At 42.4% G+C, this 274,310-nt stretch overlaps 3 protein-coding genes across 4 annotated transcripts; all 3 read right to left on the bottom strand.

Moving 5' to 3' along the window:
• Positions 1-56,420: 56,420 nt before the first annotated feature.
• Positions 56,421-212,631, bottom strand: LOC147891349 (sec34-like family protein). Of its 2 annotated transcripts, none has more exons than XM_087389550.1 (26): positions 212,478-212,631; positions 212,252-212,400; positions 199,513-199,593; positions 194,312-194,419; positions 189,686-189,730; positions 189,518-189,592; positions 189,042-189,137; positions 181,580-181,657; positions 170,954-171,039; positions 170,723-170,789; positions 169,937-169,999; positions 146,937-147,044; positions 146,734-146,838; positions 146,393-146,485; positions 122,394-122,482; positions 122,021-122,240; positions 89,231-89,311; positions 88,894-89,010; positions 88,499-88,531; positions 88,243-88,329; positions 88,034-88,096; positions 87,704-87,820; positions 71,847-71,939; positions 69,184-69,309; positions 68,971-69,071; positions 56,421-56,922 (listed from the first exon to the last, which is right to left on the bottom strand). In XM_087389550.1, exons 2-26 carry the CDS (start codon positions 212,345-212,347, stop codon positions 56,793-56,795), a joined length of 2,358 nt encoding a protein of 785 aa, XP_087245676.1. In that variant the 5' UTR covers positions 212,348-212,400; positions 212,478-212,631; the 3' UTR covers positions 56,421-56,792. The 2 variants fall into 2 exon arrangements, with proteins under 2 accessions (XP_087245676.1, XP_087245677.1); XM_087389551.1 differs by having other exon boundaries at positions 212,252-212,391; positions 212,482-212,631.
• Positions 100,014-101,696, bottom strand: LOC147891350 (uncharacterized). Its single transcript, XM_087389771.1, has 3 exons — positions 101,422-101,696; positions 100,722-100,952; positions 100,014-100,551 (listed from the first exon to the last, which is right to left on the bottom strand). The coding sequence occupies exons 1-3, from the start codon at positions 101,694-101,696 to the stop codon at positions 100,014-100,016; spliced, it is 1,044 nt and encodes a 347-aa protein (XP_087245897.1).
• A 34,103-nt stretch (positions 212,632-246,734) lies between the features above and the next one.
• On the bottom strand, positions 246,735-248,903 carry LOC147891348 (aspartic proteinase NANA, chloroplast-like). Its single transcript, XM_087389973.1, has one exon. The coding sequence runs from the start codon at positions 248,778-248,780 to the stop codon at positions 247,206-247,208; it is 1,575 nt and encodes a 524-aa protein (XP_087246099.1). The 5' UTR covers positions 248,781-248,903; the 3' UTR covers positions 246,735-247,205.
• Between the last annotated feature and the right edge of the window lie 25,407 nt (positions 248,904-274,310).

Below are 274,310 nucleotides of genomic sequence, written 5' to 3'. Positions count from 1 at the left end.
TGCCCAAAAACATTCTTTCTTGCATGTAAAAGAGGACGAATATGAAGAAAACAACTTTCTATAAGTACAAGAAGCATCATAGATTGAGAGAGGAGCAACTGGCAAGAGACTTATCTTGGATAGAGGTATGAAAAGCTTCTTCTCCTTCTTCTCTTGTGGCTTCCTTCTTCACCCTCTTCTCTTGTATGCTTGGAGATGAATTTGTATGCTTGGAGAGATGAGGTGTAGATGCTTGGAGATAAGGAGTTCCTCTTGGAGATGGCAAAACAAGCTAAAAGGAATGCAAGCGCGGCAAAGTGAGGAAGAGGTTTTGTTCATGTAGGTTTAAAAACCACTTAGCATGTCTAAAAACGTGTTTATTAGCACATCTATACTGTATAATAGACACGCCTGTAGATGTGCTTCACAATACAGACGCGCTAATGGACGCGTTACATATTTTTGGAGTAAAAATTTCAAGGGCTAGCTTCAGTAACATTTTGAGTTGTTATTATTTGTAGGATGTCTTCATCTTCAAACAAGCACCTCCAATGAGGATGAATCCCTCAGTCTCCACAATCGAGAAATGTGGTTGGAGAAAAAAATCAAATGTATGTTGTCAAGGGAATATGTATCATGCACGTAGAATTACACTCAGTCACATCTCAAAGTATAGAGAATCATATGCGACTATATCCATGGTAAGTGTTAAAGCAGTGAGGTTGATTGAGATACCTATGGGTGTTCAAGTGTTTGATATATGATCCTTTTCTAATTTGATACAGGATGCAGTGCCACACCTGCATATGTTGTCCTATGCTCATTGTGAGGAGGCCGAGTGTCGGCGATATGAGGTGGGATCTTCAAGAGGGACGGTTATGGATGCATGGAGTGATGGTGATAGTAGCCCTCTGCCATTACCTCATGAGGCCGTGGAGGAGGAGTTGTTCGATGATATGGTGCGAGATTTATTTGCCCATCAGTCCTTAGGTAGGGATGATAGCATGGAGCAGGACCATCTTTTTACTGCATCATTAACACTAGTATTTGAGAGGTGCACATTCTCTTTTCTATGTGCCTCCCTTGAGTTACTAAACTTGCAGACCATTTATGGATGGAGCTTGAATGCAAAATGGATCAACTGGAATACTTTTTCTCATTTATGGTCTTCACGTGTAGGATATTGTCTAACATGCTTCTAAGGGAGAATTTCTACCATTTATTATCATGGCATTCCTTCCATCTATCAACCGATGGCAAGTGGAGATCTCCCATAGACACTCCTGTGTGGAAGCATATTGAAGACACATAGCAAAGCTTCAAGGAAGAACCCAGGAGCTTGAGACTTGGATTGGGTATGGACAGTGTGAACCCATTTGGTCTCAAAGGCACCTCTTACAATGTATGGTCAGTGATATTGGTGAATTATAATCTTCCACCCTCTATGGCGATTAAGAAAGGACATGTTATGTTATCCCTTCTAATTCTAGGGAAAAATAAAGTAAAAAATGTGGATGTTTATCTAGAGCCTTTGATTGATGAGCTAGAGATACTTTGGAGAGGTATCGAGGTACATGACGTGAGCCTCCCTCGTCATGCGACTTCACATGCAAGGTAGTGTTGATGTGGACGATGCATGACTTCCCAGGCTATTGCAAGTCTTCAGGTAAGCATTGAACTTTAAATTATGAGTAGGCAATCGATGTGGCATTGAGAACCCATCTTGCTTACACAATTTTGTCTTTTGTTTAGGTCTCACTACATCAGGTTACCATGCATGTCCTGTTTGACGTGGTCCTTCGCTAGTTAGTTCACAGCCAGAGACCTTGAAGAAGGTCATCTATGAGAATCACCATCGATTTCTCCCACCTGATCATCCTAGATATGTCGCCCCTTGGAATGAAGTCCCTCCACAGTCACTCACTGCAGGAGATTGGAAGCAAATTTGGGACCTTTCCACGACTCCTCCTCCACATGGCATGAGCCGATAAGGGTTCGTAACTATTGTGTGCTATATTGAATGGAAATAAAGATTGCACGCTAATACCATCTTTTGTTTAAAATCCCTTCCATTGCCTCTTTAACTCTGCTCCTCCTCCTCTCCTCCTCCTCACGACTGCCTCTACATTGGCCCCAAAAATAGCCACATGTGGGGTGTGCCAAAATGTGGTGGGATCTCCCCTACATGTGGTTTGTGCCACATTAACCACCTACATCTCTTATTCCACGACGCCCTACACCGCATAGGTTATACTGATGCTGATTGGGCCATACTCACAAGTGCAATTCTAGATACCTTTTCCTCCTTGCTGGTGGACCTATGAGTGGGTCCTCTAAACGCTAAGAATTTGTCCCCCTTTCCAACAGTGAAGCGACATACATTGCTATGACAAACGTTGCCCATGAGGAATTCAGATTGAGTGCTTCTTCATCACAAAAGTCAAGCGGGTCCCCAAGCAACCTCTCCAATTTTTTATAATCAAGGTGCTTTGTGGTCCTTGATGGATCCTTTCATAACTGAACCAAGCACATCCAAGTTCGTTACCATAACATTCGTCAAGTTTCATAAGATGGAAAGGCACGAACTTACAATATAGACCTTGGTTGCTAATCTCTTCACTAAACCACTACCAAAGGCACGTCTTTCTTGGCACATGGGATGTCTATTGGGTGAATTGAACTCAATGCGTCAGACAACCCATCCATGTAGTGACACATGGGTTACCTGGGTGAGAGTGTTGTGGTTACGTTCATCAATAGTTAGATTTCATCAAATTAACCCACGAATCATGGGTTGCTCTGGTGCAGACGAATCTGGATGCTCTTCGGTAAAAGACACATGTTATATATATGAAGATCTCGTTACGCTCTTCTTGTTCGTTTTTCTTCATGGGGCGTGAGCAGTTGTAGAGAGGACCGATAGGGCTGAGAAAATCAGGCTTTAAGGTATCCTTCTCGGTTGCATGCGTCTACTTTCCGTCTATTTCTACTGCTCGACCGGTCTTTCCAACGTGTTAGCATTTCTGACATTGGACAGAAAGTGACGAGCGGAGGCCCGTGGTTCAATGGTTCTCAAAGCTTTCGCATTCGCAGCATTTCAATGTTTTCTTCCCTTTTGAGCCTAGACTTGCAGAATGTACTTGTCATAGGGAAAATTTGCAACCATAAAGTTGCCAATTCAAGGCCACGAATACCACGAGTCCAGGTGACATCGTCGAGTTCTGAGTAACGTTCTCTCAGGTCTGTTTCTTCTTTCAGCAGCAAGAAAGCCGCACCGTAACGGCATCACGTTCTGGGAAAATGATGTGGGCCGCCGCAACCTTGACAGGAAGCACATCACATAATTTCAAGATTCAACTTGAAAGCTTTAAGGCTGGACCCGTCCTTATGTATTTGAGATGTCGACAATTGATTTTCATCTTTTATGCTATCGCTTGGCCAATGAATTTTGAGGCGCAAATCTCAATGTCTAATTTTGAGGCGCAAATCTCAACGTCTGTACCGTGACCTTGACAATAATTCACATTTCAAGATCCAACAATTTTGGAACTTGGAAGTTTAACGTTGGCTATCATAAAACTTTGTGGAAAAGTACCCTATCCTTATATTTCAATGCTAGTGTGGATGTCCTATGGACACTCAATGTTTGCGTTATGTCTCTATGATGTAGGACATACTCATCATAAGGATGTAACGTGACGACGTCGCTTCCATGTCAATGGACTCTCCGCAACAACATTGACCTATCGGCATTCCATGTCATGTAATTGCCAGATCAGCTCCTCTCTCAACTGAGCCACGTGGCATCTCTCCAAGTTGCGCCAGCTCATCCGCTCCTACAACGTCCATTTTTGTTTTTCTTTCTTGATGTATTCAAGTCGTTGTAAGTAGCCCTTCCTCAGGCATAAAAGGGATGTAATACATTGGTCCTCCAGGCCTTGTTGGGTGCTACTTTCTTGCTATGCTTGCCATGGTTCTTGGTCCTTTGTGTGTAGTCTCTATCCTCCGTACTAGCGCAACTCCAATACATTCGTTACATATTTTGGTGGAGATGCTGCAATGGAGTTTGAAGCTCAAGAGCAGCTACAGTCGCCTATGCGTCATGTTTCCATGGAGATGCTGGCCACGCTCCTATCTGAATCGGTACAATTGAATGTCCATGTAGCCAATCTCATGGCTCATCTAACTTCGCGTCAGGTGTACAACAATGGACATGATTCCAGGATTCTTGTCCGAAGCCTTTCACAAGGTCTAGTGAAGATGATATTTATTTATGGCTGGATCACTTCTCCAATTTGACCAAGTATCATAGATGGAACGATGCCTAAAAAGTGGAAGAGATCAAACCATCCTTTCAAAGATTGGCAGTAGCATGGTATCACCAGCTGAATGAGAATCTCAAGCAATCATGGCCTCATCTTCAACATGCCTTGACGATAGCTTTTGGTAATATAGACACGGTTAAAGATGCTCTAACGCAACTTCAAGATCTCAAGCAGCAGACCGACACTATGTCTCAATTTGGTGTCAAACTCACTCACTTTTTGCTACGAGTTGACCTAAATATTATAGAAGACTTGAAGCTCTTTTTTTTGTGGCCTCATCTCCGCCAAGATATTTCTATTTGCATACAAGATCAAGGACCTAAATCTTTGAACGACACTTTACTTATTGCTCAGAGGATCGAGCTCACATCCGGCAATATGGGTGCAAAACCTCCAACTCTTTCTCCTTTGTTGTTCCTACTTATAATGTTCCACCTCCTCCTATAGATATTGATCATACACAAAGTATGCAACATTTCCAAAAACATACTGTTAAAAACCTAGGCAATATTTTTCGAGTGACAAGAAGCTGCCTAACCATGATTCTAATGGTCGACCTAGGTGTTTTAACTACAACAAGTATTGTCATGTCCAAAAGTATTGTCGCCTTTTACAACCAATGCAAAATTCGCAAGCCCTAAATGCTTTTAATTTGGTAGTGTCGGGAAAAGACCAGCTGGAGCCTTAAAGGAGGATTTTTGGCCCCATAAACGTTATGCCCTCCTCCGATTGCTTTCATAATAGAGGCTTTAGTTCATGGATGATTTTTTCGAGTTAGTTTCGTTAAGAAGCTAAACTTTAATATTGGCATCGAAAGTTTGTATGCCCTAATAAAAATAAATGTTTGAAACATTCGCCAGGATTTGAAACTTTTATGCAAAAAAAGTTAAAGTTTCGCCAAGATTTATGTTTTTTCCTTCAAAATTCAAAAGAAAATATATAGAAAAGTACTACATTCTACTAGTATTGTGAAATTACAAAAATGATCTTGAAAAATTTTGCCAAGATTTTATATTAATATATAAGCATAGCTTCGATAAAAACATCCCTACTTTAGTTCAATTGCACAACAAGTTTGGTCATGTCCGAAAGTATTGTCGCCTTTTACAACCAATGCAAAATTCGCAAGTCCTAAATGCTTCGGATTCGGTAGTGTCAGGGAAAAGACCAATTGGACCCTTAAAGGAGGAGTCAACCCTAGAAATGTTATGCCCTCCTCCGATTGCTTTCATAATAGAGGCTTTAGTTTAAAATAAACCAACTTTAATGTTAGTTGACTTTGGAAGTTCCCTTACTTCGTCCTTCAATCTATTTGTGTTGACTCAAAAAATTTTGATTTATTCTCCACCATCCAATAAAATTACTTTTGGAGATAATTTGACTCAATTAAATTCATCTTTAGGAGCTGATATAGAATTAGAGTTAGCTAGACAAAATTTCATAGTACCTACAATTGTTCTTCCAAACCAAATTTTCTCAATCACTCTAGTTAGCACAAAATAAGGCAATAATTTATTTTTTAAATCTAGGTTGTGACTAGTTAGCACAAAATAAGGCAATAATTTATTTTTTAAATAAATGTTTGCATATAGATGGAGTGTCGCCAATCCCTTGGGTATATTCTCGCATTGTTAGTTCACATTTGCATTCTTCCATGATTCAAGAAGATATCTTAAGACAAACCAAAATACATCAAATCCTGGCCAAATTTCCAGATGCATTTGCAAGAAATACACCAACCATGACAATAGCATAGATTGCCCATGATATACCAACAGGAGATTCAAGACCAATTTCAACGACTCAAAGAAGGCCATCAAGCAGAGAAGTACAAGTGGAGTACAAGTGCTTCAGGAACACATAGCAACCATGTTGCATAACAAAATCATCTCTTATTCTAAAAGCCCATGGACATGTGAACCTCATCTTGTAAAAAAATATGACGATGCATATCAATTCTGCATCGATTTCAAACCATTGAATGATGTAACTGTCAAAGACGTATATGCTCTTCCTCGCCTAGACGACATTCTAGATTCTCTTGCTCATTCCAGATTTTTCACAACATTGGATCTCAAATCCCACTATTGGTAGATACCCGTCAAATCAGAAGACCGAGAAAAGATTGCCTTCCGAACACTGTTTGGTTTATACCAATTCAATGTGATGCCATTTGGATTAAAATCTACTTTCGGGAACGTTTCAAAGGCTCATGAATTTCATTCTACATCTAATTGTCCAAGGCAATGTATCGATATATCTTGATGATGTATCGATTCATACAAAAACTTGGCAAGAGCACAAACATGTCTTCAAGTAGGTACTAGAGTTATTTCAGTAGTTTAATCTAAAGCTAAACCCTAACGAATGCTAATGGGCACAAGCTAAATTGACATACTTAGGTTTTGTCATTTCCAGCGAGGTCATTAGACCTGATCGAGATAAAGTAAAAGCTTTGCAATGTTTTCTGCCTCCTAAAAACGTGAAGCAACTCCAACACTTCTTAGGAATGGCAGGTTCTAGCTCTAGGTTCATGCCTGAACTAGCAACTATTGCATCACCTCTTTGCAATCTTTTGCTTAAAGATATCAAGTACATTTGGACTCCCGAATTTCAACTTGCTTTTGAGCGAATTCAAAATCTTCTCAAAGAAGATGCTCTACTAGGGCATCCAGATCTTCAATAGCTGTTTCTTCTACGAACTGATGCATCAGATGATGGTTTTTAGGCACAGTCTTGCTACAAAGATATTTTCAAGGATAGTGTCAACCAATTGTCTACCTCAATAGATCTTTAACAGGACCTGAGTCAAGATATGTTGCAACTGAGCTTGAATGTTTGGCAGTAGTATGGGCAATTTCTAAATTGCACTCATATTTACATGGAGCTCATTTTGATGTTTAGACTAATCACACTACGTCGACATTTCTATTGAAAAGAAAACATCTTCATGGCCGATTGGCATGACGGGTCCTTTTGTTGTAGGATTACACCTTTACAATCTCCTACAGGCCAAGCAAATGCAACACAGTAGCGGACACTTTGTCTCGAGCTGGTGTGAGTACATCACAAACTATTTCAAACAATCAGGTAGCTTCTCAAACACCTTCCATCCATCACTACCTTTGATTCAAGACTTAAGGACGTACAAGATAATGAACCTAATATTTTAAAATTGATTCAACACTTGAAATTATCAAAGCCTCCGCTCTATTTACAACAGATTGATGGTCTCCTCTACTACCACAAACCTCCTTTCCAGCCACATCTCTTTGTGTCATCTGAGTTCAGAAATCATTATTTACACCCTTTCCATGATGGTATTTTTGGTGGGCATTTAGTAATTTTGAAGTTTTTGACAAAGTTGCAATCCAAATTTTATTGGCCAAAGATGCGACATTCTCTACACTTGTATTTACAGTCTTGTCCAGTTTGCCAATCCTTCAAGAATCCTACCACTAAACCAACAGGGGATATGAAGTCAATCACAGTGTCACGACCCTTTGAATTGGTCGCTTATGATATAATGGGACCCCTCCCTATGTTGTCCAAAGGCAATAGGGACATAATTATACTTGCAGATTATTTGACATGCTGAACAATTGCGGCTCCACTTAAAACATCAATAACTGCTGCTGAAGTGGCCAATTTTCTTCTTCATCATATCATTCTACTGCATGGATGTCCAGAGCAGCTACTTTCAGATCAAGGAAGTAATTTTAAATCTAAGGTAATAAAACTTGTGACAGATCGATTGAATGTGAAGCAGCAATTTGCAAGCCCACACCATCCCAATTGCAATGGTTTGACTGAAAGGTTAAATCAAACAATCAAAATGATGTTAGCAATGTACATCAACCTGGAGCGTACAAATTAAGATGTTTCTCTTATGTGATAGCAGCATATAATACTTCAACTCATGAATCTACATAGATCAGTCCAATTAAATCACTATTTGTGGCAGGTCTCCAAGTTTCCCTCTAGAGATTGGTTTGATTCCACATGATGAAATCAAGCATAAGGAAGCTGAAGAGTAGGTTGATTTCTTATCAAACGCTCTGTCATTCATTCATTAAACTGCTGCTTCATATCTCCAAAAATCCCAAAGTCGTCAGCAATTTCTTTACAACAAATAAGCCTATGATGTATGCAATAGGGGATTTAGTGATGTTACATTATCCAACTCGGTAGAAGAGACTAAGTGTGAAATTTCTTGCGAAATGGATTGGGCCTTATGTGATTTTGAAGTCCCTTAGGAAGATGACTTATGCTCTTCAGCGGTGTACTATTGGAAAAAATTGTACCAAAACAACAACCCATGTTCAGAGGATCAAGCCTTTTCATGCCAAAACGATTCAATTTTCAGCGGGGAGTAGACATGAAATGTTTACGTCGACCGACTCTCCACAACAACATTGACCTATCTGGCATTCCACGTAATGTAATTGCCAAATTAGCTCCTCTCTCAACTGAGCCATGTGGCATCTCTCCAAGCTACACCAGCTCATCCGCTCCTACAACGTCCATTTTTGTTCTGCTTTCTTGATGTATTCAAGTCTTTCTCAGGCATAAAAGGGATGTAATACACTGGTCCTTCAGGCCTTATTGGATGCTGGTTTCTTGCTATGCTTGTGTGGTTCTTGGTCCTTTGTCTGTAGTCTTTGTCTTCCGTAGTAGCACAGCTCCAATACGTTCGTTACGATATTGCACGAGCATAACTTTATACTAATTTTTTCATCCATGCAAAATACATTTTCAACTCAAAAATTGCAAAATAATTAATTACAAACTACGTGTTCAATTCACCATATTATAATTAATTACAAAATAATACATGTTCAATTCACATATAAAAAAAGTCAAGTAAAACTTGCAATTGACGTTAAATAATAATTTCTTTATATGTTACATCTATTGGTGCAAAACATTAAGACTAGATATGCAACCATGATTTTATAGATTCTTCGTCTTGTCCGTTTCTATGCTTTTCACAACCTTGGTTCTCCTTCTAGATGCAATGATAGGAGATAGTACATAAGTATCAACAATTTCCTTTGTGTTAAGTACACTAACATTGGCACCCATAATTCAGGTGCTAACTACACTAATGTTGGCACCCATAATTGCTATTTTAAAGATTCTCCCTATGACCTATCTTTCAAAGTGCTACATCATGCTTGAACAAAATGCATTTGTTTACACTTACATTCAAAGGTGTTAGAGACATCGATTTTGATAGCACCCTTAACTCTTGTTTTCCCATGAGGCAAGAGTAGCCTCTTGAACATACTCATGTACCTTCCAAGGGATGAATCCCTTCCCACTCTCTATCTTTGATCGGAGGCTCATGATGCAAATTGATCAATTTTGAATATAGCCTAATAATAACCATAAGCACATGATTAATGTTTCTTAATAACAATCGATCTAGGAACTTGAAGAAAGCATAATGACATACATTAAATTAAATTTATTGTTTTTTTGTATCATCCTTATTGAATTTTTCTTTGCAAAAGTTAATTGAGATTTTGCATTGTTAATGCTAAGCACACTATTCAACAAATTTTGACCTTTGTAAAGTCTATTTTCAAATTTAGAGCAAAGAAAAGTCCAAAAATTAGTACCCCCACTTACTATTCTCTAAGTTCTCTATTAGAACAAAAAATAACTTAAAATGAAATCACTTGACTAGGGTAATTTTGATCATGAGACATGCCAATTATGGGAGATTTCGGATATCAAAAGGGCCCCCAAATTAGTGTTTCCTAATCTTTAGAGATTAGGGACAGATCTATGGTGGACCAAATGGACTACTTATTTTTGTGGGCCGATGCCATATTGAGGTGTCGTATAGGCATTCATGAGAAGTATTTCCATTTGATGCTCCTCCTACACGAGGGGACACCAACCCATCTCCCTTCCCCCTTAACCCAAGATTGACCCTCCCTAAGCTTCCTTTTACTTGTACCTAGCCTAGATCAACCCCACCTCTCTCTCCTTTAATGCCCTACAGGCGTCTATGGATGAGATTCTCTTTGGGTAGTCTTACTTCGGCCTACTAAGTTTTGCCCCCTCCTCCACTACTCATTTGTTGTGCTCTAGCATATCCTCTAGTATTTGTATTTGAACCCATGGCATCCTACAACACATGTCGTCATACTTGTTGCTTCTTCTCTACTACAAGCTATTGCATCTAGTCTAGTATACCTACTCTACTGCATCTACTCAACGGGACTCTTTATCAAGCTCCTTGCTCTACAATACTACACTTGCTACTCTTCTACAAGATTTTTCTCTATTATAGCTACTCTAACTACCCTCTTAAATTATCTCTCTCCCCCTCTTTCCTTCTTTGCTTTGTTGAGCCTATTCTCTGTCCCTATGAATGCATACACTTCTTTCCATCTCTATCCATCCATTACATATTACCTCTTGCAAAAATGAGACGAGTCCTTTGTACTACCACCACAAATTCTCCATGGTATGTTTCCTCTTTGTGAGCTATTTGCTCGGGGGGTTCACCTCAAAAAAATTTAGCGTACCACGTGCATTCAAAAAGAGGGGTATTTTAATTCAACTTTGGGAAAAATTTTAAGAGGTTTACAATAACAGGAGGGGTTTTTTAATTGAACTTTAGAAAAAACTCCGTTAGCTCATAAGTAAAGAGGGGTAGTTTTATTGGGTAGAAATTTCTAGTTGAGGCGTTTCTTAAAGACCCCTTGAACGCACATGATACATAGGTTTCTTAGTAGTGCACCCACTAAGGCTATTTGTTACCTCCATTTTTTACTAAGAAATATGCTTCATGAAGCCTTTAGTATGTTGTTCATTAGCTTATACTCCCCAATACCATAGGAATTCTTTCAAGAATATGTATTTTGAGAGTCCTAGCCATTGGCATAATATAGGTATCATTGTAATCACTAGCTTAATTGAGTTACAACTCAATTATCACTTTAGTCTCAAACCACTCATACCATCTTTCTAACCACCAAATTTAGGCATAGTGTGGCCTTTGAACTTTTTAGGATCCCTTCTTAAGTTACCCATGAATTTATTAAAAGTACTTAGCAAGTCAAGCTGGATCCTAGCCCTTCCAACCACAAGGATGTTCAACTACCTACTTGGCCAAAACACAATATGGTATTTATAGGGTGACATACTTGAGCATGTCTAGAGATTAATATATATCTATTGCTCCTTGGTGGCACATGTAATATTACTTTCTTATTGTATATTATCTTCACAAGTATATTTAATTCTTTGAGTGGTTCAACTTGTGACTATTTTCTCTTAAATTTTCTAGATCCATAAATGATTCATACAAATTACTCACTGTTCTATCGAGAACTGACCATATCATCACCCCACATAGCCTATCAATCTTTTCACCTTTACTTTTTTCTGTTTCGCCATGAAAATGAATGAATTGGATCATGTGGCAGAAGGGAAAGTTGTTCCCCACAACGTTTTACCTTCAAAAAAATTCTTTCTGGATGTGTTCCTCTAATGTAGAGCTACCAGACTCATGAGATACATAGATAATATCCTCAAGTTTAGGAGATGCTCAATTCTCAGTTATTTTTTCACTCGAGTCAATGTTTGAGCTCGTTGCTTCTTCATCATTTTAGGGATGAAGCTGAATTATGTATCAAATTACTCAATGCAATGCGAATCATCAATGATAATAAAATGAATACTTGTCTCTAGTATAGCTCTACAACTAGCCCAATTGCAAGTAATATCCTTTCATCCAATATTTCTTTGACCATTTCTTATATCAAGGAACCATCTGCTTTTCTTTTCAATCATCGAGAGAAGAGGATTCCACTTGTAATGTTTCATTCTCTTGGAAAAATATCCCAAGAGCCTTTTGGCAAACTTTGAATGAAAAACCATCCCTCCAATGCACAAATGCGACCATCATGGGTTACAATATCGGGATACCAATGCCACCTACATAACTATGCTCATGGCCCAACTTCATACCATGCAACACCTTTCCAATCACTCCCCTTTAAATGGACAAACAATGCATCCTTCTTTGATTAACAAGGCCAAAGTTGCTCTTTCTTGCCATGCCATAGGACCTTGTATCACAACTCATATTAGGTTAACGATCCCTAACACTATAAGATCCTATAGTTCATCAATGAGGAACTAGCATCAGGTGTTCCAAGAATCACTTCCCATTGCCTTAATTTGATTTCATTGTGCTTTTTATGGCATTTAACTTTAAACACTATTGCACATGAAGTGAGAACATTGCATGGCTTCTCAAAAAAAGAATATGTTCAAAATCCTAGGATTATTGGCCACTTTTTAAAATTATTCTTTTTTCTCATTGGTCCATCTCCAAAAACAAACAATTCTACAAAAGGGCAAACATTTATGCAACACAACTTTTTAAGATAAACTAGATACATATACTTAGGCTTTCATACTTGACTACACATGAATATCATCTTCAAAACACATGCTAGATATATTAATTTTATTTTAAAGGTTGCAAGAAATATTTTACATCCACAAAGTCACCCTAATATTTGAGTCATCACTGATAGTATAGAAATTTAATTCAAATTAAATGAACATGAAAGATATTGTTATTTATATTATAACAAAGAAACCAAATGAAGTACATGTGAAAAATGTACCAAATGGTAAATCCATATGACAAATAGAAAACCAAATCATTTAAATATCTTAAAATATGTCCATATATCAAAATTTATATGAAAAACCAAATGTCTAACTAGACATCAACACAATCTATGCATGTCTTATCAATAGTGGTAGCAATGTCTCTTCTTATAAAATAGCTGAACCTATTCTAGTTTCCTCAATAGCTTCATGCTCTAGCCCAACAAATTCACCAGCCTCATCATGAAGGGGAGATTGAGGCTCTGATGACAACGCTTGCACCCAATCATTATTAATTATAATTTTTACGTGGCTGAGATAAAAATCGAGCTTAGAAGATCACAAGCAACTCTCTAAGAGAGGCTTGGAATACCATAGGCAATTTTTATGTGGCTAAGATAAAAAATCAAGCTTTGAAGATCGTACGTGAATCTCTAAGAGAGGCGACCAGGGAAAAAACTTGCGAAACAAAGAGGCGATTAGAGAAAAACTTGCAAAAAAACTAATTTTGAATGTCGTTTCATAGTCCACTTTTTGCCCAAAAAGTATCATAAACCCTTTTAAAAATCACAATTATGGCAATATTTGATGATATCATTGAGCCATGTCTTAATGTTAACCCTAAATTCGATGACAGCATCGACTTGTAGCAAATGTTATGATGAAAGCCAATGATATCATCAAATTTTGGAGTGATTATGATAGAACTTGATGCTATCATCGATTTTTGTCATAAGTTATGGAAAAACTCGATGATATCATCAATTTTCGTCATAAGTTATGACAATTTTCAATAACATCATCGAATTTTGTCATAACGAATATAGAAATAGTAAAATGACGATAACTTTTGAACTAGGACTCCGTTTTAGGAGCTTTTTGGCTCCATGGCTCTACAATTGTGTCTTGGCACTTTGTCTAATTTAAAGTTGAATGCACTCCAAAATTGGGGGAAAGGTAAGGGGGTCATTATCTACATCAAAATTTCTTATAGAAGGAAATTCCATCCAACCAACATGTTACCCTACAAGTACCAAGCAATAATTCTAGCATAAATATAGCTCTAATTGCCCATTTTCAAATCATATTATGGCTCATTGCTATTTTTCTCCAACTTATGACATAATTTGATAACATCATCAACCTCTATCATGAGCTATGAGTCATAATAGCATCAACTTTCCTGATGACCGATAGATGCCTTTGTCATAGGATGGAGATGAAGTGTAAACTTTCACAAATAGACGAGGATGCAATACCTGCTGGCATTACCCAGGAATTATAAAATATGATGAATTTCAAGCATGTTAACTTTCTTCCTTTTCTGTACATCAGTTTAATGGAGAATGTGCTCAATTTAATTTATTCATGCAAATCCAATCAAGTCAGGAATTCCAATTTTCCAGTGTTTTTTTTGTTGGGATGTATGAATATAAGCCAATCTTTCAAAAATGAGTTAAAAATGGCAATTTTTAATGATATAAAAAAGAATATTTCATTTAGTTTTGATTTCTACGAAATAGTTCTCACTTCATCTACAAAAGTGTTTTTACCTCTACATACACATGAACATGCATCTCTACTCATACATCCTTCATTTGTGCTCATCAATGTCCCAAGACTTCATTCACTTCATGACCCAACTCTTCTCCATCATTTTGACTAGTCCACATGCCTTTGTCTTATCCGTTTTATATTCTTAGTCTACCAACTTTTCCAATTAGCATATTAAAAACATTAATACCCCATACACAGCTTCACCCTTGACTAATTGGGTGACCATTTCTTCAAGGCTCCATTGATTTTTATTATTTCCAAAGAAGCATTCACCACTTAATAACTCAATGGCCTCCACCAAATAATAAACATTATCGGATAAACCAAAAAATCAATTTTAAAATCTTCAAGGAAGGTGACTTGGTTTTAATATATAATTCTAGACTAAGAGATTTTAGGAAAAATTGAAACTCCAATACGATAGACGGTTTGAGATTATTTAGGATCTAGGATAGAGAACATTCCGGATCATGGATATTCATGTGTTGGAGAAGCCAGTGAATGGAATTTTCTGGAAACCATACGTCGTGATTTGAGGAGAATGAATCCAGTAGATTGCAATAGTCAAATGTGTGTTTTGGGATAAAACAAGGTAATCTATGCTAGATTTGGTGAATGCCTACTTACACGTGTGAATATTTCAAAAAGACTCTTGAGTTTGCATGTCACTCAAAACTATCACCAGCTTTGATTTCTAAACATCCTTGCCTCTTGACTCCCTATACCAGCTTTTACTTTTGCAAAGTGTGATCAAGCAAGTACCAATCAAAGAAATCCTGGGACAAGGGATAGCTAGTAGTACTCCTTCCAATGTCCAACTTGTTTCCCAATCTAGAGCATAGTCTACTACCACGGGAAAGCTTGAAAGGTTTCCCAATCGAGAGCACAATCTGCTACCATTGGAAAGAGAAATATTTCCTTGTTTGTTCATAAGAGCCTCCATAACCAAACTGTTAAGGTGCACTATGATGATGAGAATGTTGTTGAATTGGCAAAGCAATCATCCAAAAGTTTGGCACATGACATTTCTACACAGTTTCAAGAGTTCAAGCATCATTTGGATGAATATATCACAGACAATATTTTTTGGCTAGAAAGATTGGGTCTTTACGAGTATAAAAAGATGCCTTGGTGGACATGGACAACAAATATGCATGCGACTAAAAAATTCCCTTATTTGTAAGAAAACAAAGGCTTTTTAATTCTCGAGATCTGGGATCCCCATTACATTCAATTAGTGTTAGATGTCTTTAAATTACCTTTGATAACTAGTGTCCAATTAAAGCCCAGTCTCTTTGCCCTAATGAGCTAATGATCTAAGAACTTGCAAAATCAATGCACACAAAATTCATGATCCAATTCTATAGGAGGGTAAATCATCATAATCAGTTTCTATGGTTCCTAGAGAAAGTACTACTGTTGACAAAATATGAGATGTTCAAATACACCTTCACTATTCTATTTTTTCGAGCACTGTGAAAAGTTAAATTGGCTAGGTGTTGTATATGATAGAAGAATGGGTGAAATTTTAGGCAAAGGTAAAAGACATAGCACCCATCATTCCAAAATGATCTATTTTGAGCACTTTTAATTTCTTTAGTGCAGAATGTTAACCAACCAAAGAAAGGGTTGTTAATGCTATAGGGTCAAGACGTTGAAGATAAGGATGCTTTGGTTGAGGGCTATAGCGCATAGCTAAACCATGAAAGAACTTATGGACTATGGGGTTAGTAAAGAGGAGATCGCTTTATCTTTACAGGATAGTAAGAAGGGTTTTAGTGCACCATTAGTACCCCTAGGAACAAACACACAACACATCAAGTCTACTCCTAATGAGAGCATTGAGATAAGACTCAGAAGAGAAGCTTCCTCTAAAACTATTGTGGAGGGAAAACCAGAGGTACATTTGACTAAAAGAATGGAGACCCCAATCCCTATTATTGAAATAGAGGTTGATCTCCAGTGTTTCAAACTCTATAGGTTGATGTTTAAATTGTACTTCAAGGGAAATAATTTTGGTGATTATCATCAAACATATGACATTGTTCTCTTACCATAACATTTAAAATGATACACTCATGGGATCAAGTCTAATTATTTCTCCAAAGGCAATCACTTCATTTCTTCCAAACAACCCCAAATCTAAAACCCTCTTGTCGCGTGGAATCCTATGTTGGAAAATAGAATAGCAATGGAAAAAGAAAATAGGATTTACTTGCTTCTAATATTTACTTAATTAACATCTCAACCCTAAACCCTGATTTTATGATATCAAATTAATGACAAAGAAACATGTTTTGAAAAACCCTCATTTTTTGGGATGAAACTAATTTAAAAACCTAAATTTGAGGACATGTTTTGAAAAACCATCGTTTTTTGGTTTTAAATTTATAGAAATTTTCCAAATGTGGAAACATTGTTTTGGATATCAACTTGAATTGTTCTTTTAAAACAAGATACTTCTCTGTATGAAGGTGTGGCATATGCCATATGTAACTATTAATTCATTTTGTATTTTTCCAAAACAAGGTATGTGTCTTTAAAATTTAAACTTTTGCCTCAAAACAAGACACTCTACGAGAAGGTGTGGCATATGCCATATGTTGGAGAGGAATCAACTTTCCTTCAATTTGTCTTTTCTTCTCAAAACAAACTAGAGATTTGGAATTTTTTACCCCAAAAAAAAAAACTCTCTAGTATGTAAAAGTGTGGCATACATCATGCAGTGAATTGACATGTGGCTTACTTTTTCCTTTTTTCTTGAAATGAGATACATATTGAAAAACTTGTGATGTCATGCATGCCTTATGTTGAGAGCAATTGACTGGTACCTTCATTTTGGCTTTTTTTCAAAAGCAATCTACTATATCTTATAAGCATGCTAAGAAACTCTCACATGTGGGATGAGGAGGAAAAAGAAGAAGCACCTCTCATATAGATTTTTGAATTTTTTGATAAAAAAGTGAACTAACCATAAACTCAAAAAACTATATACATAATCCCATGAATCATCATTCTCACATTCTCACAATTCACCTCCTTCTCCTCACTTTCTTTCATTGACTCCTTTGTTGCTCCTTCTCTGGAGCCTCCTCACAAGTGCTCCCTCCCCTCTTTCTTCTCACTTCTTTGTGGCTTCTTCCCTCCTCTTCGCCACTTCTCGGTTGAGCTTCCCTCCTTTGTTGCTCCTTCCCTCCTTCTCACTACTTCTCGACCACTTCTCCCCCCTCCCAACCGCTCCTTGGTGGAATCTTCTCTCCTCCTCACTCTAGAACACCTTCTCCTTCCATCAATCATCACTCTCCTTCCATTGCCTCTAGCCTTCGCTCCTCCTCCTCACGGCCACCTCTACAATGCCCCAAAAAATAGCCACATGTGGGGTGTGCCATATGTGGTGGGATCTCCCCCACATGTGGTTCGTGCCACATTAACCACCTACATCTCTTATTGACACGGCTGCCTACACCACACAAGTTGTTTAAATTGCTATGAGACATACATTGCCGTGAGACACATTGCCCTGGAATTCAGATTCAGTGCTTCTTCACAAAAGCTCAATGGCTCCCCAAGCAACCTCTCCAATTTTTTTATAATCAACGTGCTTTGTTCTCGTTGATGGATCCTTTCATAATTGAACCAAGCACATCCAAGTTCATTACCATAACATTCGTCAAGTTTCACAAGATGGAAAGACATGAACTTACAATATAGACCTTGGTTGCTAATCTCTTCACTAAACCACTACTAGAGGCACGTCTTTCTTGGCACATGGGATGTCTGTTGGGTGAATTGAACTTAATGCATCAAACCAACCCATACAAGATGATCTAGAAATTTTTATAGTGACACATGGGTCACCTGGGTGAGAGTGTTGTGGTTATGTTCAACAATAGTTAGTTGGTGTGGGTTGCTAGAGTGCACACAAATCTGGATGCTCTTTGGTAAAAGACACATGCTATATATATGAAGATCTCATAACACTCTTCTTGTTCGTTTTTGGCCTTGCTAAGGGTGTTAGGAAAGGGTGGGGTCTTTTTGGCCCTAGGTTGGGAAAATGGGGTTTTGTGTGTTTTTGGTCAATTTGACTAGGTTAGTGGAGTCTCTAGGGTTAGTGGAGGGTTAGTGTTAATTGAATTTGGTAACTCGCTCCTCTCGGCTTCTCTCCTCTCCATTCTATTCCTAGACTTCTTTTCTCCATTCTTCTCCTGTCGATTTGCTTCTTCTACTTTTAGTTTTATAGAGGCTTCAAGGTAGAACGGTGCACTTGTTGGAAGGAAGCTATGGTGGCAAGCCAAGCTTGCGAATGGACAAGATTGCAGAAGTTCCCTGTTTCCCCTCAAATTGCATTGCACTCCCTGCTCAGCAAATTGCGACAGTAGGCATTCCAAAGGGTTTTCCTTTTCCTCTGAGAGATTCCTCGTGCTTGCAATATGTCAGCAACCTTACGATTCTTCTTTTGGGCAAAGAGGGGGTTGGGAAGAGCTTTACTGTTAACTCTCTACTGCTCAATGAGAAGGTTGTGGTTGTGAGTTTGTTTTAGGTATTATCATGAATTCCTTTCCCATCGTATCGAGTAACTCACACACTTTGCAAGAAATAGACATATTTCAACTAGAGGAAAGAGCAGTCTAGCGAGTTGATGAGTTTTACCGCTTAGATTTTTCTCTACGCAAGAGGAAATTCAACTTAAGAAACTAAAGTGTAAACTGGACTATTTGTTTCCCTGGAGTAATTTATGTTGCGCCTTAGAGTCCACCCTCATCCACCTCTACAAATGATGGGCCTTCTTCTCCATTCTCCAACTTTTAGCACCAAACACTTGGTAATAACCCTCACCCTTCTCCTTTTATTAATGACAACTCTCTCTATATACTTCTCTCCTTTTCTCTTGCTAATGATCCTACTTGCCTTGATTCTACCTATAGCCTAGTGTTTCATATTATTAGATATCAATGCTCCACTCTCGTGTAACTATGCGGGAACCAGCTAACTCTACTTGTAAGCCCCCATATGAGGAGAAGGCATTTGAGTAGCTCGGTTATCCGGTAGGTCCTGGTTTGGACACCAGATGGGGGCCATGTGTGGCCTGATGGCTGGACGGCTTCAGATAGAGTTGGCACACTGCCAACTAGGCTACATGCAAGTGCGGGAAGGCATCCCTTGACTGACTGCATTGAGGGTAGACGAAGCATTTCCCGGGGCAGCCCACTCTTGGGTTGAGGGGCCCGTTTGGAGCCTCAGATGATCCCGGATGGCTTTGGGCCAAACGGACACCGTAGGTTAGTTGCTCTGTTTTGTGCACCGATTCTATCGTATGGTCAGTGGCCTATTTCAGGACCAACCCCCAGTTGACCGTTTTGGGCGGACTGGGTCGATCACCCAATTGAGCCTACTTGACTATGACTGGTGGCTATATAAGAGCAAGCCCGTGAAGCCCATTTCATCACTGGCTACAGCAACCGTGATTCCTTAGCATCCAGCCTCCGTCTTCTACTGTTTTCAGCATGCCATCGAAGCTTCTTTCACAGGAGCGTACGGTTGGGAGGCAACGCCATCTATTATATCAGTTCTACAGTAATCAAATTTTTTATTCTCCATACTATCTTGTTTTCTCTGTTGCGTACGAGATCTTGTTATCTGTTGAGCAAAACGTATTATTTTCTTACATGGTATCAGAGCCTGGACTCTAGCAAGAAGATTTGGTAGTGTGTTTTCTATTTGCGAGCCGATTGTGAGAGATGGCCCAGCCTGCAAGACTGCGAATCCCACCGTTCAGCGAAAGCAGAAAGTTGGATGGCTCTAACTATCCACTCTAGAAGTTTAAGATGAAGACCATCCTAAGCGCATACGAGCTTTGGGACACTACTACTGGGGTGGACGTGAGGCCAGTTGCGAGATCAGATCCAGCCAATGGAGGACAATAGATAGTACCAACTGCGGATGAGATTCTCGCATGGACAAGAAGAAATGCAGATGCACTGTGTTCTATTGTCTGCAGTGTTAGTGATTCCGTCATGGTGTTAATTCAACATGTCACCATAGCTGAGGAGGCATGGATGGTCTTGAAAAATCAGTACGAGACCACAAATCAGACGTGGATTCAGAATTTGGAGACTCAACTCGCGAACGAGAAGTTGTCTAAGTCTGAAGCGGTAGAGAAGTTCATCACCAGGGTGAAGAATCTGCGCGATCAGATGACTGTGATTGGCATCACCATCACCAACGAGAATCTAGCACGAAGGTGCATACGGATTCTCCCACCAAAGTACGATGGTCTTGTTACGGCACTGAATACACAGAACAGAAATCTGCCCCTCAACTTTGAGGATTTCAACGTGATGCTTCTAGAGGAGGAGATGCATCAAAAGACGAGGACTGGAGAAGATTCAGCTTTCTGGATCGGATCAAAGAAAGGTAAGGGTAAGGACTCTGGTAACCCATCTTCTTCTGATGATAAAAAGAGAAAGAAGAAGATCAAGTGCTTCTATTGCAACAAGGTAGGGCACAAGCAGAATGAGTGCCGAAAGAAGATTGCAGATGAGAAGAATGGAGTAAAGAAAGAGTCCAGCAACAGCGCGCAGGCAGTACCAGTAGAGCTGTTCGTCGCAATTGAGGAGATTTGCATGGAGGCAGTTCATGTAGCTATGGATGAACCGTGGATCATTGACAGTGGTGCATCGCGCCACATGACCAATCGAAAGGATTGGTATACCTCTCTACAGCCGGTAGGGAATGACATCCTGGTAGCAGTCGGTAATGATGCAAAATGTCCAGCAAAAGGAAAAGGTACGATTGCTCTCAAGTCAGATGGAGTTGTAAAACAGTTGTCCGATGTTCTTTATGTGCCAGATATCAAGAGGAACTTGTTGTCCGTTTTCGCGATCACGGATCGGGACCTCAAAGTTCAATTTGATAAGAATGGTGTACAGATTCTGGATCTTCAAGGGAAGGTCATTGGTAAAGGTACACGGCGCAACAACATTTACAAACTCTCAGCTTTCAGTGCTCGAGCAGATGTGAAGAACATTAAGCTATGGCATGAGAGGTTTGGTCATCTAAACCTTAGTTCTTTGAAGGAGATGCATAAAAGTGGAATGATTATAGACCTACCAGAAATTTTAGATCTGCCCGATGTATGTAAAGCTTGCATGATGGGCAAGCAGCATCGGCATCCCTTTCCTAAAGAGGCCAGCAGGGCAAAGGCTCCTCTAGAGCTCGTTCACATGGGCCTCTACGAAAAGATGGAGACGGAAGCTTTGGGTAGTTCCTACTACTTCATGACACTGATCGACGACTACAGTAGAAGGATATGGATATACTTCCTGAAGACTAAAGACGAGGCTTTTAGTAGGTTCAAGCAATGGCATGTAATGGTCGAGAAAGAAACGGGGAGGAAGTGAAGAAGTTGAGATCAGACAGAGGTGGAGATTTCACATCAACTGAATTCCAAAGTTACTGCAAAATTCACAGAATCAAGAGGCAAAAACCCCCGCCACGTACATCACAGCAAAATGGAGTAGCAGAACGCAAGATGTGCATCATCTGCGAAATAGGTCGGAATATGATGAAAGGGAAAGATTTTCCAAAGACTTTTTGGGCTGAAGCATGTAACACTGCAGTTTACATCCTGAATCGTAGCTACACAAAAGCTGTGAACGGGATGACTCCACTGCAAGCCTTTTCTGGTAAGAAACCTTCAGCTGCACATTTCAGAGTTTTTGGATGTGACTGTTTTGTGCATGTCCCTGATGCTACCAGGACCAAATTGGAACCAAAGAGTCGGAAGTGTATTTTCTTGGGCTACAGTGAAGAGGCAAAGGGTTACCATCTCTATAACCCTATTACCAAGAAGGTGATTGTAAGTTGCGATGTGGTCTGCTCAGAATAGCCGCATCAATTGGAGGAGGATGCTTCCTTCCTAGACAACCAGGACCAAGATATCCATCCAGTACCGCCACCAGTAGCAGACCAAACTCCCCCAATGGTTCTTAGGAGGATTCAAGACAAAGAAGATGAAGAAGAGCCTGCAGAACCACAACGGCAATGGCCATTCCCGAAGTGGGTAAAGCAGCTTTTGGACGGCAGAGAACCTCCAGCCATTGAGGAGGAACCATCCGAATACCGCCGGTCCAAGAGATTAGAGGAGCAAAGAAGGGCGTAGGAACACTTGGTCAACTATGCTTTGATGACAGAAGTGACCCGTGCTGATGAACCCAAGTGTCTTGAAGAGGCACAGGGCGATGATAGGTGGATGGAGGCTATGCAATTGGAGTATGGCTCCATAATGAAGAACAACACTTGGGACCTTATGGATCGACCACCAAAACACAAGGTAATCAGAACCAAGTGGGTGTACAAGACCAAGTACAAGTCCGACGGCACGTTGGATAAGTACAAGGCTCGGCTCGTGGCAAAAGGATTTGCACAGGTACATGGTTTTGATTATCAAGATACTTTTGCTCCCACAGCTCGACTAACCACAATTCACAGTGTTTTGGCTTTAGCTACCCAGGGAAGTTGGCCCGTGTTTCAGATGGATGTGAAATCTGCCTTTCTGAATGGAGATCTCAAGGAGGTATACATGGAACAACCACCAGGTTTTGAGATCCCCTATTCAGAAGGTAAAGTCTGCAAACTGAAGAAGGCACTTTACAGGCTGAAACAGTCCCCACGAGCGTGGTACCAGTGAATTGATGCCTACTTTCTACAAAACAGGTTCAGGAGGAGCCCATCTGATGCAAATTTGTATATCTTCAGAGAAGGAGGCAGGTGTATGATCGTGGTCCTTTATGTGGACGACCTTGTCATAACAGGGAACCATGAAGAGAAGATCTCGCAGATGAAGCATTTGCTAGGAAGAGAGTTTAAAATGACAGACCTCGGACTGATGCATTTCTGTTTGGGGATTGAAGTTTGGCAGGAGCCGAAACAGATATTCATTTCACAACTGAAGTATGTTGGAGAGATACTAAAGGCATTTGGCATGGCTGAGTGCAAGACAGTTGGTACCCCTATGGAGGTTGACGCGAAGCTCTCAAACAAGGATTCATCACCACTGGTGGATGAAGCGAAGTACAGAATGCTTGTGGGTAGCTTGATTTACCTGTGCAACACACGGCCAGACATCAGTTTTGTGACTGGTGTACTAAGCAGGTTTTCCAATAAGCCCCGGGAGAACCATTGGAGGGCAGGGATGCGGGTGCTGAAATACATCAAAGGCACACTTGATTATGGCATCACCTATACCAAGGGCAACATCTTGACCGGATTCTGTGACTCGGATTGGGCAAGAGACGTGGATAGCAGGAGATCAGTGACAGGGTACTGTTTCTCACTTGGATTTGGAGTTGTGTCATGGGTCAGCAAGAAGCAACCCACAGTTGCTCTTTCTTCTACTGAGGCTGAGTACAAATCTGCATGCTTTGCTTCTTGCGAGGCAGTGTGGTTGAGGAGGATTTTGGGGGACATGGGTGCAGTGCAAAACAAGCCTACACAGTTATCATGTGACAATCAGAGTTGCATGGTGATTGCAAAGAACCCAGTGTTTCATGCTCACACAAAACAAATTGAGATTCAATATCACTTTGTACATGAGCTCATCATGGATGGAGAGGTGGACTTGGTGTACTGTCCAACTACAGAGAATGCTGCAGACATCTTCACGAAGGCTCTTGGAAGAGACTTGCTAGAGAGGCATCTTCATCAACTTGGCATTGGGCCGAAAAAGTAAGTTCACTTGCAGGTGGACATTGAGGGGGGGTGTTAGATATCAATGCTCCACTCTCGTGTAACTATGCAAGAACCAGCTAACTCTACTTGTAAGCCCCCCATATGAGGAGAAGGCATTTGAGTAGCTCGGTTATCCGGTAGGTCCTGGTTTGGACACCAGATGGGGGCCATGTGTGGCCTGATGGCTAGACAGCTTCAGATAGAGTTGGCACACCGCCAACTAGGCTACATGCAAGTGCGGGAAAGCATCCCTTGACTGACCGCACTGAGGGTAGATGGAGCATTTCCCAGGGCAACCCACTCTCGGGTTGCGGGGCCCGTTTGGAGCCTCAGATGATCCCGAATGGGAACAGCAAACTGTAGGTTAGTTGCTCTGTTTTGCACACCGGTTCTATCATATAGTCGGTGGCCTATGACCCCCAGTCGACCATTTTGGGCGGACTGGGTCAGTCACCCAATTGAGCCTAACCAACTATGACTAGTGGCTATATAAGAGCAAGCCCGTGAAGCTCATTTCATCACTAGCTATAGCAACCCTGATTCCTTAGCATCCAGCCTGCATCTTCTACTATTTCCAGCATGCCATTGAAGCTTCTTTCACAGGAGCGCATGGTTGGGAGGCAGCGCCATCTATTGTATCAGTTCTACAGTAATCAAATTTTTGATTCTCCATACTATCTTGTTTTCTCTCTTGTGTACGAGATCCTGTTATCTGTTGAGCACAGACATTGTATTATTTTCTTACACATATAACTCATCTCAATGGTCAGTTGCTTGAATGAGTTTGCGAATCTAATAACTCGGCATCAATTAAACATTGTTTCATCTCTTGATATGCAATTTTGACTTGATTATAGACCATCAAGTAATTTCTTGTTGGCCCTACAAGGGGCCTTTGGAATGGGTTGAGTTTTTGTGTAGATAATGCTTTTCCTTTATTTTTGGTAAAGCTGACCATGTTCAAAAGTAGGTTAGTGTTTAATCTTGTGTTAGTTGTTAATGAGAAATAAGGATTTCCTTTTGGTTGGTGGGAGACCTTTGTTATCTTTTGATGAAACCTTATCTTCTTCTTGTGCTCTCCCTCCATTGCCATGCTTGACTCCGACACTAGCCCCCTCTTCCTCACCCCTTCCAACACTCCCTCCCCCCCCCCCTCTTTCCATGCCACCCCCCTCTCCTCTCAACTCTCCTTCCCTCTGAGAAATCATCTAGGATGTCAGCATCCTCCCCACATCTCCCAAGCAGACATACCACTACCCAATTCTGCAAGAGCTCCTTTGAAGACTTTGAATTCCATAGCATTGTTGCTAGATACCTCTATGTGATTGGAGGAATCTAGAACCTCCAACTATGGCAAGAAGACTTCTTGCTTTTCAACATCAGTATATGGTGTTCAATCAAATCCACTACACTAGAGAGGGTGGTGGGCAGTGGACGGAGGAATTTTGAGGCTGGAGAACTAGATCCTTTTGGAGTTGGGCTTTGTGTGCCATGTCTACCAGCCGCACAAGTTCTTGTCACCTAGATGCCTCTTTGGAGCTTGTCCAAGAGCCTTGGAATCTAGTAAATGATAGCTTCTATACTATATGCATGACTTTTTCCTTGTAATGTGATTGCCAATGATGTCATATATGCTACTGCTCATAGGCTTGATGTATTGCTCCTAGAGAATCCTCCTTGGTGGTTGCTTTTTCACATGACTTTGGGGCACCCCTTTGCAATCCTCTGAAATCCTAAAGCCTCTCTTGGGGAAGCAGTAGACATGGGTAGTCCAGTGTGTCTTAAATGCTCATCCTTCTCAAGAAATATAAGATGATCCTAGGATGGAATTGAATGAATAAAAAGTCTCTTATGTCTATTGGATCTACATCCAAATTAATCAATTCATGTCTATTGATTGCTTTAGGATCAAATTGAGTGGTTTTGGGTGGCATCATAATCACTCACCAAAAATTTCAATCTGAAGCAATAGAGAAAGATCTCCATCTAGACCAAGGGGTGCAAGACAATTGAGATTGAAAGTCTTTTGAGGACAATACGGCCAAAAGGAGATGCATCTTACGGTACCCAGAGATGTGCTCATGTTTCAAGGAAAGAGGATCATGAGACAACGGAAGACCTACATAGGAAAAGATGGTGGAGCTCTGAGCATAAACAGAGGCAAGGACAAATGTTTGTCAAGGTATATCCGATATAACGATCAGAGAAATCATTATTACAAGCAATGTTGTGAGCTTATCAAAAGTTGATCTTAGGCTTGTATGAATATGTACATTATGGAAAATCAACACCAGCTGTGCTTGCAATTGCATAGTGTTGGGTAGGAAACACATTAAGAATCGAATTATTGTATGCATATGTACATATCAACACTAGCCTGTGTTTGCAATTGCTATGGGTAGGGAGCACATTAGAAAGCAGATTGTTAGCAAACTATTGGACTAAGCCTCTAGCTCTTCTGTGCTTGTGAATTGCTAAGTGGCAGATTTTTTTATTTTCGTGTGGCTCTTTAGAGAAAAATTTAATATGTCTCTGTGGTCCCTACAATCTACTATGTTGTCTTTTATTAATGCAATCTCTGGTTCCATGTTAATAAGGAAGCTTGAATAAGTGGGAGTATTTATCATCACAAAGGAAGCCAAAATTAGTCGGAGTATTAATAAGCAAGCTTGAATTAGTGGGAGTATGTATCATCACAAATTCTAGCTTGCTTATTGAGTTATGGATTTTTGTTCTTATGTCATGTCTAGAATTCTGTGTCTTGTCAAGCTTTTGCATGATCTTTTTAAACATGGCATATCTGCCCACCTCAGCATAGGATGCTCTTCAGGGATATTCAAACTCTCTATGGGACTTTTCACAGCTTCTTGTTGTTTTTTTTTTGGCAATGATTTTGTCTCATTGATCAATTAGTTAGTTATTTTTGCTTTCTCTAAACTCAGTATGCACATTATAGAGAGTTCAAAAGATGAAAGGGTAGCATTAGTATAGGGAAAGCCTGATGAAACTATTGTAGCTTAGCACCTCAATCAACATGGTGTTTTTTAGAGTCTGAAGTGTAAGAACTTTGTTGTTTTTTCCCCTTTTTTGCGAGCAATAAGATTCAGTAAATGTGACAAGGTAAGGAGCTTCAACCTTTAAGAGAGGTACTTGTTGATGAAAATTGGGAGCAAACTTTCAAGATCCAGAGGGAATATATTACTAGGTATGGAAGAGCTCATATAGAGTACATATATTGCTATTGGTTTGTTTGAACTTTTAGTGGGGGTGGGTGTCAGTTTATGTGCATATGTCCCGAGCATTTTTAAATTGTAGATTTCATTTCACAAGTTGTGATTGATCTCCTTGCGATGTTAGTAACTTTAAAGCTCAAGCACTTTGAGTGGGCAAGTCTAACGTGAATTTACTATTTACTCCCTTTTCTATTAGCCTGGCAACTTCAACCCAATTTTTTGCTTTCAACCTTACCTTTTAGTTGTGAGTATAATTGAATTAACGATCAATTCAAAATTATCTACATTGATATTAGAATGCCAGAGGTACACCTGATCTAGAGGTTTTTCCCATGGCTGATATGTACATCAGCAAGGTTTTTCAAGATGCTTTACTTTGGAGTTGCATTCTTTGCCAAAACTTTTTGAGACCAAGATCAATTGTATGAAGCAGTAAGTCCAATTTTATACAATGAATTACATAGAATCTAAACTCTCTCATTGACTCCATTTAAAACCATGTTCTCTTTATGTGAATGTAATTTCCAACAGCACAAACTGGTCCAATAGGTGCTAATGGTGATAAAATCCTTCGGTTTGTACATATCTCTAACCTTTTTAGGAACTATTTTTTAATTTATGCCTTCTACTATTCATTTTAGTTGCACATGTGCTAACTATCAATTCAAAAAGACATCCATGAATTAGGATCATGGAGTTTCACTATCTCATGCATTTTGACAAGGATGGATATGTCAGGATTTTTCACCATGTATTCATTTTAGTTGTAATGTTTGGGTAGTGAGGTGCAAGGTTTCTGGTGCATGGGGCTTGTTTTCATATCTTAGAGTTTTTCATGTTGTTTCTTTTTACAATGTATCTTATAATAGAATGGACTTCCTACTTGTCATGGTCACCCAAGTAAATATTAAAATTGATATGATTTCCGTAGTGGATTGTTTGGAATATCTCATGTGAAGTTGTAAAGTGTGTTGTTTTTTCTTTGGACCTTGATTTAGTAGCATCCAATTGTGGCAAAATCCATCTGATTGAGAATGTTCTATGCTTAAGAGTAGGCATGTTCGTTTATTTTTACATGTATCCTATGATAGAATGGATAGATTCCTACTCATCATGGTCACCTAAGTAAATATTAAAATTGATATAATATCCATAGTGATTTTTTTGGAATATCTAGTGTAAAATTGTAAACTGTGTTGTTTTTTCTTTGGACCTCGATAGTTTCCAAATGTGGCAAAGCCATCTGATGGAGAATGGTGTGCACTTAAGAGGAGGCAACTTGGATGGCTAGTTTTTCATATTGAATTGTGTGGGGATGTAATCATGTGGATAAATCTTGCTCATGGAGGGTGTCATGATGGAGGTTGTGGCAGAATGAATTCCTTAGTTTTCAATGATGATATAGTGTAATTCCTCTAAGAACATAGATAGTGGAGGTTGATTCTAGCAAAGGAATTTGTATGATAGTATCCTAGGGCGCCAACTCCCTTTAGCAAGAAAACTTATCAAAATCTTGAGTATGAGATGAATTTAACAATATGCCATGAGTAAAACTTAGTCAAATTAACATGGTTGTGTTCTGCACTAAAAGAGCTTCAAATATGTCTTTACACCTTGAAATTTGGGTAACACATGAAAAAGTTACATTAATTTGAAAGGAGATGGGTTTTCATATTTTAGTGTATTTTTTGTTTTACCCCCCCTCATCCAAAAGACCCCCCCCTTGGGGCTCACATATTATGAAAAAAATGTACAAATCTTAAAATCTTGCATTTTTTTCAAGGTATATACCTTATATTTTGTGGGAGAGGGGACATGAAATTTTCATATTTTTCCCTTGCATATTTGAAAATTTTAGAGGAAATCCATGCATATTCTATATGGACCTTGTCCCCCCATACCCTGGATTTTGGACGAGGGTAGTAACATATTACATATTGAGTTGGCGCTCGAGGGATAGTATGTGAATTGAACTAACCCTATGGTTGGGCAAATGTGGAATGTTTTGTCAAAATTTTTGGTGAGCCTTTGATAGTTGGTTGGGAGAGCTAATTCAATCCCTTGGAGCAAGCAAAGATGTGTTTTTCTTTTTGCATAGTTCCATGCAAGGAATGCTTGTGATTTTGGGGCTATGGCAATGACAACCCATGTAAGAGAGAAAATAGGAATATCCAAATATCATATTATCAATTACAATAGTAATAATAGGTGAGCTAAAATGCTTGACTCATTAAGTGCGAGGTAGACACCTGACAAAATCACACATGTGATGATGTGTTTCGTTAATGCAAACAAGATGCAAAAAAATTAATGCCCTAAAGAAGAATGAACATAAAAATTGGACACCAATATTTCAAATTACAAAAGAATTTCACAAGCAGGACCATTCAAATCAAGTATTTTAACATGTCAACGATTTCCAATCCACCTTGTTGTAGCCAAAACAATATATAAAGGCACAAGGACTTACTATGGAAATTTTAGTACTCTCTCCAAATAGTATACACATGCATGGACTTGCATATATAGCTTTATCATGAACAATTTACAATTGAAAAAGATGTACAAAAAGAAATGGAAAGATTAGCAAAAATTTCCAAACGGATCACTTTCAAAGAAACAAAAAGTTTAATAATATAATACTCATACAACCTTTAAATACAATATCATTAAAAAAATATCAACTAGAGATACAGTGTACTTTTACTCATCCATTGATCTGACATTACATGTTTACAAGAACAATGCCTCCACAATCCAACATAATAACTACACAACTGTATGAACATGTGTGGCTACACATAATTCCATAAACATAGAGCTAAAAAACACCTTTACACATCAAGGATTGAAATAACACTAGCTCAAATTCCCAAATTTAATAAAACATTCTTGATTTTTTTTTGGAACTTGGAAGTTTAGAGCTAGTGCACACACACACCTCGATGTGCATCCAGTGCGTGGCTGGTGGGCAGCTACGGATTCAAGATCAGTGGGTGAGATTTTTGTTCACGCGAGTTTTTAGGCATTGGGGTTGGCATCGATGGCCGTGACTGGTTGTACAGTCTGACATCCATTAATAATAGTCCTCCTCAACTCCCCCATGACAAATTTGTATTTCCCACCACTTCATCCCTCCATTTTTCTTGAGCCCTTCACCACCTACACTCCACTCCACTCCACTCTGTCTCCTTCTTCACTCCTGCTTCCTTCATCACCCTACCTCCTTGTTGTTCCACCTTCAACCATTTCCACTCCCTTGCCCCCTCCACTCTACTCCAATCTCTCCTTCCACTCCACTCCCTCACTCTCCTCCCCCCTTTCTTCCCCCCCTCCCCTCCCTTACCTTCCCCCTTCTCTCCCTTCCCTTCCCCCCTCCCCCTCCACTCCCTCACTCTCTTCCTCCCCCTCCACTCCCTTCTTCCACTCCTTGCCACTCCTCCGTCACTCTCTTCACTCTCGTCTTCCACTCCCACTCACCCAAGGCACCATGCATTCCACCCAAGTTGTGAAGACCTTTTATGTCACCCTAGTAACCCTTATAGTCACACTATATGCCCATTTGCACTACCTTCATGCTTCTTGTAGAGATTCCATCTCCCCATGTTAGTCTAGGAGCTCACTCCTTGAACGATTTTCATTCTTACTCATGCAAGTTGCTCTTTCAAACTCCAACTTTCACACACCCTTTCTTCTTGCTTTCATCCACTCCCAACTGAAGACCACCCTCATGGACCTTGCCACCCAAGCTGGAGCAATCCAGACCATCTCTATATATTATGTCAAGCCTTGATCATTGGATTGGTGGAACTTATTATGTCATGGCTACACACGAATGATGCTAGGTTCCACGAGGTCTTCTATCTTCCCGTTACCCTTTTCATGGAGGTGTGTGCCTTGTTGGGCACTGAACTCCAACAAGGCCCCATTTCCGAATCTCTTGCCACTGTTAGTGGATGCCTCTGAGAAGCAAGTTGCCATTGTTGTCTTGTGTCTTGCTAGTGGTAGTAGAGTCATAGACATAAGCGAGCACTTTGGGGTAGGAAAGTCCACAGTTTTGAAGATTGTTAATAAGTTTGTCAAAACCCTCTTGAACCATCAAGACCAACACTTACATTGGCCAAGAACCCCAACTGAACTTGCCCAAGTGAAGCAGGGTTTCTTTTGCCAGCGTGGCCTTCCCAACATGTGCGGTGCCATGGATGTGACCCATATTGGGATAGAGCCCCCCTATGGATGAGTGTAGTGCCGATTGGTACGACAAGGACAAGAATGTCTCCATATCCTTGCAAGCAGTCATTGACTCCGACATGCAGTTCCTTGATGTCTTTGCAAGGTGGCCAGGCAGCTCCAATAACAACCATGTGCTTCACAATTCATCTCTCTTCCATTGTGTGGAACGTGGGGCATATCTTGGTGGACAATAGCTCATCGATAAGAAGTTTCGCATGCGTGAGTACATGATTGCTGATGGTGGATCTGGCCTCAAGCCATGGCTCATGCTACCATACGAGTTGCCATCCACCTTGAAGTAGAAGGATTACAATAGAGCTCTACAACTAGCCCAATTCCAAGTAATACCCCATTCCATCCTTTCATCCGGTAATTCTTCTACCATTTCTTATATCAAGGAACGATGCTTTTCTTTTTAGTCATCGAGAGTAGAGGAATCCACTTGTAATGTTTCATTCTCTTGGAGAAAGATCCCAAGATCCTTTTGGCAAACTTTGAATGAAAGACCATCGCTCCAATGAACAAATGCAACCATCATGGGTTATAAGATTGGGATACCAATGCCACCTACACAACTTATGGCCTAACATCGTACCATGCAACACCTTTCCAATCACTCCCCTATATATATGTATATATATATATATATATATTTGTCATATGCTGAATTGACAAACAATGCATCCTTATTTGATTAACAAGGCCAAAGTTTCTCTTTCTTGCCATGCCATAGTACCTTGTATCACAAATCATATAAGGTTAATGATTCCTAACACTATAAGATCCCATAGTTCATTAAAGAAGAATTGGCATGGGGTTTTCCAAGAATCACTTCCCATTGCCTTAAATTTGTACGTATCAATTCCCTTGACAATGACATAGTTTGAGACATCCTCTAATAAACCAATATCATAAGAGAACCTACGATGGGGATTTTCATTGCATTGTGCTTTTTAGGCCCTTTAACTTTACCTCTACATACACATGAACATGCATCTCTACTCGTATATTCTTCATTGGTGCCACATCTATCCCAAGACTTCATTCACTTCATGACCCAACTCTTCTCAATTATTTTGGCTAGCCCACATGCCTTTGTCTTATCCATTTTATATTCTCGGTCCACCAACTTTTCCAATCAACATATTAAAAACATTAATAACCTAGTTGCTTCACCCTTGACTACTTGGGTGACCATTTCTTCAAGGATTCATTGCTTTTTATTATTTCCAAAGAAGCATTCACCACTTAATAACTCAATGGCCTCCACCAAATGATAAACATTATCCTTGTGGCCCTTTTCCTTTTATAACTACCTACCTCATGTTCAAATGTGACTCAAATGATATCTTATCAAATTTATATGCAATTCATACATCCATGATACATTGGAAGATTTGTTCATCATGAAACACAATGTATGTGTAATCCATATATCCAATAATGGCTCTCTTTAAATATTGGGGGACTTGGCTAAACATCATTCATTGTCGCCACTGTTGTGTGAAGCATTTGTAAAATTGAGTATATTTTCCCAAGAATTTTGTAGTGGGCCTCTTGCCCTTTAAAAAATGTGGCTTTTTGCAATTGACCCATAATTCCCTTGCTTTGATGAGAACCTTCAAAAGATTTGACGACTTCTTCTTTTGAAATGGTTCATTGCTGAGCCTCAAAGATTCCAAAATGTATGTCGAGTCATCTTCAAATAACCAATGTAAGCTTTGACTGTTGCAAACTTCTTCATGTACTCTTCAAATGGTAATTCAATTTTCTAGTTTCATTGCATGCAATTCTACATACTTCAAAAAAATGTTGCCCATCAATGGGCTCAAATTTGCATCTTTTTAAGGAATTCGTTCTAAGAGAGCATGTAATTTTTTGCTTCATCCTCTTTATATCGCCTCTTAGAAAGTGGTACTTCACAAACTATGTTAGTCCATCTAAACTCAACAAATGCTCCAAAGAAGTCTACACACTTTTGGAAAGTCACATCAAGCAACATTGAATCACCACTTCAAGCCCCTTGAATGACATCGGGCATAAAGTGATGCCAATGGGAGTTTATGTTTTGGCCTACCTTGCATTCTTATATACCTTCCTTGATTACACTTTGTTCCACTTATTGAGGTTGATGTCATTTCTCCCCTTCTAGTTATAGCCATACATTCCAAACGAGCGTCTGACTTGAATGATGTCTTTTTCTTTTCCTTGCCCAATGCAATGTGCACTTGTGCTTAGAAAACTGCAACATAATGTAAAGGTTGTATAGAACCTTTATGCTCCAAGTGCATCACTACCTTAGATATTTGGCAATGCATCCCATATAGACTTCAAAGAATGTAAGATATCATCTGTATAATGATATTTTGCCAAATTTGGCACTTCTTACAAGAAGTACTTCTTGTCACTTGTCTACAACTTCAATCCAAGCCTTTCATGTTTTCCTCACACAGGGCTATCATGACCCATCTTTGGTCACATCTATTATCAAGATTACACTAGTTCTTTCAACAACCTGAGTGTTAGATTTGAGAGTTGTCACTTTCAATGAAGTGCTAACCATGACAAAGCTACGCCATCATATACACCAATGTGCTTCTCCAAGTCATCATTATTTACCATTGAAATTTTGGAAATCATTAGATAAGACACATATTTCAACAGCATCATTGTTTTATATTGTGGTCATCAACATAAACAACAATTAAGCACATGTGGACATGTCTATCAAGCAAATAGATATTTGGGTCAGTAGCAAGGTGAGTAAAGCTGGCGGTGACAAAGAAATGATTGATCTTTTTATACCAAGCCCACGATGATGCTCCAAACCATAAATGGCCTTATGAAACTTGCTAACAAGGTGGTCCTAAGCAGAATCAATGATCTTGAGAGGCTATTGAAGTTAGGTACCCTCCTCAATATCGATGTATCTCCGTATAGAAAATCAATAGTGAGATCCATATAGTAATCCTTCTAGCCATAAAAAGTAGATAAGCCAAGATGATACACATAGAGAAAATATGGGCAACAGTGGCAAAAGGGTCAAAGGAATCAACACCTTCATGTTGAGTGAAACCTTTGACCACAAGATGCACCTTGTATTGGGCCATAGTACCATCCACGTTTTTGTTAATTTTAAACACCCATTTGGTTCACGAGGGGAAGAGAAGTCAAGAACTAGTTATCATCATTAGTAATGGACTGCATTTCATACTTCATAGTAGCAATTCATAGTAGCAATCTAATCCATGGCGGCATGACCACACCTCAAAGATGCTTTGATGGTGGCTGCCTCAAAATCTTCAACAAAATGCCAAAAGCTAGGCTGCATGGGAAAACAAGTAGTCATTATACTTGAGGGGAAGGCATATTTCATGTCGAGGATGGCTAAGAGCAAGGGTTTTTGTGTCTAGAACATCATCAAAAAGGGGATCTGTGTCAACTACATCAATGGAGTGAAGGAGGTCAAGGAGTAGGGGAAATGGAGAGGAGGTAGGAATTTGTGAGGTGGAAGAATTAGTACGACCATCTCGAAGGGGAACGGGATTATGCAAAGAATCAAGAGGTGTGTACTCCCAACCAAAATGTGTAGGATGAGGCTAAGGGATTTCAAAAGAAGGTACTATAGCATGTAGATCAGTGGTATCACCATCTTCAATAAATGGAACATCTCTACTAACGAACAATCCGAAATGTATCAGGATAGTATAAGCGATGCCCTTGGATCCAAGTCATAGATCCATCAATAAATAAAGGTGATTATTTGTGGTCAACTTCAGCCTAGTGTATCTGGAACATGCACATGACATTCGAAGGTCCAAAACATGGAGACATTGGGATTTTGACCTAACCATCATTCTTTTGCAGTCTACCCTTTGTACACACAAGTCAAATGGAAGTTAGTTGATCACATCCACAGCCATCATAATGGATTCTCCCCAAATTGATGCAAAAGGTTGCTTCAAACAACATGCAATGCTCCACTACTATGAGGATCATATTCACAACACAGCTATTCCATTGTCTTGTAGTGTATGGTCATGTGTGAGTTCCTTGTGGAGATACCTTGATCATGATAGAAATTGACAAAAGCCACAGAACAATACTCTCTACCACTATTGGAGTGAAGCCTCAACAACTTTTGACCCATGTATATTTACACATAATCTTTGAAGAGATGAAACTTCTCAAAGACTTCACTTTTGAATCAAAGTAGATATACAAAAACTTTACAAGAATAATCATCTACAAAAGTAAGTAAATATCAAGACCTCCCATACTCAATTGAGTGGTTGCGCATACATTGGAGTGAACCAACTGCAAAGCCCCCATGGTTTTATGTATGAAATGGAAGGTGACTTTGCTTACTTAAAACAAACAAACCTAGTAGACAAAGTGAACATAGTTCCATGCACTTGGTAGACAAAGGTTTTCAGCATAACAAACCTGGTAGACAAAGTAACATAGAAATGATGACGATCCATTCCATACGCCTGGTGAAGATGTTGTTCTTTGTCTAACTTCTACATGCTATCATGACCCAAATTTTTGTGCCACAAATCCCCCATCTTGCATGCTTCATCACAAATAGTTGTCGCTTCTTCTCTAGTCTCCAAATTATAAGGATTTCCATGATGAACAAGCAATGACCTTGCCATCAGCATTTTTGACAAAATAATGGCCTTAGGACAATATCGTGATGTAACATCGATCATCCAATCAGTTTATGGAGGGCAAGTTGTGTTTCATGCTAGGTACAAGCATGACTCCATAGAGTTGGATGCCTCTGCCCATCAAAGTAGAAAAGCAAACATTGCCTAAGCCTAAGCGCAACTGGAGATTTGCATCCCCCATGCACAACGTCTAAAGCTAAAAAAGGCTTGGTAATTATCAATCCAGTGATGCATGGGTGACATGTGGCAAGTGGCACATGAATCAATGAACCACTTGCTCACCACTAGGTAGTCAAGTCTTCTTCAATGCCATACATGTCATCTACCATCATGAACTCCTCTTTGGCTCTTATTAGAGTCTCATCTTCTTCTTTGTCCTTTGCATTGTAGTAATGAGTGTAATGCCCAAAAACACCACAACTAAAGCACTTGATAATGCTAAGATCACATTTCATGGGATTAAACTTTTCATTGAAATTGAACTTCTTGAAGCCTAAATCCCATCTTCTCTAACTAAAAAAATAGGGAGAGCTAGTATCACCCGTCAGCTTGTTCTTCCTTAGTTGCTCATCTAGTACCTAGGTGTTGATTGTCATCAAAAGTCATGGAATCAATTGCATTTCCAAGGGTAATCATTAGTTTTTTGTATTTGAAAGGTAGGCTATTCACAAGTGTAGACACTTGGTCCTCCTCCTCAAAAGGGGGATCTAATAGCACCTAGCTCATCCATCAAAGCATGGATCTTCTCAATATGTTTCAATGTTGTATCTTCAAACCTAATTTTTACACTCATGAGAACTTTATCTTTAGCTATCTTTGACTGATCGGGGATCCAGTTCATAGATAATCATCAGCTTGCTCATTTGAAATTTTGCATAGTTACATCTATCGTACGATTCCACCCTTCAATGCTTGATATATCATGGACATAGCCTCACTATCTTTGTCCAACAAGGCCTATTCTTCCTTTGTGTCACATCTATGAGAGATGGGACAAATCCAATGCGATATTTGGTTGCCATAGCATACTATTGTCTCAAGTTTCACTCTTAAAATAGTTGAAGGAAGGTGAGCCTCTTGTCACTCTTCTAGAACTCTCTAGAAGGTGATCCTCTCATCACTCTTCTAGAACTCTCTTCACTTAATCACTCGTTGTATTTAATTGTGAATCACTTAACTTTTACAACAACTATCGTGTTGTTGCAATTAATCCTAAACTAAAAATAAATGTATTTTACTTATCCAATAAATCCTAAAGTTATCATGATTATAGATAATACCAACCTCATTTTGGTTGCAGACAATACTAAACCACTTATCCTATCAAACCATTGCATAGTTATAGTCAACCTTGAACCATTTAACTTGTACAACCACCATGCTTTGTCTAGCTTTGCAAGTTATTGCAATCACCTCTTGTTTGCTTTTGGTTATTCCACCTAATGCTTGGTGGTAAGTACTGAAAGACTTAGAACAAGGAACTCCATAGGAACCATAGCCTCTAAACCAAATGCCATCCAAAATAGAGTCAAGTTTGTAGTGACCTTGAAGGCTGTAGGATATGCCCATATGCAGCATGCAGGTTGGTATCCCAATCTCGATGAGGTGTGCTCTCGATGAGGTGTGCTAGCTATCTTGATGAGAATGGACTTGATTACTTTTTTGTTGACTCATTTTAGCCATTGCATCAAGGATAATAAAGTTGTTTCCACTTGGTGTAAAGCCATGAACTCGATTGTCAATGATGAGAAAATTGCATCATGAAATGTGCCCCTTGGTCACTTACGAAGTCAATTGGAAAACCATACCTACAAAAGGTAAACTCATAAATGAAATGAAGAAACTCCAAGCCAAGATGTCTTGTAGTTCCTTGGCTTTTGCCCACTTAGTGGTGTAATTTATAGCCAGTATGATGTACTTGTTTAGTGTATATTGAGCAACATTATTAAATGGAATAATATAATCCGATTCCCATTTCTAGAATGCTTCCCAAGGCTAGCATGGTTGAAGGGGCATATGAGATTGTGGCAACAAGAATTCTATCCTTTGATACACCACATTTCATGCAACGAGCATGTGCATCTTGGAAGACAATATGTTATGAGAAATTATTTCTCAATTCTTATCTTAAAATTAAGCAAAGTATTTTGCGAATAGGATAGAATTGCACCAAACATGGCGGGGGTTCTATCGGTATTCTTATGTGGTTTAGTTGAGGGACGTCTGGCTAAACGAGTGCCATCTAATAAAGTATTATGGGTGATGCCATTATGAAATACTTGAATTATTTGGTAGATGCATGTGATGACCATTTCTTAGCATGATGGTACTATGATGGGTAGTCATGAGTATTTTGGTGTATGCCATTGGGATGCTAAGTGTTGAAGGTATTAGTATTTAATGTGCGATGCAATTATTTACTAATATGCTTTGGTTTCATGAGTTCAAGTGATGCTATGGAAGATCGAAAATATTAAGGCTCAAAATAACATTGGCAAACGTTGGCAATTATTGGAAGTATAAGGCTATGTGCCTTACCTTGGTATATTTGGTCATACGAATTAATGACCTTGGCGCAATTGTTGATTGCAATTGATAAAGGGCTCAAATGCCTTTTACATTTATTGGATTATGATCTTGGAAGAGTGGTGTCGAATCATTTTGGATTAATGTTTATACCATGCAAAGGCTTTTTGTAATAATGGCCAAGGGCCTATTTCAAAATGTAATAAGGAGAGTGCTCTAAAGCCTTCCCATTATTTTTGGGCATGTATTTTGGAGGTGATAGATTCAATCATGAGTAAAGGAGTGAAGAAGAGAAAAGTATGTATTAAAGGATGTACAAGAGAAAAGGATGGCTATAGGCAAGGACATGCCTTGGCAATGAGAGGATCACGTATCCTTGTATTTTGGCTCATGCATTACTTTTAAAATATTATAAATACTCAAGGTGTGGGATGACGAGCCACACACCTTGAGGGGGAGATTGCACCCTATGCTTTGCCTTGTGTCCTCTTCCATTTCATGGTTTTCTGTTCTTCTCTTTCATGTATTTTAGTGTATTTGTATTTTTAAGTTAATGTGAATTTTGGCATGAGCAATTCTCGTTACATAGTACACCACCATAGTCCTATTTGCAAGACTTTTCAAACTGTAAGTGTGCTATTAAAGTGAACTCCAATGAGTCCCATGTCTAGCTCATTAAGTATAGTTGTCTGTTCATGAAGAAGTACCCAATGATGTAGGAACCCATCCACTACCTAGCAATAAAGATGACCTCCAATCAAGATATACTTCCAATCTTTCAAAGATACTAGCTTCGGTTGTCTCAAGGCATGTGCTTGGGAGGTGTGGCCTATAGCAACGGTAGATACTAAAGAATCTCATCATAGTCTCTTTCAAAAAAATCCACAACAAATAACTAAGTGCCTCAAAGCTTGGTTGTGACTCCTTGAGTTTGATTCACGGCAAGTAGGCATGAAAGTTACTCTATGCTTACATGATACTTTCTAGGTTTATGAATGATTTTGAAATTGAATTCCTACCAAGGTCAATGGACAACTAATCAAGGTAGTTGCCTAGGAATGGGGTTAATGCGATTGTGATTGATGAATTGGGAAATCATTTGATCTTGAAGAGAGGATGAGGAGGAGAGTATCAAGACCAACTAGGCAATGAGGGCCATGAGCAACAACCATAACAAGAGTGTTGCCCATCCCATATCCTACATTGTAGCATTCCCAAACATCCACCTTTCTTCATTTTCTTCCTCCACAACCTATGTCTTTGCACTAAATGGTGTAGATAGCATTAGTTATCTATATAGTAATAATAACTCTTGCCCAACTATCCCATGCAAGAATAGTTGGACTTTGATAGATGAGCTTGAAGGTGATTGACTACTAATTAAGGACAATGTCAAGTGTTCTTCCTCATATGATGGGACTAATTATTTGGGTAGCCTATTTTGGGCTAGCTTTACTCAAGTTTGAAGTTTCTTAAATCATGGAAGTGATGGCATGATAATGGTAGGCTTTGGAAATGGAAAAGCCTAGCATGGCATTTGTATGTGCAAACCATGCATTAGGCTTTTGGAGATGAAAGGAAAGCTAATGAACATGAAAACAATTTTGGAGATGAAAGGAACAATAAGACAGACATGAAAGGATGTCCAGTGAACATGAAAAAGCTAGCACAGCATCTGTATGGCACCCCATGCATTAGGGCCATAGATATAAAAATAATTTTTTTTGCATTAGATTCATAGCAGGAAAAAAGAAAAGATAGCAGCTTGAAAGCATTAATAGTATTTAAATGTCATTTAAAAAGTAAACCAGGCTGCATCACTCATGATGATAATCCTTTATAATGGGAAAATAAAAGATTCATAGGTAGAGCACATTAGGAACTAACTTAAGTAGCACAACACTAAACTTATGGGCATCTAGCCCCATAAGAAAGTCTCACAACAAGGAGGTTATCATAACCCAAGTGTCTTGAGAATGGCAAAACATGTCCATTGGTCCATACACATCATCTTAATCTTGAAGGTGTGTCCTCATCTTCCATTATCTTGCCAAACTCAAAAGTTCACATGATACGTGATGTATGGTGAAGGCAAGACTCATAAAAGACCTACAATGGTTATCCATGTCACCAACATCAAGACAAATGCATGACCATGGGTTTCCCAAAAACTCAACAAGGGGAAGGTAACAAGGCGAAAACATAGTAATGTGATACAACTAACCGTTACTTATAAATTCAAAAACTTCCATAATCATGAGTTTATTAGTAAACATCAATGAGGGTGGTGAATTGACCAAATCAATGCCACTATTTAATTAATAATTCATTTAACGAGCACGGAGTGCAACCCCAAAAATCTATAACAAGCTAGAAGCTCTTAAGTCGCATGGCTAAACTATTCTAAATTTGGGATGTCACTACTCAAGACATGTCATAGATCCACTACGATTCTCCCAATCAAAATTGCTTCCATAACAATTATGCACATATATGGCAATAAATTCAATCCTATTTCATGTCGATAAGGATAAAATTTTACCAAACTCCTAATAATCAAGTGCCCAAATTTCATGAACAAATTTCTCCTCAACATAGTATGTCAAAACCATGCCTCAATAGTTAACAACATTGTTTCCATAAAAAACATTGAGCATGCTAGTGTTCTAATATGTTTCAACCATAACTAGAGTATATCCAATTAGGAAAAATTCTTAAGAATAAATTAGGTGACAGTAAATAGTTGTCATCAAGGTAAGGATTACACTTCCCTATCATATGCACCTTTAAATTTTTCCCCTACTAAATCTTTCTTAGTCGTAGGACAAGGTGGTCTTGCAATCTTTCAGTTGAAGCCTTCTCTTGAATTGATTTGAGAGTAGATCCTAGTTAGCTCTTTCCTCTACCATAAACATCTTCTAAGAGTCTATTCCTCAATACCTAGCACATGTGACTAGTCATGAGCTTTCTCCTATTACCTTATAAAGAAAGTCAATAGCTCTCTAGATTTTGTAGCATTGAAAGGAATTCTAACATTTTGTTTGTCTATCACATCCATTGGTTTCTAGCAATGAGAGCATGGCATCCTTCGAAGAATTCCATAATGACATTGACCTTTTCTTTTCTTGACATCACCCATGCTTGGTGACGCTAGGCCAGTGCGTCAACATCCCTGCCCTATGAATCCCAAATATGCCCTCATAGTGAGGGAGGAAATCCAAAAACTCATAGATGCGGGATTCATCTATGACATCAAGCATACCAACTGGGTGTCACCAAGCGTGATAGTCCTGAAAAAGAATGGAAAGATTCGAGTATGCGTGGACCTAAAAAAATTTAACGCCACAACCATGCACAACCACTACCCCTTGCCATTCACGAAACATGTCCTAGAAAGGGTAGCTATCTAGGAAGCCTATAGCTTCCTAGATAGATTCTCTAGGTACAACCAAGTGTCCATCGCTTCATAGGATCAACACGAAACGGCCTTTGCAACCGAGTGGGGTGTGTATGCGGCTGGAATGTCTCGATCAAAAAAATCTTATTTTTAGTCAATCATTGTTGTAGTGAGTAAAAGTATCCATCCCTTCATATGTATATTATCTATATGCATTCTCTAGGCATTGTCTTAAACATATAAAGTGTAGGATCTCATGGCACCACATACAATATTTCAACAATAGATTCAAGGTGTGCAACGAACTAATGAGTATAGATGCAAAAACTCTTTTAACATACATGCAAAGGTGTTTGCTCAATCTTTGACCTTCAACTATAGTATTTGCTTCAATTCCAGATGGTGGAGATATGCTTGTTTTCACTACTTGTGTGAGGTTGTATGCCTAAAGGTCTGATCCGTTATTTCTCAGTTCACAAAGCCACCAATCGATCGGAGAATCAATATTTGTGCTTGAAGGTTGGGCACTAGGGTGCTAGGAAGCATCAGGCATGCGATCGATTAGTGCATTGATATTCATGCTTGAAGGCTGGGTAGAACAATTGGAAGAGATGCATTGGAACTGACAGCTTCCCATAATGATATTTTTTCATTTTCCCATTATCCAGCCCTTTCTTAAATGGTAAGTATACTCAGTGGATGGTTTCAATTCACGAATTGATTTTTGGGTCAAGCATAGCCTCGGCCGTGAGCATGCTATTGCTAAATTTCTATCTCAAACTAACACCCCCCCCCAAAAAGTACCTAATCAATTACTAAATGCTAACTTCTTCCTGATTACTCCTATTTGGACTGGTATGATGAGATGAACAAGTTCCTTAAGTGATCCCTATAGGGATGACCAAGGGCCAGTGGTAATGCCTAATCAAGCACAAGTACCTAATTAATTACTTAATGCTAACTTCTTCTTGATTACTCCTAATTTGTATTGGTAAGATGAGATCCTTATTGAAAGCGATCCCTATAGGGATGACCAAGGGCCAATGGCAATGCCTAGCTATTTGTACAAAAGCATCCTTAATGACTACGGATAACCAAGTACAAATAAGTGAATTTTCATCGTGTTTGAAATAATGACCACGCTTTGGTGTTATAAGAAGCTCATCAAGTGTTAGTGATGGTCATTTTTATGGTGAAGTAACCTCCTAAAATATCTTTGAGTAGGATTGTGGTGGCCCTAGATGCTTAGAGATATGCCCAAGAGTGTGACAGATATCAATGATTGGGGTGACCTATGCATCATTGCCTGGTTTCTCCATTAGAACCCTTTCAAAAGTGCAAGGTTAGATTTTGTAGGACTACTAAGCCTTTCTGCATTAGTCTAACAACTAGTATATGGTTGTGGCAATGGATTACTCCATATTTGGATGTACTAGGAGCGACCAAGCGACACATGCTAAATGCCATACTTCAAACACTTGATCATACATAAATTTTATACAATGTCCTACCCTCAGCTAATGGCCAGATGAAATCAACTAACAAAATCTTTCTTTGAATAGTAGAAAATTTTGTCAATGAAACCCAAAACAAACAGGATCAAAAGTTGCATTCTACATTGCAAGATTTCCAGCTGGCCTATTAGTCAACTATATGTCGAATACCATTTTCATTGTCTTCTGGATTAAAGTTTGTGTATCCCATAGGCTCAATCCACCAGAGGAGTTGTAAAGGTATCACCTTTGAGGAGAAGTCTTGGTATGGCTTGTGGACATCCAAAGTGGTCCAATGCCCTTGTGAGCTATCAATCAATCCGTAACAATGAGGTTCACATGTTCAAGATTGGAAATGCCATTTTGGCCTTCAATTCAAGGATGGGTCTAGACACATAAAAGCTTAAGATGCATTCCTTGAGACCCTACTAGATTGTGGGCAACTTGCATGTAGATGCATTTGACTTGACCATGTCATATGCTTCAAAATCCTAAAAACTCTCAATGGGTTCCAACTCATTCCTACTAAACATCGTTACTGCAAGTTTAAGTGACACCATGTGTCATGTAGATGTCCCACCTTGGGACTAAAACTAGTAATGAACCTGATTGAGATTAGTTTCCAACTGATAATTATGAGTAAACCTAGGCCATTAATGCACAGGACACCATTTTGAGGCATGCATTGGAGGTATTATGTGGAGTGTCTTAATGTATTGCATGTGCCAACATCGATGGAATTCCTCGTCATGGCTCATATGGGTGTTGCACTTGCACATTGGTGGGCAATTGAAGGTACCAGGTGGCACTTTCATCAAGATTACATTCATGCATCCTTTCCATTCTCTTGTTTGGTCTCAAATCCTCGTCTTCTTATAGAAAGTGGATGAGGCACCTCTTCCATTAGTCACCCCCGCTAGAACTCCACAGAGATTCTACAAAGTCCTAATGCTAATAATCCATTCTGTTGATTTTATCTCAATAGCAAGGCCAATAACCTTGGGTGTTTCATCCCAATTCATGTAGCATTGGTAGTGACTCCACCAATATTGTTGCATCGAAATTGGCCAAAGTACCTAGACTTATTATTCTATCATGGCACTAGAATTTGAATCCCTAGAGTTAATGCTCGGCACAATCGATTTTGTCCATGTGATAGCGTTGTCCAAGGTAAGGCTCATGGATTCTTCCTATCTTCACTTGTGCAATGGCAATCAATATGGGTGTGGTGTGCAAGATTATCAATGAATACAAGTAGACTAGGAAGCTATTGTACAAGAAAATGGATTGGGTGGCTCTTTCTTTTCAATTGCCAATGCCCCCTACAATTGGAAGACATCTAGCTCTGTTTGATGACAAGATGACAAAGTTGTTCAGAACTCAACAACGATCTACCCTCCCAAATGTCATAGTGCCTTTGCCGGATCCAATACCTCCCCGTCCTACTCTTCTAGCTCCAGACTTAGTGCCTATTTGACACTTTTCGTTGTTCCAGCATCCACATTTAGAGTCTCTACAACTAAAGTCCACCCCTTTTGGTTCGAATATCCAAATTCTTATTCATTGCTTCATGAAGGATTCCACTATCAAATGATTATCTGTTCCATCTAACATATCATAAGTGATAAATTCCATCCCTCACTCTTCTCCCATTTCTTTGAATTATTGTAATTTTTATATTCTTGAGGGAGATCCCACTATTGCATTTCTTAAATTTATATTGATCGTATTTTGAGACCATCCAGATTCCCGCTTCATTCATCAATTCAAGCTACACGAGAAGAAATGGGTTCCTAGATGCAACACTTCTAGATGTTGGTTTGAGTTCCATCCATGGGGTGTCCAATGCACCAGGTGTGCCAAAAGTGTTTTCAACACTTGAGTCACATTACCCACCATGGTTTATGCCATGAAAAAACAAAGAAGAACCTGTGGGCACTTTGCAGGGATGCAATCCATGTAGCTAGAAATAAAGTTTCAATGATCGATGAAGGCACAAGTCGATAGATGCAAATCGATGTGGGCTGCATTTGGAAGGAGAATTGGAATGACATGGGCTACCTAACAAGTTTCAAGTACATAGCATTTGTTGTATGCAAGAGAAAAGGTCCTTCTAGAAGCATGAATAAAAGTTGTAATCTAAGACTTTATTTGCTAATGTAATCTTTTGTGAGAGGAGAGAGACTCTGAAATTATTGATGCTGAGAACTTGCATGCATTGTGTAAAAGCCTATATTGAAAAGTATTTCTTCCGAAAAGCTCCATGGTCTAAGTAATAGGATTGGATTATGGAAACTATTATCTTCTAAGTAATTCCATTTTTTTGTTCATAATCTTCAAGTCCGTTGTTTGCTTCATGGACTTTCTATGTTCCACAATCTAGAACTAGAGTTTGTGGAGGTGTTTTATAACCAACACACAAGATCATAGGTGTTCATGCAAACCAATCAACCCATAAATTTGACCACATGATTGCTTTAAAACTTGTGGGTCTATTAATAAGCAAAGGATTGTCATTCTTCTTTATGACTATTGTAATTACAATCTAATAAGTGATCATATCATCAAGATCATGCGTACCAAGCCTCGAGCCTTTTAGGAGCTTTTAAAGGTCACAAAGGAACTCATTCTTTCTCAAGAATCACTTTGCTTGCTTACGAGGTAAATGCTTTGTGCCATTGAATAAGGGTCTTTCAGCCTTTATGAATGAAATTAATTAATGTTTATAGGTTTGCCCAAAATCATATCCACATGTCACTTTTACCTCATCCATCCCCACCCCCTCTCCAACACCCTCCCCCCTTCCCTCAGTTAAAGACTCCACTCTAAACCTCGAGCTTAAACGACTCCACTACAAATTCAATAGGTAAGTACCATTTTGGTGTTTTCTTGTTTTGGGTTTTTAAGCTCCCCTCTTTCCTCTCTCCCCTCTCCTCTTCCTCTTTGTCTCCCCTCTTTTCTTTCCTCCCTCCTTCTCTCCCATTTTTTCATCCTTTTCTTCTTTATCCTCATCTCCTCGTTCTTCATCCTCTCCTTCTTTGTCCTTCTCACCTTTCTCTTCTTCTTTCTCCTACTTCTCTCTCTTTTCTTTTTTCATAATATGGGAGGGAATCCAAGAATACTCCTCCCTCTAGCGAAACTAGAACTTGAAGATGAAATTTAAGCTTTGATTCTAAAGAGATCGTGTACTATTATAAAGAGGTGATGCAAATGCGAAAGTAAAAGAGAAAAGCATACACAAGAGAAAAGAGACAAGAGAGGATCCAAAAGAGGACTTCTACCTATTCAAGCAAGAGCGAGTGTCATGACAAAAGAGATCACTAATCCGTGATTAGTAGATATTATAACATTATTATATAATATACATTAATGGTGTAACATGTATTTATAATTATGATGGACATCGACCGAATTGTTATGACAGTGGATCATCTGAGTAGATAGGACTAGTCGAGCTGGAGCCACTGCTTAAGACGGCATCGACTTTAGATGTGTAACACTACTTCTATTAATAAAGATGTGCACCCACGTCTAGGTCCTAGGGACAATAGGAAGGGAAGGGTGCATTAAGGTGCATTGAATGGTAGATGCATAGGTCATAGGCTAAGGGTAAGTGTAAATGGAAAGATGGAACTTGAGTGATCTCAAGGGACATTAATGAAAGGGTATCACCCTTCATTGTGAATCTCACGTAGCATTCTCTCTACCACCTTGTATTCGTCTACCACCTCTCTTCCACCTTGCATGTAGGTTAAAAAGAGAAACAAGTAGTCTCATGAGGGCACTCTTCCCCCCTTGGAGGGCCAATTGTCATTCAAATCTGCATGTATTGCACACATTTGCATTCTTGAGAACTCTGGTTCTTCACGAGTTTTGTATTCTTCTCCAAGACTCAACTACGGTATAATACAACCAAGTCTTTTAAATGTCAACTCTCTTTATTTGTTCCAAAAGGTGAGAACACACTAGCATAGACACTATGTAAGGATTCCCACAGAGTATTAGGTATGATCCAATTTTCATCGTGATAGACAAATGGATTACGCAAGGACAACTTATACCTTGCAATTGCAATACCCTTCATTCAAGAAATATTTACTCTTCATGGCTTATCTAAGAGCATTACCTCCAACAATGATTCAAAGTTTACAAGCTATTTTAGTTGAGAACTTCGAAGAATCTTCGAAATATGTACACAAAACCAAGAATGCACTTGCTAAAGCTTAAGACCCATCAAAGATCAAATGCTCAATGGATGGAAGAGATTTTCTTTGATTATATTGAATCTATGCCAAGGACCTATGCAATTAAGAACACCTACAATACAAGCATATGCGTATGTTATCATTGACGACGTGTTCATTTTTTATGGCTAAGGCCTTAACAATGTTGATATTGTGTACATTTTAGTGTCATCATGGCTACATGATTAATTGTATATTAGGATGGCTTTATTTTGTAGCCTAACTCTCACTTAGGGATTTTGACAAGGCCTTCAAGTCTTGATAGGATTGTATATTGCGAATGGTACCAATACTATGCATTAGTCAGTGGGTCTATGAGTTGTAGCTTAAGGGTGATGCTAAATCGAGAGGTTGTCCTTAAGTGATCTCGAGAGTCACAAAAGAGATCCACTTCATGTACATCAATGTAGCAACAATTCTGACGCAACCACACTCTACTCCGCCATATTTGATGCACTCTCATTTTTGTGATTCTACGAGTTCTAAATCTAGCATTCAATCGTGGAGCAATTATTGTCTTTGGCACAATCATTTCATAGATAGACCCCGAAAGGTATCTTGGGTGTAACGTCAAGATTGATACATCATCAATTGTCTTGCTATTAGAGTAAGTGCATTTCCTAGGTCTCTCATGTAGACAAGGTTTTTGCTTGTGACCCAGGTTTTGTCAACTACAACCTGATATGTGGCCCCCATTTTGTGCTTGCACAAAGAGTGCACAAGATGGACGCAGAGGCTTATTGCAAACCTCCTTATGTATACTCTTTGCCTAAGCAATTGCCGATCATTTACCCAAAGATGCACTACATTCTAGTTTGAGGATTGAAACCAAGAATGGACATGTGGATGCAATTCCTACACCTTGACATTGATATGAATACTCAGCATTTTGGAAGGCGTGGCACACATCAACCCAATGGATCTTCATGGCTGTCCCCTTCACTAACAATTTGCCCATGACTGGGACATGGTAAGGATATGAAGATGGTGATGGCGCCAATGCAATAGAGATAGGAGATAACCCCTCGTGTCACCTGACAATTTGAGGCTCTTATACAGAGGTGAGGGGATCTCTCACATGCACTAGGTAGGCATAGTGTCACGATAGCTTGGCCAAATCCTTTGGAGCATGGATTCAAAAAGACAGATTGCTCGGGAGGAGACTGTAGAGACTTAGGTAGGGCTTAGGAACCCATTGAGCAACTTGTTTAGAGATGCCAAGAGACACAACAAGACCCCAACATGACTCATCAAGGTCGCACCTTGGGGTGTGGCAGCCCGACTTTTCAAAAAGGAAGCGAGGCAGAGAGTGATTTAGTGGCCAGCATGGTGAGAGAGGGATCTACAGTTAGCTGTGAGATCACATGCACTCCCAACACCAAAGCAAAGGCACCCCTGCTGTGTGGGATAACAGGCGTCAGCACAACTTTGTGCATCTGGGTCACCTCTTGCAATCTCAAAATGGACAAACGGCAGATCAGGCTGGCAACATTCCTCATCAGCATTTGGTTTAATATTTTCTACATTGTGTACTCCTTAGGCAAGAGGAAGCCTGTCATATATATTGTTAAAGTGCGAGGAAGCTTGCTGAAAAATGAGATCAAAGAGAGAGAGAAGGAGAGGAGCGAAGAGACACGTTGAGAAGCCAAAAGAGTAACTTACGTTAAAACTGAAAACTGCATACATACATAGGGCGCCTAATGTTAGGGCCTCATTTATTCATACCACTCTTTGTACCTTAACAATTTGTACACATTTATTGTACTACCTTTCATTTATTTGCTGCCCCCTTGCACATTAGATTGACATCATTATTTTAACTCTCACACCCCCCCTTAATGATCAATCTGTTCTCTTTTACATTCATCATGTTTCTGAATTTTTCCAACTTATCTCGAGACAATGCTTTAGTAAGCATGTCTGCTGCTGCTTGATCTTCAGTAGAGCAATAAACCAGCTCTATCTCCTTTGCTTGCACCTTCTCACGAACATAATGATAATGAATTTCAATATGCTTCGTCCTTGCATGGAATACTGGATTTTTAGCAATCTGAATACAGTTTTGATTGTCACAATAAATCACTGTTGCACCTGCCTGTACTTCATGTATTTCAGCCAATAAGCACCTCAGCCACACTGCTTCACAAACGGCACTTTTTGCTGCAATATACTCAGCTTCAGTAGAGGATAAAGCAACCGTGGGCTGCTTCTTACTCTTCCATGAAATAACTCCAGAGCCAAGTGAGAAACAATATCCTGAGGTAGATCTTCTGTCATCAACACTGCTGGCCCAATCAGAATCACAATAACCAGCCAGCAATAAATCACAAGATGCAACAAATTCGAGACCATAATTATAAGTGCCCTTCATGTATCTCAACAACCGCTTTGCTTCCTTCATGTGGCTTTCCTTTGGATCTGCCATATACTGACTTAGAGCACTCACTGCATATGAAATATCCGGCCTCGTGATAGTAGCATAAATGAGACTGCCAACCAGTTTCCTATAACCTGTGCCATCCACTTTCTTTTCATCTACACGTGAGGTTAGCTTCTCATTCAATTCCATGGGGGTGTGCATTATTTTTGAATCAGTCATTTCAAATCTTTCAAGTACATCTTTCACATACTTGGATTGGGTAAGAAACATACTATTTTCCTGCCTCCAAACTTCAATACCAAGACAGTAATGAAGCTGTCCCAAATCCTTCATGTCAAATTCAATTGACAAGCTCTTCTTTATGCGCTTAATCAATGAGGTGCTGCTTCCTGTGATTACCAAATCATCCACATAGACAATGATCAATAATAAATCTGCATTTTCATGAAAGACATAAAGGTTGGAGTCATTCTTACTCCTCATGAAGCCATTCTTTGTGAGATACTCATCAATCCTTGAGTACCATGCCCTGGGAGCTTGTTTCAAGCCATACAACGCCTTCTTAAGCTTGCACACAAGCCTCTCCTTGCCTTTGATTTCAAAGCCTTGGGGCTGTTGCACATATACCTCCTCTTCAAGAATGCCATTGAGAAAGGCAGACTTGACATCCATTTGTGCGACAGACCACCCATGATGAGTGGCCACTGCCAAAACCAATCGTATGGTTGTCATTTTTGCAACTGGAGCAAATGTCTCCTCATAATCAATCCCTTCTTTTTGCACATAACCTTTAGCAACCAGCCTTGCCTTGTACTTGTCCAAGGTGCCATCTGCCTTGTACTTGATCCTGAAAACCCACTTAGTACCAATGGCCTGCTTCCCATGAGGTAACTCAACAAGTGTCCAAGTGTTATTCTTCATGATAGAAGAGTATTCTTCTTCCATTGCTTCTATCCATTTGCTGTTTTTGATTGCTTCAGAAAATGAAGTGGGTTCATCATTAGAAAGAACTTTTGCCATCAAAGCAAAGTTCACATGTGACGTACCTTTGTCCTTGATTCTTTGTGATCTTCTCAGCCCATCATTGCTACTTTCAGCCTGCTCCAAAGTATTACTATCTTCAATAGTTTTAATATACCATCTGGGCAATTTCTTCACACTTTGTGGATTGTCTGCATCAACATCATCCATGGGAACCACATTTGGAATATTTGGGACTGTTTCATGCACATCTTGAGGCGGAATGCCTTCATTGATACTTGCTGGCCTGTTTTGAGCTGCCTTGAATCCTTCATCTTTCTTGTTGCCCGTCTCTTCATCAACCTCAAAGAAAATGAGGGGATCTTCATCTTCTTCCACCAAATGAAAATCAGCGCTGTTCTTTGTCTCATCAAACAACACATCACGTGTGATTATAACTTTCTGACTCACAGGGTCATAAAGTTTGTAAGCCTTTGAACATGTTGCATATCCAATAAAGATACACTTAATTGATTTATCATCCAATTTTTGCCTGTTTTGCTTGTGCACATGAGCATATGCCAAGTATCCAAACACACGAAGATGAGACACATTTGGTTTCTTACCATAATAGACTTCCTCAGGAGTCATACCATCAAGCGCTTTTGTTGGAGATCTATTCTGCAAATATATGGCTGTGTGAACAGCCTCTGCCCAAAACTTACGTCCCAATCTTGAATCTTTGAGCATGCATCGTGCTCCTTCCACCCCAGTGCGATTCTTTCTTTCCGCTACTCCATTTTGTTGAGAGCTATAAGCTGTAGTAAGTTGATGAAACATACCACTTTCATTGCATAACAAATCAAACTCATTTGACATGAACTCACCTCCTCTGTCTGTGCGGAGAGTCTTCACTTTCATACTTGTTTCATTTTCCACATAAGATTTCCATTGCTTGAACACATCAAGAGTTTCACCCTTACTTTTGAGAAAATACAGCCAGCACTTGCATGAATAATCATCAATAAGGGACATAAAATAACGTGATCCACCAAGTGAATTCACTTGAGCCGGTCCCCACAAATCACAGTGTATCAATTCAAGTTTTTGTGTTGCTCTCCATGAGCTTGCTTTTGGAAATGGAGTCCTTGCATGCTTGCCCAAGGCACAAGGCTCACATACACCCGGTATCTCACCAATCTTTGGGATTCCTGTGACCATGCCATTGTCAAATAAGTACTTAAGTGCTTTCATATTTAAATGACCATACCTCCTATGCCAAAGCTGAGAGGTTTGCTCCGTTTGAGACATCAATACTTGCTGGTCACTCATAGTAATTAGCTTGTACAACCTGTCATTGCTGCGTATGCCACGAGCAACTTCTTTTCCCTCATTCTTGAGGTCTTTTATGATGAAGTACTCCTTGAAAAACTCAACACTCATGTGCTGATCTGTTATGCAGTCCACAGAAAGCAAATTTCTTGCCAAATTAGGAATCCACAATACATTTTGAAGAGTACCAATCTCACCATTTTTGAGCTTGATAGGTATGTCGCCATATCCGTGAATGTTTTGTGTGGAATCATCACCCAAAAACACTTTCTTACTGCCTTCTTCATCAACATACTGAGAAAACCAATCACCATTGCCGGTCATGTGCGCTGTGGCACCCGAATCGACATACCATTCCCCACGATAGTGGGACTGTTTTGTATGATCAGCCATCAACAAAAACTCATCCTTGCTATTTCTTTCATTATTCTGATTTCCTTCTCCCGCAAAGTTGTTGCTGTTTTGCCTTTGCCAATTTGAGAAGCCTCTGCCTCTCCCTCTTGATTGTTGTGCATGCTGTTTTATGCGACATTCACTCTCCACATGACCATCCTTCCCACAATAGTAACACGGGCCTCTTCTTTAAGTGTAGGAGCTGCGTCCTCTTCCACGAAAGTTGCCTCTATATCCTCCTCTTCCTCGAGGGGTAAATTGCCTTCTTTCTTGATAGGAGGAGTTCGAATCTCCCCCTTCTTCATGCCTGCCCTGATTTTGCCTTTCATTGTTTCGATTCCATCCACCTCTTCCACGGCCACGCCATGGTCTTCCTCTCACGGTGAATGCTTCATCTTTGTTCTTGGAACTCTTCGTCCCGCTTCCTTGTCTTCTTAACTCTTCTTGTAGCAAGAGAGCACTCAACTCCTCAAAGTTAGGAGTGGTCTCCCTCACCATTAGGAAAGTCACCAAATGTTGCCATGGTGAATTGCTTTCATTCATAGTAAGCCCATTCATGGTTATGCTTACCATATCCACATCTATTACAACCTCATCCACTGAGAGCAATTGGTCAGTGATATCTTTCAAACGAGTCAAATAGGTAGTGATTTGCTCATTTGGTTCCTTCTTAAAAGCATGCAACTTTTGTTTAAGGAACAACAACCTTGTTGTATTTACTGATTCAAATAGAGTTTGAAGAGTTGTCCATGCTTCATCTGGAGCTGTAGCACCACTTATTTGAGGAATGATGTTGTCCTTCACATTCATGTTGATGTAACAAAGAGCTTTTTGAGCTCTTTTATCAAACTTTGCTTGAACTTCAAGTTCTTCTTCATACCTTTTATCCTCAGCCCTCTTTTCTTGAGGTGTCATATTGGGCACCGTTACTGGCTACATCACATCAAGCCTTTCATCTTTGCCTTCTACAATCTCCCACAAGTCTTTCAACTTCAAGAGATTCTTCATCTTAAACTTCCAAATTGGATAGTTTTTGCCATCAAGCTTCCCACTTTCTGGGAGCACAAAATCAACCTTGCTGTCCGCCATTTTGACTGAATTACAGCAAGCAATAAATTAGAATAATCACCCCAAAATACACTTCAAACACGCAGCGGATACCTTACTATTTTGGGGTCTTCAAATCCTCAATTTTAGAGGTCTTTGGCTGGTCTTTTGGGCTGCAAATCTTCTTCACTTTCATGCCTTCATGGCACTCAATCTTGGGCTGTTCTTGGCTGGTCTTTTTCTTCATTCATTGACACGTCTTGCAAACACATATGGCCTGCCCTCTCTTCGTGGCTTCACCTACCATAGGGCTGCCCCTTTTCTTATGTACTTGTTTCTCGCTTGATCTTCAATCAAGCCATGCGGGCTGAGGCATCTCTTCCTTGGAGTCAAGGGCTTCATTCTTCGTCACTTGTGTGGCGTTTCTACCCATCAAACTTGGGCACTTTCTCGCCATAACAGGGCTGATTGCTTTCTCACCTTCTTGGGGCTGATTCGCACTTCGTTCATGGGCTGGAAATTCAATCCAACATGCCCACGCTGTTCCACAAAACTTGTGGCTTCAAAATTCTTCACAAACAGGGCTAATTTCATCACAAAAGCAGGGCATATCTTTTCTCCATCATCTCGGGGCTATTTGCTTCCATTTTGGGAGTCAAACCCAGGGCTGAAACCCTAATTTCGAGATAGTTCAGATCCATTTACTGATTTCTTCCACTTGGGGCCTGATTTTTCATCACTTTTAGGGTTGGAAACTGCGCAGAAACCCTAATTTCGAGATTTTCTTCAAAGTTTTTAAAACTTTTCAGAATTTCTTCTTCAATGTTGGTCGTTTTGCCTCATAGACTGTTGCTGAACAAGGGCGACCTAAAAACGCCTCCATTTTTAAGGTCAAAATGACAAAAAACCCTAATTTCGAGATTTTTCAGATTTCGCCCAAATTTTTTTTCTGACTTTTTCATGCTGTTTTTGGTGAATGCTGATGCTGAAGACTTCTCCTACAGGGCAGCTACAATGCGATTTCAAAACGCTTGGTTTTAGGGCTCAAAACCCTAATTTTCGTCACTTTTTGGGTGCAAAATTTCTGCACGTGTTCTTCCCTTGCATCGCTTCACTTGGGCTCCTCCTTTCCTTACTTGTAAACTGAATTTTCTGATCAAATAACAGGCTGATCACGCAAAATCTTCATATCTTCGCTTTCTGGAATCCTCTTTCAACTTTCTTCGCGTCAAACCGTGCGCAATCGTGAGGGAATCGCTTCTATCCAACTCTCATGCACTCTTCCTGCTCTGATACCATGTTAAAGTGCGAGGAAGCTTGCTGAAAAATGAGATCAAAGAGAGAGAGAAGGAGAGGAGCGAAGAGACACGTTGAGAAGCCAAAAGAGTAACTTACGTTAAAACTGAAAACTGCATACATACATAGGGCGCCTAATGTTAGGGCCTCATTTATTCATACCACTCTTTGTACCTTAACAATTTGTACACATTTATTGTACTACCCTTCATTTATTTGCTGCCCCCTTGCACATTAGATTGACATCATTATTTTAACTCTCACATATATGAGAGTGTTTAGCACTTTTGTAAGACCTTGCCTCTAGCTGTTCGCAGATCAAGATATCCAGTGGTTGTATGGTTTGCCTAACAGCTGCTCCAAGGTTATCACAGGCAGTAAGACCAGAATCCTGTGTAAGTAACCCACGAGGGGCTGGCCCAAATACTATCTTTGTGGATAACTGTCATATTTTTTCTCTTCAAGTGTAACACAATTTATTATTCTGTCCCCAAAAAAAAGTTGAATTCATACCCCTGCAAAAATGGGCTTAGTCCTTCAACAACAAAGAATTAAACCTAGGTAACTGATGATTTCTTAGAAAAAGATCCATTCAAAAGTCCTAGATTTTTGAAAGCAAAGTAAAAAGACATTGTCAAAGACCTTATCACGCAGGTTATAACATAAACAAACCGAAGCACTTTGTATCTTAAAGTGAACCTGAACCTCTCAAACTCCATCCATGTCTTTTCTTTGGCTTTAACAAAACACATCTGGGCTATATTTAGACCAGAGAATTATGGAGTAAAACACTTTTCAAAAAAACAGACAAAAAAATAAAGCATTGAATGCCAGGTTTAATTAACAGACGAGAGCCAGGTTTTGTGGCACAGTGCTTACAGGTATTCAATAAGCACGATATTTTCCACCTACTCTGAAGAAACTGCAGATTCTATAAACATGGTTATCTTCCATAGGTTCGATCATATTCGCAGGTCATGTAGAAAGATCCCTTCACTAAGGCATGCTTGCATGAAGTCGCAAACTCTCTAGGAAAAACCTTAGAAACTATAAATACATCAGAAAGATCAAATTGATGTTGATGCTACACGGGTATTAACATTGTAAAAACATCGCCACATAGAGCACTAAATAATATACGTACCTTAAACAGAGAATCAAATTTCACACTAGGCTTACAAGTTCTCACCAATCACCAAACACTCCCACCTATCATAAGAACGGTAGAGAAAGAAAAGAGAAGACAAAAGGACAACAAAGCATACACAAACTTGCAAAAAATTTAGCCTTGATTGATATTGGAGAACCAAGATTTGTGTTCACGATGCTTTCGTAAACTAAGAAACAGCTGCCTAGCATAAACTGTCCAGATAGGCTTGAACCTCTGACTGTTTTGGAAGGCCAATGATATCAATATCCTCAATCGAATATTCTGATTTTATAAGAGAATGTATTTGCCCATAGGCTTCGATGATACTTGATCTGCAAAGTTTAGCAAAGTAAGATTATTATTAATAAATTACCCTCTCTCTCTCTCTCTCTCTCTCTCTCTCTCTCTCTCAAGAGCACACATCTGCTTCTAAAAAGGTCATACAGCAGGTCATACAGCAGCGCCGTACAGCAGGTCGCCGTACACAGCTCGTCACCGTTGTCCGTACCAGCTAGCCCGTACACAGATCGTCATCGTCCCATCTCGTCGTCACCGTACACAGGCTGTCGTACAGCAGGGCCCATAGCCAAAGAATACAACTTGCCAGATCTGACTCCGAGTGGCCACTCACATGAGGGCCACAAACATATACTCTCTCTTCAATGTGGGGAGAGAGACCACCGGATTGACAATAGCACTCGCCAGATAGCAAGTCACATCACGGAGACTACAAAGGAGGGATAGACCCATACAGGCTGAGCGACAACAGCGTTCTATCACTGATTTTGGCTCTCAACGCCATCCTTCGCAGATCCTAAGCTAGTGTCTAATGAGCTCCTCTTGTCTCTCCTCAGTTGTCCAGTCGTTTTGGTCCCATAGACAGCATACACAAGTCCAGCCACTCAGGGCCAAGTGACCGATCGATAGACAACCAAGGGCTTCTCCTTGGTGTTTGCCTCCCCCATTGTGTGTTTTTTCTCGCAGCGATAGCACAATGTACTACTTGTATTTCTCGTCACTAGCATCTGCTCATAGGGGTGCCCATTTTAGCAACCCCCACCCTTAGGTTTCATCGTATCTATTTTCTTTTTCAATCTCATAGGCCCTTTGGTCTTTTGTAGACATTAATAAACTCTCTCTCTCTCTCTCTCTCTGAGGGGTAGTAGTAGCTACACTCAAAGAGGTTGATGAGCTCAATAGATTTGAGAGGCTATGGATCGTGACGCTCTCATACAAGATTCGAGGCAAGGGATGTACCCCATATGATATCATACTAGTGGAGTTTGCAACAAGGCTTTACACATAAACCTTGACCAGGCTAGGCAGTATGACTAGACCAATGCAGAGAGTACCATGCAAGGCTCTGTTATTGCCTATGCAGCTTGCAGCTGATGGGGATAAGATAGGTTTGTATGCATGGGCCATGGGTGGTCACTGGTTTCGTTCCCTTGGCATGTCCATTCGCCACCTCCTTCCATATCAATACTCCATGAATGCCCCTTCCTTAAACTTGGCATAGCAGGAGATCCATTGGGTCATAAAAGACAATCTCTGGCAGCTATATGTTCAGTGGACATGGTATCCCAAAATGGCCACATGCCACCAAAATGGAATCCCACAAAGAGCAGTTTCTTTGTTATGCTCTAGTTGAGGTAGCATGACCTTGGAAGGGTCATTAGACATTATCCTTTAGAGGATTGCACTTATATTATATTTTATTGTGCTTTATTTATATGGTCAAAGGAGTCAATGTCAAGGTCCTTGGTGTGGGTGATTTGGCACTGACTAGGTGGTTCCAAGGCTAGAAGTCTAATTGCACGAACTTATGGAAAGTGCCTAGGGGAAATTGGATTCAAAGTATCCCAAGAGGGGTAAATGGTGCATTTAGTGTGGTCTCAGGATTGTGAAGTGTGGCATGAACCATCTAGGGAACTGAGGGCTACATAAAAGCATGCAGAGGCAAATTGAACGTAAGATCTTTTGGGCTTGCTTACCAAAGGTTGGCTGGGTGGATATACAATGTGCCATCACCCATGAGTCGGATAGTTTTCACGTTTCATTTGGTATCACAGCATAGGGTAGCGCATGTTATGCATATTAAGCGGTGAACCCTGTCGATTGAGGATAGATTGCAGTTATGAGCTGACGATCTTGTGACGGTAAACGGAAGGAAGATGTGCGACTTAGTTTTTTGATAGGGAAAAGCGAAAGGAAAAGGAAAGAGCTCCTCTATGCGAAGAAAGGCGAGCCGGGAATTTGTAGATGCTCACTACCCATTAAGAAGTGTGTTCCTTGTCATAAATAAGCATGTTAGTGTGGAAGGAAGACAAGGCGCATAGGAAGCAAAACACAATCGCTTTTACTATGGTGGTGTAGCCTAGAGCTCGTACGGGTCGACGCATAGGCCTAAGCTACAGACTGGAGCGTCCAAGCATGGACCACCGTGGGCCAAGCGTGGACCACCGTGGGCCAAGCCTAGGCCAAGGACTGTGCCAAAGAAAGGGGCATGGTCTGAGTGCGGGCTGGAGTGTGAGCTAGATGCTGGGACTGGATTGAGTCTTGACTGAATCTCTTTCTCTCTCTCCACACACGCTAGATGCTCCAGAAAAGGAAAAGGAGCTGGTTATTCGATGATCAGAACAGGAGCAAACAGAAGTGACCAGGGAGCTTCCTTTCCTTATCTAGGTTTCAGTTTGGTTGTGTTATGAAATTTCTGGGTCTTTTGATTGCAGCAGTAGATATTTCCAGCTATTTGATGGGGCAGGAATTTCACTAGCATAGGGAAAAGTGTTGGCAATTTTATAATATATGACTATAGCTGCTGTTGTGCATTTGGAGTTTACAGTTGGTAGTAGGAGGCTTCCAGTGTTTCAGATTATCCTTGTATAGTGGTGGTTTGTAGACTGTAGTCAAAGTTACAAGTTGGTGTATACATATTGGAGGTTGAGATTTTCAGTTGTAAATATAGCTTTGGCAGTTTTTTTTAAAAAAACAACCAACCAATCCAGGCAGGGTTAAATCTTGTAGACTGAAGCTTTTATGGATGAAAGGCAAAGCTGTAGCAATGGAGGTGAAGAAGGAGCCTCACGGGTGGATCCCGTAGAATCGGGAGTTCGGCCGACATAGCATGTGCCGCGCCCAGCGGCCCATACATTGTCAGGCAGAATTGCTTTGTTAGAAGATGCTTTACAACAAGTTTTAGCTCAGCAGCTACAAGCAAAGTTAGGGCAATCCAAACTTCGACAGATGGTTCATAGTATGTCTGCAAGACCATCCAGGGAGGGTAATGGAAAAGCTCCGATGGAGCCTGAAACCTGTATACATACGGTTGAGCCTAGGAGGGCTAAGATATATTGCCAGTTACAGGCTAGAAAATTATTTTGGTGGGCTGACCGACCATAGCTCTGATGTCATAGAAGCTTGGTTGCACAAATGGGAAGAAGGTTTTGCCATTTGTGAAATCAGGTATAACATGAAGAAAATGCGTGAGGCCACTCACATTTAGTGAGGCAACGGATAGGTGGTGGATTGAACAACAAAGGGATGGTGTGGCATCCATTACTTGGGAGGGGTTTAAAAAAGAGTTTGGAAAGCATTTCTTACCTCCTGACAAAGCATCCCGAGCTTGGGATCAGTATATGAACCTTCGTCAGAAAAATTTGTCAGTTATTGAATACACTAATAAATTTAAAGAATGTGTAATAAATGTTTATGAACCTCTTCCTAAGTCAGTGCAAATAAAGGATTTTATTTTCGAACTGAAGGATAGAATCAAAATGAAAGTTCGTGCTAAATATGCAAATACTCTAGATGAAGCAATAGCCATAGCCTTGAACTATGAGGATGCCAAAGAGAACAAACCAAGTGGGTTTGTGCAAGCTGGGACTCGATATGAGTACCCGAAAAAGAGTGGGTTTAAGAAGAAGTGGATTAGTAAGGGCAATGCCTCATAGCCTAGTAGCCAAGCCAAGCAGACAAAGCGAACAAAGGCTCCTTCTAAACCAAGTACTACCATAGGAGTGAATAAAAAAGTAACTCCAATGGTAGCCCGAGCTTGGTCAAAATCTTCTTTGACTCCAAAACAAAAAGAGAAAGCGAGGAGAGAAATCTTATGCTTTGGATGTCTTCAACCTCATCAATGGAAAGATTGTCCACGAAACAAGGATCGTCGAATGGCTGAGATGGTGATCTCAGAGTGCGACATGGAGATGGAGGGAAGTCCTAGAGCCGACCAGATGCAGATTCAACTAGTAGGATCTTCTCAGAGGTTAGTACCTGTGTTTTTGTGTGTTTGTTGCTACGTTAGTAAACAATGCACCTGATAATATCCTATCTAGGCCGGCAGCAACGGGGTATACATCTTTTAACAATACGAAGTTAATTAAGATGAAAGGGCAGGTGGCCATTTTGACTCAGCATCGACACATAATGTAATTAACTCCAAGCTCGTAAAGAGGCTAAAACTAAAGACTAGTCCATTTGACTATGCTTATACGGTCAAAATGGCTAATGGAAGTTCAACTAAAGTATGGGACCAAAGGGTTATCCAGTTAGAACTTCGTATTCATGATTATGCCAAGTTGGATTTTAAAATAACCAGACTTGCTCACACAAATATAACCCTGAGAAAGACTTGGCATTCTAAGAAGAATCCAACCATTGATTGGAAAAAGCACATTTATTAATTTAAGATAAACAATGTGCTATATGTCTTACAAGGTGAAAAGGATTTGCCTCAGGGACCATTAATTTCGGTAATGGAAGTTTAAAAAACTCAGGAAGAGTTTCTGTTTCTTTGTACAACATCGGTAGAGTTGATTGATGGTCCATCGACTAGCACTAACGCTACCCAAGATGGGGAGATGGCCAAGTTGGCTTATCAGATAGCAGAGGAGTTCTCTAATTGTTTTAGGGATGAATTGTCTTATGGTTTACCTTCATAGCAAAATGTTCAGCATAAGATTGAACTTATCTTAAGGAAAGAACCCATAAATAGGCCTCCCTATAGATCCCACATCTTGCGTTAAAGCATCCCGGAGAAAAGGATGACCTGGCATCCAGAAAAGGGCAAACTTATGCAAGATATACCATCGCACATGGTATGCTTGAATGAAATGGCAAGGTAGTAGTACCTAATCAAAATGATCTCACGCAGAGGGTCATTCAACAGTGCCATGATAGCCCGTGTGCAGTACATCTAGGTGTCGAGAAGACATATAATCTCGTGAAGCGAGATTTCTTTTGGCAAAAAAGAAGAAATCATATTCATGAATATGTGACACGTTGCTTCTCGTGTCAAGTGAGTAAGGCAGAGCAGATGAAGCCACCTAGTCTTTTAATTGGGTAGATGGGAGAGCATTTCCATGGACTTTATTGTCGGTCTACCTACGATATGGTTCTATCCTTGTGGTAGTTAATCGTCTTACCACGATGACTCACTTCATTCCCACTAGGGAGTCTGTTAGTGCCCCGCAAATAGCAGATTTGTTTATTAAAAATATATTTAGTATGCATGGAGGGATGTTAAATGTGGTATGCCTAAACCATATTGTCTAGTAGCCAAAGGAAAAGATATCATGGTACAATCATCATGAATCACATCAGCCACAGAGCGTATCCCTTTGAAACTAATGAAGTAGGAAAAAGTATGGGTTCTTGCAAAGCCAGCGGAGGGTCAATTACCTTTGACCAATGGATACTTTCAGCCCTTAAAGAATTGCCCTAAAAAGAGTCGCGGCCATGCCATTCCAAGTGAGAGAGGATATGCTTCCAATCAAATAACATTTTCGAGACCAAAGGACAGCCTTTGATCCTGCCATCAATAAAGCCAAAAAAAAAATCCCACTGAGCTGGCTACCAATAACCAAAAGCAAAGGTGGTGATTTATAAAAGCAGATAGCGCATCATGGCAGCCCAGGTTGATCTCCTTGCATAAATTGCAGCATTATTTTCCCCTTGTGAGCAAGGCTATGCATGTGAATGTTGAGAATATTTAAACCCCCATGCATCTTTGCCGAACAGAGACGTTGCACTGGAAGCGATCTCAAACTTTTCCGGCTACGTTTGAACACCAAAAAGTTTGCATAATAACTAACATAAAATATATAAGGTCTCCCTTGCTAAACATGATCAAAGGCAGGTAAAACTGATTGTATGCCACCAAAATAGATTAGACTATCCGTAGTCGAACATGCAACGGCCAAGTTGCTAATTTCCATTCTTCAAGCTTTTTCTTCAATTTTCCAAGAACCTAGTCAATTTGTTGGCGAGACGAGTAATCATCCAGCTCAAAGGATAACCAAGATGGCAAATTAACCGAGTAGGCAAGACAATTTCCCCCAACCATGCAATGGCAAAATTCACATGTAGACCAGCAGCCAGGCCATATCATGATAGAGCATGCATAAGGGAAGAAAGATCCCTCTCAATATTCTTTGGTGTAAAAAAAGAATCATCAACATATGCTTGAGCAACCATAGTTCAACTTCCATGAATCCCCAATACAGGCAACATGTCTGTAGCCACAAGATGATCCATGTACTGAAGCATTGGATGCATAGCTATCGCATACAAAAGCGCACTAAGTGGACATCCCTGGCGAACTGAACAACGGAGAGTCCAATTTTCAGAAACATCCCCACACAATATACAGGCAGCTTTACTGTCATTGTACAACCTAGAAATAACATGCTGCATTTTTTGGCCAAATCCCAAAGCATCTATGGTCTGTGAGATAAAATCCCATTGTACCGTGTCAAAGGCCTTGGCAATGTGGTGATGATCTTATAAATAACTAGCATGAGAGTGATCAGTCTCCAATCAGCCAATGATTCACATATTTGCTTCTTTCGAAGAAGCTTGACAAGCCCTTTCTTCCATAAATCCGGCAATTTTGTTGATTTTGCCAAGCACAATTGATCATATGCAATAAAGTAGACTTGAGGATATCCCAATATGCGAGAAACAATTCAACACTGAGACCATCCCAAAAAAGAGATAGAAATCAGTCATTTATTGCTTGCTAAGGCAAATATAGATCGGAGCTCTTTTTGAAGGCATTTTGCAGCCCATTTGCTTGGGTTTTGGTTTGGTAAACTTTCAGTTCTGTTACAACTTGCATTGAGAGCTCTTGTCCCTCTCAATTGCTTGCATTTGTTGGCCCTCGTGCCACTGGGGTTTGCCTTTGCAAGTACAATAAAGTATTCAATTGAGTTTATACCTTGTTCAACCACCGCTGGTTTTTCAAGGGAAATTTTGAGATTGCAGCACATATCCCAGTACGGGACCTTTCTAGTGTATTTGAGGGGCATCCTCAAGCCTAGTATAGGCTTTGGCAGTGATATCTGTTACGTGAGCAGGGTGTATAGCACCAGGTACACCTCGGCAGCAAGGTGGGGGTCGTGGTGGTGGTGCAGGTCGTGGACAACGAGGACAACAAGCTGCCCCGGTTGGACAAGCACCTGCAGTATTACTCCTGAGCAAAGGAGGTGGGATACTCGTAATGCTCAAGCCTTGTCTTTGATTTCACTCAATATCAAGAGGTTTATTATCCCTCATATTAGGTCTTGCCAGACCGCTAAAGAAGCCTAGGATATTTTGGAACATATGCATCAAGCTCGTAATAAGGCAAGAGTCTCATTGTCCGCAGAGAGCTTGATAATGCGCACATGGATGAGCGTGATTCTATGCAGGAACATGTCACCTAGAGTAAGATTTGCGAGAACAACTCTTGAATATTGATGAGGTCATTCAGACCCACAACTTGTTACCATTACTTTGAACTCCTTGCTAGAGTCTTATCTTTCTTTTCATACGTCTCTCGACCTTTCAATGCGAGGGAATCAGAATCACCTCACTTTTCAAGACTTGGTAGCACTCTTGTTGCAGGATGAGCAGAGCGAAAGATTATGGCTTCACGTTCTCATAGTGGGGAGCATGCTTTTTCAGCGAAGGATAAGCACAAAAAGAAAGTTCAACCAAGTCATGCCTCTAGCAGTTGCAAATGTAGGTGGGAAAGATAAAAAGGATGTCTCAAAGCCTTTCAAGAAAGGCAAGTGCCATTATTGCAAAAAGCCTGGTCATCACATCAGTGAATGCCCCAAGAGGCTTGCAAAAGAGAAGAAGAAAGGGTCTGGTATGGCAGTTTCACGATCAGCTCATCATGCAGGTTCTGAGGATACTTCTGCTCAATTTGTTGAGCATGATTGAGCCTTCTTACTTGCAGCTATGATGCTTCTTGGGAGTCACGTATTTTCAGCATGAATGAGACGGCTAAGACATGGAACTTTGATAGCGGTGCTTCTCGCCATATCACCTCACATAAATCTTTCTTTGATAAGTTATCCAGTGCATCGGTCGGCAAAACAATTTCTTGTGCCAATGATTCTTATTATCTAGTTAAAGGGATTGGGGGACTTTCACTCACAACCGTGGATGGTTCAGATCTTTGCATCTAGGATGTTTTGTATGTCCCTGGGATTAATAAGTTAGTTTTCATCTCTTCTGTCTCTATAAGAGGTTACCAGGTCGTCTTTGAAGATGATAGATGCATGGTCCGTGATAGGGAGAGAGATTATGCCATGGTTTTCCCTGGTACATTATGTCACGGGTTAGTTCAGCTTGATGCCTATGAGAAAAGAGCATATTCAGCTTTTGTGACTTCTACCTCTACCATGCAAGATGCAGAGTTATGGCATGGCAGGTTCGGGCATGTAAATTATGTCAACCTTACGTTATTGCAGAAGCTTAATATGGTTGATGCCTTGCCTCATTTGAAGACCCCTCCAAATAAAATATGTGAGGGCTGTATTTTGGGTAAAATGCATCGTTTTCCCGTTTCCAAGGATGGTGTAGTCCGGGCTACATGAGGATTACAACTTGTTCATATTGATGTTTGTGGACCCATGCGCACTCCATCTCTTGGAGGTCATCTTTATTATATTACAGTCATAGATGACTTCACATGTTTTACTTGGGTCGTTGCTCTTAAGAAGAAGTCCAAAGTTTGCAATGTGGTCAAACACTTTGTTGCCTTGGTTGAAAATGAATCTGAATTCCGGTTGCAAACCCTCCGTTCAGATCGAGAGGGGGAATATATGTCCAAGGCATTGCAACAATTATTTTGCTGAGAAGGGCATTACACATCAGTTTACAGTGAGGTATACCCCTCAACAAAATGGAAAGGGTGAAAGGAAAAATCAGTCACTTTCGGAGATGGGGAGATGCATGCTAAAAGCAAAAGGTTTGCCACACAAATTTTCGATGGAAGCCATCATGTGCTCAAATCGTATTTTAAACAGGTGTCCCACGAAGGCTCTTAAGGTCATGATACCTTATCAAGCATGGTTTGTTCATACACCCAATTTGGGCTATTACCGTACATTTGGTTGTGTGGCATATGCACATGTGCCTCAAGAGTTGTGTGGTAATTCTGATGACAAGGCAAAGAGGTGCCTTTTCATTGGCTACAATAGTGAAAGCAAGGGGTATAGACTTTATAATCCCGTGACCAGGGATGTTATCTTTGCTGAAAATGCAGATCAGCCCTTTGCTGATTTTGACAAAAATCAGGGTCCTTCTAAACCCTCTGACGGGCTGCTGCCCATTTCCTTTGATGCTGCACCTGATATGCCAGTGGAAAAACAGAATTTTCAGCAAGATACTCTATTGGGTGATCAATGTGACCAGAAAACGTGTTTCGGGGCACTGAAACGTGAAGAAAAACGTGCAAAACGCAACGACTAGAGCGAAACGACTGGGCACAAAACATGATGTGATGGGGTGTTTCTGCGTGGTTTTTTGCACCGAATCTGCTTGGGTTTTGCTGCTGCAGGTCCTTGCTTGCCTCCACAACTCCCTACTCTACCCTCCCTTGCTAAACCCCTTGCTATCCTAGCCTATACCCTCTACTCTCTCCTACCTCTCCAACCTCTCCTCTAGCCCAGCCTCTCGTCGATCCTCTCCAACCTCTACTTTCCTCTACACCTCTACTTGTGATATATGTGTATATTTTATATTAAATACAAATTATAAACGCCTCTTAAATTCTAGAAACATTTCTTGCAACACCGTGGATGATGCCTCAATTCAGCCTATGGCTAAGCCTGTTTCTCAGGAAGAGATTAATGATGCCATAGCACGTGAAAGTACAGCAGTGCAAGAAGCAAGATCAGTACCTCATTGGCTGCTTTGCACTCTTGAGGACATCAAACCTTCAGCAGCACTTCCTAGCAGTACACGGAGTGGCACTAGGGACACTGACGATGCCCATTTCTATGAGTTTGCTTGGGTCAACAGCATACTTGAGGTAGACGAGCCTGATAGTTTTGATGATGCACGAGATAATGTGCATTGGATGCAGGCAACGCAAGCGGAGATTGACTCCATTAAGAAAAACCACACGTCGGAATTGGTGGACTTGCCTGCCTGCAAGAAGGCAATTAGCACGAAGTAGGTGTACAAGGTCAAAAGAAAATCAAATGGGTCCATTGATAGGTACAAAGCTCGCCTTGTAGTGCACAACAAAAGGGCATAGATTATGATGAAACCTTTGCTCCCACTTCTCATATGACCACTGTTAGGTGTGTGGTTGCATTGGCCGCATTTTATGGATGGAAGATCCATACGTTGGACATTACAACTGCATTCTTGAATGGGACCTTCAGGAGGAGGTCTATGTTTCTCAGCCCATTGGATTTGTGGAACCTGGCAAGGAAGACAAAGTATGCAAGTTGAGAAAGGCCTTGTATAGCCAAGGAATGCAGAATAGTCCGCATGAGAGTGCCCTCTATGTCAAGAAGGAAGGGGGGATTTGCTCATCATTGTTCTCTATGTCAATGACATGCTGCTCATTGGTACTGATGCTGCAAAAATTGCAGATTTCAAGGCTGAATTACAATAGATGTTTGAGATGTTAGATTTGGGGTTGCTTCACTACCATTTGGGCATCCTGTTCATACAAGATGGTAGAGGTATTGGGCTGTTGCAGTCCAAGTATATTGGTAAGCTCCTAGAACGGTTCATATTTCAGAATTGCAAGCCCATCTCTACTCCTATGAAGCCGGGGCTTAAGCTGTCTGTTCATGATGCCAGTGAACCTTTTGATGCCTCTGTTTACAGCCAGGCTGTGGGATGCCTTATTTATTTATGCAACACACGTCTTGACATTCAATATGCAGCATTCTAGTTGAGCAGGTTTATGCACAATCCAAAGACTTCACATTGGAGCGTGTGTTCCGTTATCTACAGGGCACCCAAACTCTTGGTTTGCTCTTTCCCAAGGAGGGTGACTTTCAATTAATGGTTGCAACGATTCAGATCGGGCTGGTGATTGATATTCGGCAGTCCACCAGTGGTAACTATTTCTTTCTTGGGAACTCATGCATTTCTTGGTTAAGCAAGAAACAGTCTACAGTGGCTACCTCTTCATATGAGGCTGAGTATAGGGCAGCCTTCAAGACAACAGTCGGAGGCATTTGCTGGGTGATCTTCATGCATCATAGGAGGAGCCTACTCCAATTCTCATTGACAGCCAGAGTGCCATTGCAATGGCGTGCAATCTTGTGTTTCATGCTCGTACGAAACACATTAAAATTCATTATCATTATGTCAGGGAGCGGCTACATGCATGGGCCATCAGCTTGGTCTTCTGCCCTACACAACATAATGTGGCAGACCTCTTCACCAAAGCATTACCTCATCCAAAGTTTGAGGCTTTTCACAAAGCTTTAAACTTACATCCGTTTGGTGATTTGGTCAGATAAGACTACCTTAGGCTCTCATTCTGCTCATGCATGCAATTGATCAGCTATTCCAACTGATGCCACCAAACCCTTATTCGTTACCCATATCCATAGGTCACAATCCTAATGGTTAGCTATCGTTAACTTGATAAAGAATTGCAATAGCTGGCTCTCATTTCAAGTGCAACCCCTAGGCACAGATCTTTCAATGATACCTTAGCTGTTTCAAAATCACCAACCACCTATTATATTCTAGCTAGCTCAGTTACCTAGAATGTAACACAAGGATTGATGAGTTGTCAAGAGGGTCAAAAAATATATACTTTAAAAGACTAAAATATATCCAATCTTACAAAGTAAATTTTTTATAAAACAAGTGAAAGAACAAAGGCAAAAAGGGAGTTTATAGACTTTAAACAAAAGAGTAAATAAGTTCGAAATACCAACACACTCTTATATTCTAGCTAACTCAGCTACCTAGGATGTAACACAGGGATTGAGTTTTCAAGAGGGTTTAAAAATATCTGCATTATTTGTGGCACGTTTGATGATTATATACAATAACCCACCATCAATGCTACACATGGATACAGTTCAGTTATCCTTCTTTTCAATGGAGATACACGGTTGGTAACTCACTTGATTGGTTTGAACAAAATTGAACGTGTAAATTGATTCTGCAAGTATAGCTTCATCTTTAAAACAACACCTGGCAATTCCTTTTTAAGAGCATCATCAACCTGCAATCACAGGCATGAGTCAGAACTCAGAAATTGCAGAAAATTTAACTGATGTGAATTTCCAGGACAGCTACTGTAATACAATTAATATCTTTAAACACAGAAATTGTACCTTTGCAACCATTTCGGCAACTTTTTCTGGTGTTGCGAAGGCCTGATCCTTCAGGGATTTTGAAGCATCCGATCCTGGATCTCTACCTCGACTTGTGACTGTCATAGAAACTTTCACTGCTGTGACCTGTAAACACGAAGACCTCTACTTAAACTCACTCAAAAGCTTGAAAACAATTTACTGCGGAATCAGCAATCAACCATCCCAACTAAACAACAACACTTCCAGGACCAGTACATCTTCACAGTACACAAGTGAGCAATATTAATCCACATAGATTTATTAAGACTCTGCAATATGTCAGGTTCCTACGACAATATCATGAGATTCTCATATCAGTTTGGAATGTTATAATGATGTACCGAGAACAATCCTTTCATAGGTACAATAACCCACAGTTTTGCACTTTGTTAGCAGAAAAAACTACAATACCACCCTACAGGAAAAGACTAGTTGAGGTCTTATTTGCATCAAAAAAGAAAATCTGCCCATAACTCTAATTAGAGGAATAAAATAGAACACTGCAGAACGGCACCACCAAAAGAACAAAGCTGTAGAAAGAATACAAGGTTTTGTTTGTAGAAACCTGCAAAAAAGTCTACCAGACTGTTTATCCTTTGAAATCAGACACACATGCAAGTATATCACACATCACCTACCATGTCAAAAACTCAAAGCGGTCTCGACATCTCCCAATCACTCCTCCTGTGAGTCATCGATCTTTTGTTGGGGGTGGTATCCTCTAGCAAGCGGATTTGAATTGAATGACCTCATATGTGAAAAGTGCACATCTCTGATCAAGGTAGTCAATGACTGCTCATATCCTTGCATCTGTGAGCGAAAATCTCCCTCGGACCTCATAGAACCTGGGATGAGTCTCAAGTCTCTATAGTGCTATGTGACTGCAATGTCACTTCGATCCTTGATCTGTTATCTGTGCCTGCGCTCACCCATGCTGATCCGTACCTCATAGGAGAGATCGATACTCTGGAGCCTAGATGAGGCGGGCCTTTTGGTTCATGTAGCTGCAGGCAGGATACATGGATCTGTGACTGTAGATATACCATAGGTCATCTCGAATAACTTGATATGTCTTCTGCTGTGTTAGACACAAGAAGCGGATGTCTGATGAGTCTAAGATCGTATGCCCAAAAGGCCCCTGTAAATACAGCAGATGATTGGACGGGGGAAACGAAAACAAGGGAGTTAGTTTCATTCCTAGAAGTGTGCCTGGAAGCACTATTTCTCTAATGTCGACAATGAGGCATGACCTCGAGTCATCATAGTAAACGTAGGACCTGTGAAATGCATCCCAAGTACATATAACATCAGACTATCTCAACCCGTTCCCCTGCAAGGGTGAAAGCGTCACGTTGAAGCTTGGCATCATTGGTATTAAAGATCATTAGCTTGGTTTTAACAAGTCGTGAATCTCACCAAAAAGTCAATAGAGCTGTCAAAGATCAACACAGCTTCATTAGTGTAGAGCAAGATATACGTAAGACTCTACGCCAAGGTTGATCCATGGTCACCTAGTGTGTCCACAAAAGAAGCCAGCTCATCAAATATAGAGACTGAAGAGTATAGGAGACAAGAGGCTCACCCTTATGGTGTTGCTCAATTCGTTTGACAATCCATGTGATGAGCCCTCTACCTCTGACTCTCTCGTACAAAGCCATGACCACCCCAATCTGATACCTAGGGCTCAGTTTCGTGCAATAAAATAAGGTTGTGGTATTGAATCAAAAGCCTTTCTGATATCCACAATGCAATAGTAGACTCTCTGTTCCCGATGTCAAGCTTCCTCTACAAGGGATCTAAGAGTGAAAATGTGGTCCAGTGTGGACTGATCTCGTTAGAGACTACCTGCCCAGTCCCTTGCCGCATGCCTACACTCTCAGTGCACTCACTGATATGTACCTTGAGAGCTGACCCATATACTTGGCCATCCCACAATACTCCACTAGTTAAATGCATCCATCAGAGGGAAACCCTTTGTGCACGTGCATGCACAAGAGTGTGCATGCGCGCATACACACACAAACAGACACAGACACACAGAGTGATGTATTAGTGTATCTGTAAGAAGAGAGTACAAATGAATTGGAAGTATTAATCTTCTCCTAAAACTAGAGAGAGTCTCTAAGTTTCTGTTAGAAATAAAAATGATTCCACAGTAAGCTAAGAGTTTATCCATTCCAAGTGGCAGCATGTGTGTGCATTGACTGCTATATTATGAGAGGACTACTTTTCTAACCTACATAGAACAATCTAACGGCAGGGATGCACTAAACCACCAAAAATTGCGATGGGGGTAAATTAAAAGCATTCTGTGGGACACAGCTGAGGGTGAAGCAGAAGCCAAAGACCTAATGCCATATCAAGACAACCAGAGGGCATGTAAACCAGAGACATCAATGGTTAAAACAGTGTCAGAAGATTGCATAAGTTAAGTAGAACCCTTTGTTTTAAAACAGTCCAACAATCTAGTGCAGTCAAACATGGGGTAATTCAGGCCCAATTATACTGTGAACCATTTGAAAACAAGAAAACTGTTTTTCAGAAAATTACGCTCAACACACTAAGAATAATTTAAAGCTGCGGATAGAGGCAGTCCTTTGCAGATCAAAGAACAGAGGTGAAAGTAAGAAACCCAGCCTTACCTTTGTTATAAATGATAGCATAGGCTCAACAGCAAGTTTTGTAATTGACATGATAAACTGCTCACAAGTGCTCTTCAAATTCTTCTCCAAATCCTGCCAATATTCAACCGGTCTGACTTGAAGGCAAACCTCACATAGTTAATGGCCAAACGCACTACAGCTACCAGCTCTCTGATAGATTCAATCTAGTCCCAATCAATTGAGCCATACATGATTTTACATTAAATTAGACCTCAGGAAGCACAATTGACACTACTTCTCAGAGTCCATTAGCCATCCATCACGAAAATATGTAAGACTATCCTTTGGCAGCGAGATGACTGTTCCTCAATTCATACTGTCATCCAAAAGAGACAGGCCCTTTATCAATCTTGTTTTACTGTAGCATGTAAAAATGATGCTGCCCACCATCCTCTATAATGAGTGCAGTGCACACGTAAACCATGATGTAGATCTTCCATCCAATTATAAATTGTAAATATGAATTGGCACGTAAAGTACAGTAAAGCAACAAAGCAAAGAAGCCACAGGCAATAACCAATGACAGGAGCAGGCTTCTTGAAATGCTGTTTACATCTAGTGCAAGAAAAGCTACAAATCTTGGAGATATGTAGCTCAATGGGCTGATTTCTACACATTAAGGTAAGCTAAGCGCAGGAGAGAAAACAGCAACTAAAGAGGCTCCCTCAGAGGGTTTTGTTCCTGTCACTGTCAAAATTACCCCGGTGTGTGTGTGTGTGTGTGTGTGTGTGTGTGTGAGAGAGAGAGAGAGAGAGTGTGTGTGTGTGTGTGTGGTGAGTTCCAGTCTCAGGGTGTGAGAGAGAGATCCCGTGCTAGCCCTCGTGCTCCCACGCTGCAGCTGCTTGTTTCTCCCTCAGTTTAACGCCCTCGAGGTTCCGTTCGACACCCATTTTGTGTCCGTACGCTCTGTCAAAAAATTCCACACACACACATACAAAAACGTGCTGTCAAAAATCCGTACGATTTTGTCCGTACAGCCAGGAAAAATCCGTGCAGTTTTGTCCGTACAGTCTGTACACTTTTGTCCGTACAGTCGGGAAAATCCGTACAGTTTTGCAGTCAGAAAAAAAAAATCGTACTGTCAAAAATCCGTACGATTTTGCCCGTATAGCCAGTAAAAATATGTACAATTTTGTACCTGTTGTGCTTTCCTCCTTGTAAAGCGTTGCTGCATCCAAGCCTTTTCCTTAACTCGAATGGTGGATTATTCCTATGAGAAAACCTTTCACAAAGACAAGTCGGTTTCCAACAAGAAACAAAAATAGGTGATGGATTCAGATGATCCCCTTCATGACTCTGCTGAGGCTCAGCTTGTTTATGACGTTATGCATGAAGGGTTTGAAGACACCCGCAAAGGTTGGAAAGATCCACTTCCCACCACTGGCATTATGGTGGAAGTGGATGATATATTTGATCCAGTTAAGGAGTATGCAAAGCATGCCATTATAATTTTCTTCCCAGGACGGATGCCTGCTGCAGCAGATGTTGGGAATTGGTTGACTCGAACCCTGGGTGGTTCTTATGTCAAAAAAGTTCATTATGCAACAAGGGGCTTTTTTGAGATCATCATGGCTGATGAGGAGCACCGTCAGGTTTTGCTGGAGCACTCTCCTCTCTTCTATGGCCAGCAGATGACCCATGTCCTGCCCTGGTCTCCCATCCGAGATTATCAAGCATTGATTCGGCATCGTTGCCCTGTTTGGGTAGAAGTTGTGGATTTTCCTCAATGCTTGTCTTCTCTTCTACCTAAAATTGCAGCTTCCCTCGGTAAAGTGGTATGTCCACCGCAACCCAATGGAAATTCGAATCACTTCTGCATTTTGCGGGATACGGATCATCCCACTCCAGCTTCATATTAGGGTACTGTGAATAATATATCCATGGGGAGTGCCTTTTACAAGCTCAAGTGGGGGTTGTTTGCAGGTGCTTGCTTTGAATGCAAGCAATTTGGGCACATGGCTTCACAATGTCCTTCCCGAGCTCCACGGATGCCAGTGCAAGCTGAAATGGTTCAGCCTTTGAATAAGAATGCAAATGCCTCTTCTGTGGTCAAAAACAAAGGGATCAAACAGTTTTTCTCTGTTCAAGACAAAGGTTGTCTCAAATGGTAATGCTTCTTTTCATGTGCCTTTGTCCTCTCCACCTCAGGGAAAGGGGGAAAAAAATTTGACCAATGGATGGCAAACTCCTCGCAAAGTGATCTCCCCCAGGCGACCTTTGCCTTCTCAGACTTGGAGTGGTGCATCCTCTCACGGGAAAACACCTGTTGAAAACTCTGGTGTTGGCTTGACCTGGGCTGCTATGACTACAAATCGGACCTTGTTTCCTGAAGAAGAAGTTGCTGCACTTTTGTCCTCTCCTCAGGCTGATGCTTCATCCCAGGGCAAAGGCCCGGACATTGAGGTGGAAATGCAGACGTAGATAGCCTGTTAGTTGCTATACATACCTGTCCCATAACTATAATGAAGTGTGTTACTCTCAATATACAGGGAATGTGTGATAGTCGCAAATGGAAACTGGTCTGGATGTATATCAGGCAATTGCAGCCTGATATAGTTGCTTTGCAAGAGCATAATCAGCTTATGTATGCTGGTCAGATAGGCCATTTTGCTGGTTATGATATCTTCTATGCTGAAGAGCAGTCCTTTTCTGGTGTGGCTTTTTTGGTAAAGCATGACCTTCAACCTGTTGTGTGTTATGCTCTAGCCGAGATAGCATGACCTCGGAAAGATCGGTGGGCATTTTCTCTTAGATGACCAACTTTTGTAATAATTAATGTGCGTAAATGAAATGGTCAAAAGAAGTAACTACCAAGGTCCTAGGTGAGGGTGAAATGGCATTGACTAGGTGGTTCTGAGTGCTAAGGCCTAGGTGCACCTAAATGTGCAATAATGCCAAGGGGCAAATGGTTTTAATGTGCCCCAAGAGAGGGGTAAATGGTGCACCAAGTGAAAAGGCTAAAATGATGACATGTGGCAAGGGGAACCATCTAGGGAGATGAGGGTCTCGTGGATATGCATGAGAAAAAAAAAGGACGTATGAATTGAAAACTTGCGATCTACGAGAGTAGGCTGGGAGGAAATAACAGATGCCATCGCCCGTGATCTGAGTGTGTGTTAGAGAATAGAGATGTATCAATTGGTATCAGAGCACAAGGAAAGGAAGGCTTGGAGCGCAGAGGTGACGCAAGGTGGTCAATTGCATCACCTGTTCATGACGTGAGGATCGTTGGCTGTGACGAAGGCTGTACGTGACGGGAGCAAGTGGACGGGAATCTCCGGTTGATGTTTTGCGGTGACGATGTGGCATGGTGTTGACGGGCACTTACGCTCATTTACGCAGGCCTCCCTCCATCAGAGCGTTGTCCATTTATAAGCCTACAGAGATTCCGTCGGTTCACGAACTGTAGGCCTAGATATTCTGGTGGATTGACGAGGTGAGGAGAAACGGGCAACGTAGGAAGAGTCGCCATCGCCATCGCCTGCCAAGTTTCCGTGGCTAATTTACATCATAGTTCCAGAAGGTCGCAGGTGAAACGACGCGCATCAGAGGCGAGTGACGACAGGATACCCGTCGGTGGTAGCGACGATGCCGAATCATTGACTGGACTACCGCGGTTTTACCGTTTTTCTTTCCAGCCGTTGGTGGGGCTTTGTTTGGATATGACATCGGAGCTACATCAGGCGCTTTGGTATCTTTAACAGTGGAGGGAAAAGATCGTGGTCAGCCTAGGATGCTTAAAACCCGATCGTTGAACTCGGGATATATATTAAAAAAAGCGAACTAGAGATAAATACGACAAGGGGGATCAATCGACATTTCGAGAAGGAAATCAGGGAGCACCTTCTTTCGATACAGCTTTTACAGTTTTATATATAGTCCTGTTATTCCTGCACCGTAAAAGGAACGTTCAAAGTATTATATATTTGGGAGTTTAGTGTGCAGGAGAAAGAAAAACAGGAAAGCAGAATAGAAAAGAGGTCTATATATATTTTATTTGGGTTCTAGAAAAGACTGAAAAAAAAAAAAACCATTTTTCCTTTTTAAACTATGGAGGCAGAAGGACAGAATTCTAGGGTGAATCCTAGTGAGTCTAGAGCACGGTCTACACAACAAATGTCACATCACACAGCACCTACTTTGATCGGTAGGATTTCGATATTAGAAGATGCTTTACAGCAGATTATGAACCAGCAGCTTCAAGTGAACGCTGGTCAGAATGAGATCAGGGAGATGGTGCAAGCCTTGTCGGCTAGACCGTCTAGAATTGATAAGGGCAAAGCTCCAGCAGAGCCAGAGCCCAATATACATTCATCAGAGCGCGCGAGGGTCAAAGTGCCTAATATCGCTAATTATAGACCATAGAAGTACGCTGGTCGGATGACCGAGCGCAGTTCTGATGTGATCGAGGTTTGGTTACACAAGTGGGAAGAAGCCTTCGCCATTTGTGAAATCAGATCTGATCTAAAGAAATCCGTGAGGCCACTCACCTTTTTATTGAGGCAGTGGATAGATGGTGGATAAAGCAACAGAAGGATCAAGTTGCTCCTACCACCTGGGAAGGGTTTAAAGCTGAATTCAAGAAACACTTTCTTCCACCTGATGAAGAATCCCGAGCTTGGAATGCTTACAGAAATCTTCGTCAGAGGATTCTGTCGGTGGCAGAGTACACTGACAAATTCAGGGAATGTGTCATGAAAATAACAGACCCTCTCCCTATGTCGGTTCAGTTAAAAGACTATATCTATGGACTGAACGACAAGATCAAAATGGAAGTTCGGGCTAAATATGTGACTACATTAGATGAATCTATTGCAGTAGCCCTGAACTATGAGGATGCCAGAGGCAGACCTAGTGGATTTGTGCAGGCAGGGACTCAGTATGAGTACCCGAAAAAAGGGGGATTTCAGAGGAAATGGACTTCAAAGACAAGTGTCTCGTAGCCAAGTGGCCAAACCAAGCAGGTGAAGCCGGTTGAGGGACCAGCAAAAACAAGTACCACCGTTGGGGTGAAAAGAAAAATAACTCCAATGGCAGCCCGGGCTTGGTCAAAGTCCTCATTGACCCCTGAACAAAAAGAGAAAGCTAGAAAAGAAGGATTGTGCTTCGCCTACCTTCAGCGACATCAGTGGAAAGATTGTCCACTGAATAAAGACCGTCGCACGGCTAATATGATAATATCTGAATGCGACATGGAAATGCAGGAGAGTCCCAATGCGGAACATATGCAGATGCAATTGGCGGGACCTTCTCAGAGGTTAGTACCTTGTTTGTTATGTGTGTCTGTTGCTAAGCTAGTGACGAGTGCACCTGATAACATCCTATCGAGGCCCCCAGCAACGGGGTATACAGCCTTTAATGATACGGAGTTAATTAAAATGAAAGGGCAAGTGGCCAATCGTGATGTCATTGTGTTGTTTGACTCGGCGTTAACTCACAATGTGATTAACTCCAAGCTCGTGAAGAGGCTGAAATTAAAGACAAGTCCATCTGACTATGCGTATACAGTCAGGATGGCAGATGGAAGTTCAACTGAAGTATGGGACCAAAGGGTTACCCAGTTGGAGCTTCGGATTCAGGACTATGCTGAGAAGCTTGATTTTGAAATGACCAAGCTTGCTCATGCAGATATAGCCCTGGGTATGGCGTGGCATTCTAGGAAGAATCCAGCCATTGATTGAAAAAAGCACGTATATCAATTCAAGATGAATGATGTGCTTTATGTCTTGCGAGGTGAAAAAGATATACCTCAGGGACCGTTGGTTTCCGTGATGGAAATCCGAAAAGCTCAAGTAGAGTTTTTATTCCTTTGCACAGCATCGGTAGAGCCGGTTGATGATTCTTCGGCTAGCACTGATGTTACGCAAAGTGGTGAGATGGCCAAGCTGGCTAATCTTATAACAGAGAAGTTCTCTGACTGTTTTAAGGATGAACTACCTTATGGGTTACCTCCAGAGCGGAAAGTTCAACATAAGATTGAACTGATCTCGGGGGCAGAACCTGTAAATAGGCCTCCCTATAGAATGAGTTTTACTGAAGAGGCGGAGGTGCGTAGACAACTGGAAGAATACCTCAAGTTGGGGCAGATTCAACCAAGTTTCTCACCTTTTGCTTCGCCAGTGATATTAAAGAAGAAAAAGGATGATACGTTTCGCCTCTGTATAGATTACAGAGCATTGAATAATATCACTGTTAAGCACAGGTATCCGATGGCTCGGATTGATGATTTGCTAGATGCATTACATGGAGCCGTGATTTTCAGCAAGATAGATCTTAAGTGTGGCTACCATCAGATCCGGAGTAGAGCCGAGGATGTGCATAAAACCGCTTTCAGAAGCAGGTTTGGTCATTATGAGTTTTTGGTAATGCCCTTTGGACTTACCAATGCTCCAACGACATTCGTCATGCTTATGAACGATTTACTACGTCCGTATATCGGAAAGTTCGTAGTACATTTTATTGACGATATCCTGATATTCAATAAAAGTATTACTGAGCATCGTGAACACTTAAGAGTAGTGTTCAGTACTTTGAGGAAAGCCAGTCTTTATGTAAATAAAAAGAAAACTATACTGTGTATGGTTAGGCTTGAATATTTAGGATTCATAATTACTCCACAGGGGGTAGAAATGGATCCGAAGAAAGTGGCTGCGATACTAACTTGGCCAATCCCTCAGAGTCTGACCGCGTTTGCGATCATTCTTGGGATTTGTCCAGTTTTATAGAAGGCATATCAAAAGGATATTCCGGAATAGTATCGCCATTGACTGATCTGACCTCAGATAAAGTACCTTTTATATGGGGACAGAATCAACAGGAAAGTTTTAACACCCTAAAACAAGCTGTGGTTTCAGGACCGGTGTTACAAATAGTTGATCCCCAGAAACCGTTGTTCCTAGAAACCGATGCAAGTGGCATTGCGGTAGGAGCAGTCCTCCTTCAAGAGGGAAGGCCAGTAGCCTTTGAAAGCAAGAAGCTTTCTCCCTCTCAAAGGAATTGGCCAACTCATGAATTGGAGTTGTATGCTGTTATCCATGCTTTGAAAACATGGAGGCATTATTTGTATGGCTCAGAGTTTTATGTGGATGTGGATCATGATACTCTGAAACATTTTTGTAAACAGCCTGACTTGAGGGGTCGCCAAGCTAGGTGGGCAGAGCTCATGCAGGAGTTTAATTTGACGATTCGGTACCGAAGAGGAAAAGACAATAAGGTTGCTGATGCGTTGTCTCGCATTATGCACAACCTGAGTTTCACGGTATTAGAGAGTGCTCTAATGACCGAGATTAGAGAAACTCAAAAAGTGGACCAGTTTGTCCAGAGCTTATGGCCTAAGGCTCATGTGTTAAAACCCGGGGAAAATGAAAAGGATGACCTAGCATCCAGAAAAGGCCAAACTTATGCAAGATATACCATAAGGGATGGTATGCTAGAAAGAAATGGCAAGGTTGTAGTACCTAGTCAGAATGATCTCAGGCAGAGAGTCATTCGACAGTGACATGATAGCCCGTGTGCGGGACATCCAGGAGTCGAGAAGACATACGATCTCGTGAAGCGAGATTTCTTTTGGCCAAAGATGAAAAAGCATATTCATGAATATGTGACACGGTGTTTCTCGTGTCAGGTAAGCAAGGCCGAGTGGTTGAAGCCACCCGGACTTTTACAGCCTTTGGAAATACCACTAAGTAAGTGGGAGAGCATTTCCATGGACTTTATTGTAGGGCTGCCTACGACACAAGGAGGGTATGATTCTATCCTTGTGGTGGTTGATCGTCTAACCAAGATGGCTCACTTCATTCCGACTAGAGAGTCTGTTAGTGCCCCGCAAGTGGCGGATTTGTTCATTAGACATATATTTCGTCTGCATGGATTGCCTAGATCCATAGTGTCAGACCAAGATGTCAGATTTACCGGTCATTTTTGGACAGCGGTATTTGAGACACTAAGGACTGAGTTGGGAATGAGTAGTGGGGATCATCCTGAGACGGATGGTCAGACGGAGAGAGTCAACAAGACTTTAGAGGATATGCTGAGAGCATATGTGTCATTGAGGCAACATACATGGGACAAGTGGTTGCCATTGTTGGAGTTTGCCTACAATGATAGGAAACATTCCTCTACAGGGTTCAGTCCGTTTGAACTGAACTATGGTTATAGACCAACCAATCCAACTATAGTTGGAGTACCTCATAAAGTGCCTAGTGCCGCGAACTTTGTAGTTCAGATGCGGGAGATGCTAGCACTTGCGAGAGCTAATATCCGTCAGGCTATGGATAGAGCCAAGGTGTATGCGGATGAGAACCGGTCTATAAGAGTATTTAAGGAAGGAGAAAAAGTTTTTCTCAGAGTTCCTTCGCACTCGAAGTCGTTGACTTCAGGAGAGTGTGCTAAGTTATCACCTCGATACTGTGGGTCGTGGTTAATTCTGAAAAGAATAGGCAAGGTAGCCTATAAATTAGAGTTGCCACCGGGGTGTAAGGTGCACCTAGTGTTTCATGTTTCTCGTTTAAAGAAATTTTTGCATATTGGTGACTCACTAATCGAAGGTGTGGTTTTGTTTCAGGAGATAGAGGATAATGCAAGATGCAAACCAACAAGAATCCTGGACCGAGGAACAATGCAAATACGAAATCGGAAGATACCCACGGTGTTGGTTGCATGGCATGGTCAGCCTCTATCGGAAGCTACCTGGGAATCCGTATACCAGTTACGGAGAGTGTTCCCAGATTTCATCATCGAGGACGCTGATGCTTGAAGAGGGAAGGAATGTTATGCTCTAGCCGAGATAGCATGACCTCGGAAAGATCGGTGGGCATTTTCTCTTAGATGACCAACTTTTGTAATAATTAATGTGCGTAAATGAAATGGTCAAAAGAAGTAACTACCAAGGTCCTAGGTGAGGGTGAAATGGCATTGACTAGGTGGTTCTGAGTGCTAAGGCCTAGGTGTACCTAAATGTGCAGTAATGCCAAGGGGCAAATGGTTTTAATGTGCCCCAAGAGAGGGGTAAATGGTGCACCAAGTGAAAAGGCTAAAATGATGACATGTGGCAAGGGGAACCATCTAGGGAGATGAGGGTCTCGTGGATATGCATGAGAAAAAAAAAGGACGTATGAATTGAAAACCTGCAATCTACGAGAGTAGGCTGGGAGGAAATAACAGATGCCATCGCCCGTGATCTGAGTGTGTGTTAGAGAATAGAGATGTATCATTGTGGCTCTCAATGATCGCCATGGTAGATGGATTATTGTTCAATGCCTTGTTCAAGGAAAAACTTTTGAATTTGCATCGGTTTATGCCTCCCAATCTTCTCATGATAGAGCTTTGATCTGGGCTGCCATGCATACTTATCCATGGCGACAACATGCCTTCATTTGTGGTGACTTTAATAATGTCCCTCAATCAGGTGACAACACCTCAGGCCACACTCATATGTTGGCTTCTGAAACACAGGCATGGTCTGATTTTTTGCTTCAGTTGCGCCTAGTTGATCTCTGGAAGGAATTACAGCCCATGCTTTCGGGCTATACCTTTCAGCATAATGCTCAATCTTCTTATCGGGCACGCTTAGACAAATGGTATCAAATTGATCCACAGCATTATGATGCCTTTACTTGTCAAATTTGGGTTGATCATGCTTTCACACATTCGGATCATGCTCCATGCTGACTTTAAAGCCTTGGTCTCTGATGCTATTCAGCCTCTCTCTCATCAGATACACATTGGTTTGGATTATGCCTGGCAGGCTTTTGTTGCTCGGATGCAAGCACTTATTCGAGATTATGGCAAATCCTATATGCAAGCCATAAGAGAGACTGTAGCACATGCCAAATTTACTTGTCAGAGTTTGACTGAGCTTGCTCATCTTCGCCCTTTGTCTTCAGAGGAAAGCATGCTCTTATGTCAAGCTCAATTCTCTCTTCAATCCAATGATCGCAGAAAGCTTGCTAAATGGGAAACTCGATCCAGACAACGGGCATTTTTGGATAAAGGATGCTCTTTCAAGCAATTTTTTAAGAGTTTACACTACAAAAGACAAGCTTCCCATATGTCTCGGATCCGGATGCCTGATGGCTCTTGGTCAACATCTCGTTTAGAGCTTGCTGATTTATGTGTGCAGCACTTCTCCACTCATTTTGGGCATGTGGATACTCTTTCTCCTCGGGCCGTGTTTGCATGTCAGCTTCTTTTGCAGCATATTCATCCAATTATGTATCATGCTCAGGCTTTGGAACTTGAACATCCCTTCACTGAAAGGGAATTGTTTGATGCACTGAGATCCTATGGCAGATGGAAATCTCCAGGATGGGATGGTCTCACTGTTGAATTTTTTCTTGCATTCTGGGATCTTCTTAAATTCACCTTGCTGCAAATGGTAAATACAGCATGGCAAAATCAGCAGATGCCTGTGTCATGGAAAAAGGGTCTTCTCAAACTGATTCCAAAAAATCAGCTATGTGATTCACTTGGTGATTGGAGGCCAATCACGCTCATGCCAGTCATTTACAAGATCATTGCCAAAATGGTGGTTCATCGGATTAAAGGTTATTTGCATGATAGGTTGCATCCCTCCCAATATGGCTTTGTTCCACGTCGCCATATCACAGATAACATTGCCAATGCTTACATTGAGATTGAATATGCCAAATACACGCAGCAGGATATTCTACTCTTGCAGGTAGATATTGCAAAAGCCTTTGACACAATTCAATGGGATTTCATCTCGCAAACTATGCGAGCTTTGGGGTTTGGACCAAAAATGCAGCAGGTTATTTACTGGCTTTACAGAGATAGCAATGCGGCTTGCATTCTTTCTGGGGATATCTCTGATGAGTGGACTCTTCGTTGTTCGGTCCGCCAGGGATGCCCTCTCAATGCTTTACTGTATGCCATTGCTACTCATCCTATGCTGCAATATATTGATCATCTTGTGGCTACAGGATCACTTCATGGCTTGGAATTGGATGCTAGTCGCAGGTTGCTCAAGCTTATGCTGATGATTCTTTCTTTACCCCAAAGAATACGCCCCATGATCTTGGTGCCTTGATGGAGGCCCTCTCTGTTTATGGTTTGGCAGCTGGTCTTCATGTTAATTTTCAGAAGTCTAAGCTGTGCTCCCTTTGCATTCCAAAGACTGGCATAGTCTATTATGGCCCGGGGATATCATTCCACCCACTCAGTTTGTTCGTCATCTTGGTTACCCTTTGAGGTGGGAACTCACTCGCCGACAACAAACTGATTGGGTTTTGGCTAAGCTTCGGAAAAAGCTTGAGTATTGGAAATTGGCAACCTGGCCTTTGCACGTTCGTCTTCGAATAGTGCAGTCCATCCTTGTGGCATATATTCAATTTTACTTGCCATTCATCATGTTCACTAAGGCAGATCTTACATCTTTCATGTCTGTCTTTATGGAAATCTTCTAGCGATCCAAACATGGCAGAAAAAGTCTCAGGCTGCTTTCGCTGCATCACAGTTATTCTCCCAAGATGCATGGTGGATTGAACATCACGGATATTCATGTGCATATTCTTGCCCACAGGGGAAAAATGTTGCTGCAATTTTTGCAAAGTGATCAGCCTTGGGCTCTTATGATTAGAACTCTGTTCACTCATATCAGTATTTCTGTGTTTGGTCATTGGCAACTCGATCACTGGGATTTCTTTTTCGGCTGCAGTGATGGCACTTTGCCTAGCTGCCCTTTTGTCTCCCGCTTGCTTCTTGACTAGAAGCATGTTCTTTCTCATCTGGAATGGAATGGAATGGACGGCAATCTTTGCTTGGGAATTCTTTGAGAGCTGAAAGCATTCACTCGTCGAAAGTCTTTCAGCCTCCCTTGGCTTTCCAGAAACCTCAACGTTCCTACTTTGTCTCGTTTAAAGGCATCACCTCGATTGCTGATGTTATAGATGATGCTGGTACTGTGCTCCCCTTTTCTCTAGCAGCCACTGCATATGGATTGGGCTCTCATTATCGTCCTTTGTAGTGACAAATTACTTCTATGCTTTCGCCTTTTGTTCCGATTCCTCCTTTGGAACTCCAGGACCGGTTCGAAGATTGGACTTTGACTTCTCCTGAGTCCTCTTCTCGTCCTTTGAGACTATCTCAGATTACTGTACCTGCATTGTATAAAATCCTTTTGCCTCAACCTTGGGTTTTTACGAGAGGTGATTCTGTTTGGCGAATGCATCGCCCAGCCAAGTGGTGGAGGAAAAGATTACAGCAACTTTGGGCCTATAAAGTACCACTTCGGCAACAGGTTTTCTTTTAGCGAGTTCTTTTGGGAGTGTTTCCATCTAGACAGCTATTAGCTCATCGACACATTGCTCCTGCACTTTGCCACAGATGTTCTGCTTCTTCGGAGACTGTGCCTCACTTGTTTTGGCATTGTCCATGCTCTCGTGAGTTTTTTTATCCGCTTCAACAGCGCTTGCGAGCGAGATTCCCATCTGTTCCGTTTGGGAAGTTCTTCTAGCTATTTGGATTTCATCCATCCAGACCGGAGTTTCATCTTTTCTTCGTTTGGGTTCGCTACTAGGCACTATGGACTTTATGGACATATAGGAATTGTAAAGTCTTTGGTGATCCTACTTTTTCTCTGTTTGGCTTTTTTTGGCGTTCTCTGCAGCAATCTTTCTTTGATTGCTTGCAGACCCGCTGCATAGATCATGAGGTCTTTTTGGCATATACTGAAATTTTCAGTTGACGTAATTGTAGCACCTTATTTTGAGGTTGCTACTCATATAATATAATTAATCAAAAATTTCACCAAAAAAATGTGTGTGTGTGTGTGTGTGTGTGTGTGAGAGAGAGAGAGAGAGAGAGCCTTTTAATTGGGTGGTGTAAGGAAATAGGAGGGTCATTATTTTATATAAGAAACCCATCCCCGTCCCAAATAGGGATACATGGCCTGTGGAACTACCAGTGCTTTGTCAGTTCCCTTTAGAGTGGCAATGGGACATTGTGGTCCTTGCCAAGTAATTTCATCGAGACTTTCTGAAGGAAAGATCCCATTATATACATAAGACACAACAGAGACCAAAGAAGGGACTACCAATATACATGGGTAGGCGTGGCGGTCTACATACCAACAAGAATCCTGTTCAAATGGAGGAGTACCAGGGTCTAGAGAAGCAGTCATTTTCCATTCCCACCTCCACAGTAGTACCATAGTTACATGTGTATGGAGAGTAGCATGCTGCGATGTACACATCCATGATCTGTGGTCTCCCTGCCAGATCCTCTTCTATCAGACTAGTCACCTGTAATGCACTAAAGATCAGAATACGAGGCCTCCGTGAAGGCTAGCTCAAAGAGGAGGATAGGTACAGTGAGACTCTAGCACAATTCAAGGCAGCCACCACTGGCATTGAATGGCCAGTGGAAGACAAAGACAGACTACATTTCACACATAATATTCGCCACTCTAGAGGACATGCTATAATTACACACAACACTCAGGATATATGAATCATTCTTCGTCAATCCTTACAAAAGGGAACAACAAATGGATAGCCAAAGAACTCACATGAGCTCAGCTGAGCCAAAAGGCAATAGAACCATCTCATAGATTCCAGATCGAGGCAAGTCGTGAGAGTGCAGCCACACAATACCGCAAAGACCCAAGGCTCTGCACCCTTTTTGATACACGTGAGGTAGAGACCAAGGAGCATGTCCTCATGAGATGCCCTAGGTATTAGAGGTCCGTGGGAGATACAAATCTATTTTCTCCCATGGATACATGGATATTAGCAGAATCATTGACTACTACGACTAGAGATGTGCCACATTCTTCATATACAAAGCCACACTGGCTTAGGTTTAGACTCGTTAGACCTGTTGTGGAACACAGCCCCAAACAGCAACAAATCACAAGCTTCTCCTTCACAGAGCAGAAGTGGATGGGAGACGTCCGGATCAAGAACTTGACCAAGTCAGCAGGAGACTGGACACAAGCTTAAGGAGCACCTTCCCCATCCAAGGAACCATCATTGTAGCATCTCGACGTCAATATTCCTCATGCCGCCCACGGTTGCATCCTACAGATACGAGCAAACGATGTCAGCAGCTGATTTCAGACATGTTTTAGAGACACCATGACTCCATATGGAATCCAAGGCAGGCCCATGCTGAGCTCACATCACTCATGCCTAAGACATAAAATAGGACACATGATAGGATATGACAGGAACTCCTTGACATACCAAGTTTCTTTCCTATAGTTCCTAGTTTCATCATTAGCCCTTTCTTAGAGGTGTGATAGACACCTTTAATTCTGAACGACAAATTGATGTAATGGGGTGTACCAAGGGGTACAAGGTTTGTGTGAGGTTGTGTGTTGGTTAGTGTGACCAGGTTTAGTGGTAGAAGGTTCTATTAGGTGTGATTGAGAGATTCATGGGCTTGATTGAGAGATCAGTGGAGTGATTTGTGGATCTAGAGGTGCTCTCCTTTGGGGCACATACATTGTATCAGTTGCCCTTATAAGGGCCTCTCCTCTCTTGAATAAACAACTCTATTTTGCTTCATTTGCTGATTCCTTCTTGCTGTTCCATCATGCGGTATCAGAGCTTGGTTCACCCTCCTTGAGCCCTTTTTGAGTGCCATGTCATCATCTTCCCCAAATGAAGCTTTTCTTCATTCTCTTCCCACAGATTTTGCTTAGGTTTGTTCTCCTCCATCTCTAAGAGATTTCCCACACCCTCTGAGCCCAAGCTTCCTCATGTTGGGGCAAATCCCTGGCTAGGAGGAACTAGGGAATAGTTCCTTCATTTGCCCGTGCCGACACGCTTTCTAGACGCCGAAGATTAGTCTGAGCAACAATGGTCCAGTATATGAGGAGAAAAGATAGAAAAAACAATAAAAAATGACGCTATTCTCACGGACGTTCTGACGCGGCATTGCACAATTCTTCCCTAGGGGCTTCTCTCTGGTAAAAGAGCTTTCATTCCATTGCAAAATCCCCTTCAATGCTTGCTTCTACAGCTTCAATTTCAGCCTCCAATCTTTGCTCATTATAGCTTTGTATTCATGGAAAGATAGTTTTTGAACATGCCTTCTTCTTGTGGTTCTAGCAACACTCCATGTGTTAGAAAGATAAAGAAAAGAAAACTCCAAAATACACCTTCCAAGGAAAATTAAACAAAGGAATGACTGCAAAGAACATGGGTCAAAAGCAACTTCAAGGGATCCACCAACAAGAGCAAGATGAAGTGCAACTTTTGTGGAAAGCCTGGAAATTTTAAGAAAGAGTGCAATACAAAGAAGAAATTTTCAGCAAACCTTGTGGAAGAAGCAGAGAAAGAAGAAGAAGAAGAACCAGAGGATGTTAAAGCTCTCACTGCTTTCACCACCCAAGTCAATCTTGACAAGGGTGATGACCCATATATTTTCTAAGTTGTTTGTGTGTGTGGTCAATAAGGGTTCTCTGCCCTGGGATGTCCCCCTTAACCACAATAAGGGACTCAAAAGGTGCAGATTTTGATGCCCTCAGATCCCCTTATTCAAATGTGTAGAGTGATTGGCCTTCCATACATCATGTCATTTCAAAAAGAATTTTTAAGCTAATCAGAATTGCTATAGGCCAAATATGGTCAGCATATTTCAAAATAGTTTCAGTCACATGGTAAATGGAACTGACCTCACTAGCTCAAAAAGTGACGAGGGATAAAAATTTTAGTGATTTGCCCTTATGCCTGAAATAAAACCCTTACCTTAGGCAGCAAATACAGAAACATTCACTGTTCTTTTACTGAGTCTCCCTTACTTCAAATACACAACAATCCTTAGGCAGCAAACTTGATACATCAATTGCAAGCAGCAGAGTATTCATACTGTACCCTTTTTGCATCCATCTGACTTTCCATTACACGTGGAGAGAAGGCACGAGCTAAGGTCGATCGACTCGTAAAATCGAAGAATGATGCTTGCCCTCTAAAAATCCGCCTCAAGTGGTCCTGAAAAATATGCCTATTTAGGAAAGAGGCCTTGCAGAGATACAAACATGCACAGACAGAAAACCATACTGTTGCATTGATTATTCTCTTTTCCTTTTGAAAACCTTGAATAATCAACAGCGATACTGATCCAGGAGTCCATATCTGGTAGTTAGACAGCTTCCTACAGTGACATACAAGTGTACTCATAAAATGTGTACAGATATTGCTTACCAGCAAATGCGAGAAGTCTAATTCCTTGTAAGTAACTGCAAAATCAATATCAAAAGAAGCTATCTGCAAGTAAAACCACTTTAAAGTGTAAGTAAGCATCCTTGCATGTAAGAACCCAATTACAAAATAGGGCATACCACCACCCAGGTAAACCTTTAAGCATAGACAGCACAATCTGAATACAGTAGCTTTTGTTTAGCAACATAAACCTGCTCACGAAGTATAAGAAGATGCTTAATTAGGAACAGTTGTCCATCCATTTGAGAGGACCGTCTCATAATCAATTTGCTGGTACGCTGACTCCAACAACCGACCAAGGAAGCACATCAGGCACTTTCACGTCTAATGTTGTATAAGCTCAAGTCAGAACCAAAAACCTAGAGAAATGTTTGGACGGTTCAACCCTGGTTGCGAATACTGTTAGAATCTGAGGCAAAACACATCACAATTGCCAGAGAAACCAACCTGTATTGACATGGAGCAAACTCCAATGGAATCCTACAACAAACAAGCATTTAATTAATTCAGATTCTTATGGGGGCTGCCACCAATGCATACATGATTACAAGCAATTGGCAGACTTGCTATTGCATGTCTGGGTCGGTTGGATGCAAAGACACTTTGTACCTCCTATCCAATGCATAAACGCAAATTAGTCATAGGGTTCTTGGCATTTATCCAATAGATTTCATGGTGCAGATTAAACTGGTACATTTTGCTTTCAATGGCAGCAAAACTAGGAACCATGTTGACCAAAAGCTGATTAGAAAAAAACATGTGGTCTTGTTCTCTCAAGTGATAGTAATGTAGATAACCAAAATGGCTGATACATTAGACTTTTGCATCTTGCTGAAGGAAACCTGAGCAAGGCCTGTAAAAATTGCAGGTTCTAGGCAGCGATATAGCTTTGATAGACATGATAATGTTTTTTCAAGAGGTGGATACCAACTGGCATAAGCATCCCTCCCTTCCTCCCCCTGCCAAACCACAATGTTGTTAAACTACAAAAAGCAACCACTAGTATTGTCCTAATGATATATGGATTCAAAATACTCAATTTCTGTCTCCCTAAATATTATTTTTCATTCAAGATCCCGTGATCTTGTGTCGATTCATCTACTGCATGCTGACACTACTTATGTCAGTTTGAAGTAAACCATTGTGATTCTCACTCAACTGTGTCATGGCAAACATTACCTCAACATCCACCAAGGAAGCATCCCGCTCTAGCTTTGCTGGATAATCTAGGTCTTCAGAAGAGGGCAAATAATTTGCAATCTGTATTTAAGAAAAAACGATTAGCAAGTCCCAATATTAGTTTGATGCAGGTAAGTCTCATATAGAAACATCAGGATCCAAAAGAGAAGCACACAAAGGCTTTGGTCGCCAACAAATACTCTGTAAAATCAGCAAGTACATCCAAATGGGAGCTGTAGTTTTTCAGTATTTCACAGGACATGATGTTTCAAGACGGACTATGAATAAATTCTAATAGCAATAGAGAAAATAAAGAGGGATAGTGAAAAACGAAATACATTTGTCTAAAAGATCCCCCCCCCCCCCCCCGGAAAAAAAAGAGAAAAATACCCCCCCATGTTAAACCGGATCTAGAAAATTTTATATGTGCTCGCTCCTACAACATGATTTCAAGTAAATTCACCCACTCTCTGGTACTGAGAAAGAGAAAATACACGATTGAGCACTGATTTCAGAAATTACAGAATCATGAAAACAGTTTATGCCAGCCTGGTCCTCCACTGGGGCAAGAGTGAACTCGTGAGAGAATTTATAGTTTTGTTGACACCTAATGAATAAATTGAGCAGAGAGATGAACGTAAGCATGCATGCAGGGTGGGAGAGAGAATGCATGTTGCCACATGAAATGGCAAACCCATCATTTGTGACCTTGAGATCACTGAAGAACCAGCTTTCCATTTGATGCTACCCTAATAATAACTACTCGCCACTATTACAACATTCATAGGTACCATCTGTACAACTTGGTCTCATCAAGACTTGAAAAATCCCAATCTTATTCATGATACACAGACACGGTTTGTTCATGGCAAAAGCATTTTTTATAATATATTCTCCTTTTGGGAAGCGTCTTAGTGGGCCATGCAGAGCGGTCAAAAGCTTGCAATTCTACTCCTCTACTTTGAAAAAGCCTATGATAGGGTAGATCAGGAATTCTTGGAGTTTGGATATGTGACGATGACACTCCAGATTGGGGGGCTGATTTGGATTTCACAAGGATTCAGAGGGGTGTCTCAGCCAGATACCTAGGATCCCATGTTGGTTTGGGTACCTCTTCGCAGTAGCAGCAGTTTGCTCCTGTGTTGGAGAGCATGAGGAGGAAACTCCTTTTCTCGAGTTCAGCTAGACTGGACCTTGCATCCAGAGTGGTGGTTGTGAACCAAGTTTTGCTGGCCTATTAGGAATTTTTTATGCAGCGGGCTAGATGGCACTACCAACACTATTGCTAGAGAAGCTTGGGACACCTTGATCCTTCCCACACAGGAGGGGAGTCTAAACATCATAGATTTAGACTTGCGATGCAGGGCCTTGCTTTGCAAGTTTGTTGGTTAGAGGACTTATGCCTTGGAATGAGCCTTGGAAAATTTTCTTCATTTATGGTGTTGAGTGTTATGCTCTAGCTGAGGTGGCATGACCTCGGAAGAATCAGACGACATTTCCCTTAAGGATCTATGTTTGTAATATATTTGTTTGCGCTTCATGAAAATGATCGGGAGGGAATTAATGTCAAGGTCCTAGGTGAGGGTTGATAGCACCAGACTAGGTGGATCTAAGGCTAAGGGCCTAATGCCTAGGGGCAATTGGAATTAAAGTACCCCAAGAGAGGGGTGAAAAGATGCATTAGGAAGGCCCTATGATGATGACATATGGCATCTAGATCCATCTAGGGAGATGGGGCTTGTTGGAGTTAGTGAGAGAAGGAGAATGCACCTTCACGTAGGATTTTGTGGATTTCTACTTCTCTGTCAGCTCTCACGCTCTAACAGGAATAGGCTGGGAGGATACTCGTTGTGCTACTCCCGTGATATGCACTAGAAGAAGAAGAAAGTCTGTAATATTTGGTATCACAGCTCCAAGCTCGACGAACGGGATTTGGGACATTGGAACGCCTGTAGTGGAGAATGAAACGTGATCGACGATCGGGATAGCGTGACGCAGTCAAATTGACGAGATCGCTATTAGAGTTGCGCAATAAATGTTGGAGGTGCTGCTGCCCGTGATATACGACGAAATGAAGGCGAACGACGTGTCTGTTCGGTGGTCCTCCCGCACTGGCTAGCTGGAGTTTGCAGTATGTTAGAGGACTGTTCGTAATATTTGCTCGGGCTGAACAGGGGCTCATGCTACAGGAGGCCTTCGATGCGATACGTGGATTGGCGACGCGCAGGCAGAGATTACGGAGGATCTGGGAGCCTGTGAAGACAAGCGATAGGTTGACGATCGCTATTTGTTCCGTCGTAATAGATTTCGACCTGCTTCCCTAGCGGACTCACAGTCAGAGCCCTCCAAGGTCACGTAGGCAGCTCGTAGGCTGGGACAAATTCCAACCACAGAGCAACGCTTTGGCAGAACATTTGCGATCAGGGAGTTACGTGGAGGCTGCAGGCTTCGGGACATTTGCGCTATGTGAAGACTCCAGGGGTGTCTAATTGGGTGGCAGGAGCGAAAAGACCAGGGGGCTTTCGACATCATTTGCTCCTGTTCTCGTCACTTTATTTCTTTTTCTGAACATTAGCTTGAATGGAATATTTAGCTTGCATGAAGGGATAGCCAGCCCGTATGTAGACTTGTGGTTCAAAGCAGGGTCAGATTATGCTTGTGTATAGGCCTGTGTGCTTTAGTCAGAGTTGACTTGCAGGAATTTCCCTAGTATAGGGAAAAGCGGTATTTGGGTTATGCATGTGTCAAAAGCCTAGTCAGTGTGAATCTGGGATTGCAGGTATTCCCTAGTATAGGGAATTGTGTCAGAGTGCTAGTACACTGAATTTTGTCAGTTTGTAAATACAGTATTCTAGCGGTGTTTTTATTTTATTTATTTTTTTAAGGAAGAAAAGCAAAACAACCATTGACCTGAATGGAAGTAGAAGAAGGAGCTTCCAGGAGGGACCCTGGTGAGTCAGGAGTCCGGCCAACCCAGCAGGTGTCGCGCCCAATAGCTCACACCTTATCTGGCAGGATTGCATTACTTGAGGATGCCTTGCAGCAGTTATTAGCGCAACAGTTACAAGCCAATGCAGGGCAGTCTGAACTTAGAAGAGTGATACACAGTATGTCTGCCAGACCTTCTCGAGATGAGAAAGGAAAGGCTCCAATGGAACCGGAGTCTAGTGTCCATACGGTCGACCCTAGAAAGGCTAAAGTACCTAATATTGCCAATTATAGGCCGGAAAAGTATTCTGGTCAGATGAATGACCGTAGTTCTGATGTCATTGAGACCTGGTTACACAAATGGGACGAGGCGTTCGCCATTTGTGAAATCAGAAATGATATCAAGAAAATCTGCGAGGCCACCCACATGTTTAGTGAGGCAGCGGATCGGTGGTGGATTAAACAACAAAAAGATGGTATAGCATCCACTACCTGGGAGGGGTTTAAAAGAGAATTCAGAAAACACTTCTTACCTCCTGACAAAGCATCCCGAGCTTGGGATCAGTATAGAAACCTTCGTCAAAGAAATTTGTCAGTGGCAGAATACACTGATAAGTTTCGAGAGAGCGTAATGAAGGTTGATGAACCCCTACCTCAATCAATCCAAGTGAAAGATTTCATATTTGGATTGAATGATCGGATTAAAATGAAGTTCGAGCTAAGTATGCGAACACATTGGATGATGCAATAGCCATAGCCCTGAACTATGAAGATGCCAAGGGCAGCAGGCCAAGTGGGTTTGCGCAGGTCGGAACCCAGTATGGGTACCAGAAGAAATCTGGGTTTAAGAAGAAGTGGATTAGTAAAGGGAGTGGTTCTCAGTCATAGTCACAAGAAACGTTTCGTCCGTTTCGTTGTTTCGAGGTTTCGACAGGTTTTGTTTCGTTTCGTTTCGAATCATCGGACGAAACGGATAGGTTTCGAAATGATACTTGATAAATACAAGGATAGGGGCAGATAAGACATGTTATATTCAAGTTTAGAGTGAACAAAGAGAAATACAAGTGTCAAGTGACAAGTCCTTAGTCAAGACACCCAGTGTCTAGCCTCTAGGTAATCCAAAACACAAACACATTCAGAATTCAAGTCTCCTTTCTCAAATTTCAAATTTAGACCAATTAATATTTATGGAGTCAAAACTTAAAAGCATATTGACATTGGACATTGGATTCTAGCATCTAGACTCTAGAGATATGAACATCATTGATTCATTGAAATTTGAATCTAGATATATGAGTCATTACTTTCCAAAATGTCAAGTAAATATAAGTTCCCAAAATAGACATATGAAATAATAAGTTCCCAAAGTGACGAGTGTCATGACAAGAGAAATGATTATTTAGTTAATTAATAGTCATTAGAACTTTATTATTGTTAGGCGCCAATTTGATGGTGCGGTTATATGTTTGTATTTATGATTGATCAAGCGGTGTAAATAGTACCGCCAAAACTATGTAACATTGGCCAATGATTAGTAATAAAGATGTGCACACACGAGTCTAGGTCCTAGGGGCAATAGAAAAGGGAAAGGGTCATTAGAGTGCATTGAATGGTAGGTGCATGGGTCATAGGCTAAGGGTAGGTGTAAATGGGAAGATGGAACTTGAGTGATCTCAAGGGACATTAATGAAAGGGTATCACCCTTTCATTGTGAATCTCACGTAGCATTCTTTCTACCACATTGCATTCATTCGTCATCTCTCTCCCACCTTGCATGTAGGTCGAAAAAAGAAACAAGTACTCTCACGAGGGCGCTCTTCCCCATTGGAGGGCCAATCGGCATTCAAATTCTGCATGCATTGCACACATTTGCATTTTCGAAAAGCGTGGATCTTCACATTTGGTATCAGAGCGGCGACGATCCACGAACGGGACGAGGAGAGGGCGACGGTTGTGAACGACGGAAGTCGCAAGAGAGGTTGGCGGAAAAGGATCACGATCGACCGATCTCGAGGTTCTGAGACAAGGGGTTTTTTCGAAAAAAATTTGGCCTTCAACGGCGAACGGCGAACGGGGTGCTCTCTTTTGCCCCCCATGTGAATGTACCCTTAAACCGTGAGAAAAAGGGATTCCCGTTCTACCTAACCGGAAGTCGGATCGGAATAAGATTTTAAGGGAGTGATCCACCCATAAAGCAACCCCTATAACGGTATCTAGAGCTCCAATCCGCTCAAAACAAGTAGCCCAAACGGAGCGTACCAGTTTACAGCAGAAATACAAGAAGAAAAGCTTCAAAGAGAAGGGAAAGGAGGTCATTTTAAGTGTCTTCTCAACACAAACGAAGCGGGAGTCGGATAAGTACCACCACCTCTACAACACTTGAAGTTTGCTGTAAAATAAACCTTCTTTTTTTGAAATTACAGCAAGACATTTTCTCTCTTGTATTAATAGAAGGAAAGAATGGAAGGGGAAGGGACATATAACAATGAACTTATTCCTTTTCCTCCATTACCCCAAGGAGAGAGAGAAAGAACACCTTCACCCCCTCTTGAAGAGGAAGGATTAGGTGAGAGTTATACACATCTTGAGTATGATAACCCACAAATAGATTTACAGCAGTCTCTCCTTCAAGAACCTACTGATAGGGAGTTCTCCTTTCGTAATGAAAGAAGAAATGAGACCAGCCAAGAACAAGGTGATGAGTTCACACCTTTAACTCAAAACCCAATACACATGGATTCTAATCCAAGTGCAAGAGGAAGAGAGGAGACTCCTGTTGATAAGCTGGTTTTCCAGCTTAGCAATATGATTGAGCAGTCCATTATGACAAGATTAGGGACTAAGAGGACTTTAAACTTCGGGGATGAAGAGTTGAGTAACCCTTCTAAGAGGTCCAAATTCCAACCGCGAGAGAGAATTGAGTTCCCCAAATATGATGGGGCAAGGGAGGCTGACAAAATCCTCAATTGGATTCGTCATTTTGAGCTATACTTTGCCCATCAAGACAAGACCGAGCAAGAGAAGCTTGCTCTTGCCACATTGCATCTGCAGAAGGATGCTCTAATGTGGTGGTCCTTGTCACAAACAGGAAAAGAGCCTATTCATGAATGGGCTAAATTTGTGGAGCAACTAAAAACCACTTTCATGCCACCGAGGCATGAAGAGAACCTAACCTTTCGTTGGGAGAGGTTTAGGCAGTTCGATAATGAGAGTAATGCAGATTTTACAGCCAGATTTTGGAAACTCTCTCTAGAGTTACCCGAAAAGAGTGAGGAAGATAGGAGAAAGAAGTATTTAGCAGCTTTAAGCCCAAAAGTAAGGTACGAGGTTGAAATGTTTAACCCGACCACACTTAAGGACCTCACTAAGCTGGATGAAATAGCCGAGAGAAAATTGAATCCTCGTAAACCCTTCAATAAGGAGTATGGGTCATCATCTAAGACCAATAATATACCCACTTTTAGGAAACCAAACCGGTTTAAGAATAATAAAGGGAAGGGTAAAGCTCTTGTAAGGAATGTGAATAGCCAATCACGTCCTGGATGGGTGCCATTTCCTTCTATGACTGACGAAGAGAAGAGGAAGTTGATTAAGGAAGGAAAATGTTTCGGTTGTAAGAAACATAAGCCAGGGCACGTATGGCATAAGTGTCCCGTTCTCTTGGCTAAGATTGCCAAGACGAATTCAGTAAAAGGGAAAGCCAAGGCATCCAAGCAGGAGGGTGAGGCTTCTACCTTGTCACCCTCGAAATCTACTGTGACTATTGAGCCAATAGTGAATGCTGTCCATTCAGCCAATACCTTTGGGCCTCATGATCTTTTTAAGGTGTATGGATTCGTGAATGGACAGAGAATAGTGGTTCTCCTAGATGATGGATGTAATTATGACTTAGTAAGTGATAGATTGGCAAAATTACTCCATCTTAAACCAGAACCTATAAAAAACATGTCGCTTTCATGAGCTTTTAGGGGACACAATGAAGAAGACACATCCATAGTACGAAATATTCCTTTTCGTATACAAAAATATAGAGATCGAAGGGATTTTCTAGTAGCCCCTTTACAAGACGTTGACATGATACTAGGTAAACCATGGCGGTATGATTTTAACCTTGCTATTCATCCTCATACTCATCATTGTTGCTTTGTACATAAGGATGAAAACATAAGGATCGTAGGGGATCGGGACGTGTATACAATTCCATTGATTACTCCTACCCAAGCCAAAAGATTGGTAAAAAGAGGGGTAGATTGTAATCTTGTGTATATACGGGATTCACGAGATCTTCATATCTCAAAAGAAGATCGGAAGAGAAATGAGTTCCTTAGAGCTTATGAGGATCGATTTTCAAGAGATGACTCATTCGAATTGCCCATGGAGAGAGAAGATGATCATGCCATAGACTTAGAGCCAGGAGCTTCCCCTCCATGTAGAGCCCCATATAGGATGAACAGGATAGAAATGGAGGAGGTAGAAAAACAAATTGAAGATCTGTTGCAAAAAGGCCTGATTCGACCAAGCAGTTCTCCATTTGGAGCACCTGTATTATTGGTTAAGAAGAAGGATGAATCATATCGTATGTGTATAGATTACCGTGCTTTGAATAAACTTACGATTAAGAACCGGTATCCGATTCCAAGAGTGGATGATTTATTGGATATGCTTAAAGGTGCTAAAGTTTTTAGCAAATTGGATTTGAAATGGATTTGAAATCTGGTTATCATCAACTTCGTATGAAAGCTGGGCATGAACATAAGACAGCTTTTCGCACTCTCACTGGACATTATGAGTTTTTGGTCATGCCTTTTGGCCTAACTAATGCTCCAGCCACTTTTAGTAGGCTGATGAGAAGGGTTTTGCGACCCTACTTGGGAAAATTTGTCATAGTCTTTTTTGATGACATTTTAGTGTTCAGCCAGAATGAGGAAGAGCATAAGGATCACCTTGCTAAGGTGATGGAGCTCCTAAGGAAGGATCGATTGTTCCTAAATATCAAGAAGAGTGAGTTTTTCAAGACAGAAATAGAGTATTTGGGACACATTGTGTCTGCCGAGGGAATTCGGGTTGACTCTAAAAAGGTCAAGGCCATAATTGAATGGCCAATACCCAAAAACATACATGAGCTGAGATCCTTCCTAGGGATGTGTAGTTATTATCGCAGATTCATTAAGAATTTTGCACGTCTTGCTTCCCCACTAACAGATTTGTTGAAGAAGCATTCCTTGTATGAGTGGGGAGAGGTTCACCAGGTAGCTTTTGAGGAGCTTAAGAGAACATTAGTGACTGCACCAGTGTTAACACTTCCGGACATGGACAAAGAGTTCTTTGTTGTATGTACGGATGCAAGTGGTACCTCGATTGGGGCAGTGTTGATGCAAGGAGGGCATCCCATTGCCTATGAGAGTAGAAAACTTCAAGGGGCTGAATTGAAATATATCACGTATGAGAAGGAGTTATTGGCAGTCATTCATGCTCTAAAGTTATGGAAGCATTATTTATATGGTTCTGCTTTCAAGATTAAGACTGACCATCAAAGTATCAAGCACTTGTTCTCTCAACCCATTGTCTCTTCAAGACAAATCAAATGGGCTGAATATATTCAATCCTTTGGGCAACCAAATATCGAATATCAGCCGGGAAAGGAGAATTTAGTAGCTGATGCTTTGAGTAGACGGCCCCAAGTTAATCACGTTTCTGTGATTAAGGAGAAATCATTAGGAGCAATGGTTGAAGCTTATCCTTTAGATGAGGACTTCGCTGACATTTATGGGAAGATTCAACGTAATGAGGTTGGGGATTTAGAAGCTTATTCCATCGTGGATGGATACTTATTTTTGGGACGTGCCATATGTGTACCCAAAACATTTCGGTATCTAGTCATGAGTGAGTTACATGCGAGTCCATATTCTGGACATAGAGGTATTAGAGGAACCATTGACAATATTGAGAGATACTTCCATTGGCCTAAACTTCGCAAAGAAGTTTCGACCTTTGTTCAACAATGTGACGTATGTCAGCGCATTAAATCTGACACAAGTAAGACTGCTGGTCTTTTGCAGCCTTTGCCTATTCCTTCGGAAAGGTGGGAACACATTACAATGGATTTTGTGTCTGGTTTCCCCAAGGTTGGTCAGTTTGAGCAGATTTTCACTGTTATAGATAGGCTGAGTAAACAAGCTCATTTTATTCCCTGTAAAAAAGAGTTGTCTGCTCCTGAAACAGCAAGGTTATTCATTAGGGAAATCTTCAGGTTACATGGGTTACCAAAATTCATTGTATCCGATAATGATGGCCGTTTCATTAGCAACTTTTGGACAGCTCTATTAGAGAATCTCGGAACCAAACTGAAATTTACTACAGCCTTCCATCCTCAAGGAGATGGACAAAGTGAGAATGCCAATCAAACCATAATTACTTTACTTCGAGCTTATGTCCATGACCAACCTAGAAGGTGGCCAGAGTTCTTACCCATGTTAGAGTTTGCTTATAATAACACTGTACATACTTCCACCAAGAAAGCCCCATTTGAAATCATCTATGGGCAATGTTTACCCACTCCAATAACACACTTGGGGGAGCGAATTTTTGCCGCTGACCAGTTTGCTGAGGATATGTCACAGGTTATTGAGCAGGTAAAAGAACATATTAAGAAGGCCCAGGTTCAACAATCCAAGGCAGCCAATAAAAAAAGAAAAGAAGTTTATTACAAGGAGGATGATTGGGTTTTATTGAAGATTGATAAAAGAAGAATCAAGTCAGTGAGAGGAAGTACCAAACATGTCAAGCTAGCACCGAAGTTTTATGGTCCATTTCAGATTTCAGCAGCTTTATATCTAGAAGAAGGATCCAGAGCGTATGAGCTGAAGTTACCAGCCCACTGGCGTATGAAGAACATCTTTCATGTGAGCAATTTGAAGAGATACCATGGCGATACTTCTGCGTTTTTGGATACTCAGCAGCAAGAAGAACCTGAACTTGAAGATGGGACTGAAGTTCTTACTCCGGAACAGATCGTATACCATAAAGAGAAGAGTACTCGTGGAAAGAAGAGATATATGTATTTACTGAAGTTTAAAAACCAGCCAGCTAGTGATGCACAATGGATGGAAGAAGAGTTCTTTACAGATTTTCCACAGATACTCGCAGATTACAAAGAGGCGATGCAATGGCAGAAGTAACAAGAGAAAGTGCACATAAGAGGAAGAGACAAGCAATAATCCAGAAGAGGACTTCTGCTCATTCAAGCAGGAGGGAGTGTCATGACAAGAGAAATGATTATTTAGTTAATTAATAGTCATTAGAACTTTATTATTGTTAGGCGCCAATTTGATGGTGCGGTTATATGTTTGTATTTATGATTGATCAAGCGGTGTAAATAGTACCGCCAAAACTATGTAACATTGGCCAATGATTAGTAATAAAGATGTGCACACACGAGTCTAGGTCCTAGGGGCAATAGGAAAGGGAAAGGGTGCATTAGAGTGCATTGAATGGTAGGTGCATGGGTCATAGGCTAAGGGTAGGTGTAAATGGGAAGATGGAACTTGAGTGATCTCAAGGGACATTAATGAAAGGGTATCACCCTTTCATTGTGAATCTCACGTAGCATTCTTTCTACCACATTGCATTCATTCGTCATCTCTCTCCCACCTTGCATGTAGGTCGAAAAAAGAAACAAGTACTCTCACGAGGGCGCTCTTCCCCATTGGAGGGCCAATCGGCATTCAAATTCTGCATGCATTGCACACATTTGCATTTTCGAAAAGCGTGGATCTTCACAACGAGTTGTAAGCTCAAACTTCAAAGTTCCAAAAATGAGTAGCATGAGTGATAACAAATCATAATTTGAAACTACTCAGTGCTCACTACTCTCTCTACCAAGTTCACTATCACTATCTGCATCTTCATCTGTGGATTCTGTGCCATCAGAACTCTCTTCCTCCTCTACCCTTGCTACCACCATCTCCTCAAAGGAATCACTACTATGACCACTAGTAGCAAGGGTACGACCACGATCTCGTCGGCGTCTATAACAGCGTGGTGAAGATGAAGTGCCAATGCTTGCAATCAAGGGTGGTGCACTAGTAGATGCTTGTGCAATAACCCTTGATTGCGAACGTGTGACTCGTCGAAAGCGTGCCTCATCCTCTCGAAGGAAATCATATGCTATATCCTCATCGCTGCGCCTTTGGATGAATGATATATCAATATTCTCCCCTCGAGCCAAGCCTTGCTCAAGCTTTCTTAGAACTTCAGGATCAACCTCTTTCACCTTCCAATGTAACACTTCAGCCCCTTCAGCCCCACTGGTACTTTCTTTGTCTTTGAACCGCTCCAAGAGACGAAGGTTGGCATTTACATAGACCAACCTATCAAGCTGTGATGTGCTCAATCTGTAACATGATACATGATTACATCACATAAAACGTAAATATTTTGAACTAAAACAAGATTGAAAATGCATCTAGAATCTAGATTCTAAGTAGTCATGATTCGTAAAATTGGAGAAGACTCAAGACTCAAGAAATGCATCCAACCATTCATAACTTATAAGTTGGATTACCTATTTCTTTTCTTAGTATGGATGTCCGCACATATGCTCCATATGCGCTCAGCTGATCCACTAGTACAATCCTGTGATAAAACTCGAAGAGCTAATCTTTGCAAAGTGGGTGTAAGTCGCCCATTTATCTCCCACCATGATACAGCAAATTTCCTTTGCTCTAGACTCATAGCCACATCTCGCCTGAATTGGCTACGGTCATGAACATAGAGGACAGACTCTCTTTCAATCCTATAAGTTGAGTCATGGACATTGCTTTAGTGTTAGATAGGAATTAGGATAATGATTCATGAAGTAGACTTTAAAGGCATGCATGCCAGAGTCAAAAGAGGTTGCAAGTAAAAGCTAATTGATTGTACAATATACTAGAGTCTAGAATTAAGAATCAAGATACTTAGAAGTTAGTACTCACATTCCTTGCTCTTCAGAGGGGATAACTGTATCCACATAGGATGTCCATCCATTCATAAGAACAATATCGGACCAATGACTTTCCTGCTTGTACAATGGATGCACCATGTAGGAAACAATATGGATTGGTTTATGAAACCAGTTCCATCTTTTTGTCCATATGGCACGAAGATCATCCACCCTGTAAATTGCAATATATTAAATTTCAATACTACGTATAAATAAACATTCTCTAAATTCTATGTAGTAGCTCATGAGTCATGATAGAATCACTAAAGAGTTTGCATACCTATGACTTGAGAGAGATCTACAATTAAGCATACTCTCTTTAAGTTTTTGCATGTAGTGATAAAGATGACTCATTGTACTTCCCTCATGGTCAAATAATCTTAAAATGAAGTACAAAGGTGCAATGGCAGCCTTTATGGCTGCAGCTTCTTCCCAAAACATACTGTCCAAGATGTATGAAGTGATTGTACATGCCTCTGCTTTGCGGCTTCCTCTCCAAGCTTCCCACTCTTCACTACAAACGAGACGCCTAAGCGCATCTTTCGTTTGTGTCATCCTACAAGTTTAGGACAAGTTAAGAATCAAAATTTGAATACATAAGTATTAAGAATTGAAAATTGAAATTAACTCTCAATTGGCTAGCTAAAAAAGGATGTTGACTTACCTTTGAAGAACAAGAAAGAGATAGCCAAATCTTGTCTTAGATGGCTTCACAAGATCATACTTGCATACTGCTCTGAAAAGAGCTAATGCAATGCTCTTTCTTGTTATGAACTTGATGATTTGGCTTGCTTTATTAAGAGTAGATTGCACCCAATCCAACTTGGCAATGTCCTCCATCATCAAGTCCATCGAGTGAGAAGCACATGGAGTCCAAACAAAGCTTTTATAATCTCTCTCAACCAATTCTCCCATCTTGGCACAATTGGAGCCATTGTCAGTAATAATTTGGACCACATTTTGTGGCCCAACCTCCTCAATGGCATTTTTAATGTGTCCATAAATCCATTCCCCAGTGATACTCAAGCCAGGGGTGGAGGCATCAACTACACGAAGTAATGTAGTGCCAGCACAAGATGAGACCAAGATATTTATCATGTGGCGCCGCCGCTGGCCACATTGCCAAGTCACAAGAATCAAGATCCATAAGTAAATCATACATTTGTTGTTAATACTAAAATCAGCCACCACAAATCTTACCAAAGACTCAAGAGTCAAGAGTGAAGGGTTGTACTTATAACTTACAGTGTCACTCCATCCATCTGACACGATGCTACAACCATATCGCTCCCAACAAGCTCTCAAACCCACAAGCTCCTCTTGAATCTGCCTCACTTGGTTTGTCAAGTGTGTAGTTCTCAAGGACTCACAATTTGCTGGTTGTAGACCTGTAGCTCCTGCTGCGGCTGCTGCCACAAGTGCACGATGGAACTTTTGGTATGCTGGACATCGAGCTATGTTGAAAGCAAGGTTGCATTGATAGAAGAAACGATGCTCAGCTATTTGAGCCTCTTGCTTCAACTTTGGAGCAAAGCTAGCATCAAGGGTGATTTGGCGCCTTGGCAGGTCTCTTCCCCTCTTTCTTGTTGTTGCAGCCTTGAGATGAATATGGGAGGATGTTGGGATCCTCTCATGACCCATAGCAACACTAACAAAGCTTGATGAATGTGGAGAAGCCACAACATTCGAGGGAGCTTCATCTGCATTGACATTGGGTAAAGACTCACCAATGTTAGAAGACTTCGGGGTGATATGAACTTGGGAAGAAGCCCCAGTATTACTTTGAGAAGACACTTGAACTGAGGTTCTTGTTGAAGTAGAGGCCCCTCTTTTCAGCGCTTCACTTTCCTTGGCTTCTTGCACCTTCCCATCAATTATCTCCGAAGGCAAAGGTAGAAGGAGCAATGACCGGACCTCTTCAAACTTTGATGGCAATCCACCATGGGCCAAAAAAATACCTTCTGGAACATGAGTGCAGCCATGTGTTCCTTGAGCTCTCTCCCAAATGTAATGTGCCTTCACCCGGTTTGATGCTCCTCGAATTGTTTCCCCACAATACTTGCAAACCACACATTTTGTGCCAGAAGTACCATATTTGCTAATGAGAACTGAATCTTGCCAAACATCACGCTAAGTGGGAGAGTTGTGAGGAGGCATGATGGAGAAGGCCTTGAAATTTGGGAAGAAACAGAGAATTGGGGCAAATTGGGCTGTTGCTCCTTGATCCAGGTGCTGCTCCTTGAGCAGAACCAAAAAACAGCAGCAACAAAGGGGATGGTGGGCAGGACTGTCGATGGCAGCAGGCTGCAGGCCCTAGGCGTGGACGGTCACCGGTGGGAGTCGAATCTCGATTGCAGCCTGTAGATCGTTGATGGCGTCAGAGCGTGGGAGTCGATTGCAGGCCTTGTGTTAGTGGTAGCTAGCAGCAGCTAGCTTGAGCCTTGCAAGCAGCCTGCAAGTCAAAGGAGCAGCGGCAGTGCTGGGCTGCAGGTCAACGGAGCAGTAGCCTACAGGTCAACGCCAAACGGAGCAGCGTCACGAGCCACAAGCTCACGTGAGCGCTCACCGTAGGTAGCATAGGGAGCAGAAGCGGGCTGCGGACTAGCAACAAAATCAGGCGGGAGGATCGCAATCGATTCGCGAAGGGCAGAAACCAAAAAACGGGCAAAATCGCCATTTTGAGATTTGGGCGAAACACGCGTTTCGTTGGGAGCGTTTCGTATTGTTTCGAAACGTTTCGGCACGAAACGTTTCGTCCTGTTTCGACAGGACGAAACGCGTTTTCATGTGACTATGTTCTCAACCGAGTGGTCAAGCCAAGCAGGCGAAACCAGCTGAAACTCCTAAATCAAGTACCACCATTGGAGTGAAGAGGAAAGTAACACCAATGGCAGCCCGGGCTTGGTCAAAGTCTCCCTTAAACCCAGAGCAAAGAGAAAAAGCGAGGAGAGAAGGCTTGTGTTTTGGTTGCCTTCAGCCTCATCAGTGGAAAGATTGTCCACGAAATAAGGATCGTTGATGGCTGAGATAGTAGTCTCAGAATGCGACGTGGAAATGGAGGGAAGTCCCAGAGCAGAACAGATGTAAATTCAGCTAGCGGGATCTTCTCAGAGGTCAGTACCTTGTTTGTTATGTGTGTATGTTGCTAAGCTAGTAACGAGTGCACCTGATAACATCCTATCTAAGCCCGCAGCAACGGGGTATACAGCCTTTAATGATACGGAGTTAATTAAAATGAAGGGCAAGTGGCCAATCATGATGTCATTGTGTTGTTTGACTCGGCGTCAACTCACAATGTAATTACTCCAAGCTCGTGAAGAGGCTGAAGTTAAAGACTAGCCCATCTGACTATGCGTATATAGTCAGGATGGCAGATGGAAGTTCAACTGAAGTATAAAACCAAAGGGTTACCCAGTTGGAGCTTCGTATTCAGGACTATGTTGAGAAGCTTGATTTTGAAATGACCAAGCTTGCTCATGCAGATATAGCCCTGGGTATGGCGTGGCATTCTAGGAAGAATCCAGCCATTGATTGGAAAAAGCACGTATATCAATTCAAGATGAATGATGTGCTTTATGTCTTATGAGGTGAAAAAGATGTACCTCAGGGACCGTTGGTTTCCGTGATGGAAATCCAAAAAGCTCAAGAAGAGTTTTTATTCCTTTGTACAACATCGCTAGATCCGATAGATGATTCTTCGGCTAGTACTGATGTTGCGCAAAGTGGTGAGATGGCCAAGCTGGCTAATCTTATAACAGAGGAATTCTCTGAATGTTTTAGGGATGAGTTACCTTATGGATTACCTCCAGAGCGGAATGTTCAGCATAAGATTGAACTGATTCCGAGGGCAGAACCTGTAAATAGACCTTCCTATCGAATGAGATTTACTGAAGAGGGAAAGGTGCGTAGACAACTGGAAGAATACCTCAAGTTGGAGCAGATTCAACCAAGTTTCTCACCTTTTGCTTCGCCAGTGATATTAAAGAAGAAAAAGGATGATACGTTTCGCCTCTGTATAGATTACAGAGCATTGAATAATATCACTGTTAAGCACAGGTATCTGAAACCGGCCTCTAATCACTCAGAGGGCAGTGGAACTAAACCTTTAATCACTTCAGCACTTATTTACAGCTCACAAAGCATATATCACAACCATTAACCATTGCATGATCACCATTTGGCATTTACCCATTTGTTCACAAACAAAACCACTGAAAAAGGGATGGAGGCTAGAATGCCCCTGCTCAACAGACATAGACAAGTGCACCCGATTGGCCCCAAACACCGTGGCGCCCCTTTCGGTATTTCTTTATATTTCACAGTGAAATGATTACAAGTTGCATCTGGGAGACCTTCCCTGCAACTGAGCACGCAGCCCCAATTCACTAAGCCTTCGCAAGGCTTTCAAGCATATAACACCATCACATAAGTGCACTTAACCCGTAGGCTCAACCCAAAGGCATTCTCTTTTCCGAGTGCAATTCCATTGGCTGTCCAGATGCAATCACACTGCACCCCAGCTGCACTCTCCTTGAGTGGTTTCCAGATGGCATTCACAAAGCTTTTCAAAGCTCCGAAATAAAATCAGCAAAGTACCCAACCAAAGAATGACTCATGTAGCACTGCCTGGGCACCTGTGAGCCAAGAAAGAGGCGGCACACGAGGCCAACCAATAGCTTATGGCAAAAAGAAATTGCAGTAGCAAAATCACAACTCACCAAGCCCTGAAGACTCAAACCAAGTCCTCAATCGCCAAGAGGACATAGTAGCCAATGCCCAATTGCATTCTCAGCCAAAGAGGAGTGCAAAGGCATGAAGAAAGAGCATTTACAAGAGCCGACCAGCAAGAATTCCACTGAAAAATGCGAAAAGAAACACTTCTGTCGCGAAGAAGTGGGAGTTCTTGGGCTCAAAAGAAGCGTGCTTCAGAGAGGAATGCATTGAGAAGGTTTTGGAGAAGTTTCATCGCCGGAAAGTCCTCCAAAACTGAGAAAAACCAGTCAACCAGCACGTCGGACCACTCGAAATTCAACAGAAAGCTGTAGCTTTGCAAGAGGAGAGGCCCAGGAGGCGGTAGAAGCAAAAAGGTCCAGAAAAAAACCACTTTTGCAAATTCGTCCAGCAAAAGAAGTGCTCAGCTCTGCCCGTTCTACCAAACGCACGGAGGGAAAAGCATATCACTACGAAGGGGAGGCAGAGGGGAAGCCATCGGGCCAAACGGAAGTCGAGGAATCCAAACGGGTGAGGAGTTATGAAGAAAAACGGAATTCAGCTGAAGGAGGCTGAAAAACCAGTCCAAAATCTCAACAAAGGGAGAAGATGAGAGAGAAAACCACACATGTGAAGTTTTGAAGGCCCAGGAAGGTCCAGGAATGGCAAAGGAGCATGTAGAAGGCACTAGAGCCACCTGGAACTCTAGGGGGGCCACTGAAGGTACATGGCCCTCTAGGGGGCCCATTAAAAATGCCACGTCATCATTTCCCAACAACCACTCTTTTAATTCCTTGGAATGCCTTTGGGCCTAGGGATTAATTACGCTTATGTGCTAGGCACCATGCCGCGTTTAATTACACGTTTAATTACACATTATTAAGCCCACGCTTGGACTTTTAAAACCAAAGTTGTCACGGTCTTGTAGTACATTAAAGTACCTAGAATTTCACGCCCCCGTGACATACCCCTCTCTTGAAACAGCAAACCACAGTTTGCTGCCCCAAAACACAGGAGCGAGCATGAAATATAGCATAAAAGAGTATACAAGAAAGCCGCAGCTATAGTATACAGAGACAGTGAAAATATGGCTAGGAGAGGCATGCATCCATCCATATATACTGCTCAAAATCTATGTGATCCTCGGCGATCAATAGTCAAGATGCATCAATATCATGAAGTCTCACAGCAGAAATACTGTCAGCTCAGTATCTCGGATGAAACATACAGTGTCATCAAGCGACCTCATGAAATCACGGTGAGCCCGTCTGTACTGAGGGAGTGGAGGTGCTACCCCCCTCTCGAACATCAGGTAATGCTCCAGACGCTCGCTCTGCTGAACTACCTGTAGGAGCCCGGACCGCAGTCGGCTCTAATTGGAAAGCATCAAGGTAAAGCTGCAATATCCCAGGTGAATCTGCCAGTTCACCTTCCTCCATCCATTTCGCATCAAGTGATGGGTAATTTTGAAATTTTACCAAGTAGCGACGGATAACTTTACCCTTGAGCTTTCTATCTCTGTGTGCCAGAATCTGCTCTGGGACCAGAAGTTCATCCTGTTCTTCCACTTCAGGCTGCACCTCATCAGGTACATCCTCGGGAATATCTCCATGATATTGCTTTAATAAGCTCACATGAAAGGCATTATGTATCTTCCAATGCGGAGGCAACTTCAGCCTGTAAGCTACCTCGTTTATCTTTTCAGAAACCTGGAAAGGACCATAGTAACGCATGTTCAGCTTTGTGTACAACCTTTCCTTGCCTTTCTTATTTTTCAGCCTTGCCTTCTGAAAACGCAGCAAAACCCAATCACCTTCTGTGAATACCAATTCCCTGCGGTGCTTATCTGCTGCTCTTTTCTGCTTGTCTTGACTTCTTTGCAAGGCATATTTGATCTTCTTGTAAGCCTCTTCAAGGCTTTCCACAAAACGATCAGCTTCGAAGATTTTCTCTTTTGTATGCAAAATGGGAGGTATCTTCCTGGCACCTTCCACTATTTCAAAAGGTGCTTTACCTGTGGATGTGTGCACCGTATTATTGTAAGCATATTCCAGCAAAGGCAAATAATGCTCCCATTTGCTTTTGTGGTCTGAGACATAGCATTTAAACATATCCAAGATGGTAGAGTTTTCCTGCTCCGATTGTCCATCAGACTGAGGGTGAAAAGATGACGAAAAATTCAGCGTAGTGCCCATATTTTCAAACAGTCCTCTCCAAAAGAGGCTGGTCATCCTCGGATCTCTATCACTGATTATGGATTCAGGCATCCCATGATACTTGAAGACATGCTGCAAAAACAATCTGGCCATTTGATCTGCTGTAATTTTCTTTCTTACTGGCACAAAGTGGGCTTGTTTGCTAAACCTGCAAATTATTGTCCACAATCCATCATGTCCAGTAGGAGTACGTGGAAGATCAAACACAAAATCCATAGCTATGCTTTGCCATGGTCTATCAGGAATTGGCAAAGGGTGTAACAACCCAGGTGCCTTCTGCCTGTCAAACTTTACTTTCTGACAAACCATGCATGTTCTCACATAATCTTCCACATCTTTCCTCAAAGATGGCCAATAAAAGTATTGCTCCACTGCTGTAATTGTTGCTGTAATTCCCCTATGTCCTGCATATGGAGGAGCATGACTTTCCATTATGACTTTCTGTCGCATCTGATCAGTGACACAGAGTCGTCCATGCATCAAAATGAAACCCTCTTTCAACATATAGTGATCATGCCTTTGACCATCAGAAAGCTGATCATAAATAGTTGAAAAATCAGCATCATTAACATACTGATCTTTCATCACATCTAACACATTGTTGTAAGCAATGCTCACTGCTGAAACACTGGGTTTCTTGGAGACTGCTTCAGGCTGTGGTTTCCTGGAAAGTGCATCAGCCACGACATTTTTGTTACCCGGTACATGTACAATTTGAAAATGAAACATTGAGAGGAAGTTAGCCCATCTCATGTGCTTTTCAGATAATTTTCTCTGCGTGAGAAAATATCTAAGTGACTGATGATCTGTTTGCACATAAAAATCAGCTCCAAGAAGGTAATGTTTCCATGTGGTCAAAGCATGTATCACTGCTAACATTTCCTTCTCGTATGTCTGCAAGTACAATTCAGCATCTTTGAGAACTCTACTCTCATATGCAACCACTCTGCCATCCTGCATCAAAGTGCCTCCTATGCTGTTTCCACATGCATCACAAGTTACAGCAAAGGGTTTTGCAAGATCTGGCAAGATAATAACGGGTTCAGAACACAATTTTTGCTTCAGCTCTTCAAAAGCTGCATTTTCCTTTGGTCCCCACCGAAACGGTACAGCTTTCTTTTGTAAAGCATGCAAGGGAGAAGCAATTTCTGCAAAGTACTTTATAAACCTCCGATAGTATGAACACAACCCAAGAAAGCTTCTGACTTCATGCAGATTTTTCAAAATTGGCCAACTCCTTATGGCCTCAACTTTTGCAGGATCCATCTTGACTCCATCCTTTGACACTATATGACCGAGAAAATGAATCTCATGCATAAAGAATTCACTTTTCTTGGTGTTTATTAATAGCTTGTGTCTTTTCAACTCTTGAAACACAATAGTGAGGTGTTTCCTGTGCTCCTGCTCATTTTTAGAGAACACAATGATGTCATCAAAGAAAGTGCCCACAAACTTTCTGTGTGCTCTAAAAATTCTGTCCATCATTCTATTGAAAGTGGCAGGTGCATTAGTCAAACCAAAAGGCATCACAAGGAACTCATATAAGCCAAATGAAGTGCGGAAGGCAGTCTTGTAGACATCTTCAGGCCGTATCCTTATCTGATGGTATCCACTTTTAAGGTCAATACGACTGAACATTGAGGAACCTTCCAACCGATCCAATATATCATCAATGCGTGGAATTGGAAAACGGTTCTTGATTGTGACTTTATTCAAAGCCCTATAATCAATACACATTCTCCAACTGCCATCCTTCTTTTGCACAAGCAACACAGGGGAACAGTAAGGAGAATTACTTGGCTGTATTAATTCCTTTTCCAAGAGTTCCTTCACTTGTGACATTATCTCTTCCTGTTGTGCCTTACTGACACGATAGGGAGGTATATTAGGCGGTGAGCTTCCTGGAATTATATCAATTTGATGATCCTCGGGCCTCTTGGGAGGTAATTCTTGAGGAAGTGCATCTGAGAAACAATCCTGAAAATCTGAAATAAAAGCAGCCCTTTCTCTATCTAAAGCAGAAAGAGTAGAGCCCTCCTGAACTGGTTGGCTGTCCTCTTTGACAAAAATCAAGTACGCTGAAATATGACGCTTTATTACATTGGAAATACAAGAAGCTGAAACTACAGGGATGGACTCCCCTTTCAACTTTACATCAAGTACATGATTTTTGCCTCTATGAGTTAAAGAAATCTTCTTGTTTCTCATCTGCACATCAGCCCCCACCCTGTACATCCAAGGCATCCCAAGCAAAGCATCACACTCTGGCAAAGGCATAATGTAGAAGTCCTCTGCATCCTGATATCCTTGGATATGCATCCTCAACTTGCCAATGATAGGAGTGACAGGTGTGTTGAGTTCAGGGTTGGCCATATCACACATGCCGGATGGCCCCATTTCCTCAGGCTCGATGCCAAGCCTTCCTGCCATATCAGGAGTTATGAAATTTGCCTTTGCCCCAGAATCAAAGAAAAACAAACAATTCTGATTTCTGATTTTTCCCCATGCTCTGCACATCTCAGTCTTTTTCATTTCCTCTTCATCATGTGCATGTGGCAAACTCCCAATCACATCTGGAAGAAGTCCTGCAGAAGGTTTAGGCTTTTTGCCCTTCCGATCAGCCTGTTTATCACCATTCTTATCATCATCTGACCTGTCTCTTTTCTTGAATGGGCAATCATAAGAGCGGTGTCCCTCTTCTTTGCATATAAAACATTTGTTTTGCTCCATGAGTGACTTTTTCTCTTCATCAGATAACTTGGTACGGGGCTGTTTATTAGGCTGTCCACGCCTTTGACCAGCTTTGAATTGGGCTTTTCCTCCCTTTTGAAACGGTCGTTTGCCATAATTTTTATTTTCAGATTTGATGTCCTTATCCTGGTGTTTGGCAGCCCGTTTGTTGTCTTCTTTCTTGCTGTCCATAAAGCCCAAATTCTTCTCCTGCATCCATGCATATGCTGTCCTTGCATTCTCAATTAATTGAGTCATAGAACCCACCTTGGTTTTGATGCAATAATCACGTAGCTCACTAGGCAATCCACAACAGTACCTCTCTATTTGCTCTTTCAAAGAAACATGCCTGTAAGAGCTCAATGGCAGCAAAACATCCCAAAACCTCTGGGTGTAATCATCAAGATTCTTGCAAAGTTTGTATGACAAGTCATGCCAGTGTGAAAGTACTTCAACTTCAAAAGTTGGAGTAAGCCAAGTAGAAGAGAACACTTGCTTAAATTCCAGCCAAGTAGCAGGCGCATCTCCATGAAGCATAAGGTTAGTGTACCACTTAAGTGCATTGCCTTTCAAAAATGTGGCAACCTTCCTCATCTTGGATGCTTCTGTAAACAAACCCCCAAGAAATGCAGCATCAAACTGTTGAAGGAATGTGAGGGCTTTGTACCTGTCCTGTACTCCATTATATGTATCAAACTTGACATGAGAACCACCATCCTTAAATTCTTTATATACATTTGATATTGGCTGTCCCAAAGATGGCTGTATATTTGCAGCATTCCCTTGACTAGGGAGAGCCATGCTTGGCTGAACATTAGGCATGGGAGCATATGCTGTGGCTTGCATGCCTGGCTGCATTCCCACATTGTCATACATGGCTTGTTTTCTATGCCCAATTGGCGGTGAAATCAACATAGCATCAAAAATAGAATCTGTACCAAAATATTCAGGTTGCTGCCTCAAATATGGCTGAGGTGGTTGAGCCACATTTATGGACTGCACATTATTATTTTGAGGAGTAGAAATGCCCAAACCAAGGCCTTGTGCTGGCTGCTCATACTGTTGCACTGGATGTACTTTTTGTACCTCTTTCTCAAGTGCTCTTTTGGGCGATTCCTCTCTCTTGGAAGTCACTTTCTGAGTCATTTTTGATGACTGTCCCTCATGGGAAACCGATGCATGTGTGTACTCACTCTTTCCGTGCTTGTGCTTTCTTGGTTTCTTCTTCTTCTTGGCATTTGTTTGCACAATCTGAGCCAAATTTTGAGCCAGCTGAGTCAAAGCAGTCACTGCACTTGCAAGCTGTGCATTCAACATAGTAGCATCATCTGACTCACTGCTAGAACTAGTATCACCGTTGAGCTCAGTTGTAGCTTCATGTGTGGCCTGCTCAAAAGGCATTTGTTGTGCTTCCTGCAGCTGTACACTAGCTGGATCATTAAGGCTTTCCTGCCTTCTCCTTTGAGGAGTTGTGGAGCTCTCTTGCTCATGGGTACTCACCATGTTCATGGTTGTAATATTCAGCTGTCAAAAAGTGCAGCAAAGATATCCTTCCACCAAACTACCAAGGCCCACCTCTTGAGAAAGAGTGTGTGGTATCCCGGCAATGGAACCAATGAAACCGGCCTCTAATCACTCAGAGGGCAGTGGAACTAAACCTTTAATCACTTCAGCACTTATTTACAGCTCACAAAGCATATATCACAACCATTAACCATTGCATGATCACCATTTGGCATTTACCCATTTGTTCACAAACAAAACCACTGAAAAAGGGATGGAGGCTAGAATGCCCCTGCTCAACAGACATAGACAAGTGCACCCGATTGGCCCCAAACACCGTGGCGCCCCTTTCGGTATTTCTTTATATTTCACAGTGAAATGATTACAAGTTGCATCTGGGAGACCTTCCCTGCAACTGAGCACGCAGCCCCAATTCACTAAGCCTTCGCAAGGCTTTCAAGCATATAACACCATCACATAAGTGCACTTAACCCGTAGGCTCAACCCAAAGGCATTCTCTTTTCCGAGTGCAATTCCATTGGCTGTCCAGATGCAATCACACTGCACCCCAGCTGCACTCTCCTTGAGTGGTTTCCAGATGGCATTCACAAAGCTTTTCAAAGCTCCGAAATAAAATCAGCAAAGTACCCAACCAAAGAATGACTCATGTAGCACTGCCTGGGCACCTGTGAGCCAAGAAAGAGGCGGCACACGAGGCCAACCAATAGCTTATGGCAAAAAGAAATTGCAGTAGCAAAATCACAACTCACCAAGCCCTGAAGACTCGAACCAAGTCCTCAATCGCCAAGAGGACATAGTAGCCAATGCCCAATTGCATTCTCAGCCAAAGAGGAGTGCAAAGGCATGAAGAAAGAGCATTTACAAGAGCCGACCAGCAAGAATTCCACTGAAAAATGCGAAAAGAAACACTTCTGTCGCGAAGAAGTGGGAGTTCTTGGGCTCAAAAGAAGCGTGCTTCAGAGAGGAATGCATTGAGAAGGTTTTGGAGAAGTTTCATCGCCGGAAAGTCCTCCAAAACTGAGAAAAACCAGTCAACCAGCACGTCGGACCACTCGAAATTCAACAGAAAGCTGTAGCTTTGCAAGAGGAGAGGCCCAGGAGGCGGTAGAAGCAAAAAGGTCCAGAAAAAAACCACTTTTGCAAATTCGTCCAGCAAAAGAAGTGCTCAGCTCTGCCCGTTCTACCAAACGCACGGAGGGAAAAGCATATCACTACGAAGGGGAGGCAGAGGGGAAGCCATCGGGCCAAACGGAAGTCGAGGAATCCAAACGGGTGAGGAGTTATGAAGAAAAACGGAATTCAGCTGAAGGAGGCTGAAAAACCAGTCCAAAATCTCAACAAAGGGAGAAGATGAGAGAGAAAACCACACATGTGAAGTTTTGAAGGCCCAGGAAGGTCCAGGAATGGCAAAGGAGCATGTAGAAGGCACTAGAGCCACCTGGAACTCTAGGGGGGCCACTGAAGGTACATGGCCCTCTAGGGGGCCCATTAAAAATGCCACGTCATCATTTCCCAACAACCACTCTTTTAATTCCTTGGAATGCCTTTGGGCCTAGGGATTAATTACGCTTATGTGCTAGGCACCATGCCGCGTTTAATTACACGTTTAATTACACATTATTAAGCCCACGCTTGGACTTTTAAAACCAAAGTTGTCACGGTCTTGTAGTACATTAAAGTACCTAGAATTTCACGCCCCCGTGACAGGTATCCGATGGCTCGGATTGATGATTTGCTAGATGCATTACATGGAGCTGTGATTTTCAGCAAGATAGATCTTAAGTGTGGCTACCATTAGATCCGGATTAGAGCCGAGGATGTGCATAAAACCGCTTTCAGAAGCAGGTTTGGTCATTATGAGTTTTTGGTAATGCCCTTGGGGCTTACCAATGCTCCAGCTACATTCGTCATGCTTATGAACGATTTACTACGTCCGTATATCGGAAAGTCTGTAGTACATTTTATTGACGATATTTTGGTATTCAGTAAAAGTATTACTGAGCATCGTGAACACTTAAGAATAGTGTTCAGTACTTTGAGGAAAGCCAGTCTTTATGTAAATAAAAAGAAAACTATACTCTGTATGGTTAGACTTGAATATTTAGGATTCATAATTACTCCAGAGGGGGTAGAAATGGATCCAAAGAAAGTGGCTGCGGTACTAACTTGGCCAATCCCTCAGAGTCTGACCGCTTTGCGATCATTCTTGGGATTTGTCCAATTTTATCGAAGGCATATCAAAGGATATTTCGAAATAGTATCGCCATTGACTGATCTGACCTCAGATAAAGTACCTTTTATATGGGGACAGAATCAACAAGAAAGTTTTAACGCCGTGAAACAAGCTGTGGTTTCAGGACCGGTGTTAAAAATAGTTGATCCCCAGAAACCGTTTTTCCTAGAAACCGATGGAAGTGGCATTGCGGTAGGAGCGGTTCTTCTTCAAGAGGGAAGGCCAGTAGCCTTTGAAAGCAAGAAGCTTTCTCCCTCTCAACAAAATTGGCCAACTCATGAATTGGAGTTGTATGCTGTTATCCATGCTTTGAAAACATGGAGGCATTATTTGTATGGTTCAGAGTTTTATGTGGATGTGGATCATGATACTCTGAAACATTTTTGTAAACAGCCTGACTTGAGGGGCCGCCAAGCTAGGTGGTCAAAGCTCATGCAGGAGTTTAATTTGACGATTCGGTACCGAAGAGGGAAGGATAATAAGGTTGCTGATGCGTTGTCTCGCATTATGCACAATATGAGTTTTACAGTATTAGAGAGTGCTCTAATGACCGAGATTAGAGAAACTCAAAAGGTGGACGAGTTTGTCCAGAGCTTATGGCCTAAAGCTCATGTGTTTAGACCCGGAAAAGAAAAGGATGACCTGGCATCCAGAAAAGGCCAAACATATGCAAGATATACCATAAGGGATGGTATGCTGAAAAGAAATGGCAAGGTTGTAGTACCTAGTCAGAATGATCTCAGGCAGCGAGTCATTCGACAGTACCATGATAGCCCATGTGCGGGACATCCAGGAGTCGAGAAGACATATGATCTCGTGAAGCGAGATTTCTTTTGGCCAAAGATGAAAAAGCATATTCATGAATATGTGACACGGTGTTTTTCATGTCAGGTAAGCAAGGCCGAGCGGGTGAAGCCACCCGGACTTTTACAGCCCTTGGAGATCCCACTAAGTAAGTGGGAGAGCATTTCCATGGACTTTATTGTAGGGCTGCCTACGACACAAGGTGGATATGATTCTATCCTTGTGGTGGTTGATCGTCTAACCAAGATGGCTCACTTCATTCCGACTAGAGAGTTTGTTAGTGCCCCGTAAGTGGCGGATTTGTTTATTAGACATATATTTCGTCTCCATGGATTGCCTAGATCCATAGTGTCAGACAGAGATGTCAGATTTACCGGTCATTTTTGGACAGTGGTATTTGAGACACTAAGGATTGAGTTGGGAATGAGTAGTGGGGATCATCCTGAAACGGATGGTCAGACGGAGAGAGTCAACCAGATTTAGAGGATATGCTGAGGGCATATGTGTCATTGAGGCAACATACATGGGACAAGTGGTTGCCATTGTTAGAGTTTGCCTACAATGATAGAAAACATTTCTCTACGGAGTTTAGTCCGTTTGAATTGAATTATGGTTATAGACCAGCAAATCCAACTACAATTGGAATACCTCAGAGAGTGCCTAGTGCCGCGAACTTTGTGGTTCAGATGCAGGAGATGCTAGCACTTGCGAGAGCTAATATCCGCCAGGCTATGGATAGAGCCAAGGCGTATGTGGATGAAAACCGGTCTATAAGAAAATTTAAGGAAGGAGAAAAAGTTTTTCTCAGAGTTCCTTCGCACTCTAAGTCTTTGACTGCAAGAGAGTGTGCTAAGTTATCACCTCGATATTGTGGGCCGTGGTTAATTCTAAAGAGAATAGGCAAGGTAGCCTATAAATTAGAATTGCCACAGGGTTGCAAGGTGCACCCAGTGTTTCATGTTTCTCATTTAAAAATTTTTTTGCATACAGGTGACTCACTAATCGAAGGTTTGGTTTTATTTCAAGAGATAGAGGATAATGCAAGACGCAAACCAACAAGAATCCTGGACCGAGGAACAATGCAAGTGTGAAATCGGATACCCACGGTGTTGGTCGCATGGCATGGTCAGTCTCTATCAGAAGCTACCTGGGAATCCGTATACCAGTTGCGAAGAGTGTTCCCAGACTTTATCATCGAGGACGCTGATGTCTGAAGAGGAAAGGAATGTTACGCTCTAGCTGAGGTGGCATGACCTCGGAAGAATCAGACGACATTTCCCTTAAGGATCTACGTTTGTAATATATTTGTTTGCGCTTCATGAAAATGATCGAGAGGGAATTGATGTCAAGGTTCTAGGTGAGGGTTGATAGCACCAGACTAGGTGGATCTAAGGCTAAGGGCCTAATGCAAGAAATATGCCTAGGGGCAATTGGAATTAAAGTACCCCAAGAGAGGGGTGAAAAGATGCATTAGAAAGGCCCTATGATGATGACATATGGCATCTAGATCCATCCAGGGAGATGGGGCTTGTTGGAGTTAGTGAGAGAAGTAGAATGTACCTTCACGTAGGATTTTGTGGATTTCAACTTCTCTATCAGCTCTCACGCTCTAACAGGAATAGACTGGGAGGATACTCGTGGTGCTACTCCCGTGATATGCACTAGAAGGAGAAAGTCTGTAATATTCAGGCTTGCAGCCCCTCCTCAAGGGGAGATTGGATCGACAGCACCAGATGGATCTTCACCTCAGCCCATGTCAGGTCTCCTTCTTCCTCGCTTATGGTTGCAATTTTGAAGGCTTGGGCCAGCTTTAGAAGTACCCTTCGGAGAGTTCCTCCCTCCACTGTGGAAGAGATTGACATGTAGCCGATTATGTGGAATGACTGTATACTTGATGAACATGGTAGACAGCTTGGTATGTCCCACTATATGCAGTGGTTCAGGTGGGAGAGAGGCCCTGCCACCTTCGTAGGTTCTTGGAAAGCCTTCAAGAGGCTTCTAAAAGTTTGTCAACAGCAAACGGTTAGTCACGTTAGAGGATGTGCAGAGAGGATACTTCATATTGATGCAGCCCTTCCCCTTGATTGGGTGGATACAAATGCAGGCCCATTGTTTGTTCCGTGTGGATGGGGGCCTTCTCAAGGACAGCCATTCCTCTCCAGGTTATAGCTTTTTTGGGAGCACACAAGGATGCCTTGGTTTTTAATGTACAGGCAGGTGGCAAGCTGGTTATTTCTTCAAAAGATATTCTTTTGGGCATGCCTTTTCAGCCTGTCAGGACCATAGGCTTTCTGGATCAGAGTGGAAATGGATTGTTGCAGGGAAGTGGAGGTCTAGATTTGGGGCAGACCCCACTTGTCCTATGTGCTCGTCTGCTGCTAACTCGATTCATCATTGTCTATGGGACTGCAGGCATGCGAGAGCCATTTGGATGGAAACTGCCAGGGTCCTCAGCACTTTTGCTCCTTCTCATTTCTTCATGACGTGGGGATCAGTGGCTTGGCTCTCCCTACCGGGGCCTCTAATTTTCTTTAAGTGGCACGATGCTTCTTGGGCCATATCAATTCGACGTCACCTAGTCGAGATTTGTTCTTTGGAGGATGTGCCTATCTTCCACTATAGACCAATATATGCTGATGGGGATACCGCTTGGGAGATACTGGCTAGCATCACTGCTTGGCAGATTTGGAGGGCCAGATGCACAGAGGCCTTAGACAGCATCCCTCGCACACCCTGGCGAGTACTTGGGCTGAACCGTTCACACACTGATGGCCAATTGGGCGAGCATGCAGGGTTCTTCCCAGGCAGCCTCAGCCAAGAGGGTTATATTCCTTAGGGAATGGAGGGGTTCCCCCTTTCTCTTAGGGACTACAGCACAGTGGAGGTGGCACTTTCAGCCTCAACCTTGGTTTCTTTCCAGCTCATTTTGAGTTTTCTGTTCCCTATTTTAGGGGGGTTTCCTCATGTACAACATGATGTATTTCTGCTTTGAGCTTGCTCACACGGGTATTTTTCATACTTAATAGAAGTCTTTTTCATGGGGAAAAAAAAACCCAATCAAGATCTAGCACAGAAATAAGGCCATCCCAATAAATAATAACGTCAATATTACAACTAAGATGGTTTGATTCTTTGTTTATCAGTCTTCAAAAAACTCTCTCTTGTTACTTTTGCTTTTTTAGTTTGTTCGTTGACCTCCTCGAGTACCTGTAACATATTCTCAGCAACTTGACAGCATCAAGAACCCTCTCAGCTATGTGTGTGATTGGGTTTTTTTTACAAGAAGAAGAAGAGGGCTTCCTAAGCTCCCACCCTCCTAAGCTTTCCTTCAAGAGCTCGCTTCTTTCATTATGTTTCTCTTTACATGAGGTCTCTATCTCGAGACCTTCCAAATTAAGCTCTCTCTAGAACCTTCCCCCATGTCCAATGCTTGTGATTCGGCCCAACACTTCAATGCCATGTGTCCCCCAAGAGACCCTTCCATTAAAGCTCTCTCATGGGCTTCTCTTTGCACCTTCTCGCTAATGCATGAGCCTAGGGATAAGCTTAGACCCAAGCCCTTTAGGCCCCAATAATGCGAGCATTGTCTAGGCCTCTCGTTTCCCCCTTATACCATGGTCTCAGTATTATAGCTGGCATAGCATTCCCTTCCCTTTAAGAAATATTTACATCCTTGAAAACAAATTTGGGAAACCTTTTCTAGAGATAGCTTACCCTTTCTCATGTTGAACTCTCTTCAAGTCTATCCTTCCACGTAACCAGACATTCTTGATATATTGTATGTCTTCTTCTTTTTACTTATCTATTTGAAATTTTTCTGGTTCATGTGGTGAAGACGCAGGTTCAATGAGTTTAACTAGGATTTTCATTTCAATGAGATAATCATCATCTCCTAACTTCCTTTTAAGCCTGCTTGAGTTAAAAACTGGATGTACTCCATCCTTCTTGAAAGGCTAATTTGTAAGCAAGTTCTCCATTTCTCATAAGTATTAGGAAAGATCCACTCTCTGTCGAAGTATACCCCGCTTGAGGGTCTCGAGGAGGATCAACTCTGGGATGGACCCAACCTGATCCTAGGGACCCTGTCGTCTCCTACCACTGAAGCTGTTGAATCTAGCGGGGACTCCAGCAGTGTGCGAAACGCTCTACCAATGGAGGGAAGGATGGCTCTGTAGAAGCCCCAAGAAACGGAGCGTCACTGAGAATCGGGGATATGGTGTGTTGTGTCCATGTCCTCCACTATGAAGCCATGGTACCAAGGGAAAAGGTACACCAGATGATGCGGGCCAAGGAGGATGGGGCTCTGCTCCACAAGTGTCAGGGTGGTAGCAGGAGAGCGCAGCTAGATGAGGCAGACACCTCTTCTGTAGATGGTAACCTCCCGAATGTGGTCTCCTTCTAGCGTCAAGCTTGCCTAGATCCACTCTCTCACCTGTCTCCTTGTGGGAGTGAGGCCCACTATTCTTCCCACAATTGCCTTGTCGTGAAGTGACTGGACTGAGCAACACCTGTTGCTTGTCAGTTGGAGAAAGGATAACCTTAACGGCTATGGGATTCGAGGGTGTTGCCATAGAGCCTCTTTGGCCACCACCAAGATTTTCTTTCTCTAAACAAGCACAAAAACTCCCACTGTGAGGAAGGGAAAAAGAAAAAAGAAGCCACCTGGATGGTGGACAGGGAAGCTGCCTCACCCCAAGAAAGGCTAGGGAGAGCCCTTGAATAAAGAGGCGGGGCGGAAAAAGAAGGAAAAAGGAGGGGCGGAAAAAGACAAAAAAGCTCCAAAAGAGAGCAGGCGGACAAGGACAGGGGTGGTAGGGGAGGAAGACGAAGGGGACTAGCGGGCGAAACAAGATGGTGGGGGGAGGAGATGGAGGCAAGGGAGAAGGGGGGGGGGGGGGGAGGAGGCAAAGGAGAAGGAGACAGGGGAGGAGGAGGTGGGGAAGATAGAGGTAGGAGGAGGAGATGGAGGCAGGCGGAGGAAATGGGGTGGAGGAGAAGGCCGGCAGAGGAGGAGCCGGCGGGAGGAGCTGGAGGTGGGCGAAAAAGGTGGCGGGAGGGTGAGATAACGGGAGGGCGGGGGAAGGGCGAGATAACGGGAGGGCGGGGGAGGGGGAGCGAAGGAAGAAAGGGGGAGCCGAGGAGGCGGCGGCAGGAGGCAGAGGCGGAGATGGCGGGAGGAGGAGGAGATGGCGGGAGTAGGTGGAGGAAGGCAGGGGGGGTGGAGGCGGAGGAGAAGGCTAAGGCGAGGGAGGAGGAGGAGCAGCTCGGGAGCAGGGTGCAGCAGCAGTCCTCAAAGGAGAGAGTCTGCACAAATGGTACACCTACAGTGACTTACAGGACTTCAAGGTCAACGTTGGTAAAACCAAGGTCATGATCTTCAACACATGCCAAGCAGCCATGCTACAGAGATTCGAGAACAGTTCACGCTGGATGGATTGCCAGTGGAGGTCATTGCATCATCCACATACTTGGTGGCTCTTTTCTCTGATCCATTTTTCATGATGCGACCGGCGATGCAGGCACAACTGACCAAGGGGTATGCCGCGCTTGCTCGAGTAGAGCAGCAGTTCTTCGATTCTCATTTCCAGGGTCCACCCACCAGGCGTGTATGGCAGCTCTTGTTGGGGGACTGATTTATCAGAGGCAGATTGGGCTCGGGTAAAGCAGCTCCAAGTTCTCTTGTTGTCACTATTGTTCCGCAGCAAGCCATTAGTCCCACATCAAATAGTTCTAGCTGAGTTCAGTGCATCTCCACTACGGCTTGATGCGGCATTTCAGGTCATCACATACCTTTACCGAGTCAGGGAATATGGCTCTTACACCTCAAGGGGTTGCAGATTACCGTGGCTGGCCCTATCTTCATCCATGACCTTAGCAGCTGAGGACGATCGGAACTTTGTGCAAGGGCATGCCATTAGCATAGGTAGACTAGGAGAGGACTAGGATCCAGGAAAGAGAAATACCTCCCAAAGTTCTGTAAGGGTCCCACTGGACTCCTTTGGTTCCATGACACCCAATTCAACTCCCCCACTCAAGACTCTTTGAAATCTTAGAACCTTTCAAAGTCAAGCTCAGAGAATGTTAAACAAGACCATGAGAACTTGAAGTATCTGTCTTTAAGTGGCTGTTATTCCACGTCAGTATTCAGAGCTCACAGGGATTGGAAAGCAAGGTGATTTTACATAACATGTGGGGTTGTCTATCATGTTGTTGATTGATTCCATTCACCTCATTGAAAATCACAAGACCTGCACAATTATTTTTTGCGATGTACATTATTCCCATGAGATGCAGATTTCAAAAATTGTTATCTGCTCTACAAAGAGCTTCCAGGGGCCCGCACACTTAGCACTTGCATTGATCATCCACAAGAGGATCAGATACCTTACAATGTCCCAACCTTACTTTTGGAGGTCAGGGAACCACCCTTACTGTCCTCGGATGCTCAGGCAACAGGCTCACCCACTCCTGCCACCTCATGAAGATGTTACTCTTGGACAACTTTAAAAGCGAAAGGATCTTAGCTCTACAAAATCCCTTGCGACCAGTACTCTCAAAAATTGTTTCAGTGGTTACAAATACATTTAAAAAAACCATTTGACTTTGTGAACTTCATAAATCCATCTCGGTAGCAAAGAATTATGGCCCTTAATTGACATTACCTCGTCGCGCATGTGAGTCTGAGCACGAAAAGTTAATCTCTCCTGCACATCAGCTAATATACGGAGAATGGTTGGTTTGAGTCCAGCAACAGATTCTCCACGGCGACCAAGCTCTTCTTCTAACACTTCCCCCTTGAGTATATCAACAAGCTCACAAAGTAGGTCCAAATCTGCCTCATGTATAAGCTTTGGACGCAGGATATCATACAAAATTGTGCATCTGATAGCATTTTTCAGGGCTGAATAGTTAAACTATCTTGATCTCTAGAAGCAGAAGATAAATGAGCGTAACTTTATAATAGAAGCATAAGCACTACAGGCTGTTTGAACTCCATGCAAGCCCTTAGCATGTAATACACGTACAATCACTTACAATGGATCAACAAGTGGAGCCAAATTCGAGATTTCTGATGATGATGATGGGAAAAAGTGGTCAAAAAGCTGGTGCTCCAACTGGCACACCTAATCCAACAATATACATGTAAGATTAAAAATTGGTCAAAACGCTGGTGGTCCAACTGGCACACCTAATCCAACAAAATCCATGTTAAGATTGTATCATGTAAATCGTAAACAGGAACTGACATGTCGACAGAACTCTTCATCGACAGAACTCTTCATACAGTCACAATACCTGAACATGTGCCATTAAAGAGAACTCTTTTTGTTATATTTTAATGCATGAGCTTTTCTCTGTCCCGAAGATGACAAGCATATTCTAGGGAGTCAAAAAGAGACCAGTCTATGAAGATATGATTTTCTTTTCCTTCCACATTTTCAGACAAGAAAACTAGCCCATTACTTAGAAACTGAGTTAAAACAAGATTGTTCACTAAAAGAACTGTTTGTATAGAAGAGCACACTACAAATTGCTCACTATATTTTAAAGCCATCAGGTACAGTGAACCCTGCATAACACAGTTCTCTTGGTATTTTCTCATTTTAATTACAAGGATTCTTTAGTGTAGAGCTCAGGAAAACACTTCAGACCTATCAACTCTATGTCAATTTCGGAACACCTTCAAAAGAACTTATACAGTGTCTCTTAAGGAGTCTGGAATTCTATTAACATTCATGTACTCCCATACCTCATTGTTTTGTCAATAAACCTCATGTGTGAGAACTATGGAAATATACGTATGAAAAGAACAAAAGAGTTCAACAAAAATGTAGGCACCTAATCAATTTCCGAGGATTAAAAAATCGCTTTAACAAGACATAGACAAGTCTCTCAAGCCCCTATTTCCAAATCTGCTTGATTGCCTTACCAATCTCCATTCCCCCATAGGGCCATTTTTCCCATCCATACTTTCAGCTCTGTCCTCATCCTTCCCATCCCATTTTCGGTTTCATTCTCCATTTCCTTCCTGCTTTATGGTCGCTCCTTGTGTAGCATTTCGTGTGCTTTTTGCCTATAGCCTCTTCAAACACGGTGCTACATACCTTCAGAAACACTGATCTTGAAAATTAGGCCTCTTTATATTTGTTATTTTCCTGCCTCCCCACATTTCACCCTAATCCATTCCAACACGCTTCCCTTAGATCCCTTTAACAGCCATGTACTTTCACTTCATCCACTTTGCCTGAAATGCTTTCCCATTATCTTATATGAAAGACATATTACATCTCAAAGAAACAAAATACAAAGAGCTGCTCACCCTGCCTCACCTTCTGCTCAGCCTGCTGCATCTCCTTCCCCTCTAGCCCTCCAGTCCACGAGCCCTCTCATCCCTCTACCTACCCCCTCTCTCAGCCCGTCAGGCCTCCCCCTTCTAAATATGGAAGCGCACACAACAAAGTAATGAAGGAGACCCAAGGTGAACACTGAATTTTATGACCTACACCACAATGAAAAATGGGTGTAGATTCTCAACAATACTCGACATGTGACTAAGGACTGTCAAAAGGCATATCCTTTGGAGAATACTCGACATGTGGCTAAGGAGTGTCAATAAGGCATATACTTTGGGGAGCCCTGCTCTTGAGAAGTTGTGAATCATTCCATTGAGTACACTACTACCATTCGAAGTGCATCTTTTATTATCAATAGGCGTTTCAAAACAAGATACATGCCCGCAAACCTTGTCTTGGAGGGCTATATAATCTCTAAGGTACTATAAACCCTTAGCATGGATAAGGCAAGGCATCCAAAAGAGAGAGACAATTTGCATGGCCTTTCCTATCACAAAACTAATCCAAGGGAGCTTCATAATATCCTCCATGAAAAGGTCCAAGCAATGGGCAGGACAACACGATAGTTTTGAATTCCCTCTCAACCATATTCTTATCTTCCTACAGCTTGTAGTGACAACTTGCAAGGTGCTCTCGACTCCCCACATCAGTAATGGCCTGCCTGATGTGTGCAAAAATGAAATGCGCATCAACATTCCTTATAGCCTTCCAAGCATCTATTGCTCATAGAAAATGCCTAGGCAAGAGGAAACAAAAAATGTTGACGAGCTCCTATCTTTTATGTCGTTTCATCTACATCTGAAACGCTACTACAATCCAAACTTTCTCCATCCTTCTTTGATAGGTATAAAAGCCTAGCACTAACTAAATTTTATACACGTGCTCCTATGATACCCTACACACAAATTCACCACAAGAACACTTTGTCATATGCCAAGTGGAAATAATTAATGTTTATTGAAGCTAGCTTGAATATTGTAAATTAGCACAAAAAGTGTTACAATTAGCTTGCTTTTACCAATGTATACATTACACTACTACCAATGGCCAATTTTTGTTGTATATATTGTTTGAAAATACATTATATAATACAAATAAGAAAATCGCATTTTAGTTGGTATATTTGCTCGTATAGGCCTCAGTACCATACCATCAGTGTACACGCCAATATATATCAATGGTAGGACTGATGCTTTTACCGGGGGAATATATCAATGAGTATATCATCTCTGTGTGCATTATTTTTATGGCACAAAATGGTGTCAAATCTCTATTATGCCCCATTTTATTAATTGTTATGTATCTTTGCTAAGCTGGTATTTTCAATAAATCATTATAGTACATGTAATGCACAATGTAGACGAGAAGTAGGAAATTCAACACTAGTATTATGATAAAAGAATACATGATTTTATTATATTTAAGCCTCAACGCAAAGTAAAGCGATAGTTACAATGAGTACATGCACATTTGAAATCCACAAAATATTTAAAATGCATATGTACATGTATGAAGAAGATGGCCACTATGAGTACTACATGTACAAGCCTTGAGAAAATGGCCATATATGAACAATACAATACATGACTGAACGCAATCCTTACTATTGCCCCTCCGTGTCCTCCTCCTTTGCGATCTTAGGAGCAAACTTCGACCAATCCACCACTATGCCCTGTGCCATGGCCATATTCATAATGGGTGGCCTCTCTACTAATCATGCATAGCTACTGAAAAAGAATACCATTTCACATGTTAGTGACATTATACTACAAAGACAAACTTTTCAAATTACTTGATAAACACATATTAATGAAAGTAATAAAAAGACTTACAAATCAAGACTGGAGGTGCCCCAAGGGTGCCCCATGTTGCATTGCCGAGGAGGCATGCTTTGTGCCTCTCCTATCGTGCTACTGCAACTACTCGTTGTCACTCGTACTTGTTGGGAGTGTCTTTTAACTCCCTATTTGCACACTTTCTATGGCCTATTGTCAGATTCTTCTTCTTGAAGACCTTAGTGTGCATGTTCTTGTACTCTACTCCACACCAAGATCCACATGGCCAACTATAGCCACAACTCCAATCATATTTTGCCACAGTTGGATTTTTGCGATGTTGAATGCTAAATTGCCATCAACAATCAACAATTCTCATACACTAATTAGGGAGGGCTTGGTCTTCTTGGTTTATGTTGCAATAGAAGATATACTACAAGTTATGGCTGAATTATGAGCATCAATTGATTCAACTCACTCTCGTGGTAGCAAGCCCACACACAGCCATGGCAAGTATCCTCAACCTCAACCTCAATGGGTGAAGTAGCTCATCCTATCCTCCGAGAAACTCAATGGTTGCTACCTAGGAGGTGGAGTGGCCTCATGGTCCATGGAGCTTTTGATGTGTGATTATCTCCCCAATTACTACGTAAGTAGGGGAGACAAACTCTATGGGAAGGAGTGCCTCCCCTCCGCCACTCAACATCACCATTCCTCGTGTGAACACTCGGTTGATGCATCTCACCAGCAAGGTGGTGCTGGGCAAGTATTGCCAGCCTTTGTGTTGAAGGACAACTTCTAAGCAATGGGTTGTCTCTTGAATGCCTATTGTGAAAAATAATGGGTACTATCTCGCCTCACCAGCTTGAAGGAGGAAATATTTCATGGATTGAAGCTGTTCTAAGTCACGACCAAAATTTGATGAAGTTGTTCTAAGGAGGAAATCTTTCATGGATTGAAGTTGTTCTAAGTCACGACCAAAATTTGATGAGGACCTTGTGGGTTCCTTATGCTCAAGCCAATTCCTCTCATGTGAGGGGGTCTAGGGGGAGGCAGCTAGTTGTAGCCTCCCAACACCCCTTCTCACGACATCACTGTGGGCCTATGTCCATGCGTTGAATGAGATGCTCCATCTACTCTTTATGAAAAAAATTTGTGGAAAAATTAAAGGCATTCTCTATAGTAATCCAATTCAACCTCTTTGTTCAGAATCAGCTCCCTAGTGAAAAGTAGCAAAGCTCAATGTGCTTGCTCCGAACATGGAGTACTGGGTTCTTGGTGATTGCCACAACTCTGAGTGTCACAATTGATCTCCATTGCATCCTTCTAAAGGGCGTCTACTCGACCTCAACACATAAGTTTATGAGAAAATTCTAGAACCCTTGTCTACTCAAGACACAATGGAGAATTTGTTTTCTCTGTTTGAGGAAGTAAGGCCATAGCACACAAGTCAAACCTTTCCTACCCTCCAAGAAATCTCTTTTATTCTTAGCAAAGTAAACATGATGGTCATTTGGAACCTCTTGACCAATTCTACACTATCAACTAGGCAATGTGAGAAAACAGAAATTATTCTAGAAAGGAGGTTAGATTTGTGACTTGCCCTTTAAAAGTCAAGAGCTCATCACACAGATTTGGACTCCTTAGAAAAACCCCACAAATAAATGGGCTTTGTGGACATGGCTGCAAAGTGCTCTCACTCAATCATTGAAGGTCCATCTAGAAGATGGAGAGGGCAATTAGGAGAGACTTAGGAAATAGCAACCAGATTCTTCATGGATGGTGGAGTAGCACAATAATGTCGCGGGCCATCCAGACCATACGAGTGGAGCACTCCTTTAACATTTTGTGAATAAGGGGATGGAAGGATGAAGTGCCATTCGTTCAAACCATGATGCCTAATCGGCATGGATTTTGCTCCAACTTGAAGGACAACGAGGTCTAAATGCAGATGGACCCTCCAAAAATTTCAAGAGGAGATTTAATCACATATTTCCAAGGTTCTCTCCCGGGATATGATTGAGGTACATAAAAGCCAAATTCACTGACACATAACTGCTAGAGGCCTTGAAAGCCTTACCAAGGCAAAGGCGATCTAGAGAAGATGGACTCTCTCCCACCTTCTTCAAGCACAAATGGCACATAACATCCACCCCTACACCACCTTGCATTCTAGAAGATCTTTGATGTATGGATTAAGTCCACCCCAGCCCCCAAAACCCTTATCTGACAGGTGCATGACCTCCTCCCATGAGCTGCTGCACCTCCCCGGCTGCTCCATCTGCTACTTCTCCCTACCTCTAGCTTCCGCCCTCAACCCTTCCCCTCCGCTACCTTCCCCCTCCATCAGCCTATCATCAGATCATTTTGCGGAGGAGACCCAACCACTGGGTGGGGATTCCTCGCGGAGGGAAAGCCACCCATCCCCATCACCGATCCGGACATGTGGCACACTTATGCATGCTCCTTATATGATGTCCCGAGGCAGACACCGCCAGACATGTCCACTATGCCCAAGCCCACTACTTGTCATCTATTCACTACACAGAATGTGCAGGCTGCACTTCGCCGGCTCCACAACCGAAAAACACAGGATCATGAAGGCCTTCAGACAGAGCACTTCACACATGGGCAAGAGGTCCTAGCACCGATCCTTGCACATATGTTTAACCTTGCAATTTGCCACGGCTTCCCACCAGCGTGGAGCACCACTACTATCGTACCAATACACAAAGCAGGAGAATGGACACCAGAAACTATCGCACCCTCATGATTGACCACACATGATTGACCACACACTGGCCAAGATCTATGGATCGATACTAGAGAGAGAGATCAGCAGCTATACATAGGCACGGGAGCAACGAGCACTAGGGCAGGCAGGATTCAAGAGGCAGCACTCTACTCTAGACCACATTTTTACTCTGAGAGCTATCATTGAGGAGGCGAGGTCCAGACATCAGAAAGTCTACACATGCTTCGTAGACTTTCGAAAGGCCTTTGACACTGTTCCACGATCCCACATGATCAGGAGACTACAAGAGATGCAGATCCCAGAGATACTAATTTGGGGTGTGATGAGCTTATATGAGTCAGTCAGAGGCAGGGTCCGTGCCCCAGCCAGCCTATCGGGGTGGGTCGAGAGCACCTTTGGGGTGAAGCAGGGCTGCCCTCTCTTAGCGACTCTTTTTGGACTCTACATTGATGAAATCACATCTTTCATAGATCGCCTAGGTGCAGATACTATTATATGCTGATGATATAGTCCTCATATCCTCTTCAGCGGAGGGATACAGAGAGATCTGGAGGCCTTAGAGGTGTTTTGCAAAGAGAGAGATCTGACGGTCAACCTTGGGAAAACTAAGGTTATGATCTTCAATACCTCACGAGTAGTGACTAACCGACTCACTTTCACCTATCGTGGTGAACCAGTGGAGATAGTGCAGTCATACACATATTTGGGAGCAATCTTCACAGGACCCATCTTCACGATGAAACATGCAGCCCAGGCACGACTCACACGAGGGTGTAGTGCTTTGGCTAGACTAGAGCGGCTATGTTTCCAGGCACACTTCCAGGATCCACCAACGAAGGGCTGGCTTTTCAACACACTAGTGCAGCCGACTGTCATGTATGCAGCACCTTTCTGGGGGTGCGATCTTCCGAGGATAGATTGGAGGAGCTTCGAGCGGCTACAGGGGACGATGGGATCCAGGATGATCCGATGTAAGCCCTTAGTTCCACATGAGATCGTACAGGCAGAGTTCGCCATCACACCTCTCCAGGTTGATGCCATCTTTCAGACAGTGACTTTCATCAACAGGGTGTGGGACTTACCCCATTGGAGACTTCGGAGATTGGCCCTAGAGTCATCCAGACAACTCGCAGAGAGCGGGGCAGACACATGGTATGCGCGCATATCTACATGGCTTGCCAGGCACGATGTCTAGATGGATAGGCTTCCCCCCTTTCAGTACAGCATGGATGCACCTCCTGAGTTGATCCTGCGAGATGAGATCAACCGTATTATACGGTTAGACCTCCTCCAACTTCACACATCCCGGACTTGGGGGGAGGACCAAGAACTCCCCACCAAGACCCACTTCTATCGCGACCACTTGCTGAGAGTATCAGAGGAGGGATTCATTATCAGACCCCAGTACCTCGAGGATAGAGGAGTATCTCATGCACTGAGGATTGCCATTGGTCAGATGCGGGTTTCATCCCATCAGCTGAGGAATGAGGCAGGGAGAGCAGCAAGTATACCTAGAGAGCAGCGGATCTGCACGCTATGTACGCTGGGAGCGGTTGAGACAGAGGAGCATTTTCTTTGTGTTTGCCCAGCCTACTACGAGATTCGAGGAACGCTACCACTGTCTCTACCTAGAGGGGAATGGCTTTGGTCCTTTGTCACAACTAATCCATTTCCAGGACCAAGTCTGTATCGAACTCTATCTAATGGAGATGCGGCAACACAGGGAGGCGCTTCTACGACAAATCAGAGAGCAGCAGGGGTTGGTCAGACTACTACAAGACATAGAGGGTGACCGGGCACAACGGCACGTCACAAACTTCTATACATTTGACTCAGTCCCCGGACACAGTGGAGTGGAGGTAGAGGAGCTAGCCGATATGAGAGCAATCTGGATGAGCAGCCGGCACAATACCGCCGAGAGAGGGGCGCAGAGGCCACATGTGCGACAGAGAGCCCCCAGAGTACACTCTATTGAGGTCCCACCTATCACAGCTTTCCTCAAAGGAGAGCGACAGAGACGAGGGATCACTCTAGACATAGCCAAGAGAGTCCAGAGAGCGAGGAGACTGCGCCCCCCGCCGCAGCTCGAGACAGCTCAATAGACGCAAATACGAGATATTTTCGCAACCCACCAGAGAGCCATCACTGTACCAGGCTTCGGTTTCATCCCAGCGCCTGGATAGATTGATTAATATGATATGATTATGATTATGGTTATGTTAGCATAGATTAGTACTCAGCAAGGGTCCTAGCATACCCTTTGCTTCAGCCCACTCAGGCTTGTATGAGTTCGCTTTTCTATGCACTTTGTCCCATAGGCCCGCGAGGTCTCCCGTGGACGTGAATATTTCTTTCTCTCTCCGCTGGCCTGCTCCCCCTCCTCGCCAGCCTTTTCCTCCCTCTCCTGCTGTCCTCCCTCCTCCCCGCCAGCCTACTCCTCCCCCCCCCCCTGGCCTTCTCCTCTCCGCCAGCCAGCTCCTCCCTCCCCCACAGGCCTTCTCCTCCCCTGCAGCACCTCCTCACCCCCCTGCGGCACTTCTGCCCCCCCGAGGGTCTCCTTCTCCCCTGCGCGTCACTTCTGCCCCTCCCCCCGGGGGCCTTCTCTCCACCCCCCTCGGACTGTCTCCTCCTCCTCCCCCTCCTTGCCTAGCCCTTCCTCCTCTCCCTCCTTGCCTAGCCCCTCCTCCTCTCTACTCCTACCTCATTGCCTACCCCCTCTCCCCCTCCTCTCTACTCCTACCCCCTCCTAGACTCTCTACTCCTCCTCTCTACTCCTACCCTCTATCCTAGCCTCTCCCCCCTTCCACCTCTCTACTCCTACCCCTTCTATACTAGCACCATTTTTAGTCGAACGGAGCTCAACAGTGTTCGAGTCGGCCTTCCTACCTCGATTGAGGATGGCTCAGCCTTCAGCCAATCCTCGCCCGCTTCCACTAGCCGCAAAACCATCATTTTCTCAAAAGATAAGTTGCAACAACTCAAAAAAGATACAAACCAGGAGAGCTTGACATCGCTCTTTGCTCGCATCCATGGGTCCCACCCTTCCAGGTTACAGACCAAAGACTGGATGCTCGCCGCTCTACCTGGAGGCCTCGCAGGAACATATGTTCGTCTTCTTGGGCGAGGTTTCTTCCAGGTTGTTTTTGACTCCTCGGAGGTAGCAAGTACAATGCTTCAGGCTAGCCCGTTAGCACTGAGCTCCATGAGGATTTTTTTAAACCCCTTTTTCATTGGGGTTTGATCGTGTCGAGGAGGACAGCCGAACGACGTCACTCTTCATCAGATTTCCCAGCCTTCCTCAAGTGTACCATCGACTTTTACATTCCATTGGAGCCGCCTTTGGCGTGGTTACCAAGATCCCCCCTCTCCCTGAGATGCCTTCTTCAGCAACAGAGGCAGTCTAATCCGATGGGGTACCGCATGTTAGGGTCATCGTCTCTAACCCTAACATATCGGATGACCACATTATGCTTCAACGTCCAGATGGGTCCTTCTTCAAACAGAGAGTCGAGATTGCAGGGAGACATGATCACTGTAGGATTTGCAAGACCCTTGGGCACTTTGCCAAAGATTGCCCAAGGAAAAGAAAGAAGAAAAGACCTAAAAGATCCACAGGTGCGCCTCATAGTTTCACCCGATCTGGACCTTCATCACAACCAGCTCCTACCACTTCACGTGCTGCTAGACCTTCGACTTCATAGCTAGGACCGGCCTCTCGTCCTGGTATTTCTTCAGCGCAGCCGGGACCATCAGCCTCTCATCCTGGTACTTCTTTAGCACGGACAGGACAGTCAGCACGTCTTGTTTCGATCATCCCCCATTGGTTTCCTGTAAGAGTTGGGGAGCTAGTTCCACCTCAAGCTACCACTGATGGCGCCACAAATCTGTCTCTTCAGGTAGGAGACATTCCTGTCCTGGTTCCATGTGCAGATGAGACTGCTCCTGCCCCTTCAGGTGTTCATGTGCACGAGCGCTCACCTAGGGAGAACCTTTCGGCAGAGACCCGTGCCTTACTAGAAAACAATGCCAAAGTCGTGGCTGAGGTCATGCAGATTCACGCCGAGGTCATGCAGCATGCCAAGTTCTAGCAGCCCCCCTCCCTCTCTTACACGTCTATCTACATCTGATAGAGGTAAGGGGGTTATTGGCTCCACTCCTCCTTCCACACGGCTCGTTCGCACTCTTGCGCCTCCAGAGATACTTCGAAGGAACTCATTTTCCGTTCTGGCAGACTTGGCTGAGTTTGAGGCAGAGGAGTTTGTACCCTCTAAGCTCGGGGAGCACATCTTTCAGACATCCGTGGACAAAGTTTCCCCCTCAGCAGGTGTGGGTGTACTATCCCCAGTTGATTTCCCTCCTCTTGATAGAAGGAACTTTTCGCAGGAGAGGGCTTTCTCCGCTATCAAGTCGGGTAGGATCTTCCATCCGGCCTCCTCCTCTCGCGGATGAGGATTGTTAGTTGAAACGTTCAGGGCTTCGGGGGTGTATCTCACCGCTGCCGTAGGCAATTGATTCGTAACTAACTTCATCCCGGTATTACAGGGGACCCATGGATATTTTGATGATTCAGGAGCACAAATTGGATGTCAGGGAATGTGCCAAGTCGGGTAAGCTTCTTTCACGCCATACTTTTTGGTCACCCGCCTTGGGCACCAGGGGAGTTACTTGCATCTCTGTTTCTTCTTCTATACTCCCCTTGGTGATTGGACACAGGATCATAGTCCCTTCCAGAGCTCAGTGGATTATACTTTTGATTGATGGGCATAAGGTTGGACTTTTAAACCTTTATGCTCCCAATTCTAGAGGGGATCGTGTCCTTCTTTGGAAGGAACTGCTCTCTTGGTCACACATTGCAGATGCTTGGATTATAGGGGACGATTTCAACATGGTTGAAATGCCCTCAAACAAAAGCAGTGATAGGGAAGGTGGTATTCACTCCCTAGAGAGAGCATCTTGGGATGCCTTCTTTTTTCAGTACAGTGGCAGGGATGCTTGGCACGATGATGCTTTTCACACTCAGCCACATTCTCTCCTGCTTTCTTGGAACAGGAGATTACAGATGCCTATCCATGCACGGATTGACAGATTTTATGTGGATGATTGGGCTCTTGACAGAGGTGGTATTGTTAGCATTGCAAATGGGGTGTCCACTTCGGATCATTTTCTAGTTATCTGATGGTTTCAGATCCTCATGTGAGGGGCCGCTCTGCCTGTGTTAGGATTCCAGATGCCTTTTATGCAGAGGAGGGCCTTACAGAGACAATGTTGAGGACCTGGGTATCTCATATGCAAGATGGGCAGCTTTCTTCGTCAAATTTAGCCGCAACCCTATCTAATATTAGCGACTTTTATCTTTCAATTGCTCGTATCAGGAGGGGCGAGATCCTCAGGCGTGAGATAGGTATCCGCCAGCAGTTGGCTGCCCTCCAGAGAGAGGAGGAGAAGAGGCCTACAGATGCTTGGATTCAGGAGCGCCTTGCTGCAACAAGGGCCCAGCAGCAGTCACTTTTAGATCACAGAGCAGAGTATGCCTTTCATGCCAGAGAGTCATTTTGGACTCAGACAAGAAATAGGGTCAACAAGCAGTTCTTCTCTACTCTTGGCCCCAGACATAGTAGGGAGAGCGTCTCACAGCTTGTTGACTCAGGCAGATTTCTTCAGACACATTTAGATGCCGTCTTGCAGGTTGCCACCAATTTCTATGCCTCCCTTCTTACAACAGATCCTGACACTCAGGCCACAAATGATGCTAGAGTGGTTATTTGGCGACACTTACCTGGGTTGATGACAGGGGATATGACTGTCTCACTTGATGCACCCTTCACCAACATAGAGTTCAGGACTGCTCTCTCTGCCCTTCACAAGGGCAAGTGTCCTGGTTCAGATGGACTTACCCCCTTATTTTTCATTACTTTTTGGGATCAGATTGGGGATCACATTACTTCAGCCCTACAGGGTGTATGGGACTTGGGTGAGATGCCAGACTCACTTACGGAGGGCCTCATTCATTTGATTCTGAAAGGGGGTTGGGAGCAGGTTCGGGAAGGAGAACTGGGAGCTGGGAGCAGGTCCGAGAAGGAGAGCTGCTCTAATACCAAATGTGAGAAAAATGGAAGCAAGCAAGAGTGAGCAAAATGGAGAGTGAGCTGAACGTAGGTCACTCCCGAAAGTCTACTGAATGAAGTGAAGTACAAAACAAGAGATGAGGGTTTTGTCTAAGTGACAAAACCCTATCTAATCACTAACCGTAGTTAGAGATTAGACTGTGGTTAGGGGAAAAACCTCTAAGAGGAAAAAGTGCCCCTAACCCGCTTATTACATTACATTGGCCACTCCCTAGAATATAATAATATTCTAACCCCCCCTGCACTGCCAATGTGGTGTACAAGGTAGTGATCAATCACCAAAAGGAGATAAGTTTAGGGCACTGCGAAATGCCTCAAACTTCTCACGTGGAAGTGCTTTGGTGAAGATGTCTGCAACATTGTCATGTGTTGACACATAGATCATACTGATCTCCCCTGCATGCAACTTCTCTCTGACATAATGATAATGAACCTCAATGTGCTTCGTGTGAGCATGAAACACAAGACTCGTTGCCACTGCTATAGCACTCTGACTATCAATGAGAATTGGAGAAGGACCCTCCAATGAGAGACGAAGATCAGCGAACAAACGTCGCAACCAAACACACTCAACCCTGTACTTAGCTTCACATGAGGGCGTAGCCACTGTAGATTGCTTCTTGCTTAGCCAAGAAATGCAAGCTTTGCCCAAAAAGAAACAATTACCACTAGTGGACTACCTGGTATCATAGTCTCCAGCCCAATCTAAATCACTATAAGCATGCATCTGCAAGTCAACCCCCCTAGGAAACATCAAGCCAAAAGACTTTGTGCCTTGCAAATAACGAAAGATGCGATTTATAGCCTGCCAATGTGTTGTCTTTGGGCTGTGCATATATCTGCTCACCTGAGATACTGCATACTGAATATCGGGCCGTGTATTGCATAAGTAGATGAGGCATCCAACAGCCTGGCTGTAAAGTGTGACATCCACTCATTCACCTGCATCATACATAGTAAGCTTCAGCCCCGGCTCCATGGGAGTGGCTATAGGCTTACAATCATGCATGTTGAACCTATCCCAGAGCTTCTGCACATACTTGTATTGAGACATAATGATGCCACACTTGTCTTGTATAAACTGGATCCCCAAATAAAAATTTAACATGCCCAAATCTGTCATGTCAAATTCAGCTTTCAACTCAGCCTTAAAATCTGCAATTATATCCTCATTTGACCCTGTGAGCAACATGTCATCTACATAAAGAATGATGAACAAAATATCCCCCCCATCCTTCTTGATGTAGAGGGTGCTTTCCGTGGGACTATTCGGTAACCCCTTACTTGCCAAGAATGAATCAATTTTGGCATACCATGCACGTGGGGCTTGTTTCAGCCCATATCAAGCTTTGTTAAGCTTGCAAACCTAAAGTGCATTGCCAGAAAGTTCAAATCCAAGAGGTTGTTTGACATAAACCTCTTCCTGCAAGTCCCCATTAAGGAAAGCTGTTTTTATGTCCAACTGATGGACATTCCAACAAATTTGCAGCCATTGCAATAACTGACTGTATGGTGGTCATCCGGGATGTAGGAGCAAAAGTCTCCTCATAATCTATGCCCTTCTTCTGTGCATAACCTTTGACAACCAGCCTTGCCCTGTACCTGTCAATAGACCCATCTGGTTTCCTTTTTACCTTGAAAACCCACTTGGTACCAATGGCATGCTTACCTGGTGGCAAATCCACAACATCCCAAGTCTGATTTTTCTCTATGGACTGCAATTCATTGTGCATGGCATGCATCCAATGCACATTATCCTTTGCTTCTTCAAAAGAGTCAGGCTCCTCTTCATCAAGAAGAGTCCCTACATAAGCTATCTCAACTAAAAGAGCCCCCCCTGTGTGCCTTACTGCACTATGAGTCCTGCCAGGCAATAGGGCCTCAAGCCTACTCTCCCTGAGACTCTACAGCAACCAATTCGGGACCGTTTTGGCTGCATCTATCTCTTGAATCTCTTGCCTTACAACTTCATCCACAGCCTGTGGAGGTACAAAATCAGCCGGTGGCTGAATCGGGGCATGTGGATCAGGAGAAGGTTGCTGTAAATTCTGATTTTCAGCATGAACCTTAGCTGGGGAACCAAATGCTATAGGAAGCATCCCCTCAAAAACATCACCTAAAGAAGCTGGAATCTGAAATTCAGCATGTGTATGTGCTGAATTTTCAGTTCAGAGAATATAACATCTCTACTAACAAAAATCTTGTGTGAAGCAAGACTGTAGAGACGATAGCCTTTGCTTTGTGAACTATACCCCAAAAAAATGCATTTAAGTGTCTCAACCCCAAAAAAATGCATTTAAGTGTCTCATCTGACAACTTGTGTCGAAACTCCACAAGCACGTCGGCATATGCAACACAACCAAAAACTCTGACATGGTCCACCGAAGGCTTTTTCCCATGCCATGCCTCATAGGGAGTGATTGTCTTCAAAGCCTTTGTGGGAGCCCGATTCAAAATATAGTTGGCACACATGAGGCCTTCAAGCCAAAACCTGTGAGGGAACTTTTTATTGGTAAGCATGCATCTATCCATCTCCATAAGAGTGCGATTCTTCTGCTCAGCTTTGCCATTCTGTTAAGGTGTTAGCCTCACTGTAAGCTGATGCGTGATGCCTTTCTCCTTCAAAATGCCTCAAACTCATGAAACATATACTCCCCCCCTCGATCTGTGCGAAGTGTCTGCACCTTGGGTCCTGTCTCATTCTCAACCATAGCCACAAAGTGTTTGAAATGCATAAACTCTTCTGATTTTGCCTTGAGACCATAGACCCAAGTGTAGTTTGTGAAGTCATCTATGAATGTAACATAATAAAGATAACCCCCAAAAGCAGGTGTCCTCATGGGACCGCAGACATCACTGTGAATAAGCTGTAATTTCCATGTAGCTTTTACTGCACCATCCTTCTTGAAAGGAAATCTATGCATCTTACCAAGGATGCAACCCTCACATGAATGAGGAGGAGGTGACTCTAACGGAGGCAATGCATCAACCATATCATGCTTCTGTAGTGTCATTAAGCTACCATAGCTCATGCGCCCATACCTGGCATGCCATAACTCCGCATTCTGCATCGCAGCAATGGGAGTGCTTACTGAAAATGCATGATCCGATCTTTTCTCATATAAATCAAGCTGAAAAAGACCCCGATACAAAGTGCCAGACAACATCAAAGCATAGTCATTCTCTTTGTCTCTAACTGCACACTTAGCATCATCACATACAACCTGAAATCCTCCTCTATTAAGAGAGGACACTGAAAGCAAATTATTCTTTATGCCTGACACATAGAGAACATCTGAAATTCTGAAATCTGTGCCATTAGTGGATGTGAGAATAATGTCCCCCACTCCACACACTAAATAAGAAGAATTATTTGCACAAGTCACCTTCTTTTTGGTAGGTGGAGGATGCAGAGATGCAAGAAGACTCTTCTTGGAAGTGATGTGCTTTGAAGCACCACTATCAAAATACCAAGTATTCAGTGTCTCATTGACACTGAGAGAGCATGCATCCTTTGAAGGATCATAGCTGCAAGTCAAAAAAGCATAAGGGTCATCATCATTAGTGGTTGTAGCATCTGAACTACCCACTGAAAAATCTTAAGTGCAAGATAGAAAGGCATAGTGCTCTTCCACAAAGTTGGCTGTAACATCTCCCCCATCATGTGAATCAGGAGCTGATGCATCTGACACAGCCATACCTGAATCCCTTTTCTTCTCTTTAGCTATGCGCTTCTTGCATTCTCCAATATAATGACCTAGCTTCTTGCAGTAGTGACAAATGCCCTTCTTTTTCTGCTTATCTGCATCACCCTTAGCCTTATAAGAGGGCTGTCCTAAATCAGCTTTATGCTGATGTGAAGGCTGATTGGCATGTTGCTTTTGCTGCCCTTTTCCCTTGGGCTTGTACTTGGAAAGCATGGCATGCTCGCCAGCCCGGGTTGCCATATTTCTTCGTGTCTGCTCCTCCTATAACAGAAGTCCTACCAACTCGTGAAAAGAGAGGATTGCTGCCCCCCCTCAATAACAAATTCAGCGAGGTGTGGAAACCGAGATAGGACTTAGGAAGAGAATTCAGAGTGGTGGTAATCATCTCTGAATTCGGAATGACTTCATCAATATTCAGCAGTTGCTCCCTCATCTTGAAGCTTTGTGAGGTGAGAATTCATGGAATCTCCCTCATCCATATGCGTATGAGAAAGCTCTCGCTTCAGAAAGGAAACTCTGGTATCATTTCTTGCTGCAAACATACTCTCTAGTATCTCCCAAGCTGCCTTTGATGTCTTGCATGACCAAATGTGAGGTATAATGAACCTCTTGACATAGAGAGAAATCACTGATAGAGCTTGTGCATCTCTAGAATCCCATCTTTTCTATTCTGCTATGGGAACTCCTGGAGTGGCAGCTCCAACTACTTGTGTTGCATTTTGACTTGGATTGTGAGCATCTTGGATGGCACGTTGAAAGCAACATAAGCTGAAAAAGACCCTGATACAAAGTGCCAGACAACATCAAAGCATAGTCATCCTCTTTGTCTCTAACTGCACACTTAGCATCATCACATACAACCTGAAATCCTCCTCTATTAAGAGAGGACACTGAAAGCAAATTCTTCTCTATGCCTGACACATAGAGAACATCTGAAATTCTGAAATCTGTGCCATCAGTGGATGTGAGAATAATGTCCCCCACTCCACACACTGAATAAGAAGAATTATTTGCACCAGTCACCTTCTTTTTGGTAGGTGGAGGATGGAGAGATGCAAGAAGACTCTTCTTGGAAGTGATGTGCTTTGAAGCACCACTATCAAAATACCAAGTATTCAGTGTCTCATTGACACTACGAGAGCATGCATCCTTTGAAGGATCATAGCTGCAAGTCGAAAAAGCATAAGGGTCATCATCATTAGTGGTTGTAGCATCTGAACTACCCACTGAAAAATCTTAAGTGCAAGATAGAAAGGCATACTGCTCTTCCACAAAGTTGGCTGTAACATCTTCCCCATCAGGTGAATCAGGAACTGATGCATCTGACACAGCCATACCTGAATCCCTTTTCTTCTCTTTAGCTATGCGCTTCTTGCATTCTCCAATATAATGACCTAGCTTCTTGCAGTAGTGACAAATGCCCTTCTTTTCCTGCTTATCTGCATCACCCTTAGCCTTATAAGAGGGCTATCCTGAATCAGCTTTATGCTCATGTGAGGGCTGATTGGCATGTTGCTTTTGCTGCCCTTTTCTCTTGGGCTTGTACTTGGAAAGCATGGCATGCTCGCCAGCCCGGGTTGCCATATTTCTTCGTGTCTGCTCCTCCTATAACAGAAGTCCTACCAACTCGTGAAAAGAGAGGATTGCTGTCCCCCCTCAATGACAAATTCAGCGAGGTGTGGAAACCGAGATAGGACTCAGGAAGAGAATTCAGAGTGGTGGTAATCATATCTGAATCCGGAATGACTTCATCAATATTCAGCAGTTGCTCCCTCATCTTGAAGCTTTGTGAGGTGAGAATTCATGGAATCTCCCTAATCCATATGCATATGAGAAAGCTCTCGCTTCAGAAAGGAAACTCTAATATCATTTCTTGCTGCAAACATACTCTCTAGTATCTCCCAAGCTGCCTTTGATGTCTTGCATGACCAAATGTGAGGTATAATGAACCTCTTGACATAGAGAGAAATCATTGATAGAGCTTGTGCATCTCTAGAATCCCATCTTTTCTGTTCTGCTGTGGGAACTCCTGGAGTGGCAGCTCCAACTACTTGTGCTGCATTTTGACTTGGATTGTGAGCATCTTGGATGGCACGTTGGAAGCAAGATAAGCTTATTATTCGCTTCCTTGCTCCAAGTTCTAAACCTTAGAAACTCTATTCGATCACAACCTCCTCATGCACACTAGAAATTGGGCAACTTAGCAGCCGTCACACGCATGGATTTTTCCATGTGCCCATTCACAAGAAAGGGATTGCTAATGATCCTAAGTCTGATGAGGGTATGGAAGCACCTTCGCATTGGTTTATTTTAAATCAGCCCAAAGTGCGAGAGGAGCTCAAGAGGCAACTCTAGTTTGGCATGCAAAATATGTGACACACAAAAGGAGACGTCAAAGTCCCATTAGCACATTGGGTGGCCACAATAGCATAGTAGCAGGGCAAGTTCCCTCAGGTCTAAGGATCAAGATCGCACAACTGGCCCTAGATGAGAAACTCCTCAGGCTTTCATACCTAAGAGGAACTTGTTAATGGAATGCAGAGATTTAAGCCACCATTTCTAGGACAAAGACTATGCACACTAACAAGGTCGATTCTCATGGAAAGTTGCCCATCTTCTTTAGGATCATGAATGGTGGAGCACTTTGCTTAAAGCCACTCCCCCCTTCCCCCCCCCCAAATAGTGGCTCCTTGCTTATTTGAAAGAGATACCCTGGTTGAGGACAAAGCGATCAGTTGACAAGGAAAGTACTAGCTTACTAACTAGCACCCAACGAGTCTTTGGAACCAAACACAATGGAAACTATAGTTATGGGAGGGTCACCCACTCCAATATAGTGTGGTCTCAAGGAATGGTTCTAGCAAGAGCAGACCCCATTGCCAAAGGCATCTAGTCCCAAATAACCTTAGGCCTGCAGCTAGCACCCTCAGATGCACAATACAAAAAGTCAGTCTTTTCCTTAAGTCAATGCCCATAAGGGTAGCTAATAAGTATATGGGATTTCTGCAAGAAAGATAGACGATGTGGATTTTTCAACCCAAAAAGAAAAGGAAGAAACAAATATAAGGATAATTAACAACTCTCTTATCCTTTATGTGGAAGATCTATGTCTCAAATCAATCATGAGGCCAATTGAAAGAAAGCATACAACTAGAAGAGCCAAAACAAGATGGCCTCTATCCCAAGCTATGTCTCAGAGGTAGATGGGATAGACTCTAAGGTGTTACGGAAATTATATTTCTGATATATCTTGCTCTGGACATTATTATTTTAGTCAAGTGTGACTATAGCAAAGTACTCCATAGGAGCTCACCGGATGCGGCGGGGGTCCTAGTGGATACTTTGTGTGGTTAGTTGGGGACGCCTGACTAACTTGTGTTTTGCCATGCTAGATGGTCGGTATTGTGGGTGATTCCATGTTAATACTGATGTCTCTAGTGTTATTGGTGTTGTGCTTGATTATTGTGCTTTGAGCGCGGTTATGTTGGGATCGGTTGATTCGGTGATTCGTTCAATCGATTGTTAATAACAAAGCCACTCATCTAGGGGGAGGAGATTGTACCTAGTCTGTTGTCGTTTTCGTGGTGTGATTGTGTTCTTCTCCAATTGATTAAGTGGTGAATTTGTGTGAAAAGAATTACCTTCTTGCTTTCATAAGGAGATTCAGATCGACTCCAAGGAGATTGAAATCGCGCTAGGTGGCGGAGGAAGGCTTTTATCAATAAATGGGAGCTAGGCCCTTTCCTTCATTTCACAGATTTGTGATATAATATGGCATTATAAACCACCGGATATGGAAATTTGTTCGAGGTAATTCCCCATAGAGCGGCCAGCCACGGGGATATCCTTGTCATTTCCTTGGCGTCCGCGTCACTCAAGAGTTCATTAATAGAATGTTCTTTTCTCTTTTTAAAAAAAAGAACAAGGCAAGGTGAGTTAATTTAAATCATGCCTATGAGGATGCCAATGTACATCTAATCGCATTCACCCTAATCAATCCGATGAACGTGACTCTTCAAACTACAGGACAAAGATACTTTGCAGTAACTTGTACCAAATTTAGTGTAGTACAGAAGGACTAGTACAGAAGGACTACGTGACTTTCTTTGCAAAACAGAAGGCATATTCCACCCCGCAAACCAAGGTTTCATTCATTAAGGCAAATTCTACTCCACGAACCAAGATTTCATTTCAATCCAAACTAAGATACCTCCATGAGATATCTCCACGGTTGGTAATGGCCAACAAGATCAACACTGTCGATCCTCCACTACAAGAATAGCTCATGTGAGCAACAAATTTAAGATGCTCAAAACAAATGAAAATCCTAACTGAGGTACTTTCATAGAATATGTCCATAATGAATTAATGGCTAACCATTACCAAAATCAACTAGGTTGGTCCTCTGCGACAAGAATAAATCATGTGTGCAAAGATGAAATGCGCATGAACCTTCCTTCCAGCCTTCCAAGCATCTATTGCTCGCAGAAAATGCTTAGGCAAGAGGAAACAAAAAATGTTGAGGAGCTCCTCTCTTTTATGTCGCTTCATCTACATTTGAAACAATACTGCAAACCAAACTTTCTCCATCCTTCTTTGATAGGTAGAAAATCAATATTAATCCTAAGACTCTTCTTATCGAAGACCTTAGCATGTTCTTGTACTCTACTCCACACCAAGATCCACATGGCCAACTGCAGCCACAACTCCAATCATATTTTGCCACAGTTGGATTTCTGCAATGTTGAATGCTAAATTGCCATAAACAATCAACAATTCTCATGCGCTAATTTTGTCCATTAGGAAGGCCTTGGTCTTCTTGTTTTATGTAGCAATAGAAGATATACTACGAGTTGGAGCGGAATTATGAGCATCAATTGATTCAACTCTCACTCTCGTGGTAGCAAGCCCACGCGCAACCATGGCAAGTATCCTCAACCTCAACCTCAATGGGTGAAGTAGCTCATCCTATCCTCCGAGAAACTCAAGGGTTGCTACCTAGGAGGGGGGTTGGCCTCATGGTCCATGGAGCTTTTGATATGTGATTATCTCCCCAATTACTAGGTAAATAGGGGAGACCAACTCTAAGGGAAGGAGTGCCCCCCCTCCGCCACTCAACATCACCATTCCTCGTGTGAACGCTCAGTTGATGCGTCTCACCAACAAGGTGTTGCTGGGTGAGCATTGCCAGCCCTTGCGTTAAAGGACAACTTCTAAGCAATGGGTTGTCTCTTGAATGCCTATCGTTAGAAATAATGGGTGCCATCTCACTTCACCAGCTTGAAGAAGGAAATCTTTCATGGATTGAAGCTGTTCTAAGTCACGACCAAAATTTGATGAGGACCTTGTGGGTATCTTATGCTCAGGCCAATTCCTCTCATGTGAGCGCGTCTAGGGAAAGGCAACTAGTTGCAGCCTCCCAAAACCCTTTCTCACAACATCACTGTGGGCCTATGTCCATGCGTTGAGTGAGATGCTCTATCTGTTCTTTACAAAGAGTTTTTGTGAAAAAATTAAAGGCATTCTCTATAGTAATCCAATAAATGTCAAAATAAACTTCCCTAAGAACTATATGAGTATGTGGGTGATACTTACGCACATTGAAACCTTTACCAATACCAAGATCAGCCAGCTGGAGCAAGCCGTTGGTACTCTGGGGCGTCCGAAAGGGCTGGAAACCCTAATCGCAACAGATTCACGCAACTGGAACAGAAATTGCAGTAGAATCTCTCTCGTACGACAATCACATGTGCGATCGTTGCAAGACTATGATGCTGGAACAAATCGCAATTTGGTCGAGTAGGAGAAGAAACAATTCGCAGCAGTAGAAAGAGCTCTGGGAGGGGGAGAGAGAGAGAACAATACAAGGCACTAGGGCCCATAAATAAGGGCTGGACCCCCCCGAAGGTCTTTATTGCAATAGAAAACATTTTTGTACAACTTGCCTGAGAAGACCATGAAGCTGAGTACCATTCTCAATACATATGGGAGGCCTAGGGCCTTTCTTTAATAGACTAGACCTAGCAAAAAGCTGGGGCCTGCTGCTACTTTTACGTAAAAGCCAAGATCTTAGGTTTTTCTTCCTAAATTGGAGACTTTAGGTGTCCTTTTAGTCTTGTGGGCCCTATTTTTAAAGAGGCGCCCACTTGTCCTTCCTTTAGAGCCCTGTGGGACCTGCTTTTTTGTGCTTTTCTCCCCAACCTTGGGTCCTTTTTGCACTCTCTTGGGTCCTACCCATTGCACAAAAAAATTCCAACACTTTAACCCATTAGAGGTTAGCGAAATGTATACATTCCTGGTTCTTGGACTAATCCTAGTCCCTTGTGGGCATCCCCAGAGTTCTCTTTTACCAATGCAAGGCAAAAGTAAAACAATAAAACTTATTCTTAGTTAACCATAATTAACATTCTTTAACCGAATAAAAGATTATACTTAATGTCTTGAGAGAAGTACCAAATAGTGAGAGGGAGCGCGATCATGCAGAACTTTTCTTTTCACACCCACCCAGAGGACCGTCATAGATAGTTCATGCACTTGATTGCCTTCGTCATAGATTATTTGTAATTATCCTTGGGGTGCCTTCTTCACCACCAGTTTTGGATGAGTTTTCGATTTATTTGATCATACTTAATAGAAGTCTTTTTTTTTCTCAAGAAAATAAATAAATCTACAGGGTCTCATTCTTTGCTCTCTCCTAACCCATGGAAGTTTTATCACATGTTTTGTGGGGGAGATAGCATGCTGCAATGTAAACATCCGTATTCAAGGGTCTCTTGAATCAGATCACATGTACCTAGCATGCTCATCCCTCCCTATGACAGTGACATATGGCTGTAGATATGAACAGAACCCTATTTATCCTTGTACGCCCCCCCCTTTGTGCAGGTCTCTAGCCTATGTGTAGACATCCATGTGTACCCATGTACTATGGATACGCTACTCTCTGGTCTATGGTGTGTCTTTGTATAGATGACATCTTGCGTGAGGAAGATGTTAGCAAAGTTGCCTAGTGTAGACCATACAGTCCCATTGCCATTCTAGAAAGCAACAAATTGATGGTAGAGAGAAGGGGGCCCTGGTCCAAAATAATGACTCTCCCATCTTTGTAGACTATCCATTTTCCCTTGGGGCGGCTTCCTTGACCTTCTTGAGGCCTTGCTTTTGTTGCTCTATTCATTGACAAAGATAGAGCTTCCTTTCAAGGTAGTTCCCTCATCAAGACAGCATGCCTTGCCTTTGCTTCTTTGAACAAGGGTTATTCCCTTGAGTCGCCTCTTCTCTCTCTCCAAGCATTTTTTTCCCTATCCCAAACTTCTCATGCATAAACTTCATGTATCTGTCCAGGGGGCTGGTTGCATCCTCCTTTCATCCCAATCGAGAGCCCTATTCCATGATCCTCCTGCACGACCTTCTTCGCCTTGTGTCTTGTCAATACCTCAGCCAAGACTTTCTTTCCTTGATATGTGCCTCAAATCTGTGCATGCATTTTTACCTCCATTTTCTTCAACTCTCTCATGCTGGCGGCCTCTTCCTTTCATCCCAATCGAGAGCCTCCTCCTAGATCACCTTCTTGGCCTTGTGTCTTATCACTACTTGGGACCAAAACTTTGTTTCTTGGATATGTGCCTCAAATCTTTGCAAGCATTTTTTCCTCCCATGCCTTCTTTTAGCTTATCCACACATTCCGTGAGAGCTTTGTTCTCTCTCCTCGATGAGGCCAAGGCACTTGAGTCAAGAATACCTATAACTTCCTGCCTCCCTAAACTTGGTTCAAGCACCTTAATATTGGAAGCTTGCTCTTCCAAAACCTTTTTTATGGCATCATTTTCTTCTTTTCTAGCATCCTATGACTCAATGTGCACCTTTTTTTCGAATCTGCATTTCTTGTTGTAATGATTGCTACTCTGCCTCTTGATGTTCCACTTTGTCCATGAATAACATAAGGCAGTGCTTCATTTTTGTGATGTCAACACTGGCATTTCAGTGTCTGCCATGATTGAGATCAATACACAACAAGGTTCCCTGCAAGTGGAAAGAAAAACAAAGAGAAACCCTACATGGGAATCTATCATGCCACAACCGTCACATTTTCTAGGCAAATTTTGTAAAGGAGGGAAAATTGTTTTGTGCTTATGCCAACTTGCTAGTGAAGTTAGCTACTATACCTTCTAGAGTTTTGTCTCTGGCAATCAAATTGCAACATAACTCAAAAAGCGTGAAAATTGGTTTATGTGATACGTTAAAACATTTAAGTATAAAAGGATACCTTGTTTATGCTACCTTTATTTAGAAGATAAACTTCCGCAAGTAAGATATACCTGCATTAAGTATGCACAACCTTGTCGCGTTAAGGATGGCAATGCCTCAGTCTTTGCATATTCTGAAATTCGTTGCCGGACCACTCCTCGGACCTACACAACACGATATGAATATCACATTTGGTAAGCCATATAGTAATAATTTGCTGCAAAAAGACAATGATTGGCATTATAAATAAATCAGTCCTAGTTAACTCTTCATGGTAATATCTTAGCTTCCTATAAGTCACAAAGTTTATGTCCTCTATACATGTTTCAAAAGATATAAGACTTTTTAGAACATTGAGAAACCCAGAAGGGTACCCTTGTAAATCCAACAATAATCATGAGGAGGAACATACAAGAGATAAGCGCTGCTCACAATAAAGGCCATGGCAATCTGCAAGAACTTGTGCATATTCCTTCCGTGATGCCCTACTCTCAATCTCCTCCATCAATGGTTTTATCTGCCCTCCAACCAAAAGACCAACAAGCCATGCATCTTTACAACAATTGATATCCATGAACATCTAAAATAAGGTTCAAACTTTGAATAATAAGTCACCTCATTGGCTCCCGCCTTGAAGCGTACATAAAGAACTGAGGTTTCTGCCGCCTCTGATAAAGCCACTTTCCCATGGCTAGAAGCACTCTCTTTGATGCCAGCTTGCACCTGTTTCAAATAGCAATAGAAATTGATAGATTAGAGAAAGAAAGAAAGAAAGAAATTTTATTAGAGTCTTCGGAAGACCGATGGGTCTATGAGACTGAAAGAAAACTTGATACAAATCACAGTAAGGGTGGAGCTACTGAAACGAGCATCATCACCCGTGTTGAATCCTAAGTCTGATCATACATAATCAAATACATCTGGATGTAACAATGAAAAGAAAAGGACTGGAGCGGAGCGGAATCCTCCGTACGTCATGTCGCCCTAGCTGGTGCATAGCCGGTGATGGGACGTTGGCGCCCGTCAAGGGGTGCCGTGCGTCTCAGTCTCCTGGACGAGGCACGACGCAAGACCAGAGCCACTGTGACTCCCGTGGGACGTATCTCAGGTCTAAACAATGACGGGAGGTCCCCCAGAGTGATCTGTGTGTCCCCTCGATGTCTCGTGTGTCGTGCTACGATCGTCGGGTCGGGGTCTCTGTCACGTCTGCAGCTAGAGACTGGACGATCTCAATGTCACTCGATGGGAAGAGCTCTCTAATCCTGCTCAAAGAGGTGTCTGATGATGTTGCCAAGCCCCGTCACTTGAGTAAGTACTCTCTGTGTCGGACCCCCTCGTGAATGAAGGCCGCGAGGCATCTTTGATCTGGGTAGGCGAGGAATCTGGAAAGGAGCCCGGAGCTGTCTCTGAAGAGGCAGTGGTAGCGACCTCAGATCTCGTAGTACATTGGGCACCTGAAAATAAAATGCTCCTCCGACTCAACCTCTTGACAGTCGCACAATATGCATAAGCGATGCTCCCTAGGAATCCCCTCTGCTCTGCCGCTCTCTATGCAAAGGCAGTATGATGATACCCGAAACTGTCTGATGGAGATCCATAGTGAGTGAGGCATATGAAGCTCAGTGTACCCCGGTGGTGTGATGAATCCCTTCTTCAAAATACGAAGACAATAATCTCTGTAGAAACTCAGCTTCATTGGAAGCTCCCTCGGCTCCAACCAGGTCCTAAAGGTGTGTAGCTACAGGAGATCCTCTCGAATGACCTGGTTGGTGTGTGGCCCGATCGGGATGGTGGGTGGGAGTACCAGAGGGGCATCTAAACTGTACTGAAAAGGAGGTATCCTATCGATGTGGAACCCTAGTCTCACAAACCATCTGTGAGTCCGTGCATACCAGCATTGCTCGTCTCCCTCTCCTGCCAACCTCATGGAGGAATCGAGAGCCAACCATGGCAACCTCTGTCTCCCTGATGTGATGTGGTACAGACGGTTTCCCCCAAATCATCCGTGAGAGCATGAGGATCTGCAGGCGCTCCACCCGTGTCCACTCAATCTCTGACATGTCAGGCTCCCAACAAGGGCTGCCATACATACCGGCTAGTCGGACCAAGGAGTCGAAGAGAAGAGCCTTGGTCCGAGGGTCCTGGAAGTGGGAGTGGAAGCATTGTCTCTCTAGCCGAGCCAGTGAGGCGTATCCCCTGCTCAATCTGACCTGCATCGCTGGTCTCATCGTGAAGATCGAGCCGGAGAAGATGACCCCCAAGTAAGTGTATGAGGATACGATCTCAACTGGTGACCCACCGAAAGTAAAAGTAAACTGCTTCCGTTACATGTTTGCTCGAGAGGTGTTAAAGATCATGACCTTGGTCTTGCCAAGGTTGACCTCCAAATCATGGGATAAACAAAAAGCCTACAGTGCATCCAGGTGTCGCTGGAGCCCCTCGGGTGTGGACGACGAGTGCCACGTCATCTGCATAAAGAAGAATCCTAATGATGATCTCGGCAAGTGAGCAACCGGTCCCTCCGAATGCCCCCATGAAAGTCTCAAGCTCATTGATGTAGATGCCAAACAGGGTCGGTGATAAGGGACAACCCTGTTTGACCCCTATGGTACTCAAGATCTCATCTCTCCAACCTGCGCCTGTCCGAACTTGGCCTGAGACTCTCTCATACAGTGCCATGAGATTGCCCAGATGATCTCCTGATCAAATCCCAGTGTCTATAGGCGTGTGATGAGACGAGCTCGAGGTACTGTGTCAAAGGCTTCGCAGAAATCCACAAAGCAGCAATATACCCTCTCCTTCCGTGATCTCGCCTCCTCAATGACACTCCTGCGTGTGAGTATGTGATCCATAGTCCCATGGTCTCGCCTGAAACCGGCCTGACCCTATGCTCGGAGCCCTCTCATCTCTGCGAACAGGTTGACCGACACATCCAATACAATTGCATAGATCTTGGACATCACATGTCCAATCATGATAGCCTTGTAGTTACTCGGGTCCATGGGATCCCCTGACTTGTGAATGGGAGTGATGGTGTTAAGTGTCCAAGTGCGGGGGAAGCCAAGGCAAACAGCGTCATTGAATAGCTTTGCTAGGATCGGGGCTAATGTGTCGATCCCATATGCGATAAACTCAGGGCATAGCCCCTCGTGATCCTTAGCTCAGCCATTGTGCAGTTTCAATGTCGCATCCTTGACTCCCCCTCTAGTGAACAACGTGCAAGTGCTGGGGCGAGGTGTGTGTATGAGATCTAGAGTGGGCTGGTGTGGGACATCATAAAGATGGTGTGCATACGTGTGCCAGACTCTCATGTGCTGATGGAGACCTACGCTCAAGGAATCTCCGCCAAAAATCCTTAAGAGTTGCTGCTGTACAAGATGTGCAGCAGCTCCTTCTCATTTCAACGAAGAAATGCCTGCTTCTTCCGACGTACGAGACGTCGATACTTGCGTACCGTGTCTGGTGTGTTCGGGAGGTGACATTTGGTTTCAAGTCGGAGCTGTCAGCGATAAGCCTTGCACTCCACATCGTACCAATTGTTGCACGGTACACAACCAAGAGGTGGTGGTCTAGTGGACCATGTGGTGTGGGGAAAGATTTGGAGGGCAGCCTCGTGGAGTGTGCGACTAATCAGGGCAGCACGGTCCTCTATGAGTGGTATGTGATCAATGTAGGTTAGGAGTCTGTTTAGGCGTCCAGAGTAGGCCGGTGAGAGGCTGTGATCAAAGTGTATGTCGTGGTAGGTGTCGTGCTTCCTATGTGGTGTGTGTGGTGTGGCTAAGTGTGGGGTGGCGATAGTAAAGAATAGGTATGTGTGATCAGCTCCAGGAGGGAGTGGTGCTACGGTGAAGTCGATGATACATGAAGTGAAGGTAGGGGATCCCATGATGTAATCTACTACACTAGTGCCTCCCCCCCCGTGTGGGAAGCAAGTAAAACCACCTAAGGAGGGCCATAGGTCAAGCCCGTTGTAAATGATGAGGTCATGCATCCTGCCCAGATCAAGGAGCGCGTGTCCATATGGTGCAATAGGCCCGTGTGGGTCCGATGAGGTCGTGGTCATACCTGCTCCCCGTCTAGTTCCATATCTGGTAGCATGATAGAGTCATCTCGGAAGTCCAGGAGTGGTGCCTGGCGCGTGCTCGTCCTGGCGTTGAAGTCCCCAACAAGGAAAACTTCCCCGCGAGCTGAAAGGTTTGGGATATCTTGATGTAAGGGTGCATATGGCGATGTCTCACCCTCCTCTCGTGCCATTTTGGCAAAGTGGGATGTGTCTAGCAGGAAGTAACATATTGCCATGAAAAGGTCACGGGTGTCTGTGCGTCGGACGGATCCGGATCCACATGAATTGGGAGTGTGCGTCCTTCCTCTCAATGGAGATGACTCCAGCGAGGGAAGACCTGTACAATACTGCGACCCCATCTGATCCTCGGATTCCTCCTGTATCCCTCGTCTCATCCCTGAAGGCTGACTCCCATGTGTAGCCACTGACTATCGGTAGTGGACGCTCTGGGCTCTGGTGTGTCTCCGTGTAAAAGACTATGTCTCATCTTGTATAAGACTCCGAGAAGTTCCCTGGGTCTGATCATAAGGTACCATTACAGTTCCAAATGGTACAATCTAGGGTCTCGGAAACCTGAGTCTCATAGGCCCTGTCCCCCTAGGGGGTACGGGTGGGAGCCCGACGGGTGCCGGTCAACAACCTACCATCTCGGACCACGGCCCATTTCCCCTCCTCGCGAGCAACATCCCGCTGCTGCAGAAGAACTCGTCGCTCCTCAATCTGTAGTGGTGTGTCAAATCCTCGTCCATGGACAGGGTGGGATGCTCTCATAGAGTGGCTCGGCGTCGGAGTGTCGCTAGTCGAGCATGTGAATCTTTGAAGCGAATGACTAGGGGCTGCTCTCGGTTGGGATCTCTCCCAACACGCCATGCTCCCTCTATGCCATGGTCGGGGACCCCCATGGTGGTGGTCACAAAGGTGATCGCCTCCTCCATGGGCATCGTAGTGGTGCTGGTGGTGTCTCGCGTGATCCCTCGTATCCGAATGTTGAGCGCCTTCGAAGCCCTCTGCTGCTGCTCCTGTATGGCGGCTGAAACGGTTGCCTTTGCAGGCTCCTGTTTCGCCACGTCCACCCATCTAGTCGTCTCTACTATAGCCGACTGTATCGTGGCTATCTGTGACTGGGGTCCCTCCAGGAGCTGCTCTGAGGGTCCCAAGCTCCTCTTGAAGCTGTGTGATGTCGTGTCTGAGTCCCTGGATAAGGGTGCCCTGCTCGTGTTTAATGCGGGCCTGCTCCTGGGTGTATCGGGCCTGCTCCTAGGTATAATGTGTCAGCTCTGCCTGACGGGCCCGGATGTTGTGTATCTCAGCCAATAGGGAGTCCCAAGCATCTGGTGGGGGCCTAAGATGTCCTGGTCCAGGTGGGAACTGGATCTCGAGAGGGGTTGGAATGAAGGTGGGCTGTTGAGGTTGTACTGAGGGTGGGGACAGCATGATTTGGGCGGGGGAGTGGTATGTAGGAGTAGCGAGCCCGGACGAGGTGATGAAGGGTGGCTAACTGAGAGGTAGAGGTGATACGAGAGAGAACTATGTAGATTATGCAACTTGAGCTAATATTTACTCCTATCAAGTAAAGCGCATGCACAACAAGCAGTAAGCACTGAAACAGTTTTTACACAGCCAAACTGGAAAAACCTGGGAATCACAACTATTTAGAAACCTCCAATTGGTCATCCCTTGTTAGCTAGAGAATGTGAAGTTTGTGAGAGCAGAGAACACAAAACATTGAAGAAGGATGAGAAGCTGAAATGAACTGCACATAACTTTAAAATACGACACTGTGGGTTTTGTAGAAAACCCTAAACCCTAGACCTAGATTAAGTCCTAGAGCCACCCAAGGCATAGTGCCACATTTTTTGTTTTAAATTTTATTATTGCACCATCCTCTGACTCCTTCATTGAGTCAGATTCTTGATCTGAACCCATGAGAGCATTATCTATCCATCGTGAGCATAAGCCCAACAATCACCCCATAATGCAAACTGGTTGTAGGAGTCTGACTTGATCCTTAGAGATTGCACCATCATGCCTTACCAATCGCCCTCTGAGAAAACAAGTAATCATGTATACCAAGGGGGTACCTGCATAGGAAAATTTTCTTCTTTGGTAGACCCTTGGTGATTGGATTAACTCTTTGCATAGAGCTGTTTCGAGCTGCTTTATGAGTGCCTAATCATTGCTTATAGTGATAAGATCAACCAAATAGAGAATGACCAATATGAAGCTGTCCTTATTTTACTGGCTGCTGGCTTAATCCCATACAGTGAATTTTGAAGCTTGCAAACTTTTTGCTCTTGCCTCTTCTGCACAAAGCCAAGTGGCTCATCCATATAGACCTCCTCATCCAAATCACCGTTCAAAAAGGCTGATTCAACATCCATCTACCAAAGAGGCCAATAGAAATATCCTTCCATGGAAGCATTGTTCTTCGTAGACTGCAACTGGTACAAATGTCTCTATGAAGTCTACTTTCCCTTCATAGGAGTATCCTTTGGCAACTAGTCTTTGCCTCGTACTTGTCAATCATCCATCTACTTTGACCTTCTTCTTGTACAACCACATGCAATCCTACCACATTTTTTCTCTAGTTGAATGCAGTTTTCATCGTTCTTATCTTGTCTCTCTTAGTTTCTCCAGCTCCTCCTTCACTTGCCGCTTCAGACTTTTCTTTCTCATCTTGTGTGCATGGTTCTTGTTCTCTCTTTTGAAATGAAGTGAAAGATTTTAAAAAAGGTTCTTGGAAATAGGATTGGTATAATTTTGATATTCTCATCAAGAGAGATTTAATATAATAAAAAACACGAAAGAGACATTCACATATACCATTTAAGTATAAATTAAACTCATTGAAGTTTGAATCTCTTGACTACCAACTTCTTACTACCATGCTCCTGAGTACCAAGTTCTTCAATACCATGTCCTTAACTCCTAGGGTCCTAACTAGTAGGCTAGTCTTGACCACTGCCTCTTGGTAACTAATGACTATTAGGCTCTAGACTGGTCTGTGTGGCTTAAGCCTTGAAGTATAGGCTCATCATTGTCTGCTCATAACCCCTTTCTAGGATCCTTTAGATCAATCTTCAAGATTAGAGGCTCTTGCTCATCATAGCCTCCTATAGATGAGGCTTCCTTGCTTGCCCCACCTTTTCCAACGTCCCTTTGCTTCAAAAGAGAATTTGGTGGCTTAATAATCCATAACGGCCGAGTGAAAGATCATGAGGGGCTATGCACTGAGTTTATTGCATATGGGATTGACGTGGCCCCAATCCTCAGAAGGCTTTTCGATGACGTGGTTTGCCTTGGCTTCCCACACGCATAGGCCCTCAACACCATCATGCCCATTCACAAGATAGGAGATCCCATGAGCCCAGAAAACTACAGGACCATTATGATTGGGCATGTCATGTCCCAAGATCTATGCCTCAGTACTCGACACAGAGGTCAACAGATTCACAGAGATGCAGGGGCTCAGGGCCGAGGGCCAAGCAGGATTTCGACGTGATCACGAGACCATGGATCACATACTTGCACTCAAGGGGGTCATAGAGGAGGCCAAGTCGCGGAAACAGAGAGTATATTGTTGCTTCCTGCACTTCTGCAAAGCCTTTGACACGGTCCCACGAGCCTGCCTCATCAAATGCTACAAACACAAGGGTATGAATAGGAGATCATATGGGTTGTTATGGCACTATATGAGAGAGTCTTAGGCAGAGTTCGGACATGTGCTGGATGGACAGATGCGATTATGAGCACCATTGGGGTCAAACAGGGTTGTCCACTGTCACCAAGCTTATTTGGCCTCTACATAGACGAGCTCGAGACCTTTATGGGATCACTGGGAGGGGCTGGTTGCTCGCTCGTCGGCACGCTAATTCAGATACTCTTATACGCGGATGACGTTGTTCTGATGTCCTCATCTGCTGAGGGCCTCTAGCGACATTTGGATGCACTACAGGTTTTTTGTGAGTCACATGATCTGAAGGTCAACCTTGGCACGACCAAGGTGATGATCTTCAACACATCTCGAGCCGTCATGCATGGAGAGCAGTACACATTTTAATGAATCACCGATTGAGATCGTCTCCTCATATACCTACCTGGGTGTCGTCTTCTCCGGCCCGATTTTCATGATGAGACCAGCGATGCAGGCCCGTTTGACCGAGGATATGCCTCACTTGCTCGCTTGGAGAGACAGTGCTTTCACTCACACTTTCAGGACCCTCGGACCAAGGCTCTTCTTTTTTACTCCTTGGTTCGACCAGCAGGCATGTACGGCAGCCCTTATTAGGGGCCAGATCTCTTAGACACAGAGTGGGCTCGGGTGGAGCGATTACAGATCCTCTTGCTCTCACAGATGATCCGAAGCAAGCCATCAGTGCCGCAGCACATCATTCGGGCCGAGTTCGACGCGTCCCCACTGTAGCTAGATGCGGCGTTCCAGAACATTACCTATCTACAACGCGTCAAACAATACAAATCCAGCACAACAAAGCGTCACAGGTTGCCATGGCTGGCTCTATCTTCATCCATGGGCCTCGCAGATGGTGGGGATGAGAGAGGTTGGTATGCCCAGACACGTAGGTGGTTTGAGAGATTGGAGCTTCACATAGACAGGCTGCCTCCCTTTCAGTATAGCTTAGACGCTCCATCTATCCCCCCATTGGGATACCGCGAGGTCAACTAGGTCATTCGAGAAGATCTACTTGTTACCTTATCACACGACCACCTGTCGACAGGCGTTGACCACATGACGACATCTGTTGACCACATGTTGACCATGTGTCAACACAAGTTAGCCACGCGATCACACGGGTTCATCAGGAGTACTGTCCGAGGCTGTCAACCATAGGTCGACACATGTTAACCACAGGTGAACACATGTCAACCACAGGTCGACACAGGTCAACCACAGGTCGGCACAGGTCAACCAGGAGTTACCGTGTCCAAAGTGATCTCATCAAGAGCTGCGCACATGGAGAGTGAGCTTAGCACATGGAGCAGTCAGGAGTATTTATGTTACACAGTGGTTCAGTGATACAGTGGTGCAGAGGTGCGGTGAACCAGCTCACCTGCACATGGAGAATTTACACCATCAGGCTGGCGAGTCAGGGAGTCAGGAAGTCGCCGAAGCCATCAAGAGGTGCGGTGAACCAGCTCACCTGCACATGGAGAATTTACACCATCAGGCTGGCGAGTCAGGGAGTCAGGAAGTCGCCGAAGCCATCAAGAGAGCCAGCGGCGCAACGGCTATCCTCAACAGCTAAGGAGATAAGAGGATGACCAATGGGAAGAAAGAGGGGGAATTCTCAGCGAAGAAGGGACCCTCCAAGGCGGGGGATGAAGATGAAGGAGAAGGGAGAGAGAAAGGGGCGGCATTTAGCATTCGGCACTTGGCACGGGAGCGAGAGGGAGGAGAGTGAGGAGAGATAGAGGCTAGAGCTACGAGCTCGCCAAGGAGCGAATGTGAGAGATTTGTGTGTACCCTTTGTCTACTATGGGGATAGACCTGTGTATTCTGGTGATTTGCGACTTGTGTATTCTTGTGACTTGCGACTTGTGACCTGGGGATACGTCCAGTGATATGTACATTGGCCAATTCGGTCACTTTCTCATCTCTCTTGTCTCTTCCGGATATGGGGATTGTTCACCAGTGTAGGATTTTCTTATTTTGCTTATGTTGTGGAGTTCACCGGTGATTGTCACTTAGCATAGTGCACTCTTACGTCGTCGTTCATTGCAGTATAGCATACGACACTCGCACACTACTGCACGGTGCGCTCTGCACGATCCATTGCATTAGAGCATTGCACAACTCATGCTTCTCACACCAGTGGCCTTTGGCCTCCGGTAACACCTCCGGAAGGATAGGAACCCCGCCCCTCAAACAGTTTATGGCGATCACGGTGGGACACTGCTGGTATTGAGTAGCACGAGAGAAGTCGTGATCTAGGGTCCTAGAGAGAGGTCTTATGCCGAGTAGTTCTAAAACCTTTGAAGGAGCTAGTGAGAGAACTAGGAGGTACTTGAGGAGAGTGGAGAAAAGACTTCCGGCAGACCAAACTAGGTACAAGAAGCATTACGTGCGACGTAAGTTTGCGAAGCCCTCAACTCGAGCACAAAGTGAGCCCACTGGAGTAGTAGCCCGAGCAAGTAACTTCATCGACACTCTCATTGACTTGGACCAACAGGGACCCTGGTGGTCAGATCCGGACTCCGGAGAAGAAGAAGTGCAAAGCGGAGAACAGGTGAAAGAAGAGGGTACTAAGGACGAGGGCTCCTCCGGGACTCATCAAGGTCAAGGAAGCCCCTCTTCTCTTCCTGCAACGATGTCTTCATCAACCACCTCTTCTACCGGAGTGGTGACTCCATCTGCTCCTGCCTCAACCTCTTGTGGACAAGCTGCGACCTCATCTGTTATGCATAGCTCCGGGCTCCTAGCTAATCCTTCTTCTACATCTATTCCATTGGGGGGTACTTTTGCTCCGGCCATGCCTTTACCTCCCTTTCCATCCACACCGGTGTTGCCTTTTCCACCACCTCCTTCCTTCCCTTCTGCCTACTCATCCATGACTTCAGCTCCGTCCCTTTCTTTCCCAAATGCTCCCCCATCCTCTTTCACCCCCACATCTTCCATGTTCTCACCCTTTCCCTCTGCAACACCGAGACCCCCCACTTATGCGCTACCATCTGGGTACACTCCCTCTATGACTACATCAGTAGTGACTTCCCCATTGTGGTCCTCCACAGGAGGAGTTGTCGGGGTGGTCTCCTCCTTGGGAACACCAACACTCATTACAGCCCCATCAGGACTCCCTCCAACTCTTGCATCTTCTCCAACCTCTCGGGTGGGGATGGCCGTTCTCAGTCCCCCAGACAGAGCTAGACTTCTTGAGCTACTCAACAAGGTCCACGTGAAGACTCAAAAGTTCAAAGGCCACCTCCATGAGGATGCGGAAGCTCATGTGAGGAAGTTCCTCACAGCATGTAAAGCTAAAGGTGTGGAGAATGAGCATGCGTTCCTTCACATCTTTCCTTCGTCATTGGAGGATGCAGCGGATGTATGGTACAGTCAGTTTCCTCCGGACCACTTCCAGACGTGGACAGACCTAAGGGAGGAATTCTTACGCACTTTCAAGTTGGAAAAATTCGAACACATGATTGTCCAAGAGTTGTCCACTGACACCATGAAGCCTGGAGAAAGCATCTCTGAGATGTACACAAGGATGAGGGTCTTGGCGGCAAAGATGTCTGTGCCACCTAATGATGCTGTTATGAAGGGATGGTTTTTGAAAGCATTACCCCCTTCCATTGCTATAAGGTTGGTGGATAAACTCCCTGAACATGCCTCACTTCAAGACTTCCTAAAAGAAGCTGTCAAGATGGAACGGTCACAGTTAAGCTTTGCCTCATCAACGAATACGACCACCCAACTCCCAAGAGAGGAGGGATCATCCGCATGGCAGCAACTCAAGAAGGAGTTAGAAGAAATCAAAGAAGGCCTGAAAGATAGAATAAAGGTGGATGGCCAAGCGTCCTTTGAGGCCCAAATTCGAAGTGGCCTTTGGTGCACCGAATGCAAGGGTTCTAACCATGGTTACTGGGAGTGCCCCTCCAAGCGAAAGGTACCTACTTCTACCTCATTTTGTACATTTTGTGAGATCCATGGACATGATGCCTCTGAGTGTAGGTACCTTAAAGGATTAAGGAAGCTTCTTCCAGAGTATACCTCGGGGGAACCTCTGATTGCTGCAGTCAACAGAACGGTACCCATAACTTCTGGACCAGCAGAAGTATCTCCTGCTCCCCCTCTTGCAAGAGCATCTGAGCCACCTCCTCCTCCTGTCATGCCACCTCCATTGCTTCCGACTCCCCCTTTGCTCCAAGCTCCTGCCCCCAATTCAATTGGTTCCCCTTATTTCTATCCTCAACCATACTATGCCCCGTACCAACCACCTATGTCAGGAGGTGGCTATGGACCCTCTTATCAACGCGGTCGAAGGGGTGGTTTCAGAGGTGGACGCGGAGGTGCAGGCAGGGGTACAAACTTTAGAAGACCCATCATGTGTTACAGATGTGGCGAGTACGGCCACTACCAAGATGATTGTACACAGCCGTTCGGGGGACCCTCTTGTACACAGTGCAACACAAATGACCACTACACCAGAGATTGTCCCAATAGAAGAGTGGAACCCGCATCCCAAGTGAATATGGTTGATGTAGTAGTGGCGGGGGAGGGCAACAATCCCCATTTGATTGGCGCAGTGTTGGGCGCTGTGACACGGTCACATACAAAAGGTGACAAATGTAAGGGTGACTCAGAGTCAGCACCGGAGACCTCAGCACCAATGAGTTTGACAAGTGTTCCCCCACCGAGGTCATTCTCCTCCTCCAAGGTACACAGTACGCCCAGGAATAGACCACCCATGCTGGCTTCTGATAGTGATTCAGAAACAAACTCGAAGGGCCCACAACCATTAAGGTCAACCACTAACTCTGGGAGTGCCTCATCCTCGGGGGATCACTCTATGCCTTTGAGGTATCAGGAGGTAGTAAAGGGTGTCACGAGAGATCTTCAAACAAGTTCTGAAGATGAAGGTAGCACACGTCACCTTCCATCCCGCAAGTCCAGAACTGTGAGGTTTGCAACAGAAGTGACAACCCTCGGACAGTACCGGGATAAGGAGGCACGAGTAGGTCCTCCCACTTTGTCCTCAACAGCACTCAACAGAGAAGAGGCTATGGGGACAAGATCTAGTTCTGCCCAGGAAAAAGGGAAAGGAGTAATGGAAGAGAAACCACTGGAGACAATGACTCACAGTTCAGACCTACATCCACATCCTCGTGTAAGCTTCGACCCTCGGCCAGAGGCTAGGAGGATGAAGTTGCAAAAGGCTAATGCTAGTGTCCACCACTACTCCTTGTTTGAAGATCTTATGAGTTTCAAACCCAACCTCACTCTACGACAACTTTGCCTATTGTCCCCCCAAATCAAGCATCAGACTATTACGTTTCTGAATCGCCTCCCAGGAGGTCGACACAAGGGATCTACTCCGAGTGGGCCACCACCAGAGACATTACCGGCTCAGCATGGGTCTACACCGGACCACTTCTCTGCCTACGCTGCCCTCACTTGTGAACAAAGTCCCAAGCTCACCGTGGAGATCCATGGCGTGGAGCTGAAGGACGTCTTCCTCGATGGTGGGGCGGCTATGAACATTATGCCAAAAGGTACACTCCAAAAACTAGGGTTGAAGTTGACAAGTGATGTTCACTTTCAGGTACGCATGGCTGATCAACGCAGAGTAAAACCAATGGGTGCAGTCAAAGGTGTTCACATGAAGATTGGCGGAGTAACTTTTCTCTCCAATTTTGTTGTCCTTGATATGACCGAAAATGAACAAACTTACCCTCTACTTCTTGGTCGGCCATGGTTGCGGTCTTCAAAAGCCATTCAGGATTGGTCAACTGATGAAGTTCGATTGCCCCTGGGATCGACATCCCTCGAAATAGATATGGTCACAGGGCAGGCAAGGCACATACCAATAGAACTAGGAGAGGAGGATTTTGAAGAACAAGCCGGAGTCGAAGAGGAGCATTGGGCCTGTGGGGACTGGCCCACGGGTGGTGACCAAGGTATCAATGAGGAGACAACCCTAGAAGGATTTGAAAGTTTGACCTACTTGTTGGATCGGGCTGATCAAGAAGACGAGGAGGCTGTCATTTTGGATTGGATGGGAGCCCTGGGCTCATTAGCGGTCAACATGGTGGAACTATGCCAACAAGAAGATCAAGAAGAACACCTACTTGCAGTGTCAGAAATCCACCCAGAACGACAGGGTCTGGCTGAACTAGTTTACGAAAGGATGCCCTTTGGACTTTGCAATAGTCCACACATGTATAAGAGAATGGTCACTAGGGGTACTACAGTGGACACCACAGAGCGTACTGAGGACAATGATGGTAGTGCAGTAAACATTGAGGATCGTCCAGTGGCCTTTGGCCTCCGGTAACACCTCCGGAAGGATAGGAACCCCGCCCCTCAAACAGTTTATGGCGATCACGGTGGGACCTCCCTCCTCTCCCTCTACCTGCCCCCTCCCCTCCTGCGCAACAGCACCTCCCTCCTCTCCCTCTACCTGCCCCCTCCCCTCCTGCGCAACAGCCCCCCCCCTCCCTTCCTCTCCTCACCACCCTGCTTCTCCCCCTCCTTCCTGCGCAGCACCTCCCTCCTCTCCCTTTACCTGCCCCCTCCCCTCCTGCGCAACAGCACCTCCCTCCTCTCCCTCTACCTGCCCCCTCCCCTCCTGCGCAACAGCTCCAGCCCCCCTCTCTTCCTCTCCTCACCACCCTGCTTCTCCCCCTCCTCCCTGCGCAGCACCCCCCTCCTCTCCCTCTACCTGCCCCCTCCCCTCCTGCGCAACAGCTCCAGCCCCCCTCTCTTCCTCTCCTCACCACCCTGCTTCTCCCCCTCCTCCCTGCGCAGCACCCCCCTCCTCTCCCTCTACCTGCCCCCTCCCCTCCTGCGCAACAGCTCCAGCTCCCCCTCTCTTCCTCTCCTCACCACCCCTCCTCTCCCCTCCTGCGAAACAGCCCCCCCCTCTCTTCCTCCCCTCACCACCCCTGCTCTCCCCTCCTACAAAACAGCTCCCCCTCTTCCTCCCCTCACCACCCCTCCTCTCCCCTCCTGCGAAACAGCCCCCCCCTCTTTTCCTCTCCTCACCCTGCTTCTCCCCCTCCTTCCTGCGCAGCACCTCCCTCCTCTCCCTCTACCTGCCCCCTCCCCTCCTGCGAAACAGCTCCCCCTCTCTTCCTCTCCTCACCACCCCTCCTCTCCCCTCCTGCGAAACAGCCCCCCCCCCTCTTTTCCTCACCACCCTGCTTCTCCCCCTCCTTCCTGCGCAGCACCTCCCTCCTCTCCCTCTACCTGCCCCCTCCCCTCCTGCGCAACAGCACCTCCCTCCTCTCCCTCTACCTGCCCCCTCCCCTCCTGCGCAACAGCCCCCCCCCTCCCTTCCTCTCCTCACCACCCTGCTTCTCCCCCTCCTTCCTGCGCAGCACCTCCCTCCTCTCCCTTTACCTGCCCCCTCCCCTCCTGCGCAACAGCACCTCCCTCCTCTCCCTCTACCTGCCCCCTCCCCTCCTGCGCAACAGCCCCTCCCCTCCCTTCCTCTCCTCACCACCCTGCTTCTCCCCCTCCTTCCTGCACAGCACCTCCCTCCTCTCCCTCTACCTGCCCCCTCCCCTCCTGCGCAACAGCCCCTCCCTCCTCTCCCTCTACCTGCCCCCTCCCCTCCTGCGCAACAGCCCCCTCCCTTTCTCCCTCTACCCGCCACCCTGCCCCCCCCCCCTCTTCTGCGCAGCCCCTCCCCCCCCTCTCCCTCTACCTGCCTACGTCCCCCTCTCCTGCGCAGCTCTCCCCCCTTCTCCTCCCTACACCCTCTGCATCTCCCCCTCTCCCCTCCTAGCTCCAGCCCCCCTCCTTCCCCCTACTCTACATCCGTCCTTTTACTCTCCCTCTCCACCGACACCCCTTCCTCACTCTTTTCCTCTCCATCGAAGCATGGGCCTGCACTGGTGGCTCTGCTACGGAATCCTCTCGTAGCAGATTCCGGGCTGATGAACCTCGACATCAACACCTCCTCCTCCCTCCTTGCCTCTCCAGACCTCGACATCGACACCCCCTCCGTACCCTTTTCCTCTCCATCCGACGCCATCGTTCATGCCTACCCGTGCCTCTCGCCACAAGTACAAACCCAGATTACCCCGCGATACTTTATTCGTTGACTTCCATCGGGCTCGAGCAGGCCACACGACAGGATCGGGACCATCTTCCATGGCATCACTTGGCAAACGCACCACTGATGACCTGGGTGCCGGGTCTACACCACAAAGCACTTCGAAACGACCTCGAGCAGTTGATTCACCTCCCTCCGACAGGATCACTATCATATCGGATGAGGAGCTATCCCCCTTTTCGAGTTCTTCTGATTCAGATCATGGAGGCTCTGACTATCTGCCCCCCACAGGTACAATCAAAACACCATCCAAGGCATCCAGTGGGCACAGTGGTCACAGTAACGGTGGCGGTGATTTGGCCCCACAAAGTACGGCTTGTGATCTTCCACCCCCAGCTTCATCCTCCTCGATCATTCGGGTGGTTTTCAAACCTTTCCTCGATCCCACACTCAAGCTGTCTAGTATCTTGTCACCTGATGAGATAGCCCGCATGTCTCTCGTGGAGTTTGATGATGTCACACTTCCCCAGGTGGACGTCCAAATGTGTACTGCGTTCATTCAGTCTTATGACTTTGCAACAGACACATTCGGATTCTTGAATTCCCGTCACATGTTCACTCCTAGTCTCGTATCCACATATCTCCGTCTTCCCACACTTCCCTTTTTGCCACCTCACACTGGCTCACCCACATTCCTGTCCTTCTTGTCTACCTGCAAAACTCATCGCAGAGGACATGAATGCAAGAAAGTTCTCGAGGGAAACAGTCGAGAGGCGCTTCTAGCGAGGTATTTGTTCACACACTTCTACTCTGCCCCAGGCCACTTCTTCATCACCAAGGCGATCCATTCTGCCTTAGACTCCATCCTCTCGGTCACTCCCTATGATTTCGCCTCACTCTTCTACTCTGCCTTTCGTAACACAGTTCGCAAGCGTCGGGGCACATATACCTGTACTTGTGGGCCCCACCTCACCTTCTTACTTCATCAATGGAAGGCCAACCCTCCGCCCATTGTCACAGGTCGCCTCCCTTCCATATCTCTCTCCCCTCCTGTCACCCCCTCTTCCACATCGTTCACTGTCACTTCCAGTGTTCCTTCCCTCGGGACTGCCTCTTCTCCTCTTTCGCTCAGGAGGACACCTCGGCGAGCGCCACCTCCCGAAGTCTGCACCGGAGCTTCTTCAGCATATTCTGTTACCGGGGCCACAGGGTTACCATCAGTGACATGTCTTGTATCTCCATCAGTCGTGCCCGTGCCAGGACTTGCCTCTCCATCAGTCACACTTGTCCAGGCTTCTCCAGCGATCTCCAGACTTTCCATGGGAGGGATTGCACCAGGTACACCTCCTGTTGTACCCGTGACGACGACTGTTGTACCCGAGACTTCCTCGACAGGTGTATTGTTACGCAGGACTGCAGCTGTTTCGTCTTCACCCCCTACCACTTTCACCGATGCAGTCATCACCACAGTTCAGGCGACCTCTGACCATGGTTTGGACCAGGTATTGGACCTGAATCTTAGCCTGGGACCCGACTCCCACTCCCATGGGCTTTCTCAGGAGATGTCATCCCAGGGTGTACTTCACATTTCAGCCTCCCCAGGCAGAGACAGGACTAGAGACGGGAGTGGGAGCCCCTCTCGCGGAGATGCTCCATCGGCCACTTCAGCCTCAGAGGAGGTATTTGAGGGAGGGATTCTGCCCAAATCTGTGGATTGCCCACCCCTTCATGAAAATGATATGTTCACAGCTTACATAGCTGCTTCATCGGGCCCACCTCTTTCAAATATTTCCCTGGTGGAAAAACAGAATGAAGATTACAGCCAACTACTATCTGTCCTTCACAAAAAACGCTCACCAGTATGTGGGGAAGAGGAGGATCTCACTCAAATCTTCACCATTCCCTTGCAGGACTGCCTCGCACAGAACAAAAAGATCTCCAGGGCCCCGACATGTTTTGTGCACTTGGACAAATTGGCACCTACAGGAAACCTGTCAACCGAGGAAGAGGGAGCTCTTCCTGACATGTTTGAGGAATTGGGGGACGTCATTAATTTGGCGGACAGGATGAATTACAGCGACAGGTATGCGTGGATGAAAAGGTCCCTGCACCTTGCTCAGCGTATCATGGATGACACCTTCACACAGCTTGGGACAGCGGTCTTCAATTCCACAGGTTATGCTCATAAGCTCCTCTCTCAACAGCAACATTTAAAGTTAGAATTCGAGAGAGCTCAGGCAGCCCAGCAGTGCGCCACTAGCGTAACACTTCGACAACAGGAGGAAAGGTGGCAGAAAGAGAAGGACTCAGCAATACATGAGCGTGACATCGCTTGGAATATTCAGAAGGCTGCCCTTGAGGATCGCCTCCATAATCACAGGCAGGAATGGGAAGCAGCAATGACATCTTTACGCAGCCAACATGCTGCAGCTCTGGCAACTTTGCACAGCCAGCATGTCACGGAGGTGACCAGATTTCACCAGGAGATTATCAAATTAAAAGAGTCTTTGTCTTCCTCTGAGATTGCCAAAGAAAAATCAGAATCCAGAGTGGCTGAATTGGAAACGAAGCGTGCATCCATGGAGGAAGAATTCACAGCTCTTCGGATGCAGTTGGCCACCCTCCAGACTTCCCAGTCCACCTTGCAAGAGCAAAAGGATCATTACTACCGGCGATACCACCGATATAAAGACAAGTATGACAATCTGAGAAATGTGATGGACACGCTTGAGTGTGAGGAGGAAGCACCCCATCCACAGATACCTATGACTGAGCCAGAGCAAAGGGATGCGCAAAAAGCCACAGAGGCAACTACGAAGGCAGACGAGGAGAAGGCAGAGGAACAGGCTGCAGCTTTACCACCCTCTGTAATCTCATAGAAGAGTTGATACATGGCTGTTGGTGTTTGGGTTTTTTTTTTGCACTGTTAGATTTTGCCAAACTGTTTGGCCCTCACTGTAAATATCAGTGTTTTACCTCAAGTTGTACTCAATTTTTTCTGCAATTTTCCATGCTGTCCCTTGTAATACAGCAGTTTGTTTTTCACATCTCCACTTCATACAAATCTTGAATTACTCCCACGGCCAACCACATGGTCTGTACTCTGTCCTTTTCCCACTCCATCACCATATCCATGGTTTGAAAGTTCATCTTTATTTTTCTATGACGGATTCGTCCAACCTTTCTATTCACCGGGACGGTGAATGATAGTGGCGGGGGAAACTGTTACCTTATCACACGACCACCTGTGGACAGGCGTTGACCACATGACGACATCTGTTGACCACATGTTGACCATGTGTCAACACAAGTTAGCCACGCGATCACACGGGTTCATCAGGAGTACTGTCCGAGGCTGTCAACCATAGGTCGACACATGTTAACCACAGGTGAACACATGTCAACCACAGGTCGACACAGGTCAACCACAGGTCGGCACAGGTCAACCAGGAGTTACCGTGTCCAAAGTGATCTCATCAAGAGCTGCGCACATGGAGAGTGAGCTTAGCACATGGAGCAGTCAGGAGTATTTATGTTACACAGTGGTTCAGTGATACAGTGGTGCAGAGGTGCGGTGAACCAGCTCACCTGCACATGGAGAATTTACACCATCAGGCTGGCGAGTCAGGGAGTCAGGAAGTCGCCGAAGCCATCAAGAGGTGCGGTGAACCAGCTCACCTGCACATGGAGAATTTACACCATCAGGCTGGCGAGTCAGGGAGTCAGGAAGTCGCCGAAGCCATCAAGAGAGCCAGCGGCGCAACGGCTATCCTCAACAGCTAAGGAGATAAGAGGATGACCAATGGGAAGAAAGAGGGGGAATTCTCAGCGAAGAAGGGACCCTCCAAGGCGGGGGATGAAGATGAAGGAGAAGGGAGAGAGAAAGGGGCGGCATTCAGCATTCGGCACTTGGCACGGGAGCGAGAGGGAGGAGAGTGAGGAGAGATAGAGGCTAGAGCTACGAGCTCGCCAAGGAGCGAATGTGAGAGATTTGTGTGTACCCTTTGTCTACTATGGGGATAGACCTGTGTATTCTGGTGATTTGCGACTTGTGTATTCTTGTGACTTGCGACTTGTGACCTGGGGATACGTCCAGTGATATGTACATTGGCCAATTCGGTCACTTTCTCATCTCTCTTGTCTCTTCCGGATATGGGGATTGTTCACCAGTGTAGGATTTTCTTATTTTGCTTATGTTGTGGAGTTCACCGGTGATTGTCACTTAGCATAGTGCACTCTTACGTCGTCGTTCATTGCAGTATAGCATACGACACTCGCACACTACTGCACGGTGCGCTCTGCACGATCCATTGCATTAGAGCATTGCACAACTCATGCTTCTCACACCAGTGGCCTTTGGCCTCCGGTAACACCTCCGGAAGGATAGGAACCCCGCCCCTCAAACACTACTACAATTACACACATTCAGGACCTGGTTGGAGCCGAGGGAGCTTCCAGTGAAGCTCAATTTCTATAGAGACCATTGTCTGCACATCTCTGAGGAGGGTTTCATTGTCCCACCAGAGTACACTCGGATCCACCTGCCACACTCACTGAGGATCTCTATCGGGCAATTTCAAGTTTCATCACACTGACTCCGTATTGAGAGCGGGCGAGCTGAGGGGATACCCAAGGAGAGACGCATATGCACGTTATGTGATCGACAGGAGGTGGAGTCAGTGTCGAACATGCACTCACCATGGTGTTCTTTGCAATGGCGCTCCCTCTCACGCTCATTTCTTCGTCTGCCCAACCTTCGGGAAGCGTAGAAATTTGATTATTTAGCTCAGGGTGAGAGTTTATGCTTCCAATTCTTTGGCTCACAACAAAGAAAGTATTTGGACAAGCAACTTCCGAGGCAAATGTGTAGGTGGAATCAAGAGCAAGATTCACAATCCTACAACCATCAACGACGATCTTCCCAAGTGCAGCAGGTATCATATCCTACACAAGGAGATGTTGGGTGATCATCCGTGATGGGCATAGAACGCTGATGTTCTCCGTTGATAACACAGCCACTCTCTATACAATGTGGGCAAAGTATTGCATTGCATTCATCGCCAAGCCAAAACAAGCATTGCAAGCTGAATAGATAGATAGATCGCGATCAACACCAATCCTCTACGTGGGTACAAAGTCTTTATTGAAGCGTGTTGAACGTAAAAGGATCGCAAGACAATTCGTTAAACATCTCGTCTGCTTCTCCGTTATCCCACTGGTGCCTTTGTACCCTTCGATGAAGTATCAAATATATTCCTTCAACACTTGTGATTATCTAAAGTATCTCACACCAAAAGAAGCAACAGAAGCTTGTATCGCCCCCAACCTTCCATCGCTCAATTATTATTCCTCTATGCTTGAAGAGAACCCTCTTCAGAAAGGGCTTTTTCCTATGCTGGTTTGCAGCTGTGGAGGCTTCTAACTCAAGGTCACATGCTGATGTAGAGTCCCCTTGTAGGCAGCCTTTGTCCTCCCTTAAAATAGGGCATTTTATCCCTCTTGGTACCTTTTAACCGTCTTGGTACCTGCAACAAATCAATGAAGTCCACCACCATGGCACCCATTAATTGTTAGCGCTTGCATGCAAATAAAACTTTAGACTAATCCTAGTCACTGTGAGCGTCCCCACTAAACACATGTGGGCGCATAACACACATAAACTTCTCTGGTTGACCAGGGCCAACCCTCTTGGTCATAATGAAGGGCTTTGACCAACAGTCAAGGGGCTTAATCATGGCCAAGTCTCTCCACCAACCGAGGATGCATTGTCTTGGTTGACTAAAGTCAACCCTCTTGGCCTAAGCCAAGTCTCCCTTACCGAGGTCAAGTGTCTTTGACCGAAGCCAAGTTGGAGCTTCCCCGTTGGGAATCGTCTTCTATGTATTTTGCTTGGAATCTTTACAGCTTGGTGACACATGGCCTACATGTGTCTTCTATGTATTCACGGAGCAAGGCATTCGCTACATGTCTAGGCTACTAGCCCTATTTCAAAGATTCGCTAGGTTGTCTGTAAAAGGGCTAGTTGGACAACCAAATTTTTCCGCAACCCTTCCTAATATGAAGGTTGAACTACCATGATGAAGCTAGAGACAAAGCTTTTGTATGATGGTGCAAAAGAATTCAAAGTGATAGGCATAAAGTTCTTATCCTCCATCTTCTCACCAATAGCTCCCAATTGCTTGGTGATGTTCTTAAGCTTCGTGAGATGAGTGGAGAGTCAATCTCCCTCTCTCATCCTCAAAGAATGAAGCTGTCCTTTGAGCTGCAATACTCTTCCTCCATTGTTCACCTCCAAGTTACCCTACAATATCTTCCATGCTTGTGCTAAAGTCTCTCTACTCATTCAGTGAGTAATGAGAGAGAATCTAATATTTGCAGTCAAAATAGACAATACTTGTCCATCTTTTGCATTTCATTCTTCTATTTTCTTGGCATCTGCGAGTATCTTTGTGGATACGCTTTCAACAATCTTCCACAAACATTTGAATTTTGAATGGTATCTTCATTGTAGACTTCCATACAGGATAGTTTCTAGGTGCTACTCAACTTTGCTCCCACGAGGCATGTTATCTAAAGGCAGTGCCTACAAACACATGCGATCCCCAAAATACTACTGCTGTGAACATAACAGTAGTACCTTTGTAAAAGATTAAAAACCCAGATGTGGGTTGGCTGTCCGAAGACTCAATATGCTGTCAAAAACTGTCACAAATGCATAAAAAGACCTCAATGTGTACAAATTGCATCCACAGGGAAAATTTTGCTGTTGAAAGTGAAAGACTGTTTGAACTCAAAAAAAAAACTGTGAACCACAGTGCAAGAATGCTGTGTTTTGCACATTTAATCCCATTTTGAAGTGACTTTTTTCCATTTTTATGTTGTACTTCAATGCGTGCAGACTAAACAGACACTTTCAACAGTTTTTGCTAGTCAAAACACACTCACACTGATTTGTGCCACCCCCCCAAGAAAAAGAGTAGCTCCGTGATTATGCATGCAGGTTTTTGTAGCCCTTTGAATTGTTGGAATCGAAAACACTGCAAATCATTTTTGGAGTACATGTCACGCTGTTTTCAAGCTGCATCCTTGCTGCCCTGAGCTGCATAAGTGTTCCCATGTGATTGCAAGCTATGTGCCTCCAGTGCAGAGAAAGTTCCCGTGATGAAACTTCTCGTAGTTGTTGGTGTGCCTCCAGATCACCTCCAAGGATTTATAGGTGCATGTGTGTGCGCAGGACTAGCCTGGGAGAGAAGATCCGATACCACTCGTAAAGTTTATAGGAGCGGGAAAAGAACACAGAACGTCAGAGAGAGCTTGAAAAGCAACAACTTTAAAATATCAAGAAACAATGGGTTTTGTAGAAACCCCTACACCTTGGAAGTAGATGGAGTCCTAGAGCAAGACATGGCATAGTGCCGCATTTACTGTGCGAAAATTTATTATTGCCACATCCTCTCAGGAACCCTAGTCCTTCATTGAAGTCAGATTCTTAATCTGGACTCTTTTACAATCCATGAGGGCATTATCCTATCTATGATGCTCATAATCCCAACAAAGAAAGTTTCAGAATTTAAGGCTTTATGCATAGCCACAAAACTACTTAAAATACCATAGCTAAAATCACCACACACAATCGTAAAAAGAATAACATCACAGATCCCACAATAAATTAGACAAGCAGTTGTCATGGTCCACAAATTTCATTTTCCTACAGAACATCTGTATTTAAAAGGAAATGCATCCATCTGCAGATCAAAATATCCATAAATACAATCTTTTGCCCAAATAGTAACGATCACACTCTAGTTTTTGCATACCTGCAGTGAAGCCACTTTGAGCACCCCAAGTACATGTGTTCTCACCATTCCCAAGGAACGAGACTGTTCCACAACAGATTTTGTATAAGCACTTTATGCTAAAGAGAGTCATAAAGACCAAACTTTCAGCATTGTTCAGCTACACCAATCCATGTTTAAGGTATTCAACCTATTTAGAAAGGATCCAATTAAAGGTCATGAGCAAATAACCATCGACAGGAAGGTAAGCTAGTTCTCATGGCAGTCGCAGTTTGCAATCCATGAACAGTCTTCACAGTGATATAGAAAGCTACTGTAGATGCCGTAAATCAACAGCATTGCATGATCAGGAATCGTGGTGTTATTTTCATGTCACTAAATATTATTAATCTTGCACAGTTTCTGCAAAGCTTCGTCAATTTCTGTGGCAGTGATCCCTGAACCGTCAATTTTGACATATCTCTAGTGAACTCCTTGGAGTTTCTGTGCCCAAAACAGTAAAGTGCAAGCGTTTTGCATGAGCATTGACCTCCTTCACTTGAAATGATTCTTTGGCACAACTGTCAGCATCCATGTACATGTACATAAAACAAGCTTACTCACACATTCTTTCCTTCAACTTCAGATGCTCCAGCATATTGCAAAATCTGCCATTATTCTTGTCGAGAGACCCTTAAGATCACGACTTAAAGGCCATCCAGGTGAAATTTTTGAAGACATTGCATGCAGCTGTGCCATCCATGTGCAAGAACCCTGAATAGGGGAAAGGCTATGGAGGACTCAGAAAAGTAAGTACAGCTTTTTTACCTGCAGTTGCCTGAACTTTACAAGGTAGACAGCTGAATCTGCATATTGTGGATTATTGCCAACGTACCTACCAATACCAATATCATCTCCTATATCAAATTAAAATGCTAGAGGGAATTAAAGGAATGCTGGAAAATGTACTTTTACTATAATAACAACCTTAACTATCGAAAATCATATCAAATGCAAAAGATTTCCAACCACAGCCTCTCAGTGCATTCTTCTACTTACGATATGCACTCATCGAGCCGTTTCAATAACGGAAGGAAATGCCCACTTGCAACACTCATTGTAGGAGCATAGAATTGTGTCGCTATCTGATCATACATTGCCCAATGAAGTGTCAGTACTAACTGCAGATTCATGCAGCAGATCACAAGTTGGACATTTCCAATCTAACCTAACAGAGAAAAGCAAGAAGATGATAACCCTGACATAGGTGGCATACAAATGTGATGTCAATATACAAAATATGCAATCAACAAATGGCATAGAATAAGGAGCACACTGCTCTGATGTTTTCTTGGTTTTGACAGGCATGAAAATTCCTTACATGGATGTTTTGAAATTAAAAACCTTTTGGAAAACGAGTAGCCAGTTATCCTAGATAAATGCAGCTCCCACACCACTACAATTATTAGCATTTGTTCAATCATAAGTTTCCCCTTGAATTAATATGCTATCAAATATATACTTCAGCATTATCTTAACTGTCACTTAAAACTTGATAATCTAAGATGTAATTGTGCTCCTCTTCCATATCGTCGCCCCCATTCAAATCCACCTCATAATATGCCATAACTTTTTTACCTCTTTGGTGGAAAATCCACAATTTGCCTTCTTGGCATAAACTGCTGCTCACAACACCTTTTTCAAATGCTTAGTATTCTCTTTTTTATTTATTGTGAAACCAAGTCATCATTCATGAACATTAGGATAAAATTTACCCGATAGGGATAGGGTCTCAGGTTCCTTAGACCAGCAAGCATGATTTTCATCATAAGTACATCATTTGCACACTTTTTATGTCATATGGAATGGTTTTGTGCTAACCAACCATGATTCATCATGGGTCACATGCTTATTTGTGGGCATATGCCTTGCGGCATTGTGCATTCTTTGAGTGATATATTGTCAAGCATTATGTATAATATGAGTTTCAAGGTATCAGAGAGTACTCTAAAGACGAGTACTCTAAAGACCGAGAAAAGTAAGACTCGAAAATTTACAAGTTTGCCTAGAGCCTTTGACATAAGTGATTGAACCTGGAGTAATAGATATACCGGGGATAATGGCTAAAACGTAATCGCAAGGTAGTGGTACCTAGTGAAAATGATATCAGGCAGAGGGTCATTCGACATGCCATGATAGCCTATTGCGGAACATCCAGGTGTCGAGAAGGCATATGACCTCGTGAAACAAGATATCTTTTGGCCAAAGATGAAAAAGCAGATTCCTGAATATGTGACAAGGTGTTTTTCATGTCAAGTGAGTAAGGCAAGCCACCTGGCCTTTTATAGCCCTTGGAGATGCCATCGCACAGCTGGGAAAGCATTTCCATGGATTTTATAGTTGATCTACCTACAACACAAGGTGATGTGATTCTATTCTTGTGGTGGTTGACCGTCTTACCAAGATGGCTTACTTCATTCCAGCTAGGGAGTCTGTTAGTGCTCCACAAGTAGCAGATTTTTTTATTCATCATCTATTTCGTCTACATGGATTACCCAAATCCATAGCCTCAAACAGGAACTAGATTTACCATCCATTTTTGGATTGTTGTGTCTGAGACAATAAGGACTAAGTTGGGAATGAGCAGTGGGGATCATCTTGAAATGGATCGTCAAACGGAGAGTGTCAAACCAACTTTCGATGATAATGCAAGTACACGATCTGAAGATACCCACATTGTTAGTTCCATAGCATGGTTTACCTCCACCGAAAGCGCCTTAGGAATCCATGTTCCAGATGCGGAGAGCATCTTCACATTTCATCATCAATGCCTAAAGAGGGAAGGAAAGATATGCTCCAACCAAGATAGAATGGCTTATAAGGGTCAATCAACATTATCCTTTACAGAAATGACATTTATTTGTGTTGCGCTTTATGTATACGGTCAAAAGGTTTTAATGCCAAGGTCATCAATGAGGGTGAATGGCACAGGCTAGATGGATCTAAGGCCAAAGACCTTGGTGCACCTAGTTGTGAAAAAATGTGCCTAGGGACAAATGGATTAATAGTGTATCCCAAGAAGGGGTAGAAGGGTGCATCAAAGAAAGGCCTTAATTATTGTACATGTGGCATCTAGATCCATCTATTGAGATGGGGCTCTAAAACTAAAAGAAGAAACGTAAGTGTCATTGCCCGTTAGTCTATCTTATGGAATTTGCATGATTTGATCTAATTGTTCCATCTAGCATGTTTCACAGACGCGGACCTATGGACTTAGCACCATGGAGCCTCAGGATTTATTCTTACTTCCCATCCCAGCTCACGACCCATGACTGAGCTCAGATTCAGAGTTGATTTCTTGCATTACTTTATGGTAGAAATGGTGTTCGAGGTGTGTTGAAGTCATTGTTGGCAGACATGCATCCATTGTTTATATATTGGCTCCCATTTGATATCTCGTTTTTACTATAGCGTCACTAGGAGAGATTCATTGAAACCTATGGAACCGCTCGGGAGAGATTATAGCATTCATGAGGACCTAGGATTGTTGTTTGTTTTTTCATGTTACTCTACCTGGGATGATGTGGCATTATAGACCACCCCATGGTGGTTTATTCATATTGTAGAGGCCACGGGGAGCGTTCTCACTTGCCCACCTCTCGTAAGTTTCTTTTGAATGGAATAAATTATCTTACTGTGAAAAAAATAAGCATGCTTATCACTGCCCCTTGCTCCCCTCCTTGCCCTCGACACCCCCCTTCCTCTCCCAACTTTGGCTCCCCTCTACCTTGCCCCTTTTCGCTCTCCAACCTTGCGCCCTCTCACAGCCCGTCATGGGCTTTTTGCCCACCCAAGTCTTCCCTTTGACCCATTAGCTGTCACCCATAGGCAAACACGCAACTGCCTTTCCCCATCCCTCCTCTTCAACCCTTCAATCCATGCTCAGCCTCCCCCCTTGGAGCCTCTCCATTCCCATTGATTGCCTTGGCAAGCATAAGGGGCTATAAGCCCCCATCATTGATCCCACCCTGCTCCCATTTTCTTCTTTAATAGTCAAATCACATCAGCCCCCTGGGACCCCTTTTTCCTTGTGTAAACCCCCTCACCCCAAAACAGCCCTCCCCTTAGCACGGCCCAAGCCCCAACTCTTGTAGGCTAGTTAGGATATCCGGTCCTAGTCCTAGTCAACTAGTTGACTTTGGGGTCATATAGTGACCACTGTTGTACTTTCTTCATCATCCATTTGCAAACATTCCATCTCTATTCCATTGCTCCTCGCACCCAATAGTGGTATCACAGCGCTTTGTATCTTGCTCTACACCAGGCACAGGGAGAGTTCCTACCGCTACCCATACACAGATCCACTTTGACCGTGCCCTTGATCCAATGTATGTGTGTCACTTAGCCAGAGAGCTTCCGGCCTTATTGGAGGCTAATTTAGACCTCGCCCACGCCTCTGCCACCCTTGTCACAATGATACAGGATGCTGCCACCAGATCCTTTCCTACGACCCGAACTTCACGGGGACGAGATGGGAAGATGCCTCAAAACCCCTGGTTTGATGATAAGTGGAGAGAGATGCGAGCCCAACTCACACTGTAGCGAGCCTTGGGTCAATTGACGTCACATGAGGCACACAGGATCTTTTAGCGGTTGACACGCCGCAAGAGACGAGCCTTCCTCACACATAGGACGAATGAGATCATCAGATCATTTCACAGAGGAGACCCAACCACTGGGTGGGGATTCCTCGCAGAGGGGAAGCCACCCATCCCCATCACTGATCCAGGCGTGTGGCACACCTATGCATGCTCCTTATATGATGTCCTGAGGCATGTCCCGAGGCAAACACCGCCAAAAATGTCCACTATGCCCAGGCCCACTACCTATCATCTATTCACTACGCAGAATGTGCGGGCTGCACTTCACCGGCTCCACAACCAGAAAGCACAAGATCACGAAGGACTTCGCACATGGGCAGGAGGTCCTAGCACCGATCCTTGCACATATGTTTAACCTTGCAGTTTGTCATGGCTTCCCACCAGCATGGAGCACCACTACTATCGTACCGATACACAAAGCAGGAGACCTCATGGACACCGAGAACTATTGCACCCTCATGATTGGCCACACACTAGCCAAGATCTATGGATAGGTACTAGAGAGAGAGATCAGCAATCATACACAGGCACGGGGGCAACAAGCACTAGGGCAGGCAGGATTCAGGAGGCAACACTCTACTCTAGACCACATTTTCACTCTAAGGGCTATCATTGAGGACGCGAGGTCCAGACATCAAAGAGTCTACACATGCGTCGTAGACTTTCGAAAGGCCTTCAACACTGTTCCACGATCTCGCATAATCAGGAGACTATAGGAGATGCAGATCCCAGAGATGTTGATTTAGGGTGTGATGAGCTTATATGAGTTAGTCAGAGGCAGGGTCCATGCCCCAGGCGGTCTATCGGATTGGGTCAAGAGCACCATTGGGGTGAAGCGGGGCTGCCCTCTCTCACCGACTCTTTTTAGACTCTACATTGATGAGATCACATCTTTCATAGATCGCCTAGGTGGCAAGGGCTCATTACTAGGGGATCTCCTCATACAGATATTGTTATATGCTGATGATATAGTCCTTATATCCTCTTCAGCGGAAGGGCTGCAGAGAGATCTGGAGGCTTTAGAGGAGTTTTGCAGAGAGAGAGATCTGACGAACAACCTTGGGAAAACTAAGGTTATGATCTTCAACACCTCACGAGCAATGACTAACTGACTTACTTTCACCTATCGTGGTGAACCAGTGGACATAGTGCACTCATACACATATTTGGGAGTAGTCTTCACAGGACCCATCTCCACGATGAAACATGCAGCCTAGGCACGACTCACACGAGGGCGCAGTGCTTTGGCTAGACTAGAGCAGCAGTGTTTCCACGCGCACTTCCAGGATCCACTGACGAAGGGTTGGCTTTTCGACACACTAGTGCGGCCGACTATCATGTATGCATCACCTTTCTGGGGGTGCGATCTTCTGAGGACATACTAGAGGAGATTCGAGCGGCTACAAGTGACGATGGGATCCAAGATGATCCGATGTAAGTCCTCAGTTCCACATGAAATAGTACAAGCAGAGTTCACCATGACACCTCTCCAGGTTGATGCCATCTTTCAGACAATGACTTTCATCCACAAAGTCTGGGACTTACCCCATTGGAGACTTCCGAGGTTGGCCCTAGAGTCATCCAGACGTCTCGCAGAGAGCGGGGCAGACACATGGTATGCACGCATATCCACATGGCGGCTTGCCACGCATGGTATCTAGATGGACACGCTTCCCCCCTTTCAGTACAGCATGGATGCACCTCTTGAGTCAATCCCGCGAGATGAGATCAGCCGTATCATTCGGTTAGACCTCCTCCAACTTCACACATCCCGGACTTGGGCAGAGGACCGGGAGCTCCCCACGAAGACCCAATTTTATCGCGACCACTTCTTGAGAGTATCAGAGGAGGGATTCATTATCGGACCACAGTATCTCAAGGATAGAGGAGTCTCCCATGCACCAAGGATTGCCATTGGTCAGATGCGGGTTTCGTCCCACCAGCTGAGGATCGAGGCAGGGAGAGCAACGGGTATACCCAGAGAGCAGCGGGTTTGCACACTATGTACGTTGGGTGCGGTTGAGACAGAGGAGCATTTTCTTTGTGTTTGTCCAGCCTACTACGAGATTCGGGGAGGCTACCACTATCTCTACCTAGAGAGGAGTGGCTTCGGTCCTTTGTCACAATTGATCCATTTCCATGACCAGGTCTGTATCGGGCTTTATCTGATGGAGATGCGACAACATAAGGAGACGCTTCTATGATAGATCACAGAGCAGCACGGGATGGTCAAACCACTACAGGACATAGAGGGTGACCAAGCACAATGACACGTCATAGACTTCTATACATTTGAGTCAACCCCCGGACATAGGGGAGTGGAGGAGGAGGAGCTAGCCGACATAAGAGCAGTCTGGATGAGCAGCCAGCACAGTACCGCCAAGAGAGGGGCGCAGAGACCACATGTGCGACAGAGAGCCCCTAGGATACACTCTATTGAAATCTGCTGACCTATCATAGCTTTCCTCAGGGGAGACCGACAGAGACCAAGGGTCACCCTAGACGTAGCCCAGAGAGTCCAAAGAGTGAGGAGACCACGTCCCCCACCGCAACGTGAGACAGCTCAATACACGCAGATACGAGACATCTTCGCAGCCCACCAGAGAGCCATCACTGTACCAAGCTTTGGTTTCGTCCCAACACCTGGATAGATTAATTGATTGATATGGCCCACTCTGCAGTTGTTGTAGTTGACTTTTTTGTTTTCTTTATGATTATGATTCTGTTAGCATAGATTAATACTCAGTGTAACCGGCCTTCAATTTCCTAAAGGGCACTAGACCATAACTTGCATTGCATATTCATTATTCACAGCCACATTGCATCATTTCCAACCACTTCACTTTAAACAATACCACTTAGAAACAACTGGAGAAATAACTGGATGGAGGCTAGAGTGCCCCTGCTCAATGAAACCAAGTACAAGACACCACACTGGCGCCAAACTCTTGGCGCCCCTTCCGGTATTTATTTCTTTCTTTAAGAATGAGATTTGTACAAATAGCAAGGGCTCATCCTTGTGCTCTACCCCACGGGCTATTTCCACTGTCCAAGCCAAACCTTGGCTATAACCTGCATTCCATCCTAGTGCACACACTAGTACCCAAGTGCCAAGGCAAAGCTAAGGCATTCACCATTTGTCCATGACCAACTGTAAAGGTATCCAAGCATTCCACAAAGACTATAACCAACTGTTAATGACCAGGCATCCATACACTTCCCAAAATGCTCAAGCAGCCTCAAGGCTTCCAAAATGCAATACACTGCCCCTCTGGCATTCTCCTAGGCACACCCTCTGTAACTGAGTGTCTGCTTAAGCCTATAAGGTCCAGAGGAAGCTCCAAACAACAAACGGAGCAACAACAGGCTTCCAAAAATCACCAAATGCGAGCACATGAAAGGGATAGCAACAGGAGAACTCAAACCAGCCTCAAACAACTTCAATCCAGCTCCAGATCAGCTCTGAGGAGCTCCAATCCAGTCCAGAAAACCTCCATCGGCAATAGATCCAATGTGGAGGCTAACAGGAGGAAATGGAAGCTTGGAGAGGGGAAGGAAGAGAGGGATAACGGGCTGGAATCAGAGATAGAAGAGAGCAGGAGGATCACGGGCAGGAGAGAGAAGGTGAGCAGGCCATACAGCAAGGGAAAGGGGCCGTACAACAGGAAATAAACGTCCGTACAGCAGCCTTTGGAATCCGTGCAGCAGCAGCATTAATGATGTCTGTACAGCCAACAAATAAACGTTCGTACAGCCAGAAGATTGACCTCGAAATGTGTGCAGTCAGGCATGCAATCTATCCGTACAGCAGCAGCATTAATGGCGCCTGTACAAGCAGCAGTGGAATCCTGCACAGCAGCAAATTAACGTCCGTATAGCCTGCCTTGGGAGTCATGAAACAGCCCATACAGCAGGTACAGCAGCGATGAAAGCTCCGTGCAATCAGCCTTGGGATGTGTGCCTCTTCCGTACAGCCAGCAAAGAGGATTCCATACAGCCCTTACAATCCATGAGTAATGCTTCCATACAGCCGTACGGAAGCCTTGGAGAGAGAACCTCGGGATGCGTGCTAAAAGGGAGAGAGAGAGAAGCTGCGTTGAAAAAAACCCATACCTTCATCAAAACCAAGGTGGAAGGAGAGCAAGGGGGGTAGGTGTGCATGAGGGGCTGCCACGTGGCCCCCTCGATAATGCTCTAACCCACACAAACCAATGGAACATTGGTTTGCCCCTCACATTAAAGTCCTAACCCCTACTAACCAATGAAACATTGGTTTCTCCTTGGGCCCAACAATTAGACCCCTCTAAACCTTGCCTTGCCCCTAGCAAATAGGCCTAGTGTGTGCACCTAGGGACTTCTGGGAAGTATGGCTTCCCTTGGGCTAGCCCCCAGTCATGGTTCATAACTTCACGTCCCCGTGACATACCCTCCTCTTAAAACAGCAAACTATCAAGTTTGCTGCTATAAACTTAAACCACTAGCAACAATGATGATATGGTCTAGGAGAGCGCGCGAGTCCATGCAGATATCAATGCATCATCCGTGTGGAGTGACTAGTACACTCATCATAGAAGTCCCGTAGCAGATGTATTGTTGATGTATTTTTCAGCTTTCTAGTTTGGATATCCCATTTTGGGATAGTTACTTTGTAATATAATCCAAAAAAGGTTTTCACCCCAAAAAAAAAAAAAGTGTGTGGGGGTGTGGGTGTGGGTGTGGATGTGGGTGTGGGTACATGCATGCATGTCTCTATGTGTGCGCGTGCGCGCATTTTACAAAAAATAAGTGTGTGCGTGCGCACGTGCACGTCTGTGTGTATATTTATAGTTCGAAACATACAGATATACATATATATTCAGGCCACCTATTCATGGGTATTCTAAATCTACTTTACTAAAAAAGGCTAGGGAACCAAAAAAGACTTGTGTTTAGCCTCATGGGTATTCAAACTTGCCCCTCAAATGTGCACGTTCTAAAGGCACATGGGTGTGAGAAAAATATGAGAAAAATATTTGCGTCCAGGGTGTTTGAAAACCAAGCTTTTGGTAGAAGAGATTAGAGTCACAAATAGGAGTTTTAGAATCCTTTTACAAGAGGTAACAAGTCCATTTTTTATCATATGGTCCTATGCGGCATTCTTGAATTGCATTGCACTAAAATATCAGGTTCTTAAGTTATATTATTATATAAAAATTACCGAAAAACTAGGGTTTTGATTTGTGTAGAAACTCAGCACCATGATGCAAAGTGTTCTAGGACTTTTTTTTGTAAGGCCCTCCCATACCTTACCTATTGGTCTATTCATTCCAGCTTCTGAATCTAGACCGATTGAATCTTCTGCTATGGTGTGCTAGCTTATCCTTTGTGTAACTGCCAACTTTCCAAAACTTGGCTGCAATTGTGATTTGCTCCTAGAGCTCTCCTGCTTTCTCTCTCGCCCTTCTTTCTCCACAGAGTCGGGGATTTCAGCTCCTCCGTCGACGGTCGCTCCGCCTACCTTGGCTAGCCCTATCCTCCTCTATGGCCTTATCCGTTGATGGGGACCAGCGATGCTGGTATAGTCGTCTTTCCAGTTGGTTCACCCGACTGGGCCTAGACCGGTTGCCTCCTTTTCAGTACAGCCTCGACGCTCCACCATCTCCCCTCTCCCCCACTGACCAGGAGGTCAACCGGCTCATTTGAGCGGATCTGCTCCAGCTCCACACCTGGCGGGCATGGTTTCTTCACTCCGAGCTTCCTGTGAAGCTCGACTTCTACCGCCGACACTGCCTCCAGATCTCACAGGAGGGCTTCATCACACCTCCGGCTTACACACAGCTTCATCTACCACATGCGCTCCGGATCTCCCTCGGTCAGTTTAGGATCTCGTCACACCGATTACGGATCGAGAGCGGACGCGCAGAGGGTATCCCACGAGAGGGCCGCCTTTGCCCACTTTGCGACTTGCAGGAGATCGAGTCGGAGGAGCACTTTGCTTTCAGATGTCCTATCTATTATGCCATTCGAGGCCGGTACCACTGCCTCTTCCGTGACGGATTCGGCCCCCTCCCACACATGCTGCAGTTCCCGGATCAGCGATGCCTAGCCGCTTTCTTACATGAGATGACTCGCCACTGAGATACCTCTCTCCGAGCACGGCGACACGAGCAGCACACACAGCGTGAGGACACCTAGCGGCCTATCACTGATTTCTTCCAGTCACAGGATACCTCTCCTCAGTCTAGTCGACAACGTGGACGTGAGCGAGAGCCAGAGCCACGACAACTGCGCCAGCGGACAGACCTACACATCCGGGTCCATGACATCTCGTCTCTACTCTCTGCCCGCCCCAACGGGGTTACCGTTGCCCTCATCCACAAGGTCACCCGCCGCCCCCGACGACCAAGCTCGACTAGGCCGCGTGACGTCAGAGGCCAATCATCTATCGCAGGGTTTTTCCCGGCCTCCCATTTGACGGCCCCTCTATGATTGGTCTCTGACGATCACCACTCGCACATATATACTGTATCTCCCCCCTTTGCCCCATTTTTGGTGCCCCCCCCTTCTTTTCTGTATCATCTGGAGGTAGACACATATTTTTGTATCAAGACTAGACACACCGTCCTTCATAACCTCTTTTTTGTAGAAACGGTTGGCTGGCCCGTTTTGAGACCGCCACCGTTATGCTCATTGTATCAGTTATCTTTAGTCTCATAGACCTTCACGGTCTCCCGAAGACTTTAATAAACTTTCTTTCTTTCTTTCTTTCTTTCTTTCTCTCTCATAAGCCTAGACTAGCTTTTGCCCTAGCCTGACCGTAGCCCAACTGTGAAAATCAAGCTTGAATCTAAGCCAACTCCAACAATATAAACTTGCTGGTACTTTTGCAATAATACTACAAAACCATTGCCTAAATGTTTGGACACACATTCAGTTTAATAGAGAACATGCATTTATTAAGAAAAATGTCTAAAACCAAAGGGCCTCACATTCATAAACAAGAAATGAGGATTCAGCTTGAATGTACAAACAAAAGACACCTTACATTCTCCAATTCATCGAAATAGTTGAGTTTACTCCGTAGAGCATCTGCAAATTCCATCAATCTGTCTTTCTCCATCACCTGCCACCATCACCCAACATAAAAGCACAGTAGATTACAATATACCCATAATTTGAAAAAAAACTCACAACTGACTCTAGTGAAAAATGTTGACAAACATAAAAAATCGGAATAATTTTCACAAATGTATTATAGCAACGCTTCCTTTTCCTTTCTCATTATATTCAAAATTAAGCTACCATTGTAAGCTAAACATTTAAAGAGGGAAGAATTTCCAATCTTTGGTAGTGGTTGTGTCATTACGAAATTCATGTTTGGACGTTGGTATCATTGCCTTATCATTCTAAAGGTCTAAGATTAAAAGTTGCCATACTAGCCCGCTTATTGTACTCATGTTGTACTGACGATGCATGTTCAAGGGAATCTCAAGTTGTAAGCCATATAATCAAGGCAACTATTGCCATTTGAACATCTTCCTATAGCATATAATGAAAACTATTGCCATGAGAACAACTTGCTCCAACACAAATAATGGAAAGGATGTAACATTGACACGAGATATGCCAAATGGATGTGACTGGTCAACATATGTAGCTATAAACAAATTGTGTGAAAGTAGTGCATGTGCAGAAGTATATAGAATATATATATATATATAGAGAGAGAGAGAGAGAGAGAGAAAGAGAAAGAAAGAAATAAGGTTTATTAAAGTTTGCTAAAGACCGATGGGTCTATGAGACTGAAGAAAAACCTGATACAATGAGCAAGAGGGTGGAGCTACTAAGCGAGCATCCTAACCCATGCTAGAAAACTGTGTAGACATAGTCAATGATATCATAGTACATGTCCACCATAATTATATACAGCCATCCTGGCATCATCATCCTCATGTGGAGACGCAGTCTAATCCAATACAATACAATAGGCATACAAAACGTCAAGATACACCCAATGGCAAACTAGGCAGTGTAGGTAAGAAGCCCGTAATGGGTGGTTGTCTGCTATCTGGATGAGTAATCCGTCGTGCCCTCTTGGCTGCTACTCAACATCTGACAAGCACCACTGTAACACCGGTCAATTGCACCCCAGGTTTGAAAATAGAGGAGTTGCTAGTGAGTGTGATCTGTGCATCTGTTCTCTGTCAGGTGTGTGGGTTGAATTCATTACCCTGGAACAGGACAAATGGAACGTCAATGCTGTGTACAAGAAGAGAGGGGGAGAGAGAGAGGGGGAGGGAGAAATTGACACGGAAATGAGGCAGTAGTAACTGTGTATTCTAGTAAAACAATCCTCTGCTTGAGGAAGACAACAGAGAAGAGATGCTCCACGTGGCGCCCAGTGATAGGGAAGGAGGGCCCTTTTTATAGGGCAGTACACTGGCTGACCCAAGGGTTGTACCAACCCACCCAGGGTCAGTCAGACGACCCGTCCAGGTCGGTTGACCCGACCCAAGTCAACCAACCTGGGTGAGCCGACCAGGGTTACCCGGCTAGATATACCCGACCAGGTTTAGCAACCCTATCAGGCTTCTCTAGTCTGGCGGATGGCCCTATGTCATGGGAAAAACTTTAAATCCAGTTGGAATCAATCCCCAAACGACGAATCAAGAATTCTACTCCTGTCTCTGAGCGGGCACACCCACAAATAAGCCCCCTCTCACTACACATGAGATGCCATAAACCTAACACCCTCTCTGCAACTCATGGTGTACAAATGATCTCAAGAAGCAAGCCAATGAAGATGTACATGGACCCTCCAGCACTACAAATACTAGATTCACCGCGTAGAGAGCACCTAATAGCCTAGCTCCTCGAAGCAGAATGCTACCTTGAACAACAAATGAGATTTCCTGGACTTTGATTTCCTAAACTAGTCTGCACTGAGTTCCCAAACGGGAATGATGAGTTGTGCAACACACCACGCCCAATATCCTCTAGAGATCAAGAACCCCGAGCAATGAACTCCAAAATACACCGGGTCCAGAGTCTCTACGACATCTAAGCAATGAGCTTTGAACATATCTAGTCCATAGCTCCATAGTCTTGCCTCACCTATCAAACTTTCAAATGATAGGAGCTGCAATCAGCCCGCTCTCCCTCCCGCACACCCTCAGGTCTCCCTGTGACACATGGGGGAAGACGTTCCTCATTGTTACAAGGCTGGTGCAATCCGGTGTTCCTGGGCAATAGCTGTTGCCTTGGAGGCACCAAACTGGTTGGAGGGTCCTTAGCTTTGTCCTTGGCCTTGGAGGCCTTGGACCGACAATCCTTGGCCAAACGCCCTCTCTTTCCACACGCATAGCACCTGCTGAGCATGCCTCACCACCATGAGGAGACTTCTTCAGCTAAAGAAAGATATATTAACGTCCGCGGAAGGCCTTGCGGGCTTATGGGACAAAGTGCAAAATACACCAAAAGGAAAAGAACTCATACAAGCCACAGAGGGCTGGAGCAAAGGGTGCACTAAGACCCTTGCTGAGTACTCTGCTGAAATAAAAAAACTCAATAGATAAGCAAAATCAAGTACAAAACATACCATGTGCTATTTGAAGTAGGCTGAGAGCTGGAGCTCAGAATCCGAAACCTGGCACTGTGGTGGCTCGTCTATGAGCGGTGAAAATGTCTCCTGTCTGCGTCTATCGGGTTGTCTCATGTTGTGGTGGCGGACGGGGACGTGGTCTCCTCGATCTCTAAACCCGCTGAGCTATGTTCAGAGTGACCCCTCATCTCTGACAGTCTCCTCTAAGGAAAGCTGTAATAGGTCGGACCTCAATAGAGGGTGCTCTAGTCGCTCTCCGTATCGCGAGGGGCCTCTGCAACCCTCTCTCAGTAATCCAAACTGTCTGCATATCAGCTAGCTCCTCCTCCACCCCACTATGTCCTAGAGCTGACTCGAAAACATAGAAATCTGTGACTCGCCGCAGTGTCTAGTCAGCCCCTGTATCCTATGGTTTGATCGCCTCCTGCTGCTCTCTGATCTATCGTAGCAGGGTCTCCTTGTGTCAATGCATCTCAAGCAAATAGAGCCCAATGCAGACCTGATCATGAAAGTGGGTCAATCGTGATAGTGGGCCAAAGCCACTCCCATCCTGATAGAGACAGTGGTATCGGCCCCGGATCTCGTAGTAGGTTGGGCACGCGCAAAGAAAGTGCTCCTCTGTCTCAATCACTCCTAGTGTGCATGGGATGCAAATCCACTGCTCTCTGGATATACGTGTTGCTCTCCATATCTCAATCCTCAGCTGATGCGATGAAACCCGCATCTGCCCACCAATAGCAATCCTCAGTGCATGTGAGACTCCTCAATATTCGAGATACTAGGGTCTAATGATGAATCCCTCCTCTGAGATGCTCAGGAAGTGGTCGCGGTAGAACTGGTTACTGGGTCTTGGTGGGGGGCTCCTGATCTCCCCCCCAAGTCCAAGGCGTGTGGAGATGGAGGAGATCTAACCATATGATACGGTTAATATCATCTCGCGGGATCGACTCAGGGAGTGCATCCATGCTATACTGAAAAAGAGGGAGCTTGTCCATCTGCATCCCGTGTCTGGCAAACCATTGTTAGAAACATGGTGAAGGGGGAGAGAGAGAGAAAGAGAGAGAGAGGGTGTGAGGAAATAATGCTCAAATGAAGAAATGAAGAAGGCTTTCATTCATTCATCAAGTGTTTCATGACAAGTGAAGTACAAGCCTTTATATAGGCTACTCACAAACATTCTAGCACCTAGTGCATATGGAATAAGTCCCATGATGACACGTGGCACTCACACAAGACTCACACACATAAACTAGTACTAGATCACCTAGTACTACACTCTTTGACTATGATATCTCCAACACCCCCCTTCAGAGCAAAGAGGTGTGAGACCCAACACGCAAGAGTAGACTGATCCCCCTTCCACCACAATACTGCAAAGAGCAAGTCCAAACCTGATGCGAAGAGATATGTCAGTGAAGAACCAGGCGAGGATGGCCTCGAATGATGTGTTGATGAAGTCCATAGGAGCAGCTACCAAGGGAGATCATGTCATGACTCTCAATGTGCTGATCGTAGAGGCACCGAATGTGAAGAAGATCTTCAAATTTGAGCAATTATGCCCAAAGGAGCTAAATGCCCAAATGAATGTACAAGATAGTAATGAAATTACATGAATTTTGAGAAATCCTCATATGTCTACATGCAGGAGACTTCAATACAGATCAGGGGATGCAAAAAACAGAAATGCCCTAAATTTTGAAAATTAGGGTTTAGCAGAAGATTAGGGTTTGGAAAAATTTGGGGCTTTTCAAATTTTCTTGCAGGAGAGTGTTCTTGCAACACTTAGGAGCCCTCAAATCATAAAAGCCCTAAAAAACTTGGAAGATCGGGGCAGATATTACAAAATCCGACTTTTAGGGCTTCGGGGCAGTTAGAGGTCCGAAATCTGCACAGAGCAAGTCGTGGGCTGGAGTAGAGGCGAAGTCAGCACCTCCAAAACGTCATGAGCAGCAGCACCAAAGCATGAACTGTATGGGCAAGTCGTACGACAGGCAAATCAGAGGGCTGGTCGTACAATCGTACGGTAGATCCGTACGGTGGTGCAGCAGAAACGAGGTGGTAGTGCAAAACTGGTATGGCGCTGTACAGACAGTTGGGCAGGAGCGTACGGTTGATGTAGATGGCTAGGCGAAAGCTGCAGATGCTCCAGCTCAGCAAGACAGCTCCAAAATGCAAAAGTGGGCCTCAAAAATGCAGTAGCTGCCTCAGAATAGCTCAAAAAGGCCTCGAGAACTTCTGCCAAAAATGCACACAAGGTGTCGGCTCTGCTGCAGCAACTCAGAAAAGCTGATTTTCAGCGATGAAAACCTGCACACGTGCTCACACGTGTTGAAAACTGTGCAGACCAACCAAGTAACAGGCCGTCGAGCACCTAGAGCTCTGAAATGGCTCAAATGAAGGCATCAAAACGGGTGCAAACAGCTGAAAGGAAGAGGCGAATAGAGGCAGCAAGCTGTGGTGGCAAAAGCAGAAGCAAATGGCTGCAAGGAGAGGTGAATAGAGGCGGAAATGAGACGGCTGAGAGGAGGAGGCAGCATAGACGAAATTAGGGTTAGGGCAAGGGTGATGTGGCAGCTATGGAAGGTGGTTTTGATATCATGTTAGAAACATGGTGAAGGGAGAGAGACAGAGAGAGAGTTAGGGTGTGAGGAAATAATGCTCAAATGAAGAAGGCTTTCATTCATTCATCAAGTGTTTCATGACAAGTGATGTACAAGCCTTTATATAGGCTACTCTCACACATTCTAGCACCTAGTGCATATGGGATAAGTCCCATGATGACACATGGCACTCACACAAGACTCACACACATAACCTAGTACTAGATCACCTAGTACTACACACTAACACACTCTTTGACTATGATATCTCCAACAACCATGTGGATATACGTGCATACCATGTGTCCGCCCTACTCTCAGCTAATCTTCTGGATGTCTCCAGGGCCAGCCTCGGTAGTCTCCAGTGGGGTAGGTCCCAGAGTCTATCAATGAATGTCAGGGTCAAGACTATGGCATCAGTTTGTACTGGTGTCATGGCGAACTCTACCTATACTATCTCATGAGGAATTAAGGGCTTGCTCTGAATCATCCTAGATCCCGTAGTCACCTGTAGCTGCTCAAATCTCCTTCACTCTGCTATCGGAAGATCACAGCCCCAGAAGGGTGTTGCATACATGGCAGTCAGTCGCACTAGCGTATCGAAGAGCCAGTACTTCATCGGTCAATTCTAAAAGTGTGCCTGGAAGCACTGTCTCTCCAATCGTGCCAAAGCCACCAACCCCCGTGTGAGTCGTGCATGGGCTACGTGTGTCATAGTGAAAAGGGCTCCTGTGAAGATAGCTCCCAAATATTTGTAGGACTGCACTATCTCCACTGGGTCATCTCGATAGGGGAAATTGAGTCGACGAAGCACTGCATGTGAGGTGTTGAAGACCATAACCTTGGTCTTCCCAATGTTGACTATCGGCGTATAGCAATATTTGTATCATGACATTGACCAATGGTGATCCTTCGCCTTCTAGGCTTCTTTCTTTGACTTTATAGTAACGCCAAAAAAAATCAGATTACTGTGAGAGATTCCATATCTCACCATTGGGAGACCTTTCAGGTCACCTCGGAGATTCAAACATCGTTTTGGAGGCGGCTAATCCCTCATGAATAGAAAAGTCAAATCTTTTGGCTTTCTGTTCATGGAGGGATTGCAGTAAATCAATGGAGGAATATTTTTGAAGCTGATCCCCCTTGTCCTCGGTGCTTATCAGCTAATGAGTCTACTCAACACTGCCTTTGAGAGTGCAGATAGGCAAACATCAGGTATTTTATTAGAATCTGGACTCCTCCTGGGCTATCACAGTTCGGCACCATTGTGAACAGTTTTGTCGACTTCATGCCGTCCCTATCTCTCAATACAAACCCACACATGCATCGTCGACACTTTCTGGGAGATTGTAGTGAGCATCATTGCCCGGCACATTTGGAGATCTAGATGCACAAAGGCTATTGATAGCACCTAGATCCAGCCAGCTCATACCTTGGCCAGTATCTTGATAGATATTGTACACACTTTGATGGCTATTTGCTAGAGGATGCAGGGATCTTCTAGGTCTGCTTTGGCCAAAAGGGCAATATTCCTCAGAGTGGAGAGGTTGTCCTTTCTGACCATCACAGCAATGAGGTTGTATATCCATCCATAGTCCTGGTTCTTATAAGGTTTTTCATTTACTCAAACTTTTTGAGTGGTATATTACCACGGATTTTTAATGCTCTGCATGAGTTATCTAAGCCTTTAAATTCTTCTCTCACCTCTGTTTCATACGTGATAGAAGACTATTTCAAGGGGCAGGCAGGGTGTGGGGGAGTGGGGAGGTTCTTCGTTTTGCTGCTTAGTATCGTGGGTGATTTCTAGTCGATACAAACACTGCTTTTGACTAACTTTATTGTGCAATGAAGTCTATAGCCAAATTGCTTACTACTAATTCGGATGACTCCAATTAATAGTGGTGGTGCTAGATATTTTTTGATGTGGTTGTCAAAGGTTAAATTTTATCCTGAATCTTGTGTTGAGACATCGCTTTTTGAATTTGAATATTATCACAACCTTGCCATCTTCCTCTCCCACCTCCCTCTCTCCACCTGTTTTCACCCCCCCATTCTGTCTCTCCGCCTTCACATTCCATGCAAGTATAAACAATGCTGTGCAGGCAAGTATGCTAGTCTTGCATGAGACAGTGAGCCTTGGTTTGCATAATTTCATTTTGAAGAAAATTGGATGAACCGAGTTTTAATGTAGACAGTTCTCTCACAGAGAAATCTTAAGCCTTTTGATGTCAATGTCATTCGATATTTTGGAACAATTTCATTCAACAAAAAACAGCATAAAGTAGGCTCTTTAATTATCAGCATACCAATCTTTCACACGCATCATGCAAACTCTTTGTTTTTGTCGCCACAGCTTGATGCTGTGCTTGCAGATCATCGAACAAAGCCAAGGTGCTATCGAGCTGCAAGGTTCAACCACAACTATCAAGATTATCTTCAAATTTGAAGATTAAAATGCAGACAAGAGAGAATTTATTAATCAATAATTGAAAGCCATCATTAATGTCATGACCATGTTTGTTGAGAAGTAGACATGCCATAATGGCAACACCAATCATTTACTTATTTAGTGCATTAGCTTTTGTGCACACATTCCTACAAGAGATACATTCGATAGTTTCAAAACAAAACCCCAAAAAACATCTACCGCCTCTAGCTCAATACAAGCCAAAGCAACTTCTAGCGAACAAATTTTTTAGGCTTTCCCATTAATCTAGAGTCTGCAACAAAACAGTTTGCCCATTTTAACATGGTCAATCAATGAAAGAGGAACCATCCTTACTTGACCAAGAATTTCGTCACAAGTCTGCGAGTGCTCAGTTAAATTGTTCACGTATTGCCGATATTTCTCCTCCGTCTGTTTTCAACATACTATCATTCTTTTCCGCAGCATTGACATACAAAAGTCCAGGAATATATTCACAATCTGACATTATCCACATCTACTGACCTCATACTTCATAGCTGACTCTAGGTCTGTAAACCACTTGTAAAACTGCAAAACGAAAACTACTTGAAGTTAATACCACAGGATTTTGAGATCTCGTTCAGCATTTACTGATTTATATTTTGACTAAAATTATGCATGAATGACAATCAGAGGGCTTAATATACTACTCTCTTCACCTTGACCATAAATATCCAGCTATATAATGTAAAAGATAACATGATGCTGGTAGATTAAGGCACATATGCACTACAGAGAAACATAACTAATTTACCCAGCACAGTTAATGCAAGGCATATTATCAAACCAGAGTCCTTTTTCACATTGCCTATCTAACAGCCATACATTCATGAACAACAATTGTATAGATACCTACATGCTTTAGTACTACAAGGATGCAGACAGCTAAAATTGATACTGACAAGGAGACCTCTCCTCTTTCCCTGAGGCAAAACTACAGAGTTGAAATTGGGCCACACCAATGTGTAGAGAGAGAATTAAAGAAAGTTTATTAAAGACTTCAAAAGACCAAAGGGTCTATGAAACTAGTAGTTGTTGGGGGTGTTTCGCAGGGGGGCGGGGTGGGTGTTAGTGTTTGAGAGCTAATTGGTAGCATTATCAAGAGGGCAGATTGTGGAGAGGGCATCTATTTTGTGTGTTTCGTTTTGGTCGTCGATTTACGCATGGGCTGTGTGTAAGAGCATGAAGAATTCAAATTGAAGGGGCAGTGTTTTCAAAATTGTCTGAATTTGAAATATTTTGGACATTTTCGGGTTGAAGAAAGAAAAGCATTGCACACTTAAGAGTACATTCCCATGCTTCTAAATACATTGCTACCAGATTAGGGGGCCTATTAGGTGGCTCACTCCCAAGAATAAGTTCTATGCAATGATCTTCAGGTCTCTCAGAGGGTAACTCCCCTGGCAAAGCATCTGCAAAACAATCTTTAAAGTTTACAAGAGACTGAAATTTATCTTTATCTGCCTCATTCATTTCAGCATGCATTTCAACATCTCTTTCTTTAATCAAAACCATGTATGCTGAAACTGCAGACTTTATTTCTTTTCCAACTGAAACATTAGATACAATGGGGATAGTCTCCCCTCTATTTCTGGCAACAACACATTGCGCCTTTACCCTATGTGCAAACTCAAGCACTCTTTCACTGCCTTGCGATGAAACCAAGGCATTCCCAAAACTACGTCATGATGTTTGATTGGGGAAATGAAGAAATCCTCCTGATCAACATAACTATGTACATGAAGACGGAGCTTCCCAATCAAGGGAGTAGCAGGCACAGGGTCCCCATGGAACATCTGGTCAGCATCAAGGGCCTTGCCCAACTCTTCCGTCTTTATTCCCAGCCTCAGGGCTAAATCTTATGAGGTGAAATTGTATGTAGCCCCTGGATCAAACAATATGAGCGCCTCCTGGTCTCTTATCTTGCCCCATGAAAGCAGCAACTCTCTTTCCTCTAGATGCCCAGAACGTCGGAGTTCCTCCCACCGATGGCTTTTGTTGTCCTAGTGGCTTTTCTTTGCTCCTTAGAACCCGAAAGGTTTCTCAGGGCCCTGGGCAGCCACGTGCCTCTCTTTTCCACACCTAAAACATTTCCCCTCCTTGCGGAATATAGCTATCTACTTTGGGGAAAATTGAGGTTTGCCTTTAAAGGCTTTCTTTGCTCAGTTCCCCCTCAGCTTTTGAGGCTGAAATTCCCTCTTTTGAGCCTTGGGAAACTCCTTTTTCTCAGACTAAGGTGTGGCTGGCTTTTCATTCTCTGCTGTCCTGGCAAAAAGAGAAGGCATGTGATAGGATTCTGCATGTGCATTAAGCTTGCCACAGTGGCTGCATGCATGATGTCTTCTATGCCTTATGGTTTCTCTTTTTGCCATCCTCATAAAGAGGCTTCTTAGTCTTCCTGCATGCATCATCTGAAGGAAGAATAGGAGCTGTACTCAGGGATCTCTTCTTGTCAAACTCCTTCTGAGTTGCTCCAGAGGGAGCTTTCTCTGTCCTTTCCTCTGCAAGAGGTTGTAACAGTCTACAAAACAAAAAAATCATTTCTTGCCTCTACCAACTGAGCAAGTAGTCCTCTGTAGAAGCTCTCTTTGTTAGATTGAATACCCTCTTCCTGCCTATCCTGGGCAGTCTCTGCAATTCCCTCATGGGATGACTAGGCATGATGCTGTGAAGCCATCTCTGCAAACTCGATCTGAGATTTGCAAACTCACACAAAGTGTGTGTGACCAATGCACTCAGCCTTTGTATTCAAAATGAAAATACCTCAACAAGAGGTGTTTTGCACCCACAAACTTGTGCCAGTAGCTGGCTATCACCACAAGGCATAAACCACAAGGTTGCTTGAGCATCAACTGCTATGTTGCCCCTTTTCTGGCTATTGCAAAAAGCATTGAGAATGCATCCGGTTACCCTTTGTCTACTCAAAAGGCATGCATTTTTTTTACTTTGATTTTCTCTGTCTTTTTGCTGTTTTTTTGACAGGTCAATACTGCCTCTGACAAGCGAAAAACTGATAGGTGAAACCCTCCCTCTTTTTTTTGGGAAGGTAACCGGCTGCTGTCTGGTTACACTAACCAAACTAACTAGACTGTTTTGGTTACACTAACCAAACTGTTCTAGTTAGATGGACTGGTTTGCCATGTCAGCATCAGCAAAGCTAGTTGCCACATCAGCAAGCTGTTCTGACTGTGCCACATCACCTGCTAGTCTATCTGCCACATGTCAGGCCTACTCCACGTCAGCAGGCTCTGCTTGTCTGCCACATGTCAGGGCCACGTCACCTGCTACCTGGTAGCAAAATGTGTGGAAGTTCCAGCGCTGTACGGAACCTTCGCTTGGTAACCTACACAAAATCTCGCTCAGGATCACAAAGTCACGTAGGAATCTTCCGTCAAAGACACAAGGGGGGTGGACGACAATATCATCCGATGTGTCGACACATGCCTTGGACGATAGCGTAGCTCTACTCCTAGGCCATCGTGCAATTCCTTGATCGCTGGGGTAATTCTCCGCTCACAAGAAATGCCAGCAACCTAATGTTCACCAAAAGAGCTAAAACAGTACTTCATTCGCGTCAATAACCTCCCATGATGGGTTGGCCTTATTATGCGTAGGGAATTTGATTATCTCAGCAACCAACAGGTAGCATCTTGCTCTGGTTTACGCCTGCGTGTGAACCAGTGTCTACCTACGATCCAAATGTAAGCGCTCCGTACTGTCTCTGCCCTTCGCAATTCTGGACTTCACTTGGAAAAACATTTCGTCGTTGCTCTATTTTGGCGTGGCAGGCGTCAAGCTTATTCCTCCGTATGATGCTACGCCTATCTCTGAGATTCTCTTTTGCTGAATCATCACATCCTGAGGAGGCTATGATCCTCGGCTCTGATACCAATTGAAACCAACAACGACATGAAAACCTTCAGCACATGAATTCTACAACACAATGAAACCAACTGATTAGCATTTGCTGCGCTGAGCTTATCTGAGAATTATTCTCTCTCTCTCTCTCTCTCTCTCTCTCTCTCTCTCTATCACACAGAGCAATAGGGGCCCAGGACAACTTGTCTGAGTACAAACTTCAGCTCCCAAGCTGTGAGATACAAAACATACGTAAATCCAATTTACAAAGAGCTCATAGCTCATCCTTTCTGGCAAGTTGCCACTTGTCTAATTCCTAGACTAATTTCCTAATTTACATGCCAACTAAGGGCAACTCTGGAGTCTTCGTAGCACTTAGTCACGCAGGTGATCTCCCAAATGCTTGCTAAGCTCGATATTGCTTGTATCTTCAATCCCTCTTGGTACCTGCAACAATTAACTAAAGCGCACAACCATGGCACCCATTAATGGTTAGCGCTTTGCATGCAAATAATAATATGCGGACTAATCCTAGTCACTATGGGCGCCCCCACCAAGCAAACATGTGCACATAACATAGAACAATTTCTCTGGTCGACCGAGGTCAACCCTCTTGACCATAATTAAGGGGCTTGACCGACAGTCGAGGCGCCTTAATTATGGCCAAGTCTCTCCAACTGAAGTTGGCACATCTCGGTTAACCGTAGTTAACCCTCTTGGCCTAAGCCAAGTTGTCCTAACTTACTTAACCGGAGTTAAGTATCTTGGACCGTAGTTAGTACTTTGACCAACAAAAGATAACTCTTTAAACATAATTAAATAAATGAAGAACTCTTTAATTATGATCAAATAATTGGTCAATTGGAACTTTGACTTGGAGTATTTATAACTTGGTGACATTTCACATGCATAATGTACTGTTATGGATATCATACATGAATTCTAATACAACTCTGATTTCACAACCAATGCAAAGTCAAGATTCCACATGCATTTCATTATTTTATGACAAATGTTTGCTTTTGTGACATTACAAGCTTTCCTACTTCCAAAATATAACCCTTGAATAGACTCAATGTCAGTTCTACGCCACTGTACATTTCAGGGTGTTAAATCTTTGAATAAAAAATCATCGCTCTTGACAAGAAGCACAAAAGGGTTCCGGTAAATAAAACGTATTAAACTTTCCGAGGGAAGGGATAAGTGAAACTTGCAAATTTTAATTTAAGTGGAGTATGGTACAATTCAAACCTGGTGACTATTGAGCAGTAGTACTTCAGTTGGCAAGGAATTCTGTTGTGATGAATCGTCTAAGGGAAGAGTTGAATCAGAAATATGACTATATGAGGGCTCCTCTGCCTGAAACACATATGCAAATCGTACATTGACGAGATGTCTAATCTCCAATACTCTCAATCTGATTTACTTTCCGCAAAAAATTAAACGTACATGTAAACAAAATCTGAACAATCACCAAAACTCCTCATTGAACAAAAAAACAGATTTAATGTGTGATGTATTCCAGCCCATGATAGTTACAACAGATCCTCAATTACATCATGCATAGCAGGGACCATCTCCTAGAGCATTCTCACTCACCTCATCAAGACCGTTGTACAAAAAATGCCCATATCTGCATGTGCATGTGCATGCGCGTGCGCCCACACACACAAGGATGTGAAGAATAAATTGTGACTCTTGGATAGGGAGGGGGTGAAGGAGAAAGAGGAGCTTTAATACATGTATAATCTTTACAAATCGAATTGCAAAATGTGTCACCCACCCTCCCCACCATATTCCCTGTTTGCTTTCTCCCCTTTTTATTATCTCTTTTTTCTTTTGGGCATGCACAGGGTGGGGACAGAGGGGGCAGGCAAGGGACATAGTTGCCTTAAGTTGATGTAACATTTCATCTCAGTTCCTTAAGCAATGTATCGGTCTTTTACCCTGTCCTACAATTTATAGGGGGTGTGAGCCAATGGTAAATGACATATATATGTTTTAACTTGAATTGTGGGACAATAAATTATGTATTGGATCAATGCAGGTGTACATATGATAAAAGGATTGATGAGTGCTAATGCTACCCTTTCAGAAACAAACTCTTATCAGGATACAAATTTTAAAAGGCAAAAAAGAGACTCACAGAAATATCCCACTCACATCCAAGTTACCACATTGGAAAAAGCGGGCTGTATGTAAAGTCTAACATGTAAATGTCGCACGTCCGAGTCCTCACAGCTTCCACTTGTGTTTGATTGCATTATTCTCTCAGTTAGTCAGCAGTTAGTAGGAGAGAGAGTGAGTTGGTCTTTCTCCCTGCTACACATGGTCTTCAAAGCAACGCCATTTGGAGATACTTGTTAGCAGGACCTTACTTTATGCCATATAGTCTAGAGGTAGTCTCTTCTACTTAACCCTTTCTTAGGATATTTCAACCAATACAGCCTTTGACCCACCTCAGTTCCTGCACACCTCCCCCCACTTTCCCTCTATCATATGGCCATAAGATTTTCTGAGTTCTTAACCTTCTCCTGCTTTGTTCCTTACAAGCCAACTAATTCAGCATTTCGTTGGACCCCTAGATCATTAAATACTTGCAAGTGAGCTAAGGCAGCATTATGATCGATGACATCTACAGATTCTCACACTCACCTCACTTGTGCTTGATTGCATTATTCTCTCAGTTCAGTCAACAGTTAGTACAAGAGAGAGTGAGTTGGTCTTTCTCCCTGCTACACCTGGTCTTCAAAGCAAGGCTATTTTGGAGATGCTTATTAGCAGGAGCTTACTTTATTCCATAAAGCCTAGAGGTAGTCTCTTGTGCATAGCATTACTTAACCCCTCATAGGATTTTTCAACCAATACAGCATCTCAGTTCCTGCACACATCCCCCCAATTTCCCTCTGTCGTATGGCCACAAGATTTTTTAAGTTCTTAACCTTCTCCTGTTTTGTTCCTTACATGCCAACTAATTCAGCATTTTTGCTGGACCTTTAGACTATAAATATTTGCACCTGAGCTATTACAGCGTTATGATCAGTGACATCTACAGATATAGTCGTATAAATAGTTGGGGACTGATGGTGCCATAACAGTGTACAGTTCATTAGTATTGTCATGGCTATGTGATGTATTGTAATTATTGACATTATGATTATCGGGACAGCTTTATGTTGAGGCTTAGATATCGATTTGGGGGTTTTGATGGATCCCCAAATCTTGATGGGGCCAATGTATTTTGGCCAATACTTATTAATAAAGATCTGCACTCTCGTATCTAGGTCTTAGGGGGATGTGGGAAAGGGAAAAAGGTACATAAGGATGCATGAAATGGTCCAAGAATTTAAGGCTAAGGGTAGCTTCAAATGGAAGATGATCCTTGAGTGATCTCAAGAGGCATTAATGAAGGGGGTGTCAACATACATTTGTTTTGCATTCATGCATAGCTTCTTTCCAACCTTGCATCTAGGTCGAATACAAACAAATTCTCTCACGTCTCATTAGAGGGAATATTGTGCCGTTTTCTGCATCATTTCACACATGAGCATGCATTTAAAACATTCAGTTCTAAACATTTGGTATCAGAGCGGAACAATTCCGGCCCATGGCTGCTGTTCATGGCAAAGGACAAAGTACGTGCATAGGGCCAGGCGAGGCAGATGTGCGCCTGACACGAACTGCTGCAGACGGGCATGGACTGCTACAAATGGTTTCTAGTGCTCGAAACACATGCAGCAAAAATTTCAGGGAGTGGAATTTTGTTTCTGTTTTCATCTATGTGGATCTCTTGCCTGGCTAAAAATCAAAAATCTGAGGGACCAAAATCTCTGTAATCCCGTGTTCATTTTCATAGCCCCCATGTGAATAGACTAGAAGGAGAGGGAGTACATATCATTCTCCGTTACACCATTGAAAACACTGGCAGGCAGCTTCCAGATAACGAAATGGGATCCGAGCATTAGGAAAATCGATTTTTCAAAATCCTTGGAGGTGCATGATTGAAGCGAGATGTGCTTTCTGTAGCAACATCAAACACAAGAAACAGAGCAGTAGAAGGTCGCAATTGGAGGGCTGTTTGAAATCAGCCACACCTTCCTCACAAAGGCTAAAGTTTTGCACTTGCAACATCTTCTATACGTACTTGCAAAGGGGAGTACCTCAAGCTGAAAACTTTCTGTTTCTTCATTTAAGGATGCCCATTGCAGAATTTCTGCAATTTAATTATTTACAACTACATTCCCGGGAAGGGACGGACAGGAATAAAAATGAAGGTAAACCCTTTCAGGTTGAGGGAGTGTCAAGTGGAGAGGAATCAAGACACTGAAGGAACCATGTTCCAATTCTTTGCTGATCCATTTGATTGTAGTGGACCTACTTTACCTCTTGGGCCACCACCTGGAGTCCCATCGCCTCCTCCACATGGGAGTGATCAGTTGAGAGTCTATTGCGTCATTTGCATTGTCTCATTGAACAATCTATCAATAAAAATATGTCTACCAAACGCCAATAATTTGTGGACCCTTCATAGATGAAACACCAATCTCTAAAGAGCCTAGGTTTGAGCCAAAAGAGGGGGTTGGATTTCCCAAATACGATAAACTAAGAGATCCGCATAAAATTCTGAATTAGGTGAGGCATTTTGATATTTTTCTCAAATATCTACTAATACTGACCAAGAGAAGCTTGCTTTGGCAACCCTACATCAAAAGAAAGATGCTTTGTTGTGGTGGTCAATTTGCCAAACCCAAGAGCAACCTATCAGGGAGTGGAAGGGCTTTATTGAGTTACTCAAATATACCATTTTGCCTTTTAGATATAAGGGGAATCTCATCTTTAGATAAAAAGATTGAGGCAATATGAGAAAGAGAGTGTGACAAAGTTCACAGCTCGCTTTTGGAAACTTTCATTGAGATTTAGGGAGAAGAGTGAGGAAGATAAACTTATTAAGCTCATGAAAGGTCTTAAGCCAAGCATCCGTATGAGTTGGACTTGTTTACTCCAACTAAGCAGGCTATCAAGCTGGCTGAAATTGTTGAGAGGACATTAAATCCAAGAAGATATGATAATACCAATGAAGCTTCTACATCCAAAACCCCTTCCAAGTCTAGCTTTTCACAAGGAAAGCAATTCAGAAAACTGTCTAAAAAGGGACAAGTCAAGGCTGTTAATTCTATGGCAAGGAAGGACCTTAATGCACTGTTGCCACCCATGTCAAAAGGAGATAAATAAATGTTTTGGATGCAATAAGGTAGCCTTTTCATGAGTGTCCCATATTGCTTGGACAATTAGGAAAGTCCAATTCCATGGAGAGTAAGAAAACCAAGTACGAGAGGGCATCTCCTCATCGAGTGAGGAGGATACATCAATCCCATCCATACAATCGATTCCACCCATCAATTCAGTCCCCATGATTTTAAGGTTTATGGATCTGCTATGGACAGAGGATTGTGATTCTACTTGATGATGGCTGTAATTGTGAATTGATTAGTGAGTCATGACGGAGGAGGTACTTCCATGCCGAGTCCCCTTTAGGATTCAGAAGTACCAAGACGTAAGACATTTCGTAGTGGCTCCTTAACTTATATTGGACATGATTTTGGGAAAACCTTGGCGTTGCCTCATGTTGATCCTCGTGCACATCAATGTACCTTTATCCATAAAGAGGACGGAAGAGTGTCAGATGCACACTGGATGGAAGAGTCTTTCTTTGAGGAGTACGCAGATATATTGAAGCTATGCTAGGCAGCTATGCAGTTGAGGGCAATTGAGATATAAGTAAGAGAGCTCAGGGAATGCTATGATCAATGACGTCTACAATATAGTCGTATTGCTACTTGAGCATTGATGGTTGCCATCAATGCTACAATGGTGTACATCTAATTAGTATTGCCATGGCTATGTGATGAATTGTAATTATTGACATTATGATTATCAGGATGGCCATATGTTGAGGCTTAGATCTTGGAGGCTTCAGGCCTTGATGAGACTAAGTGGTATGGATGGTACCAACAAACAATGTATATTGGCCAATATTTATAAAGATATGCACTCACCTGTCTAGGACTTGGGGGTGTAGGGAAGGGAAAAGGGTGCATTAGGTGTGAAGACGCAACAAAAAAGCAGTTCCGCCTTGTGAAAGTCACCCACAAAAAATAGCAAACCATCAAGAATGCATGCATAGCAGGGACTAGCTACTATGCTATCCCACAGATCTCATCAGAAGTAACAGTAAGTATAAATCACTGTATCAAGATATGCTCTCACCCATGCACACATACAACATAAATTTGAATAAAGTTGGTCCTGTTAACTTTGTATCAGGGCTCCAGAGGCAAGGGCAAAATCATTTATAATCATGGCACCTCTTAGGGGTAACGCTATAACCAGCCCCTAAACCAACCCATGACCAATTATCTAAAACCAAGTTCCAGAATGAACAGAGAACTCACGTGAAAAGGCATCGGCCGGTCCGCAAAGGCTTGTGCAACAGCTGCTACTGCTGCTTGTTGTTCCTCCGTCAAAGGGGCATTCTATAACAGCACAAGTCACAAAACAAGTATAGATCATCTTATTAAATGAAAAGCTCAAAAATTCTTATAATTGCAATTTCTGAACATCAAATGTCGCATAGCAAGATATTGTAAGAAAATTCACATATTCAAATAGCCTATAACGCTCATATATCCTATCAGCGCCTTAAATCAAAAAGGAGAATGGGTTGATTCAGACATTAAAATAGCTTATCACAATCATACATCCAATCAGTACATTGAAGCTTAAAAACAGAGGACTTTTGTGCAGATTGTGAGTGAAAGGGAGAGAGCAAAGTGTGAGAGCAGGAGCAGGAGAGAGAGAGCTGAAAACGATAGTTGCAATAGATGAGTGTAGTACAACTGAAGAGAGTGATAGGTTTTGTCTAAGTGACAAAACCTTATCCTTCACTAACCGTAGTTAGTGAACTAACTGTGGTTAGGGGGAAAAACCTCTAAGTGAGAGAAAAGTGCCCCTAACCTACTTATTACATTACATTGGCCACTGCTAAATTATAACAATAATTCTAACACCCCCCTGCAGTGCCAATGTCATGTACAAGGAAATGATCAATCACCAAAAGGAGATAAGTTCAGGGCACTGCGAAATGCCTCAAACTTTTCACGTGGAAGTGCTTTGGTGAAAATGTCTGCAACATTGTCATGTGTTGGCACATAGATCATACTGATCTCTCCTGCATGCAACTTCTCTCTGACGTAGTGATAGTGAACCTCAATGTGCTTCGTGCGAGCATGAAACACAGGATTCTTTACCACTGCAATAGCACTCTGACTATCAATGAGAATTGGAGAAGGACCCTCCAATGAAAGATGAAGATCAGCAAATAAACGACGCAGCCAAACACATTCAACTGTCGCTGTGAAAGCTGCCCTGTACTCAGCTTCACATGAAGAGGTAGCCACTGTAGATTGTTTCTTGCTCAACCAAGAAATACAAGCTTTGCCCAAAAAGAAACAATTGCCACTTGTGGACTGCCTAGTGTCATAGTCTCCAGCCCAATCTGAGTCACTGTAGGCATGCATCTGCAAGTCACCCCCCCTGGAAAACATCAAGCCAAAAGACTTGGTAACTTGCAAATAACGGAAGATGCGTTTTACAGCCTGCCAATGCATAGTCTTTGGGCTGTGCATATATCTGCTCACCTGAGAAACTGCAAACTGAATATCAGGTCGTGTATTGCAGAGATAAATAAGGCATCCAACAGCCTGACTGTAGAGTGTGACATCAAACGATTCACCTGCTTCATGCATTGTAAGCTTCAGCCCCGGCTCCATGGGAGTAGTTATGGGCTTACAATCCTGCATGTTGAATCTGTCCAAGAGTTTCTGCACATACTTGGATTGAGACATAACGATGCCACCTTTCTCTTGAGTGAACTGGATCCCCAAATAAAAGTGTAGCAGCCCCAAATCTGACATGTCAAAAGTGGTCTGCAATTCAGCTTTAAAATCTACACTATTATCTTCATTTGACCCTGTGAGCAGTAAGTCATCTACATAAAGAATGATGACTAAAATATCCCCCCCATCCTTCTTGATGTAGAGGGTGCTCTCAGTTGGACTATTGTGTAACCCCTTGCTGGTCAGAAAGGCATGAATTTTTGCATACCATGCACGTGGGGCTTGTTTCAGCCCATACAAAGCTTTATTCAGCTTGCATACTTGAAGTGCATTTCCAGAAATTTCAAAGCTTGGAGGTTGTTTGACATAAACCTCTTCCAACAAGTCCCCATTAAGGAAGGCTGTTTTTATGTCCAACTGATGAACATTCCATTGAAAATTTGCAGCCACGGCGATAACTGACCGGATGGTTGTCATTCTGGATGTAGGAGCAAAAGTCTCCTCATAGTCTATGCCCTTTTTCTGAGCATATCCTTTCGCAACCAGCCTTGCCTTATACCTATCAATGGTCCCATCTGGCTTTCTTTTAACTTTGAAAACCCACCGTATACCTATGGCATGTTTACATGGTGGCAAATCGACAACTTCCCATGTCTGATTTTTCTGAATGGACTGCAACTCATCGTGCATGGCATTCATCCAATGCACATTATCCTGTGCCTCTTCAAATGTCTCAGGCTCCTCCTCATCAAGAAGAGTAGCTGCATAAGCTGATTCAACTGAAAGAGCACCTCCCCCATGCCTTACTGCACTCCGAGTTCTGCCAGGTAATGGTGTCATGACAAAAGAAATGATTATTTAGTTAACTAATAGTCATTAGAACTTTATTATTGTTAGGCGCCAATTTGATGGTGCGGTTATATGTTTGTATTTATGATCGATCAAGCGGTGTAAATAGTACCGCCAAAACTATGTAACATTGGCCAATGATTAGTAATAAAGATGTGCACACACATGTCTAGGTCCTAGGGGCAATAGGAAAGGGAAAGGGTGCATTAGAGTGCATTGAATGGTAGGTGCATGGGTCATAGGCTAAGGGAGATGTAAATGGGAAGATGGAACTTGAGTGATCTCAAGGGACATTAATGAAAGGGTATCACCCTTTCATTGTAAATCTCACGTAGCATTCTTTCTACCACATTGCATTCATCCGTCATCTCTCTCCCACCTTGCATGTAGGTCGAAAAAGAAACAAGTACTCTCACGAGGGCGCTCTTCCCCATTGGAGGGCCAATCGGCATTCAAATTCTGCATGCATTGCACACATTTGCATTTTCGAAAAGTGTGGATTTTCACATTTGGTATCAGAGCGGCGACGATCCACGAGCGGGACGAGAAGAGGGCGACAGTTGCGAACGACGGAAGTCGCAAGAGAGATTGGCAGAAAAGGATCACGACTGACCGATCTCGAGGTTCTGAGACAAGGGATTTTTCTGAAAATTTTTGCCTTCAACGGCGAACGGCGAACGGGGTGTTCTCTTTGCCCCCCCCCCCTCCCCCCCCCCAATGTGAATGTACCCTTAAACCGTGAGAAAAAGGAATTCCCGTTCTACCTAACCGGAAGTCGGAACGGAATAAGATTTTAAGGGAGTGATCCACCCATCAAGTAACCCCTATAACGGTATCAGGAGCTCCAATCCGCTCAAAACAAGTAGCCCAAACGGAGCGTACCAGTTTACCGCAGAAATACAAGAAGAAAAGCTTGAAAGAGAAGGGAAAGGAGGTGATTTTAAGTGTCTTCTCAACACAAACGAAGCGGGAGTCGGATAAGTACCACCACCTTACAACACTTGAAGTTTGCTGTAAAATAAACCTTCTTTTTTGAAATTACAGCAAGACATTTTCTCTCTTGTATCACTAAAAGGAAAGAATGGAAGGGGGAGGGACATATAACAATGAACTTATTCCTTTTCCTCCATTACCCCAAGGAGAGAGAGAAAGAACACCTTCACCCCCTCTTGAAGAGGATGGATTAGGTGAGAGTTATACACATCTTGAGTATGATAACCCACAAATAGATTTACAGCAGTCTCTCCTTCAAGAACCTCCTGATAGGGAGTTCTCCTTTCGTAATGAAAGAAGAAATGAGACCAGCCAAGAACAAGGTGATGAGTTCACGCCTTCAACTCAAAACCCAATACACATGGATTCTAATCCAAGTGCAAGAGGAAGAGAGGAGACTCCTGTTGATAAGCTGGTTTTCCAGCTTAGCAATATGATTGAGCAGTCCATTATGACAAGATTAGGGACTAAGAGGACTTTAAACTTCGGGAATGAAGAGTTGAGTAACCCTTCTAAGAGGTCCAAATTCCAACCGCGAGAGAGAATTGAGTTCCCCAAATATGATGGGGCAAGGGAGGCTGACAAAATCCTCAATTGGATTCGTCATTTTGAGCTATACTTTGCCCATCAAGACAAGACCGAGCAAGAGAAGCTTGCTCTTGCCACATTGCATCTGCAGAAGGATGCTCTAATGTGGTGGTCCTTGTCACAAACAGGAAAAGAGCCTATTCATGAATGGGCTAAATTTGTGGAGCAACTGAAAACCACTTTCATGCCACCGAGGCATGAAGAGAACCTAACCTTCCGTTGGGAGAGGTTTAGGCAGTTCGATAATGAGAGTAATGCAGATTTTACAGCCAGATTTTGGAAACTCTCTCTAGAGTTACCCGAAAAGAGTGAGGAAGATAGGAGAAAGAAGTATTTAGCAGATTTAAGCCCAAAAGTAAGGTACGAGGTTGAAATGTTTAACCCGACCACGCTTAAGGACCTCACTAAGCTGGCTGAAATAGCCAAGAGAAAATTGAATCCTTGTAAACCCTTCAATAAGGAGTATGGGTCATCATCTAAGACCAATAATATACCCACTTTTAGGAAACCAAACCGGTTTAAGAATAATAAAGGGAAGGGTAAAGCTCTTGTAAGGAATGTGAACAGCCAATCACGTCCTGGATGGGTGCCATTTCCTTCTATGACTGACGAAGAGAAGAGGAAGTTGATTAAGGAAGGAAAATGTTTCGGTTGTAAGAAACATAAGCCAGGGCACGTATGGCATAAGTGTCCCGTTCTCTTGGCTAAGATTGCCAAGACGAATTCAATAAAAGGGAAAGCCAAGGCATCCAAGCAGGAGGGTGAGGCTTCTACCTTGTCACCCTCGAAATCTACTGTGACTATTGAGCCAATAGTGAATGCTGTCCATTCAGCCAATACCTTTGGGCCTCATGATCTTTTTAAGGTGTATGGATTCGTGAATGGACAGAGAATAGTGGTTCTCCTAGATGATGGATGTAATTATGACTTAGTAAGTGATAGATTGGCAAAATTACTCCATCTTAAACCAAAACCTATAAAAAACATGTCGCTTTCAGGAGCTTTTAGGGGACACAATGAAGAAGACACATCCATAGTACGAAATATTCCTTTTCGTATACAAAAATATAGAGATCGAAGGGATTTTCTAGTAGCCCCTTTACAAGACGTTGACATGATACTAGGTAAACCATGGCAGTATGATTTTAACCCTGCTATTCATCCTCATACTCATCATTGTTGCTTTGTACATAAGGATTGTAGGGGATCAGGACGTGTATATAATTCCATTGATTACTCCTACCCAAGCGAAAAGATTGGTAAAAAGAGGTAGATTGTAATCTTGTGTATATACGGGATTCACGAGATCTTCATATCTCAAAAGAAGATCCGAAGAGAAATGAGTTCCTTAGAGCTTATGAGGATCGATTTTCAAGAGATGACTCATTCGAATTACCCATGGAGAGAGAAGATGATCATGCCATAAACTTAGAGCCAGGAGCTATGTAGAGCCCCATATAGGATGAACAGGATAGAAATGGAGGAGGTAGAAAAACAAATTGAAGATCTGTTGCAAAAAGGCCTGATTCGACCAAGCAGTTCTCCATTTGGAGCACCTATATTATTGGTTAAGAAGAAGGATGAATCATATCGTATGTGTATAGATTACCGTGCTTTGAATAAACTTACGATTAAGAACCGGTATCCGATTCCAAGAGTGGATGATTTATTGGATATGCTTAAAGGTGCTAAAGTTTTTAGCAAATTGGATTTGAAATCTGGTTATCATCAACTTCGTATGAAAGCTGGGCATGAACATAAGACAGCTTTTCGCACTCTCACTGGACATTATGAGTTTTTGGTCATGCCTTTTGGCCTAACTAATGCTCCAGCCACTTTTAGTAGGCTGATGAGAAGGGTTTTGCGACCCTACTTGGAAAAATTTGTCATAGTCTTTTTTGATGACATTTTAGTGTTCAGCCAGAATGAGGAAGAGCATAAGGATCACCTTGCTAAGGTGATGGGGCTCCTAAGGAAGGATCGATTGTTCCTAAATACCAAGAAGAGTGAGTTTTTCAAGACAGAAATAGAGTATTTGGGACACATTGTGTCTGCCGAGGGAATTCGGGTTGACCCTAAAAAGGTCAAGGCCATAATTGAATGGCCAATACCCAAAAACATACATGAGTTGAGATCCTTCCTAGGGATGTGTAGTTATTATCGCAGATTCATTAAGAATTTTGCACGTCTTGCTTCCCCACTAACAGATTTGTTGAAGAAGCATTCCTTGTATGAGTGGGGAGAGGTTCACCAGGTAGCTTTTGAGGAGCTTCAGAGAACATTAGTGACTGCACCAGTGTTAACACTTCCGGACATGGACAAAGAGTTCTTTGTTGTATGTACGGATGCAAGTGGTACCTCGATTGGGGCAGTGTTGATGCAAGGAGGGCATCCCATTGCTTATGAGAGTAGATAACTTCAAGGGGCTGAATTGAAATATATCACGTATGAGAAGGAGTTATTGGCAGTCATTCATGCTCTAAAGTTATGAAAGCATTATTTATATGGTTCTGCTTTCAAGATTAAGACTGACCATCAAAGTATCAAGCACTTGTTCTCTCAACCCATTGTCTCTTCAAGACAAATCAAATGGGCTGAATATATTCAATCCTTTGGGCAACCAAATATCGAATATCAGCCAGGAAAGGAGAATTTAGTAGCTGATGCTTTGAGTAGACGGCCCCAAGTTAATCACGTTTTTGTGATTAAGGAGAAATCATTAGGAGCAATGGTTGAAGCTTATCCTTTAGATGAGGACTTCGCTGACATTTATGGGAAGATTCAGCGTAATGAGGTTGGGGATTTAGAGGCTTATTCAATCGTGGATGGACACTTACTTTTGGGACGTGCCATATGTGTACCCAAAACATTTCGGTATCTAGTCATGAGTGAGTTACATGCGAGTCCATATTCTGGACATAGAGGCATTAGAGGGACCATTGACAATATTGAGAGATACTTCCATTGGCCTAAACTTCGCAAAGAAGTTTCGACCTTTGTTCAACAATGTGACGTATGTCAACGCATTAAATCTGACACAAGTAAGACTGCTGGTCTTTTGCAGCCTTTGCCTATTCCTTCGGAAAGGTGGGAACACATTACAATGGATTTTGTGTCTGGTTTTCCCAAGGTTGGTCAGTTTGAGCAGATTTTCACTGTTATAGATAGGCTGAGTAAACAAGCTCATTTTATTCCCTGTAAAAAAGAGTTGTCTGCTCCTGAAACAGCAAGGTTATTCATTAGGGAAATCTTCAGGTTACATGGGTTACCAAAATCCATTGTATCCGATAATGATGGCCGTTTCATTAGCAACTTTTGGACAGCTCTATTAGAGAATCTCGGAACCAAACTGAAATTTACTACAGCCTTCCATCTTGCATGCATTGCACACATTTGCATTTTCGAAAAGTGTGGATTTTCACAAATGGAGCATCAATTTTACTCTCCCTGAGAGTTTGTAACAACCAATTTGGGACTGTTTTTGCTGCATGTATATCTGCAATTTCTTGCTGAACAACCTCTTCCACAGCTTGTGGAGGTGGTAAGACATCCTGTGGCTAAATCGGAGCATGTGGAGGTATCTGAAAATTTTGATTTGCATCAGATATATCAGCAAGGGAACCCAAGGCAATGGGTAGTAATCCCTCAAAGACATCATCGGAAGAAGTAGGCAAATCAAATTCAGCTTGAGTGTGAGCTGAATTTTCTAAAAATATAACATCTCTACAGACAATAATCTTGCATGTGACAGGATTGTAGAGACGGTAGCCCTTGCTCTCTGCACTGTACCCAACAAAAATGCATTTGATTGCCTTATCAGACAACTTATGCCGAAACTCAATGGGCACATGAGCATATGCAAGGCATCCAAAAACACGAAAATGATCCACACAAGGCTTTCTCCCTTGCCAAACTTCATAGGGAGTCTTAGTCTTCAAAGCTTTTGTGGGTGCCCGATTCAAAACATAATTGGCACACATGAGACCTTCAAGCCAAAATTTGTGAGGCAATTTTTTGCTTTTTAGCATGCATCTATCCATCTCCATAAGAGTACGATTTTTCCTCTCAGCTTTGCCATTTTGCTGAGGAGTTAGCCTCACTGTAAGCTGATGTACAATGCCCTTGTCTTTCAAAAATCCATCAAAATCTGCAGACAAATACTCCCCTCCTCTATCTGTGCGTAATGTCTGTATCTTGAGTCCTGATTCATTCTCAACCATGGCTGTAAAGTGTTTGAAAACCATAAACACTTCTGATTTGCGTTTCAGCCCATAAACCCAAGTGTAGTTGGAGTAGTCATCTATAAAAGTGACAAAGTAAAGATGACCACCCAATGATGGCGTCCTCATGGGACCACAGACATCACTATGGATAAGCTGTAATTTTCGAACAGCTTTTACTGATCCATCCTTCTTAAAAGGAAATCTGTGCATTTTACCAAGAATGCACCCTTCACAGGCATGTGGAGGAGGTGTTTCAAGAGGAGGCAATGCATCAACCATGGCATGTTTTTGAAGCGTCATCAAGCTGCCATAATGCATGTGTCCATATCTGGCATGCCATAACTCCGCATTCTGCATAGCAGCAGTAGGAGTGCAAACTGCAAGAGCATGTGCTGGTCTTTTCTCATACATGTCAAGCTGAAAAAGACCACGTAACAAAGTGCCAGACAATCTCAAGGCATAGTCATTTTCTTTGTCATGGACTGCACACTTGTCATCTTCAAAAATGACCTAAAATCCAGCTTTGTTAAGAGTGGACACTGAAAGTAGATTTTTTGTGATACCAAGCACATACAAGAGGGTATTAGGTGCCACATTTGCTGGCCGGATCTCATCCCCATTTACATAGTCCCACAAATTACGGGAAATCAGAATATTGCGTACCATAAAACTCCAGAGGAAGTAGTTGGTACCATCCAGCTTATCCTCTTGTGAGAGACCACTGAACTCGAAATCATTCTGATTTTGCTGGGCCATGTCTGAGAAAGAAAATACAGCAAATGCAAATCTGAATTCCCTTGCTAGGAATGGAGTGCACAATTCCCAAAAAATACAGCCAAACACTGGCTAAAAATGCAACTCAAATCCCTGTAATGTCTCTGTCAGAAATCTGCCAGAGCATCCAATCTCTCCCAAAACCTGCCAAAAGTGCTTCAAAACACTCACAAAAAGGCAATGTGAACTGAAACCTGCAAAATTGCTCTCCCAACACAAAAGCCCCAATTTGTGGCTTGAAATTGCAACCAGAAAGGGACAAATGGTCTGAAAGCCCCAAATGTTGCACAAATTGCTCTCTGTCTGCAAAAGCCCCAAATTTCTTCAAAGAAATTGCATCCAAAAGAGGGCAAATTAATTGAAAGCCCCAAATTTGCAATTTGTCTGCCAAAGCTCCAAATGTGCTCCCAAAAATACAGCCAAACAATGGTTGTATGCACAAGAGCCTGACAAAATTCTTTCCAATATCCTCCTGCAAAGAAAACCCTGCAAAAATGCAACTTTCCAAACCCACCTACAAAGTGACCTTCAAACTGTACGGACTAACAGTACGGAATTGTCAGTCCGGTTGAATGCAGCTGTACGGAACTGTACATCGCAGCCTGTACGGTCGAAAACCGTGCACCTGTATGGATGTACGAAATCTGTACGGATTTACAGATCTGATAGCGATGTACGGCGAGCTGTACGACGAGCTGACTGGCAGCTTGTACGGACGACGAGGCCGACGCGTGCAGGTACGGACAATCGTACGACAGCTGTACGGACTGACGGAATGTACGGTCTGTGCGGGCTGGCGACGAGCTGTATGGTTGATGGTACGGGGGCTGTACGGTCTGGCGACGAGCTGTACGACTGACGGCAAACTGTACAGATAGGCTACATGTTGAACGGAGCCTGTGTACGGAATGTACATGCAGAGTGTACGGAATGTACGGAAGTTGCACGGGCTGTACAACGACGTATAGACGGAGTTGTACGGCGATCTCAAACGGAGCTGTACGGATGGGCAGCAAGCTATTGAGCTTGAAGCAGGGAGATTGCGAGCAAGGAAGCAGGGAGCAGGGTGGACCCGCTCTGATAGCAAATGTGAGTGAAAGGGAGAGAGCAAAGTGTGAGAGCAGGAGCAGGAGAGAGAGCTGAAAACGATAGTTGCAATAGATGAGTGTAGTACAACTGAAGAGAGTGATAGGTTTTGTCTAAGTGACAAAACCTTATCCTTCACTAACCGTAGTTAGTGAACTAACTGTGGTTAGGGGGAAAAACCTCTAAGTGAGGGAAAAGTGCCCCTAACCTACTTATTACATTACATTGGTCACTGCTAAATTATAACAATAATTCTAACACAGATTTCAAGCAAATACCCTGCCCCCGTCTTGCTTTTCCTTTGCCTGTGTTCTTTCATTTAGCCTGACCCTTGTAACTACTGCTGCTGCTGCCACATATTCTCACTTCAAGATTTCAGCTAGCTAGGCCTTGAGGAGATGTCACATCATCCACTTCTCTTCCTAGGCAAGGGATTCTTCTGTAATCCCCTGTTTACATCACGTAGGTGCTCTTTCGCACAAGCCACATCCCAATCAGCACTTTCAGTGCTTTCAATCCTCAAGTTTCAAAACTAAGAGGGTTTGCAAGGTAGCCTTGCTGTCAAGAGAAACCACATTGAAATTCTCTCTCCTCTAGGGAGGTTGTCTCATAAGCAATTGGATTCCCGTAATCACACCATCAAGAGGGTCTTTGGCAAGATCTCCAGTTGGATCAGCTTCATGTTTTGCTTGCACAGTCCACTCACAACATCATCACAAATGTTAACTTTAATTATCTAGTTAATCTTTGGTTCCCAATGCTCTTGATGAGAGTACAAACTATTTGCCAATAGGGTCCCAGGATTAGAGTTTTTCTCCAAAATCTTTACAATGCAGTTCTTCTCTACGAGGCTACACGATAGTATCTCTACACTGGCTTTAGCTCGTCGTGTCAATGAAACTCTGAAGTATTTGGTAAGCAACGGGACCATGTTGGTATTGGTCGATCTGAGTAGACGCGAATGCAAGTGACACGCTATTGGTGCAGCATTGTTATTCAAGATGGTAGGCCTAGGCCAGTGGCATTTGAAAGCAAGACGGTTTTCAACAACAAGGTATTCACTCAAAAGAAGGAACTTTCACTGTTGTTCATGTATTGAAGGTGTGGAGACACTATTTATATGGTGTCAAATTCATTGTACGGATCAATCATCATCGATTGAAGTATATTGCAACCAGCCTGACCTTTGAGGTTGGAAGCATCCATGAGATGAGCTCATACAAGAGTTCAGCTTTAAAATCTGTTATCAGATAGGATCTTCCAGTAGGGTTGTCGATGCTCTTGGCAGAATTCCGAAAGTGAACAGAGTTTCGTTTTCGGAGATATCATCGCATTTCTCTCTCTCTCTTAAAGAGCTCTGTCAAACCAGTATTTTGGAAAGATTCAGCAAGAGGTCCAGGCCCGTTAGCCCCTTGAGAGGTCGGGCGTGCTAGAAACCCAAACTACTGGCAAAAAAGAGTAGCAATATTCCCTTCAGAATAAATTATTGTTTAGAAAAGGCAAGCTACCTGTGTCCAAGATCAAGAACATTCAGTACCGTATACTATATGAATGTCACGATGTCCCTAGTGCCAGAGATCCAAGCATACATTGTACTTTGGATTTGGGCAAACGGTACCCTTATTTGCCAAAGATGAAATCTTACATAGAAGACTACGCCATTAAGTGTAAGCAATGAGCTTAATCAAAGCCAGTCACATGTCGCTTCCAGCAGAGATCCCCAACAAAAATTGGGAGAGTGTTTCTATGGACATTTAACAGTATTACAACAAACTAAGAGGTATCAAGACGCTATTTGGGTGGTCGTGGATAAGTAACTAAAATGGCAAGGTTTATCCAACACGATCCAGCTATATGGACCGCTTGAAGATATCATTGGTGATCATGATACCAAATTCAATGCACAACTTTGGCAATTAGTATTTCAAAAGCTTGACACTAGCTTAGCAGATTCATCCTGAATCAGACAACAGAACAAACCGATCAGCCTATAAAAGATATGCTTTGTGCATATGTTTCCACAAGACAATAGGAGTCAGAAAGGAATACCGCATCGGTTGAGTTCGCTCATAACAATAATAAGCATTCAACCAATGCATGCTCTCAACATGTACTCGTTTTAACATTGGTCTTATGTCACTGTGTATGCTCTCTAGTCTAGAGTCTCTAATATTTTTCTAGAAGCCTCATGAGCTTCCCCCTTATCCTATATAAGAGTGAACAATATACGTTTCTAAGACTAGAAATATATCCAATCGTACAAATTCACATTTTCGTTGTTCTAAAGGCCAAAATAGAACAACCTTCATGGTGGGCATCTAACACTTGTACTACTTAAGCTTGTTGCTTCAAGGTAAATCTCCCATTCCCTATACCATATCCCTCCTGCATCCGTGAATTCTCATGGAATCAATCTTGCAAGAGCGATTCAAGTCAATGTCAAGTGTGTATTACACAAGGTAGGCAGCAGACTTCTATAAGTTGACCTGGTGTGCAAGCCAAGGCACTTTTATCTACTAATAGAAACAGCCACAAATATGATCCATGGTTTCAAGATACTAAGGTGCAACAGGTATCTGTGAAATTAAGGCTTGCTGAAAGTACTCTCTTTATCAAAAGTGCTGTGTTCTCGTGTTGTACAATTTCAGTCGGTATCCATCGATCAAATCGAGAGAATTAAAAGAGATGGTCCATTCAAATCCTCTCTCTCTCTCTCTCTCTCACACACACACACACAAGCCACGCACAATCGAACAAAGACTCCTCGCTCGTGCCAACCAGACCTGATCCCAGGAGGATGCGAACGTGTAGCCCTTGGATACAGCAGGAGGACGAGGTGAAGGTCTGCCAGCAGGCACTGGACTTGCACGGCTTGCCATTTTGCAGCTCAGGTAAACGATGGAAACGACCCAGGCACCGGTCTCTGCAAATGCTTCAAATGTGTAAAAAACATGCATAATTCGCAGTATGTGAAGGGAATAACATAAGACAGCTGACACTTTCTCATACGTACCACAGATCTGTGCAGACGAGAGACCCCTTGATCAGAACTATGGTAGAATTACTATGGAAATGCACTACACATTGAACAACCATACAAACTAGTCTATTAGCAAGAGAGCTTGCATGGCGATTTGTGTAATTTTGCATATGCTTTCCTTAGAGGGAGAGAGGATTGCACTCTCTTGTGAATTTCTAATTGTTTTTTTTTTTAAATCCTACAAAAATTGCCTTTTAATCTGTTTTCTCTTTAACATCCAACACGCTTGCTTCATCACTATACTAGGAGTCAATGCGCCCACGCGCAATTGTGTACTCTTGTTTTCTTTTCATGGGTGTACCATGGTCAACAATGAAACTTGACCTCAAGATATTAGTCCAAAGAAATCAATGACCAAGCCTATCATGACACGATTTCTCTTTTAAGCATTGTTGAACTAAAATAGTTACATTGTTTCTTAAACCTTGCCAATAGAAATATCTTTCTATATCAATGGTTCATCTAATACCTCTATGTCGTACATAGGGACTACTATGCATCTCTCCAAAGACTTGAGATCTAAAAGTGAATGGTACACATATAAACATCCCTTAAGAAGATATCCATCATGAATTGCATATCCCTCTTGAGAATCACCTTATCCTTAAAGTAACTCATCATAAATAGTCCCAAATTCATTATCACGTTAGTAGGCATTCGTCAATGCAAGAGATTCCTCTTTCACGATTGAAACATAATTCACACTTGGTTATGACTTAGTGCATCGGTCAGCACAAGTATGTTAACCTTACCAAATTTCAGGCTATCCAAACCCTTAAAGATATTCAATCCATTTGATTTGATGATGTAAAACTATAAGTTGGGAAAGTCAATGCATTCGGCTTGATGGTCACTTCTACAAATGGGTTGCCCCTTGACTATCCATCATGTCCACTAACCCATGCGTGTAACTGCATGCATAATTGTGGTTGCTGTTGTTGATCTACATCAAGCACAAAAAGAGAGGAGAGAAAGACAATGGGGATTGCTAAGAGAAGGAAAAATCACATATACTCCCAAACAAGGGGCACAAAAGATGGGTCTTCCCCCCTATATGGATGAAGATGCTAATACAATTATACGTGGAAAGGGTGGTGGCCAATCAACCCTCCAACATTCATCTTAACAGTCATTCTACAAATGAGCTACTAACCCATGTGTGTAGCTACATGCATAATCGTTGTTGCAACCACGGGTCTCAATCCACCGCCTACACTGTCCCTTCAAAGCACGGGTCTTACTATGAAAGTTAAAAATTAACTATTAGTTTGGTTTGAACAACCATTTTTAACTATTCTTGATCACTCCAGTAACAATCTTAATTCCCTCCCCAATATGATTTTGATATGTCTAAGTATTAAAAATTGCCCTAATACTAATGTAAATATAAAAGAGGAACGCTATTCTATTTCAACCTATGTAAATTTATTATATTAAACTCTTTGAAGTGTATAGAAGTTTCTATCCCAAACTTGTCAAATCAGAGAATAATTCAACACAAATTTGAATTTATTTTCATGTCAATATTCTCTTTTACTTGTTTCTCAAATTTCAAGGAAGATTTTTTAAAGAATAGGTTTAGTTTAAACACCCTTTTTTTGAATGGATAATTAAAGAATTTGGAGATAGTGGTGGCTATCCTCCCTTATGTTTTATCCTAAGTATATGCCACATTGTTCATAACACAAGCTTTTCACTGAGCTATAGGAATTAAACGTGGCTAATCAATTGCCACAATTCTCGTGACTTGTGACCAAGTGCCATCAAAGCTACTAGCAGGTAGCTTACTTTGTTATACAGCACTTTCTAGTGTACACAAGCTCATGGCATGGTTGAAGACCTCTTTTGATAAAGGCCTCTAACTCTTGTTATCATGGTTGTTCTGATTCACCTTGCCTTCGCATAAATGTCTATTTGCATCACTTGCATAACATCATCAAATGGTGATTTTAGCATTGGCTACCTTACCTACACTGTTCTTATTTCATATGATTCCCTTCTGCAAAACAACTATTTTTTCCTTTTGTTATTTTAGCTACCTAAGCTTGGATCTATAGTGGAATTGTAAGTACATTCTTGATTGTGATAACAAGCAATCAGAGCACATGACACCTACAATCCCATTATCACAAAATCCCATTATACTAATCTATATTTTGTGCGGATGGATGCAAGTAACAGAGGAGGCTCTTATGCTAGAATATACTGTTAATTTGGATCTTATTTTCCAAACAAATGGGCTAAACACTTTTTCATTGTAATAAAAAACATTTGTTTTGAAATTTTAGAATATTTTTATAGAACAACCTCCATGTATTTTCACACTTAAAACCTATGGTGAAGATCACCACCTATTTGCAAGAGTGGTTCTCTAGAGACTTAAAACACACACACATCCATACATGCATGCACACACATGCCAATAGCTACCTTTAACAAGACATAATTAAAGTCTTCTCTTATAAGAATTTGTAGCCATTATGAGCCTTGTTTTGCTTGCTTGAAAATTTTCAATGGTTGTGTACAATAATTCTAACTTTAAAGTCTTCACGATAGTTTTGCCTTCCTTATATGCATTCTCTAACTACTCTTAAAAAGCATTCTCTGAGCATATTGTGAACAAAATTGATATATCTTTAATCTAAAAGTGACAAAGATTTTGCTCACTTAAAGACCTACATTCATGGCATCGTCACAATTGCATGTGGCGTATTGTAGGTTTGATGAAGTGCCTTCCGTATTTCTAAGATTTTTTGTTCTTGTATAAGAAGAACTTATTGTGGCTTACAAAATTTGTATAATCTTTGGAAGAGTCTTAGGCATGCCTTGGTAAACATATTCCATTATGGAATTCACCACATTGCCATCAATCTAGATATTAGAACTTCTAATTTTTGCAACCAATTGCTTGTAGGAGGATCCCATTCTCTCATTCACAATTTATAACATGTTTCTAGTGCTAATACAACTCTATGCCATTTGAAAGAAAGAGTGCAATGCAATACATGTAGGAGCAAATACTCAATGGAGTAGAGTAGCAGTCCATCTCTATCATGTTCTCACTCCTCGTCCATTGGGACTACCAAGAACCTTTTATAGCCTTCTTTGGCTAGTCTATTTTGAAGGTCCACTTGTAGCAAATTGTATTTGGAATCATAGAACTATTGCAAGTATAATATTACAAGACACGTATTGCATGGTGTTGTGTTTGCCGAGCACCGTGTTACTTATGTGGCTAAGTTTTGCAATTCTTGATAATTGGGCCAATGGCATGAATGATAGTGATATGAAGAGCATACACTTCTAGGTTTAAAAGTATCATTGTCAAAAAAATAACTTTACGAAAACCTAAACAATCATAGAGAGGGTAATAATGGGAACATTAATGAAGTAGTGTCGGGAGACTAACTGGGTCTAGTCTTGGGGCTACAAATTAGGAGGTATGATGTAAACAACATTTTTCCAAAGATGAACCAATCTTTTGTTTTGTATTTTAGACCACCGTTATTTAATCATAACAAAAAATTAAGGAGGATTGGATACTAAAAATAAAAGACAATTAGCTACTACGCTTACACATACACGAGGGCAACTGCTATTTGTGCAAAGATTTTCATGATACATCAGTGGACAAATAAATATTTGATGTGGGTGACACTCCCAAGTGACCATTTGAGTGTAAAAGTACTCCATTTTATTGATATTGCATAGCATTATCATCCAATTATAGTTCTAGATTGCATTGAATTTGTACATGGATATCTTAGGGTACTATGGTCATTGCAGCCTAAAGTGTGCAACCAACGAATAAATTATAGCGTAAGTGATATGTCATTGAGTTGTATGCATGAGGCTAGAATTAGACCTACTTGGGTTTTGCATCAAGCATTAGAACCCTCCATAAAAGACTGTAGGACAGCTTTTGCATCTTGGACTTGCCACATGGATATCATGATGAACCAAGCTAACCCCACTTACCAAGATTCATTAAGTCATGTAGGGTACACCCATCAAAGGAATTACATAATGGAGAATGTTGTTTACCACTAAGCCATAAAGTAATCAAATTAAAAGGACGCACAATAAGCGTGCTGATTGACTAAGTGGCCCCATATCCACTTATCAATTATTCATTCCAATATTCTAAACTTTGAAAATGGCATTCTTTTTATGTTTTTGACAATAAAATTAAGGATCTTCTTGAATCTATGGTAGTCCCTACTTAGCATAACAAAGAAAGCTGGTTCAATTACCATCTTGAAAATGTAGTGTTGTACATGATGATCAAGTTTTGTGTTCCTCAATGTCCTATAGGAATGCAACTAATCAAAGAGCATCATAGTAGCTTGAGAGTTGGCCATTTTTGACTTAGCAAGAGTCTCCTACATATTTAGAGTTATTTTTATTGGGGCCACCTTCTTGCCATAACTCATTGTACACAATGCCACAACAAGTTAAAGCTATCAAGTAACCACCCAGTCATGATAGGATTCCACCGTAACCCATCCAAGCCCCAAACCTTGCAAGGCATGGTGAAGAGACATCATTTTCCTATAAGCATATGGCCACAAGTGGTGATCAATGCATGGATGTCATGCATCTTAGAGAGGTTACAAAATGCAAAATAGAGAAAACCCTTGGATCTTGCTGTAGAAGCTTTTTGGGGGAAACCTAAAAATTTATCTCTAATTCTACGTAGACAAGTACTTTGATAACAGATAAAGTAGAATAAATAATCCAAGTACTTTCTTAGATTCAAAACTAGGAGATCACACAAGTTTTGTCCTTCATTACAATGGCATAAATAGGTTACACTCTATGAGTACTAAGGGGTGGGTAAAGAGCATGCATGCCTCTAATGAGGGCTTTAGTGGGATTTGTGTGCTCGATAAACTCTGATAATGTGTTAGTGAGTCCTTCAATCTATGCAATCACTGCTCTTTATGACACGACCTTCAACTCTATGCCTCACAACTATACTCATTCCTATGTCTTTTTGGCCATGGGTCCATACTATGAGCCACAACTTCACCTTGTGACTACTACTCATCATTTTGTGACTACTACCTTCCAAAATACAATTTGTGTTATCTATCTACACTTTGGCTTCACTAAGAAATCTTAAACTATCTTGTTCTATAATTTGCCTCATTGTCTTCCTCATATGGGGGCTCAAATATGAGATAGTGATCTCTAACAACCCCTTTCACTGATTCAATGTGGTCCTACACCCAAGAATTGAATAGGATGCTCCATCTAATTGAAACCTATAGCCTTGGTTAAAAGGTCAATGGTGTTTTCCTCTATTGGGCAATAGATCAGTCTTATCAATCTATAGCTCCCTATTGTAGTGGTAATGAGCATCTATATGCTTCATCCTACATGGAACAAAGGATTCTTTACAATCGCAAAGATATCCTCTACTTCATCATCTTGGAAGATATTCATGTCTTCCAAAATCCAACTGATCCCTAAAGCCTCACAAGCTGTCACACACGCTACCATGTATTCTGCCTTTGTTGAGGATAGTGAAACATTGTCTTGTTTCTTACTAAGCTGTGAGATAAACCTTGCACCTAGCAACAAAAAATATCCAAAAGTGGAGCATGGAGTGTCCATCTCTCGGAGCCTGGAAACTCGGGGTCTTTCTGCATCATATTATTATGGAAGGTCTCTTTGTGGCTTCTTCCTTTAAATGGTGTGGTATCGTAGATTAATTTGTAAAGGAAAACCCCAAAAGTCCACCAATCTACTGCAAAACTATACCCAGCACCGAATAGAATTTTCAGTGCAACATACTCTTCTGTTCCCACAAAACATATGGTGCCTAAAGATCGTGCATGGGTGTCTGCTATTTTAGTGTCGAGGGGACTGATAACTATATTGAACCTTAAAAGAAGATCTGGTGATGATGCAATCATTTTACTAAGATTGATGAAATTTCAAGGAAATTTTGGCAACGTATCTAGCGTAGTTATAATAGTGAGCAACAAGGAGATCAATAGCGAGCTGATATACACACCACATTGATGAGGAGCTATGTGGACATCCCCAACTGCTGGTTTATTTTTGTGCTCTGTGTGTGCCTGGAAGCCGCTGGTCTATAAGGATCCTCTCAACGAGTACTCTTAACAGATTATCCTAAGATGAAAAATGACCTCAATGGGCATTATGAGAAGTTATGTCCTTAAAGATTAGGAGCATATAATGTTGCACTCGTATTAGTGCATTGGCTTGTGTGGAAGACATAACCTAAATTTTAAAGCAAGCTCATTGAAAACTAGCGAGAACATTTTTAAGAGGATAAATATCAAAAGCAAGACCAAGTTTGCTATATAAATACTAAAAGTAACTAGAGAGAACCACTTATGGTTAGAGATAAGGATGCTAAGTAGTCATGGGCCTTATTCTTTAACCTCAAACTACTAGATAGGAAGAAATATATCTCATTTGTTAGAAGAAACATTCTTTAAGGATTATACATGTGACAAATGCATAATGTGAATGTTTGTTACATTATGTATCAAGATCTCTATTTATAAGTCCCCAAAGTATGATCAGGATATACTAATTATCTCCCAAGCATCCAAGTGATGTTGATAAAGTCTAACATCTAATGATGTCAAAAGATTTTTTAACACTCATGGGATGGCTAAATGTGATATTATTTCCCCCATGACAAAAAAATGAATATACTGCTCTTTATTCAAATGTATGAATGGTTTAGCATTTTTGAACCCTTGACAAAGCTATTATGCTCACATAAGGAGCAGAAAGCCTAGGATGAATATTTAGCTAAGATTTAGTTGAGTGCTAAAAGATACCTAATGAGTATCCCAAAGAGATAGAAGACAAACTGCTAGGTCCTAGCTAATGCTAGATAATGATGCCGGTTCCATAACCTATGTGTACTCCCCAAAAGAAGTGGGGAGGAATGTTATATGTATGGTTCCATAACCTATGTGTACCCCCAAATAGGGGTTAAAGTTACCCTTACACATGGAATTTATATACAAATCTTGCCCATGGGTCAAGGTTACTATAATGAAAATTCTTTAATCCATTGAATTGCTAGTATAAACAAAGACATTGGTACGAAGTGCCATGATAGCTATTGACTATATAAATCCTCTATATGCTCTAAATACATGTAGAAAATGAGGAGTATTTAATCCATCATATTGCATAAGTAATGCATGATCCATGTTAGGACATGCAATGCCAAGTGCTAGGAAAAGGTAGCTAGTGGCCACCATAGGACTCGTAATAGCTATATTCTTGCAAAGGCTTTAGGCCAACAACTCCTAGCCAAAGGCTAGATTCTTAGCATGGTCGGTGAGCTCACATAGATAAGAGGTAGCGCGTGTCTAGTGGGGGGATGACCACTTTATTGGGAGATAGATTCTGAGTTTAGAGTTGTTTCCTAGCAAGTCGTAGAGACTAGAGTGAGTTGTTGGCTCACAGAGTTCTAAGTCCAAGTCGAGGCAAGTGGGAGTGAGCTCAAATAGAGCATCTATTATGGGTGCCAGCCATACGAGGTTGTAATTAGTTTGGATATCTAGTTAATAAAGTTATTTGTTGTTTTCATAAAGATTGTATTCTATTCTTCTCTTGCTTAAGTATATATCACATACTCCATATAGTTTGCCTATGCAGCACATCGCCCCATTGTTAGAATTTATATGTTGGCATCCATTTTCCATGACCTCGTTCAGTGTAGGAAACCTTGCATAGCAACTCGAGGATTGCAAGAGAGGGCATCTTCTATGAAGTGTGCACACACTACACGAAGTCGGCGGGCAAGGAGGATTAATTACTGAACTCAGGTGATAGAAAAAGACCATCAATGTTCGGTGATATTGGTGGGGATAGACATGCTGAAAGTGTTGAGTGGAGAATTAAGTGGGTTGAGAATAGGATCCCATAGGACTAAGTCCATAGACTCTAAAAAACAACACCTTATGCTAACCCAAGTAGAGCTACAATAGCTACTTAGATTAGTAAATCATTACAAAATATTCCTCTCAGGACAATCTGAGAATTTCAGCATCCTATAGACCTGCTTGTTAACTAGAGTTTGGATTGACAATTGCTCTCAGGAAGAACTTTGCATCATCTAGGTACTAAATGCCATCTAACACATGCTTAGTTTAGAGAGAAAGGTATGTAGCACGATGAGAAGAATATCTATGCAGAGGCCGATAAGGGTGGTAGAATAGGAAAGACTAGGAAGTTGCCATGAATTTCAAGCTAATAAGAGACAACCATTGGACCATGAGGAGGAATTAGAGGGCCACCTGCACAAACAAGCTTGAGTTATAAACCCTAAACACATACGCTAGAAGAACATCAATCTTCATTATGTAATTAAAAAAAATATTTTAGTTTATAAATATGTAATTGAGACTTATTTTAGTGAATGGTCCTATAAGCCTTTATTGGAGAATTTCAAGAATATGTAATAATATAACTAATCAAGAACTTTTCGTCAAGTCCTTATTTCACTATTGCCTTACATTAATGTCCTTTGGATTAACAAATGGAACCACATTTGACATGCTTATGGGCCTCATTGCGAGCGACTCAAAAAGGAACCAATGCAAAATGATAAATAATGTGGGATTTATTAAAAGAGCAATGCACATGTACAAATTGAAGTTTTTTCTAGTGCATCCATTTATATGTGAATTAAGTTACAAATTTCATTGAATATCAAAGTTTTAAGACCAACCTCAACTCCTCCTCCAACTCCCAATTCAATAACAACACCCCAAGTAGATCAAATTGTCACACGTAAACCATAGTTAATAATACATAGAAATAGAAACAAAAATGGTTGTAGGATATCTCAACCACCTGACCACCCTCAAGCATGTTAGCTGGATCTAAGCTCTCTCACGTGTCCATGTCTAACACATATTCCTACACCACCTGAGCTTGCCCATAAGGAACCTTCAACATGACTCCCTATGCTCTGCCATGTAGAAAAGAGCCGAGGTTCTCGGCCCTGGAGCCAGAGACCATCCAATGGTGTGTGCACATTGAATGAATATGAATAAGCCTTGGCCGCTCTTATAGATAATAACTTTGATATAAATAACATCCTTGGCTAAATATAGCTAATATGCCCTTTGATACTCCTCATGACTCCTTGACCTGTGTTAGCTTACTAGTCTTGAGGGCCCCCTAACCCTACTGGATCAACATCTAGATACATAACATTCTTCCCCTCTTCAAAGGTTCACTCTTAAACAAAACCAAGAAAGTTTCTCTAAAAATGAGCAATTGACTAACAATTTGAGTCCTCTTCAGCCCCATCTTTCCACGATCCTAAACTCAAAAACTTGCTCCAAAGTGCTCTGAATTATCCTTTTAGATTTGTGTGGAACATAGGCCAGATCCTCAACCTCAACTAGTTCATCAAGTGAAACAAGATTGTCTCCATCCCCCAACACCTCTTTCAAAATACGGACATGAAAGATTGGATGAACTTTTATGTGGGGAGGTAATTTCAATTGATATGCCACCTTGCACATCCTTTGTAGGATTAGGAATGGTCCATAGCACCTAGGGGATAACTTTTCTATCAATCCTATCTGGCAACGTCTTCAAAATCTTTGGTAGTTATAAATATACCAACATTCCCTCGAAAAATGTTGCCTATTGGCATAAAATCATGCCCTCTCCTGAGCACTCTAGATAGCTTCTTGCACAATCACTAACATTTATTGCATGTCAACCAATAAATCTTTAGCTACATTTTATTGAATACCCTTTGAACCTTACTATTATGCGGGACATGACTTGATAGCCATAAATGGACTGTAAGTAGTGGCCGTACGCTTTGCATTGTTGTAGCCGAATTCCACCATTGGGAGATAGCTTTCCCAATGGGTGAAAGCACGCTACGGTGTATGTACTATTGGCTAGAATGTAGTCCTATATATTAGTACTCGTTCAAAAGAACTCAAGTTAATGCATGCACATATTATCATGCACATGCGTGAGATCGACTTAAGATACATTCAAAATACAAATCTTTTCGAATCGTTTACGAGTTCTAAATTGATTCAAGCTTTGGTTTTTTGGTGCATGTAGGTTCAGGATTTTGTCAACCACCTCATTCTCACTACAACCCTCAATGATTTTAAATTTTGTCAAACACCTTAGCATGTCGGCCAATTGGTTGAGCTATTAAAGTTTTTGTTTCTTTTGGACAAAGAAGAAGCGCACATGGGCTAGAGAGCGCATGTCAACTGGAGGGATTTTAAACCAAAAGTTGACTATTTGAGTCTCTCTCTTTCTCTCTCTCTCTCTCTCTCTCTCTCTCTCTCTCTCTCTTCTTCTTTTAAAACTTTTACCTCTACATACAACTTTTGCAAACTACAAAAGGTGAGTGTTTAAGTGTGTGTGTGTGTGTGTGTGTCTCTCTCTCTCTCTCTCTCTCTCTCTCTCTCTCTCTCTCTCTCTCTCTCTCTCTCTCTATCTCTATCTCTCTCTCTCTTGCATGCCCGTGCACGTGCACATGCTCTCTCTTTCTCCTTCTTTTTTGGCTTTTACCTTTGCATACAACTTTTGCAAATGGCAAAGGTGAGTGTTTGAGTCTCTCTCTCTCTCTCTCTCTCTCTCTCTCTCTCTCTCTCTCTCTCTCTCTCTCTTTCTCTCTCTCTCTCTCTCTCTCTCTCTCTGTGTGTGTGTGTGTGAAAAATGATGGGGTAGCAAGACTTTGAATGTGCTAGTCAAAGGACTAACAGTAGGTGACAGCCCCATGTCAAATGCACAGGATGGATGAGCTGATCAGATCCTTTCGCAGAGGATATCCTACTACGAGATGGGGGCTCTTGTCAGAGGGGAAGTCACCCATTCCCATCACAGGTCCCATAGTCTGGCATACACATGCTTACTCTCTATATGATGTCCTAGGTTAGGCACCATCTGATATGTCCTCTATGCACAAAATGTATGAGTTTCCCTTCTCTGGCTCCATAACCGACGATCACCAGATCATGAGGGGCTATGCACTAAGCATTTTGTGCATGCGTAAGAGATCCTAACCCCAATCTTAGCACAGCTATTCAACCATGCCAAATGTTATGGTTTTCCACCTACCTGGAGCACCACCACTATAGTACTGATACACAAGGTAGGTGATCCCATGGACACTGGGAACTACCACTCTTATGATTAGCGATACTTGGTCTAAGATATATGGGTCAGTACTAGAGAGGGAGATCATAACAACAACCACACAGAGGGTCACAAGCAGCAGGTACTTGGGCATGCGGGTTTTCAGAGACAACACTCCATGCTAGACCACATTTTCGGAGTAAACCCTCAGTCCCCCATCAGATTATACAGGCAGATTTTGCCATGACCCCTCTCCAAGTTGATGCCATCTTTCAGACAGTGACATTCCTCCATAGAGTTTGGGCCTTACCCCAGTGGAGATTACCAAGGCTCCAGGTGACTAGCAGAGAGAGGTGTTGATATGGCATGGTATGAATGTATATCCACGTGGTTTGGTAGTCACGGCATTCAGATGGACATACTTCCCCCCTTTTAGTACAATCTGGATGCACCACCCAAGATGATCCCACGAGATGAGATCAATTGTATCATAGGGTTGGACCTCCTTCAGTTCCATATATATAGGGCTTGGGGAGGAGAGAAGTTCTCCACCAAGATCTAGTTCTACCATGACCAGTTCCTAAGGTTCTCAAACCATGGTCTTGTCATCAAACATCTATATCTCAAGGACAGGAGAGTCTCACATGTAGTGAGGATCGCCATTGGTCAGTTAGGAGTCTCATCACATCAGCTGTTCCTGTAGATTAAGGCAGGGAGAGCTGCAGGCATACCCAAAGAGTAGAGGACTTGCACATTATGCCAGATGGAGGAGATCGAGATGGAGGAGCATTTTCTATGTGTGTGTCTATTCTATTATGAGACTTGAGGACGATATCACTGCCTCTTTCAGGAGGGACATGGCTTTGGTCCCACTCACATGGTTGATCCATTTTCATGATCAGGTATGTGTTGGGCTCTACCTAATCGAGATGCATCGACAGAGACACACTGATGCGGCACACCACCATTAGTCGCCACCCTACCATTGCCGCTAGGAGGGAGGGTTACCAAAAAGCGAGCAAGAAAAACTCAGCAGAGCTATTACACCGAGCATAAAAAAGCGAGCAAACCATCCAAATCATTCATTTATTGTATTTGGGAAAGAATATTATAACCAACCTCAAATACAACTGAAAACATGAAAGGGCTAGAAGTGTGGTGTAGGAAAAGTTGCCACTCGTTTCCGCAGACTCTGAGCATCCTATTTCTCATTATAGGCACTCTAAAGATCCATTACCTCTCACACAGATGAACGAAATCTGTCTATATATGTATTACCTCTCACATGGATGAACAAAATCTGTCTATATATTTATCTATTTCTTATTTACAACAAATAAAAGGAGCATAAGAAGCTTTATTTTTTGGATTATCCGTCTACCCTAACATCATATGAGCATAGAAATAAACTTTTATTTTGGCTTTTGCATGACACTGTATTGTACTTCAAAGCCACACACATTTTTCATGAATAATCTGAGGATAGAAGAGTTTCACAGTCTCCTTAATCATGGCACCTTAAATTTAAGGAAATGGGGTAAGCCTAATATTAGAGAAAGCATTTAGTAACAGCAAGGAAGCCATGCAAAGAATTAAGCCAGGCAGGCAGTGATGCCAAATTAGTTCTCAAACAATCAATTCCCATCAGTCCACTTTCACGTATTTTCTTTATGTAGTGGCATATTTCATAATGCATCTAGTATTTTAATTAAAAAAAAGTTCATGCATAGTAGAGTGAAATACCAAAGGTACTGAAGCTAGTCCAAACCAAAAGATCTTCATTATTTCCATGTATATGAAAATCACAGCCCATCGACCTTGCACTTACAAAAAGTGTCCATGACATGTTTATGCAATGGATACTGAAGAAATATAGAGATGTCTCTTTCATCTACTCCACACTTGTTTGGCTCTACTTACTTTCAAACATTTATAAAGACTAAAGGTATTGATATACCAAACCCACAAATCCTTGTTATTGTATGTGCAAAACATTACCAAAATTGAGACAGGGATCTCTTTTCATCTCCTATACATTGCTACTATTCTCCATACACTTTGCACATGTCAGGATTTTGCCACCTCCTTGTGCACCTACTCCATGCGTGTAAGTTTCTACCACCGGCTAAGGCATGAAACAACTCCACCTTTGTAAGTGCAGCCTGATGCATGAATTGATGGACTTCTGCAATGAGGCCAAGCACTGAAATGAATATGAAGTATATGTGTTTGCAAGGCATGTATGCATTCTTTTTTGCATCACGTTGTGCGAAGTCCAAATAGGTGCAACGTGGAAACTCCGCAATTATCACAGCATAACTAACCTTCTTAGTTATTGAGCTTGGAGTCCGCACGTGAAACACATGCGACACATTTGGAACAATGATATCCTCTTTCAAAACCTTGCCACTTTCTATCATTGCCTTTGTAATCCTTTCTTTGAATTCCTTATTCAATTTTGATCTCCATCTCACAATCTTTCCATCACGATGACATGGACGTGCATGGCTTATTGTGTTGCCTTGTTGCACTGGATCACTTTGCCCAACATCCTCAAGGACAAAGCCTGCTTTTATCAATTCAGCTCTCTCTTGAATACTTAGAGAGGTTCCCTCAGCAACCTTCCACACACCAGGTGAATCCCTTGACACACCTTGAATAGATCGATCCACGTTCCAAGTATGGGTCACCGTTGTATTGCAAAACTAGATAAATTGCTATGTGATTCCATTTGAATGTTTTCTACCTTTAAAGCATGGTGCAGGCACTCCATGATCAGCCCCTCTACCCTGTGCATTAATCAACACCCCACACCTCCTTTGCATATCTTTGATGTACCCAAAGCATGTGACAACACTGTGTGGATCAGTTCTCCGTATTGCCCAATTGGCAACATGCACATCTGTCTCTTTACAAATTGGTTGACCTAAATGGCTTGCTATATTTGGCTTTCCTCTTTTACCAAGCACTCTATTTGTTGTCACTGTGATGTATTCGAGACGATGACTGTCTAGTTCATGCTCCTCAGTTAGGTAATCCTGAACCCCTCTTTCTTCTTGTTGTCAAGGGTTCAGTCATGGGTCTCTTCAACTCTGGAGAGTTTAATCTAGCCTCTTCTAGCACAACCTCTGTCAAATTCACAAGCTTATTTTGTTTTGCTCTACTTGAATTACCCTAAGAAACTCGTCTTCGCAAAACCTCCAAATCTGGTCCAGTCTTGGAGTGCTTTCCTAACATGTATGCATGATAATGGGCACTTTGTAAAGCACTCATTGCAAGATCTGAAACTGAAGCTTCGTATAGAGACACATATTTTTGCAACCCATGACCCGCTCTAATGCTAGAGTGCTTATTCTCATATAGATTCACTGTAGGGACAAAGCCAACATTTTCATGTTGCATTAAGAACATGCCTCCCCATTGACTAACACAAATGTCCCAAAAGGTCATCCACACTTGGAGGACAGTCAATTCACCTTCCTTCACATGGGTAGGAGACCAAAACTTTCTAATCCTATTTTTACATTCATCTGATGTGGCATCTGTGGTTGCGTTTCTCCAACTTCGGCATAATGATTTGTGCTCCTGTTGAAACTGGGAGGTAATACAGCATCTTGTGCGATCAACCATACTCATTTCCCAATGGAAAATACAAGTTCTCTCCTTTCCCTCCATTCTATTTTTCGGCCCTCCATTGTACACAGTCCTTACAGCCAACCAATTTGAACCAGCACTATCTGCCAATAAACCCTCGAAAGTCCGGTTTCTCAAATCAATTTTGCAACATTTGCTCATTTAACATTGCCAAAATTGCACCTGTGCATCTGTGTTTTGTACTTTAAACTCACATGTAGCAATGGTCAATAGCTCACGTATATAGGGGTCATATACATGAGCAGCCATAGTGGCCCACCCTTTAACACGTTGTATGTGATCAAGATTTCCCCCAAGCCTCATTCTATTAACAAGATCTACTCCAGAGGCAGGGCCTATGGAGGACATTTTAAAAATATGAGGTTGACTCTTATCTTGTAGTTGCCCAGGAAACAATATACTTTGCAGGAAAGGATAAGTACATCTCTTCTTCAAGGCTAGGATTGCATCCAAGCCTCCATCACCAATGGAAGAATTCTTTCTTGCACACTCAATAGATCTTTGAAGGCGCCTCCGATAGCACAAAGGGGTTATTGTTTCCAGCATTTCATTAAGCCTTGTCTCAGTTAATTCTTCATGCTTAGTGTCTTCATCAACAAGCAACATATTTATCAATATGTCTCTTGTAACTGTCATCTCAATGTTCTTACAGTTTGCATTTGGAGACACCTTAGCACGCATCAAAACCATGTCCTCAACCTGTTGTCTTTTCTGCCTTGAGATCCCTTGTTCCGCAGGGTGGTTGTGCATACCCATATGAATTGCGCATCTGGTAACTCTTTCATGGTCATGCGGGAGACAATAGTACATGATTGCAGCACATGGTTCTACACACTCTGCTGACTCACCATAGTGCTTGTAAGCTAATGTTCCTACCTCCTTGTTGAGTGGCCCTATAGAGGGTGTCTTCTTTAGCTTGCCTTTCCACTGTGTTTCATTTACTAAACGAGTGCGCTCATTGTAAGCACAATCCACATTATAACACCTCAAATAACCTCCACATCTGCTAAATCTTACAACACCTCTAAAAAACTCTTGTGTGCTTGTCGTATACTCTGTCCAAATATGCCCATCACACCTCTGATCCATTCCTTTCATAGGAGAGCTTGAACTTATTGGTGGTAGCTCAAACAAAACATATCCATCATATCTCGCTGGAAGTTCTTGCATGACATGCATCGATTGCACACTTGAAAAGGCGACATGCAAAGAGCTAGACAATGGAAGCCTTTGTAACATTGTAAGTACACTCACCTCTTCAACAGAAGTTGATGATGCATTTGACAGTATTTTTCTTACGACCACCATGAAATGTTGATGGGTTCGGCCATCCAATCTGAAGCCTTTCTCTCCCCCTTCCAAATCCACCAAAGGTTGACAAATAGCAACATCTTCAATTCCAATCTGTTGATGTACTTGAATCTCTTGATCTCCAATGGCAAAATGGTTCTTAATGTCTGTTAACGCAACCTCACAAAACTCAGTATCATATCTAATAGCAAGTGTTTGAGATTGCAGATATTTCAGTAGAATAGTTTGAGGTGCCATTCTATTGTCTTAGATAGAAGAACATAAGTGCAAAGCTAGTAGAAGGTGACGAGAAGGGGAGGCCTCGGAGAATTGCAAAGCTAGTAGAAGGTGTCAAGAAATGGAGAGCTTTGAGAATTGCAAAGCTACTAGTAGAAGGTGACGAGAAGTAAAGAAAGGTGACAAGAATGAATACGTGTGTTAATCTTGAATTTACAATTTTAAATTGATATTATTAGTATATTGCAAAGCTTTCAATGTGATATAATCTACCAATTACCATTGGTGGATACGAATTTATTATGTGAACTTGTACATGATGTGCTATATTTATTAATAGGAGAACAATCCAAAAAAATGGAACAGTAGATGGTGCACATTGCCAGATATATATTAATTGTGTGAATCTCTGTCCATCACTTTGGAGATAGCCCACCACTCCTTTTCTTCATGCCACTTTGGAGGCAACCTACCACTCATGCAATGAGCTACCAACTGAGGATGTCGATATTGAAGCTCGAGAGTGTGAACAACTAACTTCATGTTAACTTCCAACATCATGCTAACTGCTAACTTCTAACTTCATTTTTACGATCTTGTAACTATCCATCAATAGAACTATGATCTTCTAACTTCACACTAACTTCTAACTTCATTCTAATGATAACGATCTAACTTTCCATCATGCTAACTTCTAACTTCATTCTAAGGATCATGCTAATAATTATGCCTAACCGAGTGTTTTGCCTAACTGGAAGAACTGAGCGTTCTGCTGAACTGAGTGTTCTGCGAAGCGGCTGCCATCTTCATGTAAAACTGACGCTCCATATGTCAGTTTTCATGAAAATCTGACGCTCCAAACTCAATGAAAACTGACGTTCAACGAAGCGGTTACTCATGTTGAAAATCTGTCAGTTTAATGAAAATCTGACTTCAGGCTTTACTTCTGCTTTGCTTCAAGCTTGCTCTCAAGCTTTGCTTCAAACTTCCTTTGCTCCATCTTCACTCTTGACGCCAAGAATCCTGACGCTTACCAATCCTGATTCCAAGAATCTTGACGCTTCTCCCCTTTCCCCTCCTCCTCATCAGGTACCTTCTCCTTTTTCCTTTCATACGCATTTTCCTTGTTTCCTTGCATGAATTTTCTGAAGCGTATCGTAGACGGATTGCACGATTTTCATCTTCGGTGTTTGCTTGAGTTGGATCTGCCAAGCAGATTGTTAGGAATGCCCACCATGACCTCGATACCAGAGTTGGCTAGCGCCATGAGCGCGCTACTGTTGGAATCAAAGAGCTTCACTTTGGGTATGTGGTTGTCTTTCAACATCTTGACAATCCTCTCGGGAGAGATTGATTCATCTTGACACCAAGCGCCAAAGCCGACTGGGAGAGAGGTCCCCAAGCGAGAGAGAGAGAGCAGAGATTGATTCATCTTGACACCAAGCGCCAGAGCCGACTGGGAGAGAGGTCCCCAAGCATGCATGTTGGTTACACGAGAAAGCTAAGGACAAAGCAAAACTGGTATATGCCGTTGTCCCGCAAACCTGCGACAATGGAAAACTGGTATATGCAATTCTCTTTCATTATCAATCGCAACCTCTCCTGCTCTTTAGCTACTTCTTATGACTCCTCAGCTCAGCTGTCTCCTTGCGCTCCTGCTCAGCTGTCTCTCCGTTAGCTTTCCTCCCATTCGTTCGCTTGCTCCTGCTGCAGCAGCAAAGCCTCTAGACTCCAGCCTCCCTTTCATGCAGCCCCTCTTGGCTTTCCTCTCATTCGCTCCTCTTGGCTTTCCTCTCATTCGCTCGCTCGCTCCTCCAACAGAAAAGCCTCTAGACTCCAGCCTCCCTTTCATGGCTTGAGCAATACGCAGTGCCAAACTGTATTATATAAGCTGAAATGAGTGCCTTCTGTTTGTCCATGGAACCAACATGGATCTTCGCCCTTTCATGGCTTGCGCACCGTGTATTAATATGCAGTGCCAAACTCGTATTATAGTAAGCTGAACTGACTTCCTTGCATGCAACCTCTTTGTGCTAAGTAGTTTATGCTTGAATCATCACTTCCTCCTAGTTTGAATTATCACTTCCTCTTTAATTAAATGACTGTTTGAATTGCCACAGAGGGCTTTTTAATCAAATCGTGATCTCTAACTCGACTAGAGCCGTGGAGATAAAATCTTTCAGGCAAGCTCTAAACGCATTTTTTTCATTGGTAGAGCAGGCATATCAATACACGGTGGGAAACCTTTTAATCTTGCTTTTTTTCAAATGTTCTACCATTGTCTCATGTTACAAAGATTTTATAGTTTGCCTTTTATCAGTTCTCCATTGAGGTGATTTGTTGGCAAGAATGATGTCTTTTAGGCAGTGATTTATTGGCTAGAGCACATCGTATGAATGCGCGGTTCCAAACATTATGACAATTCCAGATTTGCGCTTGAGGAAGGCAAGATTTCAGAGGTCATTAAACAAGGCAATTTGTAGGTTTTAGCTTAGCGTATTAATACACTGTGTAAAAGGTTGTTTCTCGTGCAGATTTAGGAGGGCATATTAGTGTTGTGCTCGTGCTTACTCTTGGAGCAAAAAGGTGAATTTTGGCCTACCTTGATAGAGCAAATGCTTGAAAAATAACAGATTGATTGTTTTTTCATCATGGATTGCTTTTTGTTATTAGTGGATTTCAGTCTTGGAATCATGGTCAAGAAGAGGGTTTTGAAACTTTGTGAAAACAAAAAGCCTCCTCTTGCCACTACTGTAAGGGCACAAAGAAGGAAAAGAGAGCGCCCCCTGAGTGAGGGATCTGTGCATGACAATGTAGGGAACGAAAGAGAGATTCTTGAAGTGGATAGTGTTGCAATTCAGGGTATGGATGAAGACATTGAGCGGTCACTTCCATAAGAGGATGAAGAGATAGATGTGGATCTTGTAGAAATGGAGGTGGAGATGGCAAGAGAAGGTGATGTCATTGGCAGATCAGACTCCTTGGCTCTGGTGAGTGTCCACGAATACCATTGTGTAGGATGATTCCATATGCTTGTGTACGTGGTCTGAGGTCTGATGTGGCAACACTTAAAAGTGCTTTTCAATATGAAGGTTACTTACCTGAAAAAGGGGCTTTCATTGTTTCTCTTTGCACTTCAAATGGGGAGGAAACAAAAGTCACAAATGAAGTTAGAGAAACATGGATACCATTGTGGAGGGAAGTTGAAGGTGAATTTGAAAAGGAGCTTGCAAGTAAAAAGGGTGGCAATTTACATGGACACCATTGTGGAGGGAAGTTGAAGGCGAATTTGAAAAGGAGCTTGCAAGTAAAAAAGAGTGGCAATTTATGTATAAGAAGATGTTTTATGTATGGGAGGGCAATCATCATACCACTGCATGGATGCAATTGATTTCTGAGGCCTACATGGAGACTAAGGCAAGACACATTAGGGTGATGTGCACAGTGATAGACCCTCGCCGAACTTCAGAGATTGCATTGCTTGCTGGATTGCAAAGAATGAATTCGTAAGTATATTAAAATATTTTCTTTGATGCCGTGCACGATTTGATATGGAAACTACTAACTAGAATGCTATTTGAACCTTGTCTATTTGTGCAAATTGAATGAGCATGCTATCATTAAACCTAGTGTACGAGACACTCTTGGTAACACAAACAATATATGTGAGTGTGATGCCACCTTGTTTCTTAGCACTTTGACTAGTGAACAATGTGTAGTCATTGAAAAAGCAAGGACATGGGATTCAAAAGGGAAAAAACAATGGTACCCTTTGACAAGAGGATATCTTGCACGTTTGGTGTTTCAGGTGTGCTCATTTTTGTTGCATTCACATTTCTCATTGTATTCATTGTTTTCATTTAGCAAGATTAGCATGTTTAATTGCATCCATTCACTATTTCTCAAGGGTCTTGATTTTCTTAGAAAGATACTGCAAGGTAACCCTAAACCACCTTTTGCACTGCCTAGGGAGATCTTTCAATTTTCCTTCTTGCACCAAGTGGGAGAGATACCTTAAAGATTGTATGGCATACAATTTAATGTTGTGTCAAAGTGCTCACAAAGATAATGCAACATAACAAAATAACTCAAAACTATATCTAAAAGCCACACGCTGTGCTGCTTGTTCAAGCTATGTTGCCTTCCTCTGTGCTCCTCCATCTCCTCTTCTCCCACTCTTGAGCTTAGCCTTGCCATCCCTGGATCTCAAGGAAGCAAACATATGCTTTTGTCCCTCCAACTTAATGTCCTCTATATATTGTTGTAGTGTATAATCTTCTCGCAAATCAAGTGGCTGGGTCATTGTACAAAGTGCACATAAATCCTCCAAAGCCATTGATGATTGGATCTCCACTTTCTCCTTTGTTAACCACCTACTTGGAAAGAAATCAAACTAGCACATCAAAGAAAGAAATGCACATACCATCCTGAGAAAATATAGGACAGGCATGAAACACTTACCCTCTATACTCATTATCTCCTGTAGGCATAAAATACATCTCCCTCATCCTCTTGTTAGCATCGAGAAGTGATAGCAACATGAGTCTCTTCTCATTTCTCAACTCTGCATTAGCAAGATACTTTAGCTTGGATAAGGTAACAATAGAATCATGACTTTCAAAGTGCAATGAAAAAACCTTTTTCTTCCACACCACCAAGTTTAGGATCAAGGATGTTGAGCACCTAGGACGATTCAGCATAAGCAAAAAGATAAGATACTTCACATTAAAGCCATCAATAGCATTCAAGAAAAAGATGGTCACATACCATTCCCATTTTATCCGTTGTATGCTCTTTGCGCTCAGCCTTTGCGCTCAGCCTCTGCCCTCCTCTCTTCAGAAACTGTCTTTCCCACATGTTCTATTGCTTGCATAAGATCTCCAGTGTATTCAACCTATGACACAACATTAAAGTGTATGTATTTAAGGTATATCTCGCACTTAGTGCAATAAGGAAAATTGAATGATTTGCCTAGACAATGCAAAGGGTGGTTGGAGATTGGGAACCCAACAAGTTGCATGTACCCAAGAACCATGCATGCATTGTCTCAATGGGAACTTGCACACTGCCCTTGGTGGATTGACTTCACCGATGGTCAAGTTTTAACAAGAGAGAGAGATCTCTTCACACAATATTCTACAAGCAAGAAAAGTGAAGATAAGGCCACAAGCAAGAAAGACAAGGGGAGTTAAAAGGTTACAACTTCCGTGCCACCACCGAAGGATGTTCCACCCCAGGATGAAGAAGGTGTTTATTAAATCATTTTAATAAATTTGTTCAATTGTTGTGGAAACTATTTTTGGTTGCAGATTGACTGATTCGATTTACTTGCATAGTTGTTGTAGAGATTCCAGCTCGTGTTGATAAAGAATGTCAGGAAAGCATTGGCCAAGACCAAGGTATAATCATTTCTCCTTTCATGAAACAATTTCTGTATATACAATAAGTCATTGTTATATCATTTTCATTACTGCAAGAAAAGGTTATATTGTTATATTTATGATATTGTATATTACAAGAAGTAGGATGGTTGTGAAAGAGATGATCACTTATGTCTTTCATCGTCCATCACCTATGGATCCCACTGTGTGTCAAGGAGACATATTGCTTTGCAATTGTTCCATTGGAGATTATATTACCATAGGCTTGGACTTTGTTGATGGGAAGAAGAATGGTGTTTACACACAGACTCATGAATTTTTTTTAGCAGTGGCTGAAAAAGAAACAGATTATAGGAGATTTGGCAAGAAGGTGAAGTGGGCTGCAAACTTTATGTTGCTTGACTTTTCGACTGGTTTTGAGATTTATGGAGATGTTGGCCTCCTGTCATGGAAAAAGTCACAGAGGATCACTTGAAGTATGGCATAGCTGTAGCTGTAGTGACGTTGGATGATGATGGGTGGTTGGCCCTCATCTGTCCATTGGCAGGTAAGCTTCTATTTACATCCATTTACTTCCTTCTTTCGCTTTACTTCCATTTAAGACTTAGAGCATGGATGCTCTTTGACAATATGGATATTTTGTATGATCTGTATATAAAGGACCATGTATTACATGGATGGAACAATATGTTCGTGCACAAGGATTGGAGGTGGACTGTTGTGTATTTGTGCTAGAAAAGCTTCCATATGGTCACATAAATGTACATGAAGGAGAAGAGATGTTGGTGAGTTGCGTTCATGAAGTTTCTTCTTACCATTGTATGGTGTTAGAGATAAAATGTCAATGACATATGTTCCTTCATCTTGTAGATGCGATCCTTCATGCTTGTGTTTGTGAGGCGTGTGGGCCATAAAACACCAACATTCCATGCGGAGAGTAAATCTCTTTTTGACAAGTTGAATGTTTGCCAAATGAGTGAGCACTGGACTCATTATCTCCCTAACACACAAAAGACAGCTTGAGGAGCATTAGAGAAATCTACTAGTTTCATCAAGTGTTTGTTGATCCTTTTGTGTCCTCCTGGTGGTTTGTGCATGGAGATGGGATGTGGTGTTGCACCTCTCATGAGAGCATGCTTGGCAAATCGGTGTGCATGCTTCTCTTTTGATAATGATGTGAGTAGTGTTGTGGAGCCACTTGTGCAGACCGCCAATGCAAAGAGAGCTTGATTGGAACTTCTTGATCAAGACATTGAGGGTGATGAGAATGCTATTGAGCCTCTCAAAAACCCTTATGATTCATAGTGAGCTACTTTTAGCTTGACTTCTTTTGTGCTTGTTTTGGTGATATTTAGTGACATTTTAGAGTTATGTGATTAACATGGTCAGGGGTAATGACAATTTACGGTGATTGGTGTTTTTAATACTTTTGATTGGAGAAAGACACATAAATTCTAGCACTCATCTAACTATTATCTTATGCCACACTTAATTAAAGACTCACTCCATGAAGTGCAAATGATTAGTAATTTCTTTTGGGAAGTCAAATGCAGTACATCTTGTCATACATATTGTTTTGAAGGTAGGAATGGAGCATGGTGTGCTTGGGTATAGAGTTCATTGCTTGCATTCTTAAATGTGATATGTCCTAAAAATACTTCAGTAATGTTCAATAGTCAAATAGTCATATAAACTTTAGTGCTATTTGTACATTCGTATATATTTACGGTGTATATTGTGTGTGTAGTGAACTACCATGCTATGCAGAAGCAATGGCAAGGGAAATGGTGAAAAGAGATAAGACTGTTCAAAGGATCAAAGAGATGAAACAAGTTCATTGCGTCTTTGTTGATGATGAATGCTCAACAAGTTTGACCTGAGCTTCAGTTTATTGTTGAATTATAAGTCAATTTATTGCTTTAACTTGGTCTTCAATCGTTGAAAGGAAACTAAGAAAGACTATTGGTGATGGATTATCATGTTCCATAAGATATTCTAGTGTTGTATGATCATGTTTGTTGGATTTTTTTGTTTCTAGTTGTCAGATCCTAAGTCAATTGTCATATCTATAATATTCTAAGCATGCTAATTGTTTAGAATCATTCAGAGAATGTGGGACCTTGGATTTAATGTGATGAATGTAAACCATTAGATCAATTTAGTTAGAGTGGTATCAATTGGTATCATGAGGTGCACCTGATTCTTGCATTGGGTTCTGAATCCTCGAACCACCTACAGGCTTCAAGATCACGCAGATAGCATAGTTTGTGATCAATCTTTCTAGGTTTTTTCTTATCTTCAACTTGTTTCATGGAGTTCCATCACCATGCTTGAAGGACAAATGTCAACATCCAAATAATGTTCTATAATGCATCCTTTTTTCCTCTTGTATAAATTGGATAGAAAATTTTTTTGCAATACTAATGCAAAAACTAGGCATTCAAATATAAGTTGTATCTTACAATATATTTCATAGATCCTAGTATATTTGATTTTAAGGAACCCTCCTTTAAAAGAATAACATTTTTTAAATCATTAAGAATTTAATCAAACAAAATAAATAAATCCATGGATAAACAAAGTTAGTCCTCTTTTCTCTTATGCAAAATCTTTATTTAAAATAGATAACAAGAAAAAATCAATTATATGCATAATCCATGGTTTGGTTTTCTCTTTTTTCCTTTATTTTTTTCTCTTTTTAAAATTTTTTCTCCTCCAACAATGAAAAATCATGCAGGCTTGTAAAAAGCCCCTACTACAAACGGTTGACTTTAATCCATGCAGACAAGAGCCTCTTAGCACTTAAACTTGAATATACACAAATTAACACTTAAATAGAAAATAAACATGGAAGACTCTTTCTTATTCTAAAGAATAGGAAGAGGTATGCTGGTAGTTATACATTACTATATGTTTACATAGAGTTTGATGCTCGAGGCAATGGATACTACCCATAGCATTTACAATAATGACTGAAATTTGCCTTCACAATAATAGAATTCTATCTAATGCTTGAGGTGAGAGGTAATACCTAAGGCATGTACAATTTCCGCCCTTACAATGACTAAATTTTGATAGTTTAATCTTGACAATCAACTTGCAAGACCCAATTTGATCATCAGATTATTTATATCATGTCTCACCACCCACCGTGGCACTATCTACATTACTGCCATCCCTCATCTTTATTGTTGCTTGAATGGTGTTGGTAGATAACACAGATTTCTGGTTTCATCACGCTTTGTGCTTCACCTAGTCCTTCAGCCACTCACTCTATCATGTCTTCAAATGGAAGCTTTGCATGATGATTGGTCCTTTGCTTGGGAGAAAGCCACATGCCTCATTCTAATCTTTATAAATAGGGTATAGAGCATTGGGTTTAGGATTTAGAGTTTAACATTAAGGATTTAGGGTTTTAGGTATACAATTTAGGATTTATGGCTTAGGTTTTAGGGTATAGCATTTAAGAACCATGATTTAGGATATAGAGTTTAGAACATATAATATAGGATTTAGGGTATATTATTTAGGGAATATAATATAGGGTTTAGGGTATATTATTTACGGTTTATGACTTAGGTTTTAGGGTATGGGGGTTAGAGTTAGGGTTTAGGCTTTAAGGGATATGGTTTGGGATTTAGGGTTTAGGGTCTATGTTCTAAGATTAAGAATCTAGGGTTTGGGAATTTGGGGCTTAGGATCTAGGATTTAGGATGGGTTAGGATCTAGGGTTTAGGATTTAGGAGATAGGGTTTAAGGTTTAGGGTCTAGGATCTAGGGTTTAGGGTTTAGGATCTAGGGTTTAGGGTTTAGAATCTAGGGATTAGGCTTTAGGGTAACAATTTAGGGTTCATGGTTTAGGTTTTAGGACATAGGATTTAGGATTGAGGATACAAAGTTTAGGGTTTAAATTTCAAGGCTTGGGGTCTAGTCTAGGGTTTAGGATATAGGACTTGGGGTATAGGTTTTGGAGGGTGTACGATTTAGAGTTAAGATGTAGGGCTTAGCATATAGGGTTTATAGTAGAGGTTTTAGATTATAGAGTTTGTAGGGTTAACACTTTAGGGCTTATAGGGTTTAGAATATATAATGTATAAGTACCAAAAAATTGTGCATTAGTATGCTATGCCATATGTGTATGTTGCCAATGGTGGTCACAAAAGTTTGCAAAGACCTTTGAATGAGTAAGGCCCTTATACTGACAAACTTTTGTAAGGTCCGTACATCATTTGTATGATGCGACATGCACATGATGTCATTTTTAGACAAGCACAGTGTGTAAGCACCAACAAGTTATGCATCAATACACTTATACCATGTTGTCGATGGTCTTGAGAGGTTCATGTCATATAATTTTAATGTACCATGTGCATTCCAAAGGAGGGGTATTTTTATTCAAAATTTGGAAAAACGTTAATAATATTGCAATAATAGGATAGGTATTTTAATTCAACTTAGAAAAAAACGTCATTAGTTCATACCAAAAGAAGGGTGGATTTATTGGGGGGAAATTTAATGCCCCTTGAATGCACATGATACATAGGGTTTGTTAGTAGTACTCCCCTTGAGCCAATGGTCATAAAACTTCTTAAAGGCCTTTAAATGAGTAAGATCCTTATGCCTGCAAAGTTTCATAAGAATCATACATCAATTGTATGGTGGGACATGGACATCTCATTTTTGAACATGCAAAGTGCGTAATTATTAGAGAAGCTTACATCAACCATATGTGTATGTTTTTGGTCATCACTTAACTTCACAGACACCTTTCAATGAATAAGGCCCTTAGAGGGAAGCAAGGGTATTAGAGGGAGAAGCGAGCAGTGGAGGGGGGACAATAGGGTTCGCTAGTTGCCGGGCATTTGTTAGAGGCACAAGGGTTTGCCATGGGGGTTGAAGCACAGAGTGGAGGGAGAGGAGGGACAGCCACCACCAGGAGGCTGAGGATTGGAGGGGGAAGAGAAAAGTAGAAGTAGAATTTATCATCCTCAGGGGGCCAAAAATGACCCATGGGACCTAATCCTCAATATAAAAAAATATCCTCCGATGTGGAGGGGTCAAGAGTTTTCAAGTTCTTGATGGTTAAAAAAAAGACAAGTGACAAAACACCCCAACACTGTCGGTGGAGAGAACTGATGAGAGCTGTGTGGTGTCTACTAGTATCTACTGGTAATCATCCCTGATATGTGCATATCTAGGGCAATGTAGGGCTACATGTGCCTCTGTCTCAACTATCTGTGAATCACAAAATCTGTAAACTTTGGCACGTCATGGCAAATTCAGCCAAGCTCCTTTCTCTATGGCCAAGGTATGTGACCGTGTGTGGAATCTGGCAATATTCCTGTGATGGAGAAGAGGGATGGGAGTGCTGATGTATGGATGAGCAGAGGCATCTGATTTCATGAATGATGACTAGCATAGAGGATTTATTTGATCTTGGTAGTATTCTAACTTGGTCTTCCTTTCTACTGTCAGCCATTGAGCCTGTAAGGTGCACAGTAAGGACAACTGGAACTCCTATAGTTTGACCTTTTCAGGTGGCATAGTTAAGTATGGTTCCACTTTCCATTTGTTGAACCATTTCCTTGTGTCTATCCCCCATCCTGTACATATGATCTTGCTTTTATGGTTCTTTTGAAGTTTCATACTTGCTGTCCATGCTTTGTGTGGTAATCTGTCTATTGGCATTTGTTGTACGTCCACTATATATTGTGCATCACTCTAATCAATGCATGAAACTCAATTGGCCTCCTGCCTATTTCCAAAAGGAGCACAGAGTACGGGGTAGTAGCCTTGACTCCTAGATGTCATCGTAGGAATGCTTTCTGCATTTTTTCAATCTCATTCCATGTAGATGGAGAGATGCTACCTCCCCATACTTCTACTCTGTAGAGCACTATTTGGACCACATATGCATCAAACAATATATTCCGGATCTTCCAGTTCTGGGTGTCAGTGTGCCTGCAATCATTTTCAAATTGATAGTATTTTCCCCAACCTGTGTCCAACCTTCTTTGCGCACGTTGCCACCATTTGTGGTCGGCTAGTAGGTCGATGCCTAAATATATAAAGGTGTTGACATATTCAATGGCTGCCGCGGGCTGCAAAGCTAATAACAGGAAGGTGTTTAGGTTGAGTGGTGCATATTGCCATCATTTTGGTTTTGGTGACATTAACTTACAGCCCACTTTCATCGCAAAAGACTTGAAGTGTCTGTAGTAGTTGATGCATGGAATCAGAGTCATAAGCAAAAAGAACCACATCATCTACATATAGAAGCAACAGTATTATCCATATCCCGAGTGTGGGTCCTTTTACCCCTTCTTCTACTGTAAATTCATTTATGAGTTCATCTAACTTGTTAATGCAGATTCCAAACAATGTAGGTGAGAGAGGACAACCTTGTTTTACCCCCATATTACTTTGAAATGTAGCTGACAATCCATGCTCTTGTTTTAGTCTGCATGATACTTTCTCATAGATTCGGGAGATGCCTACTCTTAGTGCCAGGGGAGCTTCGAGGTGTTGCATTCTTTTCCATAGGCCAACTCTCGGGACTGTATCAAATGCTTTCTTAAAATCTACAAAACAACATAAAAGAGTTTTTCCTTTGAGTTTGCTTTCATCCATGAGTACTCTTAATGTGACCAAATGATCGGCAGTCCTATGCTCTTTACGGAAGCTTGCTTGTCCAATGGCCCTCTTCTTGGCCTCTTCTGCCCAAGTGCTGATTTTTGTTTCAAGCACTGTGCTAAAAAGTTTAGCTAGTGTTGAGCTAACCATTATAGTCCTGTAATTGGTGACTGAGTTTTTGTCTCCCCCTTTGAATAGTGGCTGAACCCAATTCTCTTGCCAGTCAAGAGGAAAGCCATGATGCAGAGCATTTGTTAGTATGTGTGATAGCTAGTGTCGTGTCCTATCTTTTTTCCATTTTAAGAGTTCAACACACATGTGCATGTGGTCAAGGGCCTTTCCATTTGCCATCTTCTTCAACCCTACTTCAATGTCCTCAAAAGTGAAAGGGTTGACTGAAGCATGTGAAAGTTCTTCATTTCCCATGTCTATTGCATTGGCATGGTTATAGAGTCTGATAACATATACTCAAGAATTTCCTCATCTGATATATTTCCCATGATCTTTTTCTTCAGTCTCTTAACCTATTTCCACCCCTTTTTGGGATTCTTGATGAAGGTGATCAAATCAGAAATTTTCCCTTTCCAGAATGTAATTTCTTTTTTTCTTCCTCGTGAGGGCATTGTATTGCTTCTCCTTCTACCTGTGGAGGTTTGCATCAGAAATATGTTTCAGCTCATGTAGAGTTTCTTGCATTCGTCATCATACCATTTCTTACATGGCATCCCTTTATGCATTTTTTTCCTGTCTTCAGGGATTGCTCCAAAAACATGTGTTGCTATATCAAGGACCTCTCTGAGGGCTTCCCATGTGGGTGTGATTGCCAGTGCATTCAACTTTGCATCCAGTGTGATGGCATATTCTTCCTGCTTGTCTTGGTCTATTCAGAAGCCTCTTGAATTGGCTGCAAATTTCTGCACTTCTGTTTCAGTGTGGATACCAAGAGTCATCCATATTGGGAGATGGTATGACTCCGGATATTTCTCTCCTATCCTGAAAGTTTCTATGACATGTAGAGCATTGACATGTGCCAGGGCATAGTCTACGACACTGTGCCCGTCGCTAGCGAAGAAACATGTCATCCTGTCAGTCCGTGGAAAGAGTTGCATCCCATTCAGTACTAGCATGTGCGATCCGTTCATTATACATCTGAGTGCCCTTCCTTGTGCATTGATGGTATCATCTTCTGAAGTTCTTTGCCATAAGGCATCTATCTCAATTGCATCTTCTTTGTCCAGTTCATCATGCATGATAGGTTGAAATTGCAACTGTCCAACTCTAGCATTGAGGTCTCCCATGATTATTACCTTGCCTAATTCTTTCAGTTCTACAATGTCTAGGCATAGTGATTCAAATGCCTCACTTGAATCTATTCCATTCCAAGCAAAGAAAGGGGATTCATGGTGAGGTATATAGCATCTTGCAAGGAAGAGGGGGCATTCACCAAATTCTCTTGTATTTATTAGCTATGTACATGCTGATTTTTCCTGCTAACTGTACTTGGATCATGCATGCTACTCCTCCTTGGCCTCTCTTTCCGATTTGTTTGTGGTGCACTGTGTGTACAACATATCCTGGTATTTCTGGGATTCGGCATATCTCGCTTTCCCATGTTTCTCCCAAAAAAACTATGACTGCTCCCTGTATGAAAGCATTAATGCTGACTCCCTTATTCCAAGGGAAACCTCTACAGTTCCAGAATAGTACTTGCAAAGGCATGTATGTCCCATGGGTCTTGCTTCCCTATTTAGTGTCCTCCTAAGGAGGAGGTGTTTTGCCTTGTCTTGCCAACCGTTTTGCATATTGTTTTCTTCTTACTTCTTGCTATTTGGGGGTGTGGTCCTCACTGACATAGAATGGGGAACCTTTAAGGTATACCCTGCTATTGTCTAGGATGGTGTCCCGCTTTCTTTCATCCATCACTGTGCATACTATAGCTCTTTTCTTAGGTATTCCCTCTTGGACTCTTCCCACTCTGTGGGCTCCATATACTGTTGCATCTGACATCGCGAAATGCTGCGCAAAGAATGCTGTCACCTCCTTGGCCAATTCAAGGGGGCTCTCTCTATCTGGTTCTGGCATACCGCGAATGACAAGATTCTGAGCTCTCTTGTGTCTTGCTTTTTGTTCTTGCATATCCTCGATGGTAGGCTTGTGATCCTGCAAAGGAGATTGAGCCTGGGTTTAGACTTGGTCTTGGATAGGCTGCTCATTAGCGTTTCCAATGGGTGGAAATTTGGTGATATCTACCCAGTTTTTAGAAGCCACAATGGCCTTTTCCTCTTTTGCTTGCATTAAATCCTGAACCTATTTGCATCCTTTATCCACTATTTGCTCTAGGGTCAACACCTTGGAGTTGTATAACTGTTGATCTCAGCTCAAAATTTTCAGCTTGTAGCTCTATGAAGATGTCCATAAGCTTGTCAATTCTTCTGTTGTTTTTTGTGCTATAAGCTTTCGAGAAAGGGGTGACATCTTGTTTCTTATTCAACTTGAATAATGGGGTCTTGGGTGGAGTCCCCATTTCATCAAAAGATAGTCCACTTCCGACGGGCCTGTGTATTGGTTCCTGTCCAAAGTTTGCACATCCAATCTATGACTTGCAGGTGTAATTGAGCTGGTTCCTGTCAAAAAGTCTGTGCGTTCAATCACGAGGGGTTTCAATCACAAGGAAGGCTAGCAAATGCCTGAGCGATGACCTGTACAAGTGCTAGGCTACCTGAGCGATGACTTGTAAGGTGCTAGGTGCACAACCTATTCGGGGTCTATGCACATAGCTACATGACCAATAAGGCAGCCATGAAGTACAACGACATGCTCACTAGCAAGGATAAGACGTGGCGGAGTGTCCAGGTGATGGGGCTGTTGTCGGGTAGCAACACATGCACGTTGGGCGACATGCCTTCCGACCAAGAATCGCGACCAAGCACATGCACGTTGGGCGATAAGCCTTCCGACCAGGATCACAACCAGGGCTTTGTGTGCAGCCTGAATGCGGGGTACGTTGTGCGATAAGTCCTCCAACCAAGGCAACCTGGGCTTGGATGTTCCAGCCTGAGCGGTAGGTCACAAAACAAAATGGGATGCTGGGCAACGAAGCAGCTAGCAGCTGCTTGTGGGGCAGGAGAGGAGAGAAAGGTAGAGAGAGAGAGAGAGGAGGGGTAGCCGAGGTTTGTAGAGGAGATGGCAGAGAGAGGGAATGGGACAGAGGCCAAAAGGGAAGAGGTTGTCTATGAGGGAGATGAGGAAGGAGAGCCGAGGAGAGGAGGGTTGGTGAGGGGGAAGGCAAAGTCAAGTTCATGGATGAGGGGGAAGGCAAATATCAAGAGGGTGGGTAGATTTTTTTGTTCCAACATAGTTTAATTTGGCCTTAATCATTTCAGCCCCATATAAGCTAGCTTGACCAATTAATTTTTATGAAAGGGAGGATAACTAATTAATACGAATTTGACTTAAGGTTGATTAGGGGCACATATTCAAGGAGATATACAAGAGAAATGGAAAGCATATCTTACAAAGTTAAAGATTATAGTATCATGAAAGTGGATAGTAGCTTCCACTCACAAGAGTATACTAAGAGCTTACAAAATGCAATTATAGGTCAAGGAGCTACACAACATGGCCCTAACGAGCCCAACATATTTAAAGTTGAGTAGGGGCACATATTCAAGGAGATGCAAGAGAAATGGAAAGCATGCCGCAAAGAGAGTTAAGACTATAGGATCATGAAAGTGGAGAGTATCTTGCACTAGCAAGAGTATAGTAAGAGCTTACAAAATGCAATCATAGGTCAAGGAGCTATCAACATGGCCCTTTTTATGCTTTCACTTTTATGTATGAATGTAGGTGCCTTCATGAGCTAAAATGTTCACCTAGTGTACCTACCAAAAGAGAGAATGCCTCTCTTGAGGCAATAAAAGAGGAAAATGGATCAAATTAGGCCAAATTAATCCTCCAACCGTGCCACTTGCTACATATGCAATGCTAGATTGGGTGCATATTATGTTGGTCAATCAAACTTTTTAAATTTCATCTTCTAACAATTGGTAATTTTATCATGGAGGGTGTTGGAATTAGGTGCATTTTATCAATTTGACTTGATACACTTAGCCTTCTAGCACTTGCTTTTCAGTTCCTCATTTTATGACTCATGTTACAACCTATATCTTATGACACTCCTATGCGCAACATTCCTTAGTCTCTCATTTTTATGATACTCATATATATACACCTACTTTTTATGACACTCCTATTTACAACATTCCTTATTTCTATTAGAAAGTTCATCCTATCCAAATAAGGGTCCAAAGAAAGTTTGCTTCTCCCCCCTTTCCAATTTTAAGGCTTTGAAGTGCCGATGTATGGAGGTAGAAAATTTGGCCAAGTTCAAATTTCATCTTGAAGAAAACTCCTCCTAATGCACATGTACTTGTGCACTCAATTCATGAATTTAAAGATCAAGGCTCAAATTTATGCATTTTATTCCACCTATTGTCTCTAGAGGGTTTTTTTGGAGAGCCCCCTCTGTGGACCATAGGCCACCTCTTTCCAAAAGTTAATAAGTAAAGTTAGAAAGGCTATTAGAGGGCAATGGATATAATAACAATGGTTCTCTTAATTGTAATAATTCATACATTGCATATGAATGTCACATCAAATCAAGATTTGTAGCATTGTGAAGGTGAAGTTGGTAAGTGTTGCATCTAGGACTTTATGATAGCTATTACAATCTTTGAAGGTGAAGTTGGAAAGTGTTGTATCTAGGACTTTATGATAGCTATTACAATCTTTTCGACTATTAAATCTTCTCAACCCCAAAAGTAATTATACTTGAATGTGGACATAAGGTAATCCTAAACACAATAATAGCTAACTACAAGCTTGACATGCAATAGTCCCATCTGTATGGAGTAAGGACATCATGTGAAGTAAGGTAGAAGAACTTTGAGAGAGAATCACCACGTAAATAATAAATATGAAAAAGTTGAAAAGCCTAAAAGCTCAAAATTACACCCTATGCACACAAGGTTAGGAATGCGTGGTTGGTGGATGGTTTCGGAGGTTGGCACATACTTTGAAGCCTATTTGGAGCGCCATTGATGCTCAAATTAGCACCCCATGCTGGAGCGAGGCCACTTATGCGAGGCTAGTGGCTCATTTTCTAGGTTCACACAGTTTAGGAGACATAAGTGAAGCGCCTTTGGTGTCAAGAATTGCAAAACTCAGCACTAGAGCGCCATTTTTCTGAAAGCCAATCAAAATCTGGCATGTGGCATTATCATTGGGCTGAGCTGCCTTTAATGCTTCAGATCTTGATGGGCAAGCCAATCAAAGTGGCACAGCTCTCCCTACACAGCTCCTTGCAAATATTCAAAGATGTCTTGTAATCCTCCATTAAAAAATGCCTAAAGCTCCCTAAGAATTTTGGCATGTGAACGAACCGACTCTCTTGAACAAATGCGCATTCTTTTGCGCTTGTGCACTAGGCCTTAGCAAGCTGAAAACACTTGGGGAACGTGGGCAACGAGTACTATAATCTAAGTGAAATGCGAAATAAAAGTGGTAAAAGTACGTGACCTTGAGATACAAAATAAACGGATATGAGAAGGTACAACATACCAACGTCCAACGTAACCGGCAAGGTCTATTCTAGGGCCGCTATGCACGCATACCCACCTCCCACATGGACACCCTCGCTTCATCACAAATGACAATGTTCCTCCCTTAAGCCTTTCATAAATCTGAAGTGGGCACCAGCTGCATTCACCCTCAGTTCCAAGCTCGTACAGAGCTCCAACCTCACTCAGGAGAGACCTTCAACGTCTCTCTCAAAACCTTGTAGATACAGAGAGAGAGAGAGAGAGAGAGAGAGAGAGAGAGAGACGGATTTGTAGATACAGAGAGAGAGAGAGACGGATAGATAGACAGACAGACAGACATGAGACATGTCTTGGGAAAACGTGATCACATGCCTTCTCGTTCTGACCAAATATTATATCCTCTAGATACACAGACGCAATAAAGCGACTAGACTGACAGAGTCTTCCATTCCACCTCGCCGTCACCAGCAATCTAGATTACACTCGTGGTTCGAAGTCGATATCCGCCCCTGGGATGGCAAATGGTTTGACAACCAGACCCCGTGCTCGACCGCAATGGCAGTACAAAATCACGCTGTCGAACTCAGCAACTGAGACCCTTACGAAATCTTTACAGCGCACAACAGTCGCAAAGACGGACGATAGGATTCCAAAAACGGACGAAGCCAGCCAGAGTACAATAGTACGACATTCAAGCTCTCAACAATCTGCATTCTCCCGATGTGAGACGGACTCTCGGATAGGAAAAGGCCCAAGGAAGGAGCCCGAGTGCCCCCTAGCTGGACTGAGAGCATGTTGTGGGGGCGAAACCAAGCTGCGAATTATCAATATCAAACTGCATTTGGAAATTCTGCTGAATGAGGTTGCCAAGAACAGAAAACCCGAACGGTGAATCCACGCCTTGCAATCCGAGACACTTCAAGCCACCGGGAACATCGATGAAGTAGTTGGTCGCCTGGGGCTGGAAGCGGGCATTGCCTCGCAGGGAAATGGCGAGTGTGGGAAGCTTGAGGTCGGGGATATTGGAGGCATTGAAGCAAAGGTCGAAGGTCTGCACAGGTTCTACTTGTGTGTAGATGAGGGCGTCCGTCATGGCACGGAGAATCTGGCGGTAAGCAGGCTCTATGAAGAAGGTGAGGGTCGTCCCCGAGTCGACGATGGTGCCGCCATTGCCAGTAGCATCAATATCCCAGACGTAGGAAGGAATGGGAAGCAGCTGCCCATTCACGCGAACATCCTGGATGCCCACATAGTAGAAACTCTGCCCGAACGGATTCTTGAGGAAAGGCGTGTACTGGAACGCCGACTGCACCTTCAAAGACGAAGGCAACTGGCCGAAGACGAGGAAGCTATCCTCGGCCGGGTTGTGGAAGAAATCGACGAGGCAATACGAGAACTTGTAGCCAGTGACGGAGCCGATTTGGGAGGCGAAGGAAATCGAGCCGCGGCCGAGGCCGACGACGCCACTGGAACCAAGGAAGCTCTCACCGGTGTTGTGGAGGCCACAACCGAAGGCAACGTTGGGGATGGGGAGGGCGGGACCGGAGGAAGAGTTAAGGGTGATGGTATCGGTGGAGAAGACGCCGGAGGTGTCGGAGGTATCGGCGTAGGGGTAATCATAGAGGCAAGTTATGGAGGGGAAGCGGAAGGTGCAGGAGAAGTGGGGAGGGGGAGGGACGAGGAGGCAGAGGGGGGAGAGGCAAGGGATGGGGGAGAAGGAAGAGGAAGCTGAGGGGAGGAAGGAGGAGGAGGAGGAGGAGGAAGGGCAGCTATGGCGGCAACGAGAGCAACGAACCCAGGTGAGGTCACTGCCTGTGTCGACGATGAGCATGAATCGCTGAGGAGGAGTGCCGACGAAGAAGTCCATGAAGTATTGGCCTGCTCCAGCGTTCTCGCCCGAGATCATTCCGCTTCGCAACGAGTGAGTTGATGCTGTTGATGAAGACGACGATGACCACCCTGCAGATGGTGGTCGTGAAGGCGACGATGATTTTGATTCAGATGATGATCCTCCTCGCGTCGACGATAATCGTGCGCTTTGTAGCTTCCTCGCCATCGCCTCCATCCTCTCCACGTCCCTCCCTCGAGCTTCCGCCAGTTCCTCCAGCCTGCTGCTACTCCTGCTGCTTCGCGAAGTGGCCTTGCCGTATGGCGAGCGCGGCGAGCTCCTGTGCACCAAGGGGACGCAAACGCTAGTTGCGGTTCTAGTTCCGCCATCGCCGCCCGCCTCCTTCTGGCCGCCCACGATTGTCGATTGGCAATGCGGCACAAACGTAGACCCGAGAAGGAGCAGGAGGAAGAGCCCGGCCATGCTATGACGGAGCTGTGGCGGGGGTAGCTTTTGAGGCATCGTTACGACGGGGAAGACGCACAAATCACAGAAGGAAGAGCGACGAGCTTATTGTGCGTCTCGCAATCGGGAAAGCAAGGAGGAACAACAAGCCAAAGACGAAGACGATGATGGTAGCATAATAGGTTGCTAGCTATGGCGCCCAACAAGCTCACACTCCAATGCCAGCAGTTATACTTCATTTTAATAAGACCCTTCTCTCTCTCTCTCCTCCTTTAACTATTTTAGCGGAAATCGCGGCAGCCCAATGGTAGGGCTGCCTGCCTACCAGGGCGGCTACCCGCGTTCACGCCAGGGTAGAGTTAGGGCAGTTGCCCCTAGATTGGCTCGAACGGGTGTGTGAGTTTTATCGTTTTGCTTTTCAACCCTCCATGAATCAACAAGCCTTTGCCATATCTTGGACTCGTGTTGCTATTGCGTGGGGGGGCTTGGGGGGGAGGGGCACCCCAATACATTCGAGCAGCGTGAACCTAGCCTAATCTAATTGTCTCTACAACACACAATTGATATCTCTCTCTGTCTCTTTTCTTTTTTTGCGTGCAAAAAAATTTTAAGTTTTATTAATAACAAAAAGGAAATACAGCTGTTAGCTAGAAGCTCGGGTCTCTACTAGAGCTGAGAAGGCCTGATCAAATAGAGGGACACATGAACTTAAGACTCTAAGAAAGTCGGACTGAATTTCTTAACCCAAAGAGGCTAGAAAGGAATGTGCTGGAAAACAATGCATTACGTGCAAGCCAAATCCTCTGAATAGTAATCACGCGGTGCACGCTCCATAGTGCATACTGAACCTCTGTGAGGCAACCACGATCACCAAGCAACGCAAGCTTCCATTGGGCTTCAATGGAAATGTTTTTATGAGCCAACCACTTGAGGATCATCCCCCACACCAGCCAAACTATCAAGCAATCCCAAAATAGATGAGAATGACCCTCTACAGCCACCATGCAGAGTGGACAAAGGGGCGACATTGTCGTCATCCACTTACTAAGCCAATCATGGGTAGAAAACTTAGAAATAAACAACTTCCACATTGTAAAGTTAAGCCTAGCAGAAAAAGTTGAAGCCCATATCCATCACCCAAATGGAAAGCGAGTCCTATGTGCATAAAATTGCCACACTGCCATGACAGCCTCGTTCACTGGCACATTGCCATCACCAACATATCACTCTCCATCTTCAGAAAAAGGCTCTCTTATTGCTCTCACTAGTTGAATGTTATTAAATCTGCAACCTGCAAACTAATGTCCTTGCCCTCCCTTTATCTATCGAAAGCACCTTGTCATTCCATATGTAGAAAGCCCTATGAAAGAAAGTGACACGTAACTATGGATTGCCTCCCAATTTCTCATTACCTAAGCATAATTATCAATTCACTAGCTAGAACAAGCTTTCATAGGAAATGAGCTTTAGTAGCCCCACCAAAATGGGTCTCCACAACACCCATCATGAACAAAACAGATCCTATAACGTATCCCTTCATGTTCATTTACTTCTTTCATTAGGCTCAAATACAACACCTTTTATGGTATTAACTCCAACACTCTTGATAAACAAGGTCATATGACATGCCCTCTTTAGAGGAAGGGCTTTCAATTTGATTTTTTCAACTACTGTGGGTGTCTTAAAATGCAACTTTTTATGTATGACACCATCATGAAAAGCCCAATGCTTTCAATCCAACTCTTTGTAATTATAGATCAAGTGAAAAATATAAGGAAACCCCTTTACACCTTTGTGCTCGTACTAATCTTGTATATCATAACAGCTCACTGTATTTGACCTTATAGGGCAACTCTAAATTTTGCATTGGGGTGGAGAACATTTTAGGATATAATTTTAAGCTATAAGGATTAGCCATAATTTTACATTAGGATGGAGAAATTTTAAGGATATCTTTTAAGCCTTTAGAGAAGAAGCACGCTTGTGCTCATATCAATCTCATTGGAACATAAATTCATTGTTGTCTTACCTAATGGACAACATAATTGAAGGCCATTATAAGATATCTTCAAGGAATGAAAAGCTGTCAATATTTGTACCTTTAAAAGGAGGATCTTAATCTCAAAAGGCCAATATATAGAAGTACCTAAGACTGACTAATGATTGTTGACAAATATTTTTGCATTAAAAGGGTTTGAAAATTTTCTCTGTAGGAAGTATACTCGTATTCAAGGTTGTGGATTCTTTATGCTTTTTTTTGGGAGAGTTCCTCAAGGAAAATAGACACCCCTCGTATATGTGAACATTAGTTAAAAGTGGCATGTAGAAAGCAACTTGTTTGAGAACATATTCTAGGAGTGTAGAATTTTTCATCGACCACGCTTCTCTTAGTTTGTTCCTAGAACCTCTTTTCCAATCATTACTTTAGGTACCATTCACCTACCACTAGTGCTCTGATTAGCGTAAAACAACAATTCTTGCCAAAGTGCAAAACATTTCGAACTATGAGCAATATATTTGACATAGTGCTAGACACCTTAATATAAACCTTAAGTCCTACATTAAACCATAAATGCATGAGTATTAAAATTGGTAGGACTGGTTGACCTTACGCCAAGCTTCATCAATTGGCATAAGATATGGTAAGCAATGATTTTGAGGTCACCACCACCCACCCTTCCATCAAGTTGCAGGGATGATGATGGGCAATGTTTCCCACCATATCTTTATAATGCTCATCTAGTGGATGTTGCATAATGATGGGCCAAGTCCTTCATAGCTAGTGAGCTTGAGAGTTTGTAATTGCCTCCATATAGTCATTAAGTTACATGCACAAGGGTTGGGTAACATCTTTAATTTGAGATCTTGAACTTCACATTTATACCCTCATGGCTAGATAGCTGAAAAGTTTTCTGATTGCATCCATACACTGTTTAAGTTACATGCATAGGGTTGTGTACTACTAGGACAAAATATCTTTCAATTTGAGATATCAAATCAACCAACCACGCTTAGAAGGTTTTAAAAAAGCAAGACATAAGTTTTCTTTACTACTCAAAAGACATGCCCTGTCACATCATTCCTCTTTCTCCCTCTTGTGACTTCTTGCTCCTCCATCTCCCAACCTTTACCACTCCATTAATTTCAAATTACATTCCCCCATTGTCTACCATACCATGTTGGTCCTTCCCTGACCTTGTATCTCAAGCTCCATTCCCTTATTTTCTACCTCATAGCCTTCATTCCAATAGTCGATCATCATGCAAATCAAGGTGTTTTATCCCATCTAAAGCTAAACTCACCTGTACAAAGTGCTACATAGATTCTTGTAGGATGTTTCCCTTTTACCTTAACTTGGAAGAAATTGGTGGCAACATTTGCATTCCATTTATCCCCTAGATGTTCTTAGGCTATAGTCCTTCAACAAACTACATAGGATTTTGTAAATTGATAGGCTTTCCAAAATCCATATTCAACTCACGATCCCATTATCCTCATGGGAAATGCAATGTAATCAATGGGCATCCAAAGTTGATCACCAAACAATCTCCCATCAATTCTAGAGCCATGATTGCTTCCACCAATGTTTACATTTTCTACTAGTGGTCCCATGAGATAACATTAAAAGTATCCCATGGGACCATAGCATAAGGTTTTGTAGGTGCCATATGAGACTCCAAGATCTCATTAAGATCTATAAGGGCCAAATGAGACTATAAGGATTTGTAAATATGGATGTATATGTATGTATGTATGTGCTTATTTTTTAAATTCTATGTATATGTATGTCTATGTGCATGCATATGTATGTTATTGTATTGTGCATATAAATGCATGCATGTATACACAGTTATACATAAATGGTAGTAACCTCTTTTAGGCGCCTTTGTGGACATCCAAAAAGGTGGAACCAAACTCAAGGTATCTAAAAGGTAGAGAAGGTATTTGGTCTGTCGGGATATTTGTTGAAAGGGAAAAAACACATTTTACCTTCATACTTACCACACTTCAAATGTATTGTAGGGTAGATACATATTTGCCCTTTGAAGCCTTAAAGGGCATATAGATTTTTGCCGATGTGTATGTGGAGACTATTTTGACCACTAAAAAGCATTTCTCAAGCAAGATTCTATATCAAAAGATTCCTTGAATCTATGAAACACCACTTGTTAGGGACCAAACAATGGAGAAAGTATGGTTTGAATGAGTGATGGACAACTAGCAAGGCATTTAGAGTTACCATTAGTTAGAGACCCATTGTATGATGAATTTGCCCAAATATTAAGGGAAGCGTTATAAACTTCCCTCAGTTATATGCAATATTATAATGTGGGAAGAATGAAGAGAATGCCTAGTTTATATTAGTAATCAAGGATGAATGAAGAGAATGTCTAGTTTATTAGTAATTGAGGATTTTAATGCATTAAATCAAAACCATCTTTGAAGGAGAAGTTACATGAGCTCATCTGCAATACCAAGCAGTAAATGTGTTAAATCAAAACCATCTTCAAAGGAGAAGTTACAGTTGCTCATTCGCAATACCAGGCAATAAATGTGTACATCTTGTACAATCATCATTATTCTCGAAAAATGTAGAAAGAATAAAAGAAGGTGAGGTCCTTCAGAGTAACTAAACATTCTATTGGAATTTCAACTGTCATTCTTCACCTTCCATAGCATCCTATGCACTTCAAAGTTACCATAGCAAGATGCCCAATCGCTTCATCTCCAAATAACTCTGCATCATTGTGTTCCCTTACCTAATCAATGAGGTCAGTGCGTGACTAAGGAGATTGAAGCTTGACACTCTTTTGTAGTTTGATGATCCTCCAAGTAGGATAAGTGATTAGGAGTAAGAAGCAGTCAAAAAGCCATAAAAAGTAATAGCATAAAGAAATTGAAGCAAAATGAGAAACAAAAGTGTTAATCCATAGTGATATGAAATGAAGGGAAGTGTTAATCATCGTGATATGAAATGAAGGGAAGTGAGAATCCTAAGAAGCATTCAAAAGCCATAAAAAGTAGTAGCATAAAGAAATTGAAGGAAAGTAAGAAGAAAAAGTGTTACTCAATAGTGATATGAAATGAAGGGAAGTGAGACTTCTAAGATTGAGGAAAGGGTAGGGATTGAGAAAAATAAATGTATCTCAATCGGGAATAGAACTAGCTAAAGAGAAGGACAATTAGACCATGTAGAGTTTGAAGAAGATAGCCCTAATTCCTACATGATGGTAGAGCTACCAACATCCTATTAACAAGATAGAGAAATGGTATCTACAGCTATTGAGAGAGAAGAAGAAGAGACGATAGACACATCAAATAGACTCCCAAAGACTAATTCATATTGATCACAAGTTACACATATATAGGTGAGACCTAGTTCAAGTTAGAGCGAGCTAATATACAAGTATACAAGTTGATCATAAACTTAAAGTGATGCACTTGTACAATTATTTACAAGTATGTAATGCTGATCATAAATTGCCAGCAATCCAGATGTGCATCAATATACAAATGTCAAAAGTCACCCATAGGTGTGTTAATCTTGGAAGAGAGAAGCTACAAGAACTCCAAGTTTTGATCGTAGCACTGTGAAGCGTGCCTCACTAAGTCCTTTAGTGAGAATATCCACAAGCATCTGAGAAGTAGGACAATGTTCAATCATTATCATCCCTTTCTTCACTTCATGTCTGACATAATGATAATGAACAACAATATGCTTGGATTTGTTATGCTGAACATAGTCTTTAGCAAGACTAATGGCACTTTGATTATCACATCTGAGAGGAGTACTGGATGAGGGAGGATGTCCAATATCTGTAAGCAATTGGCGTAGCCAAATTCTTGAGCTGCTAGAGAGGCCGCTACATACTCAGATTTTGTGGTAGAAACAACAACACAATGTTGCTTCTTACTTGCCCAAGAGACCAAGCAACCATTGATAAAGAAGCAATTACCACTTGTAGACTGCATAGAGAAGTGAGAGCTTGCCCAGTCTACATCTGTCTATCCCAAAATATCAAGAGACATCACAAAGATGATTTTGTATGATGTCGATAAACTAATCCAAAGTCAGAAGTGCCTTTTAAATACTTTAGAAGATGTTTTGCTATAGACCAATGTATTGAGGGAGCAGCTAGATATTGACCTAGAAAATTGGCAGTAAACATAATACTTGGTTGAGCGTTCAACCTGACAAACTGTAGGCAACCAACAAGATTGGCATAGGGTTGATGCAAAACACAACATCATGAGTCGATCGAGTATTTTTTATAGAGCTCACAAGACAAGGAGTGGTCGCAGAGAGCATTCATCAAGCCAAAATTTTGAACTGCATCTTGAATGAATTTTGTTTGTTGAAGTAGCAGAATTCCCTTGTGATGATATCGCTAAACTTGAAAACCAAGACATAAATGAACGTCACCAAGATCAACCATATCAAATGTTGAGGATAAAATTTTCTTGACATGTTGTAGGAAACTGAGATTGTTGGAAACAAGTATGGTGTCATCCACATAAAGAGTAAGGATGAAAAAAACAACACCATCACATTTGATATATAAGTTGGGGTCAGAGAAACAAGAGTTGAAACCTTGAAATGCGAGAAATTGATCAATTTTCATGTACCAAGAATGGGAAGCTTGTTTTAGACCATAAAGAGCATGATGAAGGCAACAAACAAGATGGTAAGTATGAACCGGCTGCTCCATATAAATCTTCTCTTTAAAATCTACATTAAGAAAAGTAATTTTCATCTCCAAATCAAATTGAGTAGCAAAAGCCAAGAGTACCCGAATGCTTTTACTACAAACAATGGGTGAAAATGTATCATGATAATCAACTCTTGTAATTTATGAGTATCCTTTTGCAACCAGACGAGCTTTAAACTTGTCAAAAGAAACATCGGCTTTGGTTTTGGTTTTATGAACCCACTTACATTTGATAGGAGTATGACCAGGAGGTAGTTCAGTAAGAGCCCATGTACCTTTAGAGATTAAAGAATCATATGGCCTCTTGCCATTAAATCTTTTGCGCAGAGAAGAGATAGCTTCTATATAAGTAGTAGGGTCTTCATGAGAAACCATTGCATGATCAATAATGTCAAATTCATCAACACAATCATGAGGAGAACCATGTTCAAAATCAATAGGCAGATCAATATAAATATCAACACTATCATCAAAAGCCTGTGTGTGTACAAGATGCAAATCAAGATTGCTAACACATTACTCTACGCAGTGATTCCATCAGATGAAAGAGTAGTAATGACATCAAAAGTAGAATCATTATCAAATAGAAAAGGAAAGGCAGTAAGCAAGGACTCAGTATCCTCTGCATCCTTGGTACACCATGTCCCTCACATTAACTGCTCATTAAATATGGCATCACAGCTGATTATCACCTTCTTAGGAAAGGGATCATATAATTTATAACCTTTAGAATTAGGAGAATATCCAATGAATATGACCTTCAAGCTAGGAAGAGCAAGCTTTTTCTGTGTCTCTTTTGGTACATGAATATTAGCAATGTAGCCAAAAGTTTGAAAATGTGATACAAAAGGAGTCAGCCTTGACCAAGCTATGATTGGTATCTTACCAAAAGGTGCAGTTGTAGGAAGACAATTTTCCACAAAGATGGCTGTCAGAATTGCTTCTGCCCAAAAACTCTAAGATAATCTAGAATGAAGGAGCATACATGGCATAACATCAAGAGAAGTGCGATTCTTACGCTCTGCATCACCATTTTGTTGAGAAGAGTATGGAACAATATATTCATGATGAATACCACACTCAATGCAATAATTAGAGAGCATGTTTACTCTAGATCCTCCAGCAATAAGTACATCATGTATTGTTTGTCGCTTGTATAGTATATCAATTGTGGGTATTCTATAATCCACCTCTTCCACAGTTGAGGTGTAGATATCTACAGCTTCCTCTTCTTCCTCCTTGAGCATTCCTTCTGGTGCCTTAGGGAGATTGTCATTTTGTAAGCCTCAAAATAATTGTTCCTTAAATGTGGATACCAAATTTAGTAGCTGATCCAAGGTAATTTGGACTTTGGAGTGCAGTAATTCTCTAAAGAAGGCATCAGATGGACTATCATTTGTTGACTTGTGGGTAGTGTCAATTTTCAAGATTAAACTGTTGTCATACATGTGAGGTATATCCCTTGTCAAATTTGTTATTGGTTGTCGGCTATGGCTTCTTTTAGCCTTTTGATTACTCTCTGCTGAGAGGAGTCAAAATCTATGCCTTTGGGGCATCTGTTTGATGTGGCTGACTGTGCTCTTGTTGTTCCTCATGATCTAGATGTCTTGCTGTGTTTATTTGTCCTAGCAAGTGTGAGGCTCTAGCATCTTTTGCATGAACGGTCTCCTTGTTAATTGCCGGTAATACTATTGGGAGATTGAAGTCGAAAAACTGTGTGTTGGACTTTGATCCACTTTTGGTTTTGCCGTTTTGTGTAGTTGAGCTTCCTTTGCTTCCTTGGCCACATTGATTTGTAGGATTTGCTCTAAGGTTGTGTTTCTAATCTTTTGTTGTTTAGTCCAATCAATTGGCTTAATTGAACTCTTAGAAGATTCCCCCAAACCTAGGAGTGGTTGTTTACCTTTGGACCTCGTTTTACTACCATGGCATCCAGTTTCTTTTGTGTTGCAAGCACGTCCTCCTTGTTTTTGCATTTTGTGCCTCCATGTTCCCCTTTTGGAAATAATTGGCTTTGTTTGTTTGTATGGATTGTTTTGATAGTCAGAATATGCTTTTGTTGCATTGGCTCTGTCGATTCATCAATGTGAGTGAGAAATGCCATATTAAATCCTGGTGGTGGTTGGGCTGGGGTATTTGGGTTTCCTCTTGCATTATAGTGCAAAATTGGAATGCCTCTCTCCTCCTTATGCCTACACCATAATTCACACTATTGTGGTTGGGCTAGGGGATTTGAATTTCCTCTTGCATTATGGTGCACAATTGGAATGCCTCTCTCCTCATTATGCCTACACCATAATTCACACTGTGGAGCTTGTCTGTGGCCATCCACACCATAGTAAGTACACAGGCTTGATCATGTTGGGTCTTTGTTGAGCTTCCTAATTTTGGTTGTTTTGTCTTCTTGTTGAATCTTTGTTGCATTGGTCCTCCCACTCCAATTTGATTGATGGCTAGTGGTGAGGTGACATTGTTCGCTACTTGAATGTGAGGGGTACCCTCCCTATGAAGTTTGGGTTGTACTAACACTTCTCTTTGTCATGATTATCTTTGCCACATTACTCACAAGAAATTCTATCCTTGTTGCGTGACAACCTAAGATTCTAAAATTATTCCTTGATCATTTGTTCTAATCTAGATTCTTTGCTTGATCTCTTATCATTTTTCTATTTGTTCTTTGCCTTGCCCTTAATCTTTTTCTTCTTGTCTTTCTTTGTCTTTTTGCTTTTGCTAGACTTTTCCTCTTTGGAATCTTCATCAGAGCTATCTGACTCAGAGTTATAACTGTCCTCATCCTCTACATTGGAATCAGTTGCAGTGTTTGAATCTATGTCAGAATCATGGGCTTTTGTATTCTTTCCTTTCTTTGATTTTTTGTGATATCCACTCTCCTCTCAACTCTTTTGGCTGCACCCACCAAGTTGTTGAAGTCATTTGCTCCTACCAACTGGTATCTTCCTACCACGGTAGTCTACAATTCTCTGTTTAATCTTTTGCAGAAGTAATCATCAAGTTGCTCTTTAGAAGGCCTTTGTGGGCCAGCTAGCCTCTAGTTCACATTTCTTAACTTTTGTGCATAGTCTTCCACCAATAGGTACCTCTTTTTGTTTCATATTTTGAAGCTGCTTAAGCACTGCTTCTAGAGTCTTTTCTTTTCTGAATCTATTTAGGAATGAATCTTTTAAAGTTTCATAATCCAAAATATCAGCAAGGCCATATTGCATAAACCAATTCATTACTTTACCCTCAAAGGTAGCTATAAATTGTTCTTCCTTCACTGCATAAGGTAGCGCCCCAAAGCCACTAGCAGTCCAACAGGTCTCAAGCTATCCAACATGATTGTCTAGATCTTGTTGCTTTGACTAATGCGTTTTGCATCCTGGCATGTGGTGGAACTGGCACTCTCCTCTTTGGTTGGCATGGCAAGGGATTGAAGTTGAGTTGTCTTTGAGTACTAATGCATAAGCTGGCAGCTAGATGTGTTCCAAATGTAGTTCAAAGAAAAGTTTCAGCTGGTATTAAAGCATCCAACACTCTAAGCTCCTTTGCTACATCTTGTATTTTTGAGCTGTGACATGAATCTTTTGTTGAACTTTCTCCACTTGGTATGTAGTTAGGATCCTCAAAGATCCTATCACCATCGATTTCAGTTTGACTTCTAGCTTCATCTTGTGCTCTATTTCTTGTGAAGTATAGTGAGCCAACTTGGCTGGGTGACTGTGGGAACTCAATTTTGTCCGAATTCACTGGGAGTGCCTCCATGAAATAGATTGACTATATTAGAATGTGCTTAACTTGAGTTAAATGCTAGTGAGGAGTCTATCTTACATAGCTCATCAAAGGGCAACAGTAAGCGGTTGAACAAAAAAATCACAGGTCACACCTGATTAGGTGAGAACTCCTCACTAGGAGCGTATAGAGTAGCTTCGACATATACTTCTAGATTAGCCTGTATCTCTGCATCTTTACCACTAGTAACAGACAAAAACATTTTAGCAGTGTGACCTCTCTAGAAGGTTAGGTTGGGTCTCGATGCTGGGATTGGTAGGAAAATGAGGGAAAGAGAACAACTAATCAATAAAGGCGATCGAGGGGGGGGAAGGTTTTTGTAGGTTCAAGCTACTTGTTATGCGAGTTACAGAGAGATCGAATACAGGATGCCCTACTATATAGTGAGCAAGACTAAGGGGAGAAGCTAGGACATAATCAAAAGGAAGGAGCATTCCTCTTTTGCAAAGAAGTGGGAGATAGAGTCATGGTAGAGGAGGATGGAAAAGTGATTTGTAACTAGGGAGCTAGGCATGAAATAGGGAGGGAGCTCAAGGTTCCTAACATTATATCTACCAAGTTATAAATTGATTGATCAGCAACCGTTGGATTATTCATTATGTTGTATATTCTGGGTTGTTATGTAAAGGATAGCTTGTGTGTAATGCCATGGTGCGCAATCAAAACTACATTATAAGGCATATGGTGGAAGAACTTTTCATATCCTACTCTAGACTTTACTCAAGGTAAGAATCCTTGAATTAAGGTACCAACAAGGTATATTTTAGCAAGCCTATACTATGATGTCTAAAATTATACACGACATCATGAATTGATAATGTTCTCCTATTTGTGGAGACATTGAGTTCTCATGTAGAGGTATATTACCCTTTCAAGTGTTTGTGTGCATAACAATGGATAAGGTAATATGCCAAAACATGTGTGTGTGTGTGTGTGTGCATGCACGCACACTCGCATGCGTGTGTGTGTGTGTGTACCCTCCTTGACCCAAGTACCACACTAGAATAGTAGAGGAGTGAGTCCCCTACCATTGTGGTATGCGGCCCATAACTCCAATGTGTTTTTTGGTGAGGAAGGCAAGGATTCAATCCTTATGCTATTTCATGCCAGGAAATGATCTTTGTTGAATGAAACAGATACATCTATTAAGGGATTTTGCTTTAGAAAACCATTTGCCTGAAATAAATTGGTCAATTTAAGAATGTCGTGACCTGCAATGAATGGGGAAGATGATTAGGATAGTTTGGCTTATAATAGCATTAAGGCATTGCATGAGGGATCTATTGCTCTTGGCATGACAAAGGCTATAGTTGGGAAGGGAAGTTTTTCCTTTTTCCAAGAGAAGCTAGACAAGAAGGATCCCACAAATGGGGGAACAAGGGAGAACTCAATGTGTAGAAAGGTGGTATGAGTTACAAATATGTCATTATCAATGGTGAGAAATTGGGAAAATTCTTCCTTTCTAGATACAATCCCAAGGAGGAGATCCAAAAGGGGTTATCTAATAGTATTTCTTGTTTTGGCTTAAGAAATTTTCTAATGAGCTAGTTATTAAATACCATACTATTATCAATTTGTCTAAAGGCATGACTAAACTTAAAGCGTAAGTCTACTCTTCCAAGTCTAGCAAGCCCAGAGATGAAGTGAAATTCACACGAGGCAAAGTACAAATTACACCAAACTAGTGAACAAGGGTAACCCATTGGAATCATTTCTTTTAGTGTTGCCTACAATTCCTTGACTGCTTTGGTGACTTCCTCATCATCATCAAAAAAGGGTTTGCTACTTTCTTCATCGGGGCCAACCACCACAGAGGTAGTGATGAAGTAAGTTTGGCCACATAAGGTTCTAAGAGAGTCAAACCCTTGTTGGCAAAGGATTACAAATCCTTAGAATCTTGTGACATAATGCAACCCACCTTTCCCCAATAATTCATGATGAGCTCACATGACTTAGGTACATCCTTGGAAATGCTAAGGATCTTAACCCAATCATCAAAGCCAAGCATCGCTATGAGAGAATGAGATGAAGGGATGTCAAGGGCTTGAGCACAGTTAATATTGTCATGCAATGATTGGTCTTTAATGCATGTAACTAAGGATTGCATCACCGGAGAAGGACATGGAGTCACAATGGAATAGCCCTTGGAGATAAGAAAGGGATTCCATCCCTATAACAGAGAAACAAATGGTGAGAACATTCCTTAGGCAACCGATACAGAGATGAGGATTGAACACTAACACTAGGCAAATAGACACCATCCACAATCCTATTAAAGGTGGAAGTGTGAGGTAGCATACGCCAACATGTGTGTTTCTAGTCCTAGAACATACACCTTGCATGCAGGTAGTGCCATTGCACCTAGTTTCAAGAAGGAAAACACAATGGTTTTTCAATAAATTTCTTTGAAGAAAGACTTTGCACCTAGTTTTGAGAAGGAGAACACAATGCTTTTGCAATAAATTTCTTTGAAGAAATACTTTCCATTACCAAGCAGCTTGTTGTAGGTGAACACAACATAGAACACTTCTATACTTATGCACAAGACATAGTTAAAACTTCAAAACCACCTATACAAGCAGAATTGAATTGGAACAGAAAGACTGAAAATATTCCTTACCTACTTGATCACCCACCCTTCATAGGTAGCTTTCTCTTTCATCTAAGACTGGCACTCATCTCTAACATTGTAACATCTAACTCGAGAACTGTAACCTCAAAATGAGAAATCTAGGGAAATCTTTCAAAGATTCCCTTATTTTCATGTAAATTGTACATATTTTTTAAAACAATGGCCATTTTGCATAATGTCTTTTGATAAAAGACATAAAAACCATCTTTTTTGAAAAAAAATTCGACAACGGTATTTCAAAAAACAAGCATGAAAACCTTCACTTAGAATAAAAAATCAACATAAAATACAATAATGTCTCAAAACCATTACAATATGGACCTTTGCATCCAATGCAAATAAAAGGGCCATGGCATGACATATTTCAAAAGTCTAACATGCTAGAAATTACATTGCTTCACAAATATACATGCCATTGATTCTATAAAGAATAGTACTCATCCTCGGATCCTATACCTTCAAATGCACTAGAGATAAAGCTTTGTGGGGTAAAAGTTGTAAGAACCTTCCTCCTCCAAACTATCCACTAGAACATTCTCTGAGTCAACCTAGCCAAGTTGAGATGCCACCCTCTTTTTTGCATGGTGTGTCTTGGCTTTAACTTGTGCACTGCATCCAATCAATGTCTTTGGAATCTTTTGGGATAATGTTATGTATTGTGTCGCCTTTGGCAATTGCCCTACTTGTCTCAATTGAAATGCACATACCAAAATATTTGACCCAATTGCTTAGTCAATCATATCAGCTACCAAGCTCTACCATGCTTGCTTTATGCAACCAAGCTATATGCTTGGTTAATGATATCATTAACTAAGTGAGCCAAAACCTTTGAAAGCTCTAAATTATTTGGGAAAAAATTTAAACTTTTTGTAGGTACATATTTTGGTATTTTTGACATCAGAGTGAAGAAAATAAAGCTTGCAAGAATGAAAAAAAGGTGTGTGGCAAGTAACGTAAGCAAGTAGGAGGTAGGTAAGGTTAGCAAAGGTAGCTAAGGTGGCAAAAACATCGGAGTGGGTCCTATTTTTATATTGCATTTATTTGTATAAATACATTGTAGTTATTCATACGAATAAAGTTATTCACACAAATAAAATGGGAAAAAATAGTTTAAGGATTTTAATTCGTAAAAAATGCAAATTTGAGTGTTTTTTTTTATTTTTAAAAAAATAGGTGAATTAATGCAACTTAGCAACCAACAAGTGGATACCAAAGTCAATCATTTGGCCTTTTATACATGCCACCTTTTGAAGGCTTCTACACACACACACACACACACAACCATATGACTGCTAGTGGATGCACACATGCATCTAGCAAGCCCTTGATCACATATATCCCAACATACCCCCCCTCAAGGGTTTGCCTCTTGCTATGTCAAGGATTCATCTAGTCACATAGTCTCTCATGCCATCTCATGGTGGTCAAGAATAAATCTATGGCTAGGATGTCATGCTAGCAAAGGTGCCCAAGGGTCAAGGTTTACAAAAATGGGATAGACCCCCCAAAATGGTTATCTCTCTTGCAGGTACAAGGATTAATCATAGGCCATACCTAAAAATTTCTCAATAGACAACAGTCAAAATACATGCCCCCATGATTTCTTGCACATTCTGGACACCATAGCAAGTCTCTTCTAGGGAAGGCTATGATCAACTTCTACTCCAAATCTAATGAAAAATCTATCTTCAACCCTTATTCCCACAACAATTGGTGAAACGTGTAGGTAGGTTTGCATGAGCCCTTCAAAGAAGATGAGTAATAGGATTCTAAAGAAGATGAATCATAGCCTTAATTCTAGTCACATTATATCTTACCTTCTTGGTGTTTAGTTTTTTGCATAACTCATGTCCTATCCTTGAAAAGGAGTGGCCAAATTAAGCAGAAAGGATCATTTAAGAAACATAGAAAGTACATAATAATTCAGCCATGTACCTCTACAACCAATTATTCCCCTAAGGCGAGGCAAATGAAACTCATGTACCTCCATGCTTTAATGCCAATAATTAATAACAATGGTGGAAGTTAAATATAAGAAAGCTTGGTAGTATTGGCATTTATCTCCCAAGCATGCTAACGCTCTAATCAATCTTAGTGTGAACCCTAAAAGCTGTAGAGTGACTAGTTATGGAAGTATTAATGCATAACCAAAAATTAGCTTTAACGTTAAGACAATTCATTTAAGTTGCGATAGCTAGGCTTCAATGCTGACACAAAGTTGTTATCCATGTCACCCTATCTAGACAAGCATAATCAAATCTTGGCATTCCAATATTTAAAGTAATCAGAGGTTCACATTCAAATAGCTAAGGAAATGCTTATAAAGTGTTAGAGCAACTCCTAAGGGAGTATATGGATTCATCAAAGTCTTTGTTGTCCTTTGATGAATTCTTAACTAATCAAGATTTTGAACAAGCTAGGCCTTCAAACAAGAACCATTAGGCCTGCTTGATTGGTCATGAGAAACTTGTCAAATAAATGTTCATAAAAAGGTAGATCTCCCCAAGTCTCCTAGTATAATAAAATACACCACAATAATATCCAACCTATGTCAATGGCTCAATTACCCTTTTCCTATCAATATTCAACATAAAGAAAGAAAATATCCCTTTTGATCAATCAAATGAAAGTACAACTCAATTTTCCTACTAAGTATAGAAAGGGAAATGGTCACTAATAAAAGTATTCAGGCTTGGGGCTAGGGGGGGGGGGACCCCAAATTATGCCCTATGCCATCAATCATAATAAAATCTACTTCCTTTTATGTGGACCAAAAAGTCCACCTTTCCTACATTAGCAATGGCTCAAAGCTATAAAAATATCTAAAATAAGGTGACACAAAATCCCAAATGCCATGACATGCCCATACTAATTAATAATAACAAATGTAAAAGGATCAAGCATTATGCAACCATATAATCACAATCATGACTTCCTAGAGGGAAATCCAAAGTCCAAAAAATCAAAGAGCTCCCTTTATCCATCCTTTCTACCTATAATACAATAAACACTAATTTCAAAAAGCGATTCCACTCCTAGGGCCACCTTATAGTAGTAAATTTTTATAGCTAAACCCTCTCATGGAGCTCCTGTGCCTTATTCAACTCCAAGAAAATCATAAAAGTGGGTGCTCTAAATGATTCAAGGGACATTTCCAAGGTAAAAAATTAATGCACAATTTCCTTTTATTTCTCATATCATATCTATTGCATTTAGTAATATTCAAGGCATTCAAAGTTATTAACCTCATGTCATATTTCACTATCCCAGACTTCTAGGATCCAAAAGGGAAATTCTATTCCTTAATCTTATCATTAATTAAAGATTTGAGGAAATCATGTTAAGCATAAATTAATGTCAATTTATACTACTAAAGGGTTTTTTGAAGGGAGATCATAAGAACTCCCATAAGCATTCACATAGAATGTATTAGGCATATGAACTGCAATTCTATAAAATGATAAGAAACTACGTTATAGTAGTAAAAATTCATATGTTATAAATCCACCACTCTCCAATAGGATGTATCTCTTACTTCATAATCAAGGATCTACCAAAACAATACCTCATGAAATAATAGCAATCTTGTGTGCATATATATAACACATAATTTTGGTTTGTCTTCACTTCAGTCATGAAGTATGTAGACAAAGAATAAAGGAAACTAGTAGTTTGGTAATTTATTTACTGTAATCTCTATTGATTCTGTCACACACTCTAGATCCCGTAGCCTCCACTACCCAATAACAAAAGCCTCAGTATCCACCTAGTCAAGTAGGCTAAGATGAGAAGTGGCACTCCAGGGGGTATGAACAACTCTGTATGTTCCAATCGATAGTAATCAAGAGCATATGTGTATGACTAGAGGAATTGACCATCCGTTCGGATTCTGACTACCTAATTGCATGCATGACATATCGACATAGAAATGCCTAGAGTGCTATTTCTCTTCAGCATTTCTCACAAGCCACATCTAGTATTACACACGCTCTTTCAGTTACACACGCTCTTTTGTCCAAATATATATATATATATATAAGTGCTATACAAAACTCCATGCAATACATGCAACACAGGCACAAAGACATTGATTTATACGTGGTTTTCCTTGGCTTCTATGACCAAACATTGAGCCTTCAACCTAGGAGATTAATGTGAATAATTAATGCAGATGAGAGTTATGAAGTATACATTCCCAGATGATTAGTGCCTGCAATTTTCCAAGGTAGGCAAGTAATGCAACCAACCTACAACCTCTTGGAGTCTCTACTTGTCCATTACGAGATGTACTATAAGACACAACTAGCACCAAAATGGTTCTCATTTGCTAGCCATTCAAATATGTTAGTGCACGATCGAGAACTTGTTCATCCCAACGCATGGGTTTTGTAAACCTTTGAAGCCTCATGTAGCAAGGGAGAGAAGATGTAAGTCAATTCGATAGACGTCAAGAGCATGTCTCAATTGAGTTCTCTTCACCCTATCTGTCAAGCAAGAGTAGTTACTAAGGGAACAAAAAGTAGTAGTATGGGATAAGTGAATGAAATCACCTAGTTTTAAGGTCCCTTTCAAGCAGATTCAGCTCATTTGGCATTGAAGTGACTAACTAGGACAGAGGATGTCAACATTGCATGTGGAACCTGTTCTTTGTTTTGTGGCCCTTCCCCTCAAAGTGCAAGATCCCTCCCTTCTCTGATTTCCTTCTCTCCTTGTGAGCTACTTGGGGCTTCTCTTAGCATAACATGGAGATTAAATATGTATGTAGCTTAGTGTAGAGTGATTGTGCACTAAGAGGCCTTTGGGGGTTCATGCATACATAATCATAGCACATGGGCTCAACAAAAGCAATTTTTAAAATCCTATTTGTACACATTTTTCACATATAGAAGGGTGCCATATAAAGAGGGTATTCATAGATTAAATAGAAAAGAGTTTGTTTTATGCATGATAAATTTACAAATAAGGGCTTTTACAAATGGGCCTTGAACACACGTGATGTATAGGGTTTATACATAGTGACCCCCCAGTATGAGGTACAGTAAGCCATAGTATTACTAGAGGTAGCCTGACATGCATTAAGGCCTTGGGAAGTGTTGCTCTTACTCAAGCCATGCATTTGTATTCTCTCAGTTTGTTGTTTGCCCCATCCTGTCACTTCTTCCCGTTAACTTTTTGTGGGCTATTGTTCTCTTCCTATCATGGTACATCCTCATAACTTTGTGTGTGTGTGTGTGTGTGTGTGTGTGTGCATGCATGTGTGCGTGCATGTGCATATGCGTGTGCGTGCATGTCTATGCACGCACGTGCATGTGTGTGTGTGTGTGTTGCCTACTATCCTAGTACTACAAGCATCCTAGTTAAGCACCCTAGGGAAATGTAATCATAACCTTCATTCTTCCATAAAATCAACAAGGATTGTTGAATTCATAACATCCATTTTCTTAAAAGTATATATCCAACCACATAAAAAGATTTCAAAGGTTACTAGACCCATTCCAAGGTGCTACATTCCTATTAGCTATCTAGTACATCAAAATAGTAATGTAAAACCAAACAAGTAAATGTGTTGTAGTGCTTTAATATGAAGTGGTGGGCAAAAGAGCTCCAGTCTCATTTGGTGTCATCCATGCATTCAAGGTAACGCGACTCACCTCGCACCATCATAACAAGGTGATTGTTAAAACAACTCAAACTTGTTGTAGAAGTGAAGCTTCAAAACCGACTTATGCGTGTTATCCTTGTCTCACCAATACATAGAAAACCACAAATGAGACCTAAAGGAGTCCTCTTTGCAATAAGTAAATCAGAGTAAATTAAGTGTAATTAGAAAATAATAGAATCATTCATTGCTCAAGTATGTGAATGCAATCTAAATATTACAGTACTAGACGGCATCCTTTGTCCACATCTATTACTTGATATGTCTCAGACCTACATGTCAACCTTCATGCCAAACACACTGGAGAAGGCCCCAAAAAGCCATAAGTCCTCCAAGAAGCCTATGTTTTTTCTTGAATGGATTAAGCACTTTAGCAAAAATCTTTGTTAGAAGAAAATAATAGATGATATAGAGGGAAAATCAATAGAATTCTTGTCACCTTAGCAACCCATACATAGATGTGCTGCCCAATGTAAATTTCAAAAACTAACTGACTTTTTGACTACAAAAATATGTGCTAAGAAGTGCAATAATCTCAGCCAAGGAATTATCTCTTTGTACCTCTACAACCGATTATTCATGAGGCAAGGCAAATGCAACTTGTCTACCTCCCCCTTCAATGCCAATAATTAACAACAATGGTGGGAGTTCAATTTAAGAAAGCTTGATAGTATTCGTGTTCATCTCCCAAGCATGCTAAAGCTCTAATAAATCTTAGTGTGAACCCTGAAGGCCATAGAGTGACTAGTTATGGAAGTAATAATGCATAACCAAAAGCTAGCTTCAAAACATATTTTCATTCAGCCAAGTAGAAGCAAGGAAAAGCTTAAGTCACATGATCATCTACTCATCTAGCTCTAAAAGCAAAGAGCATACAAGCAAAATAGTCATACTAGCCTATGGAAATCCCCCTATAGCCAAATTAGAAGACGACTGGCACTTTGTAAGAAATATAATCTCAGGGGAGCAGCTCGAAAACGCTTGTTTCTACCCAAACCAAAGAAATACTAGCTTTTTATCATATTATAGAGAATAATTTGGCAACTTTCTCAACTCCATGGAGTATGCAAGTTGAGTATAGCTATTTTTGAGCATTAAGAGATGAGTACCGCCATGCTACCATTTTCTATATGTAAGGGATTTTTCTAAAAGATCAAAATCATTATAGTTAGCTTCTTTTACATACGAAGTAAAACATGTGAAGGTACCATAGCCTTTCCTACTGCCAAAAATAGAGGATACTTCCCCACCATCTTAGCCTATAAGAAGGCATAGAAGTGGCCAACAAATTACAAGGCAATAAACAAAAGTGGGAAACCTATGAACACATGATTAGCATTAGTCCACTCTAAGAATTTCAAAGTAGTTTCCTATGTACTTCCACCTAATAAATTTTGCCTCATCATCATCCACAGACCATGAATGAAAGATGTTAAGAAATAACAATCGAAGTGCTAAGTACCACCATTTGGTTTACAAGCCAAATTTGGTAGATTTATAGCAGTATCCATTATATTAGTGTATAAGACACACGATTAGCATTCGTCTACTCTGTAAAATTTAGAGTAGTTTCCTCTGTACAATTGTTGGAATTAGTTTGAATAGGCACAATAAAAGCATCACATGATCAGATAATAAAATTGAGGACAATCATAGAGAGGCCCTTTTGGATATATTTTATGTCTCTAAATCCTTGATGAATTCTAACTTTTAGTTAAGATCAAAAGCTTGCAGTTGTTTGGTGTCTGGTGACAATCTTCAATGTCTTTGCTAGGAGGTTTTGCATGGGGAAAATGATAACTTCTCAGTGTTCAAAGCTTATCTCTTTTTCTTCAAAATACCTACTATCAAAATGGGAATAATCAAGATAGAAGAAAGTGTTTTCCTTTATTTAGATCAGTGTACTAAATGGGATGAGGCAATTAGAAGTACACAAAGGTTTCCTAAATATGTTATGAAATAAGAACTCAAGTAAAGGCCAAAAAATGGGAAGAATGGGAACACAAAGGTTTCTTAAAGAAGTTAGTAAATAAGAAGCTCAAGTAAGGGCCAAAAAATGTGAACAACTAGAACATGCAACTATGGAAATAGAGTTGAATGCTTGGAAAATTTTTGTTGAGAAAAAATCAAACCAAGTAAGGCTAAAGGTGCTAGAGAATAGAGGTGGAGGTTGCTTGCTATTACCAATGCTCCTCACATTAGAAGACTGTATAAAAGCATATGCTCAAAAACCATATACTTCTATTTCAAATCACACTTCTTTTTGTAATGTGTACCATAGGTCAACATCCACACATGCAGAGATACTCCAGGAGATCCCATTGAGAAGAACTCAAGAACAAGTGAGAGACATTTTCAATCATATGGCTTTAAACCTATAGCTTTGTTTTTGTAGTTTATTCCCATGCAAGGAAACCATCCTAGTACAAAGCTACAACATCGCTAGTACCAAAGGTCAATGGCACCACCATCCTTGGTCATGTCCAATAGCATTCTAAAGAAATACTAGAAAAAACATCCCTTTAGAATCCAAGGATAGCTTAATCCTTACCAAGGGCCATGCTACTAATGTTCTACGGAAATACTGGAACAAACATCCCCTTAGAATCTAAGGACCATGCACCCGAAGTCTAATCCAACCATTCTTCACTCTAAAAGTATTCGCAACTAAGTTTGTTACCTGAACAATGAGGTCCCAATAATTGATCCACATAGAGACCACTTATAGTAAGAAATACTTTGTACATAATCCAATCCTTTATAATGATATTATTTATGTACATGCCCATGAATTTTCAAAAACCTTAGACCACAAGCTCTAGATGACATCTCAACTGAGTAATATTGTAATAACAGTATACTACTTTGACTTGTAGATGTCCCTATCTCCACCATGAAGGCTTCAATAGGTTTGTCATGTTTAACTAAAGCACCGAGACTTCTCCCTCTACCCACCAAGGAAATTTTCACCCTCCAATCACTCAATACCTTAGAAAAACAAAGAAAAGACTTTGCCGATAGAATGCTATTGAAGTTTAAATGTATCCATAAAGAATACTATACAAATGAGTCCACACATTTGTAGGCATGCTTTAAAAACAAGCTAGATACCTCCTAGAGGCACGTATAATATCCCTATGGAACTATATAGTGTCATCTTCAATGTTTTTTATTTTTTATCCTTGAGGTCCCTTCAAGGATGCCTCCCTTATGTAAGCTATGTTGTCCTTCACATTCACAAAGGTATCTAGTCTCTCTAACTCATTAGACCATCTCTCAATGTTAGACATAAACATAGGTGGTATACCAAGATCTACATACCTAATCTTAGCAACACTCACAGTTGTCACAAGGATTGGATATTGGTTTTGACTCCTTTGACTCTTGATTGGACTATTTCCTTCTTTTATGGTCATCTTTTTTCTTTTTGTGTTCCTTCACAAAATGTCCTAGCTAGTCACAATAGAAGCATTTCTTCTTTTTCTTGCTTCTACTAGATGAACAGTCCTCCTCCTCATTAGATTTTTCATTCCTCTTTTTTGTTTTCATGCTTGTCATTGGTAGTCTTTCCCCTCTACGTGCCAGTGCCCTTGCTTTTATCCTATTTAACAAAGCCTTTGTCCTGTTTCTATCATAATTTCTTCTTCTTATAGAAGCAGAGGCACTAGCTCCTTGAAAGTAACCGGTGCTGACTATTGCCCTAGATTCCAACATACTTTCTCCTATAGAATAAATGGAGAAGGAGAGGCACTAGCTCCCCAAAATAATTGGGGCCAACCATTGCCCTGAAATCATAGTTGTTACAAACACTTTATAATTCTAAAGGAACATGCCAAACAAATCCTATGAACGTCAAGGGAAGTTTCTACTTCATTACAAATCTAAAGAAAATACATAGGCATGTTGCATCAAAATGCCCATAAAAATGAGAATACAATCATAATTAAAGTTTTAAAAAACAATCACTATGATAGTAACCTCTCCAAAGAATCCCATTAATATTTTGTTTGTTAAGACCTCACCAAAAATATGGACAAGTTTATGAATCAAAATGAAAGCATGAGCATGACCATCTTCCTTTGATTTAATTACACTCATTGGATCAAAGGTTCTCCCATAAGTCAATTGTCAAAAGGTGAACAAATATTTGCCATATGTAAAAACGTATTTCCAATAAAAGCTTCTTGGGACATTGATGCCTAAAAAATGGAAGAAAATATATTGCCGATAAGAAACTCTTGAGCCATTAAAGCCTAAGAGATAAACAAAACACTGAGACTAGGAAAAAATAGCTCCCCCTTCTCGAAGTGATTGGCCTTGAGTCACAAAAATATCCTTTAGCCAAGGTATTAAATCCCAATAATAAGAAAATACAAAGTACAAAAAATAAGCACTTATTAAGTGTCCAAAAGGACCATTGAAGATGTAGCCAACATAGTGTTTACCAGCCATAATAGAGACTTTGCATTTTAAACAGAGAAGTCTTAAAGGACAAAGTGCTTGTCACATGTTCAAAGTACATGTCAAAGAACCCTAGCCTCAACCTTTGCTTAGAAGTTTGAAAGCAATAAAGAATCTGTGCATGGATGGTAGAGCAATTGGAGAGTGTGGGAGCTCCACATCTAAATAACACAGAAGTTGTAATTGCATGTAAGAGAACCTCTTAAACCTAAGAGACTCTGCCCCCCTTATGGTGGGCCATTAAGACTATACTTTTTTGGGAGTTTCTACCTAGTTTCAGCACTCCCCCTAATTAGGATTTTGCATGATTGAGTTGTTAATCGAGATTTGATGTGTAACAACTGTCTTCTTGACCAGCTCCATTCATTCCTTTGGGATCTCCTCTATGAATATTGTCTGAGCAAATTTAATTGGCATGATATTGAGCATGGGTAGTTTCCCTTTGATGTCTGAGAGGCATAGCCATTATCGACCTCCAGACACTTGGGCTTGCAGTCTGACTATATCATGCTTTTGCCCATCGGTATTCATTCATTTTTGCCTTCTTGGGTTTTGGTGAGGGTCTTCCCTCCCCATTTCTGGAGCACCTTGGCACCCTTTAGTCACAGCCATTCCACTAGCATGAGGTACCCTCCTTCACTCTCCATCTTGACCACAATGAAGGTCATGGTGAAGTATGCTCCATTAATTTGATGCATTTGGAATGCCCACGGGCATGACTGGCCTTTGATCTGCCATTTCAATTTTTAATGGTGAGAGATATAAGCTCTTCACTTTTATCCTCTTGTAGAATTCCGAAGATGATATTGATGCCCAAGCCTCCATCGACTATATCACCCCCTTCAGTGTACGGCTTTGGACCTTGACATCGATCATTATGGATACCTTTTATTCCCATACCGTCATCTCAGTCACTTTGATGGTTGATGCAAGAGGTCTAGGTGTGGATCGTTGTTCCATAATAGAACTTTCAAAGAACTTCATACAGTGAGGCACAAGTTCCATCAATTGGCCAATCAAAATCATCACATTTAGCTCGTAAAATTTCTCCTAGGATGTATTGATCTATGCTTGCTCCACCAACCCTTTGATAGTGTCTTCATTTAGGGTTAGTTTCCAGGGCTTATTTGTTCATCTTGCTTAGTTGATCACCTCTTGGGCTGATGATTTGATATTTCTCCCACTTTTACAAGTGGTTTCTTGTTCTTCATCTTTTGGTTGATCATTGGCATTTTCTTTTCCTCATTACAGTGGAACTATTTCTCCTTTGAACTTCTTTGGTTTTGTCTAGGATGGGCCTTGTGATTTGGTGACCATCATTGAGTCCACTTATGTTATCACCACACCCAATGGGGCTGTGTGGTCTTCTTGGCCACATGCCTTCTAGAGCCTATTTTGAGTTGCGTCTTTCACAATCAGCACTTGATGTTTGGGCACCCTTCCTTCCCACAAAAGAAACACAGTTGTGTTGGTGCTCTTTAGTCTTTTGCCTAAGTACACTTTGTTTGTCTCTTGCTCCCCTTTGTGGATGTCCGTCATTTGATTTGCTTATTGTACTAGCAGTTGTTGGTCATGCGGCTTAAGTGGTTGTGAATGTCACAACATCTACCCGCCTGACACTCATTCGTCATATGAATCTAGGTTTTACATTTTTAGCAACTGGTCTCCCCCATCTGTAGGTTACCTAAAATTCCCATATCCTTTAGGAGCTCCTCCTTTTATATTTTGGTGTCCTTAAAAAATAAAATAAAATAATTTGGTGTCCTTTTTGGCCACCCAACTTCTTCTTATTCTTTATCACTCTTAGTTTCTCGAATGAGCAGTTTCTTCTCCTTTCAAGGCTCTGCATTTTGCTTTTCTAATGCAATTTCTTGATTGAGCAATTCATTATACGTCCTTGTTGGTAAGTTATCTCCATGTTGGCTAGCTCCATTTCTTAAGTAAGGTTACTCATAAATTGCACCTCAATGCCATTTTGGCTTGCATGTTGGAGAGCTAATTATCTAGCACCCCCATTTCTTGAGTAAGGCCACTCATCAATGCCATTTTGTCTTGCATGTTAGTGAGCTAATTGTTTACAGCCTCACTCATGCTACAAAGAGGTTCACCATTTTGCCCTTCATTTGGATGAGGTGGTAGAGGTTCATCAATAAATCTTGCTTACTAAATTTGTGCTGAAATTTCTTTAAGGATTGCAACCTTCAAGTCGCCTCACATGGACAAGTGTCCATTAGGCTATCGGTTATACAATTCGATGGCTTTGTTGGTGAATGTAGTGGGGATATAACTCTAATATAGTGACTCACATGATTGTAGCATTTCTATTAAAAAAATGA

The sequence above is a fragment of the Dipteris shenzhenensis genome, chromosome 18 (assembly GCF_047967505.1).
Source record: "Dipteris shenzhenensis isolate YYH24624 ecotype China chromosome 18, Dip_SZ_1.0, whole genome shotgun sequence".
Taxonomy (NCBI): domain Eukaryota; kingdom Viridiplantae; phylum Streptophyta; class Polypodiopsida; order Gleicheniales; family Dipteridaceae; genus Dipteris; species Dipteris shenzhenensis.
The sequence above is the reverse complement of the archived record's forward strand: the minus strand, read 5'-3'. Positions and strand labels throughout refer to the sequence as shown.

Excerpts from the sequence above, each read along its gene's own strand:
- LOC147891350 (XM_087389771.1), bottom strand. The coding sequence starts at position 101,696 with ATGACACAAACGAAAGATGCGCTTAGGCGTCTCGTTTGTAGTGAAGAG. Across the intron at positions 100,953-101,421 it reads AGATCTCTCTCAAGTCATAG|GATTGAAAGAGAGTCTGTCC; the intron begins GTATGCAAACTC and ends CTCAACTTATAG. Across the intron at positions 100,552-100,721 it reads CATACTAAGAAAAGAAATAG|ATTGAGCACATCACAGCTTG; the intron begins GTAATCCAACTT and ends ATCATGTTACAG.
- LOC147891349 (XM_087389550.1), bottom strand. The coding sequence starts at position 212,347 with ATGGCAAGCCGTGCAAGTCCAGTGCCTGCTGGCAGACCTTCACCTCGT. Across the intron at positions 181,658-189,041 it reads ATGATGCGTGTGAAAGATTG|GTGATGGAGAAAGACAGATT; the intron begins GTATGCTGATAA and ends TGATGGTGGCAG. Across the intron at positions 69,310-71,846 it reads TGCTATCATTTATAACAAAG|GTCACAGCAGTGAAAGTTTC; the intron begins GTAAGGCTGGGT and ends TCGTGTTTACAG.
- LOC147891348 (XM_087389973.1), bottom strand. The coding sequence starts at position 248,780 with ATGCCTCAAAAGCTACCCCCGCCACAGCTCCGTCATAGCATGGCCGGG.